Source organism: Coccomyxa subellipsoidea, assembly GCF_000258705.1.
Source record: "Coccomyxa subellipsoidea C-169, whole genome shotgun sequence".
NCBI lineage: Eukaryota > Viridiplantae > Chlorophyta > Trebouxiophyceae > Coccomyxaceae > Coccomyxa > Coccomyxa subellipsoidea.
In genome coordinates this window covers 2317111-2541543 of record NW_005178042.1, presented here as the reverse complement: position 1 = coordinate 2541543, position 224433 = coordinate 2317111, and the positions used below count along the sequence as shown (strand labels likewise).

Below are 224433 nucleotides of genomic sequence, written 5' to 3'. Positions count from 1 at the left end.
CTCAAAGAGACCAGAAAGCTGACTCTAGATTGAACGGGTACCCGGTGTCCATGCAGGACTGTGTTGAGGATCCGCAGACTAGCAATATATATGTCCACACCCTCAAGCAAAGGGGACCTTGTCAATAAGGGAATGCCTTGTTTTATGCCAGCCCAGCAATACATTTGCATGCAGAGCTTCTACACATGTTTTTATCTAAACTTGTGCACGCAGGCTAAGTGCGGTTCTGGAATAAAAGCGCCTTTAGCTGCAAGCTTGCTAACTTGCTGGAGTCAGCATGTGTTCGTCGTTCATGCTCTACAACAGCCATATCTCCTTGTCCTGATTTTAGACCATCTTTGTCTGAGGCCAAGAAAATGCAGGAGGCACCGATATATATTGAGTGACACTCAAGACTTTATCTTAAGCATGCAGCTGCAGGCTAGTGGCTATTTCATGGGATAGCTGGTTCAGTGTAGCTTTGCTTCAAATTCAGGACCACGCTCTTTTCTTACACTAATTTTTCCCGTGCTGCATCTGATCAGCCTCGTGGCTGGGGAGCATGTAACTTGACTGCCAGTATGCAAACAGGACAACACGCGTGCACATTCAGAGCTTGCAGAGAAACGATATACAACCCCAAGCGCACACCAACAACAGACACAGAAATGATGTCTTTTGACACATTCAAAGCATCTCACACTGCTCATTTGGACATTTCTGTACAGCCTGAATTGTTCAATACAACATTTTCATCAGGGTTGTGTTTTCAGTCAGGTGGAGCTTGAATAGCACTCTGTGCTTGCCAGTGGTTCAAGCAGTCAAATCTGCTCCAACAAGACAACTGTAGTGCACGCAATATCAACAAGGGCCGCATTCATCATTTCTCCATTCTGCCCACGCTACAATTTTTAGTCATTATGGCACTGGCCAGCCAACAGGCGCTCAACGATGCCAGCGCCAGACATGCAGTTGTCGGTGCGGTCATGCACAATGAGGCGCGCCCCCTCCTGCAGCCACTCCGGCCGTTGGCAGAACTCAAATGTCACGCGTGCCACACAGCCCGGTGCCTCACACACTGCCAGCTTTGCCTCTTCTGCACCTCCCTCCAGCACCTGCACAGCACCCAGGCAATCAACCAAACTATTCTGCACGGCCATTTTAGACAAGAGATGCCTGACAGGAACACCTGACTCACGGGCTCTTGAGCAGACACCAATCAGTAGTACAGGGCAGTGCCAGTGCGTTATAAGACAGTAGCATTGCAGCGACGACGTGAGAGCGCTGATGGTCACCAGGCCAGAACCGGGCAGACGGGCAGGCCACACGGAGGTGGTGGGCAGGCTGTGGGGGCTGCCCTCGTCAGAGCTGGCCGGCGAGTCGCAGCGCGGCATGCTGTGCGTCCGCGGCGGAGAACGCCCCATGACGTCCGCATCGGGCGTCCCAAACCGCATCACCTGCGCCGCTGCACCGCCTGCAGCAAAACACACCCAATCTGTGAACCCCAAGCTGTCACCTGCCAACCCAGTATCAGAGTGCTTCTTAAGCGCCCTCTGTGCATGCATGCATGCTCAACCCCAGCATCTCTAGTGATAATTTCATGTGAAGTAGAGGGAACCTCTTACCGGCAGAGGGGCTGCAGAGCAGGGCGGCGGCGGCTGCGACGGCGGGAGCGAGGCGGCAGCCCTGGAGCTCGCGCGCGTCGGGGCTGTTGCTGGGGCACAGCTCCATCATCTGCAGCACCCTGGCCGCCTGCCGCACGCTGCCGCAGTGCACCACCGGAGCATACGCAGTCCTGCGCGCAAACAGATATATATGGCTCAGCAGCAAGCAGGAAGCAAACAGAAGGAACCTTGCCCTTCTGACAGGCAGTCCCAGTCGCACAGGGCGATGCAGCCATAACAAAGACCACTGAGAAATCATGTTAGGGGGCAGGTTGTCAGGGTCACACACCTGAGTCGGCGGCGGCCCCAGGAGGCGCCCCTGCTGCCAGACGCATCAAAGGAACTCCCGCTGCACGTGTCGCTACCGCTGCCCCTGCAACCAGGCACTCCCAGTTACCCATCACTGCCTCGTTGCTATTCGTGACCTCTACAAAAATACCTCAAAGAAGACAACAGCCTTGCACTTGTGAGGCACGCTTCAATGTTTGCCGCATGGAAGGGGTGAGCGAGATCAAAGAGATCAGAAGGGGGTCAGCGCACCCGTCTGGGTCGGAGGTGCTGGCGGAGTGCGGGGGCCAGCAGCCGGAGAGGAGGCCGCGCGGAGGCCAGTGGCCTGACACCAGCACCATCACCGCCTTAAACCGCCACACCGCCCGCGGCCGCAGCCCCATCCCCACCAGCACCGTCCCCTGCACAACACCCACAGCCACTTTATCAGATGGTGCTCATTTGTCGTGGTTTTTCCGGTGATCCTCGCACGTCCAAGGCACACCTTATGAACCTCAGACATGTCACAGCACCCTTGAATAAGAACGAAGTCATAGCAAACTTGGCGAATGATGGTTATGCATGTCTCGTGAGAGCCCCAATCTGGCAAAACACGCACCTTTCTGGAGTTGGGGGCTGAGCTGGCGACGAGGCTGGGAGCAGACTGGGAGCGCAGGGCCCAGCGACTGCGCTCGGCGGCCCACTCAATCTGCAGCCCGCCAAACTCCTCCGGCTGCGCCGACTCCAGCGCCGAGCTGCCCACGCCAAACCCCTCCATCATGCCCGTCCCCATGCCCCCCATCGACCCCCCATCGCCATTCTGGCAGAGCTGCGCCGCCCTCGTTCCACTCCAGCTGCCCCTATGCTTTTCACTACCAGATCTAGATCCATCTGTCTTGCCCTTTGTAATGTCCTTGCCTGCCTTAATGTCCAGTGTACCAACTGTGGGCGCCGGGTGTTGCGCGCCGTTGTGTGTGTCAGACTGAGTCAGCCGCTGGTTGCCCTGCGGGCTGAGCCGGGGCGTTCCCTGCTCGCCGCAGGGCGAAGGTATCCGGAACACCTCACGCTTGTCTGTGGGCGGGCCCTGCTGCCCAATGGCCACACTCGCTGTTGGCAGCGCTGCCTGCAGTCCAAGTGATGTGGCGCTCGTGCTGGGCTCAGCCGCCGGCCTGCTCTGCGCCGAAGGCATGTTCTCGGCCGGGTGAGTCGCCACCGTTGCGTGCTGCCTCGCCCGCACCATCTTGACTGGCAGCTGCACGCACACAGCAGTCTGTCACTGATGCATCCACCATAATATTGGTGCTCCTTGCATGCTTTTGTAACATTGTATGCATGAGATTGCCGTTAGGCATTCTATGCGCGGTGGCAAGGCATATCAGCCTAGCGAGGCAGGATGACAAGAAATCCGTCACGGCATACGTGCGCAAGGCAGGTACGCACCTGCTCCCGCTGTATGCATGTGACGGTGACATCCTTGAAGGCACCTTGATCGTCAGGCCCCAGCCGCAGTTGCTGCCCCAGGGTGACGCGGCCGGCCACCACTGTGCCCGACAGCACGCAGCCCACGCCCCTCACCTCAAACGTTTGGTCCACCTGCAGAGTCATCATATCTGGGTGAGTGCTGAGCGAGAACCATGGATTGAGCATTCCACTCATCTGCCCGTGTTTAAAATTTTATAAGAACCGTCTTTTGGACTAGGACAAGCCATGCATCTACCTTTGATTCTGACACATGCACCACAAAACAAATACTCACGAGGCTGCATGTGCATTGCAGCGTGTGACAGTTTTTCACATCATGCCACAGAAAAAAAACAATCCGGCAAGCACCTGGAAGTGGGCGTGGCCTTCCTGGCTTTGCGCCTGCTTGGCAGTATCTTTAATGGCGTATGGCTGTTTTGCTGCAGGCTCCTCCGGCCCCTTGCAGCTATCCCCGTCCAGGGAGACATTGAAGACGCTGGAGGCATCGCTGCACTTGCTGATGTCTGGGTCGAAGAAGGAGGCGGAAGTGTGCGACTGGCTGCCCTCACTCTCACCAGAGCCTCGGTCCTGTGGGGCACATGAGCGCACGGTATTGCAATCTTGCAATGAATCCAATCTTCAACAGTCACATTACCACGCTTTTGGCTGCCTGAGCTACACAGTCAATACTAAGTGACCTTTTAACAGCACGATGAGGAGACAGCATAAGATATATGCATAATTTTACATCGCGGAAGTTTGCGCCACTCACCGATGGGGCTGCCGAGTCGCAGACGGTCGGCCGCAGGGAAGACAGGAAGGCATGCAGCAGCGGAATGCCGGATCCCGTAACGGAGGAGACCGCAAAAAGGGGCACAGTAAGGCGCCGCTGCAGGCCCGGGGGCGCGTCCGCGCTGCCAGCCGCCCCGCTGCGGCGTCCCGCCACCTCATGCGCCAGCATGGCCGCCTGTGAGCAACACAGAACTTAACTCTCTCAGCGAGATGGATTTGCCATGAAAATAAAGTGGCTTAATCTGCCCCGGCCAGTCAGCGCAGCTCAAAGCCGACATGCGCAAGATAGATCTGTTCATGGACCGCTGCGAGTCGAAGGAGCAAAGTAGGAGCTTGCCTGGGATTCTGAGGAGACCAGAGGCAGGAACACGGTGGCGTGCAGCTTGGCGGGCAGGCCGTCGGCTACGCCGGCACCGGCTGCGGCTGCTGTCAGCACCTCGCGCATCTGCCCTATCACTGCCTCTGCCGCGCTGGACACCGCCACATCCACCTGGGACAGAAAAAATTCTTGACCCATGTGAATCAAAGCACCATCACTGACAATCTGTCGCAGCCTCGCATGTGCTCCCAACACCGTCCATGCCCTCGCGACATCACTATTACACCAAGGGCCTCCATTTGACGGGGGTCACCTAAAAGGGCCACCTAAAGGGTTCGGTGGAATGCTCAGACAGAAGGCATGTATCCTGCATTACTCATGGCTTCAAAATACCGATTACAACGGCCACGAGTGACCCCAACATGACGCCGTCCAGGGATACACAAGAGGAGCAGAGAGCAGGAGGGGCACCTGTGTGAGGACTACAGCGAGAGGGATTTCGAGGGCGAGTGCGACTGCCAGGTGCTCGCGAGCGGCGCGAGGCAGGTGGCCGCCGGTGCAGCGGGCGCTGACGCAGAGCAGCATGTAGTCCGGCAGCAGGCTGGTCATCGCGTACAGCGCCGTCTTCAGATACTTCTCGTGGCCCCCCATGTCGATGAAGCGCAGCACCTGCATTCAGTTGCCTCACATAAGTGCCGTGCCGCGTTCATGACTCGCATCTTCAATCTTGCAGCATTAGATTGCCACACATAAACGGAGCCTTCAAAATTCGCATTCCCAGTCTTGCAGCATTAGGTTGCCACATATATGTGCGGGCCTTCACACCTCACAACCCTATTCTGTTGTCATGCACAGGATGCTGCCCACCTTGCGGGCAGAGGAGGCGATCTCGGCAGGGGTGAGCGCGGCGACACCAGAGTAGTTGAGAACGCCGCCCTCCTCGTCAAAGCCCAGGATGTGCTGGGAGATGCTGCTGGTGTGGCCGCTCTCAATCTCGTGCTTGTGCCGGAAGACGGCCATTCGCGCCGATCCGCGGCCATTGTCTAGTATCGGCCGCCCGCGCGCGCCGTCCGTCAGCACTGCTATCAGCGTGCTCTTGCCGCTCTCCACCGCCCCAGCCACTGCACCTCAGATTGTCACATCGCCTCTATATTTGTCATTATTCCCTTGTTCACCAGCTGTACTGCATTGCAACCATGTAATTCTACATCCAAGACCATCCCCTCGACTGCCCCAGCAAGTGCCCAAAGGGAGAAGATCTTGCATCGGTCCGGGCCAAAAACGCCCTCTCTTGGGTCCAGCAGACCCACAGACATGCGCCCAGGTTTGCATGCACAATGCTCTCCAACAGAAGCCCGCCAATTGAAAAAAAGGACATATGTGTAGTTTTTACAGGACGGCAGCGCACCTGCGATGCGGAGGTCGGTGTAGGAGACTTCGTCGCGGCAGATGCGGTGCACGCGGACGACGACGCAGGAGCGGTCGCTGCTGCCCGGCAGCGTGCGCACGAGCGTGCAGGCGGCGTGCACCTCCGCCGCCATCGCGCGCAGCGTCGTCAGCGACTGCTCCAGGTCCCCCGGGGTCAGCCCCCTCGGGTACCCGTCATCCTCCACCCCTGCCCCAACATTTGCAATTTCAGTACGTCTGTGGGGAGAATTATCCATGAGGGGTGAAGGCTCGTAGGGCTGTAAGATGTCGACTGCCACATGCCTAGAAGTGCAACATCCAGTTTATTAGAAGCTGGGCAATGCTGAGGAGAGGAGCACAGGGGCACGCACCGACATAGTAGAAGCACTCGCCGTTGCCCTCGGACAGCCGGAACTTCATCTGCGTCACCTGGACATGCATGTTCCATTGTCGTCAGCCAGGTAACCGATTTTGCCTGTGTGATGCAGAGCTATAGGTAGGGGGTGTTTGATGTATTCCTGGCTAGCTCATTTGTGATTGATGCGCACCAGCTGCTGGAAGCGCATAGTGGAGGGGTCCTTCAGGCGCAGTTTGTACTCCACATTGCCCTCATCGCTCTCAGCCTCCAGCCATTCCAACGTCTGCCCCGAGGTACCCCTCTTCACGGCTTCCTCTGCGCGTGCCTGGATCGTCCCTTCACTCCACGGCTTCTTCTTTGGCCCAGCAGGCATGCTGGCTGAGGGTTCTGCCAGCTTTGCCGCGGCTCTGCCACCTGCCTTGGATTCAAACTCCGCCGTGTCATAGCTAGAGGCAGTTGATTGGCCAGTGACGTCTGCAGTTGACTGGTCTGCCATCTGGGCTGTGCTGGCATCCTCTGCATCACCCCGGCCTGGGACCTGGCCCTTCTGGCCTTCTTGCTTTGAGGCTCGCCTTTGTCCATTGTTTCTGCGACACATTATGTCAATCAATGACTGTCAACGTCACAGCAGAATGCTCTCCATCGCGAGAATCCATTGGTGACAAAGCAACATGTGAAGCCTGGTCCTCTGTGTCACAACAAGTACAATTTCGAGATTAGGAAATTAATTATGCCTCCTCAAACTTTATGTCCTACAGAAACGCTCATGCATCCTCAACAACATCTCCGCCGAGCAGATTCTGAAGTGGCTCTATCTTACCTTTTGTTGGGATTTATTTTGTTTCGGTAGACCATTGGCGGGGCCACGGCAACCCAGTTGGTGGGCTTCCGTCGTGACCCCAGGTCCAAAGAGTCGAAGTTGAAGTCGTCCATCCCTGAGACTGATACAAAAACTGACACCTGGATGTCTTCATCTTTACTGCTACATAGTACGCAGAGCAGATCGATTACATCGCTGTTCAATCTTACATCGCCACCGCTAACAACTGAATCTTTAACATGCCCATCTCTCCATTTTGCAATCACAGCGCAATGATGATGAAAGAGAATCAGACATCCAGCTTCCAAACGAGCTTGTCCGAGGAACGCCGTTTGGCGGGCGGTTCCAGTTGTGGCCATCCACACAATATCATGGATGGGCTCCTCATGTGCTATTCAAAGCAATTTGGAAATCACACAAATTTGCAGAAGATACCATACTGTTAGGCAGCCTGTGAGATCGTCAACCAATTGGGCAAATAATCACATGCCGTGGACTGTATATTACTGCATGGGCTGTAATTGATACCATGAACTCCTGAAACGGCCCCCTTATCTTAAGATTACGTTTAACATGTCATTGGATTGTTAATCCTTGACGGGAGTCTCGTGAGAGGGCCGCATTTTTGCCTTAGGTATTTTCTCCCCCTATCGATGGAGTCTTGAGCTCACATATTGTTGCAAAATGTATAGTCTATCATCTCTGAGAGTCAGTCTGGTACTTACTTTTGCGAGATTGTCCCTGGCATTATCACTATACAGAATATAGACTTCATCACTGGTGATTCTGGGTGTACAGTTGCCCTTTTGTATCGATGCGATCCTGGACATAAAAAGGATTACATGCCATGTAATCTGAGCAACAACTCTAAGTGACGATGGTGCTGTTCACATCATCAGGTACCACAATGGCCCTATATGGCAGAGGAGCCAGGGCCGTCCCGGAGACTTGGTCGCTCCTGTCACAACATATGTCTGAGGCGGAAGCCTTTGCATCCCGGGGCTTTGCAACGCTTGCATATGAGACAGTCTGCTCAAAGCCACAGCAGGCCAGCACGCAGCCTGACAAGCCGACCGCACTGGTGGTCCATGGCCTGCTAGGATCGGGGTGAGCATTGCGCTCATCGATGCGCTACATGGTTCCACATGCTTCTTCCTTTTCCTTTTCAGCTAATCAGGTGCTTGCAGGAGAAACTGGAGGACATTTGCAAGGAACCTGGCCAATCAAGCTGCATCCACAAGCGGCAGGTGCCTTCTGCCCTCCCTCGCACCCTGGTGCACAATTCGTAAGCCACTGTGATGTACCGGCACATGAAAGTCCTTTTCACCCATGGATCTCTTCCAGGCCTTGGAAGATGGTGATGGTGGATCAGCGCAACCATGGGGCCTCGGCAGGGCTGCCACTGCACCCGCCCCACAGCATAGACGCTGCCGCGGGAGACCTGACCAGGCTAGTACAGACAGAGCTGGGTGGCAGGATGCCCAAGGCTGTGCTCGGCCACTCCCTGGGCGGCAAGATTGTGCTGGAGTTCCTGCAACAGAGCAGCCAGGAGGGCCGTGAGCTCCCTGAGCAGGTAAACTTCCTTCAGTCCATCTGCATGTGCTCTCATCTGAAACAGCAACAGCCTGATTTTTCGTGCCACTACACAATTACCAAGGCCCTGAGAAATGATTGTGTGGCAGGTGTGGGTGCTGGACTCCCCGGTGGGAAGATGGAGTTCAGAGGTGCCCACAGACACGGACAATGTGATCAATGAGATCCTGAACATCCCCCTTCCTGTGCCCTCGCGCCGGTGGCTCTACGAGTACATGAGAGAGCGCGGCTACTCCGAGGCCATCCAGCAGTGGCTGGGGAGCAATCTCACCCCCGCCAACGGCGGCTTCAAATGGGCCTTTGATATCTCAGGTGGGGGTGGACTGCATCATGTTTTCACATAATAATAGGTTGATGCTTTATTCCCCCCATTAAGTTATCTTCCCTTTTTACTCCCTTATCGGCACTCGCATTGCATTGTAGGTCTTGCAGTTCTACCTTGGTTTGATTCTCATGCATGGCACTGCTTAATGCCAGACACAAATGCGTGCAGGAGCGGCGGCAATGTTCAACTCATACAAGCACAAGGACTACTGGGACCTTTTGCAGCATCCTCCAGCAGGCGTGGAGGTGCACATCGTGCGGGCAGCAGATTCGGACAGATGGGGTAAGCAGGAGCTGAGTCAGCTAGCAGAGCTTGAAAAGAAGACCGCTGACACCCCTGGAGAGGGTGTTGTGAAGGTGCATGTCTTGCCAGATGCAGGGCACTGGTTGCATGTGGAAAATCCCAGCGGCCTTCTGAATATGATTACCCCGCATTTGACAGATGCTTCCAGCTGATTCAGCGACTGGCAGCGGTAATTCGCCGCCTGTGTATCATATTGATTGAGGACTCAGTCTATTGGTTGCATGTAATCTCAAAGACCACGTACATGAGCTAAAGCCCTTTTTGCCCGGCAAGGTTCCACCGGTGTGGTTTATTGCAAGCTCAAAGTGATTGATTCTTTAGAACAAAAGAATTGATTTCTAGGACAATGACATCTCGATATATGTGTTACAATCATTATTGTTGGGATCACCATGATCATCATCGGTATCATGCATGCTCATTTATTATTTTGTGTAAGATCATGTGCGTGCCTAGCGCCAGGCACACATATGCTAGCGCGGCCTGCTTAGAACGCCTGGCCACAACGATGAGATCGCTCAGTGCATTCAAGATCTGCCGCAGTTGTCTCTTCTCAACTCATTTTTGCACCAACCACATGCAATATAGGCAGTATTCACTGTCAGTGGATCGCAGCGTCCAGCCTCAGGCTCAGGAGGCTCAGAAGAAACCACAGAGCTTCCACCAAACAGCACCAGCAAGAGCCCAGATGATAGTATTGACCACGACCATGATGCCACCAACTGAGAAGACCTCCTGCAGGGTGACGTAGCCAGCACCATAGTACACGGCTGCTTGGCCGCTGCCATAGTGCGTCATGCTGCCAAACAGATTGCTCACATACGCAAGGCTGAGAGCAGCCAACACCCCTGGGACACCTGTTGCAACATCAAAGACGTCAGCACTGACATAATTGTTACTTGAAGTTCCATACAGAATCTAGCTAATCTAGAGACATTGCTAATCTGTGAAATCATCCTCTTTTCTTAATTTCCAGACTGGGTGGGTCTGGGAATTGGCCTTCCCAGAATGTGCTGAGCAGACGTATTTGCTCTAGAGTGAGTGGACCTTGCTTAATGGACGCGTGTGGCAGCAATGAAGATCAGAATGACAAAGCCCTCACGTATATGGCTCAAGCAGGATCTGGGATGCTCACCTGCGGAGAGCATCATGGCGAGGAATGCAGCGTAGAGGGCGCCGACGTGGGCGGTTTGGCTGGCAAACATGTAGTGGAGGCCAAAGTAGGCCATGTTGAGCATGCCAAAGACGACTGGCCAGCCCAGGTTGGCAGCTATCAGCTTGCCGCCGACCACATCAGCAAAGTACTTGATGACACCCAGGCCATTGAGCTGGCCTGACATGCCCACCAACACCGCAAACCAGAACAGTGTGTCCCACGCCTGCACATGCACAAGCCACACTCTTACACTTACCACAGCTGGCAGCTGCTTTGATCAGAGTGGATGCCACAATAGCATGCATGGCACCAGCTGCCACATCAAGATCACAGGCTTTGCTAATGTCACACTCCCTGCACAGCATCAGCACTGGCAGACACATCAATTGTTTCTCATTTTGGACAGTGAGAGACTGCCAACGAGACCGATGAGCTTCAAGTGGGTCGCAAGAGGTCATTGCACATCATACTTGTACGTGCAACCATCAGTTCAATCAGCATGTGTGTCAGGGACAGAGATATCAACGGGCATGCCTGGGAGTAGGTGAGGCAGTCCTTCCACTGCAGGACGCCGGTCATGAGCAGGGCGGTGAGGCCGAGCATGGCGGAGGTGACTGCTGGGATCTGCAGCTGGTCGCCCAGCACCCACAGAATCACAGCGCCCAGCATAGTGAAGCTCATGATGAGCTCGTCGCGCGTCATGGGGCCCATCTGGCGCAGCTTCTCCTTCGCCTGCTTCGGCGCCTCGGGCGTGTCCTTCACCTCCGGGGGGACCAGCTGCTCGCATGCATGCACACATGTCACTCTCAACAGAATTTTCTAAAAAATATGAACCCAACGCCTTATTGATGGGTAAAAGGACCATCACCAAGAGCCCATGAGTCTCTTGCCCAGGTCCACGGCACACGGAAGGAAATCAGGCAGTTTATTTAGTTCATGAAAATGATGTGTTCTAAGATATTCTCTGGTCCTTATGTTCTGGTCTGCAATGCAGTGCACACTGGAAAGGTGGCGTCAGAAAGAAACGATAGAGAGTGGGATACACATGTACTGAAAAAGAGGAGGGAATAGGAAGACATGTGCACCTTGTACATGATGAGGGGGGTGATGAGGAGGCCCAATAGGGCAGGTACAGCCGCGCCCTTAAACCAGGTGACCCATGGGGATGGGATGTTCACTCCCAGCTCAGCTGCGAGCTTCATGCAGAGCAGGTTCTGAGCTGCGGCGGTCAGGAAGAGGGCTGAGGAGTGCACCGACCCCTGGAACTGCGACTGCACCAGGAACTTGCCCAGCCTCCCTGCACTCGGCTTGCCTGTACATTCGCAATTCCTTCTTCAATATGTAAACAACATATTTTGCACAACAAAAACCCTTGTAAGAGCCCGCACCTTTGCACCAGATTTGTCCTGAAGCATGACAGCTAAAATTTGAGAGTACGGGCCAGCTTTTGAGCACACAGCTACGGGTGAAATTGTAAGAGCAATCCAGGCTCTTTTCAAATGCCTGCTTATGTCGGCCCAGGGCGCCAGCCAGGCATGGCTGAGATTGTATTAAAGGAACATGAAGGCATCAGAGAAGAGAACGCACCAGGCTCGCTGCCGGAAGCCAGTGCGAGTGAGTTGATGATGGGCATGAAGATGCCGCCGGCGCGCGCAGTGGTGGAGGGCATGGCAGGCGCCAGGCAAGCCTCTGCCACGCTCAGCCCATATGCCAGACCCAGCGTGCTCTTGCCGCAGGCCGCCACAAACAGGTTGGCCACCCGCTCTCCCAGCCCCGTCTTTTGGAATCCCTGCATGCCAGCCGGCCATGATTCAGGCACATGCGATGCAAATCACAGTATGGTGCCTGATCTGGGCGTGAGGAAGAGGCCTCTTCAAATCTGGATTCAGAAGACTGATCAAAGTGCCCTGCGACCTGCTGATGACCCAGGAGATGACCCAGTGAAGGATCAGAGTACGTGCGCTCAGTCATGGAACGGATTGTATGGATTGATGAGAGGCATGAGAGAGTTTACCGCGGCGAAGAAGAATGAGACGACGATGAGCCAAATGACATCATTGGAAAATGCTGTGAAGGCCTGGGAGAAGGTCAGTGTCTTTGTGAAGATTGAGACTGTGACAGCCAGAAACGCCCATGCTCCAGTTGGCAGAGGCTCCAATACCAGGCCTGTCATGGCAGATAAATGTAAATGTAAATTTCAACAACATGGACTAGGAACGTGACGAAACAGATGTTGCAGAACGAAATGTCATCAAAGCAAAGCGCAGGATGGGGGCATGCAAAGTCAGATAAAAAGGTGCTGCGGACCAGCAATGGTAGAGACAAAGATGGACAGCAAGGTCCATCCCTGCGTGGTGAGCCCACTGGGGATGGGCACCAAGAAACGCAGCGCCAATCCAAGGCCAATGCTCAGGAGCAGTGGCAGCGGCTTGACGCCTGGCCATGTCTTTGCAGGCGCCTGCTCTGATGAGGTCCCAGCACACACTACAGCCGATGCAGTCACCTGGGCACAGCCACCAGATCATGTGGTGTTCAACATGCAGCTGGTGGGCATGCATCGTTGTGCTTTTGAAGCCAAAAAGAATTCTAGGCATTGCATATTACCTGTGGCTGTCTAAGTGGTCTTCGCTGCCGCAAGGAGCTTGAGCTGGTCCTAAGGTGTTGCTGCAAGCTGAGCGAAGGGGATCCATTACTTGGTCCTTGGAGCTGTAACCTACAACAATAGCAATGCCCAGAATGGCTTCACTCATACCCGAATCATTATTCTTAACAGTATGTATACACCAAGCCATTTTTGCACGGTGTGCAGGCTCCGTCAGCAGCGCAGATCACTTTCATAAAAGCACGATCCTGCATAGAAACACAACGTCCCAGACTAGGCACATCATTACCTGCATCGAGAGGTGTTTGAGCGTGAATTTCTGAGCAGTACAGTGCTGTGACGCGTGGAATTATGAACGAGAAAGCTGTTGCAAAAGTTCAAGTGTGTTGACATCTTGGTTTATCAGCGAGCGAACTCTAGCATGCGCGATAGCGCAATGAAGGAACCCCCTTCCACTTCAAAACTACTCAGTGCAGAAGTTCATGAATGATGAAGAGCTGGCGAGCCAGAGCATTGGCAACCAATCAGCCGCACATGACACCGGATGAGTCAGCATGAAGTCTCAAGAAGAGATTGACCAGATTGCACACATATTGAGGACACTGAGAGACGCAAAAACGAGACTGCGGATGTCTTACTAACACATGCCCATCACCAAAGTTTAGCCACAATCCAGTGCTTGGGTACATGGGCAACAACACCAGTTAGCTAGTATATTATACTCATCAAAACGCAACAAAAGACATTTAAAAAGTTATAGACGACTGTCAAGAACGCTGAAGTGCATATATGATAAAGGATCCTAGGCACTCCTCCATGCGGTGCGCACTTGACCTCGTATGACAGCAGGTCAGCATCCAGGCCCTGAAAAGAGCGAGCTTCGCCAGATCTCGAAGGAAACAGGGCTGTGGATCGCAGTGACTGCTCTCTGTGGTGGTAACCCCCCTCTGCCAGGACACGCTCGAACTCACTCAACACAACAGTCGCTGCACAGTCTGCTTTTAGCAAACAGATCATGCATGGCAATCTCTGCATCTTAAGCATCTCTGGGCAGATTTCCTGTACTGTATGTCGTGCAGGAGCTTTGGTGTCAGGGGGAGCGCATTTCTTGAACACAGCAAAGAAGCTCAATGAAGAGGGAGTGGATGCGGTGGCCCGCATGAGGGCTGTGCCCATTGCGGTGAGCACATCCAGATTAATCACGGATGACTTATGTGTAATTGCTGGTGTGCCACGCTTGTGCTACTATTCTTTGTTGTTCTCTCTAGAGGGGTAGAATCTGTTTGCGCAGCCTATTACGCCGTCTCCACGGAGGTGAGTACATGAGCTGGTCAGCGGCAGCTTACACAACTGAAGAGCAGTACTGAATGCAGGCAAAAGCATTAGCTGTCAGCACTGCTGCCATGGCAGCTGTTGGAGCAGCAGCACTCATTGCTTTTCAGTTTTCAGGCTTGCAGTCAAAGGATGTGACTGATGTCTCATCTTGGCAAGGAGCTATCCTTCTTATGCAGCAGCAGAGGGTGCGCAATTACCACCCTCCAGGTCAAAAAATTTGGTAACTTCATCAGCTCCAGTATCTGAACATATTTCACATGGGTACATTGGAGTTTTCAGCTGACAGGCTGTATGTCCGCAGGATCATGTGAAAGAAGAGTTTCAGAAAAGGATACAACAAGGAAGTGAATGACAATCACTGTTGGCCTACCATGCACATGCCGGAGCACCATGACCACATCTATGCTTGTTAAGTATTGGGAATGAGACACCATAATCACAGACCCCGCGGCCCTGTAAAGGCTAAAAAATCTTGACAGCAACAAGCTTCAACATGGAAGCTTTGGCATGGGAGTCACTCTACGGTATCATGCATGGAGTTCAAATGATCATGACCAGCATGAGTCTAAGTAGATCTCAGGCCTCTCAACTTCCTCAATATTCTAGTACACCCTCCTCCAGAGGATTCAATCGCAGACATCCCTCTGTACACAGCTCCAGGCATGCATGTACAGTCTAACCCTGTACAGTCTAACATCAGCAGGATTTTGTCCTCTACAGCCGCTGCTCGCCCAAAGGTATCTCTGCTGATATGCTCACACAAAAATTGAGGCCTGTTCAAAATAGCCGAAGAGCTGCGTAAGCGCACAGCAGAGAGCAAGTGGTAGCGGACACCAGGTTCACTCCATTGTTTGTGAGGAGTGGGAAGCCGCTGATGTGGACTACATCACTGCCGACACTGCTGGTGATCTTTCCCGTCTTTCGGTTGAACCCTGTGAATTGCACCGTGGCTCCAAGAATGGAGTCGATCACAGAGCCAACAGTTCCCGCCACCAGACCTGGATTAAAACACTTAGCTTAAATAGACACTCCTTCATACCAGAACAGATCATACATCGAGCAATGACAAGATGGCAATAAATTGTTGATTAACCGTAATGCACTCACCCAAAAGAATGAGCACCCACTGCTGTGCTGCAGCTGCATACATTGCATCATTCCCTCGAATGCCTGGAGAAATGATGCTGCCACAGTAGAACACCAACCCCATGAAAAGACCTCCTGCGGCGCTTGCAGCAACTCCCAGAAGTGTGACTCCCCCATTTGTGCCCTGCAAGCGCGTATCACTCCTGTTTGATGAGGGGATTGATGATATGACAGCATTGAAGCCAAATTCACCCCTTGCCAGGCTGGTCCATACAAGTGTGGCGCCGGCAAGCAAAGCTCTTGAGGATGTGAAATGCCAACCTTCCGCACAGGTCGAAGAGATGTGATGAGACGGGGCTCTGCTTCACTCAGCTGGCCAACCTCGGAGGCCCAAGTGTCGCCACAACAGCATGAATAATATCCCAGGAACGCCCCTGCTGCCGCTGTGTACAAGCGCCTTCCTGACACTGAGAGGGGCAGGTCTGTTAAGCCGCTCAAGTATCCCATGAGCGCTGCCAGCAAAGCCGGAACGAAGGCGTTGCAGAAAACCTGCAAGTGGGAAGATCCTCAATACCAAAACAATTTTCATAACACACTTTTGCATCCTGATCAGTGTATGCAACTGTGATCGATGCACTGTAATCGAATTTATACTGCCTGGAGCGAGCGAAGAGCGCTTGATGACAAAAGAGAAGCTTGTAGACCAATACCTGCACCCAATTGCGTTGGCCTCCCTTCTTAAAGCCATCATCAACCTCCTTCAAGCCTTCTTTCAGTGTTGTAAGCTTTGATGATGACAGGTAGAAGGCCAGGAGAGTCATGCCCGCCCGCAAACTTGGCCCCAATGTGGTACTTCCAACAAATATGGCTGCCAAGGCACCTGGAGCCCATCAAGAATTAACCAATGTCATTATCAATGTGCATGTACGACAATGTGACAGGTCTGGCATGGACAATGGGAGAAAAACAAGATCATAATGTTCTGCCTCACAATGCTGTTACTTGGGAGAGCACCTGAGGCTGACAGCGAGCCCTTCCGGTATCCAATTGCCCCCAGGGCCGATCCCACAGCAAGTGCGGAGAGGACCTGTATGACATTGCCGCATGCATGCGCATATACTGCTGCACCAAGGATGGCTGTCAACCGTGCGCCAGCGAGCACCGACCGCAGCCACTCCGGCACCTGCATGTCCATCAGACACCAGCTGTGCTGTCATACATTTGTAAGGCCGTTAGCTTGACCTTCAATAGGGAGAAATTAGGAAGGCTGTTTGTCATGTAGTACTTGGATCACGGGATAGATTGACCATGCACATGTGCTGTCACAGACCTGTCTCCTGGGTCGTGCACTGGGAAGGTTTGGGATGTCCTCCAGCTTGTCTTGTGCAATCTTGAGTGCTTCCTCGACCTGACGCAAAGCTTCAGCTACCTCTTTATCCTTCTCAGCTTCAGTCTTTCCCTGTGACTGCACCCCTGTTGATTTTATCTCTTGTGATGGTATTCTCTGGCCCGATGGCACCTGCCAGCTGCTCAACGCAGCTTGTATCTCTGAATATGCTGCGTCTTTCGGATACTCGGTCTCTAACGATTCATCCCTATCAGAGATTTTGCGGCACTGACGCCTCTTCTGATCCTGAATTCTGGATCGACGGTCTTGTAACCCAGGCGAGTGCTTGAAAGCCCCCTTTGAGCACCAATGCACTCCTGATATATTACTGCATGTTCTCATTGGAGGTTTACAAGAATATATTCCTTGCGCGCACCTCGTTGAGCAAAACAGCCATGACTAGTAAAGCTGTCAAGAGCGTACTGCAACTTACTTCTTCACGGCAGATGCCCGAGGAATAAAAACCGGATACCAGATCAGTGTTACTCTTCTCTTCTATTGGGGGTAAATCCCGGTGCTGCCATGCATGATCAAACTTTAAAAGGCAATGAACTTTGGGCGAAAGCCAATCTTGGCACCCTCAGCGTTGTTTCGTGCTCAACAGCTGTGCTCGCCAATGCGGCTCATTCGTCAGCTCCATGATACACAAAACTTCGTGCATTGCATTGCAATTGGCTTGCAGCGGCAGCATGGCAAGCTGCACGCCTTGACAAGGGAGAGGATCGGCCTCCTTAGATGAGCATAGTGCCCTGTGCTGGGTGTCTTGGATGAGGAGCGGGGTCTGAAAATGGGACAAGCAATCACGAAGTGCATCCATCCTGCTGCCGCAGAAGATAACCCTCAAGGGATCGACCCATCTCACCTGAAGCCAAGAGGTCTATATCCAAATCAATCGGCTTACTTCAAGCAGGCGAAAGTGAAAAAGCTCATCCTGCAGGGCAACGTCGCTCCTTGCTTTCCCGCTTCTGATGAGGATCCAGAGATGGAGGTGCGCACCTATTTCAGGAGGAAGTGCCTGTCAAGATGTCCCGGTCCATGCCGAAGGGCGGGCTCCTCACTTCGCTACGTGGCATTGGCTTTCGCTGTAGATTTCTGCTCTTTCGTAGGCAGATCATACTCCCAGAAGGATGCAGGGTAATTGACACCGCTGCTGGACTTTGATATCCTCAGTCCCACACTGATGTGCCAGTCTGCTCGCAGCTCGAGGACTGCAAAGTCTGCCTCCTGTACTACCCTGCTCTCAACCATTGCAAATGCTCCGCGGGACTCTGCACGGAGTGTTACCTTGAGGTTCGTCAGTTTCTCGGAGTAGTCTGCTTGAACCTGTCCAAGGATATGTTGCGTTGCTTGCATGCAAACTTCTTCTTCCCATTCCATGTCGCCCTCTGACATACTGTGCCTCGTGTGCAGTTGACCAAGCATAAAGGCGATCCTCCTTGCCCAGGCTGCCAGTATGCTCTTGCAACAACTTACACCGGTCCCCGGTCTGATTTGGACAAGGAGATTGCCAAACAGGCGAGAATAGCATCAGAGGAAGCTGCCACTCGGGCACGGAAGGTAGAAGATGCATACTTTGACAATCTCCACTAAGTTTGTTGTCTCTGGGTGTGACACCTGCAAAGCCTTTCATTGTGATGCCAAATAGACATCTTTGCTGTCCGCAGGTTGAGAAAGAGCAGTTTGAGCAGGCACAGCGTCATTCTCGCGATGCCCAGCCCAGCACATCTGCACCTGCTCCTGTGCCAGATGAGGCAGTGGCCACCATCATGGAGCATCTGAGTCGAGAGGTGCTGCATCTACTGGCCATGTGCTTGATGCAAGGGCAGCCTTTGGCAATTTGTTGGCAAGGCCATGATGTAGCACGATACCATCTGAATGCAAGCAATGACTCATCATGCTGTAGGATCTGATCATGCTGTCATTCCAAATGCATTCCAGTATCATCATTTGCCGAATTGGTGTCAGTAGCATGTCATGGTGTGAGTACAGGGGGTGTTTGGGCCGCTGCCCCCGCCTCAGCCTCTGCCGCCTGCTCATGATGGAGACATCCCTAGCAGCAGCGGGCCAAGTGTGAATGTCCATGCATCAAGCGGAACTTCGCCCCCACGGCAGTCAGGACAGCCCAACTATGGCAGCTTTGAGACAAAGGGGGGAGATGCAGCAATGGGCCACGGCAGCCCACTCCCTCCCCCCGCCGCACCAATCATCAACATGGTAGTGTGCAGATACAACAGGCCCCTGCCGCCCCTCTTTGCCATGCTGGCCACATTCTCAGGCTCAGATGTCCCAGTCAGTGAGCAGTCAGACACAGCAGTGCATGCCAGCGGTTCAGTACAGATCCCACATGAGCATGCCAGCAGCACAGTGGAGTCTTCAGGAGCAGAGAGCATGTCAATGAGCCAAGACATTGGCGAGGCACCCAGCACACCAGGTGTGTCCAATGAAGGAGCTGGCATCTTGTCTACAGCCTTAAATACATGCAGATCCTAATCCTGACTAAATTGCATCTAACAATCTTCATGTGTCTTGCACAGATCCCAGCACTGAGGGAAGGTCACAGGATGCGGATATGGCAGTTGAGCAGAACCGCATGGATACCTCACAGCAGCAGAGCAGCAGTGAAGAGATGGAGCACAAAGCAGAGTCTGCAGATGACATTCCCAATGCGACGCCGCTCCACTTCGGCTTCAATGAGCCAGTCCTGATGCTGAATCCCGATGGCTCAAAGCTGTTCGTTCTGCTGAAGGATGAGCTGGCTGCAAAAGAACTGGAAATCCAGAAGCGCAAAGAAGAAACAGCTGCTGCCATTGCTGCTGCCAAAGCTGCGACCTACTGGGTACCCCTCTTGCCATCTTCCTCATTATTAAATTGAAGCACCTGCTCCTCTTTCTTATTGCGATCTAGGATTAATAGCCATGTCCAGTAAATACTGCCTTGCTGCAACTCTTATATGGGCTTCAAATAGCATGCATGTGCTGCTGCGAAGTGGACGGCATTGCTTCAAAGTTCATGCTGCATGCATTGTCATAGGAAGTTTGTGTGCATGTTGCATGCATGATACAACTGATGGATATAATCTGATGTTGCAGGCACCTTCTGATGACCATGATGCAGCAGTCATGGCTGCCATTGAGCAAGAGGATGCAGCTGTGCGCGAGAGGATTGCAAGGCAGGAGCCTGTCACAGATGCAACTGGCACCAGCACTTTCTCTCACCCTGCCGAGGCCTCCTCTTCCAGGTGCATGTGTGCTGCATGACTCCTGCCTCCTGCCTAGGATTGGATTTTTCCCCCAGGCATTTGCAGATGTCCAATGAAGAAGCAATTATGCAATGTTGGATTCATGACCGAGGGCATGTCCTTGGGCTTCTGTTGCAGGCAGCGGACGCCTGCTGCAGATGACAGCTTTCAGGCGCGGTGCCGTGCAGCAGACGAAGCCCTGACAGCCATCATCAACCGCAGAGATGCCGAAGCTGCTGCTCATGCAGCTGCTGGCCGGCCCTAAAAGTCCAGTGTGCAGCATGTCCAATGGCAGTAGAGCCTCAATACACGGAACAGAAGAGTCTCATGAACGTCTGAATTTGCTGATGAAGTGAATGCAAAATGCATGCCGGAAACCAGTGTACTGCACATGTGCCATCGAGCATGGAACTCACAGATCATGCGCACTTGAGACCAGACCAGAGAAGGGGCTCAAGATGTATGAGGCCCCATGGCCAAGAGCAATCATCCAGCCCAGATGGGATATTGTAGAGATCTTTAATTTTATCTTCTGAAGTACACCTTGAGCATTGCCTGTCACAGCTTGAGCAGAATGACTGTCATGTACAGCATTGTTCTAGTGTGAAGGTATTGCTGTGTTCTTTTTCTGATATTCAGAGAGGAGGAAAGGCTTATTTAAGGGTGCGCGCTCTGACAGACCTTCTGGAGGTGTTTTTGGAGTTTTTGTTTAGTGTGAGGATTTTTTTATTCCTGTGAGTGTGGTTCTGTGCTGCGCTCTGCAGCTGCCTAGTACAGGGTAAGGATGCCTGGTCTTTGGTATGGCTGTCAATCATTGGCAATGTAGGAGTGTTCATGTAAATTTGTATTTTTGTGTATTGGCTTTAGTTCCCTGCGTCAGGATGTCAGAGCACCTTCAGGATCTCCACAGGGTCATTTGTCTTGATGCATTCAATGTGATGGCAGCGTCAAAATTTTCACAGTTGGCGTGGGATGTGCAAGGAATTAAGGATGGCTTCAATGTGTCCTATCAGGATCAGTACATTATAAGATCTGCTCAGTCTGGTCAAGACACGCGAAGCGTCTCCTGCAGACACCCGGACAAAGACGTGCGAGAATGTTATCACTGGCAGAGTGTGGCACCAGTAGCCACAGCCAATTCTTTGGCAGCATCTTAGGAGGCCCTGCATGGTGCACCCATTTGCACTGCTGACGAAAGACTGGCGCACTCTCCTGCACCAGTTATCCAGGGGCTTGCAGCATATTGCGGTGAAATCAAAGCTAAATTTTGCCAGATCCATGGACACACACAGTGCTATAAAGCAGTGCAAACAAAATTGCACGTATGTTCTGTTACATGCCTGACAACCAACACAAAATGGCTTGAGTAACTTTAAAAGCGGTTAGTCAAAAGTCAGCCATGCCTTTAGTTCTCTTCCAAGGAAGCTAACATAACATTCGTCCCCAAGACTTTGCAGGTAAAATTGTACACCTGATCACAAGCAAATCTGATTTACTTGCCCAGCCGGGCTAGTGAGAGGACCCATCAAGCACTTTCTGCTGATTTGTGTGTTTGGTTTTTCAGCTGCAGTCTCTGCAGCGATGTGTAGCCTTGCACCCCCATCAGATTGAAAAGGATACTCTCATTGCACATTTGTAATCACAATTGAGCATTGGCTGAGTGCGTGGGCTCCCAACTCATACCATGGCCTGCTCCACGGCCGCAGCACCCATGACCTCAACCTCTGACCCCTCTGACAGCTTCACAATCACTCCTCTGGCTGCCTGCACCTTGAGAGGCCTGATGCTGAGCTCACGCAGCAGCTGCTCATACTTGGGCCTGCATGCAGAGAAATAACACGTTCAGGCTTGGCAGGACTCCCTCATGGCCAGTAATCCATGTGCTCATTCTCCATTATACCTCGTGACCTTAATTTTAGCTAATTCTATAGATGCATGCAGGCCAACACTGGGCTGCAGGTGAAGGCAAGCAGAAGAACATTTATGCGTTGCAGGACTGACAGCCAGCATTACGCTTTATTAATGCTAATAAGCAGTAAGATCTTGGCGCGCACCTGTTGTGCTTGTACAGGTATGTGAGCAACCTGCGGCGCTGTCCTAGAAGGATGACAAGGCCACGCGTGGATGCATAGTCCTTGCGGTGGGTCTGCAGGTGTTCTGTGAGCTGCAATACGCGCGCAGAGATGCGTGCTATTTGAATCTCTGTGGAACCCACGTCTGCTTCGTGCCGCTTAAATTGGTCAACCTTGCTCAGATCTGTGCCCTTCCCTCTGTATCGAGCCCTGCATTGTTCAATGCAGAAAGTTCAACTTAAAATGCGGTATTACCAGCACTGGCTGAGGAAGCGCCTCAACAAGGGCTGAGCAAAGGAATAGTGGATTCCACATAGGTATGCATAGCCTTGTGCACGTATAGTCGAATAACATAAGAAGACTTACTCAATTGCGAGAACCGCTGTCCTTAGAGGAGATCCAGACACTCTGCTGAGCGGTGCTGAGACTGCTGCTCCTTGAAGGAAACCTGCAGTAGAAACAGATTCTGTCATGCTGGCGGAAGACAGAGTATTGACCACATGTTTGGTACTTCACAGACTCTGCGAAAGTACAAACCCAGCAGACCGTGCAGGGCACATCGCAAATTTCCAAAAAGGCGATCTGGAGACCAGGGAACTGACCACGCCTCGACGCAGAAGTGGAGGGTGGACATCTGCAGGATGCCAGGCTCTGAGGCACATTGCACATTACTTGGGCCATGTTGATGCAAGACACGCAGGATCCACCCTTCCTGTGAACCTCTTGGAGTTCTCCTGCGGCTCTTGTTTCTTCGCAGATAAGTTCTAGATGTAAGACACCCTCTCAGAAAGGGTGTCAAAGGAGTACCCTATCTGATGATGTGGCACAGCATGTGAGCATGTGGGTACAAATGGTGTTCGGAACAACAAGTGAATTGTACCCGAATAGAAGCTTGTCGTTGTTTGTCGACATCGTTGAGGGATTCTTGCTACTGAGGCTCTCAGGCGTAGAAGACAGTGTCAAATGATTGGGAGGTCAAGTGTGGAAGGCCTCTAGCAATGCCAACAGTCTGTTGTAAAACGTCCATCTAGGGATGGGAGGCAAAAGAAAAGTACAGGAAGTTGATAATGCTGGGGAGGGTGATCTGGATCATGAGGAGGAAGACGAGTTTCAGAGAGATGCTGAGGGATTATCTTTCTACGAGCGACAAAGACTGGAGCTGTATGTAGCTGTCAAATGCTTTGGATCCTTCTTCCGATGATGCACTATCAAGCAGAACAAACAGTACATGATTGCTGGCTGACATGCAGGATCGAGAGAAACAGACAACGCATGATAGCCTTTGGGATCCCTGCTGCGGTTTTAGCTCTTGAGAATCTCGCTCCAGCAGCCAAGTACGACCCTGTTACTGTATGTGATACGAGAGGGAATTGTCTGCGTCGTGATAGTCTGTCCTTACGAGATGTCTATCCTGGTCGTGCTGGTGGGTGCCCATCAACCTTGACTGTGCTGCTTTTGCAGACCCAAGCCTCCCAGGAGGAAGAAAGCGCACAAGGAGCCTCGTGCGCCCACGAGGCAATCATCACGCTTGCGGGGTGAGGAAGCCCATGGCACTGCCAGCGAACTGGCTCTGTTCGTCGTCAATGATGAGTGCCCCCGCTGCAGCAAGGTGCGGCCGTGTCACACAATTCTGCGCTCTTTGTCAAGATGACCCTTGAAGTGCAACGTCAGATCACAGGGACAAAGAACCAAGCCAAAGTGCTGCTGTCATGAACATGCGCAGGTTCTGACCAAAGGGCACAAGCAGCATCTGGAGCACTGCACAGGGAAACCTCCACGCCCCGCCAAATATGATGAAAGTGACGATGAGGATGTTGCAGAAGATGAGGAGGAGCTGGCAGAGGTGGAAGTCAGCAAGGTGCTGTTTTACTGTACCCTGCCGTTACATGCAAATCCTCGAGGAGTCTTCTGTTCAGGCGCGTGTTTGGGATTCAAAGGGCTGCCTGTATTGCAGGAGGCTGAAAGGATACAGCGGTTGGACGACAAGTTGAAGTCCCTCCAGATGAACGGGCTCATTGAGCTCACTGACAAAGCTGCAAAGTATTCAGTCTCACTCTTCTGCCTATTCAACTACACGATTTCACTGCGTGCATGCATGTCTGCCACAGCCATGGACATCTCAGCTTTATTGTCGATCTAAGATATTGCCTCTCGTGTTGCAGATTTGTGGTTCTGGGGTCCACCAAAAAGCATTACACTGTCACTCTGTCAGACGACAGGCACGCATGCCAATGTGTCGATTCCCGCATCCGCAAGCACGAGTGCAAGCACATACGGTGCGCCCTGGAGCCCGATGTTCCATCCGTTGCTTTTTTTGTCAGTGTTGTGTGCTCTGAGAGGGTAACTCGTGTGTTGACATCATTATTGTTGGTATGCTACAGGCTCGTGCTCACACAGCTTGACATTGCCGACAACCCCAGCAAATGGCATGAGGTGACGGTCCCCTTTTGTCACATTACACTGTCCGCTCGGTCTTGTGTGCCTTTGCGAAGAGCTTATCATGCCTTCTGCTGTGGCATCCTGTTACTCATGCAGTACTGACATGCTGTTGCACTGGGTGAGCAGGCTGTAGAAGCGAAGGTGGGACAAGTGCTGCAAAATGATGGAGCCTCTGATGGGGCCCTTGCAGCAAGCCCCACACAGCCGAAATCCAAGAAGTCTGTGAAGCACAAAGAGCCTCCACAGCAGGAGCAGGAGGTGCCTTATAAGTCAAAACTACCCCGCCGGGGAATTGCGCCGAAGGTGCACATAAGAAGACTGCCTGAGAGCATGCAGCACACTTGAGCTTTATGCCATCGTGCGTGCATAGTATACTTTGGGATCCTGCAGCGCTGTGCCATATACCTTGTATAAGATTTTAGCCCTATTTTTTAAATAGTAGCAGTCCAGATTTACTGCGGTATGTAGCTCATTTTGAAACAGATAACTTAACAGCAACGTTGCTTTGACTTAATCTGTTGGGCAATTTGAAGTCTGCATCGTAAAATACTGGTGTACACGTACTTCTCGCACTCTAGAGATCTCGTTTGCTCTCACACATTGCTGGCACTTCCTTGTCAGTTTGGGCAAGCATTTGCCCAATGACCTCTCTGCCCACACTTGTAGCATGATCCCTCATTTGCATCCAGGGGCAGCCCTGCACAATTGTACAACATCGCTCACATTCAGACCTGTTCCTCAGCGATTATTCACTTGCTGCACAGACTGCTCAGAAAGCCCAGTCCTTGATTTATGGAATTAAGCAGGAGAGAACGGGCGCATGTGGGTCTGACCTGTGGCAGCATCTACGAGTCTGCCGCCCGCATTGCCCCTGCCGCCATGCTGCTGCCGGCCTGCGCCCCTTGGCCCATGCCCTCTGTTCCCTCCCCTGCCCCTTGGCTCTGTCCGACCTCCCTGCATTCGCAAACCCTGCTGGTGTCAGGTCACGCAGAGCTGCGATAAGCAGCACCTGACCAATGGAGCCAGGCTGCAGAGCGCTGGGCCTGCATTTGCGGCGATGCATAGATGCTGCGATTTTAGAGAACCACAGCGAGGGACGCGAGACGTGCCCGTGAAGCCCCCAGGGGCTGCCCATTCCACTCATCCTCCCACATGAAGTCGAGGCACTCCTGGGCCTCGCTGGGGTGCGCACACTTGAAGAAAGTGCGGCCGGGGTTGGCGGCTGAATTGGAGGTCTTGACCAGGCACGGCTGCCCGTGGCGGGGACATACCGGTGGCCCTCGCGCCATTCCCCCCTGCCGACCCCCTCGCCCCCTGAGCAATTCCACACACCGTGTCAACACTGAGGCTCTCGCTTCACATCTCCCTTCTGTTCGGTGGCTTGCAAAGGTCCAGCACCTCATGAAGACCGGCATGGCCAAGACAGCATTGCATCCTGTCCCAGCCAGAATTCTAGGCACAACATGCCACCACACTCGCAGATACTCAGCAAGCATCCTGCACTCTACGGCAACAAGCTCTTCCACAGAGAGAGAACCAGGCACATTTGTCTGTAGCTCTGTGCAGCGTCGCAACTCGCACCTAGGCGCCGTGCGGCCCCGGCCTCGAGCTCTGCCGTGCTCCTCCTCGTCGTCGCTGTCCCTCTGCCTGCGCTGCCCGCGCCCGGCCTGGCCGCCCCTGCCAGTCGCTCTCGCAGCGCCCCTCGGCGACCCTCTCGGTGGTGCACCCCTCCCCCGGCCCCTGGCGCCCCCCAATCCCCCTCTCCCTGCACCACAGGTCTCCAATCAGCCAGTAATGCATGCAGACCCGGCCTCAAGCCTATCCTTCTCTTCCTTTCCTTACACTAACAAATGCTTCTCTCTCCATGGATGGCCCATGACCACACCTCAACATCCTGTGCCATGACAATTTCTACCCGCCAGCTCATAAACAGAGATTGCAGGCACAAGGTGTGGATGTAGGTTTTATGAGCTGGTGGGTTCTGACCTGCAGGTCCCCTGCCCCTGCCCCTGGCCTGGCCGCCGCCGCCGCGGGCTTGGTTGTTCCTTTGGCCGGCCGGCCGAGCTGTGCCGCACGCCTCACACAGGTCCTTGAAGCGCTGGTCGCACAGCACACACGCCACCATGTCCGCCTCGAAGCCCGGCGGTATGGCCGCTCGTCGTAGCCTGCCGACCACCGTTGCTCAGCACCATCACACCCTGACAAGCTCCTTAATCTTCTGCCAGCAGGTACCGTAAGATGTTGCTGCCAGATAAGCTGGCCATCTTAAATAGAGGCCAAGGGTGGCACCTGAAAGAGATCTTGCGCAGGCCGCCTCTGTCGAGCTGGCAGGTGGCACACGGCTGGTCGCTGATGTCAGCGGCAAGCGTGGGCCGAGGGAAATACACCCTCTGCCGGCACAGCGGCGCTCCGGAGCAGGCGACAAAGGGCGTTCCCTCTGCCGGTTGGCACAGCATGAGGTTGAGGCCGCACGACGCGCATGCGCCAATCGGGTCCCCGGGCGGCAGCGCGCCGCCAGCCTCGCCGGGGCCGCCGCCTCCGGCGCGCGGGCCGAAGAAGCGGCCAACCTCCTCCAACATCATTGCTGCGCAGACAAAGGTTTGCTCAGGACTGTGCATGCGGCTTTCAGTGCAATTTTCTCCTTCAATGGTCTCAAATTTACAATCTCGTCTCCTTGGAGGTCGCCGTCCATGGGCTGATGTGAACAATTTTATGAAAAATGTGGGCAACAACCGACCAACATGCCAAGTGGGCTGCTGAGTTGCCTATGCTGCCCAACATCCATTGGCCGAGCAGCGTCAGCTATCTAAATATTCCAAGTCGAGCAATGTGCTCACTGGCCAGAGGCTGCTCAAGCACTCACCCTGCTTCCCGGCTGCAGCGATGTAGTCCCCTCGGAAGTGCTGCACTGCCTCGTCCAGCACCTCCTGCTTGGGCCGCAGCCCCCGAGCCACCTCCGTGATGTTGTGTTCAATCGCGCCGCTGCACACAAATCACACCTCAATTCCCTTCGACCCTCTCGCACCCATCACCGCCACATCCACTTTCCACAAGTGACAACGAACAAGATGACAAACGCGTCGTGTTCAATTCTTACAGTGGCATAGAAATGCTGTGCGCAGAGGAGTTGCTGTGCGCAGAGACATCGTGGCGAAAAAGCTTGTTTCAGTGATCAGCTCAAAGTCTCTAGAGAAAAATGGCGGTGGCAGTGTGGCGCACCGCAGGGTGGGCTGCCACAGGTTGGAGAGGCCCATCTTGTGGTAGGAGGCGACCAGGGCCTCGCCCAGGGCTGTGGGCGAGAACAGCTGTGCCGCGTCTTTGAGCGCATAGCCGCGGTCGAGCTGCTTCTGGATGTGGTCCGCCACCGTCGCGTCCGTGCCGATGCCGTGCCGCTCCATGGCCGATATCAGATCGCGCTCCGACATCTTCGGCGGCGGCTGCGTCATCCCCTGTTCACCCAAAGCTGCCACTGAACGCTCGCTCTTCCGCGTGTCATTCCCCTGATTCAAGGCTGCATGTGGCACTTTTCCAATAGGGCAGCTGAGCTTCAGGACACAAGACCCACTGCTCGAAGCATGACACTGGGAAAGGGATGAGGAGCAGAGTAGCGGCTGCGTCTGGCCTTGCACATTGGTACCAGCCGACACTCGATGCTCGCTCTCTCGTGTTGCATCTCCCTTGTTCAAGGCTGCGCATTGCGCTTTCCCAACGGTACAGCTGGTGATCAGTCAACCTACATGACCTCATGCAAAAGAGCATGATGCTGGGAGAGGGATGAGGAGCAGGAGGCCTTCAGAGCAGCATGACATGTTTTCATGTGTTCATGCATGTCTTGACTTCTTCGCATGCTTCCCAGCCAACTTAGGACATGTCAATTCAAAGTTGCATTTCCCTGATTCGCATGCATGCAATGCGAGGTGAGGGAGGATCCTACATCTTTTAGCAGGAGCTCTGTGGGCATGAAGGTCTGGTTGACGGCGAAGACGGGCAGGTTGTCATTGCCGCCCCAGCGCGCCCACGGGAACACCTCCATCCAGTTGCGCTCCTTCACCATCAGCCCTGCGCAGCATGCATTGCTGAGCGCAGGCCCGTGCACCAAAATGCCCTGCAGCTGACATGTGCAGCCCCGGTCATGGCTGATTTGATGGCCTGCCAGAGGCCTGAACACACTTGCAGGAAGCTACTTATTGTCCGGGCATGCTGCCCATCCTATTCAACATGTGGGACACAATCTGCACCTCTCTATGCCAGAGATCATCTGGTACTGGGAAACCTCAGCATAATTATGCATGAAACTGCCTGCTCCCCCAAACAGTCCCAATGGAAGTGCGGAGATCGATGGAGGCAGCATGGGCGGCTCACCGGTGGTGCGGAAGGTCTCCGCAGCAATGGTCACCTCGACCTGCGTCTCAAAGCCAACGGCGGGCTTGGAGCAGGAGGCAAGGAAGCTGCGCACGATGAACTCGTACAGGCGGCGCTTGTTGGGGTCCCAGCCCTGGTTGGCGTCGGGGGCGGACCATCGAGTTGGGTGGATCGGCGGGTGGGCGTGGTCATCGTGGCCTCCCCCCCGCGGCGCCGCCCACATCTCCCCGCTGTCTATGCGCTGCGCATGCTGCCCCCAGCGTGCGTCGTTCACATGCTCCCGCACCAGCGCCTGGTTTGGCATTCCAAACTCTGTATTAGCAAGGGGAGTATAAAGAGGAATGAAGAGAGGACTTCCTTGGTACTCTCCTTGGTATTAGTACCTTCTCATGGGCATGCATGAAGGTCTGTGTGCCAACATGCAGCCATGCATGCATGGGGTTCTGGTAGCCAATATGGTGCGGTCATGTCTTGACCTCCCACCCTCACTTGGTAGTCTCAATCTACTCTCCTGACTCGCATGCTGCTGCCATGCAAGCAGCCTTCGCACCTGATCGCAGACGCAGAGGCATGGCTGCACAAGCAGATGTGTGGGGATGCAGGGGCGTGTGGCTGAGGATGCTTAAGGGGGATGAGGCCCACCTTGAGGTCATAGGCGGGGTCAAAGACGTCGGTTTCAGTGCGCGGGTAGGAGATGAAGCCCTCCTGGTACAGCTCCTCGGCCAGCTTCATCATGCGCTCTCCGGGCAGCCGCAGGTGCGTAATCGCCTCCTTCTGCAGCGACAGCGTCGCCAGCGGCAGCGGCGGCCAGCGCAGCTTCTGCCGAGCGTCCACCTGGTTTGCAGGAGACCCACATTTCAGTATCAGGAGAAACTTTGTATACTGGACCATTTATGGGCTGTATGTGCACTGATAATCCTCAAGTTTGATGAGGGTAACATTTTGGTTACGTCTTGAATGCAAATTTGACACGCATGCAGATACATGAGACATGCATGCAGAAGCATGCATTGCAAGCTTGGTAATAGCTGCGGGGAGCAGCTGCACAGCGAGCATGAGTGCTGATGAGGACACCTTAGTAACGGTGGCAAGTGGCGCATCAACGCAGGTCTCGTACAGGATGGTGGCTATGACATGGTCGTACAGCCGATCCCGCTGCCAGTGCAGAGTGCATGACTGCCCCTCAGGCGCCCTGTACATTGCGTAGATGTACCAGAATGGCTCTGCCACATGCGCCTGGATCTCCCTGCAATCCAAGCTATGCATGTGAGTGTTGGGAAGCTGGCAAGGAATACTTTCCGCTACTCCTGTACTTGAGCTGGACAAGCAAGAATGCTGAAAACTGGATGTATGTAATTGGAGTGATTGGAAGAGGAGGAGGGTACCATTGGCGCTGCACGATGAGGCCCAGGGTGGGGAATTGGCAGGGCCCATAGCTGAAGATGGGCCGCTCATCATGGATGCCGTGCTCCTCCCAGTTGAATTTCTCCTGCAGCAAGCTTCTTTGACATTACTGCTGCATCACTGCTGCCGCATTGTTGTAATTGGACATGCAACGTCCATATGCATGTCTGCGCCTTTGTCCCACGTGCAAATTTGGTTGATGATTTGAAGCACTGAGTAGTGCAGACAGTAGTCACCACAGGATGCTGACCTGCAGCAGGAGGGTCTGGAATCGGGTGAAAGAAGCCCCGATGCGCAAGTCTATTTCCTGCCTCGCATCTACAGCCTTGGATAGGTTCTCATCCGGCACCCCAAGATTCTGCACTGACCGCTCAAGCTCTCTCCTCACAAGCGCAGAGAATTTGGCCCGTTTGATGAGTAGCCGTGGATTGGCCTTTATGCACACATCAATGACCTGTGTCCAGCATTGCTCGTCAAAGAATTGCTCAGGCTTCTCTGCTGTAAAGGGTTGAAAACAGAGACCGTCCATGCATATCACCTCAAATGCAATATTCTCCCCCTCTCGATCACAGTCCAGCCACAATACTAGCCACTGGCACTTCCGGGCCTGTTCCTTCAGATTCCTCTCAACAAGCTTCTTGTCCTGCAGCATCACAAGCTTAATTAAACGGCGCAGTCTTCTCTGCAATGCTACATGGGGTCTTTGCGGGCTGAAGGGCCTTTACATGTGAAGGGCAGCAGAAGCCAGACATCAAGATGTACCAAAGGCACAGCGTCTCATACCTGTGGAACACACTTTAAGACTGGAGCACCGTACAGTTCTAACGGGCTACATGAATGCCACTTTTTGAATGCCTCTGGGAAGTCCAGCTCCATGAGGTGTCCAGCCACCGATGTGAACAGCATCTCGCATGGCATCCCATTGAGGGCGTACGGAAACGAGAACAACGGATTATAGTTCGAGCTGCGGCATGAAAGTTATATCTCAAATTTTTAATGATCACATCCTCAAGGAGAGAGACATCGGAGGTGGAGTAAACGGATTCTGAAGCACTGCAGTGCTCCTGATAGAACAACTCTCATGGCAGAAACATTGCATGTGGCAAACTCTTCTAATATGCATCTCCAAAGCTGCTGCCCTCAAGCATGGAATTTGGATGCTCTAGGTCACTGAAGGGTCTCTCACCAGGTGCTTCCTCGAGTTGCCGAGTTGTTACTGAGGGCAGCTGACACTTGTTTGGCGATGCTGTTCTTCTCAGCAACATTCAGGACTGTTAGCGTCCTTTGCATCCGCTTACAGGGGTAAGGGGAGCCTTGCAGAGCCTTGGAACCACGGCCTTGTAGGGACTGGTGATCTAATGCCCAAGGAAGAATCCAAAGACCTGAGCTTGAAGCTGCCGGGCACGACTCTCCTTCTTTGACGGCAAGTTGATCAATCTTAATTTTAATAGTAATGCATGACGGATTCGATCAAGAAGATGCCCCATTCTGTGTGGGCATGGATGACTCAGCGATTTTACGTGCACGTCATGCATGCATGCAGAATCTGCCTCGAGTTGCACGCAAGCATAGCTATTAAAGGCAAGCAACAAATTGCACAACTCGGCATCTGTCTCAGACGGCCGTGCTCCACAGCTGCAACAGGTGCAATATCAGGACAGCTGCCACCCGCCTACAGTGTAGCAAGACTGCAGTCAACGCTTAATATCGCGCTTGAAGGCACTGATGGCAGCTGCAGGCTCGAGCCACAATATGCACAAAGCAAAGCAACACTGCACTCAGCCCTCGGAATCCCGCTCAAAGGCGCATGTGGCGACCTCCTGCAGGCGCGCGTCAAATAAGTCTCCGCTGCGATCCCGTTCCTCTCCGGCGCCGCCAAAGTCTTCCAGGAAGGCCTCGCGCAGGTCCTGCAGGATGGTCCCTATACCCAGGCCCCCTATGCCGCTGCCCACAATGTCCCCCCTCGATGCGCCCAGCACATGGCTGCCGTCAAAGATGTCCTCCACATCCTGCACATATCACTCCTACAATCATCGCGAGGCAACAGTGGCGTTGCAGTGCCCCGGTGACGCCTAACACATGGCCTGATTGGCACAGGCCAATGCCTGTACTGCTGGATGCATGCCGATGCAGTTGTGCAGGAGCTCATGCGATTGAACTCTGATTACCTAAAGATTCCCATGGAAGCTGTTGCAGCAGGTGTTACTCTGTATGACTCTATAGTTACCCCCCTGGTAGCAGCTGGGAACTGGCATACAAATTTCCTCGTTGCCGTGCCATGCATGAGGGTAGGAATGCTGGGAGTGTTAGAGCACTCCACGGGAATGGGAGAATATCACCCTAGGCGCGACAGCGGCGACAAATGCCTCAAAGACCTCCCGCTCCTCGCGGGGGGCGCGCTCCTCGACCAGGGCATGGAAGCGCGCGGCCAGCGCATGCAGGCAGCGGTCGCGCAGCAGCGTCACGCCGTAGCGGTCCGCCACCAGCAGCATGCGGCACATTTCCTCCAGCTCCGGCGCGCACACAGGCCACTCCGCAACGATTGCCTCCGCCACTTTCCTCTGCTCACCGGCAACAGCGGCATTGTTGCAAATGTCTTATGACTAATTTTTGCAACGCACTTCTTGCAGGTGTTCCACACCTCCGATGGCACTGAACAGTACACATATACAGTGTACAAGTTGGACCAGGTTGGCCGCAATGTGCCAATGAGAACCTCTCAAATCTTGCCCCCGGGTGATGCAAGGGGACCAAGATTGAGGCTCAGTCTGGCTGACAGGAGGACATGAAGCACCTTCATTGGGAAGATGAGGTAGCGGTCAGCTGCATCGAAGAGCTGCTCGGCGCCCTGCTCCTTGTGGAAGTCTTCCGCTAGAGCTCCAAGTGCATCTGTGTAGACATACTCCAGCACTGTGGCCAAGACGGCTGCTGATACATCCGCCACTGGAACTACTGGCAGTGACTGCCCCAATTGGTCGCCTCCATCAGGGTCTCCTGCTTGTGGACCAATGTCATCTTAGCCACCATACCATGTGCAGAGCAGCCAAGGGCGACATGCAAGCTGAAGTTAATTGTGACGAACGATTCCGCAATATTAAAGTGCTCAGCATGCTCACCTGGAATCTGCGAGCTCTGTGACCGCGTCAGCAATGCACTGAAGTAGTCTGAGCGCGCCGACAGTATGCAACGATGGCACCTGTGCAAAAGCATTGCATCTCTTGATACTCCACCTCACTTTCAAGCCATGTTTGCCATGTGAGCATGCTGACATGAGGTGCCTTGCACGATGAGACAATCTGCAGTACAGAAAGCCAGCCCCACCATGCAAATATGCTTGTCGGTCTTATTCAAATACGTCCAGCAGATAGCCTTAGGCACCTGAATAGCTGGTCTTCTGACCGGAGCAGCACGTCTGCAAAGTCTCGGGCCGTCTGCAGGTACTGTGCTGCCTCGAGGTTCATAGATAGGCTTCGCAGCTGGCCCAGCTGAGCAGCCAGACGAGACTCCTCCGACACCGCCCCAGGCTGCAGCACAAACCTGCTCGCACAGGTTCTTTAATTGAGATACCATTGCACTGTCATCGCCTCATGTCCACTGCACCTGGTGCATGCATGGCCTCCAATGCCCACGAATAGGCCCGCAGAGGCCCGTATACATCCTGAGGCAGGAGTGGCCTGAAATGCCGTCAGCATGTCAGCATCGGTATGGCGAGGGTGTGCAGGTGAAGGCCGGCACACACCTGCGAGGGGCTTCATCACGGCGGGTAGACTTGAAGTAGTATTTGAGCGTGCCCTGCTCCTCGGTGATGGCGTGCACCACCGCGCGCAGCTTACACTTCTTGGCCACGCGCAGCACAGCCTCCACGTCCTCCATTGCTACGTCCAGGCGCTCGGTGTACATGAAGGCCAGCACCGCCTTAAGCCCCACAGGCGACAGCTCTGCGTTCCTCAGCTGCACTACCCGATAGCCGCCGCCGTCCGAATCCTGCACTCGCAGAATGCACCGGCAGATTAGGGCATGCATGCACCCCGCTTTGCGCTCCAAGGCTCACGGGATAGACTGAGCATCCACAGGCTCTGTAGGTGTCATCCTCACTGATGAGCGATCACAAACATGCCAGTTCTGGTCGCCAATGAAGACGTTCACATTTTGCTTGCAAAGAACGGAAGAAAAGAGGCATTGCATGTGGCACTAACAGCAGAGACGCCCACCGTTGGCCTCCAATCTGACAACAGCATGCGGCAGAAGAAGGGCGATCGGGCAGCCAGGACGGCCTGGTGCAGAGTGATGCGTTCGCCGGCCACCACAAAAGCAAAGTCGCACCAGGGCGCCTCCTCCCGCCTGTTCAGACATCCCATGGTCTCAGAACCAGATATTGTGTCATTACTTCAATTCAAATGGACTAGTGCTGATGTTGTGCAGCACCGTGCTGAAAAAATCTCTGTTACTCGAATGCCTTGCATGCCTCTACAAGACCACTAGACATGCCCCAACTCGTAGTTCAGGGGGCACCAGGCAGATGGGACATGCGCTGACCTGTTTGTGGAGGCAGGAGCCTCCAGGTCATCACAGAGGGGTGTGAGTGTGCGCAGATCTGCGGCCAGAGGAGCGAGGGGAGGCGGCCGCTGCTCATACTGCCGAAGCAACGACCTGATGAAGGTTGTGAGAGCAGCGTAGTGGCAGCGATCACCATCAAATGTGTACTCATTGCACACCGCGCCAGCTTCCAATAGGTACTCCACGACATCACTGTGCCCTGCGCAGCGGCAAGACATCCGTGCTGCTCACTTCTCCAAGGAGGACGGGAATATTTTTGGGCGTTGCATGTAAGAGGTGCCATGCAAGAGGGCATCACAGGTCGTGGTGAGGGCTACCTGCCAAGCAGGAATAGTACAGGGGCACACTGTCCCATCTGTCACGCTGATTGACGTCCACGCCCTCCTCCTCAAGTAGATGCTTGATTCTGTCCAAGTCACCAACTCTTGCCGCCTGATAGACATCACTTCGAGCCCCTGTCAACCAGACCATGCGTCTTTTAGTACGATATTGAATGAGCAATGCAAATTCTCCTGATTTACAAAATATTTACCGCACACCTGTCTTCTGTGGTCGCACAAAATAAAAAGGATCGAGGTCTTCGTCCTCAGGCGCCGCTAAAGCCTCTTCAAGATGTCCGTCGTGTTCATCAAACATCCAAGAAATGTCATCGACCTCGATCGCATCAGCAGGAGGCTGCTCAGCCCCTTGATCACCGTCCATGCCAAAGATAGAATTGAGCTATCACGCCACACAGCAGCAGTATATGGAAGCGGATCTGACGAAAAGTTTAGCCACGATATTTATGACGTACAGGATCGAGGCTCTGGCTCTCTGCTTTCTGTATTATGAGGTTCTAGATGACGAAGTGGGAATGTTCTCAACAGATCAATGGGCATCGGCCTCTTCCTCGACGCCACCAATACTTCATCTAGACGAGCTGTATTAGAATTATTGTCAGGATCCAATCAGGAGATGAGTGCTGCTGAGAACGACTGTCTGCAATTCATGCTCAATGCTCTACCACTTTCCCAACCCTTGCATGCAAACCGATCGAAGGGATTTGATCAGGGTTAGTGCTCCAACTGGGAATTTCTTTCACCACGACCGCGACACTCAAGCGATTAGAATTGTTTAATACTTGCTTGAGTGCTGTGCTTGCTTTTTTAAGGTTCTCGGCGTAGGCTTACAAATTGTTGCGAGCCTGGCCGTCGTTGAGATCAAAGATCACAACTACAGCGACTGTTACACAAGGGACATCGTCGCCTCCCTCAAGCCAAATCAAGATCTTATAGTTGGACCGAAATTATCAGCCTAGCTGAGGGTCATATCTAGAGGCTCTAATCGCCAAGTCTGTGAGAAGACATCAGGGGTACTTTCCCAGTAACACAATATTTGTTTAAATCCACCGATGGCAACGCATGATTTTCAAGAAGCTGAGACATCTCACGCCCCAGCAGAGGTGAGACAGTGATTTAACTATGTTGGAAAATAACTGGAAGGGGTCGACAAATAGAGGAGGGATACTGAGAGGCACCTGTGGTGCTTGCAGGTACTACCGTTAAATCGCATCAAAAAGCTGATGAAGGAAGAAGCTGATGTGAAGGCCGTGGCAGCAGATGCCAGCTATGCTGCAGCCAGAGCCACGGTATGCTGCCCTCTGTGCGAGGGGTATCATTGGAGTGCTGGACATCAAAACATTCCTTCAACTTCCTGATGAGCTTTCTGTGATCAATGACAATCTGCAACACCGCATGCAGGAGTTCCTTATTGAAGCGATGGCAGCGAGGGCATTCCAAGTTACGCTAGCAGAAAACAGAGACACAATCAGCTATGGTGATGTTGGTGAGTCACTGTAGAAGTCAAGACATGCGTTCACAGTACCTCTTTGTACTCGGTTCATGCCCTGCTTGCAATCTGTGCTTAACCTCGTCTGTGTGGATGTAGCAACTTCGGTGTCTCAATGGGCTGCAACAGAGTTTCTGAGAGGTAAGCGCTACATTCCTCCTGGTTTCTGAAGTGACTTTGCTGCCGTTTTTGTGCCAGACTTGCTGCATGCGCTGGTTGATCCTGTGCTGTCATCGCCTTTCTTCTCAGTAATTTTGTTTTCTCCTGAACAGACATTGTTCCTCAGAGAGTACCCTTGTCAGAGATCATCAAACGGCTGAGAACTTCGAATGAGCAGAGCCAAGCAGCCGGAAATGGTGCGCCATACAACGTCACCCAATAAATGCATCACACGCAATCACACCCACTCCATCAAAACCTATAATGCCAAGCATTTCCTCAGATCTGTGGTGTGGTTATGCTGCTGGTGTCACAAAGATGTGTCTTGTGTTATGGACAGGTGAGGTCATAGATGGAAAAGATGAAGTCATGCACACACCGAATGGCGGAATTGTGCAGTCCTGATTAGCAGAATTTCCATAATGGAAAAAGAGGAAATCTGGTCAGGGGTTTTACGAATGATGGAATGTGTGCTGAAAGATTGCGGTGGTCTGTTTCATCTGAATGCACCCCTTCGTACTATTTTATAAGCCAGCGATAGCCTGAGCCGGCCTTTAGGGGGAGAAGATTGCTCATTGGTTCGAGACATCGTATCACAGGGCATTGTCATAGAGCTGTGTATCTGCGTACATCTGTGCAGGGTGCCTCTCAGAAGGGTAGCGGTATACTTAGCCAATGTTTCTTGGAGCCGCCTGTCTGGCTGTTGAGCTCCTCTCAGAGGCTGCTGTACAGTCACATCGTGGACAAGTTGATCTGCTTCAAGGATTGTAGTTGTTTTTATCTCAGTTTTGTATATCCTCAGGGTGCATGGTCCCCTATAGATTCTTCATGCCTCCTGTGAACACTGCAGTGTTGGCATAGGATGCCAACTTGGCATTGCAATTGTCAATAGAATTTGAGGCCTAGGAAGATCCTGTGACTGGGCCTGATGTCTGTGTGGTTGCATCTTCAAGGTTTAAGTTTATATGCATCACATTGCTGCCATCAACGATTGAATCAATTGTGAAGCACTGTTGATGTCAAGACTTTACACGCACAGTCTAACGTTAGCACTTTTCCTTAGCTCCAGTGTAGATGGCAGCGATCTCAAACTCCATACTGCAGCCCAGACAGCACAACAAGAACACCCACAAGTGATTCCAAAAGTACACTGCACAACCGCGTGTCTGCAAAGCTCAGCTTGCAACACTCACTTAGGCTCTCCAACGTCAATTATTGAAGACAAGCAACGCGCCGCACCCTGCTGCTGCGCATCGGCATTTTGACAACCTCAAGTGCATGGTGTGGAAAGGCAATTGCAGCCTGGCAGCCAACCGCAGCTGGGATCCTGCAAAGATCATGACGCAGCAAGGCACTGCTCAGACAGCGGCGTAGGTCGGCTGGGGGCCGCCCGGAGGGCCTCGGCCGCGGCCACGGTTGCCGCCGCGTCCGCCGCGGCCGCCCCGGGAGGGCTCGCCAGATCCGCGCGGCCCCAGGTCGCCGCTCCCGCGGCCGGAGGGGGGTCCACCGCGGCCGCCGCGGGGGGGACCCCGGCCACCGCGCGCTTCCCGGGGGGGCCCGCCGCGGTACGAGCCGCCGCGGCCGCCGCGGTTCTGGCCCGGGCCCGGGCGGTCGCTGCGGGGCTCCGGGACGCCATTGGGCGCCTGCTGCACTGGGTAGCCGTTGGCCGCCTCCAGCTGGGGCATGGATGCCTGCGGCGCGGCGACAGGCTCGACGGGTGCGGGCAGGGTGTCTGTGTGGCCGGAGGGCGCGCTGTCCAGCACCTTGCTCTCGGTCATGAAGTTCAGCTGATGGGCCTGGTTGGCGGCGTCGGTGGGGTAGTGGGCGCCCTGGTCGACGGGGGGTGCAGGTGAAGCGTCCATCAGCGGGGCAAAGACAGCGTCCTGGTTCATGGGGAAGTAGTTGGCCTGGGACTCCTGAACACAATGAGAGACACTTAGCAGAGCGTCATGATGTGGACCCATAAACCTTGCTAGGTCTTTGAAAATCTCTCAAGAGAAGGCGAACTCAGTGCAGCGCACCTTGTACTCAGCAGGGGCAGACGAGAATCCGGTGACGAGGGGTGCAGAGTTGAGGGGCTGCACGTCAGGAGCAGAATAGATCTGCAGCACACCAGGAGAAGCGGTCATTGACCTTACTCTTACCATTGGTATCTTTGTTGCTCTGCCCAACAACAAATGCTCTGGCCAACAACAAACGCAACAGGGCCACAGTCAGATGGCAGATGAATTGCTTACCGGCTCGTCGTGGGCAGCATACATGCCGTTGCCAATGATGCCTGAACTGGCATCTGGCTGCTGCACCGGGTCTGTTGGCAGCTGCACCACCTGAGGCACGACTGTGATGTACCCCAGGCTCAGCACGCGCTCCAGACGCTCCGCAACATATGCAGCTGCAACAAATCATAACAAGTTGAAAACATGGGTCCCACTCGAATAAGGAATTTGTTTGCAAGGCATGAGAACCCACATTTGGTGCTGTTTGACCCTAGAAATACACATGTGGGGTCCAGATGTGCGAGCAGTCCTTCCAATTAGAAGGCATTAGGGTGTCTTCTTATCTCACCACTGGTATTCAGCAGAGGCAGCAGCTCTTCCGACCTTTCCAGGAATTTTGTCGCCAGCTCCTTGCAGTGTGCCAGTGAGTCCTGAACAGCCCAATACCCCGTCAATGGATCTTGCATGCGCACCATTAAAGATGCAAAGCAGTGGATGCGCATTCCATGCTGCAGATGTGGGACCTGCATGGTCAACGCACCTGATGACACAAAGTCTGGTTTGGAGAGCGCTGGATGATGAGCTGGCCCAGCTGAGAGATGAGGGTCAGGTCGTTGGAGGACAGGACAGCATCCTGGGCAACCACTTCAACACTCAGTCAATTTTGGTGGCCTCATTCAAGAAAACTTTGCGCGCACTGAACTGGGCCAAGATATAAATAGGAGAGGATGGTGAAGTCAGAAAGGTGGATGCTCTTTACCGGATTGCCCTCGTCATCGTAGTCATAGGATCGGCATGCACTGCGCTCCGACTGGTGCTGGTGAGAGCCATCGTCCAGAAAAAGCTGCATGGACAGACCTTCATGTCAAGAACCTGCAAATTGGATAGATCTGCCACAGACATTGCCACAGGGAAATCCACCCAAGGCAATGGAGGGAACGCTGTAGAGCACATGAGGTAATCACCATTGCAAAGTAGATGAGCTGGAGGAGGCGAGTGACAGCGCTGTCCACTCCTTCCCCACTCGGTGCAGCTTGGAGTTCTGCCAGTTGCTGCTTTGCCTCCGCTGCCTCTGCCTGCGCCGCTGCTGCAGAACGCTCTGTCGCAGCCTTGGCCTGCATGACATCTCCAATTAAGCAACCAGGCACGCATGTACACTCCAAATGCAGGCCCGACCGACATGCTTATCTGCAAGGCTCCGACTAAGCCGTGATTGTGCAGACGGCTAGGCAGACAAAGTGGGCCTGCATCCAGAACAGCTTACCTCTTCAAGAGCATCAATCTTACTGGCAGCTTCTTGCTCGGCAACCGCACGAGCAAACTTCTCTGCGGCGCTCTGGGCAGCTGCTTCGAGGGATGACCGCTCCTCCTGAAGAGCCTCCTTCAGCAGGGGAGTCAACCTCTCCAGCTCCTCAATGGTCCCAAGCACCTTGGCCTTCCCCCGCAGCACCTCTTCCTGCAACACAACCAAATGGCAATGCTATCTGCCCCCACTCGACAAACGTATGCACAATGACACACCATGGTGCACAGGTGGACTCATTCATCGGAAGTCACGATGAAAATCCAGTATTTGCAATTGATTGCCACCCTCAACAAGTGTACGTGTGGCAGCAAGCAAGCAAGATCTTGGGCCTGCATATCACTTGTGGGGCTTCCTGGTCCGTGGCCAGAGGAACGGCAGCGAGACACAGATGGCCTATTCGGGAGTGAATTGTAGACTGAATAAGTGTAATGAGCACTTAGCAGCCATAGGATGATGCGGGTATGCATAGTAATAGACCTGATCAGCATTGAGCGTCTTCCCGGCCGCCCTTGCGCTTTCGATCTCCTCAACGCGCTTGAGCTTCTTGTTGGCAGCCCGCAACCTCTTCGTGATGACTGTGAGCACAGGTCCTTCGCCATCCTTAGGGGCCTCCGAGATAGAACCAGGAGCCACAGGGGCATCATCACCATTCTGAGTTTTGTTCGCCTTGTTCTCCTTGGCTTTAGCCATGACCTAGCAACTGGCTGACACGATTTGCTACGAAAGAGAGGCTTGATCAAGAAAGTGAGACGATTCAAAAGCACACTTTGCAGATTGCACTTTCAAGGAAATTTCCTGTGGAAGAGGAACCCTGCTGGCTATATAATTCTGTCCCTCGATTTCTCTAAAGTTCAGGGGTTTGAAAGCAGGGCACGCTTCACCAGATGGCTGAAACTGTGACGATATAGATGTAAATAGCTCTGGAGAGGACAAAATCATCAATCAATATTGTGTGTTCCAGATTCCTGGTCATTCTCGTACCCTGCGTTCTCTAATTTAGTTGACCTGTTCAGCAGCAATCGTTACTTTCGGAGCCATAGGAGATCTGTAATTGCAATCGAAGGAGACTTTGTTTCTCATCACTCAACTCTTTCTCCTGGAAAGAGTCTAGAGCTGCAGCAGTTTTAGATGTTGCCATTGCTTCTTCTCAAAACAGCACAGAAACACCCTGTGGTAAGCCATTGTCTATTTCTCGGTCCTGGTTTGTTTTGGCTTGGAAAGATGTTTGGTAATTGTGTTTACTCTTATATTCCGATCGCTCGTGTGCTTCACTCTCTGGTGTTCAAACATGTTCATGTTCAGTTCATACATGTTTTGACGTCAAAACTTCTGATGCAGCTGGTAGAGCTTAAAAATGGAGAGACTTACAATGGTCACATGGTCCAGTGCGACAGTTGGATGAATGTACATCTCAGAGAAGTTATCTGCACATCAAAGGTGAAATCATTTATGATATGGAAGCTTCATACGCCGTGTTGCTGATCCTTGAGCTTTGCCAGGATATTGTTGAGAGTCTGATGCATCTGTTGCTGCACAAACAGGATGGAGACAGGTTCTGGAGAATACCTGAAACCTACATCAGAGGCAACACAATCAAGTATCTGCGAGTACCAGATGAGGTATGGGCTGGCTTGATGCTGGCAACCTCCTGGACTCTGCTGGACTCTCCTGGACTAGCCAGATCAATCCACTGACATTGTCTTCTGATTTAGGTCATTGACAAGGTGAAGGAGGAGAATTACAAGCGCGACGGTGCGTCTCCTTTGCATCATGATTGTTCCACATTGCAAGTGTCTTGAAAGCGTTCCTGCATGTCGCCGCCGTGGTGTGATTGCAATCTCCTGGATTAGGAAATGTTTGCATTTTTTACGCACTCTATTGAGACTGCGAGGCAGCTTTTCACCTTACTCTGGCGCTGCGCTGACGTTCATGCATGCATGTTGCGTGCTGTTGACCCTGCTGAATCGCAGCTGCTGTGTGTGCAACAGAGAAGCGCCCGGCCATGGCTCGTGGCAGAGGGAGGGGCAGGGGTCCTGGAGGACGAGGCGATGGGCAGCCTGGAGGCGGCCGCGGTGGTGCACCCGGCAGGGGTAAGTTGTTTCCTACTCTTTCTGTTACCCAGGGTCCAAAATTCTTATCTGGCAAGGGATCGTGAGGCCAGCGGCCATAGCCATGCTGCTGGAATCCCCGATTCCAGTTGTTGACTGGGAACCAGTGAGTCTTGTTTACTACTCTTCTCGTATCTTATTTGGCATGCTGCACCAATGCAGTAGTCCTTGCCGATTGCTTATAGTATCGATTTCCCTGTTGTGCAACGGCAACTCTCTTTTTACCCTATGTGGGTCTCACCCCATGCTTGACAGATGATGACAGGTGATACACCTGATTTAATCTTTGTTAGTGCTTGTCTTGCGCAGGGGGCCGAGGGAGAGGACGAGAGTAGGATTGTCGAAGAGTTGTTGCAGACATTTTCTCCTCTGTAGGGCAGCCATTGCATTGTGTAGGCTCGCCAGACTTCTTTAGCAGCCATTTTTGCAGAGCTGCAAAGATACATGGGCTGGGCAGAGATGTACAGTACCATGATGGCACATGTTAATGGTCCAAGGTGTTCATATCTTGTGCGCTGGACATGTGGTTATAGTGACACTGACTTTCCAAGCTGGGTTGGTTCTATTGGTTCTAGCATTCATACTCTTGGAGTACTACTTAATACTACATAGTATGCCAGGAGGTGCCGTAGCGGGCCCGGGTATGATGGCCTGTAACATCCTTTTTATTGGAAGCTCCCTGTGCCAAATTCATGTTGGACCTTGGGCTGATGTCAACAACATCATGATGCATCATACCCTGTGACATCTGTCAGATCGCCGAAATTATGAAGCGGGACTTCCTATTGCTGAAAGGCAAGTAGCTATAGGCCTGTTGGCCGCCCACCGCGGCGCTGTCATGTCACTGTGGCATCAGGATCGACCTGGATATTCGTCAATCAAGTGTGCTCAATGCCCATGCCATGTGGCCCACGGAGGACTCGCATGTCACATGGCACGGTGCCGCACTGCGTGACGGTGCTGCCGGCGCTGTTATCTAGCCATTTCGCGGTGTAATTAAATCCAAATTAGTCTTGGGATTGTGATTGTCATAATTAGCAAACTGAGAGAGATTGCTTCAATTTGGCAAAAAAAAATCCCTTCATCACACATGCATGTGGCCGCCAAACGGCCCAAACATAGGCTCAAATCTCATGCTCTCGGAAGTTGCTCCCGGAAAGAATTCGGTCGCCGCTTTGAGATATATTTGTTTTCGATTTTCCTTGTCCATTGATTGAAGATCCCGCAGATCTTTACAGACAGAAGTTGAAAGGCCAAGGTCTTCGCAACAGCAGTAGAGCTGGGACACTGGTGAAAGTTTACTCTTCAACATCCACCACAGTTACCGATCAAGGAAAGAAAACCAGATCAAAGCATCGTCCTTGTTTGGCCAAATGGCACGGCCAGTGCCCAAGAAAGCAAGCAGAGGGGGTATCACGAAAGCCGGTAAAGGCAAAAAGAGGCGTGCAGACACCCTTGAAGACAAAAGAAATGACTTCTTCCTGGATGAGGACAAAGCAGACCACGATGAAATTGATGCTGATGAAAGTGACGAGGCGGAAGAAACAGCAGATCAGAAGCGTCTTCGCGTCGGTAAGACAGCATGCCTCAGATCACAGTATCATTGATCTGGAACTTCCTTTGCCCTTCAGAAGATGGCGTTGAAGTATTCCGCAAATGAGCACACATCACGGACGTTGCAGGCAAGGAATTGCTGGAGAGAATGCGCAGAGCGGCCGCAGAAACAGGTATGTGCTGGGACCTGGTTTCATGTGATTATAGCAAGTTCTTTGGAGGCATCCATTCAGACTCTATATGTCACTGCAGATGAAGATGAGGCAGAAGATGAGCACAACGCTATCTCTGAACAGCTGCACCAGCAGAACATGCAGGTAATTCTGTCATCAGAAGGCATGTGCATGGCACTTCATATTTGATGCCAAGGCAATGAAGGCATGTTGCTGTTGTTCTGTAGAGCATGGGTCGTCTCCAGCGAAAGATTGCAGCCAAGATCCGTCTGCCAGACTTGCGGCATTTAAGCTCTGCTGAGGCTAGCACAAGCGGACGGCTGACAAGATGTCACAGGTCTGTCCAAAGAGCTCAAACTCTCATCACATGCGTTTCACTCCTGTTTACATTGCGGCACTCGATGGGTTGGAAGGTCCCTCTGATGCACTGTGCTCCACAGGCTTCCAGTGACAGCTCTCGCAGTCACTGCGGATGACTGTACAGCGTTCTCAGTGTCGAAGGATGGATCCATCTTCCAGACTGACATTGAGTCTGGGAAAAGGTATGCATGTGCTTGTGCCACCCTTGATTTCATTCATTCGTATGCAACTGCTGCCTGCAAACATGATGACAGTAAGACCCCCACAGGGGCCACCATGCCGTGGAAACTGTCCCATGATGGGAAATAATAAAGTGTGGGGCCGTCATGCGTTTTGGCAGGGTGAGGTTTGACGTGGAGCGAGCAGACGACGCCGTCAAGGACACAGCCGATACTGGCCCGCCAGAGTGGGTGAAAAAGGGCCCCCGCAAGGCCGGCCGCAACTCGCTCCTGGCTGCTGCTGTGAGCGACGATGGGCGCTACCTGGCAGTGGGTGGCGGCGACAAGCGCGTGCATGTCTGGGATGTGCGCAGCCGCGAGCACATCCAGGTGCGCCAGAGCACCACCTGCCAAGCCTGCTGCTCTTGCGGCACTTTCCATATTGACACGCAGCCTTCCCTATTTCATCCACTGCCGTTGCAAACAGTGCTAGGGTGGGCAGAAAGGGCTGCGCAAGGAGCGAGAAATTTTCAAGTACTTTTGCCAAGATCTTGGCAGTGTGATGCATTTTCCTGGTGGATGCGCAGGGCTTCCCGGGCCACAGAGATATTGTGTCGGGGCTGGCCTTCCGCCAGGGCACCCACGAGCTCTTCAGCGCCTCCTTTGACCGCTCGGTCAAGACATGGAGCTTGGACGATCGCGCGTATGTGGACACTCTGCTGGGGCACCAGAGCGAAGTGCTGTCAATAGACTTACTCCGGCAGGTCATTCCCCGACTCTCTTTGTCGCACACCAGCGCCAGGTGCAGAAGCAATCTGCCAGAGACGAGAATTGTGTATTATAGATCTGTTGAATGCCTGGAATCTCCCACAGACTCCCTCCAAAACCTTGTGAGCTCCTCCACCCAGTGTCTGTGCAGAGGCCAAATGCCAGGTATTTACACCTGCAATGCTTACTACATGGAATTCAGTAAATCACGGAGGTGAAGAAGATATACAGTATAGGGGGCTAGTGCTCGACAACCTCTTCTCAGACACCTTGGGCAAGCACATGTGCCAGGCTCTGTGCTGCTTCTGATGCATGTCGGCTGCTGCGCGCAGGAGAGGGCGGTGACGGCAGGCCACGATCACACCTGCAGGGTGTGGAAGGTGCCGGAGGAGTCGCAGCTGATCTTCAGGTCGCACGCACCGGCCGTGGACTGCGTGCGCTACATCACAGGCACACAGTGGCTCAGCGGCGCCTCGGACGGCTCCCTGGCAGTTTGGAGCCAGATGAAGAAGCGCCCAGTCAGCGTGATCCGCGGCGCCCACAGACCTCCGACGAACGGCGCAGACGCAGATGACGCGGCGGCGGGTGCCGGCACCATCGGCGGCGACGCTGCGTCCTGGGTGCAGTCTGTTGCAGTGTGCCACGGCAGCGATCTGGTGGTGAGCATCCTGAATCCAACACCACCTTCTCTCTCTCTCTGTACATGTCTTGATGCTGACCTTCGGTCTATTCCCCACGGCCGCAAGAGAGCACGCCTGGATTTCATCTCTGCCGCATGTGCTGAGCAGAGTAGAAGGATCAAAGATTGAGGGGAACACCTTGCACTGCAGGCGAGTGGGGCAGCTGACGGGGTCATCCGGCTGTGGGCGGTCCAAGAGGGGCACACAGGCGTGCACAACCTTTCGCCGATAGGCGGCCTCCCCGCCAGGGGCTTTGTGAATTCCCTCCACATTGCGCGCAGCGGCCGCTTCGTGCTGGCTGGCATGGGCCAAGAGCCCCGCCTGGGGCGCTGGTCACGTGATGGCCTTGCCAAGAACGGCCTCCTGCTGCACCAGCTGAGCTTGGAGGACTGAATGATATCGGTGCTTGTGAAAACATGCTTCAAAGTTACTGTTCTTTGAAACGCAAATTGGTAGATAATAGACTAAACTAGTTGCAACACTCATGAGCTGATGCTGATCAATGTAATAATGATTGCTTTGCGTTGCAACTTGCTCATGTAAGTATCATGATGGCACTAGTGCTGCACGATTGTGACGATGAAAGCAGGACCACTCAGTGCAGTGACAGGCTCCAGTGGCACTGTGTTGTCATTGATGTCACGATTTTGACCAATGGCAGCATGATGCTCGCCAGGCAGGTCCCTTCGCCACTGGAGCCGGCATGTACTTTGCCGCTGGGGCTGCCGTGCGGCATGCGCATGCATGCAGTACTATGACACTTGCCGTGAGGGTCTGAACTATCCACCAAGATGTGTGATGCAAGAATGGGCGCTGCATCGGCTCCCTGTGGCCCGCCTTTATGACTTTAGTCAGCATAACGCGGCTGGCTGTGTGCATTGGAAAGGCATGTGACCCGGCCAGCTCGGTGCAGGGGGGACCTCTGGCATTTTGCTGCATCTGCGAAATGTCTGAGGCGCAATCACATGCCTCCCTGAAGTCAGGAGTCAGGAGGCAAATTGAATGTCAGACAGGAAGTCTCTGGTCTAAAGCGCCATCCCTGCCGCGCTGATGCCGTCTCACGATCGCCGATCAGCAACCTCCTGATGGCAGCGGAGGAAGGCCCATCCAAGCGCTGCAAGGCGCTTGTGGAACTGCTCCGCACAGTAGATGGTCTCCTGACGGACTTCTCATCCGACATCAACCAGGTCCTGGCGCCGATCGTGGAACACGCCCTGCAGGAGAGTGAGGGCGATGTGGCTCTGCCGGCCGTCCTGCATTCATTCGGCTGGGAGAACGGCCGCTTCACGCACCCTGTGGACATTCGAGCGCTCAGCAGCCGGCTGAAGGCGCTCATGTTCCACGGGCTGCAGGAGAAAGGCAAGGGCTCCTATGCCGTCGTGTATAAGGTGGGATTGGCGGCCAGCCGCTCTCCTAAATTGATGCGCTGCGCTTGCTGCCTCGTTGACTGATCCTTCCAGCGCACACTAAATTTTTTTTCTATGTAAAGAAAGGGCATTGACAAGGGGCTGTCCGAGCCACGGTCGTGAGATATTGTTGTGATGGGTGGGGTCGGCTCATGGTAGGGTATGTGCGCCTTTTTCAGGCGCGGGACAGGGTCACAGGTGAAGTCATCACGCTGAAGAAGTTGAAGATGGAGAGGGAGGGGGAAGGCGTTCCTGGGAATGCCATCCGAGAGATCGCCCTGCTGAAGGAGCTGCAGCACCCGAATATCGTGAGGTGAGCAAGCGCTGGGCAAGCGAATTACCGATCTCGAGCTCGATGCTGCCTCTAATAGGCACTGTACGTCGATGAGGAGCTTGCGAAGTGTACGACAAGGTTTATTCTACTGGGTGCACACTTGACCTGTCATCCCCCATGGAGAGTGCTCTGCAGCGATCCTGCACGGTCTCGACCTTGGAAACGCCTTTGTTTCTCCTTAAGGTCTTGAGTCCGTATTCTCAGCTGCCAAAGGGGGTCAGGTGGTCTCTACCAGTCCATGCGTGCAGGGCTAAAATCATGCAGACCAGCCTACTGACATTGCATTGCTGCATCCGCACAGATTGAGGGATGTCCTGTGGGACAATTGCCGGCTGTACCTCATCATGGACTATGTGGAGCTGGACCTGCGCGAGCACATGGACAAAAATCCTGAAAGCTCTGACCTCGACAACGTCAAGGTGGGTGGCAGACCACTTGCCAGGCTGAGCTCCTGTTGGTGCCTCATTCATGATTGGCAGATGCATTGTCGATGGAGCAAAGCACTGACTGCTGCGCTGTGCCTGCATGCAGTCGTACGTGTACCAGATCCTGAAGGCAATGCAGTTCTGTCACGCGCACCGAGTCCTGCACCGCGATCTGAAGCCACAGAATATTCTCATCGACCGAGCCTCCAGCACCATCAAGGTGGCAGACTTCGGCTTGGCACGCTGCTTCACACCGCCCATTCGCCCTTACACACATGAGGTGAGGTGCCCTTCCTCAATTGTGCAAGAGGTTGAACATGCAGAACCATATACATGCTCCCCTCCTTCCAGACGTTTTCATGTCTTGTGATTCCAGGGTGGGACGGAGGTCTTTCTGCTGTGCACAGGTGGTGACACTGCTCTACAGGGCGCCTGAGATCCTGCTGGGCTCCCAGCTGTATTCCACACCCGTGGACATGTGGAGCATCGGTTGCATCTTTGCAGAGCTGGTGAATGGAACCCCCATCTTCCTGGGAGACTCCGAGGTCTGCCACCTCTCAAGACTCACTGAGCCTCACGTGGCACACCCTGCATGCTCCCAGACTTCATGAGGCAGACAGCAACATACCAGCAGACTGTAAATTGAGTTCAAGGCCGTGAGTGGCATTGCTGCACGCAGATCGGGCAGCTGTTCAAGATCTTTGAGGTGCTGGGAACGCCGACGGACAACGTGTGGGGCGGCGTGACCAACATGCCGGACTGGCAGGCGCAATTTCCCCAGTGGCCGCAGCAGGACCTCGCGCAGGTGATTCACTGCATGCCTCCATGTCCAACTGCCGGCACCATAAGGCAGGAGACAATCCCCAAAGTACATGAGCATACAGCATCACCAATATGGCATACACATTTGCCCTGTCATGCAGGGTCCATGCCATGCGGTGTTCATGGTGTCGTAGATGCCGTGTTGAACAAATGAGAATGCAAAGGGGGAAGACTTGAAGGGGACATCATCATGTGCCTTCCTGAATGTGCAGGTGGTGCCTCGGCTGGACCCAGAGGGCGTGGACCTGCTGCGCCAGATGCTGGAGTATGACCCCCAGAAGCGCATCACAGCCAAACGCGCGCTCCAGCACCCCTACTTTGCAGATTTGCGCGAGGCCGAAGCACGGGAGGGCGCCTGCTTGGATCAGCCGAGTGCGCTGGCGGATCAAAACCTGTCTACAGAGAGCAAGGGAAAGAGAGTGCCTCCAGGTGCTCCATCCCTTCCCAATGGAGCTGTGGCATGCAGGAGTACATTTTTTCAGCGGTCGATGCTTTGGAAACAGGTTTCTGGGAGTGCAAACGTCTTGCAATATGTCCAATGCCCTTGGCACAGGGCACGGGACAGCTGCTAAGTGTCATTTTGCTGTTCAAATATTGAGCAAGACCTGTGCTTGATGGCATGCATGTGTCTGCGCAGTGACAGAGGCCAGGCACAAGAATGCCGAGCTGGAGCTGGAGGCAATGGCAGAGGTGCTCGCAGATCAGCCAATGCCGCAGAGTGAGCCGATGCATGGCGAGGAAGGTCTCACAGCGCATGACAGTCCACTTCCTGGTCTGGATAGGCCCATGCATGACCGTGGGAGCTCCATGTCTGATGCAGAGAACAGCCCAGTCGGAGGAGTGCCAGGCAACGCGGCAAAGAGGCTGCAGGTGAGCTTGCCTCCCTTACTGCTGCCCAATTTTGTCTGGGCCCATTACCATATGGGCTAATAAAGTACTCTGCCATGCATCACCTGAGTCCGATGCGCTCAAGATGTCCCTGGGTCATCACCACCTGGGAAGACAGAAAAGTCTTCCATGTGTTGCTTGCAATGCGTCACGAGTATAACACTTGTTGGATGGAGAATGAAAAGCATATTTTGTTGCCTTGCTGCAGGGTGAAGAAGCAGAGCCGCTGAGGGAACCGCTTGCGCAGCTGAGCGTTGCTTCTCCCACCACACGCAAACGCACTTCATCAGGTCCGCCCACCAAGGCAGCAGACTGCAAGTGAGAAGCAGCTCTAGCACAGCGCCATGTTCTATCATGGAAATTATTTTGCCATTATTGCACAAGCCTGCATTCACATGGCATGCAGATGTCTCTCCTGAATAGCATGTGTTTCATGGGTTGCAGACTGAGGGCTCCCCCTACTCTGCCCTACATCGCTTCACAAGGCAGCACCATGCAACAGGAGCACCAGCAGGACTTCCAATGTACAAGGCAGAGTCAACCTTTGAAATCTGGTCTGGATTCTTGAATTTGCCACTGTTCGGGTCCTGGTGTCATGTACCATGTTCCAGCATGTCGGACTGGGCAGTAGACGTCCACAAAATGTGTGCTATGCTCTGTTTATACGTATTTTTGTTATCTCACCAGTGCAGCTTCACCACCCGTCATGCGGATTCAGATCGCAGAAAGCCCTTCCTGGGTGTTTCGTGTTCCTCAATTTGATTGCAGTGCCCAATAAGGCGCGCTTGCAACGAACTACTGGCAAGTGCGGGAGGATGCAGAAACAGCAGCTTGATCTCCGTCAGATTAGTGGTAGTTATTTGTTTTCTAGAAGATGCTGATCTACCTCACTCCTGCAAGTTGGCAAGACGCAAAGATTACATCATGATTTAGAGTGCGCAGATGGGGTCACGATGAAATTGTCTGGAGTGGTGGAGCCCTGAAATGCTCACCAAGTAGAATTAGATGCTGAAAGCTAGGATCTGGTGATTGTGTGGATGCTAGACAGATATGTCTTCAGAGCAGGTGCAGTTAGTGACATTCCCCTATGGCCGTGTAGCCTTTTCGCCGGCTTCAAGATGCGCCATTTCTTGAAGCGGGATGCGCTCCTGCTGTGCATAGGAGTATACAAGATTTTGACCTTTTGCTTTTGGTCTGATCGCAATGCTCTTGCATGAAAACTTTGTCCAGCCTGTGCTGGTTGAAACACGAGTGACTTTTTTGCATGGCTTGAGGGAAGCATCGTGATGTGTGGTGGATGATGGAGGGTCAGGATAGCAAGTCACTGTCAGGTCACATTAGTCAGCTGAGAGAATGATGTCACTCAGAGAGCAAGGAAGACTGGCAGGTAGACAGGCAGGCACTGGGAAAAGTTCAGGTGAGTTTCGGTATGCAGATGATGCTCAATATTAATATGGTGAACATTCAATCAAATTTGGTGAGGTGGCACGGGTCCAGATGATGTCCAGTTTCGTCTGCAAATGTTTTCATTACGATGCTGCGTTGCATTTGCAGAGAGGTGTGCCCCTGTGGAAAATGCGAGTGAAGGGTTCTGGAAATTTTGCAATAGATGTGATCACAGCTGAAGAGGTGTATCTGTACATGTCTGCATTACTTGCAGCAAGTTTGGGCTGCATGTAGCTGATGGATTGCGGGACGCCTGCAAGTCCAAGTGTTGCTGTGATCGTCATGGCTCCAACCAAGTCTGTAAATGCCACTTGAAGCGTTCCCAGTAGTACTACTTTGCTGAGCACGCGCAAAACTAGGTAAATTTATTGAACCGTCCCCAGGAAGCAATCATTGATGATGTAGCTGGACCCTGATTCAAACATGTGCCCAACGGCATGTTGAAGCTTCTGGGTAGCGGGAGCTAAACTCGGAAGGAAGGAAGGAAGGAAGATTACATCACTCCAGCCGCCTAGGGCTGATTGGATGAACTGGCAGCATCCAAATAATCAAAACAATCCATCACAAAATGTGCAACACCAACAATGTCCAACTGCCACATGAATTGCTGCATCGTCACAATGGCTGCACCAAACAGCCCAGGATATCTGTCCCGAACAGATTGCAAGGCAGGGCACTCAAACACAAGGTGGCGCTCATCCCCAATAACCTGCTGGGCACAACGCATGCACAAACGCTGGGGCCGGGGAATCCTTGCCCAGCGGCCCGAGACATTGGGCAGACTATGACAACCCATCCTGAACTTCAACAGTATACGCAAGCAACGGGCACTCAAAGGCTGCTGTAAGAGCTGGCAAGGGTGGCGCACACAAGCTGGCCTAGCAAACCATCTGTGATATGTACACAAGGTGGCATTGCTGGACGGGCAGGTCCTAGGGCAAATGTCAATGTCATCCCAAACCTGCAGTGCTTGCGCATCTAGCAGCTGCATCACAGCATCAACTTCCACAGGAACAAGGGTGTCAAACCGAATAACAAACTCATACCCAATTCGGCGCAAGCCCCGCATGAAGGCCCAAGCCCAATTCTTAACATTACGGGTTATGGCATCCCAACAATCATCAAGGGCCACTTGCCTGTGAAAATTATTTGCAGGCAAGGCAGCCAAATTGTTCCAGAACTTGATAATGCGCCGCCACCACACACAATCAAGGGTCTGCTGATTCAACTCCTTAAGCAAGATGGCACCATGCACAGAGGTGGGGACGCCAGCAATGTCTCTCAGAATTTTCAGGTGAGAGGAGGCCAAGGCAGCCCGGCCCCGCCGGCTGTCGCCACCAGGAAGGCTGCGCAGGCCCCACACCTCACAACCGTAGGAGGCAGTCGGCGGCACACATGCATCATATAGGCGCAACAACAGGCCAGCTGACATGCTGCAATGCAACTTCCCATATTGCTGCTTGAGCTGTGCCCACACACCCCACATGTTCCTGTGAAGCTTGCCAAAGGTGAGATTAATGCCTTGGGCACCGTCAAAAAGGGCACCCAGGTACTCAAACTGCTGAACCCAATGTAAAGGCGCACCACCACAAAGCCATTGAAAAGGTCCTGGCAAACTTGAAGAGAACACCACAATCTTTGTTTTGTCAACACTGATGACCATTCCCGTTTGTTCACAAAACTCAGCAGCTGCATCAATCAAGCGTTGCAAATGAGCAGGTGTGGTGGCGAGCAAAGCAAAGTCATCGGCATAGCCTAGATCTGGTACACAACTGCCAGGACGCAACTGCGGGCCAACCCCAGGGCACCTCTGCAGCAAGTGCCTGTGCAGGCCATCTGCAAACAAGCCAAACAGCGTTGGGCTAAGGGGGCAACCCTGCTTCAATCCTGTCTCAGAGGGCAAACTAGGACCCTTCCTGCTCCCAATCTTAATGGCAACCGTAGAATTGGCATACAAAGACTGAATGGCAGAGAGCAGGTGGCCATCAATGCCCAGGCGACGCAGACTCTCCCAGAGCAACACCCGATTCACTCTGTCATAAGCACCCTTCAGATCAAGAAAGCAACAATACAAGGGCTGCTTAGCATGGTTTTGCCGGTCGATAAAATGCTGCAAGGTGAATAGCTGGTGGGCCGTAGACAGTTTTGGCCTAAAGCCAGCCTGTGTGGCTGCACGCAATCCAGCCCCCTCTGTGTACTTCAGAATACGAGAATTCAATATGCCAGCATACAAGCGCATGATGGGCTCAGTAACGGCAATGGGTCTATAATTGAGCATGTCAAGCTTGCTGCCTTTCTTGTGCACAGGGGTGATCAGGCTACCATTCACAGAGGGTGGCACTTGCCCAGCCACAAATGCAGAGTTCAGCACAGCCACCAAAGCATGCGCCAGGACATTTTCCGGAGGAGGCATGCCTGGCGCCCGCTCATCTTTTGCATACCGAAACAGCTCAGCTGGTAAACCTTGCACTCCGGTGGCACGACCATTGTGTAAACTTTTGAGCCCAGCAAGCACCTCCCCAAGAGAGATGGGTGCATTGAGAGCATCAACATGGGCAACAGGAGCACTGGGCTGGACAGGGAAAGACAAGTGGGGCAGCTCAGCAATGAGTGGCAACTGCAAGTTTGCAACCCGCTTGAGATAGCCAGCCCACAATTGCACTGGCTTGAGCTGCTCAGGTATATCAGACTGCTGAGACTTGAGCCGCTTCCAGAAGGCTCGGGGGTCACTGTGCAAATCATCAAGCAGGCGGCGCAGTTGCGCGAGCCGGTGAGCGCGCCGTTTGTGGCGGACGGTGTTGTGGTAGGCACGCTCCAGCGCGCGCACTTCGGCTGGATCGCCCCCGCACCGCGCGCGGGCGCGGACGTCCCGTTTAAGCTGGCGGCACTCCGAATCGAAGAAGGGCGCGTCGGCACGCGCCTTGCGCTGATGGCGCCCGGTGCGGGCCGGCATGCTGTTCGCGGCTGCGGCCTCCCGGATCCCCGCCTCCAGGGTCTGAAAGGCTGCATCAAGTTCCCCAGCCACAGCATGGCCTGTGCAGGCGTCAAGACTTGCACTGGCAACATTGCGCAAAACAGCAGCATACGCATTCCTAGCACTGGGCTGCCATTTCACTCGTGACAATGGCGCCCCAATACATGGTAAGGGAACACTGGCAGCCACATTCACTTGCAACGTCATCTCAATAGGATGATGATCAGAGTCTTTTCTACCAGTGTTCACAACAAGATGAGAAATCAAGGGGAGCGCATCAGCGGAAACGAGAACATGATCAGGTCTAGTTGCCTGAGTATGGGTTCTGGCCTTAAAGGTAGGCACTGCTTCAAGGTCTCCTAGCACTCTGCCAGAGCATATGAGCATGTCAGTTTCCTTGCAAAAATCTAACAGGCGCAGCCCATGAGCATTGACACCTTCATCAGTGCAGCCTCGAGTATTGCTGTCATCAGCGTCAGGCAAATTTGACACACGAGCATTGAAGTCTCCTGCCAGGATCACATTGCCCTGAGCACGAGCGGCAACAACTTCTGCACATAAGCCCGTAAATCGACTGGTCAGGTCCACAGTCTGCAATTGCCGGGAACCCGCTGGAGGCACATAGCTGGAGCCAATCAGCAGCGGTGTAGAGTCCCCCTCAAACTGCACTTTCACCCATAAGGCACTGTCAGTGTCTGACACCCAGTCTTGTGCGTGGTAATCACGGTGCTTCCGAACCGCAACAACAATGCCTTCACCCGCCTTGCCCTCTTCACTAGCAGCCGTGAAAGTCACAGAGTGGTGAGGCAAGATCGAGTCATCCCAGGTCAAGCAACGGGCCTCAGTCAGAAGTACAATATCGAACTGGTCAAGATAGGCTGCCGTGTCCCACAAGGATATTTTGCTAGCATGTAAGCCATTGACATTCCAGGACAATATACGCAGCGATAGGCGGCTGGAGACTTCCTAGCGGCGCACTGCTTCGGCGTAGGAGTCGGCGCGGCCGGGGGAGGAAGGCGCGGCCTGAGAGGGCCCGGCAGTGGCAGCACCCGGGGCGGCAGCGGCGCCCGGCGCGGCAGCCGGGGGAGGCCCAGGCACAGGCATGTGCTCACGCACGCGGTCGCCCTCCCGGACGAAGAGGCGCTCCTCGCGCCAGAAGGGCTGCTTGCCGGCTGTCTTCAGGGCGACATAGTGTGGGCGCATGCTGACGCGGATGCGCTGCTGCTGCGGGGTGAGGTCGGGATCCAGGAAAATCTGGCGCTGGCGCAGGGCTTTGCTGTGCTTGAGGGCAGCGTGCTTGGCTGCCACGCCGCTGAAGCTGATGAGCACGGGGCGCGGCTTGGTGCGCGTGGCGCTGGGGGCACCGAGGCGGCGAGCTTCGCTGACAACAGCAGGGGGGCCGCTGTTGCTGTCAAACAGCGCTGCCACGCGGGCTGAGACATTCTCTGTGTTGTCCTCTGCCAGACCATGGCAGATCAGGTTGGCACTCCTGGCTTGGCGGGCCTGAGACTCCACCACAGACTCCAGATGGTGCACTTTGTTCACCACTGCTTCATCGTTGGAGGCGGCTCTGGTCTGCGTGTCCTTGGCCAGCTCAGCGCGCAGGAGAGGCAGCAGCTCTGCCTTCAGCTCAGCCACCACCTCATCCTTCAGCTCGGTTTTCAGCTCTGCCTTGAGCTCTGCCTTCAGCTGAGGGAAGAGGGCCCCAAATTTCTCGTCCAGCTTACTGTCAAGCTTGCTTTCCAGGCCGTGGATCATAGACTCGACCTTTGCAAGAAGGAGATCGTGGAGGGGCGGCTCCATCTCCTCATCTGACTGCCCTGGGCTGCCCTGCGCTGGGCGCTTCGACTGACTTCTGGTTCCCTGACTCATCGCCCAAGCTCGCCCAAGATCGCCCAAGATCGCCCAAGGTGATCACCCCCAGCATCGTGTGCAGCTGCTGGCACCACGGCAGTCCATAAGCAGACATGGGGGAAGTTGAGGGAAGCTGGCTCCTGGCTCTTTCTCGCCGAAACTTTGCTAGACTCGATTGACATGTATTGCACCCCGCACCAATAAAATATCTGCAAACACTATGCAGTCGCATGATGACGAGGTTTTGCCGCAGAGAAAGCCCCGGCAGAGGAGGTGTAACATTTCTCCAGACGAAAGCATTCCGCCAAACGATAATCCCACTGATGCTGAGATTGATACAGCCAGCGCTGACAGAAAGAGAGATCTGCTAACGCTTCATGATGACCTAAGGAACGAGCCTGAGGATCCTTGCAGCGCCAAATCTGCAGATCTAGAGGAAGAAAGGATGGGGGAGCAGCCAAGCTACAGATCTGCTGCTGAGGGGAATTTTCTATTCGAATGTGAGAAATGAAGAGAAATTTGCAAGAGCACACTTTCATGTTATGGTTGAGTGCTCTTCTTCAATGCGTCCATGGTTCCTCCACTTACAGTTGTGGTTGGTTGCAGACTTGGATCACACAGCTGACATTCAAATCCACGCTTGTGAGGCTTCAACCTTCCCAAATTACCTTTACATAATCTCATTGAACATTGGCAATCCTCACAGGACATGCAGATGCAAGCCTGATGCTTCTTGCAGGGGGATCCAACCTGGAGGAAGCATTTGCCAATGCAGGCCTTGGCATGTACAATTACATGACGCCCTTGACTGAGATTGTACCATCCTGCACCTGGTGTGTGCCACTCTCGCTCCTGTCCTCAAGGAAGATGCCAATACCTGTCCCAGCAGACAGCACAAGTTCTTGGACAGGCTTCTTGCATCTGTGATGCCATTAGAGAAACATTGAACTTGTGTCTGCAGGGATTTTGAGGTCGAAGGGCATGATGAGCAGTCGCTGCTGTACAACTTCCTAGATGAGCTGCTCTTTGTCTTTTCCACAGACTTGCTGGTCTGCTGCGAGCTTGAAGTGCTCCACCTCGACCGGGAAACATGGAAGATACGTGCCTGCGGGTAGGACACTTCTGTCATGATGGACTCATCGCCCTTTAAGGATTACTCAATAGTACAGATTTTTTGGTGCCTGTGAACAACGGCTTGGTCCTGGATAAATTGGAGCCTCAGCAAGGGGGGTGGTATGTCCACAGGAAGGGCGAGAATTTTGTGAGGGGCCAACATGCATCTGGGACAGAGATCAAGGCCATTACGTACAGCGCAATGCAGATCACCGAAAAGGACAACGATGCGGAGGTCTTTGTCATCGTGGACATCTGACCCGCACTGTGCAACTGTACAGAAATACTCTAAGAAAGACAGGCATGATCAGTGGTTAGCTAGTATCATCCTAGGCCTACATGCAAGTTGCACAGCTCGGAGTGTCTTTGTTCAAGCCCATAAAACTCTCATCACTCTTAGTAAGGATGTTCAAAGGAATTTGACAAAGCACACTGGCCGCCACTCTGGCCGCTGCGGCAGCCTGCACTGAATGGAAGTCAAATGACTCTTCCAAAAGTCTGCTGCCGTGATCATCATGCATACACACACGATCTTCATTCACTGACTTTCAGGCCTGTTCCTAGGGGGACTGTTTATTTTTTTCCCAGCATGCTCTCTGTGACTGCCATGTGGGCATTCACGAATATTCCATGCATCAATCAGCGGTCACGGATGCATGCGGTTCGCTGTCACAGAGAGCACGGTGCATGCAGCTGGCAGCCGGTGCCGGCAACATGTACATAGTATGCACCAGCATCATAATCGTGATGAAGATGCATGCACTGCCAGTCACTATGGCAGTTTCAGACAGGCTGTCAGGATGACTCAGACGGTGCCACAGACGGTGACACAGACCACTGGCATGCAGTCACTTGGTGCACACGCATGCATGGTAAAACAGCATTAGGTGCGCGCTGCGGTGAGGAGCTACCAGGCCTTCACGTGCATGATCATGATCCTCCGCATCGCAGATACTGCCTGCGAAATTTTCCATTTCAGTCCTCTTCAGGGAGTTGGCCAGCTCAGCCAAGGGGCATTGGCTGACGTGGCCACCAGGAACGCCATCGTCTGGATGCTGTAACTGGCTGATGTTTGGTGAGATCACAGAAGGATTGCTGCATTCCAGATATCGGTCTCTGTACAGCATCAGTACCCCGTAATAAAATGGGGCAATATCGGACAGAGCAGGAGCGGATTGATGCTATGACTGTCCAAATCTCTGTAAGTTCATCGTTTCTTCTGATCCTGGCAGTTGCTTCTTGGCCCTGTCAGTAACGTTGAAATCAATTCTCAAATTCTTTGTTGCTCTCGCAGAACCCAAATATTGTTGGATCGGGCTTCATTCAGCACCCTCCACAGCGACCCTTTGAGAAGCCCCTTCAGATGCAGCCCCCCACAGTGGCGGTAAACTCCAGCTTACTTATATATTCAACATAGACACTATAGCTTAAGATAATCTTTCAATAAGCATTACCTTCGAGGAGACTTGCTGAGCGTGCTCCATGCTTGCACTGCAGCACTTTGAGTTCCCTGCGGAGTATTCCCGCTACAACGGTGGAGGCTACAATGGGAACAGCTCCAGCACCACTAAGACCCAACCTCGCAGAGCAGAGGCCGCTTACCCCCAGCAGAGATCCCCGGTGAGCATCCCATCATCTCCCATGCCCGACGCACCACTTGGGGGTGGAGCACTACCCTCATGCCGGTGTCACATTCATGCAATATTGTAGATGATGCATCCTGGTGCACCAGCAAGTTGACATGAGAGTTCCCAACGCGCCAGTGCACAAAGTTGTACATGGTGCATCCAGGGGCATCAGGAAGCCTGTCCTGATGTGGTGTCACATTCGTTCAGTGGGTAGATGTTGCATCCCGGGGCACCAGCAAGGTGATGTATGAATTCTCCACCCGCAAGTCTGCAATGGTGCGGATGTTGCATTCAGGGTCACCAGCAAGCTAACGGGAGGGTGCCCCACGCGCAAACCAACGGCCGCGCGGCACAGCCGCATCACAGCAGCCAGCGCAGCAACGGAGGTGGAGCGGCCCAGCAGAGGACCACCTCCTCCAACCCACAGCCTCGAGCTGCTGCCCCCAGAGCAGTGGCGCAGCCGAGGCAGCCGCTGCCTCAACAGGCTGCAGCTGCAGGCGTTAACGGCGCTGCACATGCACCGCCCGTCGCTAGCACTCTCCCCGCCTCTCCCAGGTGCCCCTTCTGTGCTGCTCCTTGCAATTGAGCGGGTCACATGCTTGCCTCAAAACATCATGCAGATATGCGAGCTTGTGGGACCTGTGTCACTGGCCAGTTTGGTACGTGCTCAATCTACCATGGTGTTTGCGTTGAGTTTTGAGGTGGCCAGAAGTGTCATGACCATGGCTGACTGGGCTGGTGGCTTCATTGCGCGCAGGCAAGCAGCTGCGGTTCCAGTTCAGGCGCAGCTGACCCTGGAAAGTAGTGCGAGACCGGCCGCTGCCAAGGCAGAGCCTGAGCAGGAGGGCCTTAAGCTGTCAAAGTCTCAGCTGATGCGATTGCGGAAGAAGAAAAGGGAGGGCAAAGTCTGAGACGGACCTTGGCTCACAGTCAGCCACTGCAGCGTTGCACTCAGCATGTGTAACTTGCGAGGCACCGCCTTTGTGCAGAACAACACTTGTACCACTCACTGACCAATATCACCAGAACTTCTATGAGTCCTAGCGGTATTATTTTGACGACACTGCCTCCACTCCAATATGTGGAGCATCACCTGACATGAGGCCTGCTTAGGCAAAGTGTTCAGGGACGAAAATATTGACATGTTCTGGACGATGGGCATTGTTCAGCTTGCTTGGTTCATTGATGTGCACAAGAAGGGGTTGCTGCCAAGAGATGCCTGGAGCTTTTTGCACTCGTTGATCCACAAGATGGCCAATCCATAAGTCGGTTTGAACAGCACATCCAGGATGAATTTCCAGCGATTTGTGGGTCCATAAATGGGTGTCCTCGCATTTCATTACAGGATACGCTGTGACATGTGTCCAGCGTGATCATGATATAATGCTGTTGATCTCCCTTAGACATCTCATACATACATGTTAAACAATTTCAATCCAATAACTAAGGTTGACTCTGCTACTCAATACTTCTCTGTCACTGGCCAGTCACAGCCCAGTCACAGTTCATGCATCAGCCGCGCATCTGAAGCTGATCTAGGCAGTGCACTGGATCCGAATAAATGCAGGCTCAATCAGGTGATGTTGGCAAGAGTACAAGGACAGTCACTCATGGCTTTTGACATGGACGTCGATTGATGCAACAGCAATGCTACTTTGAAACCACACTGTCTACTCAAGTCACTGAATCGGTTGCAATGTTGGCGGACAGACAGACTCGGAGTCAAAGGGGGCAAGAGCATTTCCACAGCTTGCAGAGGAAGCAGGGTTATGCTCCAGAGTCAAATTTGGGAAAACTGTCTCAGTTGTTCAGTCGAGCGCTGCCTCAGTATCTTATGTGAGAACATAAAACCTGCTTGTCCATTGAGGCACTGGACAGAATCGCTAGGCTGTGCAATAGCACACTTCAGAATACAGCAGATTTTAAGCTATTAACGTTATGGCTGCTACCCAACTCCTTCACCTGAGCGAGAAAGTAACAGTGAAATCTGTACATATGCTTTTGAGCCTGTCAGCTCCTACTGCTGCCCCCTCTCAAAGTATCCACCTGTTGTGCGCCTTTCACTTCTACAAGCCCGACAATGGCAGCACGTCACAGGTGCATCGCCAGGAGCAGACACCCCTCAAACCCACACAGCCCCTGTGACTCCCACATTCAAGACAGACACTCGTCGGGCTTCCAGCGCGCTACCATGTCGCTGCGCTCTCTTCGCTAAATACCAGTTCGGGGGCGGCTAAATACACTCCAGGCGCCTAATCCCAGCAAGGATGGGCGTTGGGCATGTGGCGGGGGGGCGTCGAGGGGGATTCGAGCTGCGACAGCGCTTCCGCGTCGGCCACGGGGGCGGCCGGCGCGACGGTGCGCCGCTGCCGGGACCAGCCGCGCAGCCGCTTGGCCGCCGAGATCGTGGCGCAGTGCACCGCCGCCTGGTACGCGCCCGCGCCGTTCAGCTTCAAAAGCTGGCCTGCGCAGAAGCACGGAGCAGACCGCTCAACGCACATCCCATGATGGTTCTCTGCGTTTGTGTGCCCGCACATATGCTCTGCACGAGCGCAGGAATGACTCATTGCTGTGTGGGAGGGAAAGCGGCAATAGGCAACAGCCACTCATGTCCTGCCTCCTGAGGATTAGATGCTGTAACACGCCAAACAGGAGGTGGGGTGACAGGCTTCTGGCGTGTGCAGCATAAGGGAGCAGGGCTCCAAACCTTCCTTGACAATAGTCTGTTCGGGGTCTTGCCGCGCCTGCTCACCTGAAATGGGGTCGGCGCAGTCGAAGGCCAGCTGCATGTCATGCTCTGTGGTGATGCCGAAGATGCTCTGGATGTCTCTGATGAAGTCCGAGTAGCCGTTCGGCCCCCCTTTCACCGTGACGTGGTGCACCTGCAAGCAACGATGACCGCATGTCAGAGCAGTGTTGAGCAGCTGTTGCTGCACCTGCCCACTTGCCAGGCAATTGCATACTCGCAGGAGTCAGCAGTGAAAATGAGTCAGCAGGACGACCAAGCATGTCACCTGCCCATTGAAGGTCACGCTCATGGTGGGTGAAGCCTTAGCGACCTCCTCAGCTGAGGGTGTCAGAATTGGCTTCCAGTCCGGCAGCTGCGCCTCACAGAATCTGCATGTCGTCTCCTCCCTGCAATGCATGACCCAATCAGTCAGATAAATTCTTTTGCCTCCCTTCTGAGTACGTGCCACACCGCTGCACCTGAAAATTTGGATCCCTCTGGAAAGAGCTCATGCAATTCACACAGCTGCATCACACTAATTCAGAGCATCAATGCCAAGCTCTTGAGAGGGCTTCTTAATGAGATTGAAGGAGCAGGCATCATTGAGAATGTCCCTCACTGGCCGGGTTGCATTGCAAACAAATGCGAAGCCTGTTGGGGCTGGCCTAGGAGCAGGCCCCCACAGTGCTGTGCTACAAGTGGCGCATCCGTACCTGGTGCCTGCAGAGTGGAGCTGCCAGCGCGCTAGGCAGTGCGCATGCACCGGCCGCGGGCATTTGCAGGGGCAGCACAGCGGCTCGCTCGAAGTCGACTCCCCCAGGCACACCCAACACATGTCCGGCTGCAAAGCACAAAGATTTGTAAGGCCCTCTGTGAAACCGTCAAGGCCAGAGGGGTGTGGTCCCAATGGTGTGCGAGTTCAGAACGAGCACTTTAGGCCCTATTGCAGTGCATGGTGGTGGATTTAGTCAACGAATCCGGATCTGACAGGCTGTTTACGCTCCCAACTCGCCTTTGATGCCCATTAAACTCTCAATCAGTGCAAAAGCTGCTAACGCCTCCCACGCTGACTGGGCCAAGGTGCCCAACCCCAATACTAGAGCAGCAAAGGCAATGGATTGTAAACACCTCAAAGCAATGTAAACATTAGAAATGTGCTAATAAGTATATTAAGAGACCCACGGCTTCCATACAGGGTAGTTGACAGCCAATCTGGGATTGAGATCTGCTGGCGATCTTAGGATGATCTGCTCTTCACCCCCAACCCACAGAACAAATATGTCCTACTATAATAGAAGACAATGCTTATGAGAAATCGCAGGATATCTTGCAGAAATAGTGATTTGTATGTACAGCTGGCCAGGACATAAGGAGGGCAATCTACCTGGGCAGTGCGGATCTGAGCGAGCGAAGCTTCGTTCTGAGAGACTACCTCCACGGCGGCCATGATTTGTGTCGAAAACTACCTTCGTATTGGCTGAGACTGCTTCACTTCCTCACAAGGTCTGTGAAGGACCCCCAACCTCGCTCCTACATGTGCAATGTACTAACGCTGCAGACCCAGCTGACAATTGGACCGTGTTAATGCAGCCTTGTGTACGCTTCTTTGTAGCTACCTACTGGTCTTTTTACTGTCTCAGACTTTGCTTAATGTCAACGGTAAGGCAACTCTACAGCAGGACACTGTCGGGAGACAGATCTGCCGATATTGCAGCTTCTCGCTTTCAGAGCGCAGCAAGCCGGTGAATATGATGTACCAATAGTAGCCTGCAGTATGGTCACTCGACTGCCCTCAGGCTGAATGTTGTCGGCGTCTATCGATAAAGTGCTCGCAAATGGCCTCATTTGCCATCCAAGCTCTCTAGCTTGGACACATGTGCCAGACTAGGCCCACAACCCCTCTATGTGGCATGCACCCAGAAGGGCACTTATTTTTTTTTTGGAAACAGGGTGCCTTCTTATCTGTTTTTTACAAAAAAACCATCGTCTTTGGGTGGGGCCTGGGTCCTTCGGGATCCGGCTCCTCGACAATCATGGCAACATATATAATGGCTGGGCAAGGTGCTTCGATAGAGGCGGCCCTTTACAGTTAACGGCATCACCATAAACCACTGATCAACTGGGTCGGGCTTCAGCAGCCAGGCAACATCACAGAGGTTTCAATGAAAAGGATGTAATTAGACGAAATAATCGCCGGGCATAAAGCGACGCTTCAACAGAGGCGGCCCTGACAGCAACATTGTGGGTATACAAAAGTGGAGCAGACAGAGGCCAGGCGATAGCGGCTGGGAAGCATAACAATAAATTGATCTTAATGACGCAGTAGTAAGAATATCTAGGACGGCCAATCTTTGGTTGGGGCGGAAGAGGCAACAGCCGCCAGCCGCCATTACCAGTAAAAGAAGGATGCGACGGCTGTTTGCATCATTGTCTGACGCGAAGAATCGACCGCAATAATAGAAATGGCCATGAGACCTTTTACAGAACAAGCAGGTTTTGCGGTGTTGCGTTCTTGTGTGTGCCCTGCCAAACCCAGGCAGGATGTTCAGGGTCCTGGTCCAAACCTAGGACAAAGCGCGTACAAGCTGTATTGGGGCTTTTGAGGAGATCTCAGTCTAACCTCCTGCAGTTTTCACCTGATTGCAGCTCCTTGAACACCTGCCAGTCCAGGTGTGCCTTTGCAAACCACTCAGCTGTGCTCCTTGTGGGGGTACTTGATCCACAGTGCAAGTGCAGGTCTTAGGATCTGTTTGGTGATCTTGCATTGCTGGTTCGGTACGGGTCTACATGCTGCTGTGTAGTAGCTTAGCAATACAGGTGGCGGCAAGCATTGTGGGGCATTGGGTACCCCCCTTGCTTGTTTCACCGAGAAGCGCTGTTATTGCAAGGATCTGGGCAGTCTTTACAATGACAGCAAATGGCTGGACCTACCCGCAGCACGCACAATCTGTTTGGCCTGTGATTTGCGTCCATGTCCTGCCCTTAACTTGTCGCTGATTTGGACCGACATACATCCACAAGCAGCCTGCAGTCCTTTTTGGCAGTTGATACTTGTCTGCGTTCTGGGATGCATATTTTCGAGTATTCATGACGTGTGTGCTACTGATGGTTTGAGGTATGTGGGACGCTTAATCAGCCCTGTGTGGCTGGAAAAAGTGTAATCTCTCTCTCTCTCTCTCGGATAGCAGGATATCGAGCATGCTGGCGTCATTTTGTGCAGTCAGGGGAGGTGACACTGCCCTGCACCATCACCCAGCCTTGGCACTAGTGCCTTGAGTCAATTGCTGCCTGGTAACTCTATGGCAGCCTGGGGCCCGGCCTCAACTTGAACGCCTACAAGGCCACCAAGTTGGTGGCCCAGCTCCGCAGCTGAGTGATGTTTATCAGGTTGTATGGCTTGCCGTGTGCCACGGTTTACTCTCAAGGTACCCATTCCATGCACTTTGCTTCGATGCATGCACGGCATGGCATGCAGCACCATTGTACTGGGTGTCACAGGCTGCCAGCCTGGTTGCCAACAGTGTACTAAGTAGAAAGAGGCCTACATGCATCATGTCCTGCAGCTCTCGCTGGCAGGCACACCAATTTTAAACAACGACCATCATGCCAACATTACATGAGTCAAATGCGTCTCAGCTACTTGCAATATTAATAAGTCCAGCTGAAATTATAGAAAGATATGAAACCCAATGTATCCGGACGTCAGGCAATTACACATTGAAAATCCCTACATGACAGTCAGGACGTTTCCTTGCTGTGCAGACGCATCCGAAGCATGCGTCCTTCAGGCCAACCGACTGGCAGGGGACTCTCAATCCCTCATTAGAATCCCCTGCGACTGGCTAAACAAGGGAATTGAGGTGTGCATTTGCATCCTGCCACAGTGGCGGAATGCCACCTAAGTTCATGATCTATAAATAGGAATGCATGTCAGCATCATGGCCATTCACTAAATCTTGAGCCCTAAAGTTCATCGTAGGCACCGCGGTGTCATCTATGATACAGGGGCACAACACCAACAATCAGATATTCTAGATCTCCACACCCCGGAGTGTTTCACAACAGTCTTTCAACAGATGGTCACGTTGCGCAGTCAGTTCTAAAAAGCTACACAGTGGGACACATGCAAATCAATGCTCCTCGTCAGGGTTAACAGTCCACACTTGAAAACACCTTTTCAGTGGTCCATCATCTTCTTATACACCAGCATGCCTTCTTGGCCGCGCATGCAAACCCAGATAGAACAGTGCAAAGTCAACAAGAAAGATGTGCACTGTGCAATGTATACAACTGCATGGCACATCAAAGATCATCTCCCTCCATTGTAGGACAATCAGATACCCGTCAGTTCTTCATCCCTCAATCAATTGAGCAGTATTGTCGCAATAACGCAGCGCAAAATGAGAATGCCTCTACTGTTGTCTCCTCTCATTCCTTATGCTCACACGCACCTCACAAGCTGGCACCAAATTCACTTCGGCTGGAGGGCCCAACAAACAGAGCCCTCTGCAGCGAGTGAACTACCTTCTTCCCGCCATTGTGAGGAGGCCACAAAGGACCTGAGCATCCTAAAGTCAAAGCTCCTTACCAATCTTCTCAGGCCAAAATGCTGCCAGAGCGGAACGCAGCTCATGGCTTCACCAGCGTGGTTGATGGGATTTGGCCATCAGCCGCAATTTGCAGCGAGTAGGGGCCAGGGAAAGTCGTCGTTCAGGACGCTCTCTACATGGATTGCATTTGTGCTGCGCACCAGCCGCTGGTGGGATGGGCTGTGCATTGTCTTGTCTTCGCCCAGGGCCAGATATGCGAGCGCAGGCAGGCGGCAAGTCATGGCTCGTCCAGCAAGCTCCTGCATGCACAGTGAGCGCCTGCATGCCACAGACCCCATCAGCCCCTCTTTCGATTCCTGCTTCAGCACTTACCCCATTGTTACCCCATTCGCTCCTGTTGTTGTGTAGCTTCAAAGAAGTGAACAACACTGATGAGCCATTGCCAAACAGTGTGTCAGTATGACCGGGGATTAGCACTTCCTAGTGCTAGTTCCCCTGTCATGCAGACTCTGCTAAAAGCTGCTAAAAGTTGCTCCAGATGTGTTCTCAGAGGAGCATGATTGCTCCAGAAATTTCTGTTTCACAAAAGCATGATTGGGGCAAGAGAGATCAGGCAGGGAGGGAACTTACTCGCCGCGGGCGACATTCCAGGGGTTGTCAACTGTGGCCCAGCCCTGGGAAATAATGTACTGGACGCACTCTTTGAAGTCAAACCAGCAGCCTTCCTGCGCATCGAACCTGGGCGACGGGCTGTCAAAACCCTGCAGCACCACATGGAACAACTCCCCTGCACAACATGAGTCAGCCATAAGTCATGATCAGGGTACAAGACTACCAGCCTTGCTGACTCCAGACACACATTGGCCTGAGAAATGATGGCCTACTTGCAGAACACCGCCCCTTGGCTGATTTGTGCTTCTATTGCACAGAAGTTGAATACTTTTTGCTTGCCTGAGACATCCTCAAAAATCTCCAGAGCCTCCCGCATGCTAATGACCTGGCTGCAGACATTCACTGTGGCATTCTTGCTTGCCGGGTCCATCAGTATGTTGGGCAGCCAGCGTGCAATGTCCTTGCAGGACGTCATCGACATTTTCACATCAGGATCTCCCCTTATCAGCACCTGCACAGCTAGGACGGCTGATTCATGCATGCTCTCTAAGGAGACAGGGTTTTGAGTGGTGTGGTAGTCACACCGCAAAGCAGAAAGATGACGGACAAATGGGGGCTTGCCTGTTTGTTCTGGGGGTCAAAGTTGAAAAACGGCGTGAAGAAGGTCTCGAAGAAGACTCCTGCGTTGATGATTGTGTAATCAAGGCCGCTGGCAAACAGGGCACTGATCAAGTCCCTTTTAGCATCCCACACATGGTGCACCCCCGGCCTGCAGCACCATACAGTGTGATCATCGTGTTGTTCATTTCTTCTCTTCAAGAAAGCATCCAATGGCTGTTGAAGTGCCTCTGTCTCTTGCGCATAAAACTAGTCCTTCTGTGACATCACAGTCAGAGAAGGGAGACATACGGCAGCTTGTCTGCGTCGAAGCCGAAAGCTGAGGGGATGAACCGCTGAACCCCAGCACGTCGTGCAGCCTCCAGAAGCATGTACTGGCACCCTACTGATGGGGTGCCCAAAACGCTTACGACGCAATCAAATCCTGAGCGCATGGCAGTACATATTCAGGGAAGCCGTTTGTGCGCACAGTTCTGCAATCCTGCTCTAATGGAAATCACAAAGAGATGAGAATGTGCATCGTTACCTTGCAGACTCTCTGTCAGGCCTTCCACAGTGTAGGAAACGTCCGGCACGAAGACCACTTTTGCACCCCTAGTTTCTAAGACTGAAACAATAGCCTTTTTCGAGGGTTCCTGCGAAGAGCCACAGTCGGTCACAGATAACGTCCGTTATGCAGCAACCCTTCTAGCAGAGCAACAAAATCTTCAGCATTTCAGGAGGGCACATCCTACAGATTGCGCGGTCCACCTGAAAGCTGGTCTCCCGTAACAGGATTGAGACGTCGAAGTCGTGGCGAGACTCCAATAGTCCATTCACTAGGTAAGTTCCCAGGTGACCGGTCGCTCCACAGATGAGGATGCTGCGAATGTGCATCCTCGGGAGTTGTCGGCCCACGCACATGGAGGGTACTGCGCGTCAGGGAATGAACACTTCGCGCATTCACAAGCCGTAGCGCAATTATGTTTTAGAGCCGCTAGAAGAGCCTTGCTCCTTGGGCTTGACGACTGCAGAAGAGAAAGTCACATGCGTTCACATGGGTGCCCTATTCCGCCCAGTCACCCGCGCCAAAGTTTCTGATGTCATATATGATGACGCATCCTGTATAGTTGATGACGCATCCTGTACCTCCAGGTTGGTAATGCTGAAGTATCTTGGCCAGAAATGTAGCTCTTCAGCACAGCACCTTGTAGAATGGTTATTGTTATTGACTTTTGCAACCTTCTAATTTGAAATGTGCTCGAAAAATGACTACTTGTGTTCGTTTTGTGATCGGGAGAATTGATATTTGACGAAGGTCGAGCTATAGCGAGAGCAAGTGTTGCGCCAAAGTATTAGCACTTATTCCTTACAAAAAAACTAGCGAGGATCGGCCTTCGCACAATAGTTAATAACAACCAGCACGGAGCATGCGATTCTGGGATGATATACCTGATCCAGCATGACATTTCAGCGATCGGCCAGTCTCCAAAGTTTCAGCAACCGTGGTTGCTCAAGGCCATTCTTCAAGGCCGCTGGCAGCTGGCGGTTGGGGAAGCTTCCAAGAAGGGTAACACTATTTTGTGACACCGGTGGGGGCTCACAAGGCCCAGGAGGTGGCGGTGGTGGAAGGCATGCTAGTACAGACTCTGAAGAGCACAACAACCCTCGAAGACGCCTATGGATGAGGGCATTGCTTGTGGTGAGCCAAGAGTGTGGCCACGCATGCACACCCAAGAAGTGCTGCACCTGCCTTGTCCACCTGACAGCTGTGGTCTACCGCATGCGCTGAATGGAAGCGGCTTGTGTTGCAGAGCGGGGGCCTGATCGCAGCGCGCCAGGCAAAGCACACCCTTGAGCAACCAGGGTGGCTCAGCGACACGGAGCATGCGCGAGTTTCAATTATCATCCCGGTAAGATGCGTGCTTCCTTTGCCCATGCAGCATGTGTCAAATTGATTGTTATAAATCATTCATCATGCTCGTCACCTGCCGAGTCCACCTGGTTGTACATGCAGGCTTTGAACGAGGAGAAGCAGATCGAGAAGACCATACAAAATCTGCTCTACTTGGAACCCCCAGCTCATGAAGTGATAGTCATAGACGGCGGCAGCACAGACAGGTGCTGCTTGTGCCATCATGTTGCACCCTCAGGAGACAGCAAGTCTTACCTGCCGTTTCTGATGCCTTCATTGAATCGTGAGGGCTTGTAGCGATGCAAGTATGCATAGAGATACCAAATCATTCACTCTCACGCGGTACACTGCAGGACTGTGCAGCTTGCTCACGCTGCTGGGGCAACCGTGCTGCAGTCTGGCAAGGGGCGAGCAGTGCAGATGAACCATGGAGCGTTACATGCAGCTGGTGATATTCTGTGCTTCCTCCACGCAGATAGCACACCTCCTAGGTAGGGTGTGAGATGGCCGCATTGCGATCACTTTTCTGCGTGTGTCACTGCAAAGTGAATCAAGAGACTGCAGGCTGCATGAGCTGTATTGTTGCTGATAGCTTCTTGTTGCCGCAGAGGTTTAGTCGCTGCAGTGCGCCGGGCGCTGGCGGATCGGAGGGTAGTCCTGGGGGGCTTCAGAACTGTGATTGAAGGGCAAGACCGCCCGCTCCTTTTCATGACTGTCCACCAGTATCTGAAGACCTATTACCTACCGCTGCTGCTGCGTCCGCTCTCTTTCTTCAGGTGGGCATCTTGCTTCGAGCCTATTTGCCACTCCTTGCTGCTGATGATATCACTTATTGCTGGCCGCAAGTTGCTGCTTGAAGGAGATGGCGCATGTTGTGGCGCCTAATCACGTTTATAGAGTCACAGAAATCGTCAGTGCGGTTGGCAGGGGTGCGCGCTGTCTATTCGGGGATCAGACATTATTCTGCCGAGCGTCTGACTTCCAGCGAGTTGGCGGATTTGATGGAAGCCTGCCCATCATGGAGGATGCTGACCTGGGCATCCGCATGCATGAGGCTGGGCCCCAGCCGCCTTTGCCAGCTGTGCAGGTAATATCAAAAGGATACAATGAAGCTTTGTACTACCCCCTTGAGTGGCCATGCATTGCATATGAATATTTTAAATAAGCAGCTGCTCTCAGTTACACGAGGACGAGCCCTTCCTGGCTTGCTATGTAGCAAGAAGACACAAGAAGATCGAGGCGCCAGTCACTTCTCAGCGGTGTCAAGCACTGGACTAGGCGGCGTGGGCAAGTCGTTATGGTGAGTGATGAAAGATTCCTGGATTTTCATAATGCTGAATGTTTGAAAAGGATGCTTGCACATTGCTGGTGCAAGCTTGTAATCTGCATTAGACATGGAAGTCTCTTGACACTCAACCTTTGACTTTTGGAGAGTGTATTTTGGCGTGTGATTACTTACACTATATCACTTTGAACGTGCGCTTGGATGCCTTGACTGCAGGTCAATAGTCCACATGCGCGCACCAGTGGAAGGCGGCTGCAGGCGTGGGGCAATGCACATGCAACCGCGGTCCACTTCATCCTGGGTATGAGCTGGTATCTGGGCGCAACCCCAGATCAGATGCGCCGCTTGTATGCTCGTCTGTACACTGACAGCTTTAGGTGAGGAATAGAATACACTGAACTTATGGACATGAGAGAGAGAGAAAGAAAATCATAACTATTTGCCAGCCAACAAGGCTGATTAGATGTACAAAGATGTGACGATTGCGCATGTGAAATTTTGTGGGCCGGCAAAATGCACTTGTCATAGTGTCAGTCAAGAAGCCCTCTTTTCAAAGAAGCCCTGGTGGATAATCTGGTTGTGGTGAAAGAATAAGTCAGGGCATTTTCAGGATGCTCGTCATGATGACCTTAGTGACAATGGTCAGCCAAGGAAGCTCTATCCTCACTAGCAAAACACAAAATAATCTCTATTGACGGACGTGTATACAGAGACGTAGTCTACATGAGATTCCTAGAAATCCCTTCTAGCCGATAACAACCTTGAGGCACAGGTAGTCTACATTCATTAAATAATAGAGACGCATGCTGTTTCGGCACATATCCCATTAACTGCCCCTAAAAACCAGAGTCATCAAATCAACCTGAAGTTGGCTGTGTGCAATCTAAAGTGGCTGACTGACTCAGCGCTGCAGACGCTACCCCACTTCTCCCAGGGCCTGCACTCCCTCCAGCCTATCTCTCCATCCCTTCCAGCTCCAGTACTCGCCCACAGCATAGTTTCCCTCTGTGCAGGGAACCTCCCCGGCCTGCCAGCCGCCGCCCCTCTCCAGCTCATACAGGGGCTGAAACATTTTGGGCGCTTCCACATCCAGATGCCGCACCGCTGTCTCTGGCATGCACCTCATCCACGCTGGCACAAACGCATCGCGCGCCTGCCGTGACAGTGATGTAGATCAAGCACTGAACAGCACTTTCATCAAGGATAACCTCAAGCTAGCATCCGCTGCCTATCTGACGGCTGTCAGCTCCTCAGGGGTATGTCAACTTGCCAGCTTCTGAGCACTTTCAGTCAGAAAGGGTACACATGGGATCTGGCATTTAAGCATTTTATCCGCCTGTTGGCTGGCAAACCTATGATGTTTCTCTCACTCTGGACAGTGACAGTAAGCAAAATTGCTCGCAGCAGGTGACAAGGGAGCAGCACACCTGAGGCTCCTCCCCCACTACCTCCCCTGCTATGACGCCCACCAGGACATCCTCCCAGTGCAGGCCCTGGTACCAGCCAGGGGCCTCAGCAGGGCTCCTCTCCCAGCGCAGCGTGCAGCGGACGATGTGCAGCGCCACATCGCTGGAAAGCATGTACCCCCAGCCAGCCAGATACTTCCTCGCCCAAGGCACCTGACATGGCACTCCGCTCCCTCAACAAAAGGCAGACCTCGGCCCCTTGACTGCTTATAATCATGAGAATGAGACACAAGCCACCAGGAACACAACCATCTGTCAACATCTGGGAGAGCTACACCCCTTGCATGCAAATGGGTGAGAAGTAAAACAGCGAATGCAGTAGGTGACAAGAAGTGAGCGCACCACTTCATCAGGCATTTCTTCGTAGGAGATGTGCCACTTGGAGTCCTGGTTGCGCAGCGGGTAGAAGCCATGCATGTTCTCCAAACAACCTGCACATGACCCCATACTAAACTTACACTCGACCTTCACCAGCATAACAGAATGGAACAGGTGCCATTGTAGCTCATGCTGCATGCTTGCATGCAGGCAAGAACCTGACAGAGAATATCAGCCGGCCTTGCCCTTTACACTAGTGACTTCAGATGGGAAGCACCTGTGTAGACTCCAGAGAACCTGAAGCCACCCTCGCTTCCTGTTCCGGCCGGGAGACGCAGTGTTGATACGAGGGCAGGGCCCCTCACATAGCAGTCATCGTCTGTCTTCAGTACGTGCGTCCACTGCTTGGCGCTCGAGAGAGCGTATCGCAGCAGGCGCAGCGTTTTGTTGGGCAAATTCCTGTACTCCTCCGTACCCCTCACCACCACAATGTCGCTGTTTGCCTCTGCCTCCGGCCTCAAATTGCGCAAAGCACCTGTCCTGTAATTCCAGCATTACAGGTTCGTTGAGCATGGATGTGTTTACAATCCAACCTATTTTTTGCTGGTATTTCTTGTGCATGCACTGATTGTGCTGCATAGCACAATGGTTCTCTGGATAGTGGTGCCAGTCTGAGCATGTCCCAGGCTTGCCTGTCACTGGGGCTGGGTTGGGCGAGCACAAATCTGACGTCGATGTTGCTGTGATCGTCCAAGATCTGACGCACCCAAGTGGCGCGTGCTGCACTCCTCCTGGCAGCAGACACAGCGCAGACACTGCAGCTCGTGACTGCCACCAAGATCCTGAGATCTCCCGCACCCTGATGATCACACCCCAGACTACTCACTTGGAGGAGATGGGCTTGCCCACTGGCAATGGCATTTGAACGATGCTTTGCATGTACTAATGTCTCTTGGCTCGTCGCGTGAGTCCTGCATGTTTGGGAAGAAAGAGAGAGCGCTCACATTTGTGGCTGAAGGGAGATCAGGTGGCGACCAGCCCCTATAGAAGCTCCAGAAGCCCCTTCCATAGGGGGATCGTTGTTTCGGATGTCTTCGGCTGGTTTTGGCTGCCGTACGGCGTCTGATATCCTCTCTTAATTTGGCGCGTCTTGCTGATTTTCCGCTGGGGTATTCTAGTGTAACTGTTGCATTCGTGCCTGCCTGGAATGGGCTGAGCAACCTCTCTTCCAAGTCTCGCTCAGAAGATTGGACGGGAAAATTGCTGTCCAGTGCTCTTTCCAGGGAAATCCACAGGCCTGCAAATGTGGAAGGAGACAATAGCGCTCGTTGGTCATCTTAGAAGCTGCAAATTGGTGGCTTGTTTGGGCATGTGCAGCACCTTCCTACCTGGGAGGCTGAGCTCTACACATGCTGAAGAAGCAGAGCAGCTTGTCGCTCTGGGGTCCAGAGGATGTTTTGAAGCAGTCTGTGCCCCAGGACTTGGCCCTTTTCCACCAGTAGACAACCCTTTTTGTCCAAAATATGCCACTTGCAGCAATTTAATTGAGCCAATTGATAGCACAAAAAGTACTGCCACAACCTTCAGAGCTCGGTTGATCTTCATAAGAAACCAGGGCTGGGGGTAAATAGCAGGACCGTCTCGTGACGGTTACAGGTGATCTGTTCTGACCATCCAGTGACAACACAGACCTCCCCTTCGCTGCAATTTGTTCGCCGATTGCTTTGATCAATACTCTTATGATGTCTTGCGTTCAACAACTTTTCAGCTTTGCCTGATCTGCAATTCGCTGTACCTTGGATCACTTCCTATGCCCCCCAGCTGCAGTAGAGGTCCCCCCGTTACCAATCGGAGGGGGTTCCGACGAGCCTCTTGGAGCACTCTTTCCCAAAAATTGATGATCAAGAAGAGTTGTGGGGGTGCATGCTTTCTACTTCGATTATACCATGATACTATGCTCTGATATCATCAGCGCAGCAAACGAGTGTATGTGGTTGTCGTTACCTGCACGGCACGGCATCTGAGTGTCCTCAAGGAATTCAGTAATCAGCCAACGTCCTTCTTTGTCCTTGATCAATAATACTTTACCAGTACTAGAGATTAAAGGGTAAGTATGCGCAGCTTCTTCTCAAAGTTGGGAGGAAATACTTCCAAGACAGCAGAAGCAAGTCGATCTTCAGAAAGCGACCTGCCCACATTGCTCGCAAAAGCTGCAGACTTGCTGAAGCAGCTCAGATCTGCAACGGAAGAAGATTTTCCGTTGTTGAATGAGGCTACGCGGCATGGTACGGGGAGACGCTCTCAACGTGTACTGCAAGCTTTCGGCACCAGCTCTGCATTTTTGCTGACCTTTCCATCGCACCAGGAGGACTGCAAATGTCAATGATCAAAGTTTTGATAGGGGTGTGTGCATCTGGGTGCAGTGCAACTGTTGGAAGGCAGTGTAGCTGCTCTACCCGAAGGGGACCCCAAGACAATATGGCGCACGTACGACTCTGGTCAATCCATGTTACTTATCAGTTGCCCATTCAAAGGATCAGTATAGAGCCTAATCTACCCAATGTACATTGCTTGCTTGGGTGCCTACCACACTGACTGCTGACTTTGGGTCTGAGCAGGCAAATTGCAGAGCTCCAAAAGGAGTTGAAGTCCTCAACAGAAAGGATGCTATCAAGCAACAGGCCAGCGCCTGTTCAAGATGCTGGTGAGCACTTGGCTGGTCCACTCCTGCTATCAGGAACCTCCTCTGCAAGTTGGATGTTCATCTGAGAAAATCTGCGTCTTGCTGTCATGCAGGCGCGTCATTGTTCGAGGGCATGAATCTTGCTGCCAGTGCCTTTGATAAACCACCGCAAGCATCCTCACATCCAGAACAAACTACACAGTCGATGGGGCAGAATGATGATGTGACCTTGACTGGGCTGAGCGTTGGATCATCACCAGATAGAGTCGTGACTCCTTCCAAAGCAGTCACAGCGATGTCAGACACTGCTGTGAGCACTCCCATCCAGGGCGTCAGCAGGTGGGTTCAGGAGGACGCAATGTTGTCCATCTCTTGAAGGCAGTGGAGTGCCCCAGCTGTGATCTTTTCCTAAGTTTAATGCACATGTCACACTGCCAATGCCTGATGTTCTGTGGGGGGCATGTGCAGCGGACCTTTGCCAGAGGACCTGTTCTCAGGTCTTGAGGACTTGTCGATGGGTATTGCCAGCTCTGATCCTACCACCAAAGCAGCAGCCCTAGACCTTCCTTCAGCGATGCCAGTCTCCCACACCAGCCAAGGCCCGACCTCCCCACCAGCCCTCCTGAGACAGGTATGTCCTGCTAATGCCTCTGTGAGGGCCATGCTTTGAGAGTGGACTTGATATCAGTTACGTTTCCTGGCCTGCTCCAGCTGGTGAGAATCATCATTGTCTTGTGCTGCATGGTGTGACAACGAAGATATCATATTGTAGTGGGGGTGTGCAGGGCAGCGATCTGAGCAGCACCAGCAGTGTGGTCTCGGCCGCGCTGCCTGCCATTTCCCCGTCTCCCGGGGGCATGCGCCGAAAGCGCATCACCCGCCGAGTGGGGTATGCGCGCGACGCTGCCGACGATGACAACGATGCAGCGCCGCCGCGGAGCACACCTCCTGCAACACCAGGTGGGTAGCTCTATAATTCGCATTGGGGCGGACCAACCCCAAATTTGGTGGAGGAGTGCTCCAGTCGCTGCGATGACCTATTTTTGCCGGTGACAGCAACACATTATATTGAGGTATCAAAATGCTCGGGGGGTTGCTGACAGCTTGATTGCTGACAGAATTGGTTAGCGCTGTCGTGGAGTGCCTGAACTTGATATTACTGGGTTGCAGGGCGGGATAGCATTCCTGTCGGCATGGCGATGACGGCTGCAGAACTGGGAAGACCTGCAGCGGAGCTATCTGGAGCCGACAGTCAGCCAGCTGCTGCTGGGGCTCAGATCTGGAACAACCCCCTGACAATGCTCGGACCTGAGATTGAGGTGACAGACTGCACGCCTCGTTCACTGATAAAAGACGCAAGTCATGACCAAGTACGTGATGGGCTCTTCCTTGGGGGCATCTGAGTCCTATGAGCATGCTTCGCGCAGATGGCACCACAGCAGGCTTCAGCCAGCGAAAGAGACCCCCATTTCCCTGGCAGCGCACCAGCCGGCATTCTGGACACGGCTGCTGTCGGCCCCATGCCCCAGACACCCTACAGTCCGGCAGGCATCTCGTATGACGCGCAGGTCAGGCAACTCACATGCCGGAAAAATTTGTCACCTGTCAATTGTCATCAAATTTCCTCACATGTCAACAGCACTATTAGGATTCATTTTATTTTTCTTCCAACATGGTATATATGACTGTACGATTACATATGACGTGCTGGCAAATAGGTTGGGGAGGGGCAAGCCGCAGAGGGCAGCAGTCAGGCGGCTCTGAGCGGCAGGGGAGAAGCAGACACTGCTGCCTTGGAGGAGCGCTTGAGGGATGCAGCCGCCAGAAGCCTGGCCGCCAAGCAGCGCAGGCGTTCCCTGCTAGCTGACATTGCAGCCTGCACAAGTGCGAGCTGCTCCCCTGGACTGTGCCAGCTTGAAATAGTAGTAGTGAATTACTAATCAGTTGAAGCTTGCATGCAACTTCAAGCTTTGATAGGAGCTGATCTTTCCAAGTCGTCCAGGGATTCAGTAGAAGCCACTTGTAAGTTGAGTGCCCACTTGAAATGTTGCTCAAGCGGCCATGGTATTAGCGGGAAGGTTTTCAAGGAGCCGGCTCTGTTGAGGGCAGCGTGGTTCAGTCACCGTGCAGTGGCAGTGAGGAGGTGGGGGGTGAGCTGTTGTCACATCATGCACGCAAACGGGACGAGTCTTGGGATCTGCGCAGAGGAACTGGACGAGACGACCATCGCTGAGGCTGCAGCTGTGGAAGCAGAGGACTTTGAGCGCGCTGCCAACCTCAGCGCGAAGGCGGACTCTGCCAAAGCGCGCCTGGCAACCCTCGACCAAGACCTAGGCGCCACCGATGCCGCCTGTTCACAAGCGGTACTGTTACTCCTCATTTCAGCCTCCAAAATGCACTGTACTGTGCTATGCAATGCAGATCTAGTATGGAGGGAGTGCAACGGCGGTCTGCTGATGAAAAGGCTTCATGTTGGTGGGGCTTTGACTGTGTTTGTTGTGGCAGGTGACTGCCCGGCTGGACCTGGCAGCGCAGCAGGCTAAGCAGCACAGCGATTCGGCCGCTGCGCTGCGTGGCAGGCAGGAGGAGCTCGAGCAGAAGTCTGCTGAGGTTGCATCAGCAATGGCGCAGGTAGCCATGCAAACTAGACACCTCATTCTCCTTTGTCTGTGGTGACCTGGATTGCTAGCATGCAGCTTATATGCTGCGGATCCGTCCCCATGCTCGATTTCTTCCTATGCCTGAGACATGAGATTTTGACTTCTATTCTTTTTCCTGAGTCAGCATAACGTGATCATAGCTCTGTAAGTAAAGTTCATGGCGAAAGGTCCCAATGTGGCTTATTATGCCCTCACAGCCTCCTGTACCACTCAGCTGACCCGGCTTGCACTGTGCCCACTGAGGTTCTGCCACATTCTAAAAGCATCCTCCTATGTGTTTCACAGGCTCAGGCAGCGGCGGAGGAGGCAGCGGCCAGCAGCGCAGAGCACTTGGAGGAGCTGCACCTGCGAGTGGAGGCGCGGCAGCGATGGCTGGAGGGGGAGGAAGTCGCGCTGGCCGCCAAAGTCACCGAGGCCACCGCCCCGGCCGCCGCCGAGCGCGACCGCCACCTGTCGGCCGCCTCTGCGCTGCGCCAGGAGGTCGAGCATCTCCGGTAAGCATCGCTGTTTGCACGCGGTGATCCACTTGCGTGCTCAGACTGCACGGTGCACCCCACTGCATGCTGTGTCCCGCACGCCGATTGAAGTTCCCAGGCAGTGGCGACTGCTGTTTGTTCAGCATGAGCAGCGGAGGCGGATCCCAGTCCGGATGCCTGGCATTGAATGCACAGTATGGAGGGTACACCTGCTACTCAGGCAGCTAGATGCAGCTGGATGGAGGTTGCCAAGATGCCCGCCGCTCCTCCAATACGACAGGAACCATGTTCCGGGGCATATTTCCATGGGACGCCACAGGTTACTAAAGCCTTTCCCGCTGTACATGATGGCTGTCGGCGCATGCTGCAGGGCGATGCTTGCGGAGAAGGAAGCTGAGCTGGCGGGGGCGGAGGCGGACCACGCGGCGAGCGAGGCGCAGGTGCAAGCGCTCTCGGCCAAGTACGACCGAGCGCAGTCGCTGCTGCAGCGCGACCGGGACGCCCTCGCCGCGCAGCAGGCCGAGCTCGATGACGCCCGCGCCGATGCGCGCACCGAGGCCGAGCGCGCCGCCGCAACCGCCGCCCAATTGGCACGCCGCCAAGAGGAACTCCAAGCGCAGGCATACCTATGCTCCCATTTGCTCAAAGCATGTTCACATGACTACCACACTTAAGGGACAAGGGATACACGAGTCTCACATCCGTTCGGCGGTCCACCAGACTGGCAGGGCCCTGTCACAATAGAAATTAATGTTCATCTGTGCAAATCCAACGTTCCTGTGGTGCCAAGGCCATGGAGTAGCTGTAGAGCTCTGACGCTTGTATTGATTGATGGGGGCGTGCAGTCTGAGCTGTAGCGTCTGTGCAGGCGGAGTCGGCTCGCGCGGCGGCTGAGGAGATGCTGCGTGCTTCGGAGGCTACCGCGCAGCAGGTGGAGTCGGAGCAGCGCATCTTGCGCCTGCACGCATCCCTGGCAGCCGCCGAGGAGTCCGCCAAAGCCGCCCTGCGGGTGCGTCTGCCATAGCTGAAGACACTGACACTCGCTGCTGATCCAACCCCCTGAGCACTTCTCATCACTATCATCTGCCCTCTTATCAGTGCTCGGCAGCTCTGCATGCCTACCTCGGAGGATCTTTGGGCCAGGATTAGCCTCGTGTGGAGAAAGACACTCGCGAGGGGAATAACTCTATCTAAACGGCATCACAATGGGCATTGTCTGTCAACATGCATGCTGTCTCAGGTGGCCTCATGCCATTCTCTTGAAGATGTGAGTGGCGCAACACAGGGGGTGGAGCAGGAGATGGAGAATGCAAGGGCGGCGGCCAGGGCGCTGATGGGACAGCGAGCCGGGCTCCTGGCGGAGGCGAGGGCGGCCGAGGAGGCAGCACTGGCCGCGCGCCAACGAGTCCCCGAGCTCGAGGCGGAGAAACGCGCCGCAGCCGCCGCGCGGGTGCCACCCTTCCCCTTGTGCATGCATCTGTAGCCCATCATATGTTCCAATATTGGTCTACAAAAGGTTGCAAGTAAGGTTGAAAGAAGTTGCTGTAACCCACCTGACGTTGTGGGCTGGACCAAGCGTGTGATATTAAGAGAATTGCTTGCCGCCAAGGAGCTGTAAAGCGGCTCTGCAGCAGCCTGTGCACCCCAGATTCTATTTAGACAATAACCATCTTCTCGCAGGGTTGTTCGTGTTGGAACGGCTTCCTGTTGGGTCGCTCAGAGTGTGTGGCTGATGTGGCCTGTTTGACATGTGGCAGGACTTCAAGGAGGCTGCGCGGCTGTCAGCGGAGAGCAAGGCGCAGAGCGCTGAGGCGGAGGCATCCACCGCCAGAGCAAAGGAGTTCCGCAGTCGCGCAGCAGGCCTTGAATCGAACGATGCGGCGCTGACCAACGACGTCGCGCGGCTCTATGGAGAGGTGCAGGCTGGCGAACGTGTCTTAGCTCTGGCCAAGTGGCGATCTGTCAAGGTACAGTCACAAATATGCTTTGTCTCTCCTGCAATCACCCATCAGGACGCTCACATTGTTATTTGTGCCACTCTAGAAACAAAAAAGAGAAAAAGAGAAAATATCCTCATTGGAATGTACCTACGGTGGAGGCCACATGCACATGGGGGTCATTGGGAAAATTGAATGGGAAAGTGGAAATTTGGGAAAATGGGAATGGGAATGGGAAATTTTGTGACAATGTTTGCACTTTTTTGCAGGCGGCCGAGCTGGACACGAAGCTGCAGATCGAAGCGGCGGTATCCGCGGAGAAGTTTGAGGAGGCCAGCACGCTGCAGGCGGAGCACGATGCCGCCGCCGCCGACGCAGCCGCCATTGCCAGCGCGCACGGCTTTACCGCCAGCGACCTGGGCGATGCACTGCGCTCCCTGACGGCCACACCTGATGCCGCAGCCCCCGGCAACCCCCCGCTCGTGCAGCCTGCACTGGAAGAATCTCACGGCAACGCGCCAGTGAAGTCGACCAGCGCTGCACCCGGCTCGATGCAGCTGAAAGGTGACGAGAAAAAGCCGGCCGGCGATGCAGAGGACAGTGATTTCAGCCAGCCGGGAGCGGCGGCGGCGCCTCTGCGCGCGCCGGTCGCGTACACCGGCCCCAGATCCAGTATGGGCGCGCGCTCAACCAGCCATGTCGCCACCGACGGCAGCGAGTCTGTCTGCTCTCTGTCCCTCGCGTCAGACGGGAACCTATCATCCGACGCCGACGGCCACGCGCCGCTTCCCGGCCCGGCGGCCGACGTCGCGGCGCCGCCGCGGCCGGCCGCGGCAGTGCGGGCTCTGCTGCAGACGGCCGGCAGCCGGGAGGCGCTGCGCGAGGCTCAGCTCGACCGGCAGCTGTCGGAGGGCGACTGCGCCTCCGGATACCTGGCAGATTCAGACAGCGTCAGGGAACGCCTCGCGCTGCACGGCTCCTACTCCAGCATCGACAGCATCATTACCGGCGCCGGCGGCCTCATCCGCCATCCCAGCGGCAAGCTGCCGGTCGCTGGGCGCGCCGGCCGAGGCTCCGAGCCCACAGTGCACACCCTGGAGGAGGCCGAGGGCGAAGTGGAGGGTCAATCCGGCCACCCGGTGCCTGCGCTTGACCTGGAGCAAATCCGCGAGGGCAAGGAGAACGGCTCAAACAACACTGGCCGGGGCAGCGACGCGGGCGACCTACTCTCTGGCCGTGAGGAGCTGCAGCAGGGCTACGAGCAAGGCATGTTTGGGGGCCTCAGCATGGCGGAGGCGGCACATATGCACCACATCGACAATGCAGGCAGCACTGCCGGCACGATGGGGGGCGATTCAACGCAATGGGGCGGCAGCGACGCCGGCGCAGGAGACATCCTCGGCAGCGCGCGCAGCATAGGGGCCGCCCCCGGCGCGCATGCAGACGCGGCCTTTGACGAGGACGCCGCTGAGTCACACTACGATGCCAGCGCGCACAACATGCACAGCGGCCCGGCCACGCCCGAGGTGCATCTGAACGGGGCGCACAAAGGGGACAACGGGCAGAAGGTGTCGGAGGAGGGAGCCCTGGCACGCACTCACAGCGGCGGGAGCGTGCACAGCTTCCCCAGTATGTCCAGCCCGCCTGCATCTGCCTCAAAGATTATGGGTGTGGCAGAGCCTGGAGTACCCCTTCCTGGGGAGCACCCCGAGGCTGAAGAGACCAGTTTAGACGGCGCAAGTGGCGACATGTTTGCAGGCCTCATGTTGGGTAGCTAGGTGTAACACTTGTGGACCTTCCCATTCAGTGTGATAGTGCCATGTCTACAAGGTTTGGCGTTTTGACATCATCTTATATCAGGTGTTGCATGCAGTCAGTTGGGACAATATTGTTCAGGCAGGAAGTTCAGTTTATTTCCTGGCCTATCACCGGATATCTTGTTTCAACATTGTCCCATATTTGGCAGAAAAAGCGAAGGACAAGTTCAACAGTTGTATATGTTTTCTTCTATCACAACGGAGAATTTTTAGGGCAGTCCACTTTCAGCACCTAGAGGTGTGTGATGAGACTGAAGAGTTCCCTTCCTGAGATGCTTTCAACGTTTGGGTTTCTCACTGGAAAAGCATCACGCTAGACTGTTTACACCGATTTGTCACTTTATGAATAGAGCCCTTTGTATATACTTCACTAGTACACAATAAGTGTCACAAAATTAGAAGTGTACATCAACTCATCACGAGTCATGGTTCTCAAAACAGAAGCGCCCTCCGCTGCTGGGAATGGCAAGCGCCTTGAGGCGCAGCAAGGCCGGCAAGCATACAGCAGCCTCATAAGACACCTTGCACGCCGATAGATCAAGCACCCGCAAAGACTTTGGCAGATGCTGCAGCTCAAGCAACAGGTACCCCTTCAATGTCAGCTCCTGCAAACTCTCCAGTGGCTGCACCTGCAGGCAGACACAAACCATGCTGTAAAGCACTGTTCTACTTTTTGCTCATTTGTCAGCATAAAGCACAACATGAATGCATGCATTTCTGTTGCAGCAGGAGGAATGTTTCTCACCCATTGGGACTGGAAAGGTATCAGAAGAGGCTGAGCGGCCTTGCCATAATCACCACTGGTCAGCTCAAGGATTCGCAGAGATGTGAATTGATGCGCGCATGCAAAGAACTGCTTATATGACCTAGAGAGGTTCAGGCTCCGCAGCATTGTCAGATTTGCTGCATGCCTTTCCCTGCAAGGCAGCCATGTTCGTCCCTCAGCATCACTGCCAATGGCTCACGTTCCACTGCTCAATCAACCAGGTGTGCTTTCAACAGGCCATTGATCGACTGCAGCATTGCACTTTTTGCTGCATACAAATGGGAAACGGCTTTTTGAGAGGCCATTTATCGACTGCACAATTGCACCTTTTGCTGCATACAAAGGGGGATCAGCTTTTCTAGAGGTGGCTACCTGAATGCTGAGGAGAGTAGTACAGCGGCCACTCGCTCGTCCTGAGGTTGCAGCTCGAGGTGTACAATGAGGAGCTTGGTGCGCTGCATTATTTCTTGTTCATCATCTGTGATCTCTCTGCCAAGCTTCAGTGCGACTGGCTGTCCAGCAAGGGCGCTCTGGAAGGCCTTGTTGACCGTGCTGAGGCTGTACCACTTGTGGAAGTCCCAGACATCTGGTGCAGCCTGTAGGGCATTCGTGATTTGCCACACCAGATTTGAGTCTGTCAGCACCTGCTCTCCGAATCTGCGATGTGTAACACAATGTGTTATAGGTGCACCGCTTTATGATGTTCAAGGTCATCATTTTAGGCAGGGCTACAGTACTGCAGGTGGGACAGGACTTTACTTCCTCTTGCAATTACTAACTAGGTAATCAAGACACTACGACTGATCTGGAATATAAATTGTGTGGTAGGCGAACCTAGTCTCGCGTCCTGATACACTGCAAGAAAAGCAATCGTCCAAAGTACTCTCGGACATCTCTCGGCTGCCCTTGACCATCAGGACGCCTGGCACAAAGGGCTCGCGCTGGACAGTGTATTTCGGACCCGATGTTAGGATTTCGGCGCCTGATGATTAATCTGCGCAAGATCGTAGGAGTGTTGGGCTCTGTAGACTTGGCCCACGCGGATGGTCGATGGCAATATTGGACCGGAACGCCGTATGAGCGTGCCACCGTCCTGACTTTCTAGTGTGCAGCATGTGCAACCATAACTTCTGAATCGACTAAGTGATCTCTGTATTGTATTGGAACTTCTAACGTTGACTTCAGATCACCTGAAAGACTCTAAATGCCGATTGATGCCCAAATTGGAGGCGATGCTTAGTTGAATGCGTACGTGATCAGGGCACTGCTGGTGTTGTTAATGCGATGGATGAAAGTGGTAAGAGTACACAGTAGATGACATTGACTGTGGTATGAAAGCGCTCCAACAGACTGGCAGGAGAGCATCAGAGTGGCACGCACTCATCAGGAGACCTTTCACTACCCTCATCGAGGATGCGTTTGGTGTGCCTCCGAGACAACAAATTCGAAGAGTGGTAGTCACTGGTCTTGGGCTGGTGACTCCCCTAGGCATTGGCTTTCAGAATGTCTGGAACAGACTGCTACAAGGGGAGTGTGGCGTAAAGAAACTTACTGCTGCTGATCTGCCAAAGGCAAGGACACCAGCTTTATGAATCTGGAATGAGGCACTGTACACAATGTCCAGTAATGTGACGAAAACCTGTCCTGCAGCACCCTCCACGTAATATCTACAAATCTTGGCTGTCCCTTTGTACTTTTGAAATTCCAAGCCGCTGAGGGGAGGGGCGGTGTGGTCCTACAGGGACATGACAAGGCCCTCGAGAAGCTGTCCAGCAGGGTGGCTGCGATGGTGCCAGAGGAGCAGTTCCGTGAGGCGTTGGAGGCAGCTGGTCTGAGAGCCAGCAACTCACGCTTTGTCAACTTTGCTGAACTGGCTGCCATCGAAGCGCTGCAGGTGCTGGCTTGCTATCTTCCACTAAACACATGCCTGTCAGTAATTTAAAGAGAGATGCACATCTTGGTCAGCAAGCTTGCTGTACAGACCAGGCATGGGAGTAGACTAGCTTGTGCTGCAGGATGCAGAATGGGAGCCGGTGAGCGAAGCAGAGCATCAAGCCACCGGCGTGGCGATCGGATCAGGGCTGAGCTGCACAACGGATCTGGCAGAGGCTGGCGTGCATGTCACACAGGGCTCCGTCCGAAAGTGAGCATCTCATGTCTGTCCCTGTCATGTCATCATCACAACCTTGTGCAAACCAATGTGGGTCATGCTCCCACAGGAACCATTTCTGCTGCAGGAGCTTGTCTCCAGCAGCGCAGTGACATGGCCATTCGATGTGCTCCTTCTAACAGATGCAATAAAGATATTCACTGATTCTGAGCGCAGATGAACCGGCACTACCTGGCTCCCTAAAGCGCTTGCTGCACTGAACTCCTGCAAGCACGTGTATTGATGTGCATTGGGGTGAATTCACAGGATCAGCCCGTTCCTGGTAACGCGGATCCTGGCCAACTCGCCGGCAGGCGCGGTGAGCATCCGGCACGACTTCCAAGGCCCCAACCGGGCGGCGGCGACAGCGTGCGCGGCCGGGGCTGACGCGATAGGGGACGCCTTCAACCTGATCCGCCACGGCGACGCTGATGTCATGGTGGCCGGGGGGACCGAGGCATGCGTGGACTCCGTGGCCCTGGCCGCCTTTGGCAGGTGCCCTGCAGCTTATGTGCAAGCATTCACTATTTTACTAGGTCATGTATGCCTTGGTTCAGGTGCTTTGACAATGTGTCCACTGTCAAGCTAGGCGATGCCTGCCTAATCATGTGCATGTGATGCCAATTGAGCTGCTGTTTGGTTGCTCTGACAGTGAGGCCCGGCAACTTATGTGACGCACGCCCGTTGATGTGCCTGCAGTGCCAAAAGTGATCACTCTTGTATGCGCAATCAATCACTTGCCAAGATCCTTTCTGCCCACGTCCATTCCAGCATCGCACACTTCTAAGCACGGAAGGTGAGGCTGCGCAAGGGGCCAACGGGAGGTCTGTGCCGCGCAGGATGAATGCGCTGAGCGCCAAGTACAACGACGAGCCGTGCAAGGCCTCGCGCCCGTTTGACCGCGACCGCTGCGGCTTTGTGCTTGGGGAGGGCGCCGGCGCGCTCGTCCTGGAAGAGCTGAGCCACGCCATCGCGCGCGGAGCACCCCACATCTACGCAGAGGTGCCGCGCACAGCCCATTCCCTTGAAGAGCCGTATTAGAGCGTCACAAGAGGACACAAAGCCTTATCATCCGTAAGGGCTGGCTGAGAGCCACACAAGGGGTGGCAAGGGCGCAGTCATTCCCGAACCTTGAGGCAAGGTCTTTGTTGAGTCAGGGGCAGGAAGTCCTGCACCATTGTAGAAGCACTGCTGTTGAGCTTTGGCGCTCTGAAGAGTAGCAGCTGAGTATGTCATCATAGATCCTGCTATAGTGAGATTACCTTCTGATCATACAGATGCCAGTGAACTATCGTTTTGAAGAAGCAGCTGAGGGGGTGCTGTGTTTGCTGGTGACAGCTGCGCGGCTATGGAAGTTCGGCGGACGCCAACCACATAACCCAGCCGCCGGCGGACGGCCGGGGCGCGGCGCTCGCGATGCGGCGCGCTCTGCGCGATGCGGGCACCAGCACCGCTGACGTGGCATACATAAATGCGCACGGCACTGGAACGCCCCTCGGCGACGTGGCAGAGCTGCGCGCGATCCAGACTGTGTTCGGCGGCGCAGGCCCTGACGCCGGCAGCGCTGTCCGGAAGCACAAGGTGATTGATCAACACTTGCTCAAGTTCACGCATGTAAATTGGCATATTAAGAAATGGTCAGGGTGCACATGATGATGTAGCAGCGTAGGAGGGAAGAATTGCAGTCTTGTCAGCAACACACACCAGTTGTGCAAGTCACAATTACAGGTTGGTATGGTGCAAGCTGGTGCTGACTGATGTTTGTCACTTTAGGGAGGCATCCTGGAAGCTGTGGAGCACGTCCTGCAGATTGATCCGCCAGCGACGCGGCAGGGCTTGCCAACAGGCAGCCTGCCACTGATTTCCAGCACCAAGGGCGCCACAGGGCACCTGCTCGGAGCTGCAGGCACGTTCCTGACTTGGCAGCATGTGTGGGGAACATAATATGATGTGCACCTTTGGGATTCTTTGGGTCGATGATGTGACCCAAGACAAGCTGCACCTTGGGAGGGGTACACGAGGCTGTTTTTGGGGTGACGGTATCAGCCGCGCTGCAATGCAGGCGCTGTGGAGGCCGTCTTTGCAGTGATGTCCCTTGTGGACAACACTGCGCCACCGACTCTGAACTTGGAGCACCCTGAGCCAGGCCCATGGGAGGACTCCCTTGTTGGGCAGGAGCCGCAAAAGCTGCCGGTGCAGCCCAAACAGGTTGTCACCAACTCGTTCGGCTTTGGAGGGGTCAATGCCTCGCTGGTTTTCTCTTCGCCCCCCATCGTTCTGGATGCTGTTGTGGATGGCACACCCTGAATGCTGCCCACAGGAGAATCATCAACAGGAGAAGTCTCTGTTGCAGCTACTTTCAGTGTTGTCACCTGGAGGGCTCTCCTTTGAGAGTCACCAATCTGCTGTCTACACTCTCAGTGTATGTGTCTGAATGCATGGTAGTTTCTGCTTTGGTGGGCTGGCTAGCCCTTTCATGCATGCGTCCACATGGATACGTGCGCTTGTATGCACCTGAGATTTTGAGATTTATGATTAGCTCTGAATGCAGAATTTTTACATTGCTTTTATTCTTGCGTAGATGCGCAGTGTCAATAGGACGGGAACAATGCTGCAAGGAATTACAAGTCCCTGGCTATTGTCATTGTTGTTGGTCCATTGCTACTCGCATGGCACAAGTCGACCCTCCACAAATCTTTTGCCGGGCTTGGCAGGATTGATGACAAAGCCTGTCACCTGCAGAATGCAGTGGGGAAATAGTATCTGTGAGCCTTGCACTTCTGATTGTGCTGTAAAATAGTTTGCCCCAGATGCAAGCAGACCTGCTTGATGAACTCATGGCATATCCCATAGTCTCGGAGCGCTTTGCCGTCCAAGCAGCGTTCTTCCATGAAGACAAGTTCCTGCAAGAAAAGCAAGATCTTGCACAGCTGGCAGAGAATTTCTCTGTAACAATAAGTCGAAACCACCAAAGTATTTTTTCCCGTTATGCTGCAATCCACTTTCAGGGACCTGTGAGTCGCTTGGCAGAGAGTATCTGCCAGATGTGCTGCCGATTTCTTCCACCTGGGAGTACCAGAGACATATTCAAATTTAAGCAACTGTATTTAAGGTACACTTTGGCAGCTGAGACCATGATTGCGTCCAAGGTGGTTTGAACTGAATTGGCTACCTTCTGTTTGAGTTCTTTGATGGAGGTGTCGATGCTGCAGTCGATCAGCTCGTAGCACTCTTCTCCCGGACGATCAGCTGGACGTATATGAACGAGGACTTGAACCTGCGATGTTGAGACAAGTATTCATGAGCGATGTCTAGGCACAGATGGCCACTTGTTTTTATGGCAAAGTGGGTCCGGTATCCAAGGACGTACCATGTTCTTCCAGCGACGCTTCGAGATGCTCACAAGTATGAACGTGTGGGCAGTAATTTGGTCGAGTAGCAAGCAAAACAAGATAGATGAAGTCGAAATCACCCGTAACCGTCGCTAGGGTTCCCAAGAGGTTTCGCTGGGTGATTTTTTTTTAAATCTGTCTACTAATATATAGTGGACAAGAAATAAAATTGAGATTTTTGCCTTTTTTGGTTTATCTTTGACACTGTTGAGTCGGGTTGCAATTTGAATGGGAAATCGCAGACAGATAGAAATTACATCTGTACACAGCTGCAGAGCCGTTCAGCTGTCACAGCCCCGCAGTGCACAGGCCACCGGCATGCCGACATACTGCGTGATCATGTACAACCGCGCCATCATGGTGCATGTGCAGGCATGATGCTCAACAAGGCATGCCGACACAGTGACTCAACAAATTTGCAGCCTATTACACTGCAGTGCTGGCAGCACAAGTGAAAGCTGAGTCCATTTGCCAGAACTCCAATGCACTGTCCTTCACACTCCGAGTGTGAAGCTTGCTCGACTCGAGAAAACTTCTCCTTCACGTGACAGCTACTCTCCTGTCAATAGCCTCATCCATCTAAAGCCTCCAGAAGCTTGAGCACACCGTTCTCTCCTCTGCACGTATGTCAAGTATCCGCACACCGATTTGCACGTAGGAGTGTTCCCAAAGCAACTTAACTTGCATTCAGTTGCATAGCCAGCTGAGCATGCAACGACAGGTGCCGCTTGAGAGGCCCGGCGGTCAGGCAATCAATACCCACCCCCTTTTGCCAATTTGGAGAGGCGCCCAGACCTCAGCTCCCCTGAGAGTCAAATACCTCTGAAGCAGGAGAGGCGATGCCCGGAAAGGCGAAGGGGTCAGATCCCAGTCTCCTTGAGACCCAAACACCTCAGAAGCAAGGGATGCGATGCCAGGTTGGCAAGGAATTCAACTCCCCAGTCCCCTGGACAGTCAGAAGCCTCAGAAACAGGGGAGGCGGCTCAGGACAGGCCGACGATGCGGCCGGAGACTGGGTCAATGTCAATGTCGTAGAAGCAGGGCCGAGTGGGGAGGCCGGGCATCATCATCATGTCGCCCACCAGGGGGATGAGGAAACCGGCCCCCACGCTCGCGCGCACGTCCCGGATTGGCAGCACAAAGCCCGACGGCGCGCCCTGCGCAGCAATGACGCACATATGTTATTTGCTGTGCCACTTGTCGAGTTGCCTGTCTGTTGCTTGCCAGCTTGTACAGAACACTGATGGTGGGTTCTACTGCTGATTCCCTTTCTGCTGCACAGGTTCTAGGCAGGGTATCACCTGTTATGCACACCCTCGGCTCCCATTTGAATTCCCAGGACCTTCAGATCCAGATGAACTTGACAAGCTATCACGAGACACGAAAGGCAGGGATGTAAAGACAAGCCAGTGTCATCCAACAGATATTGACACTACCGGCAGACAAATTTCCTGGCCTGGTCAGGAGACAGACACGCCGTAGACCAGGTTCACGGCGATTCGCAAGCGACTGCAGCTGGGGACAACATCTGCTGTAATCTTGGCGGTCCTGGACCAGCCACCAGGCAGTGCGAGCCGCAGGCATGTGACTGAACAGAGCACACTGGGGAGAATTTCAAGTGGGATAGAGGAAACCTTGGCGGAAGCGTCGGCTGAGAAGGAGTACTGTGTCTTGGCCATGCAGATGGGCAGACCGGCAAAGCCCATGCGCGTGTACAGCTCTATCTGCTTCTCAGCCTGAGGTAGGTACTCCACGCTCGCCGCCCCATATGTCTCCTTTGCTATCGTCTCTATCTTCTCCTGCTCGTGCACACCCCCCCAAACGCATCAAGAAAGCATTCTGCACCACACTCCCCAAGCACCAGTCTAATACAGATAACTCATGCTGTATTACATCACAGCTGGGTTCCAATTTCCCCCAGCTCCTTGCTTAAGGAGGGCCCGCACGTTACTGCACTGCTCAATCACCTCAGTGAGTGACAAAACAGACGTTTAGTCAATAGCTCGTGCTGGTCTGCATTCATGTAGGTTGCATGTAGGTTGCAGGAGGTAGAGCTCAGCGGGAGCATGCACCTTGATGGAGATGTCCAGTGGGTACAGGAACTCGAATTGCGTTGGCTGCTGGCAGGCCTTGATGACAGCCTCTCCCAGGTCCTTGGCTCCCTCGCCGCCCCGCGCATGGTGCCAGCACACCACCGCGTCAAATGCGCCTGTGCCCCATCAAAAGCCAGATTCACTGCCATGCAGCGGAGAGACTCAGCCTTCATCGGCGCAAGGTTGCTAGGCAATAACCCCTTTCAAAGGAAGTCATTAACAGATTTCTCCCTCTCTCCAATGGAGCGGGCCTGCTCTTGCGATAAGCATGTCACGCCACTGGGGATTTTGTGCCAGACGGAACAGGAGCAGATACCAGACATTGTGCCTTCCAGGTGCACCCAAGCAGTACTGGTAGCAGCTTGGAAGCCCTCCAGTCCAGCACATGGACTGACCCTTCACAACAGGAGGGGGTGGCCTGAGTCCGGGGCTTCAGAGCCATCAGGTCAAGCGTTTCATTTGCAAACGAGAAAAGGAGGGGTCTATGTCCGGGGGTGTGCCTGCGTCCAGCGCTGCGGTGCGCACGGCGTCAAGTTCGGCGGGAGTGTCGGTGGCGAATTTGTTGATAGCCACAACCACTGGGACGCCATATGCGCGCGCGTTGGCGATGTGGCGCGCCAGGTTGCAGCAGCCGGCCTTCACCAGCTCCGCGTTCTCGCTGCGGTACGTCTGGTCCAGTGGCTTGCCTGCTGTGACCGGAGGGCCACCTCCATGCATCTTCAACGCCCGCACTGCGCCAGAACTCAGCCTCAGCAAAGCTATCTTATCATCATTATCGTACCCTTTGGATTCAGCAGCAGCAGCAGCGGCGGCGGCGGCGGCAGAGCAAGGGCAATCACCGTATAGAGGTGACTGATAGAGCGCAGATGCAGAGGGTGTTTATATGGGTAGTTCTGGGGAGCGCACCGGTGGCAACGATGACGGCGCAGTTGGGCGTGAGGCCGCTGTAGCGGCACTTGATGTTCATGAACTTCTCCATGCCGATGTCCGCGCCAAAACCGGCCTGCAAGGGTGGCGCATCCCATCAGTCATTGCACGGGCTACACGCATGCTCTTATAATCGTGCAACGCCTGAGCCTGGAGAAAATCTGCCCAAAGAGGCCCCTTGTGCCTGGGTGTCGAAATTATCTGCGCATAGGTGTCTTCACATGTACGGCACATCGCAAGAAAGTTTTTCCTCCCTGCTTGACGCTCAAATTGCCTCCATGTGAATCCCTGCTTAGCGCCCGCATTGTTTAAATGTCCGTACACCGTTCTATTACCGAGACTGGGAGGAGGGCGGCACCTCGGTGACGACGAAGCCGTCGGGCCCGACAAGTTTGAGGCCAATCTGGTCGGCGACAATGGAGGAGTTGCCGTGGGCGATGTTGGCGAAGGGCCCCGCGTGCACCAGCACGGGCGTCTCCTCCAGCGTCTGCATCAGCGTCGGGTTGAGCGCGTCGCGCATCAGCACCACCAATGCTCCCCCCATCCCCAGGTCATCCGCCGTCACCGGCTCGCCTGCGTGCCGCCAGCCGCGAAATCTCAGCAAACGTTGCTTTACAACATTTTTGTGCATTTCCCCTGCTTTGCGTGTCGTTCGATAGGGTGCCCCATTCACAGATCATCAGGCGCCTTGTGGACCATAGGGAGACACACTCCCAGAGACGTACACAGGACATATGCTGCAGCCATGCTGGCATGGTCAGGGCAAACCTACATGCGATTCTATTGCGAGATGTCCCCGTTGCACCAATGCGGGGGTCTTTGCTCTTTGATCTCCATGCAACATTAATCACAAAGTGCATCGCTGACTCTCCTAGCCCCAAATCTTGCGCCCCATTGGGATACACAGAATTAGCTGGCAGACTGAGCCAGGGCCCACGCCTGACTACTCCATGCATGATAAGCGTCGCGCTGCGTGACTGAAAGTAAGGGATGGCTTGTGACCGTGTTGATCACGTTGGGGCCCCACCGGCTTTGCTGTTGCCGATGACCATGTTGCCCAGCCGCTCGCGCATGTCCGGCAGGGACGTGGTCAGCGCCAGCACCGCCATTATCTCAGACGAAACCGTGATGTCGAAGCCCGTTGTCCTGTCATACCAACATACCTTAGCCGAACAATTTACCCAAGTCATCTACCACAATGCTGCCACTCCTGCAAAAAGGGCTGTTGCTATCAGGATTTGGCTGACTGAGGGTCCAAGTATTCGCCCATGTGCCTATACACTGCCCCGCGAGTTGGAGAGGAAGTATACTGAGTGACATGGTGATTTGAAGGGGGGCGCACCGGGTCATGCCCTTCTCGGTGGCGGCCTGGCCGACGGTGATGGTGCGCAGGAAGCGGTCATTGGTGTCCAGCACCCTCCTCCACGTTATGGTCTCCGGGTCTATGTCCAGCCGCGCAAACCTGCGCACCCACGCCATCGTCCCTTCACCGTTCATTCCAATATGTTGAATAACCCGAAGCTATTAAAATCCGACGGACCGCCCTTGGATCGGGCCCGTTTGGGAAAACGCCCTTGCCTCTCATTCACCACTTACTCTTTACCAATCGAAACATAACCTATCCCATTTGCCTCTTATAATGCTATACTCCTGCCGCGGTGCACCACATCAGAGCCCAATGTGCTTGGACAGGCGTGTGATGAGATTGTTGCTTGAGCATTGGGCGGTATGCAGCAGCCAGCAGGAATGAAAGGGCAGACTAGGATGGAGGTGTTAGGCGGTCAGGAGGGCCACCCACTTGGAGCGCTCCTCGGTGGAGAGCTTGTCGGGGTCTGTCTCTGTGATGCCCAGCTTCTTGAGGCGCTTGTGCATAACCGGCGCAAAGCTCCTCGCCCCGCCCTTGCCCGCAGGACAGAGCCTGTTGAACAGCGCAGCGTCGCTCTGCATGCAGCCACAGCCACTATCAGCCATGCGAGTGTGGGCTTTGTGCAGCCCACACTCAAAGAAAGCTTGCTCTTTGCAGCCCGCACCTGATCACGCAGTAGACAGATGGTGCAAAGACATAGTCTGCTGGGAGGATCACCTGGGTGTTCTCGTGGAACATCCGCGCGTCAATGGCGGCGGCCAAGAGGTTGTTGGCGGCAGTGATGGCGTGGATGTCTCCTGTCAGGTGCAGATTCATCTCCTCCATAGGGATGACCTGCAACAGGCAAGAAATGTGACTTTCCCTGAACAGGCAGGAGTTGGGCATCAGAAGGGTTGTCAATGCTGTTCACCTAGAATTGTGGGGTCCTGCATGCATGGTAAGGATGTCATTGTCCTGTGTGACTGACACAAGGATGCGGACCTGACTGTAGCCGCCTCCTGCTGCGCCACCCTTGATGCCGAAGGTGGGCCCTTGGCTGGGCTGCCGTATGCAAGTGACGACCTTCTTGTCAAGATACGCGCCCAGAGCCTGGCAGACTCCAACCGTTGTAGTAGACTTTCCCTCTCCAAGAGGTGTGGGGGTGATGCCGGCAACCACCACTACATAAGAGGCAGACTTAGTTCATTTGTGATCCATTTTGTCTATTTAAAGTGCACGCTGAACTTGAGAGAATCGCAAATCAAAACGCTAGGATCCCATGGCCAAGGGTTTGCCCACCGTAGTTTCCATTTGGATCATCCTTTAGACTGTCCAGCACTGATAGCTTCACCTGCGCAACAACAATGCATTGAGAAGTGGCAGCGAGGGGGACCCAAAGCCCTTTGAACGCCTGTGATCTGACGCAGATGGCACGGCATTCGAAAAAAAACCCAGCTGTTGATTGCGTCCTATACCTTTTCTGACTGGGCAAATTGTAAAACAGAAGCTTCAAGGCACACCTTTGCTTTGGTGGTCCCGTGAGACTCGAAATCTGCAGGGCTGATGTTCAGCTGTTTGGCAATCTCCGTGATAGGTGTGGGAGTCACAGACTGAGCAATTTCAATGTCAGCAGGCACAGGATCTTGGAAATTCAGCTTTCCCATGCTGGCTGTAGCTGTACAGAACGCCTGCTGTGTCTGATGCCTACCAAACTGCGAAAGTGCAACCTTTGATCCAACCCAGTCGAGGCTTTTCAAGCCCAGCAATAAGTATTGTCTCGCTATGTTTGAATATCTCGCATGACGCGTGAAACTTGATTGTAATAGCCGCTGTGATCAACGACCTTTATCTCGGAATTGCGATTACCTATCTTGCCCCAGATGAGGGGGGCACCAATTCCATGATTGGTCAGCATTTGGCCTACAGCTTGCATGCATTCTGCTGGAATCGAAAAGCAGAGATGGATCACCAGGCCTGGCTTCTGTAGCACAGATGAGGCCTGGGAAGGTCGGTTTGATCAGTCATAATGCTGCAAGATCACTGAGACCTGGGAGATCACCTGGGTACGCCTGCTCATGCGGCACCTGTGATGGGCCACATGCATGCATGGGTCTGAGACTCCGGTACATGAATAGCAGTGACGGTCCTCGAGCATAGTGAGGGCAACTGCTGCGTGAAACGCTGTATGTCAATTGCAAGAGCTACTTGTCTTTACTGTTGCACCACTGGCATGCCAATCATGGTGCTATGCAGCCTGAGCGGCCAATGGCGCCAGGTCCTCTTCTTGCTGCTGCGTCACACTGTATACCTGTGGTGCTACGAGGAGGTCTTCCTGTCTGTGTTTCAGATGTCAAACCAATAATCAGGGCGTGCAGGTCCCTACAGGCATGCATTGTGCATTAAAATGGAGAACTTGTCCATTGAGCATATTATACGTTATATCATGATGATCACAATGGCAGGGTATTGTGAGTCTCTCGTCTGCTGGTGCACTGCACCTGCTCTCACTGAGCAGCGACCTTCTCTGAGAACAAAGGCTGATGTGCTGAAGGGTCCTGAATGACAATGAGGGTGAATTCCCTGCCCTTGTCAAACTCAGGAATGATAACAACCTCGTGCTTCTTTGACCTGACTCGTATGACCTGTAACTCATCCTCTGCCTCGCCCGCTGTACCAACAGCCAAGTTCTTCACCGCCCTCCTCGCTCTGCCAGTCAGCTGACTTGCAAGTGCGGCATACTGATTTGCTAGCTCACGGTCCAGATTGGTCCTGCAATGGAATTGGCTGTGAGATTTTCAACCCCAAACAAAGGTAGATATGCAGAGCTGATCGTGATTGTGATCGGCTCAGCTGATGGAAGCAAAGTCCAGCAGAGTACACTGAATAGACAAAAAGGATATGGGCTAAGGGCAAGTGCAATTCAACTTCACATTCTGATCAAATCTTGGGGATCATAATGGGGTATGTTGTGTTCTAGATAGTCCCTGAAAGCCCTGTTTTGAGAGAAACAATGCTGCACCTGATGGGGATGCCATCCGCGTTCACAACCACCGTTCCCCGCACACCCTTGTGAGAGTGCAAACGTTTCATTGCTTCCTCAACATGAGATATGTCGTCCATGATGACTGTTCAGAAGGAAAGACGCAGACCGATATGCATTGCTGGTGTAACCGTCTCGGAGATTCTGCAACGGTCATAGTCTGCCAGCACGTGGTTGCTGAATGGGTGATTTGCAAGTTTCCTTGATGAACAGCGAGCAAAATGCCTGATCGCTGAAAGAAATCGACTGGGTTGATGTTGGGAGGTCATCAGTCGGCCTAGTGTTCAATAGTTTGCGACTTGGTGATCCCCCAAAAGTGAAGATCGCTTAAGCTGCCAGCGGTTCAATCGTTGCATCCAAGCTGAATAGAGATGTGATGCGTTGATGAAGGGGTTACCATTCATTCACATTTAGGGACAGTTTATAAATCTTCTCAGGCAAGACTTCACCCAATGGATGCTGAAGGGAAAGGCAAGAAGAAAAAGAAAAGGAAGCAAGATCCTCTGGATGAGGATGGCCATCAGTCACCTGGAGAGGTGGCAGAATCTGAGAAACAGCCCAAAATGAAGAAGCAGAGGAAGGCCCCCTCAGAAGAGCGGCTGCAGGCCAGTGCTAGCCTCATTGAAAGCCAAGCTTTGTTAGCGGAGAACGCAGCGGAGAAGGGCATTGGGGGCACAGGCAAGCTGCTTGCAGACGGCAAGAACCAGCCTGTCCTTCCATGGATGCGCCTGCCCATCAAAATTGAGGCTGGGCAGGGAGTGCCATTAGAGGACGTGCGGGGCCTAGACTCACGGCTGCAGGACGCCTTGAAAGCCTGTGAGCATCAGATGCTTGGATCCCTCAGTATTACCTCCACATGCATGCAGTATCAGACATCATGCCAGATGCCCATCTGTAGCTTCAAGATTTCAAGAACGGGTCAAGACCCATGAGAGAACTCAGCAAGTTGTGGATTTGTGGATCTGCAGGTGGGTTTGTGGAGCTTTTCCCTGTGCAGGCAGCTGCCTGGCAGGTGACAGCAGGCGGGCACAGCGCTGCGCATGACCTCTGCATCTCTGCGCCCACAGGATCTGGCAAGACGCTTGCTTATGCACTGCCAATCCTGCAGGGCTTGCTGGGGTGTGCTTCTCTCACACCCTTGCATTTGATCGCTCCCATGAATATTCATGCTTTTCGATGCGTTGAGGGGTTTTTAGTGCACCGATTGGTGGGTCGACTAGGACAACAGTGCAAACTCTCTGGATGCCGGCACATGTGTCATGATGAAGCTTGCTGCTGCTCAGGCGCTGCGTGCCACGGCTACGCTGCCTGGTAGTGCTACCCACCCGCGACCTTGCGGCACAGGTGTTCAAGGTGAGCGCGTTAGCAGTCCCTTCTTTTCCCCAAACGCCCAAAGCCTCATGTGCCCTTCCAAGATCAGTCGATCTTGCAAGCACAGGTGTGGCAAGAACGCGTTTGCATAGAGCTTCGCATCCCAAAAGGGTGGAGTACTCTTAGCCACTCTTGACCAGGGATAGTCATATCCACGCCACTGGGAATGCAAAGTTGCATGTGATTGTGTCTGTGGTGTATTTTATCCGTTCCACCCCAGTCTTTGCCCTCTTTGCAGGGTGCTACTAATGGATAGGAAAGATATCTGGACTGCAAGCATTAGGAGGTGCCTGGAGAGATGGATGCAAGCACCTCCATGGCTGTGCAGGTGTTTGCGGATCTGTGCCCACCACTGGGTCTGCGCGTGGGCATGGCTGCCGCACAGACATCGGTGGGCACCGAGGCGGCCACGCTCTTCCCTGACGCGATCCGGGACCAGCAAAGCATCAGAGGTGAGCCTCCCCTTGTAATCTGTAATCTACAGGGCCCTACAATGCCATTTCACCTGCTATACGTGGAAGACAGGAACGGGAACCGCAGAGACAGAAAGAGAGGCTTGGCTCGTGGACATGGGCTCTCATATTATGTAGCTTTCAGAGACAGGGCGTAAGATTTCATTAGAGTAGCATTACCTGCATCTGACAATGTGCTGCTGCGTCAGAGCAGCGCAGACCACCATCTGCATTCGTCCGAGCTTGTGTTTGTGTCATGTTTGTGATATTCTGCACTGCTGGCGCAGGGATGGCGGCGGTGTCTAACAGCAGCGCAGTGGACATCCTGGTTGCCACTCCAGGGCGGCTGATGGCCCACCTGAAGGGCACCCCTGGAGCAACACTCAACGATCTCCGCTACCTGGTGAGGAGCTCAGCATCAGCTGCTCATCTGCTTGCACCAGCGCCCCCTAAAAGACTTAGTTTGTAAATCCGAGTTTGATCAGCATTTTGGGGAAGGAGCACAGTATTAGGCATGTCATCTCTGCGGGAACGACCCAGCTGCTGTACTGATTTATCGCGTCAGGCAGTATCAGTATGCACTTGCAACTGACAGCTCCAAACCTGAGTAAAGATACATGACCCAGAGATGATATGCAAGTGCATGCTGCTTTTGTGATGTCCTTCACACGATGATGGAGTACAGCTGCGGAGTCGGTCCCAGAGTGGCGACACGCCCTGTATGGTGAATAGGGACCCTGATCTATCACTGTCCAACATCTGTGCATGGATGAAAGGCAGTGCGCATGCTTCCTGCCGCAGGTGATAGATGAGACCGACCGGCTGCTGCGGCAGGCGTACCAGGACTGGCTGCCCTTTGTCACGGCGGCCACCGTGGGGGGACCCGGGGATCCCCCTGTGAGGGGACCGGGGGGACAGCCAGTAAGAGGCCCCCAACGCCACGTGCTGAAAATTGTAGCGTCGGCGACGCTCACGCGAGACCCGTCCAAGATCGAGCGCTTGGGCCTGAACTGCCCGCGCTACATTGCCCTTGGAGCCTCCGACCACAGGCATGCCACAATCCTGCACTTGCTCAGCCATGCTCGGGAGTACTGCCCTCTAACCTTCTGCTGCTGGGATGCAGCTGTAACCATGCCTTGCTTTGAGCCTGGGCACAGCTTCGGCTGTATGATTCCTGGTTACTTTGTTTCATTCATGTCTGGAGCCTGTAGAGGGCTTGTGAGGAGGGCCATGGAGGCGGTATAGCAATCGGGAAGACTGTGCTCGTGTGGAGGCATGCATGACCGGGAATATGATGGGGCCAGGTATGCGATGCCCAAGTCGTTGAAGGAGTTCAAGGTGGTCTGCGCGGGCGCCGACAAGCCTGTACTCGCCGTTGCTTTGCTGCGCCAGCTCGCCAACGAGCCCACCCTCATCTTCACCGCCTCAGTGGAGGCCACCCGGAGGTGCACAATGATCCCTCATGCATGCTCCACCCAAAAGAACTTCACCTAGGGCTGCTTCCTGGGGGCTACATCCTTGCCTGTCATACGCATGCGCAAATCCAAAGCACTGGGCTTGCCTTGCTCAAATTTCAAGGAAGCCATTTGCATGAAGTTGCATGCGCTTGGCTAGCATCGGCTCTATTGAGAGGCCGAACCGGCAGATGGTCGCCTATCGTGTGGATCTGCTCTCAGACTGTACAATGCATGCGGCTGCTGCCAGGCTTCACCTCTGCTGCTGCATGCATGCGCTTGGCTTGCAGCGTCAGCTATACCGAGAGGCCAAACCAGCAGACCATGGCCTGATGTGTGGAGGTGCTCTCAACAGTGCGTGTGGCTCTGCTGCCAGGCTGTTTGTGCTGCTGCACGCGGTGCCCAGCCTGAGGGAGAGCGTGCTGGAGTTCTCATCGCTCAACTCGGGACCCGAGCGCGCCGCGACGCTGGCCGCCTTCCGGGGAGGGGACGCGCGCATACTGGTGGCCTCCGACGGCATGACGCGCGGCATGGACGTTCCCTCCGTCGCCAATGTGGTCAACTACGACGCCCCTATCTACGCCAAGACTTATGTGCACCGCGCCGGCCGCACCGCGCGCGGCGGCCGCGAAGGTGGGTTTACGTGCCTTTTATGCCAATCTTTTGCGCACGTCATGATCCACAGCATCAGCATACACCAGCCGAACGAATGACTTTCTACGCACATGTCTGCAAGCATGGCATCACTTCTGCTTAGCAGGTGTTGTTTAAGAGGCACCGGACCAGACTTTCCAGAGAGTGAAAGAGCATGCTGTTTTTGGCCCTTGCTGAGCCAAAGGAACCGGCTGGACTGACTGAAGAAGGCCCCAGGAGTCTGGTCATCCACATTGTATCCAGCCCTGCTAGAAGTGGCCTCTATAATTGTCGCCTTAGTGGCAAAGTGACAGGCTGAAGTGCCGGGCAGAGTGTAAGAATTGCTGGTGTCCTCAGTAGGGGCTGTGAGTCCCATGTGGGGTTGCAGGACCAGCATGAAAAATCTGCCATCGGGAAGCTGTCAGGCAGACATGCAAGCGATGATGCAGATGACGAGCAGATGACCTGCTTAGGACATTAAGGGTGTATTAAAACAGGGAGTGTTGGTGTTTGGCGACAGGGCGGGTGTTCACGCTGCTGCGGACGGAGGAGGTGCGCCACTTCAAGGGCCTGCTGCGCAAGGTGGACAATGCCTTTGTCAAAGATTATGCGCTGCCCAAGGCTGACGTGGACGCAGCGCGGCCGGAGGCGCAGCATGCGCTCAGCGTGCTGCAGGCCTACCTGGCCGCTGAGTCATGATGACTCGTGACACCGCCTGGTGACCAGGCAAAGAGCTTGGGGCTGGTGGCTGTGTGGTGTGGTGCCTTGCAGCACAAGCATTGGTGCCGCACCATGCGGCATAGGAATGTACTTGCTCAGTTGATAGGCAGAGAATGGTCAGGAATTGGAGTTGCGGTAAGTCAAACTTGATCCAACATGTCATGCAATTTTGTGCACAAGTTGCGGGTGGTGCATGACCATGAGTAATATGGATTGGCATGTGGACTTAAAATGAGGTTGACTCATGCCGGTCAGTAGCCGCAAGAGATGAGTGTTGTTTTAGAGGGATATTGCCAACCGATAGCCACAGGGATTCGAACTGTGCGCAAAATTATTACTTAGTTGACTGGGATCAACACAATTAATACAAGATGGAATTGCCATGCCGCGCCATGGCCAATTCCCACCTCCAATTCAATCCCCACAGACTCGCTTTCAGGACAGAAAATGCTTCTAGACATCAACATCCAACCTTGACAATGCAACCATTGCAGGTTGCTCGTGCTATATAAACCTCAGGGCGTACACGGTGGATGGATCATTGCACGCTTCCAATCACCAACCACCACAACACTATCTACAGTGACAATGCAATTATCTCCTGTCTCCCTCACGGTCGCTGCAACTACCGCGCATGCATTTCTGCCCACATCAGGGAATGGACAGGCAGCGACAGCGGCCTATAGTCTCTCGACTTCCAAGCTCATGTACTGTCCTCTTTCTTCAAGCGAACTGTTTCCAAATATGCTTCTCTGTTTGCTATGGTACACCGTTATCTTCGCATATTGTCCCAACACTGGAGATCTTTATCGCCTCAACGTATGTAAGCTGGACAGGTGTGATGTGTGCGATACTTGTGAGCTCTCTATATAGCTAGGAGGCGCGAAACTAAACACTCGACTTGTCTGCCCAAAATTGCCGGCCTATTCAAAGCACACGCATGCACCCAGCGCTTACTAGCTGCAAGGTTGCTTTGCATCAAATCCCAGCCTCCATGCGCAGGTAAGAAGACAACAGGCTGAATATCAGACCCAGGTGTTGACCCTGGCGCGCCGCAGCGCATGTCCCCACAACCCCAACTCCAGGACAATCACAATCCTGGTCCAGTCGACTCTGACTCTGATCTGTCATTCGTTGTGTTGCAAGCTGCTCTACTGGAGCGCTCTGGAGCACACCAACCTCACCGCTGCAAGTAGGTACCAGCGGCATCTGAGGCGCGGCCGGGCAGGCCAGGAGCATGCGCCGGCATGCTCGCGCATGCATGCGCGTCACTGCGGCTTGATGGTGAGGAAGTCGCACAGCGCGGAGCGGATCTTGCGCCCGAAGCCGGCCAGGCGGCGGTTCTTCTGACTCATCATGACCGGGTCTGCTGATGTGGACGACGAGGAGGCCGCCCCCGGGGACGACACCGGGCTCATCGGCGTGCGCGGCTGGGCCTGCGATCAATCAGTATGTCAGCAAAGTATCCATTGAAACACACTAAGAAAACTTCAGGCAAAGGGGGTCCCCATCTGTTGCTTGGGGGTCAGGGCTCGCTGATATCTTGAAGAAGTCACTGGCATGTGTACAGCCTAATTAAGGGGTGGGGGAGAGAGTGTAATTGGGACATCCTGATCAAAAGGGCAAAGCTTCCGCTCAGTAGCTGCCGCTCATCAGCCCAACCTGAGCTGAGGAGTTGCCCTGCCCTCCTGATCAGGCTGCCCTACCCACTTGGGGATGCACGGGCAGCCCTGTAGATATGCAGAATACCCTGTGCTGTCAACAGCAAGGGGGTGAGTAAAGAGGGCTCACCCCGCGCGGGGTGTATGGCAGGAGCTGGTCGAAGGGGCGCAAGGGCGCGCCGGCCGCGTGTGTGGGAGTGTCACCCCGCTGGCTCAAGATGCGGCGTGCAGCCGACACCGACGCGCAGTGCACGGCCGCGTCGTAGGCTCCCGCCCCCTGCAGCGTCAGCAGCGACCCCTGGTGCACCAGCGGCGCCACCACTGCACAGCACACACCAGCCCGACTCAGCACGCGCAGACATAAAAGCCAACATTAATAAGCAGCTGATTCAGCAGCTTGGAGAGGTCTCTCTAATTATCGCTGTGACGCATAGAACGTGCTCAAATCAGCCAGAATAAATCTTTGAGAGGCATACGTTGCTGTCATGTCCAGCTGCGTGCTGGCAAGATTGCCTACCATAAGGCGATCAGCTGCTGCACGTGTTCCCTGAAAAGCTGAGAGACGATGTATGCATGCACAGGTTATTCGACGCTTGATTGTTTCTAATTGAGAAGCTTTAATTGCGATTGGGATAGTTTCGCCATAAGAGTTTGGACAAAGGGCAGGATCACACCAGGTGAAGGAGGTTCTTCCCAGCCCGTCGTGCTGGGCTCGTCGCAGGTGAACGTGATGTTGAGCTCGCTGTCATCCGGAAGGGTGAATGCCCGTCGGATGGCCTCCGTGAATTGCCGGTACCCGTCTGGGCCAGGCTTCACTTCAAAGCTGTATGTCCTCCCGTCGAAGTTCACGTTCATTACAGCAGGCGCGTTCGCTCCGCATTGCGGCGTCAGCACGTTCTTCCAGTCCGGCAGCTCGCAATCGCAGAACTCGCAGTGCGTCTCCTTCCTGTACGTAACACGCAGAGAAGGCCATTGAGCTCCAACACCGACAGGGGTTTCACTCAGGGTTGTAGTAAGCTGCCTAGCTCTCCCAGGCCTCCCGATCACCCTAGTTTCCTGGTCTATGGAAGCATCAAGGATTGATGTGCCCATCAGGAGGCAGATCGCCCCCTCCTGCGAGGGGGATGTCGCCATCGGCCAGCAACACTCCACCTTTTCTTCAGCTGGGGAACCCTGGAGCCAGCTACGCAACTACCATTTCAATCCTCTAGTCCCGCATACAGTACCATGGACTTAATGAACATACAGCCGGTTCTGGCCTCTGTGCTTGGACGCAGCTTACCTGGAACCCGCAGACTGCAGCTGCCACCGAGCCAAGCAAGGAGCATGAGCGTGGCGAGGGCAGTTGCAGGGCTGTATCAGATGAGCCTCCACCCGAGCAATGTCTAAGCAGATCCAGCAAATAGGAACATCCTGCAAGGGACATCGATCGCGCACATCAGCATTGCCCATGATTAGCTGGCAAGGAAAAGGGCCTGTCTCTGGGTGCAGGCCTCCTACTCACCTCGCTCATACCACAGTTGGTTCCCTCAGTGAAGGAGCTGTTTCCAGAGAAAGCTCTAATGTCATTCTGGTGCCGTGGACGCTTAGTTTTGACGTCCTGAAAGTCCATAGTCTCTGGGAGATTGTGCACTAGTCCCTGCATATCCTACAACCTCTTTCTCGCCTCCCGGATCGACGATCGGTGCCGGCCTCCGCTCACTACGACAGACACAACGTCTAAATGGACATCGATGGAGCCATTGGAGGTCTGGGCAGAGGTCGGTCCCAAAGCTACGCAATGCTGTCAGCTGAGCCGAGAGCAAAGGCACAGATTTGGGGTGAGTGAGTGTACGTCATGACCCCACGGGCCTCACGCAATGCACCATGATCTGCCCCATAAATCTCTGGCCTTTCGAAGCTGATCAGTGATGTTGATTATATTTCGAAATCAATTCTTATAGCCGCATTATTTAGCGCACTTCAAAGGTCTTGATCGGGCATTGGACACCATCGACACATGTGCTTCAGAGTTATTACGATTCTACCTGGTCGAATACTGGAGAGAAGTCAGAAACTTGGAGAATTTAAGCAGACCTGGATAGCGTCTAAGCGCCTCCTATCAGGAGTGCATTCTAGGGTGTCCACACATCGTTCCACACCGAACAGGGCCTCAAGGTCACGACTTTTCGGCAGCATAGCGAAAGCAGGCCTGACAATGGAGGAGATGGATCAGAGCATAGTCGATCTTGTCCGCCAGATCCATGACAATCCAGCCAAGGCGGTATTTTATGTTGCAGGAGGGGGTGCTCAGGTGGGACATCCCTCCTTGGACCTCTTCAATAGAAAGCTGTCAGCCGCATAATTTCTTGATCTCTTGCAATTTCACCGAGATCCATGCTGGCCAAGCCATGCATCCAGGAGAGCAACCATGCGGCATTGACAATCTTCAAACACTGGCAATTCCCCAGGTGATGACATGGCTCCTGAGCGTGCCGGGCGCATCAAAGACTGTGCTGGAGGCGCGGATCCCCTATGGCGGCGGCAAGAGCATGGCAGAGATCCTGGCAAAGGAGCCGCAGACGTACGCATGCACGCTCACTGCAGTGGACATGGCTCGCGCAGCCTACCGCCAGGCCGCGCACCTGTCAGAGTTTGGCGTACCCATTCTGGGCGTCAGCTGCACGTGCGCGCTCGCCACAGACCGCGTGAAGAAGGGGGATCACAAGGCGCGCCCCTCTGCCTGCTTCCCACCTTCCAGAGACTTTCCATGTTTCCCACCTCGGTTCCATGCACAGCCTTGCACACAATCCCAGTCTACTGAGCACCAGCTACCTGCATGGATCGCGCATCAGACAGCACAGAGCACAGGAAGACCTGAGGAGCTAGAATTTCACTGCCAATTACTGGGCAGCTGAGGCAGGAAAGGGACAAGGCCCTACGTATGGTTCTTAAATACCTCCTTCACAGGCCTGGTGGTGGGGCGGTACAGGTGTATGTGGCGGTGCATGACGGAGTGAGTTCGCGCGCGTGTCGGGTGCACCTGTCGAAGGGCGCGCGGTCGCGGCTGGAGGAGGATGCGGTTGCGTCGCGGCTGGTGCTGCGCGCTCTCGCGTCCGGCTGCGGCTTGGACGCCGCCGCGCAATCGCTTGACCTGGGCCTGCTCAGGACGGAGCAGCAGAACGGCGCTGCTGACGGGGCCGCAGCAGGGCCCACCTTCGAGCAGCTACAGGCATGCGCCCTTGATCACTTGCTCGATTCTGATGAGCATATGTCATGAATGATGAGCTGTCGTCGTGAAATGAGGTTGTGTTGCAGGCATGCCATTGCTTGATGCTTGGGGAGTTTGATCGGTTCCGAGAAGTGGGCAGCTCTCCCCATTCTGACACTTAGCAATCCCCTGAAGTATCATGTGGTGGCATCAAAAAGTTGGCAGTCATGCGCCAGAACACGTGCCAAGCTCTGTGGCTTGACTGGGGGGGCACAATTTGGTTGTGTAGGAAACTGTGCAGAGCATGGAGGAGCCGCTGCAGGAGCTGCTGGAGGGCAGGGTGCGCTCAGTGGAGTATTCTGGCGGCCAGGTCATCGTTGATGCGCCTCGAAGGGGGAGAGTCTACCTTCCAGGCTCCTTCAACCCTCTCCATGAGGGGCACAAGTGCGCTAGCTGCGTGGATCCCACTGCCCTGCCCATGAGCTTGGGGCGCTTGATGCCGCTCGTGTTGCTCTGCCGCAAATCTGCTTTGAGCTTGTTGATCATTTCTACTCCACCTTGGGGGCCACTGACTAGGCTGTATATGTATTTGAGAGGCTGATAAGGATGCAAATGGGGAATCTTCGCAGGGGTCTGCTGGCGGCTGCGCTGAAGGCGAAGGGGTTATCGGGCGGGGAGGGATGCTTTGAGCTTTCGGTTGGCAACCCTGACAAGGGGCTCATGTCACTACAGGAGGCCAAGAGCCGAGTCGCGCAATTTGTCACTGCAGGCCTCCCACTCGTGGTCACTCAGGTGCGCTGTAGCCGCGTGCGCTGTAGCCGCGAGAATATTACGCAACCATGCAGCCTTATGCTTTATAGCCAAAGATTCTGCATCTTCTTCATCAAGTGCAGAATTTATGCAATATTCAATGATGCAGCAGGGAGAGCAGCACGGCATGCTGACTTAATTGTGCTGGGCGCCGCTGTCCACAAGTCCACAATAATGTTCAAGTGCTTTCCCAACAGCACATTGTGAATGATCTGATGCAGCACGATGATCCATGGGTGTTCCCGTCACAGGCGCCGCTGTTCACGATAAAGTCCAAGCTCTTCCCCAAGAGCACCTTTGTGATCGGCTACGACACGGCCATCCGCCTGATAATGGGCAAGTACTATGGGGGCGAGGTTCCAATGCTGCTGGAGATGACTGCCATGCGCAACCGCGGCTGCTCCTTCCTCGTGGCCGGCCGCCTCGACGCCCAGAGTGCCTTTAAAACCATGGAGGATGTGGAGCTGCCAGAGCACCTCAGAGACATTGTGCGCCCCATTTCTGCTCTGTGTTCTGAAGTACATTATTCAGCACACCCGGATTGCTTTGTTGTTAGGTCTGACAGCCTGGGTTGGTCGAGAGTGTAGATTAGTGACTGGTTGATGGTCAAGAGCTGAATTGACACTGCTGCTTTGAAAGGATTGCAGGTGTGATTGCCAGCCTTTTGATGCATGCAGGGCCTGTTTGAGACCATCCCAGAAAAGCTGTTCAGGAGCGACATTTCATCCACGGCATTGCGAGAAAAAGGCATTGTATTGCCGGCAACTTAATGCCTTGAAGGCTCAGCCACTACAATGCAAACTGTCTTATTGTAAAATTGTACCAAAAGGCAGCCCACTGCTGCTCTGTACTTCTATTTATCTGAGGTCTGAAGACGAGAAAGATAAATCTTTGATGAGCCTCAGAGATCCTCTGAAGATGTTACATCAGAAAGGAAGAGGAATGATGTTCAATAAAAAGCTTCCTCTTCCTTTCTGATGTAACTTTGTAATTGTGGAATAGAATGCCAATCGCACAGCCATGGCCCTCAGTCACAACTGTGCAGCACAATCATTGCGCATCATCAAGGCTTCAAATGCCAGCTGCAGCTTGAATTTATTTTGTTGTATCATACTAGCACGGCGCTTGTGGTCATGGATGTTTTCACAAGTCCAATTTTAAAGTAATGCTAGTATTTATGCTAGTAATAATGCTATCGTGATCACGAGAAACTCAAAGGCTCAATGCTGCTAAACCTCTCAAGTTTCTCTTAAAGAAAAACAGTGATTTTCACCAAAATTACCTCGACATCTACCGAGGCTGACCGCAGCAGACAAAAATATGCTGCCATTCGTGAGGATACTATCTTTTAGTAAAAGAAATAAGAATATGTGCAGCTGCGCAGCCAGCACAGTGTGCACATACAACAGGAGTAACTTACTCCGAGTGAGTTTCCTCCACATGCCCACATCACGACCCTCATTCATTTGTATCTCTACCCGGCCTACCACAACCACGCTAATCAGTGCGAGGAGCAACAGCTCATTAGACTTTCTAATAGCAAGCACTGGTCATGTCATGGCATGCATGGAGCACTGGTCCGGGTGGGACACAAAAAAGCGGTAGTCATCTGCTGCACCCCAATGCAGGTGCAGCATTGCCAAGGCCACCATCACATGCATGATCTGATGTGAGTTCAGCCAGCAGTCAAAGGGGCCCGCCTTCCTGACACACTTGTCTGCAGCATCCTGGTCGTGAAACCACTTCTCTGGGATGCGCAGCACATTGATCATGGCTCCAGCAAACGACAGCACCTGCACGGCCCCAGAATCTTTGTGAGTGGCCCCTTCAACATCTGCCTTCTCTCTTCTATGCTCCAAGACTGCACAAGGCTACACCAGATTGTCTAAACCAGTAGCACAGCATCATGCTCTATTGATTGCGATATGCAAGAGGGCGGAAGGCTTGCTTCACGGTGCAATCGTCAGCACAAGGCAGTTAAACAAATTCCTTTCTTTGCAGCTCAGCGGCAAGGGAATTGAGGAGGTTTGGAGGGACCGCACCTCTGTGAGCGCGTAATGCCTGACTGCGTCGATCGAGCCCGAGTTGAGGGCAGCGCGCACAACGAGGGAGGCCACGCGGACGCCAAACAGCGCCAGCATGGGAGCGGCGCGCTGCATCTGCGAATGTGCGCGCAGCCCGGCCACCACACAGCCAACCGCCGACAGGTAGTAGGCCGCTATGAAGCTGCTGCGCAGCCAGGGGTAGCAGTACAGCCCCCAGTACAACCATTGATGCACCCCCGACATCAGCAGCGCAAACACCCCGCACACCTGCGCAACCCCCAAGCCTGTGATGAGATGTATGTTCCAACCTAAACCCACTCACAGCAACATCCACTCCCACGGACGCTTCATGGCAGCTCTGATATGTCTCCTCACAGGCATGAATGGCAGGATTCCTTGATTGATTCTGCAGAGGGGTGCATGTGGCACTGGCATCAAGGACCAGCGCGGATGCTGGAGCGCACATCTATGAGGAGCCAGCGGTGGTAGTCCTGGTGGTGGGCCATGAGGGTGTGGTAGGCGATGGAGCCGCCAAAGCACAGCAGCATGGCGGCGATGTTCTCGTAGAATGCAGCCCTGGCCAGGGGCCATGGCTGCAGCATGCCGGAGCAGAGCAATAAAATGATCGCCACTGCCGGCAGCAAATGGGTGTGAATGTTCACTGCACAGCAGCAGTGTCTGGTTCATGTTGGCCACAGCAAGCACCAGGAAGTCAATGGGGCATCCCTCTCCTTTAAAGCAAAGCAGAATCATTTCCAATGGACTACTGCACACCTGTCTCGTTGTGGTACTGGAAAATGCTGCAAGCACACTCCTCATAGGTGTAACCTGCATCCAGGCATACGATCATCACCATCGCAGGCAGGTTCTTAGGAGATCAGCATGCATTACCATACAGACTCAGCATGCATGTATGGCAACCACACACCTGCCCGATATCTGCTCCTTACATATTTGTTGTACTGCAGCACCGCTGGTAGCTCATCAAACCATTTGAGCCGGGTGCGGTGTGCAGTGTCCTCTTCACATTTCACAGGCGACTGAGAGATCCTATCAACACCTGAGGGAATTCCTCACAGGGTTGGATACTCTACAACGAATATTCAGGGCAGAGCAACATCAAACTGTATTTTTGTGGAACAGGCTGCCCTGACATCACTGCCGATCGGTTTGTATTTTTGTTAACAGCATGCAAATGATGAATTGCTGATCAAAAAGTTGGGCATGGCCCCAACTCTACGCACCATTGCACTGCCGAAAACACGACGTCGATGCCTCTCCATCCACAGACACGCACATACTATTATTGGCACTACCGTTCACCCCAAAGAGCATCTTCGATCTCTGTGGCGAGAAATCAACCCTTCCTCTCGTCTCGAGATTTGGATCGTGAAGGATGTGTGAACTTCATACAATTCAGATCAATCAAAGAGGCAACATGCAGATATGGTGGTGAAATAACCACAACTCAAGTCAAGAATACTGATCCAGACAAACTTTGGAGGACGATGGCATTCAGATTGTCGCTTCATAAACTCGCGGTGGAAGGCAACGCCTCAATAGTGATCTTGAGCACCTACTTAGAAGGCACCAGTTGGACAACATTTTCTTTGAGTTCAACAGGGTCAATGTAACGGCTGGCTCTGAAAAGATGTCAAAGATTTGCAAATGGCCGATCTGAATTTATGACATTCTGGCAGCTACCTGAATGCAGCTGCGGGCCCCGGGCCCCGGCCGGCCCGGTCGGCGCCAATGTTGCCAACATGCCAGCTTGAAGCCGCCCTAGCAACCTGAGGTAATCTGGAATGAATTATATCAAGTTTTGGCTCTTGACAAGGCCCTGTTCCCCTAGGCAGCAACCACATAGCCTTGGGCCCACTGTATGCTGCACATTGTGCTGTTGACATCAGCAGTCTATGCCTGGCAGGCAGGAAATATGACAGTAGTCCTAGGTCCTAGGTCTTGATGAGTTCAGCTGCTTGCAGCTGCAGCCAACCGCAGCAGTGGCAGTTTGGATTTGATATTCACGCCTTCTGAGGCAACCAAGAATAGAAGTTTAAAGAGTTATCCGCAAACCTCCAAGGTTTGCGGATAACTATATCGCGGCAGGCTAGATAATCGCGGCAGGGGATCCCCGGACAGACTCCCGCAAAAAACCAAGAACATCGATATAATCATTATATAGGTATGCTTGCAATCATGATGACAACACAAAAGAATTTGCACAGGACCGCAGCATATGTAAAACACGCATGCCTGCAAACAGCCAGATGTTCAAAAAGCACCGCCACGTGTCGTGCGCTCTTCTATTCAATGCTTGAGCTCTGCATTGCAGAAGTCTGTGAGCAGCTGCACCATCCGTGCTGACACATTCGGCATCCTGCGCACACATCAAGCATCATGATGGCTTCGAGTAAGGGACATTTGAGTGGGCATGTTTCTTTATGCAGCAAGTGGGATTGTCTGCTGACTCACTTGTAAGTGATCACAGCAAATGCTGAGGATCCGCCAGGCCCATCCTCAACCTTGCAAATGGCAGCGCCTTCGCTGCTTTCAGGCTCGTCTGTCATTGTTCGCCCATACACAAGAGGCGGATGATGCCTGTGCACCTGATATGTACACAAAACGGCCTTTAATATTTGTTACGAGCTGGAAGTTTAGGCAAAGCTGAGCCCATCACTGAGATCCAGCATCGGCTCATCTACTGAGCGCTCCACATGTTACAGAAAAGCAGACATGCCTCATAGCGGGTACCATCAATGATGAGGCCGTTCCTGATGGCGTCATCTCTGTCAAGGAACACTTCAGTCAGTGGTAGTAGCTCCGACTGAGATGCCTGCAAAGAAGGATACCAAGCGTTCAGATCGGTCTTAAGCTTTTGATGATACATCCATTGCTCATGGAGGACCCACGTTGATGTTGTGAGAAGGCAAAGCATGCCCAAAGATGTTAGCAGCTGATAAGTAAAACAATTGCAATAATGAAAGAACTTAAACATGCGGCTTTTTCTTCTACCTGGTATGTCGCATACAATGTAGAAAGATTACTATCAAAGATCAGGACTCTCGAACAGTCCTTCAGTTGTTCTTGAGAACGCTCCGCCAAAGTCTCGTTGACTTTCTGCATTGTCCTTCAGCGATGTCGGCGTCAGATAGATTGCTTCAGGTCTACAGAATCTTGTTGATCTAAGCTTGCGCGTGGCATCGCAATAACCCTAAGTTTGCACACGATGATGATGCTAGCGAACGAGCTTTTCTGGTATGGAATTCAGGACCAACGCACACTCTTGCATTCATATCTGGTCACGATGTCAGCAATAGCTTTCCGATCTGCTGCAGGGAGGTTGTGAAATATAGGTGTCGGACTGCATGCACCTAGCCTTGGGCAATTGCCTCTACCCATTGCCCAGTTTTGCCCGCAGCTGCCCGAAGCCAGCCCGGAAGGACGTGCCTCTTCGTCCAAGGATCCCAGCGCAAATGTACTTGCTCGCCTTATGTGACTTTTCTTCCGGGCAGATGGATTCGAGGTACATGAAATTATGACCAGTATGCTGAGGGAAGGCGGTATCTTCCGAACACTGACTAGCGTGAGCAGATTGGAAAGCCTCAGACTTGCTCCTTGCTCGACACCGACCAGATCAGGCTCCAGAAGGACCCTTTGGGTGGCCAGCTCTCAGAAAGAACCAAGGAATTTGAAAAGGACAACTGGAGCCGAGAGCAGGGACCTTAGAACAAGGTAACCCGGACTCTGATGGTCTCTCTTTCTCTGTTCTTTCTTATCAATATCAAATGCCATTCTTCTCGTGGATGTTTCCTGTGGATTCTCAAACAATGTGTATATACTGTAGTGCATGGACGAAACTCGCAATTATTCTGAATGCGCTGACATCGTACACCCTTTATGTAAACAGGAAACAAGGCTTTGACCCTCTCCATTTGACAGACAACCCCGAGAATTCGCAGTTTCTACGGTACGGCATGTTTGGTTTTTCCTGCAAACTGTCTCAATGCTCTCTGTGAGGCCTATTGTGCATGCTCTTGCCATACTTGCTGAAAGCGCTAACAAACCGTTTTGTGGGACGATAGAGAGGCAGAGGTGTTGCATGCACGATGGGCGATGCTGGGAGTCTTGGGACTCGTGGTACCAGACCTGCTAGGGGGTCCCCTGTACCTCTTGCCTGACCTGGGCACCGAGCGCCTCATCCCTTTCACCATCCAGCTGGTGGTGGCTGTTGGCGTGCTGGAAGCGTACCGGGGTGCCATGCGCGCACAGAAGAAGGGCCTGGAAGAGCGTGCCTACCCCGGCCGAAGGTGGGCTCTACTCATAGTACTTTGCCAGCTTGGCGGAGCTGGTCTTTCTGACGCTCTGCATGCCTCCTAGATGTCAGGGGATCACGGATTATGCGAATGGATATGTGCATGGAGCAGGTTTGATGTCTTGGGGCTGACACGGCAGAGGCCGGAGGCCAAGCAGGAAAAGCCGGCACCGCCGGGGCTGGGCGTCTATGCAGCTTGGTTGGGTGGCTTGCCAGGCTTCCTTTCAGGTGCGTGCCTCCCTGGCTCTGGCCTCTCTGCTAGCACATCAGTCTTGCATGCATGCTCATAATCTTACCCATCACCCATCTGTTTGGAGTGCGACATTTTTCCTCTGCATGGTTGTATTGAAGCACGTCTGGATTGGTGACTTTGGCAGGTGCCTGGTGGTATTCTAGGAGGGAGATGACAGTGAAAGACTACAAAGACATGAAGGAGAAGGAGCTGAACAATGGGAGGCTTGCGAGTAAGCTATGTTGCAGCCAGATATCTCTCGAACAATTGTGCTGTGAATCCCACGTCGCTTACTGTCCTTGAAAGCTTTCATTGCGGAATGCGATACCCTGCAGGACACCAACCCTTCCTCATACAAGCTAGCACAAGTATTGAAGGGGGCTTTCTGCTGCGCAGTGATATCATTCGCAGGTGTCTATGCAGCTTCGATGGTGACGGGGAAAGGACCCATAACCCTTTTGCTGGAGCATGTTGCAGATCCTGTCCACAACTCTGTTTTGCAGACGCTGTCACAATAGGAAAGACGTCAACGTGAGATGAAATTTTCAGAGGTATCATGTACTGAGTAGCTGTAGATTACTGTACTTTTAGGAAATATTTAATGAGCATGGTGAGTAAAGCTCAGCCAGGCTGAATTGCCAGTCTGTACTATTGGTTGCGCACAGACGAGAAGTCAGTGTGACTGATGCGCTTCAATTTATCTCAAAACTTGCGGGTGATGTACTTTTCCCACTGGGAGTTCTGGGGACCTCTTACAGATTATTGTCAAGTTTAGTGGTCTTGCTGTGGGAAAACGTAGGCTTGATCACAAGTGATACCTTTGGCAGATTGCAAAGCAGGAAAACCTTGAGCCGAGTGCCAATCTCCAGTTGCAACAGATGTGTCAGGATCTCAAGAGTGGCCACCAAGTGAATTTGTTGGGAGGTTTGGTTGGCAGCCCGAAGATTCTAGGGCATGCACTGACATGGGAAACACAAACTTTAAAAAAGCAATCCCTCGAGTCCATTATGCATTCTTCTGGACCATTATGTTTAGATTAGAGTCCCCTGCCGGCTTAGTAACCGGGGGCGCGCATCAGGCGGCAAGGGCGGTGGTGCGTTTGCGAGTGACGATGATGTCATCCCCGACAGCGACAGTGCCGGGTGAGGTGGCGGTCAGGTTCCAGCCGAAGAACACCTCGTGCTTCCAGGACGCCAGCGCAGACCAGCCCAGCAGCTTGCCGCTCCTGAACTTGCCCAGCGTCATCAGTGGCTCCTTGCCCACCGCCGCAGTCTCCTGATCCGTGGTGGTCACCTGCAGCCATGCCCTATATATTAAAGGAAATGAAGACATGAGAGTCAGTATGAGCGCCAGAGCAAGCAGAAAGGGTCGCCTCTCTGTAGTAGATGCAATGCTTACAACTTAGAAGACACCTTTCGCCTAGGAGTTATTTCAGCCACATTGAATGCATGCAGACCCGGTGTCACCACTATGCAAGGACATCAGACAGCCCTGTATACAAACCCCTGCCAGGTATAGAACCCCCGGCGAACACCTGCAAAGGCCAGTCTGGCATGCCGCTGGGCGCAGTCGCAGGTCTGAGACGCGCTCAATACAGGGACAAGCCCTAGGCAGAAAGCACAGCAGCACGACTAAGCAGTGCAGGCGAGAAGCGGCGCGCCTTGCAGCGTGAGCAGGGCTTGAGCGACACAAACTCCACTTTGCGGTCTGGCGGGCCCACAACGGTCAGCTCCTGCCAGTCGTCCTCCGCCCAGGGCTCCACGCTGTCATCGATGACCAAATTGGGGCGGAAGCGGTTCATGGGCAGCGGCTCCGGCATCCGCGTGTTCAGGTCCGCCAGCGAGGACTGCCAGCACAGCAACCACAGACCACTATTATGACCAGAACCACCACAACAAGCAGCAATCTTAGGGCAACATTCATTAGTTTCAAAATAATCAGACAAAAAGTATGATAGAGACTTCAACAAGACAGCCATTGTTGACAGTGAGTGGTCGCAGTACAAAAATTTGTCCCAGTATACCGTGGCAGAGCAACGAGACCTTGCATGCATGCGGATGGCAGATTCTCACGCTGACAAAACAGCACTTCCAGGTGCAAGGTGGGAAGGCCTCCGCCTCTTTCATGAGGGAGAAGCAAGATACCTCGGTGGTGATGAGGAAAGGGTAGCCATCAGCGAACGCCGTCTCAACGCCTTTTCCAAATGGCAGCTCACACTCGCGGCGCTTCGGGTCTGCCAGTGCATCGCCGGCCCCGGGAGTACCTGTCAGCACAGATCTGTCCTCAGCAACCCTGCGGTGTAGCCGTTTCAGGACGCACTGGATCTCAACGCTGTGCTGTGCCAGTATCTTTCTTGCAAAAAAAAGGTGTAACTCCACGCTGTTCCTGCCAGAGGCAGGTAAAGGCTGTCAGAAATCCTACCCCTTGACAAACTCGCCAGATCGAAGCAAGACCCAATCAACGGCAGGCATGGTGCTCTGTATTTATACCGCCCCCCACCAGCCAGGTCTGACGCAACTTACGGAAACATACTTTGACAAATGAGGTGGAGCAGACCTATGTAGCGCACAAGCCGGGCAGGTTTGCCCAGGAAGTCAGTCAGCCATTCGGCAGCTTCCTCTCCCTCATCCTGTGCGAGCCCCTTCCAGTCCCAGCACGTGCACTCCTTCAGCTCTGCATCCTCCACCGGCCGCGGCACCAGGGGCACCTGCAGCCAGCAAGTGGGGCAGAATATCAGCGGTAGCTTCAATCAAGAAGCTGGTTGCTCACCGCCCTTTTCTGCCGATCAAGCTGGGTGCCGGGCTGACTGGCTTGAGAAAGACATGCCTGGTGGCATCCTTGTGGGCATGGATGGGAAGAGTTGTACACCAGATTGCCATCCTCAGGATGATACGAATTTACCTGCAAGGGCTCCTTTCCTGGAGCGCTGAGGGTCAGGCTGGCGTCGGGCCCAAGCTTAGTCCACTCCTGGGTGAGGGCTTCTGGAGGGAGTGCGGTGGAGATCAGTGTCATCCTGCAGCATCGAAAGCGCTGAAGGGTACGCCATGAAGGGAATGCAGGGATGTTCTGGGCAGGGATGCTGGGATGCTGGCATACCCTGGGATCTGTCTCTGAGTCAGGAAACGTCCGTCGGGCCTCGTCACCAGCCAATGACGATCCCAAGTAAATCCTGCAATAACATGGCGTTTGATCCGGTAGAAAATGATACATTTCCAGTGAAATCCCACTCATGGGCATGAGGAACAGAGTTGGGCCAGAGCCTTACCAGTTCCTGAGATGTCTGCCGTGACCAGGCTGATTCCCTTCAATCCTTTTACAGGGTAGACATACAAAGCTGTGACCTTCGGCATTATAGAGGGTACGCTCCACTAACGGACGTTCCTCGTGCGGGATACAGTCTACTCTAAACGATCAAGCAAGGAATATGAAGATGGTTAACTCACTTCCACCAGAACAACACTGAATATACGAAGAAACAAGTAGATAGAAGTTGTCCGATTCAAGAGATAGCTTAAAACCTCGGAAGGACATGACGTAAGCTATGCAGCTAACTTTACGCCCCTTCACCCGAAGAAACTTTGCCAAAGATATGTCGTATACATGTTACAGAGATTGCAGATGATACCCAAGGATATCCCATATTAGCGCTTGGATTGCAGCTCCTGTATAGCCCAAGATCGTTGCAATGCCGACAGTGTCGTCGCTGCGGGTGTATCCTGTGAAAGGCTGCAAAGGAATCTTGATTGACCAGGGGGTAGTGACTGAGACAGGTGAGTGCAGAAGAGCGCGTGGTAGCTCGAAAAATTGGAAGTCATCCAGCTCACTGCCCTGCCCTATGTTAGAAGGCTGTGGACAACCTCTGTAAGGCTGATAATGTGCTGCAGTACATTCAATTTATGAAGGTAATTCCCAATCGTATCGTTGTCACACGCAGGCTTTGCTTATGACCGGCACTGGCTCTGTGTCACCGCCGACTCTGGCCGCTTCTACTCACAGAGGAATGAAGCTCGGTGAGCGCACCCTGCACTGGCACACTGCATCAGATCACACGCATTGTGTGGCTGCAGTAGTGCCAGTACTGACACGCATGCCAGCATTCATGCATGCATTTCAAGGCATCCAAGCATGCGTCCACGGTGCAGGTTGGCATTGGTGGAGCAAGTAATCCAACCGCCCGAGCTGCTGACAACAGCTGGCGTGGCAGTGCCACCCAATGCTCATCTCTTACTGAAGGCCCCTGGCATGCAAACCCTCAAGGCAAGTGCCAACGGCGCGCTTGACCTTGCGCCTGGCGATCTTTGGCATGCTCATTTTTGTTCTTTCGGCTGATGTGCTACTATTTAGGCCTGGGGTCAATGACATTGCATGGCAATGTGTGCAGGTGCCGTTGGTACCTCACAGCAACGGATCAGAGCCGGAGGAGAGGCAGGTGGTCTGCTGGGAATGGAAAGGGATTGCTCGGGACGAGGGAGCAGAAGCAAATGCCTGGTTCACAGAGTACCTCGGCAAGCCCTCACAACTTGTGCGCTTCCTTGGTGCGCCAGCCTCCTGAGCTCCTTGTCTCATGGCGTGTAACAGCGGGGGCCTCATGCGGTAATTTGGAACGATAGAAGATTCAAAGGATGCTCAAAAGGGGGGCATTTCTGTGCCTGAGATATCACTACCAGCGATCTAGTATACTACGGAGGTTGTGGGACTGGATCCAACGAGGCGCAATGCACGCAAATGAGCATTCTCAGACTGAGAATCTGAGTGCAAACAGCGCAATCAAAGATGGTACTTCAGCATGCACTTTGTGCGGTGCAGGCAGGCCCGGAACAAACGATGCGGCGGCTGACCGGTCCAAGAAACGGAGGCCGGCGGTGCCTCCCGGATGGGGTGCAGTCCCCGGCCATGAGATTGCCTTCAGTGACCGCCTGCCCTTCTTGCTCACCACTGAGGTGCTCCCCTGCATTCTTGACCCCTTCTCCTCAGCAGGACTGGATTCAACATCTTGTATTCAGCAGTGTTTCCTATTCAGCTGTGAGCTCTGTCCATTACATCAGATCAGCCTTGTTGGCTGGCAAAGATATTATGATCCTCTCGTTCTCGTTCTCGTTCTCTTCCTCTCCTTCCATCTCTCTTTCTCTCTGCCAGCTACAGCCAAAGCTCTGTAATATATGCTGGGTTCACTGGTCCTTAAATTATCGGTGCAGATTTTATTCAGTGGTGTGCATGGCAAAGGAGGAGCAATAGTATGTGCCTGATGCAGGCATCTCTACGAGGGCTGAACGAGGCTCTGGGCAAGGGCGAAGCCGTGCCCATGGAGCGTTTCAGGCCAAACATAGTGGTCAGTGACACTGGAGAGCCCTTCTCAGAGGATGCCTGGGAGGCCTTCACTGTGCAAGGACCGGGCCATGCGCCTTGCAAGTTCAGAACTGTCGTGCCATGCGATCGCTGCAAGGTGGCTTCCTGCCAACAGATCTCCCCTCATCGGGATGTAGCTGATGCGCGCAAAGATTGATTGTCCAGGGTGCAGCACGAAAATGACATCTTCACTCACCTAAACGCGTTTTGTAGCTGACTGTTTTGTACGTCTCACCACTTTCTATGCTCATGGCATAGCTTCCTGGCGTTACAGGTGACCACAACAAATCAGGAGACCCTCAAAGTGGGCAAGGAGCCTCTGCAGACACTGGCCAAGATCAGGTCTCTCGAGCAGCTGTCATTCATACCCAAGGAGCGTTTCCCCAGCCATGCTGTCTTCTTCGGTTGGCTGTGTGTTGCCATGGGGCAAGGTACAGTGAAGGTCGGCGATGAGGTTCTGGCTTCCCTCAGGGATGGACCAATTGAGTGATTAATTGGGCTGAGATCTGAGTATTCTTTTGTACAAGAGCTGGTGCAGGATTGATGATTTGATTCTTGTTGTGCAGCTTTTTTACGGTGTGCTGTACACAGTTTTGCCCAGTCAGCGCACTTAAGGTTGAAGTATGTTGCAGACAGTTGTGAGCATGGGGTAGCTTTACAAGATCACTTTTGGTACTGGACAGAACCCAAATAGGTACAGAAGTTCAGCATTCAAGTTGAAGCAGAAGTTCTGATTGAGGTATATGATTGACGTGCTGCTCAGTCCACCTGATTCAGTCTGGGATGTAAAGACACCATGAATGGGCAGTCACTGGGCAATTGCCCGGCAGTGTTGCTAGCCTTGCATGCCTAAGCACGCACGTCTGTCTGGCATCATGTTTCACTCCTTGCCATCAACAAGCAAACCCACCAAAACCCCCACTAGCACATCTGTCCCTATTATTACTGTACAAAGGAAGGCGCGGCAGCATAAGAGCTGTATTCAGTTCCAGCGCTGCGCACGCAGTCACAGAATGAAACCTGTGAACCTGATGATAAAATAAAGACCCTACAGCTTTCTGAGGAGTCCCTAACTTTGGGCTCACTTTAGGAAGTCAAATGTCTCTGACCGCACGACAATGTCTGTGTGCTTGTTCAAATTCACTTGATGTAAATATCTTATTCATCCAGATGGAGTAACAGAAAATGCTCTCTACTTTCCCACCCGCTGCAAAAAATACGCTAGATTCTTTGCTAACACATCTACGTGCCTTCTTAGCTGGATCCAGCTTCTCTGTTCTTATTTATGCCATGCGGCACTTGTTTGCATACATCATATTGTCTATGGTGGTATGCTCTGATGCTCCTGCCAGAAAGTTTCACTCTGGCCACTCCCTCTCCACTGCAGTAGCAAGGAACACCACCATCAGACAAAAGGATGGCAGTGCATCATTCATGTCTGCAAAAGAAGTCAATGTCTCACCCGTGCACACAACTAAACAAAGCAGAAGGCATGACATACAAGGCAGTGCGAGCGCCAAGAGGGGACAACGGGCTTAATACGAAGTAGTTGCAGCAACACTCGCATGCATGTGCACATCTTGCTGTCACAGCGCACCTGCAGAAGGGTGAGATGCCTTGGGCGCCTGCTGCGCGCAGGACAGGCTCAGACGGCCACGTCTGCCTGAAGGCCCCGCAGCTGTTGCTCCGCCCCTGCCCTCTGGGTAGTCATCATCCTGGGACACCTGTGACAAGCCATCCCTGCTTTGTACTCCAGCCCAGAGCAGGACCCACAGTCGGTGCCACACAAATCCCTTCATTTGTGACAAAGACTCTGTATTGAGAATGGCGTGCAAGTTCCCAATTGGTGCCCATTGCGCTGCCAATGAGCTACAGGCATTCCTTGTGCAAGTACCTCGCCTCGGAAAGAGTTCTGACGATCTTGCAGCCGAGCTTTGAGACATCAGTCACTCGACTGTGCTACAGAATTGCAAAGAAGGATAGAAATGCTGCGGTATACAAAACAATTACACAATCAAATAAGATCAAAGAGGGATAGTTTGGGGTGTGCGGGGTGGCTCACCAGGAGCTTTGTGAAGCTGCCCACCAGGGTCTCCTCCTCAGATTCCCCCCGCGGCACCAGCACAGCGTCGCTCTTCGCCCACCTGCAATCACCCATGGAATAGGACCCTAAGTATGGGGTGCACATTCCACTCGCGTGGGCGTTTGTGTGGGTGCGTCCCAAACATGCAACATCAGACCTTCTGTGATGTTCTCACCCTTGTTAATATCACTGACGATTACCCAAGGTCAAGGGACTTGCAGTTACAGGACCAAATTGGTCACGAATGAACGGTCTTCAACAAGGGCATGCACAACAGCTGCGTGACAGAAGACATCCAACACATTGGACACCTAGCAGGTAGGTGGGTTGTCCAGGGCTAGATGGTCACCTTCTGTGCTTGCCCCTGAAGGGAGGCTTTTTTGTTGCGCCATGATCCAGCGAGCTGTCATGCACGCTGTCGGGGGGAGGTGCATTGGATGACCGATTTAGATGGCTGTCAGCACGAGCGCTCAGTGGGCTCTCGTCTGCCTCGCCTGGGGCCTCTATGCTGCCCCTGCTGGGAGCGCTGTCTGCACTGTTGAGGGGATGAGCGTTGTGCTCCAAGCCTTCCCTGTGGAGGTCGCCGCTGCTGTGCGATGGAAACTTGCTGGAGCTTGCCACCTCTTCCGACTGCACCAGGCCTGAGCTGTCTTCAGGCATGCTGCTTTCACCTTGCAGAGCACCGGTGGCTGAGTGCAGTCCTGCAGCATGCTGGGCTGCAGCTGCATCACCAGGTACAGGCGCTAAGCCCTGTGGTGGCTGCTCCCCATCTGCAGCCTCTGAACCCGGCTGCGCGCCAGCCCTTGCAAGGTCTGCCTCACCTTCTGCCTCTCCCACCTCCGCAGGCAGATCAGAGATGGCACCTGACAGGCTGCCTCCACCCCTGGGCCTTGGCAGCTGCGCGGCAGCTTTGAAGTTAGGACTCTGTTCGGCGACACCCTCAAACACAGCCGACGCTTCTTGGCGCGGAGACTCCCGGCTCTCAGACGCCTGTGCTGCAGGAGTGCTCTCGCCCCTGTCGGCTGCCGGTGTGTCCAGCGCCGACGCTGCCGCGGGGCCGGCTGCGCCTCTGTGACTGTCATCTGTCTGCATCTGCTGGTCCTCGCTGGCTGCTGCGGCGGGCGGCGGCAGGCTGGAGGCTGTGAAGGCGCCCTTGAAGAGGCCGCCGACTGGAGCGAACAGGTCTCTTAGGCCGGCCATTGGCGTCCCGGCCGGCTTGGCAGGTGCGCCGCCGCCGCCGATGGCCGCCGCACCGCCCTCTGCTCCCGGCAGCTCAACCCCATCCGGCTGCAGATCATCCTCCGCAACCTCTGCAGCGGCGCTGTCTTCCCCAGGATGAATGGGTGGATCTGCAAGGCTGATGGTGTCCATGGGTTCGTCCGAGTGGTGGCTGCGGGCGCTCATGGGGGGCGAGGTGGGCGGCGATGCAAAGCAGGCCGGCAGATCGTGGCCGCCCATGCTAGGCGCGCTGTGCTGGTGTGAGGCAAGCGTGCTGTAGCAGCCCACGGGGGACCGCACCCTCTCCCCACCCGGGGCCCCCTTTTCGCTCTGCCGCCCGCGGCTCCACTCTGATGCACACAGGGAAAGTGTTCAGACAAGCAGGAGCACCTTTCTGGAAGCTGGGATGGAACTGCTGAGTACACACTTGCAAGAAATAACTAGAAATAAGTTTTGAAACTATATATAAGCTACTCCAAGCCATCGTTAACGCTTGCGCTTGCAGGCATATAGCAGTATAAATCCAGCAGAATCTGGTGGAGTTTGAATGTATGAAGTAGTACCTGCTGCGGTGGCGTGCGGTTCGGCCTCGGCGTCCTGCGCGTGCCGGGGAGAATCGGCGGCGGCGGCTGACGGCGCGGCGATCTTCGTCACGGGGGGCTGCATCGCAGGGAAGAGCACGCGCGGGGTGACCCGGGCTGCGTTGGGGCTGGGCGCGTCCGCAGGAGGGGAGTCCGCCAACAGGTCCGGCGTGCCGGCGCCCTCGCCGTGCTCCGGGGACGCCGTCAGCACCATGCCATCCTCGTCCATATCGTCTGCGAGCGCCATTCCGTACATGTCAAATCTCAAAATTACAATCAGGCTCAAATGCTGCCGCTTGAAGCCAAAGGTAATCTTAATTGAATATTTCACAAATCCTGTGTGTGCGCCTGCTGAGTTGTATGAGTCAACTTAATACTCTCTTCCATGCTGAGTGTTTTGCTCAAAGAGATTCGCAGCCGCCAGATGATCTGCAGTGATATGGGCAGGCCAAGAGGTTCCAACACTGCCGCGAAACTTCAGGACAAGCGCAAGCGCATCTTGAAAGACTCAGGACAACTTCAGCGTGCGAGAAACCATGTGCAAACAGCTGCAGAGGAGCTCACCGGAGTCCATCCAGGCGGTGCTGGTCTCAAAGGCGCCGTCTGCGCGGTCCTCCCAGGTGGAGGGGGGGCTCGACTGGCGCGCCAGGTTCTCCCCGTCTCCGTCGCCCGAGTGACCCTCGCCGCCGACCGCGGCCAGCAGCGATGGCCGGCGCATCCACGACGCATCCCGGTCATCCTGCAGCACATCGCAGCATCCAGCATCAGAACACCCGCCCACACCCCTGACGCACTCATTGCTGGCGTCCTTATTTCAAGGTCAGCGTGAGTGATCATTCACTGTGCCCATGGTTAGGTAGCACTCCGTCTGGCAGCATGCAGCAGAGGAGGTTTCAGTAAAATGCAGGCAGCTCCCAGGTACTGCCAGACACAACAATGCCGGTGCTGGCGCCATCATTGATCAATGCCAAGGAGATGAAGGAATTGTGCTTAGGGGAGGCTGACGCGCCTCCATGTCAAAGCTGCCGAGCAGGCTCCTGGAGGCGAAGGGGCTGGGGGAGCCATGGCGCTGAATGGCGTCCCCGCTCTCAGCCGCAGCCAGGTCCCACAGATCACTGTCTCCGCTCGCATCCTGGAGCCCAGCACACTGACCCATCAGGAGTACACAGCAGAATCCATAACGTGCTCGTTTACTCTCCGGCCATTTCCGCAAGGCACCACTGTGCGGAGCAACGAAGCACCCCCGGATGGCATGCAAATACATCCTATATTATTGCAGATTTCCAAACAGATCAGGTTATCTGTGGACACACTTATTCTGTATCTGCCCTGTCGATGTGCATGTTTCCACCACTAAGCAGCCCCTTTCTCCCTCCTTGGCGCTCGCACTGCCTTGTGCATCATGCATTCAATCTTGCTTCATTGATATTTCCCCGATGACAGGCCCAATACCACAGAAGACGAGGGGCGCACCAGGTAGAGGGAGTGGAGCTCGTCCTCGTCTTCTTCGTCGGAGAAGGCGGCGTAGCGGCCAGCGTGGCGGTCCAGGCTGGCCAGCGCGTCCAGCTGCAGGTCCGGCATGTCCGTGTCGCCGTCCTTCGCCATCGCCGGCACCGCGCCGCGCATCTGCGGGTGGCCGCACCGCCACGACAGCACATCCTCCAGCTGCAACACACCACACATGCATGTCCACCTGTTGCAAACACTGTCACAGCCAACACCACAGCACTCCTGCTCGAGTGTCAGGACCACCGCCAAGCTCCTCTTTGCCATCTGAGTTTGCATGAGAGCCCACCAGGAGCCCACCAGCCAGGAAGACCCCAAAATGGGTAAAATCAACGCTAAATGAGGCAAGGGAGAGAGGAAAGCATGAATGGCACGGTGAGAGGGTGGGCACCTGGTTGCGTTCGGCGAGGGGCCCGAAGGCAAAGTCGGTCCACGCAGTGTTCGAGCAGAGCAGCGATGCGACTGGCGGACGCCGGGCCGCCACCGTCTGCAGGCTATTGGCGATCTCTGTCAGGTGGCCCATGTAGCCTGCTCGGAGGGGGGTCCGCTCTCTGATTGCAACACCAGCCACATGATAAATTGTTTGATGCATACATACAAAGCTATGTGAAGAGCCACAAATGGAGAACTGCTACTCCTACAACACCTGCTGTCAGCAGGGCACTACTGCTGAAACACTTCGAGCATGCCATAATGTGGGAAGTTATCAAAGGTGTAGGGTGAATTGCAAGAACGGAACGCACCGGGTGTCTCCAGTTCGCTGTTCTGGTTCGCAGTGTGCGGGCGCATTGAGCAGCCAGCCCAGCAGATCGCAGTCCCCAAACAGGTGCCCCACAATTGCGTTGCTGCCAGCTTGCAGCATGCATGCAACAATGCTGGTCACCTGCATCACCACATACTTAGTCACAAATGAAGCCATGAAAAGGAGCAGATGCTTGCCGCCTGTGGCTTCTTCAAAAAACCAACGCATGGCTGATATTGCTCTCTCACGATACTGATGATCAAGCTAGCTAATGCATGATGGGGAACATCATTGCAGCAGACCTGGTGGTGTAGGATGGAGTTGAATGGGAAGCGCAGGAAGACGGCCAGGATCTCGCGCACGATGCCAGAGGCAATGATTGCGGTCTCGGCCTCCTCAGACCCCGTGCGCAGCAGCACAGCCACCAGCTCTATCACCGTCAGCCGCACAGATCCGAGCGGAGGCCGCAGCACCCCATACGACGTCTCCTGCATATCATAGTCCACCATCAGCCTCTTCACAGTATGGAGCAATAATGTCCTTTGCTAGATACCGCTGTACAGTCAGAGGAAGGGCCATCGGCAGCCGTGCACACCCTACGAGGGACTTACAAGTGCTGCAGCACGCAAAATAAGTATCTCCGGCATACTTCCACACTGAAGATGCAAAGGAAGAATGGAGCGCAGGTTCAGTGCTCTTTGGAGGGCTGCGAGCGCACCAGCAATACCGTGGAGTGGGCAGTGGACAGCACTTGCGCCAGCATGGGGGTGTGTGGCACCATTGCCGCGATGACCTTTGACAGGTTGACATCGGCCTCTGTGTTTGCGGCCGAGACCTCTGCACTGGTGCGCATCACTGTGGCCAGCAGCCGCCGCCGCTCCAGCAGCGCTATGTAAATATTGAGCGCCTGCATCCAGCACGCACGAAACGTTAAATCCATCCCTTGCCTAGCACGCAGTGCTGAATAAGGCTGGACATCGTTCGAGAATCAAACATGTTTTATAGAAGTCAGTGATCTACATCAGGACATTTCCTCGGTAAGTCGGCAGCATCTGGGGAAACGCATGCACCTGGACAGATGGTATCTGCGGGGGAGCCACGACGGCTCTGCTTATGAGGCTGTCGAGATTGTGTGCCTCACACAGCTGCCTCGTCAGTGGAGAGCTGCGGCTGCGCGCTATTGCTGCTAGCACCTCCGCCACGTTCCCATGCGCGCCACTTTTAGCGTCCTCATCCAACCTGCACTTATATCGATATATCGATCATACAAACGCAAGACAGCTCATGTGAGTGCAGAAGTGCTCCAGTTGATTCATGCACACGGATGTGTGGTGAGCGGCACAATGAGCGGCAAAAGTCCCCTGACATCCCAATCAATAGGTCAGAGTTGTCCTGGTGGAAGAAGCCGACCTTGCTAATAGCCTGGCTATGATGTCCATTTCTGAGAGCCAGGCCAGGGACTCTGGTGGCAGGTTGGGCACGGCCTGCTCATCAGCCCCCACGACGCGCACAAATGTCTCCGCCATGCCTGCCGTGTCCAGGTGCTCCAGCAAGGAATCCACAATCCCTCTGGTGGCCTGCCATTATTTACACACTTGCGTAAAGATCTGATGGGTGCCAGTACGCCAAGCAATGCGACCTTTCACGTCTTGGCAGGCAATCACCAGGCAATAGCGTAGACTGGCAAGATTTTTATGGCACGCATACTGCTGGGACTGTAGAAAGCAAGTATGCAGAGCAAGGCTCAGGATGAATAGAGCGGACCTCCAGGAAGGCAAGCATCTGCTCAGCACAGCGCGTGAGCAGGATGCCCACCAGCCGCGCAAAGTAGCCAGCTAGAGCACAGTCCAGCGATGTGGGCGAGCCTGGACAAGAAGTACATGTTGTCAGAGCCGCAGTCTGCCTGCTGAACATAAGACTTCAGCACCTCGACAATCATGGACACAATCCCGGTGCAGATGCAGAGCAAGCCACCTGTAGCGCTGAAAAGCAGGTGTAGGAGCTCATTGTTGCCCGCCAGCGCTCCTGGCACCTCTTCTGCCAGGCTGCACAGCACCTCACAGGCCGCCAGAGAGTGCTTGGTGCGCGCATCTGCCTGCTCTCGGCTGCCCTGCTGCCCTGTCCTGGCTGCAGGCGGTCGCCCAACCAAATACTCCAGCAGCTGCCTCAGAGTGTCCTGCTTCTTCAGGTAGGCCATGAGCCGCCCATTCACCACTCTGGCTTCCTGCACATGCAGCCAAGCTTCAGCCTGCAGCTTGGGGCAGCAGGGCTATGCCACAGAGGATGTGGTGCTAGAGACAGTGATGCGGGCAATTGATGAACATGAACTGAATGCTTCACTGGCGTGAAGCTGTTGTTGGTGTTGTAGGTGCTCTGAAAACTCATAAGGAGATTCTTTTGCACCTTGGCCAGGTCGTCGATCTCCAGCAAATCCTCCAGGACCACATGACCTTTATCAAGGATGGCGTCCACAGGAGATTGATTGGCATAATTGGTAGCAGCAACGCGCCACGAGAACATGACCTGAAACACAATTTTTCATGTCTTCAAAATACATCAGAATCGAACGCCGCGTCTGTAGAAACTTTAGCACCTGGACCTTGGAACTAGCCATGCCAGCCAGCTGTTCGTCTAGCATATCCTCGCAAACAACGGTTGTTGCTTGGTTGTTCCTTTCCAAGTGCATCTAGATACTGGAACAGGCGCCTTTGATCAATGTAAGAAGTTTAAGAACTTCACAAAATTCATGGATGAGTCTCATTTTCAAGTCTGAATTTCTATCATCCCTGAAAGTCAAGGAGGTAAGGTATCATGCAGGGACATGAGAATTCAGACAGGTCCCTTTTGCCCGTGATTGCAGAGGTCACCCGCCACTTGATCCATAGCAAATGAATGCTGACTCACGTACCTATGGATGCGAAAATGCGTGTAGGCAACTGTGTCACCGTCCCCAGCAAGCCTCCCCTAAGTAGTGTTCTTGCCTATGTCGCCGCATTCGAGTCTAAACTGGTTCACTGAGTGCACACTTAATACAGAACACATCAATCACCATATGAGATGAAAATTTTAATCGAAAGTAGGAGAAATAACTCCTTGGCTCTCCTCCAAGAAACGTCTCATTTCCAAGGAACGCCTCTGAAGAACGAGCACGTGACTTTACGTGATATGCAGCTTGGATTCTGCTTGTGCAGAGGAGTTGTGCAGAATATGTCGAAATCAAACATCTTCTCGGATGGTGTGATCTGGACAGTAATATCCGAATAAGCTTCACTGCCACATTGCTCCAACTCGATCTGCTGCACAGAGCGGAGTGTCTGACCTTCAGTCTCTGCTTTCTTCGAGAGACGCTCATACTTTGATCACAGAAGATGTCCAATGTGTCAGGAGAAGCCAGGATATCGCCCGACATAGACTCGCTCAACACAGGGGTGAGCACGTGTACCTGCCACCGCAACATTGGAAGTTTTGACTCCCTTGGACTAGGAATTCGGCATGTGGGGGCTCTCAAGGACATTCAAAAGATCTTACTATTGACATGCACTATCACCTACCACGAGTCCCGGGGCAGAATTGCAAGATCACCTTGGGGCAGCTTGGCCTGCAGGAGGACTCAGGGGAGTTGGATGAAAGCACCACAGACGGCTATGTCTTCAATTCGCGCGCAGATCTGGAGGAGATTGCCATGCAAAGGCAGGCCATCTGGGATCTGCTGAAGAATCTTGGGTCACACCTGCTTCGAGAGGGAGTCAACTTGACCAAAGTCTCACTGCCGGTGAAAGTTTTCGAGCCTCGGAGCTTCCTGCAGCGCATCACAGACAACTGGGCCTACATTGACCTGCTCGAGAAAGCTGTGGATGCCACCGACCCGATCAAAAGAATGCAGTATGTGGTGAGTACTATAGACGGTGCTTCAATCCAATGCACATGCCGCTGGATCATTCTTAGAACTGCCTTGCGCTCTCCAAGGTGAGCAGGTCAGCAAGAACAATGGCTGACAAAGCTCTGACTGGTTGCATGGGTTGCAGGTGGGTTTCGTCATTGGGGGCCTAAGGAGACAGACATCTACCTTGAAGCCCTTCAATCCCATCCTGGGGGAAACGTATCAGGGTGTATACAGCTCTGGGGTGCGCGTGCATGCAGAGCAGATATCACACCATCCGCCAGTCAGCAGCTGGCAGGTGGCTGACCCTGATGGAAAGGTGCGTTATCCGTATCTTCACAAGCCCATCCATAGGTGCTGCACAGCCCAAAGGATTACGGGTCTCACCTTCTTCTTCTCTAGACTCCTAACGACATTTATTAATTGGTGAAGGATGCATAATGTGTATGCAGTTCATCTTTTCTGGGAGCGGAAATTGGAAGGCATCTGCCAGGGGGAACTCCATCAAGGGGCAGCAGGCAGGCGTCAACAGAGTGCACTTCTCTCGGGATGGAGCAGTCATCACTTGGGAGCTGCCATCCCTCCTGCTGCGAGGTGCAAACGCAACTTTACCATGCGTAAAAGCGGACCCTGCAACCGAGGTCCAGGCGTGCATTGCATCCTGGATATTCAGTAAGCGCCAGTGATGTTGCCCGCAGGCATCTTGTGGGGCGAGCGGAGCCTGAAATACTCTGGCACAATCACCTTCAGAGATGATCTGAACGATGTGGAGTGAGATCCCTGCCTGCTACCTTTGCAGACAGCACAATGCTTTGAAGTGTGCCGCCGCTGGTCAAAAAGTGTGTCCATGTCGGCTCTTCCTAGATGTCCTCTGAGGTGTTTGCTGACTTGCCACTGTTGCGTGGGAATCCAGGTGTGATATTACCATTGATGGCGGGTCCAAGCAGGGCTTCCTGTCATCCTTGTGGCGCGGGAAGAAGGTGCAGAAGAACCTGGATCAGCTCCACGGCAGTCTCAGGAAGGGAGGCGCTGACGTGGACACTGTGCATGGCAGGTACTCACTCCTCTGCCACACTTATTTGCCATTCCATACAGAATACTGAGCTCCTCAAGCCCTCAAATCTGCCTTCCTTGTCGACACCGCCCAATTACACATCGCATGCTTGTTGCAAAGCACGCCCGCCATTCTTTTGAACCAAAATTCCTTGTTACTGCAGCTGGCTGACATCGGTAGAGTGGCAGAGAGGCGGGCCGGGCGGCAAGAGTTTGCGAGTGTGGGATGTGGCCAGAAATCCAGTGCAGGCGCCCAAGCCTATAATAGAGCCGCTGCCTTCAGACTGCCGCTTCAGAGAAGACCTGCAGTCCCTCCAGGTAAGCAGCAGCCCCCACAGACTGTCCTGCCAGTGCCATGTGCAGCCACAGAGCACTGAGGCACTTTGTGGAATTTGAAGGAGAGGAAAACCTGTCATGTGACATTTGTATATGGTGACAGAGCAAATCCTGTGCATTGCAGAAGGGCGACAGGGACAAGGCACAGGAATGGAAGAGCCGCTTGGAGCATGTGCAGAGAACGGATCAAGCCCTGAGAGTGGCAGGCCGGCTGTGATGCTCTCATCTGAATTGAGTCGTATTACTTGAGCATCCAGCATTGCATGGTCATGTTTTTCTGCACGGCATTTCAGGGTCACTGCCTCATGGTTCATAAACTATTTTGAGTGTGTTCAGTGAGCTTATCGCTTGCTCATGCTGATTCATTGTTCGGCTTGCAAAGTCTTTGCGGCAATGATGCAGTTTGTACAGAATCGCCTTCACTGCGAGCTTGTTAGCGGGGAGCTTTCTCTAGAGATTTGTAGACAGCTATTGAGAGGTGAATTTAAGGCTGAAGTGTGCGAGTGCTGAATAAAGAGGGATCCGTTTGCAATGTGCATGCCTTTCTGATGACACAAGGATGTGCACCCTTCTGTACAGATGTGCTGAAGGAGACTCATCTACCTACTGTTTCAGAAGTAACGAAAGATTGTAAGTACGTACAGGTGTATACAACAGTACGCCCAAATTCTGGCTTCGTGTAAACAGAATTCAAGGCTCTGAACAAAATGCTGGTATGAGTTGGACTTGTCTCTTCGGGCAAAGTACTTCAGAAGGCATTGAGTCCTAGGGCTGGGACTCCTCGCTCACCTTTACAATACATTCCCGATGTCCGACTTTATGATCTGCATGCTTGAGCATGAGCTCACTTAGCAATATGTACACAAGGCTTCGCACCTGGTGGATTGTACACTCTCCTGGCTCATGACCATAATTATGCTTCTAAAATATATGTTCTCACTCCCCTTACTGTTGCAAGTCTATCTCAATATGGAGAACAATGCAGGTTTACGCTGCACATAGATAGACTCACATGCCTTTCTAATCTCCTCACATCCTGCTGAAGGTATACTCCCGACTCCTAAACTGCTTTACAGCGCTGCTATTTCACATTGTACAATGTTGTATAACATGCATGCATTCTCTCCTGGTTTATAGTAAGAGCAGAGTTTCGATTGATATTGTACAAGTCCAACGTGCATTGCAGGGGCATCTGCTGACATGAGAATCACATCTCTTCGGGGTGGAACATGTTGAGCAGGCCAGCATGCTGCTGGAAATCCAGCAACGGCCGCAGCGGCAGGGACGCAGGGATGTCTGCAGGGTTCATGGGCGCAGCCGGGTACACTGGGCCACGCAGCTCGTGGAACAGCTTCAAATTGTCTATTAGCAGCACAGTACAGTGTCAGCATCCTTGCTGCCATGTCAGCACTTGACTGCATGTGTGCAATGTGATGGATCGCCCAGGAACTCCTGGGCGGGAGGTGTCTTGTATGTTGCATGCATTGCATTAAAATGGCAAGGCAGCCCTTCCTTCTTACTCCCTGGCGCTTGCAAAGCCTTCATGTCTGCGACCCTCTTTCTTTAATTTGCCATATGCTAAAAATGTGCAGGGAAGGAATATTATGCCCTTCCTCAAAATTGGCCGCGTTCCGCAGCAGTGTGCATGTGGAATTGGTGACAGTGAGAGGCTCACCTATCAGCTTGTGCTTGACTCTGCAGCCAGAGCACTCGGCAAAGACTGTGCCGTTCTCCCAAGCGTGCGGATTCACCCTCTTTGTCGTTGTCTCTCCACACAAATTGCAAGTGAATTGCACCTGTGAGTAAGGGACGCCATTCAGAAGTACGATACCAAAGTCATGGAAGGGTCTTGCGATGCAATTGATCAGGACCGCACCTTCCGAGTGCGGCGCGGATTCTTGTTGGGTGGCTGGGCGTCCTCCTGCAGATGTAGTGAGAACCTTGTCAGTTTCTACCCCACACTATGGGAGCTTACCAAATAAACAGGATAGCTCGCTCTGCTCGCAAAGATCCAATTTTAAGTTACCATGCCTGTGAACTATTCAAGTCGAGCTGTCAACAGCACGTACAACATGATTGGATGACTGGATCACCTGATCTGCACCTCCAAAGAGGCTGTGCAAGACAATGCCGGTGCACTCGGGCCCCAGCGCTGCAGCAGTGTTTCCAGCACAGTCAGCAGCGTGGCTGTCCTCTTCAACTTCCTCCATGAACCTGTAGTCTGTGATGTCCAAGAAGCCCTGTTCAAAGGGAGCTGGCAGGCTCACCCCACCGAGCTGCGGCCTCTGCAGCGCTGCACAGGCGGGGTAGAGTAACAGTCAGTTTCACAAGCAATGCTGGACATCATTCCTTTGCATCGTATAAGCGGCAGCTTGACTCTCGTGCAGTCCTTCTGATGAACGAAGTAGGCTTGGAAAAAGCTGGTCTGCACTGCTGTGACTGTACCCTGAGACTTTGCTGCCCCCTGCTTCTGAAGCCCAGCAATCTTCGGGTAGAGCACCAGGCCAGGACCGCCTCGCCTCGGACGCTGAAGAACGAAGTTCTGCGTCAACATACCACACTATCAGACCTCTCCTGCTGGATTTGCTGCGGGCATCACAACACCAGGGTTCAACAGAATTTCATATCTGCCAACATGGCAATGTTCCTCACTGCTGAATAGCGCAATTATGACCTTTTAACAAGACAATAAGACCTTCAACACAGCCATTCGGCAGAGGAAGGACAAGAACGCTTGCCTGTCCATAGACGATGTCATGCTTGTGCGCTTCCTTGTCCAACCAGAACACTCCATTCGGCATTTGGACATTTTCAGACTTCCCATTAGATCCAAAATTTCCAGAGCCTGCAACGCTTCGTACTGTTTGCGAACGTGATCTTAAATTTTGACGGCATGTGTTAACATTGGCTGACACGTTTCCTCGACATAGCATCGCAGAGGTCTCCATGACGAAAGTCCAACGCTTTAATAAGGTTAATCCAATGTCGTATGGCAGAGAAGTGACAAAACCAGAAGGATTTCTCTTCCTGATACGAGTATCTCTCAGGACACGTCATGCATGCATCCCAGCAATCTTGAGATTCCACCATTCCTACTATGACAGACACAGACCACTTCTAGCCAAAGCATTTCTTTTTCAGACAGAATTCTTCTTTGAATATTCTCCGATGCAGCTCCAAAGAAGTGCACTCTAGTTTCAATGCTTCTTACGACGTCTGCAGGGAGAATGAGTGTTCTATGAAAGTTTGATTGTTTTTAAGTAAGGCTAACAACGATACTGACGTCATACCGGAGTTAGGAAGGTTGCCCACCTGAATTGGTATAAAAGTCCAGCCATGGGAAGGTCGATCAAGGCAGTATTCTTTGGTAATGGTTCTTCCTTTCCTGTGATCATGGAGTCAGCAAGATGATCTGGCCAATATTTCACTGCTTCACTGATCCAATGTCTGCAAAGGACGTGCACTCCAGCAAACTCCCAGATACTTGATGGGTGTTGCAGATATGGATGACACTCTTGTATTGACTGGAGAGGCGGATGCGCGTGCATATGGCGATGTGATGGACCTAGCACAGCGGTTGCATGAGCAGGTGAAAATCCTAAGAAATGTTGCAACGCCGCCATGGCTAAAGCAGTGCAGACTCTGAGTTTCAGCAGGACCTTAATGCCCTGTGCTAGTGCTATGCAGGTTGATGCGGCTGCACTGCTGAAAGCATGGAAAGAGCGTTTCTTGAAGGCTCCTTGGGACGTCAATCACAAGGTGCTGCTCTCCTACCGATGCATGCACCATCTGATTCAGATCGTTCTGCTTTGCGTTTGACCATGTATGGTTTCCTGGAAAGCAGCACCGTTAATGAGCAAACTGCCGTGGTTCTGCTACCATCGCAAGCCACATCACGTGCGCAGCTTGCTAGCGTGCTTTCCAACATCAAAGCAGACAGCCCCCACAGGTTTCCCTGCACCGAAGGCATGGGCAGGAAGAAGTATTTGGAGCTGCACATCACTATCCAGTCATTTCATGGTCGAGCCAGCAGAGGCAGCAAGACACTGCTGTAGATAGTGGTCAAAATTTTCTTTGTTTACGTTGGAAGGTGCCTGTGGAGGAATGGAGGACTGGCCTTTGGCACAATGCGCTCATCAAGCAAGGGATCGATGACCCTCAGATGGCCGAGCAGTTACAAAGCATGTTCAGGACAGCCCGACTCGAGCATTTCGTCTTGGAGCAGGGGGTCAAAGCGAGTAATTCTCACCTCCAATTGCACTAGCGCATCAGGAACCAGTGGCCGCCATGCTCATCTGGAGGCATCACTTCTTGACTGTTCTTTGTAATGATGCCTGGCTCAAGTGGGCTCCTAATAAGAGTTGTATGTGTTCAAACAGGAAATGGTGGAGGAACTGAAGGGCCAGGGGTTGAAAGTGGTAATCATCACAAACGGGCACCCACAAATACAGCGTGGAAAGCTGGAGCGATTGCAGGCATCCAGTATGTTTGACGCTATTCTGGTGGGTGGTGAGGAGATTGCTGCTGGTGGGAGGGAAAAGCCGGCTGCCTCCATCTTCCTCAAGGCATGCCAACTCGCAGGATGCCTACCAAGTGAGGTGCGCACCATACCTCTCAACCCCTTCAGTTTTGTTTGTCAACTAGCCACAATCCAGAAGCTTTGTTGGATCTTTAGTAGGTTGGTGGCTGTGGAGGTTGCTTGCCGGCTGATTTACTGCATGTTCAAACTGAGGGTGACTGTCTATTATGTGGCAAGACTTATTCAGGGAAGAAGGACTGCGTGCATGCAGGCAGTGCACATTGGAGACAGCCTGGCAGCAGACATTCGGGGTGGTATAAATGCAACACTTGCAGCCACGGTCTGGGTCAACAAACATGGCCACCCACTGCCACGAGGAGCCCCTGTCCCCTCTTACACTGTTTCACACGTAACAGAGCTGCCAGGTGTCCTCAATACCATAGATGGATCAGACATCTCAACATAGCATTGATCTAGGTCTGTTATAAGATACCTACGCCCCTGGATGGCAGACTTTGGGCAATTGCTGTTGTCTCTGAGCCATTTATTTGAGCGGGGCAGGTCCTCACATGCAATGAGGTGCAGAATCTGCAGATCCAGCACGGTATGCACACATTTGGTTGTAAAGAAGGCTGTCTTGATCATGACTACGTAGATCTGGGAGCTGGTCGGCTGCCACAAGCATTTTCTTACCAAAAAAGAAAATTACATTTCAGATAGGGATGTACACGGCAAACATAGCTATTGATATCAGCAAAAAAATTAGAAAGCCGTAAATGTGAACCCCATGCAATCACATCAATGATTGAGCTTGCTCTTGAGCAACGATGTAAAGCCTGAAGTCAAATTTGAAGCACATTGAGCTCACAGACCATGCAACAACCTTTCTCCAGTACAGATGCTGCTCAACGAGTAGAAAACCTTCACCTATATAACTACAGAGCATGACATATCTTTGGCATGACGCGCGATGCTTATGCCAGAGTCTTTATGGTACAATCTGGGGGCATGTGATCGACACACGTATTCCACCCTGCCACAACGGCCACAAGAGGATTAGTTGAAGTCCCGGCTCTGCCGGCTAGCTGACCAACAACAAACCTGCACACTGGAACAAAGACATCACTTTGTGCCTTGTACACTCACTGCACCACTATTTGTGGAGCGCCAGCCTGCTCAGGCCGCTGCTGTACATGCACATCACGAGCCTCAGCCTCGGGCAGGGCATTGGCCTCGACATCGTCTGCATCGCTGTCTGACGCTGCAGATGTAGCACCGTCGTCAGGGGCTTCTTCCGGCTGTGCTGCCACCTCATTCAGCGCTCTTGGCGACCTGCGCACATGCAATCTTCTGTCACACCAGGGGTCCTTTTGCATGCCCGTGCACCATACATCGTCCCAGCTTAGAGATGACCAACATAGGCAGAAGCAGCTGCAGGCAATTTCCAGGGCGTGTACGCGCAGAGTGATTACAGCAGCCTGACCAAGACTGTGCACATGCAAGATTAAAGAGAGGAGGTGTGAGCGCCCGGGGGTCGGGCAGCGCGCATACAAATTGATACACTTGCGAGGCAGCCCATTGCTCCCTCCTCTCGCAGTAGCACCAATTGCAGGTCTGCAGTCTGTCTTGGTCGAAGCCAGAAACAATGCAAGGATTGCACAGCAGTGCGAGAGCCAAGAAGGGAGGAAAGGGCTGCCACGCGGTACAGACCAGAGAACATCAACATAGCAAACGTCTCTCGAATGGAAAGATAATCAGACGGGCGCGGCACCTGGGGGAGCCGGCGGAGGGGGAGCGCTGTGCTGGGAGGTGCTGCTGGTGCTCGCGCAGCATCTCGCGCTGGAGCAGGGCCAGCTGCTGGCGGTACATGGCGCGCGCAAACATGGTGTAGGCGATGCCCACCACTAGGCCCGTCCACAGCGCCGTCGCCAGGTTCATCTCGAAGAACAGGATGCAGATTATCATCGCCACCCACGTCACCTGCAGCCCCAGCCGCAGCACATTTCAGATGACACACTCTCCACACACAACACATATTTTCAAACATCACAATCACTCTCATCAAGCCGCCAGTCAAATACTCCTGTACATTGTGCACCATAGCGAGGCCGCAATTTTCGTGAGGATTGTGCCTGGATGAAGGACAACAGTGACACCCAGCCACCAGATCTAGCAGCAAGTTTGACAACGCTTAGAAATGCACTAGATTGGGCATTTCACCACCCATGCACTGGCCGGGGCATATGGGATATTGCGAGGAAGTAGAGAGGTGTATGCAGAAATTGAGGCTGGGCAGGTGCATACCCGGATGCAGTCAAAGACAATGTCGGCTGAGCCTGGCATCTGGTCCGCCACAAAGGCGCCGTGGAGGGGGTGCGCATGGTTGCGGTCTTCCATGTCATCGAAGAGAGAGTTGCCGTTGTCAGAGCCGGCGTCCGTGCCGGGCGCGAGGGGCACGACCTCCGGCAGATTGTTAATGGTGGACTTGCACACGTCGCACACGCGATCGCCCTGCACATGCGAGAGAGTTCATCAGAACTGGTGGCTGCAGTGCTTGACAACAGCTGAGCGGGTCAACACAGATTGCATGCACATGGATCTTGAGGAGACTCATTATTGCGGGATATGTTCTTGCAGGGTGCATGGGAAGGGATTGCCATCTAAATCAATAAAACCAGACAACAGGGCTCACCTTGACACGAGACCACTTCTCGGCACAGCTGCGGTGCCGCAGGGCCAGCTCGCCGCGGCATTGGCAGTCCAGGGACATGGCCTCCCCACACTGCGCAGCAATCAAACAATGTCACACAGCTGCATCAACTTTTCCTGACCAGTAACGAGCACACGCGGACGGGGGCAGATGGGGGCGAAGCTATGAATGACGAACAGGTGCACTGGTCAGGCTGTGACCTTGGCAGATGCTAATTCCTGTGCCGTAGCAATTTTACTTCCCTCACCTCAAAATCCTCTGCCGTGAGGTTTTCCAAGCAAATGAGGCACATGGGCTGCGTGCCGCTCGCGCTGCGCTTCATGGGGCTGCCGCCACGTGGGATGCTGGAACTGCGCCGCCCAAACAGGCTCAGCAGGTGAGTGGCCGCGCTCGCTGAGTCAGGGCTGCCTCCGCTCGCTCTCCCCGACCCTGTGGCGTCTTCCTGCAAGCCCCAATTATAGGAGATCAGTCATTGGTCCGTCCAACCTAGAGGAGCACATGAGGAAATGGGCCAAATCATATTATGGCCTGCCCAAATTTCAATTGAGCTGCAAGAACAGGGGCTTGGGAGCTCGAAACGACAATATGATCACACATAAATGAAGATAAGAAACTGCAAACTGTTCAAGCAGGTGCCTACGTGAGGACGACTCTGATCCTCAGTCCCTGCTTATGGTAAATGCGGAGCAACTGCTGTCAACTTGGCAATTGCTTGCCATATTGACAGCAAGACAGAGCAGGTGGGAAAGGCTTACATCGAGAACATTGTCAAGGCCTGCAGAGGGGTGGTGCGCCTCGGCAGCAACCTCCCCATCTCCGCCAGAGACATCATTCAACCTTGTCCCATGACCCGTCTCAATGTCCTGGGGAGCAGCTGTTGCTGCAGGATGATCCATGCCTCTGCCGCGGCGCCATCCCAGAGACCTCCTGAACAGTCAATGCAGGGTTGAAGCATAGCTGGCAAGTCCACCATTATTGCACCACATGTGGACTGACAGGTCTGCAAACAGCTTGATGATGTCAGGATGGCAGGGCAGCTGTCACTCACCAGAAACCAGATGAGACAGCATTCTGTGAGATGCTCTGCGATGCACGCTGCAGGAAGCCAGGCTGGGACCCTGTAAGAGTACAGATTGTGAGTACTCAGATCTACCGACCATATAATATTTGAAAAGAAACCTAGATCATCAAACATTCAGCGATATGCGATGGGAGGGCTGTGGAACTAGAGAATTGCGAAAGATCGCTTCGGACGACGTGGCTGCACAATAGGCGACGTAAGGAGGGTTCTACAGGAAACTGCCTGACAGCATCAAGGGCAAGCGCAAGCAGATCAATGGAGTGCCTTGCATCGATCAACAAACTAACTGAACTGAATAGTACAGCCCCCAACGTGATCTCAGCGGAAGAAGAGCCAAGAAGCATCCATGCTGGCTGACTTCAGGGCAAAGGCAATCCCTGAGGGCCACTCACTCAGGAGCGGATCGCTGTCAGGAGAGGCAGTGTCCACATTGGTAGCCTGAGACATCGCAACTCCTTGCTTATAATCTGCAACTGCACCCTCCTGCTGTTGTCCAAAAACTGCAGCGTCCCCTAGGCAGGAATGGCCTCAACTCCTCTGGCGAACGACATCAGCCTTCACACACCCTCGGGTTACTTCTATGGGACCCAAATTTATCCCAGAGCACGGGTTGTTGACCTCAAACCCGTCAATTTGCCTCAGGCACAAAAGATTTGTCCACCATAGCGCAACGTGGTTGTGCAAGTTCCGATACCGGAAACACCTGGAGGTTTTAGTCATCGACGGGTCTTCAAGGACAACCCTAGACGCTGACACCATCCCCAGAAAATTATAAATATCGTTTATTAGCGATGCTAGTGCTTCTCTCACAGTCACGTATGCCTTGATTTGCTGATTGTCATTCAAGTTATGGTGTCCGATTGATGTTTGGCGAACGAGGGGCACTACTAGCCATAGCGGGTTCTTCACGTGAAAGCTTATTTGGAAAGTCAATACGCTCTGACAGTCTTGTTTACTACTTTAGATGTATTTTCGATCCTGTACTGTGATATAGAGCAAAAACTTGGTATGCGGTCAAATGAGCCAGCAAAGTCACCCTGCAGATGCCGAACAAACTTCATCACCGCTGGAAATTGTCAGGCAGAGGTTGTCATTCATGAGGCCATCGCATAACTCAAATGGTTCTCTATCTTCTCATGGTGAGGTGCAAAGAAGTGCCTCCAGAGGAAGGGAGAGCAACACGTTGGACAGCCCAGCTTCCCAGTACCCAACCTCTCCAGCATCATACGACCTGAAAGAAATCTGTGGCAGGGGCAGCTCATCGAAGGTACATTTTCTTCACCAGACGCTGCCAGGCTGAACTTATCATGATGCTATTTCAGCCCTCCGTGAGGTATTGCTCTGTGCAGGTATACAGAGCTGTTGTGAAGGCTTCAGGTGAGGAGGTCGCTGTCAAGCTCATTGACATGGAAGTACTGGACGAGACGATGGTAAGTAATAGTTTCAATTTCTTCAGATCTGTGATCTGATGGTAGTCCAAGCCACTGGGAACACGACACACGGGACCTCTGTTGCATTTAGTGATGTCTTAGGGAAATGAATTGACAAGCCAGTTTTTGGTGCTTCAGGAGCTGATTGTCCAAGAGGCGGTTGTGATGAAACGTCAACGGCATGTCAACCTGCTCGAGCTGTACGCCGCATTCGTCTGCGATCACTACTTGTGGATGGTGATGCCTTTTGTTTCTGGAGGCTCGCTGGAAGCGCTGTTGACCACTGGGTACCCAAAGGTGTGGCTTTCGACCTGTACCACTCATGCTCGGCTGCTTGATCTGCACAGCATTCGCTTCCAATTGCACAGCGTGGCCCACCATGTAAGCCCTGAGTGTGCATTGAACGGAGGATTCCTGGAACTAGAGTGGTACGCACATGGACCTTGTGTTGAATTCGATACGTTTCTAAATCTCTATTTTTCATCGATCCGTGAGGTTTCACTCACCTTGAATCCCCAAGCCAGAGTTTCTACATTTCTGATGTGGATTTGGGCAGGCTATAACCCACTGAACCCCTGCAGCGCCGGGCTCTGTAGTATTGGGCGTACTAATTATGTGGTCTGGTGGATCACTCAGGGGCTGCGAGAAGTGGAGATAGCAACCATCATGAAGCAGGTCTTGGAGGCCCTGGCATACATGCATGGGCGCGGTGTGCTGCATCGGGACATCAAGGTGGGAATCTTTGGCTCGAGAGGCCTATACACCACATTTAACCGAACCGATGGTGCTTGCAATGACTGCATCATCGCTTCTGATGCCGCTGGTTTGTCCTGACTGCAAGTGAACTTGATGCAGGCAAGCAACATTCTGGTAGGCAGGGATGGGAGGGTGCGGCTGTCTGATCTGGGCGTTGCGGCAAAATTAGAGCGCAACTTCTCGGGGAGCCAACATTCGTTTGCGTCCCTGGAGCGGCGGAACACGTTTGTGGGGAGCCCTGCTTACATAGCACCAGAGCTGCTGACCGGCAGCGACGAGGGGTGCGTTGCTGTACTCATTGTGCAAGCATCTCTGTCAGGATTGATTTCAGATTCATGCATGCCCATTTAGCTTTCATGCTAGGCACACTCATGTGCATCAGTGTGCTGGCACTACCTTCTCAGGGCATCACAATCTGTAACGCTGTTTGACGTGCACGAGTTGGCATTGCAGGTATGGGCTTCCAGCAGATTTGTATTCTTTTGGAGTGACCTTGGTGGAGGTGGCTGTGGGTGCCACGCCCTATGTGGACCTGTCTTTTGAGGAGATGGCCATCAAGAAGGTCAACTGCAATGCAGTGCCGATGCTGGCTGTTGATGCGCATGGCAAGCGCTTCTCACAGGTAGCATTTGCACCACTCATCTCAACCCACCTTCCCTTGCATATAGCTTCTTTCTAGGCTTCGTCACAGGGAGTGAAAAGTCACCGCCATTCACACAGTCTGAGGACAATCTGGAGCAGAAGATTGCGATCGACTCAATTTGGGGATGTTTGTGGTGCAGGAAATGGGGGATGTGGTAGCGCAGTGCCTGCAAACCCAGCCGGACGAGAGGCCGTCTGCAGCGCATCTGCTCAAGCACAAGTTCTTCCGCCTGGCAGCCAGGGACCCCCAGAGTCTTGTGCGCCGTCTGTGGAACGGCGTGCCTACAAGCCACCAAGATTCATCCCCGCACTCCGCCGGTGCGCGCACATTTGCTGCCTCAGTCTGGTGGCCCATTAAAGGTGCATGCATACACTGTATTTTCTGAAGATGCTATCGTTGCTTTTCTAAGGAGATGACTGTTTGGCTTGTACAGATGGTGCAGCTGCAAAGGAAAATGAGGAAGGCTTGCAGCATGGGAAGGGCTCAGGGTGGCTTAGCCAGGACCCATCTTCTCATGTGAGCTTCCCTTATACTCACCCTCATCTATTTTGCAATCTAGCACTGGCACTTTGGTGCTCTGCTCAGAGCAGCGCAGGAAGCTCTGACTGAATGGTTATTTGATTGCATTGCAGGCAGGAAGTGAGTTGCCGGAGACATTTGATGCTGCATATGGCAGCATGCTGATCAAGCGGCTACTGCAGCACCACATGACCCAGCCAGAGTCGCTCCAATTGGAGAAGGCTCCTATGCAGGATGTGCTGAAAACATGTGGGCAGGAGACTGTTCTCCCCTGGCTGCTTTCAGCTGCAATCAGTGGGTGCAAGGTAAGTCTGCCTGGGCTTCTAGCTCTCTCTTGGGTAAAGCATACTTTAAAAAAACTTAAAAAAAGAATTAACTGTATAGCTGTGCAGTTATTAAAGCAATGTACATTGCATAATCGACTCACAAAACATGCACACATGCAGGGGCTGTTCTTGGGGATTGGTGAGATGCGGGGGCTTGGGCTGCAGCATCTCCATGGCATGGGGTTCCTGATGGGCCGAATGACAGGGGAGGATGGCCTGCCAGTCTGGTCTGGTCCCAGCTACCTGGAAATTGCCTCTAGCAGGTCAGGCGTGGGGGCGGGTGAGATCTCAGACAAGTTGCTTGCATTTCCAATCTGATGCTCTGATTCGCTTCTCCTTTTTGGCTGCACCACGTTGCAGACATGATGCAGCGTTACTTGGAGAATGCTAGGAAAGGGTTTGAGATGTTAAAAACCTGTGTATGGATGCTTGCAGGCAGGATCAGGACAGAGCTTGTGCACATTCTAGCCAACGACTTCACGCTTCAGAAGTTCAAGGCGCAAAATGTGTCAGGCACCGAGCTTGCCCTGACTGATCTTGGCGATGATATGACTGTCGAGGACGTTCAGGAATTCATAAAGACTGCACAAGCTGACAACGAGCATTCCTACGTGCTCTCTCTGCGCGCTAGAGAAGGCACCACCCTCAGTCTGCTCCGCCTTTATGGTATGCTGCCTGCTGATCTTAAAATGGCAAGACCTTTCCTGTGTTTTATGTGGGACCTGCGCCCTTGTCTTGCTTTATGAATGAGCACAATTTTCTCCTCGCTTTGAAGTGTTTCTGTGCTTGCAGCAACCCACCTCTGTCTTGAATTTTGTGGTGCTGATTGCAGGATATGCTCAGCCTGATCATGCTGCAAACAAGCGGATATATGGGAAGGTTGTGACTCCTACAGACATACTGGAAGGCAGAGTGCCGCCACCTTCAGCATTCTCATTCAAAGGATTTGGCCAGCTTGTGGATGACCTGCATATTGTGGAAGAATATGCAGCCGGCAGTGTTCCGCCCAAATTTCAGCGCAAGAGTTCACAGCCTAGGAAGGCCTGGCGTGCCTATGAGACTGTGCGCGGATTCCACAGGTTTGGATCCAACAACAGCCGCAGCTGAAGGCTTCGTAGAGGATGTGAGTGAGTAACGAGTGTCGGTGAAAGCTTCCATGAGAGGGTACTGGTAGTAGAGTACCAGCCAACGGCCAATTGCCAAAGTTTTGTCACGTTCTCGCAGCAAGCTTTTGATCGAGAAACAACGCTGGTTATTAATAAATTATTAGCTCTGTCTGTGGCAACATTGTGCCCACTGAATTTTGGTGAAGCTGACAGCTGAAATAGTGAAATTGATCATGTGACGATGGAACAGCATTCTGAGCTTGAAGCGCTTTGCTCGCTCCAGCGTAGGAATAATCGAGTCCATGTCTCCGTTTTTAAAGAGCTTTGAAACACAGACATCACATGCACTTTAGCCTTATTAGTAGGGGTAATTGGAACCCAGTCTCAATCTCAGTGAAGGATTCTTGGCTGAGCTTAACTCAGTCAGCCAAGGCTACTGCAAGCCATAAAAGTACCTGACAATGTCAGGCTGACAGTGTCTGTATTGGTATTATTATTATTATTATTATTATTATTATTATTATTATTATTATTACACGCCTATCCAAGCCACAGTTGGCTTAGGTGCGGTAGTATATATTCAAGCCATGCTGCATCATGCCGAGGCAAAGCCAATGAGCTTGCATCCTTAGTCACAGCCAATGTGTACTGTGTCTTGACATTGTCAAGAATACAGAAAGTAAGAGAGGAATTCATTTGCATGGATGCATGTGCACAGAAATAGGGAACACCGTCTCTTTGGTACCGTCCTGTCAGCTGAGCAACATGAGCAACCTTGGATGACAAAAGCGCAAGCGATTACTATCAGAAGCGTGCAAATGCATGAAATTTGAGATACTGGGCAACAGCAGCTAGTTCGAGAACCGCATCAGAGGTAAGTGCTGCCGAATCGCACCCACGTATCGGTGATCCTGCTTTTAGGATGTCTCGGTGAGTGGATTAGAGCCTGAATTGCCTTGCACTTTCGACATCCAGTTGATAAATGGAAGGACTGGTGCGTATTTGATAGTTCTACAAGGCTTACAACACGCGACATATCCCATAATAATTGACCGTGATCAACCGGCAAATCTATTGTATGGCGGGTAGCTCACACACTCTTGTTATGAATACGACTGTCCTTCACACAAAAAAAGGATTCAGAGTTGAACAAAGATGTATCTGTGATACCTGCCGACCTGCAGGGACAAAGGGCATTTCGTAGAAGACCAGACATGGCCCCCAAGAAGAAGACAGAAGAAGTTGGAGAGAAAAGGCAGCGTGAGGACCAGGAACCGACGAGTAAGCTGCTGCCTTCCTTGAGAAATTTCCGCGCTGAGAATAGCGTTGCTCCTCGACAGCATCCCTGATTAACATCTCATCCTGCAAGTTTTATGCCCTAGGTGAGGACAAGAAGGAGGAGATCAATGGCAAGGACGATGAGCATGAGCCAGCAAGCAAGCGACAGGACGTTGACGAGCAGCCCAAGGAGATCCTGGAGGAAGGCCGAATCTACTTCCTGTACAGGTCTGTCACCCACTTTTTTCCTGCTGGTTCTCGTGCACAAGTATTATACTGAAGGAATATATCTTTGAATTGGCCCGATCGTGGTTCTTTATGTGTGGAGAGCTTGGGCTCAGATGCTTTTTCAGCAATCATCATCTCTCGATTACCAAATGTATGATGCATCTGATGGGGCACATCTTTGGTATCGTGCAGGCCTCGAGTGGGGCTGGAGGAGGCGCACAGCCTTTCAGATGTGCAGCGCTTCTTCATCATCATGAGCCCCACCTCGCGCAAGGATGCCCCCAACCGCTTGATCCCCATCGGCAAGAAGCGGCTGCCGGACCCTGCAAAGCGCGAACGCTTCTTTGGATTCGTACAGGCCACAGACAACAAGGTAATTGGCGCGCCGGCCACTTGCACAATCTTTTGCTCTGGTGCAGTGGCATGCAGAGGTTGACATTCGTTAATGGTATGGCACAGGAGCTAATGAGAGATGCACCCAACATGACAAATGTGTGGTGGAAGCATGAAAATTGAAGTTCTGCTAATTTGGCTCCCTCAAATACAGTACAACAGGACATTTCAGATTGGGGAAGTGTACTTTCTGATGAGGTGTTGTGGGTTTGCAGATGGACACCCTCATGGCAGGTCTGGAAGCAAAGGAGTATGAGACAAAGACGCGGGGCACGCGGCGCATTGAAGCAGCTCGTGCACTGGGCGAAGGTGCTCCCCCTCTTTCCGATCTATATGCCATGCGCAATCTTTCCAATTTTCTTATATACCTCTTCTCTATCTTTCGTAATTATGCCGCATGTTACAGGAGCATGAATCTTTTGCCAATGCAGTGAGCTGGACCGCCAATGCAGCCAAAGTGCAAGTAACCAATTCTATATTTGTGTCTGTGCAGGTGTGTACAAGATATATGATCATGGCAGGGACTCGAGGCTGGCGTATGAGCTGGAGGTGCCCCAGGAGCCAGGCGATGTGCAGGAGGACTTCAGAATCAAGAAGACCGGCAGCTACATCATCAGTGTCAAGGTGAGCAATGCTGTGAGCTCCTAAATTGTTGTTTTGATCTTGAGGCACACATCGGCATGGCTTTACTGCAGCACAGCACAAGCAGTGACGCGTGATACCCTCCCTTGTTGTCTTGATGTTGATGCACAGGCAGGCATGGCTGTACTGCAACAGAAGACAAGCACTGATGCGTGAGAGCCTGCCTAGAGCTCGTGCAGCAGACACATTTCAGCGGAAACTTTCTGTGAGTGCCAGGAACACAGTGAAGTGCACAAGCTGACGTTTGCTGACAGCTGTGATGTGTGGCTGTGGTTTCCAGAACCCCGAGGCGGCCAACCCGCCAAACGCAGGCCTGGGCAAGAACCAGAAGGCAGACTACCCAAAAGACAAGAAGAAGGAGTTTGACGGGGCGCCGGGCGGCTACTCATGGATTTCTGCCAAGGACCCCTCCCTGCTCGACTTCAACGGCTGCGAACTTGTCCTCATTGCCACGCATGCAGACATTAGTGGTGCGCCTACATTGACCAACCCTGCAAAGATGCAGCTGCATGCCTTGCCTTGAATTGTTCCTGAAAAATTTCCGGATCATTTGGTGCATGGTAGCTATGCTGACATGTTGGACCAGTGTCAGATGTCTGTGCAGACAAGTACACAACTAGAGATTGTCCCCCGATGGATCCTGACTGGCGTCAAGACTTACCTTAGCCTCTAAAGTTCACCGACTTGTGAAGCTTAGCCTCTAAAGTTCACTGACTTGTGAAACATGCTGTTCAGTCAGCATCTGCAGACCCCAGCTGGTTTTTGCTTTCCGACCTCGATATGGGCTGGATATATCACCTGGACGCTCGTCGTCGACATCACATTGTACTTTGTCGACATCACATTGTCCTGGGCGGACTAAAAACGTGCTCCTGGCAGAATGAGGTCCTCAGGGTGTCTGCTGGTGCTGCAGGAGAGCTGGATGGAAAAGTGGAGAAGGCGCTGGATGAGGCTGTGGAGCATGAAGTGGAGGAGGCAGAGCACTTCGAGGGCAATGATGAGGATGCCAAGCTGCTTGAGAAGCTGCGGTCAGAGCTGCATGCTGAGAAGCATGATGTGCCCGTAGAGCCTGCCGCAGATGGTGACTGGAAGTGATGTGTCTGGGAGCTATCTCATTCTGACTGTTTGCATGCTGACGTTAAAGTCCTGAACCTTCCCTTTTTTTTAATTCTCTTCTGCTAATTTTGTTCATGATGAATTAATGATCCGAGCGCGTGGAAGCACTTCATGGCATGCGGGCTTCAAGGGAATTGACCATATTGCATGCATGTCGTAGCTCCGCCGAAAGGAATCGTGTAAATTGTAATACCTCACCTTCTGCAACTGTACTACCATACATAATTACCTAAGGCAATATCTGCCAGTAAAGGTGCACTTTAACTGCTCTTGCAGGACATATTGCATACTGATCAATCCATGGAAAGTGCAGCCAAATCAGGACCCAGGACTTGCATTGCATGCACAGCTGAGATCACGCTCAGAGGAGGTCTTCTATCGAGCTCGAGTGTTGACGAGAATATCGATGGCCAGTACAGCCGTTCATAACGTTGCTTTCCTGTTTGTACGACCTCCAGCAGGGGGGAAGACAATATCGTCTTGTAGACAATGACAACCTCGTCGTCTCCCAGTCTTATCGAGGAAGGGCGCATCTATTTCCTCTACAGGTATCCACAAACGTTTGTTCACACGTCTGAGAGCCTTTCCTGACAAAAAAGTTGCTGACATCAACAGCACTTGAAGAGCTATAGTGCAATAATTATTGCACTGTGGATTGTCTCATAAGACAACCCACAGAAAATCAAGCTTTGGGTCTGGAACACCCTCCTTCCACCCAGCACCTGCACAGTTGCACAGACCACAAGGTTGCTGAGACCAACAGCATTGAACAACCTCTAATGCAGCAAGACAGCTGACAAGAGATGATGCTGAGAATGTTGACCCTGTCTCTCATCCTATGCCTGCTAGCTGCACAGGCCCCGCGTGGCAGTGGAGGAGGCACACAGCCTGCAGGATGTGCAGCGCTTCTTCATCATCATGAGCCCAACCTCGCGCAAAGGCGCTCCCCACCGCCTGCTTGTCATCGGCAAGAAGCGGCTGCCAGACCCGCGACGCCATGAGAGATTCTTTGGCTTTGTGCTGGCCACAGCTCCCAAGGTAACTTGTTTTCTCTTGAATGCCTGACTGACCGCCTTCATTGTCTTCTCTGCGCGACACCTCGATGACACTGCAGACGTCTGTCGACATGATGTCTTCTACAATGGGGACAGGCAAAATTGCATGCCACCTAGTCCTACTAGGGGAAGGACACACCAAGCAGGCACCACATATCCTAAGCATGTGCAATTGTAAGATCATACCAATGGTGGCGGCAGGTGGAGGATCTGACCAGGGACCTGGGCCCCAAGGACTACACAACCTCTACCAGAGGCTCGCGCTCTGTCGAAGCCGCCAGGGCCCTGGGAGAAGGTCAGTTCAAAATTGCCATACGGGCACCCTGCCCTTCTGCCCTCTCCTGCATATATGAAGCATTTACAGTCAGCAGATTTTTATAGTCTATGCGGGCAAGTGAAAAAAAGCTGGCGGGGGACGGTATGAAGGCTGAGCACCGTGCCCTTAGGTGGTTAGGATCTGGCGAGTCCAAGAACGCGTAGGATATGTTGCAGCCTCTACCTGCAGCTTGTCTGCAGACGCAATTTGCCTTCCTTGCAGGAACAAGGCGTAATAAGAATGACATTGTTGCGCTAAAGTACTGAACTCTCGGATCCGCCAGTCGGAGTCATTTGGGTGTGCTTGTGATAAAGAAGACTGCGTGTGGCTGTGCTGCAGGTGTGTACAGCATTGTGGACCATGGCAGGCACACCCACCTGGCCTATGAGCTGGAAGTGCCTGAGGAGCCGGGCGAGGTGCAGAAGCAGTTCTGCATCCTCAAGGAGGGCAACTATATCATCCAGATCAAGGTTCATCCCTCACCCATGCCATTCTATTCTGGGCTACAAGCCCATGGCCAACTCCCTCCAGCTGCATACAACATATTTGCTGAGTGCATCCTTGCCTTTCTCTTTGAGACGTTCCTTGGGCTTTCTTTCAAAGGAGCATGACCGCTGTCCTTGCCAGCACATTCTGAAGGCTGAGCACAGTCAGCAGGCGCATTATGGAAGCCTTCCTTCCCAAGCTCAAATATGTACAGTCCCTGGGAGTCCCTGAGGTGTGATGCTGCGCAGAACCCGGAGGCACCCAGCCCGCCACCGGTGCGTGGCGCCCCAAAGCCGCAGTACTCAGAGGAGAAGAAGGAAACGTTCAGGGGATATGCGTGGATCCCTGCCAGGGACCCCTCCTTACTGGACCAGAGGGGCTGCCAGATCCTGCTCATCGGCGCGCGGCCCGAAATTGCAAGTGCGCCCGGTCGCCTTCACCGCCCTGCACAAACCATGGCTGCCGTGCACAAGCGATTGCTGCCTTGCCAGAGCCATTCGGTGTCTTGAATGAGCCATTGCTGCCTTGCACAAGCCATCATTGCTGCAGCACATAAATCGTGTTCAACTTGTGCGTGTGCGTGTGACCCACCAGAAGGTGACCTTTCCATGCCAGCAATCATTGAAAAGGTGCTATTTGTCTTCAAGCTGACAAGCAGTCTTTGCCATCGTGCATGCCACGCCTACTGTCATGTGGACACACATGCATGGGTTGCAGTGGCATTTGAGTAAGTTGCTGGAAGGCGGCATGCAAAGTGTCTTGAGACAAAAGAAGCAACAGCACCGCGGCTGGAAATGCAGCACACAATTGTTCATGCAAGTTTTCCGGCGCCCATTCTCCAATGCAGGCTCTGGTGTGCAGCAGTTGGATAGACTAAACAGCACTGACATCATGTTGTTCATGGGTCACAGGTGATCTGGGCCAGAAGTTGCGCCAGCACTTGGAGGAGATTGTTGAGGAGGACCTGAGGGCAGCAGAGCACATGCCTGGCAGCGACGAGGATGAGAAGCTGGCAGCAAAGCTGCTGGAAGACCTGCATGCCGAGGGGCACACCCTCACGATTGACCCTGCGGTCAGCGGGCACTGGAAGTGACGTGAAGCAAAAATGAATACAAAGCATGCAAGGCAGAGCGAGCGCCGTAAATAGGGGAAAAGGGCTGCCGCAGTTGTATGCAATGCGAGCAACATATAAGACACCTCCGGCCCAGGGACAGATTGATCACATTGCATGTTGCGCAGTGACTCATCTCAGAGCTTGTCGTTGAACGGATGCGGCCTGAGCTGCTATGATGACCTTGAAATGACTAATGCCATCATGTGTACGTAAGAAGTTCAAATCCTGGTGCAACAGCTCGTTGCTTGCTATGAGGTGGGCTGCTAATGTAATATTAATGTAGAGATCTGACAAATTCCAAATTTGCCTTACACAAGAGCGTTGCAAAGGAACATGTCATGGAGTGCTCAGAAATTGAACATGGCAAAGGCATGATAAATGGGAGAAAGCATTGCATGCATGCAAGCCTACAGCAACTGGTCATCAGAGGAAGTCAAGTTGATGACTCCCTTGCCAAGTAATACCACTGGTCTTCCTGTCACATCACTGCATCAACAAGACGTGTGTGGACACATTGCTCTATCGTGCAAGCAAGGGGGCACACGTCTTATGAAGCACCAGAAACAACTAAAAGGCAAATCATATTCAAAAACAGTTCCACCAAACATCTGTCCAACAATAAGGCAAACTACTGCAAGAAGAAGGCACCAATCGAAGTCCCTAGCGGCCAGCAGGAGTGGCAGGCTCGCCAGGGCATGGGTTCGGCGCGGTGTCGAGAGTGATTGACATGTTGCATGCAGTCACAGCATACACCTTCTCTGCGCCACATGCTGACCTGTCAGCACAGGTGGTTTGCGCAGCAATTGACCATGCCCTTGATCAGAACCAACAGATACTGCGCTGGTGAATTTGAAGTATAGCAACAGATGTGACGGCCGCGTCCTGGCACTCGCCCTTGCCATTTTCCTCAAGTTATTTAGGGGCTCTGCCGGGCTCAGCAAGAAAGCCTTGCACCGAGCACTTCATAGACTACTTAATTGCACCAAATCAGTGGCAAGGGAGGCACCTGCTTTGAGGCCCCCTGGTGGAATGCCGAGCATCCTCGACACCCTCTGCACACGACCATCACAGCGGCAACCCTGCTTTGCACAACATAGGATCTGGTTTCTTCTCTTGTTTTAAATTGTAGCTGCCCAGACATGCCCGACATTACAACCATTACGAATCCCAAGCTCAAACTTCAATGTTGGATTGAAGGAATTGGTAGTCACGCACGTTCAGCAGGAAATCTCTCTCAGTGGCACAGCACCTGCAACATCCCAGCAAATCCGATCAAGACAATATTAATACAGGGACTCAAGATGCTGAAGTTTTCGAGATGAAATCAGGTTGATTAGCATCTTCTGGGCGTCATGAGGAGTCTTTTAGCAGGGGACAGCTCCTCTGCCACATGGGAAGCGCAAGAGAGGGTGACAGCAGTATGACCGGGAAGAGGGTTGTGGATGGGTGGCAATTTCATCCTGTTCGATCTGGCCTGGACTGACAGTGGTGATGTTTCCAGCTTTCGCCCAGTTCAGTGCGCGCTGAATAAAGATCTGGCAGACATCCAGGTACCTGTCATGCAGCTCCTGACAGATTGCTGCACAAAGAAACACGGTCCTCTCTGATTGCAAGGCGGGAGGAAGGCATTGCAATTACTAAGAGAATCGAATGTGCTTGCAGTCCCTTCTTTGTGCACTTGTATTCTCTGATCGAGGAGGGTTTTGACATCAGAAGTTTGAGTAACGGATATCATCGGTCCGATGTAAGTGCTTTAGCTTGGGAGAGGGCGCACGAGTGGCAGTGGAGTTCTCTGGCGCTGTTTGCAGTAGCTGCCGACCGGCTGCCAAGCTCGCCTGTAACGACACGACGCATAGAACTACGACAAACAAGCCGCTCCGTGGTGCTGCTCCCTTCATTCGGTCTGTTCAAGACCAGCTTTGGCTGCTACTAGTTTTCCTTCAACAATGATAGCATCGATGAAAAATCATCTTGGATGAGGGCATATGCATGCATGCAAATCTTTGGCAGCAGATTCCTAGTGACGTCACTGTTCCCATTCCTCGACAAGGTTGGAAAGCGACGAGGGTTCACCAATTGATGTCTCCAAATCAGTGTTGACCAGTCTATTGATGCGAGAGGCCCACGTTCACAGCAACAATATTCATGCACAAGAGCTGCAATTAGAGCAAAGTCATTCTGCTGCATGCACAAGAGATTATCATTGTGTCGAAAGAAGGTTGTGGGGGCCAAATGCATGTAAGAGAGAGCAGCTGGATGATAAAATCCAAGAGTATGCCCGCCCTGTAGAGCTCACATGATCTTCGCAAGCTGCACCGTGCAGCTGACCTTCATTCATGATCAGATTCACAGTGAGCCGTTTGAGACCCTTAATCTTGACACACTATAAGCAGGATCATCAATGATTTTACCTTTTGCATGGGAGTTGCATAGGTTTGATGAGCCATCATTGAGGTCGACGCCTGGCTTGTAGGCAGTTTGTCAGGAATCGCATCTGTCTGTCAAACCAGGATTCATAATTTGAAGCTCGAGCGGCGTTCCTGATTGAATGTTGGAAGAAAGACAAATCCAAAAGATTGCCGAGGAGATTGATACACCTTCTTGCGCCCCGATGTCCCATGGACACTGAATAAAGGAGTGAGAGTGGTTCCCGATCTGAACCACTTGTGGAGAGCAAAAGCGTGGGAGTTACATCTGACGTCACAATGAGGGATGTTTTGGTATATTTTCACCTTCTCATGCGATGCGTTGTTCTACCATAAATTTGAATAGTGGATCGCAGATCTGTCAGAGCATGTGACAGGACCCTGTCTAAAATGGACGGAAAACGGCCAACTGCTTATAACTGACAGTCAGCAGGGAACAAAAGTGAGATTATGAGACGCACTCCCTTGTAAAGGATGCGTCACGAACTGGATTCGCGGTGGGTGTGACAAGTTTTGTGTGTTGCGCAGCACATTTGCAAGAAGGACGGCTGCATGCGGACAGCTTCAAAGCATCGAAACCGGTCCCTGGCTCAGATAGGTGCGCTGCTACATTTACCTGTATCCAGGAAGCAGAGCAAGAAGTGTGCATAAGCATGTATCAGTGCGCTTGAGCTGCTGTCACGTCCGACAAATTTCCACACATGGTTCTCTCTACAGTCGGGGCATTAGCAGCTGGAACCTGACATCTGCTACTTTCAACAGTGGGAAGCTGGTGCACAGCGGGGCATCAACCCAACTTTTCTTTCTCTGCCATACAGGTGGATGGCAATAAGTAATCACAGTACGCCGGAGAGCTCTGCCGGACTGGCTTTGCGCAGAGCTGACAGTAGAGGCTGCCAGGATGTATGGGGCCACCTCCGGCACATCAGGCATGTCCTGGCAGGCAGACCTGCCTGCGCAGGACAGCCTGCTTGCGATCAGGCCTCTCATCGTCGGCACCGATGGCGCCCCTGAACCTCTGGTGCACAGATCTTCCGCCAACCCACCACCCATGCCTGTGCTGCTCGGCTGGCACGGTGCTGAGCCGACAGCTGCAGCCACCTCGCAGCTGCCGGGGCTGGCTGTGCAGCTGTGCACAGCCCCCAGCCCACTCTTGGGAGACCAGCACCGAACGCACCAGCAGCTGCTCTCGGAGGCCTTCGAGAAGTATGTGGCGCAGAGCAGCGCCGCCAGATATGTCTACGGCGGCCGGCAGGCTCCGGCCGGGCCGGCCCCGGCGCCGCCGCCAGCCTGCCCGCCCCCCACGCCGGTGGCATTCTGGGGAGCGCAGCAGACGCCGGCCCAGATCCGAGCCAAGCTGGCCCCTGCCGTCTTGGGCGCTGCAGGACAGCAGAGCACGCTTGTGAGGCCGCAACCGATCCGCCCGGCCGCCCCGCAGCTGACCGGCCGCGGCCTGGCGCCGTTCGAGTATCCTGCAGACGCGCTCTTCAACCGTGGATCAGACACAGGACGTGCGCCCGGCACACGTTCCCACAGCAGAGCAGCTGCCGCGGATGAGACTGCTACCCCTGCCAGCCGTGCAGGCGCACACGAGCGTCAGGCTGCAGGGAGCAATGCCCATGCGGCAAGGATGCTGTGCAGCCAGCCTGCTCTGGACAGCTGCAGCGGGAGCGAAGTGCTGCAACAAGGGGCTGGGCCTCAGAAGGGCGAAACCACAAAAGAGACATCCCCGGCAACAGAAGCATGCGATCACCAGAGCAGCGGCGGGAAAGTTCCGGGAGCAGGTGTTGCCCATAATGACCCACGCTCGTGCAGCCGCGAGTCATCCCTGGTGGACGCTTTGGCTGATGATCCCAGATCAGCGCAGGCCTGTGATGCCGGCGGCCATGCCGCACAGCCTACTACCGTGAGCCCTGGCAATTCTAGAGAAGAAGCCTTGCAAGAGGACGACTCAGCAGGTTGCACAGTGGCGCAAGCACAGCCGCCTCAGTCTCCAAACAGCTACAGGGATGCAGCGGAGGCTGCGCAAATGGAGCATGCTGCAGCAGAAGCCGACCTTGACAGAGCAGGCGTCCAAGACTCAGAAGGGGCCCTTGCAGAGCTGCCGGCCTCCGGCAGGGAGTGCTCTGAGCCACACGGAAATGTGGCGGTGGCCTCTGAGGCATCCATGGAAAGCGATGGCGGCGTGTTGGTGCCTGTGGAGCTTCGGGAGGACGACATCACTGTGGACCGTGGCAAGATCCTAAGGGACATTGCGCTTGCGACCACTATCGGCACGCCGCTTGCCAGATCGACCCCGGCGTGCACCGAGGTCCCCCCGCTGGCGGCTGGCCGCTCCAAGCGCGTCCCCGGCGGCGATCCTCTCGCGGTGCGCCTCCTTCTCCTATTCCGTCTGAGAACAAACCTTTCAAATAGCACGTAGGTTAAATTTTGTCCCTTGCACTGCCGATTGCAAGAAGAACGTCTGACTGAGTCCTGTATGCATGCTGGTCCTCTGTCTGTAGAAAGTATCACCGCCCATATTGCCATGCATGCATGTCTGCAGACTGCAAGCAATGCAAAGCTCTCTTTCAATGAAACTCTTATGCTGACGGAGTCAGGACTGCTTCAATTACAATATACAGCAGGTCAAGCTGGTACCTCAAGGTCCAACAGCTTTACATCATAGATCTTGAGGCGCTGAGGGGTTTGCTAAGGCTTGGTATCCTGGGTGGTGCACAGAATACGCATGTGCGGCGACTGTGCGATATGCTGCGGGGCAACTCGCGGGATTTCCAGGCGGAGGGGCGCGTGCTGCGGCTGAAGCAGTATGTGAGCGCGGACATCAAGCCGCCCCACATCGACGCCATCCTGGACGCCCTGGCTGTCAACACGCGCGTCGAGGTCCTCTACATCCAGAATTTCGAGTGGGTGAGTGCCCCGTTCCCTCGTCATTTTGGCAAATTCCTCTCAGATGTGCTTCCTGGATCCATTCTAGTAGAAAAGGCATTGCTGCGATTGATTTGGGCATGATGTGTCTGAGGCTGTGGCGGCCTTGACTGAGCTCTGCACACGCAAATGAAACAAACCGAGCAGGGCACATATCAGTCTTGTGTGCCTGGGCTTGGGTGTGGGACGCAATCAATGAGCAGGGCAGGTTGAGGGTGGAAATAGCTCTGGTTAGCAGCACAATACAGCGCTGTGCTGGAATGGCCAGCGAGCCTTAAGACTGCACAAGCGTACCGGGCAACCCCTGGAACAGGACGTAACGATCACGGCTGCCTTGAGCTCGGCTTCACATTATACGTTCACCCTAAGAGGCAGAGTAGGCTGAGGGTGGATCGTTGGGTTGTCTGTGGCAGGGCATGCTGGACCCGCAGCTGGAGCACCTGGCGCGCGTGCTGCGAAACAAGCGCGTGTGGGCGCTCAATGTGGGCGAGAACTTCCAGATCACCCTGCCAGCCTGGCAGCAATTCACGGACGCTCTGCCCACCACCGCCGTCGCGTACCTGTATGTCAGCGAGCACCACCTCGGGGGGACCAACATCAAGATCGCCATGCGCGACGCCATCCGCGTCAACCGCAAGTGCGCCGCCGCTCTATTCCCCTCTCGCCCTTTCCTCCCCCTTCTGCGCCCTTCTCTTGATTAGAAGGATGCCTGTTCTTTCAAGTGAATAATGTCCTTACACAATCTATTTCATTGCAACATAGCAGCATCAAAAGGAATGTCAGGTGGGGAGCTTTGTAGACTAGTAAGAGCCATTGTGAAGGAAACCCTGCATTGCCGGTCTGTGTATGCATGGATGCACAGCTGTGACAGTGAATTGAAGTGCCATTTGTTGTGTGTTCATGACACAACTGCGTTCCTGCCTGCAGGGCGGGCCCTCAGAGGGATCCGGAGGTGATCAGCAAGGTGGGCAACATGTGGTTCAACCCAAAGATGCCAGGGCAGGCCCCCCGGCGGCCCCTCAAGCCTGTCAACGGGTCCTCCAAAGCAGCAGCGGGTAAACCTCCTCAAGACAGGCGTTTGTATATAATCGCAGGCTGTTAGATCTGCAAATTTTGTCCCTATGATCATTAACTGTATATTGAGAGGCTGACAGGGAGAGGTGTTTTGCTGATGAATTTAAAGCACAAGCATGAGCTGCTGTGACCTCTTGCAATGGCCTGGGCTCTATGTGGAGGCATGAAGTTTTCAGTAAGAAGGGTACCTGATTGTTTTTTAACACGCTTTCCTGCCGAAAGGCAAGGTACGGCCTGCAGACAAGCTGCAGTTGAACGCTGCCACAATCCTACCCCTTGTTGGACTTGCCAGATCCAAGCAAGACCCCATCAACCGTGGGCACGGTGCTCAGTGTTTATACCGCCCCCCGCCAGCCGGGACCTGATTGTTTGGGCCATCTAAATGTGCTGCAGACAGTTACACAATAACCCAATCCTGTCTGTGAGACATAGAACTGTATGTGAAGCCATCTGCAATCATCAGCAATCACCCACCTGTTGATTCTCCTTGCCTGAATACCAAACTTTATGCAAACTTTGGCGCAGCGGCGCCGGGGGCCAAGAGGGCACGCGACAGCGGCGAACAGGATGCTGCCGCCCCCAAGCGACCGCGCATGAGCGCAGCGGAGCTTGCACAGCACCGGCGGCTGCAGAAGCAGGCGCAGGCTCTGGAGCGGGCCGCGCTGCCGGACTGGCTGCCGGAGCAGGTTGTCAAGGCGCTGCGGTGCGCCACGAGCAACGAGACGCAGGAGAAGCCGCCGGCGCCGGCGCGGTCGCCGAGCGGCCAGGCGGCAATGAAGCAGCGCTTGCGCATTCCCCTCGCGCAGGCGCTACAAACTAGCTCCAACCGCCACCAGGCCGACCCTCTCACAGGCACGCTGCCCAACTACCAAGCTACCTTGCTGTCAGATTGATAGGAGAAGTTGCAAGAAATGTGAGGACAACTAGATAGGAGCACTATTGATAGGAGAATTTACGGAATCTTTGCATTTCCCCATCCTGCCAGTGCTGCGAATTAGAGTTCTTGAACAGCAATGGATTTCTCCCAGCGTGCTCTTCCAGCGCCTAGAGTGCGTTCAATACTGACCTGAGCTCCTGTCATGGTGGTCTATCTCTACGTGGTGCGACATAAGAGTTTGGATTGTGTATCGCAGGGGAGGAGGGCAAGCAGGCTTCCTTCACCTGGCTGGTGCAGAGGTGGCGCGGCATGGCAGCGCCAGACAACATCTGGGGGCCCAGCATCATGGCAGCCGCCGCCGCCCAGCACCAGGCAGCCGCAGCGGCCGCTGCCGAAGCCGCGGCCGCCGCTGCTGCAAGCCGGGCAAAGGCTGTCAGCAGCAAGAGCCACCCTGCTTCGTCCGGCACGACAATCCGAGAAGAACTGGCTGCCGCTGGAAATGTATGCCAACCTGAAATTGTTTCTGTTGCAGAATGCATTGACAAGAACGTGCACACCTCTTGGTATCGTTTGACACAGACTAGGACTTTCTATTTTAATGAGAGCTAATAACTGTCGATAAATGCATGCTGTTGAAGGCCAAGAGATTGTTGCCAACTTTTACACTGGGGTGTGATGGGTGCGCAGATGTGCATAGACTGCGGGACGCAGCAATCGCCAGCCTGGCGCCGATTTGAGGGGGCGATCCTGTGCAACAAGTGCTGGTGCCGGGCCAAGGCCGCCAAGATGAAGGGCGGCCGGCACGCATGCGCTGCCGCCTCCCTCATGCGGCGCAGTGAGCGGACCGGCAAAGCTCACGCGGACAGCCCTGCAGCCGCTCCAGCTACTGCAACAGACGTGCGCTATGTCACACGAGCAAGCGTTGTCAGACCAGATGGCCAAGAGGCAGTCCAGGGCACTTGTTCAGGCGCGGAGAACGGCGCGAGGGCGAGTGCTGATAAGCGTGCGGCTGTCCCTGCTGAGAATGCAGCTGAGGAGCCCAGCACAGAGGCGCGCGCTCTCAGAGAGGACCCAGGCGCTACCCCAGCTGCTGAGCCAGCCTTGGAGCAGAGTGCGCGAGCGAGCGCTGCTGAGACGGAGGCTGCCTCTGCCGAGGCTGCAGCTGTGGGGGTCAGCCCGGAAGCGAGCGCTCATATTGAGGACCGAGCGGCGACCCCGCCCGCTGAGCCAGCAGCAGAGGAGCAGAGCGTCCCAGCGAGCGCTGCTGAGACAGGTGGTGCCGCTGCCGAAATTGCAAATAGCATAGAAGCGAGCCTCCCAGAAGAGAGCACAGCCGCCACCCCAGGTGCTGAGCCAGCAATGGAGGAGCAGAGCGTGTTAGCACGCGCTGCTGAGACTGCAGCTGTGCAGACTAGCACACAAGCGAGTGTCCCAGAAGAGTCTGCAGCTGCGATCCCAGCCCCTGAGTCAGCGCTGCAGGAGACCATGCACTCGGACGCAGACGAGGGAGCAGCGACCGTGCCGACCGAGCCGCCAGTTGTGCAGCGCATCACTCGAGCAAGCAAAAGCAGAGCAGAAAGCCAAGCCGCCGCTCTGGAGTCAGCATTCCAGCGCACCACGCGCTCGGGCATCAAGAGGGTCGACGTGCCCTCCCAGCCGCACAGGTGGCCGCCCACCGCTGCAAAGAAAGCAACTGCAGCTGCCACGCCGGCCGCTGAGCCAGCTCTGCAGAGGAGCACGCGATCTGGCACTGCCAAAGCAGCCGCTGTTCCGGCGCCTGTGTCAGCCATGCGGCCCAGGACACGAGCAGGGAATGCCCAAGTGGAAAGCGCAGCCCCCACCCCGCCTTCCGAATCATCGTTGCAGCGTAGATTGCGCTCCGGCATTAGGAAGGTATACTTCCTGGCTGAGGAATCTGGCCAGCCGAGCAGCGCTGCAGGAGAGGCAAGCGCGGCTGCCGCACCGGCTGTGGAGTCAGCATTGCAGAACAGCAAGCACGCTGACGATGCTACTCACCCGCCCGTAGCGCGTGACACACGAGCACGCCGCCCTCCGCAAACGGAACGCGTTGTGGTGGAGTCGGCTGCTGAGTCAGCGCCCCAGCACAGCATGCGAACAAGCTCTGCACCGAAAGCAGGCGCTGCTATTGCTCCGGGCGCTGCCTCAAGCCAGCAGCCCTGCAGGCCTGCACGCACAGCAAGCATCAACGACATGGCACCGATTGCCGCGCTCGGGACTGCGGCAGTGCCATCAGGGCCCGCAAAGATGCTTGTCGAGCGGGCCAGGCGCATCCACAGGCACGCCAATATTGCAAGCCTTGCCGCGGCCAGCAGCAGTGCCGTTGCGCCAAGCCCTGCGCCCAGTCTTGCAGCAGAGCCCCCTCTGCCGATGAGGGCTGTCAAGCTGGCGGCTGCCCGAGTCTGGCAGGAGGACAGCGCACCTGTGCCTGCACAGGAACCCGCTCCGCCAAGAGTTGAGCGGGCCAGGCGGATCCACAGGCACCCAAGCGCAGCAGGCATCGCTGGGGCTAGATCCACTGTTGCTGCGTCCAGCCTTGCTGCAGGGCCCCCTCTGCCAGAAAGAGCGGCCAAGCTGGCAGCCGCGCGGACCTGGCAGGGCATGACCCCCGCTGGTGTGATGCCACACAAGCGAAAGGCGACGATGCGGCTTGCCCCGCCGCCGCCGAGAGCCACCGCTCTGGCCGTCGAACAAGCGCGCCGCATCCACAGGCGGGCGCCGAGCTCTGCCGGTCCTCCTGCCTCCGCATCCCGGGCCGAGCGCCGCCCCGCCGCCAAGCGCCGGTTGCCGCCGCAAGCGCCGGCAGCTGCCGCGCAAGTGGCGGAAGCTGCTCAAGCCCCGGAAGCTACCATGCAAGAGGCGGAAGCTGCCGCGCCGCGGGAGAAGCGGCAGCGGCGCATCACTCTGCGCATGCAGGAGGCCATGGAGGACCCGGGTCCCCACATGGGGCTGAGAGCTGTGGCGGACACCGGTGCGCACCTCTCAGTCTTGTTCTCATTGCACTTCTATTCTTCCTTCTCTCCCTGTGCTGGCCTCTTAGTTCACAGCATCTGCCCACTTTCTTCTCCGCTGGTGTTGCCCTGGGCGCACCCAATCCAGCGTCTTGTGTTGACGCCTGAAACCCAGCTGGGCAGGTTGGGAAGGCATTTTGAGTTTTTTGCTTGTCTATGGATGCTCAGGTGCGTGTGATGCGGCGCCTGCGGATGGAGAGCAGCCGCCGGAAGGTCAGCACGAGGAGGTGCAAGGCCCCGGCAGCGATGTCACGGGAGCACTCAAGCAGAGGGAGGAGGAAAGCACTGCTGCTGCAGCAGAGTCTGCTGCCGAAGCGGATGCTGCCCCGGCCGGGCAGCTTGATGGGCAACTAGGCACCGCCAGCAAAGCTGCTGCTGCAGCCATCGTTGGCCGACGCCGACCGTGCATTGCTGAGAGGCCTCCGCAGACTGGCACCAGGCTGAAGAACTGGATGCATGCCACAGGAGGGGTGAGTCTGCTTCACAATATCTGCTTCCATCTTCCCGCTGCAGATGGTTCTTCTTGCTCCTCTGCTTTTCATGTTGATGGTGCGCTTGATGGTGATTGTGAGAAGGGCATGCAGGAGGATGAAGTCTGCAATGAAGGGAGTAATTGATTGCGTGAAAAGCCAAATGAGGACCACATTGAAATATGCCTGTGTGTTTGGTGCGCAGAAGTGCCGGCAGTGTGGGACTGGAGCGACGCCCATGTGGCGCAGAGTTGATGACCTAGTCCTCTGCAACGCATGTGGCCTTCGACGCAAGAGATAATCCAGGGGTGCTCACCAAGGGACTCGTGCATATCTCAGCTGGGTGGATCATGACCTTTGTCGCATGCTTAGCATACGGAAGGGGGGGGCTTGGCGGCAGCAATTTTGACATTTCATCATGCCTCTCCAAGAGATCATGCTGCAGCACCAGGGGCACGGCGACCAATATCCAATCTCTCTCCGTTCGATATTTTACTGTCTGATATTTCAAGATATGGGGACCCACTCCTGTGCATTTATTGCCCTGTTGATGGCAGCAGCAGTCCAGACATGCACGATGTCCCAATGCATGCTTCCGCAATAAGTCCACATTAAACAAGGCAGGAGAAAGATCAAAATTTGATCACAAATGACATCAATGCGATATGAGACTATTTCCATATGCCCCAATGGAGATTTGTCAGTAGGTAGCTCCGTTATTGCACTGATCTGTTCAATAATAACATAAGATAAGTTTTTATCCATCTCTTGTGAAATATAGTGGTGCTGACGTGATGGTTAGGCTTTTAAATGACCAGGGCCTCGAGTTAGAACGCTTCGTCATGAACAAGTCCAGAAGCATTAATATTAATATTTTGTAGTGGAGACTCCACTGGAGAGCAACTCATCTGAGTAACAGCATGTGTATACTAGGCATGGAAAAACACTGTGCGGTAGCACGTATGAGCAGTAGTATATATACTAAGTGAATGCAAATATTGATCCAACCTTGAATGAAGACATAAGGTCGAACATGGCGTATGATGGTTACATGACTAGATTTATAATACTATAAATCTTATCATTGCAGTGCCATTTGCTGTCATTCCTAGTCTATTCATTTCTGAGGTAAACATGCGCACGCTCATGAGCAAACCAAAATAATCATGCACACCAAAATGTTTGGCATACTAAGCGCCACAGAGTACTCCTGTGCCGGGAACCGCCAGTGCAAGATCCTAAGAACAATCCCTGCTTATGGCTGAGGGCAGCTGCATGTAAACACAAGGCTTCTGGAGGTGACTACGGTACTCTACTCTGATGCTGCTCTGACCCCAATGAAACCATATGGCCGTGCGTGACACTGTCATCATCGTCTTCTCTGTTGCTCCTGCCGCTCTCTAAGCCTCACCTCTCCCACATGCCTCTGGATCTTGTCCATGACCCCCTGTCACAGACACACCCACACTCCTGATATCTTGATTGGATTGACAGCACATCGCATGCACAGCTCTAGACATGCAAGTTGCACTGCACCTGCTCAAGATCAAGAGGAAAGAGAGAGTGCAGGACATGAAGGCATCGCAAACGCCAGAATAGGAAATGGGGCTGCCTTGCAGTGCACACAGACTGCATCAAATTATGCAACATCTCCCGGCCCAGAAAACTTGAGACTGGCAAGCTGGAGTATTGGAAGGGCTCACCCCTCCCCCGAAGAACTGCTTCTGAGATTTGTCCCAGCCTCCCAGCCTGTTTTCCACAGTCCACGCCCTCTTCACCCGTGGCAGCTTGGACTTCTTCTGCAGCTTCTTGTCGATGGGCCTGCCAGCACGGCCCACAATCTCAGCGGAGCTGGAAATGATTTTCCATGCAATGTTCTGGCGTATTGCACCGCATATACTGTCAGGCAGCATCTTTCCAGAGAGTGAAACTGCGGTGATTTTGCCATGTGGGATAAAGTACCTGTACCTCATCATCCCACACGGCACAAGTACATCCACAACATGACTGCCACGTCTGTGGACCAGGGAATCAGGGCAAGGGGGATCTGTACAGACCTGAAGCCGCAGGCAACAAATTCGGCCTGCGCCTCCGGCGTGAACAGGTACTCTAGGAAGGCCTCTGCGGCTGCGCGCGTCGGGCCCCTCATCTTGGTCGACCGCCTGTCCACATTCTTGTCCACCAGTGCCACCGGCGTCTGCACCTGCAGAACAAGATCCCCACAGTATCCTCAGCACTTTGTCCAGCTCCCTGATGGGTTTGCCACCCCAGGAACACAGCTCAACACTGTCAACAGCAACCTTTGAAGCTTGCAAAGGTGATGCTAATCTGATAGGACATGACAGCCGAGTTTTGAGCGGTAAGGAGTCTGGTGAAAAGGCAGCCGCCTGCAAGTCAAGGAGGCCATGAGGTGACCTGCACGCACCCGGACGTTGTTGTTTGGGACAACATAAGGCATGGCATCGGCCTCGCCGTACTGGAGATTTGTGAAGATGACCTCGTTCTCGTAGTTGAGCAGCACGTCGCCCGTGTTCTGCTTGTAGAACACATCGCTCGCCTCTCGCGCGTCCCTCGGCTGCACCAGCACCCGTTCAAACACCTGCGCGCCAGCACCGCGCACATTTCAGCCAGCTTTGCACCTCCGCCCAGCCCTGCCACGGCCCATGCATGGTCCTGTAAAATCCAGGTCCGCTGCACTGTGACAAAAGCAGTCCCAGCTCACATCAGTCAACTTCAAAGCTCCACTGCAGCCCAGCAAAATTCTTGCAGGAGCCCCGTGCAGGGCAGGCTTGCTGCAGGGGAGCAGCCCTCATGCCTTGCACAGGGCTGCAACGCCTTTCCATGCATGCATCAGACGCGCGCAGGAGTCAGAGGCCACAGGGAGAAATAGTCGCCCTTCATGCATAGTACTGTGTGTAGATGCAAAAATGTGCACAAGAAAAGTTGAAGGGCGGTTGGTGGGGGCAGAGGGCCTTGGCCTTGCCTTGGTGGTGTAGTCCAGCGCGGCGTCCTCGCCCTTGTCCAGGCGATGGCCCCACAGCGCAAAGAAATTCCACCGCGCCACGCCAGCCGTCTTTGGATTCGCCGTTATCACATCCACATCCGGCCTGTACCATTCTTAGGACATCAGCCCTCCCATATATAAATCTCCATCCGTACAACCTTTACCCTTGCTCCATGCATTCCCTCAAAGGCAGCTCCCAGCAATCCCACAGCGCAAGAGAATTCTGGTTCAGGCGCAGTGCTTCTGCAAATGTCTGACAACCACACACTCAGCCTCTTTGAGCACTGCAAATTTTCTTCCTAAGTAAAGGACGGGCACTATAGCAGAATATCAGTCTATCAGTGGCGACTTGTCGATTCATAAGGCCTGCAGCATGGAGATGGAGAAGAATGAGCACCTGGTGAGGTCGTCCCAGCCGGTGATGTTTTTGGGGTTGCCGGGGCGGGTGACAATGGCGACAACAGACTCGGCCACGATGGCGTTGTTGGGCAGGCGCTGCTGCCAGCCGGGGTTGATGAGGCCGGCCTCGCGGATCTTGTCCACGTCCAACGGCAGCGCCAGCGCCACTATGTCCCCTGGCAGCCCATCGCACACCGCCCGGGCCTGCACACCACAAAACACCGCATACCAAGTCAATTGACATATTCGGAGCCACCCCTGACGAGTGGGATTCCACCCCTTGCACTCACTTCTGCGGGAGGGAGCAGCAAAGCCCTCCCACATGTGAGGCTCTTTTCGGCTCTTTTCTAAATGCTTGACGAGCCCATCCACTGTGCAGCATGCTGTGTCCCTTCTTCATGGGCTTGCCAGATCCTTCGGCGCAAGTCCTGGGGTTCAATTGAACGTGGGTGCACACGTGGGTTCTGCAGAGCATGCATGTGGCCGGCCAGCTTGTGTCCTCCAGAAAGGGGGAGCGTTTGAGGCGCCCACCTGAGTGCCGCTGCCGCCAAAGGAGAGGCGGAAGCGAACGGGCTGCCCGGTCGCGGCCTCGTACTCCTTGGCAAAGCGCTGCGTGATGCGCTCGTATGCTCTGCGAGTGACCGCGAAGGACACCAGGGTCAGATTCACCATACCCAGCTTCTTCGGCCGCTGCTCCTTCCTCCGACGCTCCTGCGCCTCCGCTGCCTGCTCCAGGACAATCATGCATTTTCTGTGACTCCCGCCTTTGCTTCTGTCCACATGACCGCTGTGCACTCATGCAGAGTTCCCAAGCCTTGCTAGCTCTGGCACAGAGTCAGGCTCACTCACGCATAACAGCCATTGCTATCTCTTACAATGAGCCTCAGAGAGGATTCGCAATGAGTTATCTGCGCATTAAGTCAGATCTCCCTACCCAACCGCAAGTGATGAGACGTCAGCTGACAATCTGAGCTGCAAGGTCAGGGCTGCCGAAATGTATCACACCTTGGCTGCTTCACTGGGGGCACTCCCATCGCCACTGTCTCCCCCACCGCCCCCACCGCCGCCCCCTGAACCCCCACCAGAGCCGCCTCCGCTGCCAGACCCGGCGCTGCGCCCTCTTCGAGTGAGCCACAGTGTGGCGACAGCGACAGATGCGGCCAAGCCTCCCAGCTGCGGCCCCACCGCTACAAGCTGCCCCTTCACCCTGCAATAGGTGCCACATGCTGGTGCCTGCCAAGAGGAAGGATCGTCTGGACATTCTGGTCATGCAGAGAAGGAGGAGAATGTAAAAGGATGCATGCATCGCTTGCTTCTGGTCTAAGGAAGTGACAAGGCTGATAAAGACGTGATGCAGGACTCACCTGGACGCTGCAGACCAGTCCACCTGCGACTCTGGATCCTGCGGTCTGCTGCTTGGACCTGTGGACAGCTTTAAATGCTCAGGTATGGCACAATATGCTTGCAGGCCTCAATGGTAATAGAGGAGAACCTTGAGCTCACCTGGCTCATTGAGCGAGGCCTTTGGCAATCTGTACGTTCTGAACCGTCTGTGATGATGCTCCCTGCGTACATCACCCACCGATCATGGAATCTTTCTATCTTGCGTCTGCCCATGTCACCAGTTTATGCACGTCAGGCAGGGCGGCTCTGTAAGAAAGATCAAGACTCCAGACCAATTTATTATACTCATGTTTCCTAGAATTTGGAACACTTGCTGGCGTAAGGCATTTATTAGTCTACGTTCGAAAGAGAAACAAACGTACCGTCCATGGCAATTCGCGGGTATGAGTCCCCCGACACCCAAGCCCTGGATCATGCTAGGCTAAGGCTGAGATTTGCATCACCCAGTGGGGACAACAACTTCCCAGTGAGTTCCCACGCCCAAGCAGTCGAAGGAAAGTTTCTGATCGCCAGTGCACGTGCTTCCGAGTCGCCGAGCAGGTGCCGAGGCAGGCCACAACCATTGCAGATGAATCCATCGGAGGGCCAGTCCTCGTGTACAAACGCTTCTATTCAGGAAACACGACTAAGATTAGTATCTCTGTCGGACCTTCTTGTAGTTGTAATACAGAGCCAGGCGTGAGCTTTGCACAAACATCCAAGAAAGGCTAGTAAGGGTTGTTGTCCTTGGTTGATCACTGACTCCGGTCGTTTCCAACCATTTCAAGCCTTTTGATGTATCCACGGATCAACACAGGCGCTTCAGGCGTGCTGCAAGTGCCATCATCAGGTGACGCTCATGAAAGCCTCTTACACACCATGTTGTGACTAGGGCGGCCAATGCTCGTCTGTCTAACGAGATTGATAAAGATTTTTCATCTCGCAGGTCATGCAAATGCATACTACCCGACCGTGGGCGTGCAGAGCTCGCCAGAATTTTCACAGCACGAGCAAGGGTCAGCTTTCAGCAATGGGCCAGCTGCCAGTGGTGGATCACCCACATCACAGAATTTCCCGCTGCTGCGAGTGCAGATCGCTGAACAATATCGTACCTTGCCTCCGGTGAGAGCGCAGCACTCGTGCAACTGCCATCCAACCTGATGTTGGGAGGTAGCACAACAGCTGCCTTGCAGATTCATGTTTGTGGCAAGAAAACATTGTTGACTTTGATAGGCAGGTAGAAATGAGAATGTTATTTGTGGACAGGTGATGGTGAGCCCAGGCTTGGACAATATTCAGCAGTCCTCCTTTACCTACAACTTTGACTACGAGAGAAGGATTGAGGCTGAGGACAGTGCAGCAGCAAGCCAGGAGAGCGCATCTGGGGACGATCGGAGCGGATCATCCAACCAAGCAGCTGCATCAGTGCAGGTGCGCAAGCTCTGCCGGCTGGATGGCCTCTGGAGATGGACGCTTAGAATGTATACCGAGCAGTTTAAGTTGGTTGTGTCTCTTGTTGTACACATCTGTTGCAGTCTTCTTTAGTGTTTGGGTGGTGAATGCAGGTAGAGGATCCCTGGACATCTCAGGTCCTGAAATACACTGAAATGGGATTCTCCCGGGAGGAAGTGTGCATGGCGCTGGCAGCACTTGGCACTGATGCAGATAAAGACAACGAGGTGTGTTCCCTTATGAAATGCATGTTCTTTTGTTGCCTTGTGTCAAAGCTGCGGCCCTTAAGCTGACCTCCTTCGGGGCACTTGCGCTTTATACAGCTGCAAAATGGGTTAGTCTGAAGGCTTTCTAGGGAGCAGAACTCATGAACGATTATGTTTTTGTGGAGATAAAAAGACGTGCTTGTGCCCCCCTTGCAGTTTATGGACTTCTGCAAGAACTACAGAGAGCTGCGCAGCATGGGGTTCCCGAAGGCCACTGTGGCTGGAGCACTGGTAGCTCACACTAATGATTTTGCCGCTGCCACGGAGGCATGCCTAGCAGCACAGTAGTTCAGGAAATGAATGTCCTTTTTTGCTGAAGATACGTGTGAGTGGATATGGACAGAGCTGAAGACAGCTTTGATAGCTTTCCTCACAGCAGGAGCTGCACAATGTAACCTGGATTCTCCTCGTGTACCTTTCACCTCGATGGTCGTCCATCACAATGGTGACCACAGCGACTAAGCACGTATCACATATTTAACACATGATCAGCTTAGAGCTGGCAAGAATATATATATATATAGATTTTTCCAACTACCTGTTGCTTCTCAGACGCCTGTCGACAGGTATTGTCGGAAAGCAACGTCAGTACTACTAGTAGTCCTGTGCAATATAGGACTCCAAGACACCTGTCTTCCAGAGGCACCGCAAGCATGCACCCCCGCATGGACAAACATACTTCTTATTATCTTAGCTCAAGAGTCTATGAACACATTCAATGTGCTGCCAACCCACTTCTTCACTTGTCCTGTTTTGTACTGCAGATGTCTTGAAGGCAGCCATCACCTCACCTGAAACAGCATTGTGAGCCGAAGCTTCCTCTGCACTAAAGTTTGTATATGGCAACAATCTGCAGAAGACCATTTCCTTTGTCAAAGTAGAGATGTCCTTCACAAAGAACTCATCAACACGCTGTGCTTCTATACTCAGACTCCTCAACCAGAGCGAGGTTTCAATTCTCAGCGACAGATTCTCACAGTGGATTATCAGGGTGCGTAGCATTGGCATTGCGCCGCTGAATACAATGGTTTCATCCGATGGAATGCCCATGCGTTCATCACCATATTTATGTATGTTCAGGTATATCAGCCACGGACATGGTGAGCTAAGGGTGGCGGTTGGCAGATACAGGGCGCTCATACGAATGCCAGTGCACACCTGACTGTAGCTATCCCAACAATACACAAATTCTTCCATACTGCCATCCATGATGATCCAGCAGTGCTCTGGCGAGCCTGTTAGGGCATCCGGTGCTGCATTACCAAAGTTTGCAACCTTTGAGACTGCTGCAGCCAGTAAGATCCAGGGCTGGTATACCAACGTCCCTTGATGCCGCAGATGCTGATGGTTTCCAAGCTCTTGAGCCCCTCTATACTTGAGCAAGCCTGCTGAGACAATTCCTTCCCTACTTCTAGTGCAAGGTGCCGCAGCTGGTATATGACAGGGAGCGTGAATACTCTGGGGGGACAGAGGGCCAGTCTCTGAAGAAGTGCAGGCCTTTGTGATGATAAAGTCAAGCCACGCCCACTCTTCAAGACTCATATCTGGAAGCGCTTCGTGCAGAACTCAGTGAGTTTAGAAGCACACAGCTCCATGACTTAACAAAGATTGGAGCCGCTGAGCGTTACTACACTCAAACTGATTGCTATCATGTCGGCATGCTGCCAGACTTTCGTGCACCAGCGCAGAGCTGCCAGGCTGTGAGGGGCTATATCAATCCTGGATAGCTGGACTCGAGAAAAGCAACGACAAGCACCCCTTGCTCTGGCCCAGTCCTTATGGGGCATGTTCTCGGCCACACGTTGCAACAGCTCTTCTGGCAGATCCTGGAACATGTTGCAATCACCTACCCAAGGAGAGCATCCTCAGGTGCAGATTGCTTGTTGTTTTCATTGATCGATAAATCAAGCCAATAGAAAATGCACTGAAGAATGTGTTCAAATGCTAGGTTAAAATACCTGCGTCACAACAACAAGACAGGCAGCAAAATTTGACACCTTTGATCAATCCAGAGGAAGGTCTAACTCCCCAGCACAAGAAGAATATCACAAGAGCAGCTGCCCTTCTGGTGTTCCTAGGGTAGTACTGATGATCTCATCAAACGCCATGGAAGGATTGAAGAGATGAACAGGCAGCAAGACCCCCATCAGCTGCCACGTCGATGGAAGCTGGAAGCTGCCCGCCTTCCTCACGGCCTCACGAGATGAGACGTGGGGCTTCTCGAGATCAATTCGATCTAATTGTTCTTCTCTCTACTAAAGCATCATGACAATAGCAGGTTTGTCTCATTGTATGCACAAGTCCGCCTTGCTATCGCCAACTCGATCCGTGAGGCCGTTTCTGGCTAGAAACACAACAAATCGAAGTTCTGGAAAGTTCTCTAGCGGCACTCTGCCTGTACGTGCTTTGCAATTTTCATTACCCGCTTGGTGGCCTAGTACAAACACATCTGGCGTCGTAGTCGAGGTGAGCTTTGCTCTTTGTGTGGAATTGTAACTGTCCAGCCAAGTCCCCTTCTTGATACGTAAGCTCTGGCCGTGCAGGCTACCTTTGCCCGGTGAAACCTGAAAATCGGGTCATTGATGCTCATTTGCAAGATAAAAGCACGACAGAGAAGAATGGGTCTTGCTGCCCCAGCAGTCGTGCTCCTGCTGTTGGCCTTGTCTATACTGTACTTGGCTTGGCATCATCAGCCAAACGTGAATTCTCGTGCAGCTCCAGATGGTTGGCTCGGGCAGAAGTTTTAGGTACTTTCCACTGAAATCTCAAGTAACTGCATGCGCTGTGGCTAAAGCAAGGCGTGTGTTATGCAGGCAAGAATGGGAATAACGGCAAGTGCTAGCAAATCCGGCTGGCAGCCTGCGCCTGGTGCGCCCTACATCCTGCTCCCACCAATTGATGCCCCTGGCGTACTTTGCTAAATATCATTTCTTGAGATGCACAGCAGGTTTGTCCATGAGTTCGTCTGCGCAGATGACAGCGTACCAAGGAAAGTGTCAAAATTGGGGTATGACATCACGCCGCTGACGCAAGGAAAGCTCAAGGAGGAGGCAGCCAAGGTCGATGCAAACACCAGGTTACAACTGGCTTCCACTGTTACATGCTCTGTTGCTTCCTAGAGCCACAAAAGTAGAGGTGCATGATGGTTCTGAGGTGATTGTGTGCGCAGATATATTGCATTGGAAGCTGGAACAGAGCGAGCTTTTACTGGCAAGACCATCAATGGTGATCCTTCTGCTCTCCTTTGATTAACGACCCACAAGTTCCTACAGCAGTGACATCTGAATGTTCGAACCTGATCTGGTGCGCATGTCAAGTTCATGTTGCACATGCAGGCTATTCCCATGACAACAAGAAGGAGGGAGTTTGGGTCTCAGCGATTGGCGGACTGCCCCTCTTCTCATCAGACACCAAGTTTGACTCTGGCACAGGATGGCCTAGCTTCTATGCTCCCATTGATCCTGAGCATGTCATTGAGGTGCGAGATTGAAGGAAAAAATCGTTTCCATTTTCTGGGCGCGCCTTGCCCCGTTGTGCCAGCGTTGGATCGAGGGGTTTAGGTAATCTATTGAACCCCCATGTATTCTGCTTGTGCAGGTGAAAGACTCCTCAATTCCCTTCATGCCTCGGACGGAAGTGATCGATGCGAGGTCAGGCGCACATCTTGGGCATGTCTTCAATGACGGGCCAAGGCCGACTGGAAAGAGATACTGCATGAATGCTGGAGCTCTCAAGTTCATTCCCAAGGGAGAGGACATGCCAGCAGAGTCCAAGCCAGTATCTTGAACAAATATGGGCGTGAAATCGGACAATTCCTGCTGTGTAGACATGTGCTGAACCGTTCACATCTTTGCATGACGTTACATTGACCTGTGGTGCTCAGTACAGTCAACATCATTGACTGGCAAGCCACATATGTTTCACCTCAACGGTGATTCCATGGCCTCCAATTTTTGGACAAGTTCCTGGTGCTCATGATCGATTGTTGTTTAGGGCGCAAAGATATATCATCAACCTTATGTAAGACAGCTGCCAAGTTCTGCCAAATGGTACACACTGTGAAAGACACATACAATAATCACACTGCTTTGTCGTAACACCCCAAGCACGTAGCACACTACCAGAATTTACAACACTTTCGTGCTTGCCATGGTCCATGCCCATTTTGATCTTAACTTAAACTGCATTTAAGATGATCTTGAAGACCTTGTGCGAGTTGCAGCAGAGCACCAGCTGCTGCCTGGCATTGCGATGATCTCTTTAAATTATTTGGGGAGCAACCACATCCTAGGCATTCCCTTGGTCAAACAGGCGATCCACAGTGTCACCCAGCTCCTCAATGACATCCCCTGCCACCATGGACCGGCGCTTCTTTGCATACGCCCCTGCTGCTGCATGCCTCGCTGTCAGGCAGCCACCGTAGGCAGCCAGCACAGTCGGGGCCAAGCCCCCAGGATAGTCTGCAGCCTCCATCAGCCCATGTGTCTCGCCGTAGTTGACCGCCCATGACATGAATGCTGCTATGGACCCTGATAACACGTCCCCCTGCAAAATAGATCCATCACGCCGTTAGTCTCCCCTTCCCAAGCACAACGCTTCTCTTGTGGCTTCTGCTCCTTGTAACACAGTCCTGCTGCAGTGGACAGCGGGTCTGAGAGAACGTTGAGGGTCCCACCTGGCCGCCAGCGCGTCGCTTGGAGCCAGCAGCATCGCAGTGCAACGTGCTGGTGCCATTGCAGATCTCATCCACAGCGCCCTTTCGCACCACTGTTGGCCCCTCCAGTGCCCTGGCAATCTTCTCTAGGTGCCCCTCCTGACAAACAGACGAGCCCCCATTCACCCCGTGCCATGCCCATACACGCAACCCTCCCTTCCATCTGCAGAAATTCCTCTACAGTCCTTGCCAGAAGGGGAGCTTGCTTCGCAGTTGTACAGGTTTGAAAGTGCCTTTGTTCTAAAAGCTTGCAGGCACAGCATGTGCTGACCTGTTCTGTGTCTACGCCGAGGGCGTCTGCCAGGCGCTGGTACTCGTTCTTGTTGGGGGTGAGGATGGCGTGGGGGTAGCCCTTCACCAGGCCCAGGTTCTTGGTGACTATGTACAGGCCGTCCGCGTCAATCACCATCGGCAGCTGCTTGTCTCGCATCAGCTGAAACACCTGCGCCGTGGGACAGTGCTTCATGTCAGGTGGAATCCCTTGAGTATGAAGCCATGAACGTGCACGTAGAAGGGTGTGTTAGACAGCGGCGTGCCCTCACACCCTGTATACAAGGTTAGGCACATGGTTATGGCATGAGCGCTTAGGCGCACAGGCACATCCTGATCCCATCAAGAGTGTGAAGCCGTACCGTGCGCCTGTCACAGCATGGAACAATGTCATGGGTTGAGAGTTGAAGAGCACCTTGACAACTGTGTCATGGACAAGCTCATCTCGGCCGAGGCCAGGCCCCACAACGACCACATCAAACCGCTCCAGCCAGTGCTCTATGGCGCCCACCGCCTCATCCACCGCTTCTTCCCTCTTCCGTCCGCTGCTGCTTGCCTGCGCAGCATACCCCATATTTTCAAGACACAGTCTGCAGCGCTTGTGTTTGCCTATGCTTGCACAAAGATGAGGATCTTGTTGCTAGTGGAGCTACACGGGGAGGAGGAGCTGGTGCTTGGTAAGGAAGTCACCTCCTGCGGAAGATCGTGGGAGTCTGCGAGGTACGGGTGAACGATCAGCTCTGGGCTGTAAGACTTGATGACCGTCGCTGCCCCTTCCGTGCAAAACACATGTGATAGGTCTGAGCCCACCTGGCAAACACAATATTACCAGGATGTATGCTTTGTCATGAATGCAATCTGTCAGCCTGTGGGTTGACATGATGGCAGTGTTGTTTCAGTAGCAGTGGTCTACCTTCAGGGCAGAATACGATGCAAAGAAGGGGGCTCCAGTGTACTCACGGCAGCCGCCTATCGTGGCGATCTTGCCAGCCTGACCCTTGGACTTGTCAGCTGCACACACGACAGCATAAACTTCAACCACAGCTATTCTTGCTGAACGGATCTGGGAGTGATTGGAATGCATGGAGGCAACAACCTACCTGACAGAGATGGCACGATGTCTGCAACTGCTGCTTTCAACTGCTCTGGTGTCATGCTCCCTTTTGACATATCCACTTTCCCTGCAGTGCCCAACACTTGCCTTCGTGTTGCCCCAGCAAAAGAGCACTGCCGGACCCATCAAATGACATATCGAACATGGCATGGATGATCAGGAACCACACGCGCATGTCTTTACTATCTCACCTGTTTGTCCAGATCTGGTGTTCAGGCCGGCAGAGCAGCTGAGTATTATTTCGCGCCTACTCAGTTGCAAACAGATTGTTTGCACCTGCACACTGTCCAAGACTCAGCGTGCATGCATCCAAATTCAGGGTCTAAGTTTGGCGGGCAGTGCAGGAAGGGGTTGTGCATTTTGCCAGGAGGCGAGCATCAATGTATCAGCCAAATCCTGGCACATCCATGCGTCCAAAAAGCACTCGTGTATGCAAGCCACATGGCCAGTAAATCAAAAGCAACATAATAGTGTCATAAACGATGTGATACCTGTGCTTTCGATGGGGTCGTCAGCAGCAATCTCGTCCTGAAAGCAACGCTAGGAAAGCACTGCTTGAGCATGTAGGAGCGCCGTATATGCCGACTAATATGGTAGAAATGCGCCCAGTAGCATGCACTTGCCAATCACAATACTCTGATCTCTTTCAATGCCTTCAATACACGGTAGGTACGATGAACATTAAGGAAATTGTGAATGACATTCTTGGAATCTGTCTCTCCCGGCGAATGTTCGGCGAAACCCCCTCCGAATTTGAAAATGAAAATGAGCGATATCTATCTGGCGATACTTATAAAGTTCATCCAGAACCTCGAACTGTGTTCGCCGGTTGTGTTCGGATATAATACCCTTCCTACCTAGACTCTAAGACTTTCAAGACATCAAATTTGTTTTCGATTGCCAATCTGTGTGATTTCAGGCGTACAGGACTTTCCAATCCACAAAACGGTGGAAGACCACTGTGAAGTTTTCCACCTTTGATGCTTTGATGCATGGGAACCAGAGATACGCAAGCTTCCTTAAGTCGAAAGATTTGATTATGCAGCATCATTGCCACTCTTTGGCCTGATCCGGATAGGAACACCGAGTATCCCGGCGACCATCACGGTACCCTTCATAAACACTGGTCGCGGAGTATTACTAGCTCTGGTAGATGTTTTGGACGGTCATATAAGGGCCTATACACCTGAAAAATGAACGCACATGGTTGACAAGGTCGGCATAGATTGACTCTCTTCTGGCTCCATAAGTAGGCATCGAGCTGACCTTGCCAGGGTCTGCGCCCTTGATATGGCCAGTCCACCCGGCTCTGGCGCATCAACTCATGCTCTGGCTCCATTAGGGAGCTTGCCTGCAACTAATGAGGCGAACGGCATGGGTGCGCGCTCTGCTTGCACTCCCAAGGCCCAGTTTTTTTGTTTCCAAGACCCGGGTTTATTGTCTTATTGGCAGGAATCTACGATATCGACTCTGCCAGACACCATTTATTTCTCGCTACAGGCACAATCAGCCTCGTTACCAATGGAGGTTCTGCAGAGCAGCATGCTCTTGATGACAGATCCTTTTTGGCAAGCGACCAATTTAGGAAGATACAGAGCACAGCGCAGCAGGCCCTCGCACAGTGCATGGAGCTGGGGCTGCATGTGCTGCCCATACACAGGTATGCCTAGACGCACGCCCTCTAAAGAACCCAATTGCACAGCACATGATGTCTACAAGTGCGTTGCACACGAGCTTCTTTACTACTGCCGTGCTTATGCGCAGCGCGCAGCAGAGAGATATGTTGGCAGCAAAGCTTGTGGAGGCAGCCTACCTGGGCGTGAGCAGTGCTGCCAGCTGCAGGGACCTTGGTGCACCCTTGCCAGCCCTGTCAGCCCTAACACGTCAGCACCCACAGCAGCTGGAGCCATATGCACACAGTGGTATCACTAGCCATGGGCCCGTGTATGAAAGCTTGGAGAGGGACAGGAGCACTAGCCATGGGCCTGGCTCAGAGGGCGTGCCTGGACCGCAGCATGCCTCACCCCAGGGAGGCAGCGAGGCAGTGGATGGGACCAGGAAGAGGCGGGCCGAGGCGCCCCCTGAATTGCCCGGGAGCCAGCCCAAACGGCAGCAGACTGAGCAGGGCCCGGCCGAGCAGCTGGCAGTGAGCAGCGCAGCACCTGCTGGCAATGTGGCATCCCTGATGACCAACCTGGAGCAGGAAGTGAGGCCCGTATCTCATTCTAAGAGCAATTGCCTTCGACTCGGGGACGTCACACAGACCAACCAAGCTGCTTGCTTTATGTTTTTTGTTCGTGCAATTGATTGATCAGTGTACGCTAGAGTTATTCCTTCTACATAGGCTTGGCAGAGGCTTCATTAGCTGGTGTGCATGCAAGAATGTAATCAAGGGGGCTGTACCTGAACAGATGACATGTGAGTGCAGGTCAGCCAGGACCTGGCGCAGTGGAGCGAGACGCGCAACGCAGGGATCCTGGACAGCATCTCGGCCAAGATAGAGGGCGCCAACGCGGAGCTGCAGAGCCGGGTGGCGGCGGCGGAGCCCGCGCAGTCGCCCGCGCAGGCCGCCACCGAGCAGCAGGCGCAGGCCGCCGCGCTCGCCAAGATCGATGCCATCAACTCGCGCCTTGCGCAGGTGCTCTCACACTTGCACCAGCCCACATGCACCCATCACAGCGCACATCGCTCACTTGGTGTCCACTACATGGGCTACGATCTGCATGCATGCTGAAGCAGACATTCCTCAGGCGGAGGATTAAAGTGTTCGCAAGACGTGCAAACACATCCGTGCCCAAGCGCGACCCGGTGGGTCGGAAACTCAAGCAAAGAGATCTGCGTGAGTATTGAGTTGCTGTCCCATGTGATGGTGCAGGCCGGGGTGGCGCCGCACGTGGTCCCGGCAGCGGCGCCGAGCTTGTCGGACGCGCTGACTGTCAAGTTTGCCGCGGCCAACGCGAGCTTCATGCAGGCGATGCCGGCCGCCAGCTCCTGTGCCGCCAGCAGCTCGGGGCTGCCCAGCCTGCCTGCCCCGGGCAGCAGTGTGGCCGCGGCGTCAGCGGCGCCCGGGGCAGTCCCCGACGCTGCCAGGCTGGCGGCGCTGGACGCCAAGCTGGCGCAGTTCCAGCAGGCAACGCCGCCGACATCAGGTAACGTATTTATCTTTAGCATTGTGGGCACTGCTTGGGGCTGAGACTCTCTTATTAAGCAAAGCCTCGACACAGCTACCCTGGCCACTTTCCTCGCAGCGCTTCTCAGATCACCAGCAGAGATTGATGTCCTGAAACAACGGAATGGGTGACAGCCAGCAAGAGCATGCCAAGGATGTCATCTTGATACTTCTATGTGTTCACTGTAGGCGGGGCTACGTCGGCCCCCGCCAGGTCAGACAGCCTTGCCCTGCTGGACGCCAAGCTGGCGCGCTACGGATCTGTTCCTGCGGGGCCCAGCAAGCTTCCCGTCAACGGCCTCTACCAGTCGACACTGCACGGCCCGAGCATGGGCTATGCGCCCGGCGTTGCTCCTGGGGTCTTTCCAGCCACTAGCACAGGTAATTGCTGAGTGTTAATTAATCTACGCCTGCACAGTGGAGTTCATTGGCTCTTGATTCATCCTTGCTTGCATACAGAATGGAGGGTCTCTGTGTGCGCAGGGATGCTCCCAGGTGCTGGGCTGCTGGGTGCAGGCAGGCCAACCATGACATCAGGTGAGTTACGCAGGACACGTTTCCATTTCTGTGAAAAGACCGCAACGTTGCGCAGAACGTGATATACTGGAAGCATGCGCTGGGCGAGATCAAAAGTTGGAGGCTATAAATCTGAGCGCATGGTGCTTGCAGTGCCAGGCAGCTGGGGTGGACAGGCTTCAGGTGCACAGCTGGCATGGCAGCAGCCAGGAGGGGGGGCCATGCATGCGCACCCGAGCGCCATGCCGGGGGTGAATGCATCGCCAATGCCATCAATGCCCCGGGGCGCTCTGCACAATGGGGTGGGGCTGCACCCCATGGGAAGCCCACTAACCCCTGGCTTTAGGGGCCCAACAGGTAACACCCCGGCCCTGCAGCATAATATACGCAATGATGGAATCCCATTGTGCAGGTCTTGAAACAGTGGATGGCCCTCATGTGACACGCATGTAAGCGCAAATAGCACACATGCTCTGCACAAACTGACTTGTCCTTTCAAGGGCTGAAGGGAATGTGTTTGTCCCCATTGCAGGCGCTGTGGCAGGCTCCAGGCCCATGAATGGACCAGACATGAAGGCCAGGCTGCAGCAGGAGGCCCTGGCGCGCCTCCAGCAAGTCAATAAAGGCTGGAGATCATGAGGGAATGCCACACAGTGTACAGTTCAGCAGGAGCTGTATGAAGTAGCCTGCTCCCAAGACAACCACGCATCTGGCTCCTTGTACAGAGTCAAGCAGTCATGCACCGTAACAGCACATCTAGATCTAATAAATCTCAGATCTGAGTGCTACCAGAGATGCTGGTATTGAGCTGTTGATATCTGAGCGAGGAGATAGACATGTACTCCTTAAGAATGCGCAAGAACCCAGGCTTGCTGTTGTCGAGGCACGATAATATTGATCCCATGGCAGCTTTTCATATATAGTGATGGTGTCCTGTTGAATTGCAGGAAGCAAGGTTTCCAGCAACTTATCGTTGGTATGCAGCGCTAGCTTGATTGCAAGATGTACAAAAGATGGCATTCAGTGTCCACGTTGTCATTGTTGTACAGAGTCAGCTGCAGGGTACAGATATGATTAGTGCACAGATGGGTTGGAACGTCGTGGGCAGGATTACATCAATGGGCATGAGGTGCTGAGGACTGATACTATAACATATGCGTGTTGACAAGGCAAGAATGAAACAACAATGTTGATACTATACAAAATAAGGAGAGGATGAGTACATGACAGATAGTGCAAGCGCCATAATGGGGAGTAAGGGCTGCCTCCCTGTGCGAATTAAACAGGAGTGCATTGACAAAACAAAACATCTCCGGGATCCCGGCCCAGGAGCACTAATGATCACACAGATTGCCGCACTTGTTTCAGATTACACTGATCTTGCAATTGCATGCATGTGAATATGGACTTCATCCCTAGGCATGCAATCCAAGTGTCTGGGCATGCTTTGGCACAGCATAGGTATACGGTAGTACATGTAAACGCATCGACCAATCAATGAGCTGCAGTCCAGACCCACTGAGCAGCAACTATTCTTATGGCAACCATTGCTGAATACATGATCTACAGACGTCAGCAGTAAGGTAACAACATGTCTAACATCTCTGTCTGTCTGCATTGCCAAAGCAGATCACACACGCGATATAACGGCATGCAAGAATAATTTTACGCAACAGGAGCCATTTGTGAGCACAAGAGCCCAATATCAGTCAAGGAGCATCAGCCAGTATCGGCAAGTACTGTCTGTTATACATTGCCAGCAAAACATCTATCAATACGTTCGCTGATATACAACACCATCCGTACCAAAAATTCTCTTGCTCTCTTATCTCTCAAGAAGCCTGCACATTGTGTCTACGGCCAGTTCTGCATCTCTCTCTAGGACCCCTCCAACCGACAAAAATCTCCCACCGAAAAGAAACGACCGGTGCGGCATGCCTTGCTACTCCGCTAGTCCTCCATGCATTTCAATGGCATACCAGGGCCAACATCCTCATAAAATACACCTCTTAGGAACCGAATCAGGTCGTTTTTCTGTACTGTTGCATCCTTGCTTGCCTTTTAGCTCCACGTGGTGCTGACAATAATAATTTTGCTGCCGATTTCCTTTTGCTGCACGTGCTCTAGGCCGGCTATCACTCGCTTCTACACTACATTCCGTTGTCAGCAGTGCGCATCAAGCTGGGTACTGCCGGATGGCTGCGCGCCGCTTCAGGCCTGCCAGCTGCGAAGCCAGCTGCTGCCCAAGCTGGGCAGGCCCCTGCTGCCCACAGCTCTCCTTCTCCCCCGCAAACCCGGCACCGCTCGCGCCGAGGACTCTGCGAGCCTCCTCCCCGGAGGCGGCACCGGCCTCCAATGCGCTCCGGCCGAATGCATGCGCGCGTTCCCCGGTAGCAAGGGGCGTTCCTTCGGCTCCTGAAGTGTTGATGGGACCGGCGCTGGCGACGGCGGCGGTGCGGTGCGCCAGCTCAGCGATGGTGGGCGCCAAACGGGCGCGCAGGCCGGTGAATGTGGCGGCCACGATGTTGCTGGACGTCGTGCGCAGCTGCACCTCTGCCATGAAGTCGCGCGCGCACCTCAGCTGCTCGCGCCACGCTGGCTCCCCGTCAGCAGCCGCCGCATCCTCCATTGCCAACGCAGGTGCAGTTGCCTTCATCTCATACATTGTGCCAGCTGCAGCCATGCTCTCCAGGTCCTGATCTTCGGCGTGCGCGCTGGTTTGCGGCTTCTGCATCTCTGCGGCTGCGTTCATTGTGTTGTGGAGCGTCTCGGATGCTGTGCTGTGGCTTGGGGGAGGAGCCGCCTGTTGCTGATATTGGCGGTTTCTGGCACGCCTTTTGAGACCTGCGAGCTGCGACTCAGCGAAAGTATCGTGGCCAACATGGACCCCATCAGCCTCCTTGGTGCTGCTCTTGAAGCCTGCTGAAGCCGGCTCGGCAGCAGCTTGGTGTTTTTCGGCTGCAAAGCCCTCGCAAGAAGTCGCCTGCTGCTTCCCTGTAGCGGCAGCCGACCCTGCACATCCCGCACAAATTGATGTCATCCTGGCCGTGCTGGACTCTCCAACACACGCATTGTAACCGGTGTACGCGGTTGCATCCACCACTGCATTTGCAAAGGGCTTGCATCAGGATACACCTTCCTACATCAACTCAAGTGCAGAGTGCCAACGCACTGGAAGCGTCGCTGGCACCCCATGCACGCACGAACAGAGGCCTTGCTGTGACCGCTGCCAGCACCTGGCTGGTGTGTGTTGTGTGCTGTGTATTTTGCAGCTGCCCTGAACTGTGACAGGAGTGCATGATTCTGATCCGTGTAGGCAGTCCCCACTTTCTATTTACCTTGCTGGTGGGTGGGGGTTGGGGGGCTGCTGCGTGAGCGGAAGGCGGCCTTGCGGCGGAGGCCGGCCAACTGTGCGCGGAGGGCTTCTTCGGGCGCGCCCAACGGCCGCGGCCGCGCCGCCTCGGCCGTTGGCGAGTGTGGTGCCTTCTTGCGTTGCTGATCCCACCTCTTGCCCGCCGTGAACTTCCAGTACCTGCACGCGCAACAAGCCCCTAGCTGTCAGCCCCTGCAAAATTCAATAGCCAGCCACTCTTTTGCATGCAGGAGGAACTCACAAGGAAGCTGATGCGAGTACGTGTCAGGGCTCTAGCATGGCATGGTCGCCCCAAGTGTCAGCCCTTGCACACTCAGAAATAGGCCACTGCTCTTTCAAGCTGGTGCCTTTGCATGCAGTCAGAAGCCCTGGGTGGTAAGTTATGCTCAGAATCTGCAGCGCCATGAGCATGCAAGAAAGAAATAAGCCTGCCGCGAGTTTTGTGTCCAGGCTGAAGCATGGCCAAGGCAGTTACCAGTCGTGGAAGTCCCAGGTGCCAGCAGCGGTGGAGGAGCGCGGGGCAGTTTCGGAAGTGGTGCCCCTGCGCTTCCCTGTCACCACCTCATACGCCTCTTGGATCTTCACAAACCGCGCTGCTGCCTCGGAGCCTCGCAGGTCGGGGTGGTTGCTGCATATGCAAATGCAAACAGTCAGGCTGGTTGCAGTCGCTAGGCCTAAGAAGGGGCAATTACCCAAGAAACAGCAAGATTGCATCATCAGTCAAGGCTTGAAAGGAGCTGCACAGGAGTGCAGCGACGTACTCGAGGGCCAGCTTCCTGTAAGCCTTCTTGATCTGCTTCTCGTCCGCATCGTACGACACGCCCAAAGTTTTCCAGGGGTCCAGGCTGCTGCTGCAAACTATGCTGGGTGCCTGCAAGGTAATACGCCGATTAAGTTTCACGCCTTGAGGCTATTCTGTGCAGTGGAGCGTGCAGCTCGAAAGTCCCAAACCCGCTAAAAGGGACCCTCGACATTGGATGAAAGTATCATTCTCGAGATCTAAGCAGCAGTTCTGTAATTCGATGGCAGTGTGATTAGCATGGAAGCAAACATTGCACTGACAACGTCAGTATGATAGGTGTCCAATCCAACTTTTCCTTGAAGCCCTTGGCCACGTACCTTTCTCGCATCAGCTCTGAATGCTGGTCGAAAGGCGTTGGCTGGACACCTCAGAAGGCCAAGATTGCTCGGCCTAGCATTGAGATGACTAGTCTTAATATTCATGGGCAAAGCTCCTCCCAGGGTTAAGGTACACCAACGAACAGACAGATCGCCCCTCTACTGGCTCCTATGCCAGAGAGTAATATTTCTATGATTGATGGCCAATATGGATTGAAAGGGGAGCACTGCCCTTCTCCACCGTGTTTTTGCTGATCAGGGCCTTCCGGTGGCCTGTTCACTTCCACCGCAGCTCGACAAAAAGAGCGACCAATTCACAGATGACTTGCGCAACTAAAACGCTCTTGTCGTCTGTGACAGAATGTCGCCTGCAACGAGCAGATGAATACGACAATAGCGGGATCGAATCAAAAGCAAATTTTCGACGTGCTGACGCGGATCAACGCGGGTGCTCAGCAGGTCGGGCCCAATGGGCCGTTCGGGTCATTCCAATTGGGCAGTCCTCTCCAAAGGGATTGAGAGGCTCAAGTAGGACCCCTTGCAAGTTGCAGCACCATGCTCATGCGTGATATATGCAAGATAACAACTTGCTAGAAGGCCAAAGGTATTTACGGTCCATCCTTTCAGTGGAACAACTGGTACCACATAACTTATGATAAGGGCGGTATACCAATATCAGCCGCGGTCTGATGATCATTCAATGATGAACTTCAAGAAGCACACCAGTACACCAGTGTGGCTGAGCTCTTTCCCACAGCAAATTACCTGGCTGCTCACCAGCTACCATGCTTATATATAGCACAGCCAAACCTCTCAAGAGTAAAATAGTCTGTGGAATTCTCATGTATCATCGATGTCAAACCCCATTCCAAGAGCACAGGAATTACTTGTATCCACCAAGATGCAAAGAGAAAATCTCGCAGGTGTGCATACCAGCATCAGCATCAAATACAATCTGCATCAGAAAGCATCAAGAAAAGTTGATATGTTCCATAACGAACTGCAATGTCCACACACCCCCTGCAGCTGGCTTCACTCATCTGCATTGCTTTGTGTATCAGGTAGGTAGGCATGCAGACCATTGCACCTTGAAGTCACGAGTCAAGAAGAACAGGCTGCACCACGCACCAGGCTGCAATGCTGTAGCTTGAGCAAAATAGATAGAAAAAAGGTATACAATCTGCACTTCCGGGAAAGTACTTAGGTCCTGAGTCAGCCATAGAGTCTAATCACATGCCCCTGAACAGTTCGTTTTCAAAATTTTAGAATACGCACTCGCCAGTTGAAGATTTGATCGAGTCATACCACGATAAAAGTGCTTAACCAGACAAAAGCCAGACCAATCTGGGTCACATTCAAGACAATTGCTGGGCAGTGTACGAAGTGATGCCCTCTGGCCATGCCAGAAAGATTTGATGGCTTTGCAGAGGAGGTGGTCAGTAGTCAAAGATGTTGGCGCCAAATTGGGGCACGGCTGTCTGGTGCAGGCCCTTGCCGATGTCCATCATGCTTGTGTTGGCGGCTGACCCTGGCAGAGCCTGCCCAGGAGGGGGCAGCGCTGCCGCCGGCCCGCTGCTTGGCAGGCGCATGCTGCCCTCAAATCCGCTGAACGCCTGCATTCCACAAGCCACCCACATCATCACTGCTGCCCGCCAACCAACCCTGAAGGTATGCAGAGGTGGCCTTGCTCTTCATGAATTCATCAACACTGATCAATAGTGAAGGACTGAAGGCATACGCTGTCATCACCAGAGCAGGTGAACACTCTGCACTGCAGGAAAGTGCAGGTGTCTGCACCTGCTGCAGTGCTCCCGCAGACACCGGATTGCCGCCAGGCAGGCCCTGCGCGCCCGCCTGCGCATCGCCCCAGGAGACCTGCCCGGCCTTGGGCACGCGTGGGCTGCCCACGCCGGGCAGCCCCGGCTGCCCGGGCTGCCCGCTGCTGTAGGGGGGCCCCGCCGCGCTCATCCCCTGGGAGGGCGGTGGCTGCGATGTGCTGGGAGTTGACGGCTGAGCCTCCTGCTGCGGCCGGTACATGTAGGGCGGGAAGGGCTGCGTGCCGGGTTGCGGCAGGGTGACAGAGGGCAGCGGGGGGTGCGGCTGCTGGCCGGCCTGCTGCTTGTGCTGCTGCTGCCGCGCCATCTGCTGCTGCTGCTGCTGCTGGAACTGCGCCAGCCGCTGCTGCAGCCCGATCGCTGCTGACGCCATCGCCGATGAGCCTGCGGGCCATACTCTCTTCTAATGTCGCACATCAAATGTAAAGATGTCCATGATGCTGCATATGCATACTAAGGGTATTGAGCACACACGCTGCAGCTTGCGAGAGTCATTTGTATTTTCCTGGTCCACCACAGAGAAAATGAAAGTGGGCTTAGGCACGATTGTCTGGTGAAGTCTGACCTGCTGGGTTGGTGGGTCTGTTGCGGTCGAGGGACTGGTCGGCGCCCGGCATTTGGCCGAACCAGAAGTTGCCTGCTGATGCAATGTCCGGAGGCAGAACCTGCACATATACAATACGGCATCAAAACAAAACTTCTTTTGGAGCTCTACAGCAAAGAAAGCATCCAGACTCCATGAAATCACGCCAGGCATGACCTAACACTGGAAAACAGGCAGTATCAGATGTGCCATCTCTACGCTGATACTTGGGGCAACATCTAGGAACCAAAGTGGTGCACCAGGGGATGGCCATGCAAGAGAGCAAGGCGGGGTGAAGACTATGATGCGGGGGGTGGGGTAGGGGACCTGGGGCCGCGAGTGCTGCACAAGGGGGTTGGGGGAGGAGTAGCCGGGGGGTGCGAGGCGCGCGTCGGGCGGCCACGGCTCGGTGCGCGGCTTGGCCGCCTCGTTGGCCGCCACCGCGTCCTCGTACGCAACCGCGCTCCGCAGCGCCGCCTCCGCAGCCGCCACCTGCGCCACCGCCTTCTGCGGCCCCGCAAAAAAGCACAGCCAAATTCAGCGCACCACTCTCCACAGGCAAACTCATGCCAATGCTAGCATGGGGCCGCCTTGGCATTGCGAATCCTGCTGTGGGACGATCCCTCCCAGTGGACAATTTACCATTGAGCTGAAGCTGTTTGATTCGAATAGAAGGGACCGCGCCCTGACGCTCCAAACCTCGAATGGCGCAAGTCCATCAGGCACTGTTGGGGAGAGCAAGGCAGGGCACCGGTAAAACAGACGTCAAACACCACTGGCATGTCCGATTCTGGGTCCAGCTCTTTCTTTGATTGGAAGTATGCAGAGCAGCTGGTGCAGTGCGCACGTTTGCAAGCTCGATGGCTTGGGCAGCTTCTTGGCGTGCACGCAGCAGCTGCGCCCACTCCAGCAGAACCCGCCTCTCCTGCTCGTCCTGGATGTACTCCTGCAGCACACCGCCAGCTCAGTACCACCCGTCCCAACCATTAAAAATATGACATCAGACTCACTCGGCATACCCGTGATACACAGTGAAATGCACATCCTGCCCCATGCTGTCCAGCTCAGAAGCTGGAACAATGTGCGCTCAAGAGGCGCTCTAAAGGGACTCACAATGTGCAGCAGCTTGGGCATGCCTTGGTCCGGACACAGAGTCCAACAAGCGGGTATCTGTGTTAAGGAGTGCCTGGTGCAAGGAGGAGCCTACCAGTCTGCTTGAGCCGCGAGGCTTCTGCTGTTGTTGTTGTTGCTGCTGCTGCTGCTGTTGCTCCATGACCGCCGCCAGGCGCTGGGCTGCCACTGACGCCCGCGCCACTGCTTCCGGCGCCGGCTGCTTCTGCTTCTGCTGCAACAGAGGGAACACGCGTCAATTGATGCCACAATACCATAATGTCTCAGCACTTACTCAGTGACACCTTCCTCCCCCGTTCAGTGGTCTGCTTGAGTTGTGCCTCTGCGTGGCATGGGCAAGCTAATACCATGCATGTCTAGGGCTCTGCCAACAGCTTGTCACATCAAAATGCAGAAGTTGTTGTGGGCATTACGCCATTTGGCAAGAAACACAGCTGCACTAAGGTCTCAAGATGCACCTGCACGTCATCCACCTCCCAGCTGTTCTTCCTCTTGAGAGAGGGTTTGGCGCCGCCTGCCTGGCCGCCCTTGTGACCCCCGCCGCCCTTTGTGCTGTTCTCCGGTCTGCGCTCACACCTGCGCATACACAAGCGCCATCTTCAGCAAATGTTCAAGCCAAAGTGATGACTATATTGGTAACCGGAGGTGATCCACGTTTCAAGCGGGCGTGCAAAGGGATGTGTGCTGACCTGGCGGGTGCTGTCTCTGTTCCGCATCGCCCCTTCTTGGCCCTCTTGCATACATCGCATCTGCCTGGGGTGGACTGCAAAGCACAGGAAATCTGTCAGCTCTGCGCCCCCAAGAAAGCATTGCAGCAGGAATGATTGTATTCTCAAAATTATGAATGCTATAATCTTGCAGGACAGACTCTTACCTGAGGTCTCCACTTCTGCACTTCACTGTCTGAGCTCTCGCTGATCTCGGGCGTGCCTTCGCTCGCGGAATCCGCTACACCCCACATGCCACCCAGCTCAGTCCCGCAGTCACAGATTTGGAAAGTCATGCCTCTCCACTCAACGATATGACTCGCCCTCGTGCACGCACCGCTGTGAATTCAAAAATTCAGCGCATGCATGCACATGCAGGAGTGCTGGGGTACATTCAGAGGAAAGTCATATTCAGAATGGGCTCCCGTGAGGAAAATTGTGACCGTTTCTAATCGGCAGCGCAAGGGGCCATACGTTTAAATCTTTGTAACTTTTTTAACAACCGTTTTCATTCATTGGATCGAGCCCTCACCGTGGAGTTGCACGGCCGACTTGAAGCGCTTGGCTGCCTGGCGCTCGGGTTTGCCGTCACTCCTCTGGCGGATCACCGGCGGCGGCGACGGCGCGGCCGCTCTCCGGGCGGCGGCCGCAGCGCGCGGGCTGTCTTCCTCCGAGCTGTACTGCTGCACCCTCCGCTGCTGCATCTGTATCTGCATCTGTGCGCAGGCAACAGAACAAGCAGGTTTCAGATGGCACTGAAGGCACCTTTGTTAATCCATTGAGAAACAATGCACAAACCACCCCATTCCAGACCAAGTGCTCCAGGACACCATGCAAATCCTCTCAATTACCCAAATCCAAGCTTGTGTTTCCCGTGCCGCTGGTATTGGCGCGTGATGTGCTAAAAATGAGGCTTTTGACCCCATGATTTGTGCAAAATCTCAATGCTTCTTCTCTCCATTACGTACTAAGATATCCATTGCACTGATCTAAGCGCAGGGAGGGGCTGACCCTGCGCTGCTGAGTGCGCTGGTCGGGGGGTCCCTGAGATGGGGGCACGTCCAGGCTGAGGCCCGCCTGCGTCCATGCGTAGCTGAATGCGCGCTCCACAATGTCGCATGCAGGCCTGCATGCATGCACCGCAGCCCCCTTCAAAGCTGGACATCTGCAATCGCATGCTCCCTTCCGCCTGTCAACCCTGTGGAGTTGCTGCTGAAAGCACCGCAAATGCTTGGCTCACAGGTCTCCCCACATTCATATAAACTGTAAGCCCTGCTAAGAGAGTTAAGACGATTTGTGTGCTGGACACACACAGACGGGAGTTCAGCAGCTGATAGCATATGTCATTGTTCTGCTCTGAGCAGCTTGATGCCATCCTCTTGTTGTGGGCATGCATTGAAGCACACAGCCCTGTTGGATCAAAGGGACGTGATGAGATTGTCAAGATGCAGATCTTGCTACAGTCAAGGCAGGCGATTGCGTCTCAATATTGCAGGGGCGTGCGCTGAAAAAGCATGTGGGAGAAGGGGCGTACACAACAGGATCGGTGGGTTCATAGGAGGATCTGTAGCCGTTCCAAACCCGCCGCACATCCTGCAGCACGTCCGTTGTCGACTTGTAGTGGATCGTGCCCCACCCCTGCCATGAGACACAGCTACACTCAGTGCTGACTAATGTAAATATGACATGTGCCTGCCGCCTGTCATGATGCATAAACCCAGACCAGTCACATGAAGCTCTTAACGAGCTTCATGTCCCCCATACAAGGACCATATCCCAAGTGAGTTCCATGGCAGGATGGCCCCTAAAATCTACTTCCAAATATTGACCACAGTATTTTGGATGCGGGGTATACAGTAATCAGTGCGGTAATCATTCCCAAAGCAGGGCATTCAAAAAATTGGTGCAAGGTAAGGGCTTGCTGGAGGCTGCAGTACCTGTGTGGTACCCGGTATCAGACGTTCCCTGATGGTGGTCAGATCCACAGGCTGCTCTCCTGTCAGATGGTAGTACGGAAGGAACCCGGCGTCCTGCAAGACACCAGCCGCCAAGTCAGGCCCATATTCTCTGTGAACCTTGTGCACAGCAGTTGTCTGCAGCACCAGATCCAGAACCCCAACCTGCCTGAGTCAGAAACAGTTGTCTATGACGTTGTCGAAGTAAGCTTCCTGAAGAGGCTGTGGTCAGAGCTCAGCCATCAATCTTCAACAGGGCAAGGAGCCTCAGCGCGCAGGCAGCTCTGCAGTAAGTACAAGGAGATTTCTGCAGAGCGCAAACGCAGGGGTGTTGGGGCGCCGTGCCTGGCTGCAGAATGGCGCGGCCGAAGGGTGCTGCATGACATAATTGATCACATTGAGGCAGCGCTGCAGAGGGTGGCCCTGACGCAGGGCGGAGACGTCCAGCTGCGGCAGGCCATAAGAGGGGGGCCCGCCCATCCCTGACCGCGCCCCTTGCAGCCCCGACGGCCCTGGTAAATTCATGTCCCCTGCGCCGGCAGGTGAAAGTTTACTTTCTTGACCCATAGATCCCTGCCCATGAGATGACAAGCAACACCGCACTGCAATCTCCAGATTACTACAGCGCTCCCCTTGAACATCTTTCGGGCACCCCTCTCCATTTTTCTTGGAAGGCGCAAGTCCCCTTGTCCTTACGCTAAGACTTTATTCCAGACATGACCATAAAAGGCAGGCTGCCTACTTCAATCCAAACTCTGAAACTACCATGCAGACAATTATTTTGCCAGCAACATCTTTAGTGGTGTGCGGATTTTTTAAGTTGGGACAGGCTGTGCCCTCACCAGCTATATTGAGGGCCACCATTTTCCTGCCCTTGCCCGTTAGCCCATTCGCCCCGCCCCCAGGTCTCCTTCCCGAGGCCTCCGCCTGACATGGCACTTCATTATTCAGCCCCTGATGCCACCAGTCAACAAGCAAGGCCTGCCACTGGTTGGCAGCAAAACATCTAATTGACAGAGAAGGTGGGTTTTGAGGTACCTGTGCATCCAAGGGCATCCAGGCCGCTGGGTGGCTCAGCGCAGCAGCGCCCTCGCTGTCTCCAGGAGAGTTGGGACCCTGCACATGCGGCATGTCCATGAGAAACATGTTTATATTAACAGGGACCATGCAGTATTACACAGGAAGTCCCGCAAGACCCAGCAACAACGCCTGGGCTCTACGTCATTCTGTGCTTCCATGCAAGTGAAATGCAACCCTCTCCTCCAACAGGAGAAGGGAACATTTCCTCGGAAGTGAATGTGGCTCGCACCGCAGCCTTTTCGAGCTTGGCCTGCTTCCACAGCTGGTCAAAGAACCCGGCGAGCTCGTCGCAGCTCTTGGACACATCGCTGCCGGGCTCGTTGAAGGTGCGGCAGTTGCGCCACACCAGCCGCACATCCTCTGCCACCGCTGCCGCGCTCACATACAAGCCATTTTCCAGCCGCCGCGCTATCATCCCCAGATCCATCGGCGTCTGCACACGCACAAAGTTTCTCACCTTGCAACGTGCTCTCCCAATCTAACATGTCACGTGGTGAGAGCATGGCTTTTCCCACTAAGAGGCTGGCCTGGGCTCTGCAAAGGCTCCCCGGAGCCAAAATATGGAAGGGGTTGAGCGTGGATCAGTGAAACAGGCTTGTGCACAGGCAGATCTGAGCCGCACTCTGATGATTTCTCGATACTCTGGGATACCCAGGCCTTCAGCGTCCACTGGCTCATTGAAGAAGGACTCAGCGATCTCATGCTGCATTACCTTCTTGAGCACCTGCATAGCCAGCAAATGGTGTGGCTTTCGTTATCGCTGTAGCAGGAACAGCGTCAGTTTGGGAAATGCACCTGTGCTGTGCCACTCCTCCTCCACCTTTGTTGCTGCCAAGGGGCTTCCAAAAGACACGTGGGAAAGAGGGATCCTTTATAGAACCATAGTAAAAGGAAACCATTTGGTGTGCTTGCTGCGAGGACCATTCTCCAGGGAGTCAAGGGAAATCGCAAGCTAAAGTAAGAAATGTGCACCAGATCAGATGTTGCCCAACTTGCACAGGACACTGGGGTGTATACAGCTAGAATGGGAGCTTAAAGCACCACATATATCAAATGTCAGGTTTATAGCTTGTAGAGAAGCAGTACTGCAGCAGACTCAACCTCTCAAGGTTACACCGTCAATAATCTGCCTCCAGCCGCTTTCGTTCTACCAATATCTGCAGAGTACTCGGTTGGCCAAAACCCCTACCTTTTGAACCTTCTTTTTGACGGACGAATCCATCCTAGGACAATGTGTGCGGCGAGCTCCGCAGCAGTAACTCTTCGGTAAGGGTTCAAAGCGCCAGTCACGTTGACGGCAAGCGTGCCGTCCTCTGCACGACTCCTAGGGGCTTCATCCTGAACATCTGCCTTATGCTCGACAGGAAGAACAGGATTTGGGAGCGATCGGAGGACCCCATCTGCAGATCTAGCAACGGCTTGTAGCGAGGACTTGCCTCAACGGGACTTCGGTGACATCATCATGGGATTATGCTCACGTGGAGATTACTGAGTGTCTGGCTTTGCAGGATTGAGTCAATCATTTAAGGCGACACTGTACGACTTTGAGCGTCGTGAGTGTTTGGCAGGAGATGGTCATGATGATCACCAACATGGCCGGCATGCATGCGCCCCTTCCGCGCGCTGTGTCTTTGCTTGCACATTATTTGTTACAATTGGCCAACTTTGAGTTTGTTGGACACTGACAAGGTGCAATTGAATTGGGCATGCATGATCAGCCTCGAAGTTCAATTGCTCAAGAAGGCTCTGAGGAGTCCTGCGGCTCTCAGTGGGCTGGCAACCTCAAATGGTCTCTTCCACGCACCAAGTGCCTGCAAGCCAGTCTGGCCCACTGGGCCAGGGCTTGGCAGGGCCTGGGCCTTGTGTAACATGACACCGTGTGACTGATCGTAATGTGTCAGGTTGAACCTTCCATCATCACCGTCACGGTGACATGCGTGCTTCTGATTGCCGGGGCCACCAGCTTGGGCCGAGGTCTCTGCCCTGCTGATCACACACATCTCTCCTGGGTATCTGCATCTACAAATTCTGGCATCTGTTGCCTGGCCAACAGGATCACTGCTCACTCTCAGCGTTCATTTCTTGGTCCGAGGCCTCTGCATCGTCCTCAGCATCTTCCTCCTGCATCTGCTCCACCTCCACAAGGGGCTGCTTGAAGAAGGAGTTTATCACATCCACCACGCTGTCTTGGAAGGGCCGCCCAAGCGCCTCATCCACCGGCGTCCGAGAATGTCTGCACCACAGGTTGCTGGATTGGAGATCTTAATACTTACTTTATTACCACATTGTGAGCACTGTACTACCAGTATATGCTGATCCTGCCGGAGGGTGAGGTTGCTGCACACTTATTCACGGGGTCCTGAGCTCAAGCTTTGCTGGGCACTGGCTTGATTGCCCGTGCACTTGGTGAACAGGCTCACCGATTTAGCTCAGATGCACTGGCGCCATGGAGCATAAGGAGCCTCACGATGTCGACGTGGCCATTGAGGCATGCATAGTGGAGTGGTGTGTTTCCCTCCTCATTCTTGGCACCAACATCCTACGCAAAAGACAATTGCAAATGAAAACCCCACTGGTTTATAGTGGAGAGGCGTACTTGAGCATCAGACCTTATCAGCTGAGTTGACAGGTGAACATGTCACTCACCGCACCAGCATTTATCAGTGTGGTGGCAATTGAGGCATGCCCATTACCGCTTGCCATGTGCAATGCTGCAGGCAATAACTAGGAAGTCAGGGAGCACTGGCACAAACCAAGTCGCTTGCTTTGACAGGTCATTTCCTAGAGCCGCAACATTCCATCAATAAAGAAACTCAAGAAAAATGCTGATTGCTGTGCATGGCCACCTGTCCTGCCGCTATAATCTGTACCATTCACGTCAGCTCGTGCATCAAGCGCTGTCTGCACATCGTCTGCGTCGTCATAGCGTGCTCCATCAATGAGCAGCTCGACCAGGTCTTCTGTACTAACGTTCTCTGGAAGAGCTTGATCGGCCATGTGATATACTCTGTAGCACTTTACTGTGTACTTGACCAACGATTTTATTTAAGATGAACTGAAGAAGAAGAATTGGGTGCTGACAAGCAACCAAAAACCGAACGGAGTGCGTCTCTAAATTGAATGCTAACGAATCTCTGACAAATTGTCTTTAAAAACTTACATGAAGCATGTGATTGCCCTGTTCTGTATGTAAATATTGATGATCTCAGACGCGCAACAATTCACGAGACCGGCTTAGGGTTCTTACTCACCCTTCCGAAACAGGGTCGGTGATGAGTAGGTTTGAACAGGCCAACACACATAACGATCTGTTCCTCCTTACCACTTCTACGGGAGCACAGGGTTGATATTGCTTTGCCTTGTGGAAATATCATTGTACAATGTTTGCTTTGGGAAGCAGATCGCTCATTGGTGTTCAGCACGACGCTCCATCAACATCCTTTGAGCAGCCCTGTGCTCATTTGAATGTCCATTTCATGCGTCCACGAAATGGAAAGACCAATGTATTTGGTTTCACTGCACAAAAAGGATCCCAGCAGCTTAGATGTTCCCGGCTAAGGAGCGCACCGTCTCGATCAGTGCTGGTTCACTCGGCTGAAAGAAATCATCTGCAACTTGCAACTGCTAAATTACCAAAGTAAAACCCTACAGCTTCTATGGCTATTGTTGTCATTGCAAAATGGTGCCAGCATGCTTATGGAATTTTCGCACTTCTCTCATGCGGGATGCCCAGGTCCAAGAAATAAATGTTCGCAGGGATGTTGATGTCGGGACTTTTGGCACCAAATTGTATCAGTGGGCGTCAACGCTGACATTTCAGGGACGGAACATGCCGTTTGCCCTTCCTTTCAGGACGAATCCGCTGGAGACAGGCTTTGAGGTGGGGGTTGCAGCCAATTGTCTGGCTTGTGCATTGTCTAGCACCTGTCGGTCAGAGAAGTGCCCCCTCCAGATCCTGATGGCGCTGTCTATGACTTGCAGCTGTCCCTGCTGAGAATAAACCAGGCGGGAAGACCAGTCAGCATTGGAGACATTGTGGCAACGGTGGAACCTGAACCAAACGTGGTGAGGCCGTCTGCATCTACGAGCTACTACGTATTCATGCTTGATACCCACAGAACGCACGGAACGCAGTCACAACTCGTTGTGCATGCTCAGCCTCGGCTGCTGGTGCTAATGCCCTAGACATTTGACAGTCTCGCACAGATCTGGATGGCAACATTGCAGTTTTGATGATCTGGAGCAGCTGCAGCTCCCAGAGGTTTCCTTCCGAGCCTGAAGAGGAAACTGATGGGCATTGGATGTGCTTTTCAGGGGCCAGTGCTGTTCGTTCGCTTTTATGATACACCCGATTCAGGCATGGACCGGCGGACGCCCCTGCCCAGCGATGAGTGGGAGCGCCTGCGCGCTGCAGCGGACGCATGCGTGGACATTCCAGTCCTCATGAGCTCCTTGCCTGCCGCCATCAAGAGCGCCGTGGCACAATCCAGGCAGTAGCATGCCTGAAGGGGCCGTCAACGGAACCCCCATAGTACTAAGATTATTGCTTTCTCGCCAAACCAAGCAGAGGTAGCAAGCAGGGTTGGGGAGCCAGAGCAGCTGGCGCCCCCTATACCAACCCTTCTTATTCCTCCAAGTTTGAGGAGAGTCAAGCAAGAGATGGTAGATGCCCCTAATTGCCTTGCCAGCGTGGGTGAGTGCCGCCCTTGCAGTGCTGCCGCATGCTAGCGGCTGGCGGCCTGACTCGGAGGTGCCCTCAAAGAATTGTGCAGGCATGTAGAGTACATTCTAAGGGCCAGAAGTGCAACAGACACAGTGTGGCTATGAGAGCAAATTGCCCAATACAGGTAGTCGTAGAATATGTGTGCCAGATTCTGCCAGAGTGAAGTGAAAGTATAATGGATACATCAATTATCAAATTGAATTGTAATATACTTGGCCGAGCCCCGGGCTCGGTGGGCCACCTTGGACTCGCCAAAGGGCGCTAATTGCAAATTCGGGTCACTGCCATATTCTAGAGCTGTGAGGAAGTACATGCTGAATGGATAAATTTTGTGGTGATTTTATCAGGATTGAAAGGCATATACTTTTGCCAGCAGTTTTAAGAGACCCTAGATTTGTAACCTATCCAGTGCCCTGATCTTGGGATTCAAGTTTATAACCGTCCAAATCGCATCTGCCACGACATCAATTTCCGAGACAGACAGACCACGGAGATGAATTCGAAAATGTGATCCACCATTGCATGTAGGAATCCTGCAGAGTAAATTAGATCATTCAGATGGATGTGGAGAAGTCTTCTTCCGCAGAGACACGCAAGAGCTTCAAGAATTACTTACGATCGAAATGGTTGTGGGGATCATTCGGCGTCATCTTGATCTTCCTCATAGTGATGGCAGCATTGCGAGTTGAACTGCAGTGAGTTACAAATCTATTCCTGCTGTTTATTTGAGGATATTTTCAATTGTAAAAGCGCCGACACCCTCTGACGGACCACATTGTGTGTCCATGGTCTCACCAAAAGGTTACTTTTTGCTATGCATCAACTTTGTGCTTGATCTTGAATGCACGTATTTTATCTGCAGGTGGTTCTGGCTACTGTTGTACGCCGCAATCACAATACCTTTTGCCCCGTTCGTGGTTCAGCCGATCAAGTTCTTCAGGTGATGCCCGACATGGATCGGTTTATTGAAGATTTCACCCCAGAGGATGTAGCAGTTTGCCAGCTTGTGTGTATAATCTGGATCTGCTGATTGTCTACATTGATTCCCTGACATGCAGAGGCGGTTTGGACGATGACGCAAAGTCTACTGGGTCACTCCTCCTGCTGGCAGCCAGTGTGAGCATCAGCTGGGTCTTTGCGAAGAGTATACAGAACGCATCGACATTGGGCGCCCAGTATGGTCTAGTGGGCTGTGTAGCATATGGTGCGCAAGACATGCCCACTGTATAGCACATGACTGTCCAGATCGGGTCAGAAGTTCTGTGAAAAGCTGTCATGCACAGAATGGGCTTACATGCATGCTTCGTGCTTGCAGCGGCCTACTACACATCCTTTGCATCTGTTGGGATTGTCATATACTTCATGCGCACAAGGAAGGGCTACAGGAGCCTGCCAGAAGCCATCAACCAGCGATATGGACCTCTAGCCACCCTCTCTTTTGGTGACCACCTTTCTTTGCTCGATGTGATTGTGAAATTCCTGTTTGAACCATTATGACCAGACCAACAGTGTCACAGCTATGTACAGACGGGGTGGATATCTGTCTATGCAGGGATTGCGGTTCTTTTCAGGCTGTACCAGGAGGTCTGGAGCAATGCAGTGGTTGTTGCTCCCTGGTTTGGGCCCCTGGTGAGCATCTTAGTTCGTCTGCATTGTTGCTGGCAGGCTGGACTCTTGTTTCCCACTTTGGAAGCACCCGGGTTGTGATCAGAACGGTGTGCTCGGTGCAGCATAGCAAGGAGTGGTGGCTGGGGGCTGTGCTGTCCTCCAGCATACCAGTGATCTACTCGTTCTCAGGAGGCATGCGCGCATCAATCATGACCGACACCACGCAGCTGGTCATCTGTGTGGCATTCTTTATTGCTCTCCTGGCTGTGCTGGGGTCCAAGATGCCCACTGCATGGGACTGGAACCCCAACGGTGAGTGGCACAGACATGAGCCCATCCCATGGTAGTGTGAAAATCTGTTCTGAATTTCCTGACAAGGTGATGACAGTCAAGGAGAAGGTTCCTGCTCAGTGGGAGGGACTCTGGTCGCAGGCGCATGTGCTCTGCCGGCGTCCCCGCAGCCAGTCACTTATGAGATGTGTGCTGTGGATGGGGGAGCTCGCCTGGTCAACGACACACTCGTGGAGCTGGGCAAGGCCCAATTCACTTACAAGAATGCCAGCTGCAACTACCCATGTGCGGCCCCACTGTGCATGCTGAATCGACAAAGCCTTGCCGCACAGACACACATCTGCACACACGAGACAGAGCTCAGACTGGATGACGTTGTCATGCATGGCCTCTGGAATGCTGAAAGATGGCTGTGTCTGCTGTGGCATGTGCAGCTATTGCAGAGGCGCAGCTGTGTACATCTGTCGGCGGCAAGTGGGCAGCCCCGGAGTGCACTGTGAAGTCCCAGCTGGCGTGTGGGGAGCATGGCGGGCAGTGGGAACCTGCCAAGATGTGGTCATTGAAGGGCGGTGTTGATCTCCTCATAGTGGCCCTCTTGCAGGTGCATACTTCAGCCAGCCCCCCCTACAAACTTCAAGGAGCCCGTAGTAAAAGGCTTGTTATACCAAATGGCCATGGTGAAGGGGGGTTGAGACACACCTCTCTGGTGCACCTAGCCACTCGGCTGGAAAAGCGTCTTTCACTTATATTTTCATACCTGGTTTCTTTCTCTGTGCCGTGTGGAGGTGGCTTGTAGATCCTAAGATGAGGTCCCTTGCTGGCTCATCAAGTACTGTATTGGGTGGACAGGAGACTAACATGCATGAAGGTTAAAAGATGACATGCATGAGGGTTATGACATGGACGTGATGCTGCAGGGCTGCCTGAGCTACCCCTTCTTTGACCCGGTGCTCACCGACCGCGCATTTCTGGCCAAGCCGTCCACCATGCTGGGGGCGTTCCTGCTGGGGGGCGTGGTTGCAGCCCTTTTCATCTTCTTCTTTGGCTTTGTGGGCATCTACGGCAATGCTGTCGCCACTCTCCGACCCTCCTGGTGCGCAGCTCCTCTATGTAAACTGAATGCATGCAAAAGAAAGCCCAATTGCCTATCCAGCCAAAGAGACGTCAGGGGGTTTGGGCTGATCATGTCTGCCTCTGTGATGTTTGGGCTTTGGTACTTTTTCAAGGTGTGATTGGTATTGGCTGTGCAGGGTACCGACGAGCCTATACAAAGGCACACTTGCGGGCCTGCCACCAGCTGTAACTGGGTCCATTGGCAAAGGTAACATTTCAGCAACCATACCCATTTGCCACTTCAAATGCCTGCCTGTCCATGTACCTTACACGCTTGATGTTGTCTCTGGCCGTCATGCAGAGGATACATATGTTCAACTTTCATGACAGCTGCATGCTTGCTGGCTGACAGGCCTGTTCCAGATCACGAATATCATCTTTATTTTTGAGTCGCTGAGCACGCTGGACTCCACCTTCACCAGCGCTGCCAAGCTCCTGGGGCCAGAGTTTGCTGGGCTCCTGGAAGATGGCACCCCCAAGCCCCCACAGACCGCCAAGATATGGTACGCAGAAGCTAAACCCCCCTACACACTCGCCATGAAGCGTGCAAGTATGATGCAAATGCAGCCATGGTCCTAGGAAGAGCGCAACAAAAAGAACTTGCAGACATGCTCTTCTTCGGAGTGCATGCAAAAGGGCATGTATGTTTTGACAGAGCTCTAGCGCCAAGCCCACCTGGCTTGTATGAATGTTACTTGCAGCTGCAGTGGCCTGTGACAAAATTGCTTCTTCCTATCAGAACAGGCTCCATTTCTTTTGTTAGAGTTGCCAGGATCGCCCAGCCATTCCATTGTGCGAACGGCGCATGCATTGATCCAAGCTCATGCATGCTCAGGGCATGATGTATGCATGTGCAGGCACCTGACGATGGGCCGCATAATCATCATTGTGCTGGCGGTGGCTGGCCTGCTGCCGCTGCTGGGTGATGCCAAGGCGCTGGATGCCACCACCGTATCAGGCACAATCGTACTGGGACTTGGGCCCCCCATCTTTGCCCTCATGTTCATTGACGGCTACCGGCCCCTCACATTCCATGTGCCCTTCTGGTGGTGCGTTGCTGCCTTCGAAGAATTCTGCAAATTCCTCTCACATGTGGAAGTCAACGTTGCTGCAGTGTTTATAGCAGAAACTGCACCCTCCTGGAAAGGGGCCAGATTCCTTTTACCAACATGCTGTCTTCTCATGTGAGGATCACATGTCTCTGTCTGCTTATCTAAGCAAGACCAGATTGCAGATGCAGTCTGCCAGCTCAGTGTGCAGAATAAATAATTGTTTTTCCATGACTGTATCTGGTTGCAGTCATTTTCAGCTGCAGAGCACGGTATTGCACGCTGTGATGTTCTGCACTGAGAAATGACATGGGTGGTCCACGACAGGGGGGTGGGTCTTGGAATTACGAGCCAGCTGTCGTCCACGGTGAAGACGATAAACATGAGCGGCTTCAATTTTGGCACCGGGTCAAATGCGCTTCTGCTGGGCACCAATGTGATCGGAACCATTATTGCGTGGGGACTCATGTTCATCACCCTGCTCGAGAACCCCATGGGGTCAACACTGACTATGGTGGGTACTTCCTCTGACCACAAGTAGAGCTAGCTTAAAACTTCTTTGCGATTGCTGAAATGCATGCTGAAATGGAGCATAACCAAATGATGAAGATGAGTCAAATGACTGCCAAGTGTCACCGGATGAGCACCATCAAAGTGAAGGGTAATAGACAAGGGAGACCTGATGTAGTGTGGGTTTTATGAGCTGAGTGCAACCGTGCAGGAAGCGGTACAAGGGAATAACTTCTACAGGGCTGCCGGCCGCCTAGTGCGCAGATGCGGGCGCAGCCGAGGTGACAAGGGGCAGGCTGTGAGCAGTGTCAACGGAGGCAGTCGCCTTGAGGAAGGCCACAAACCTGAGCCTGAACCTCAAGTGGCGGGAATTGGTGCATCCCTGGCACCTGCTGCAGAAAGGCCCCGAGTCTGAGTCAGTTCTGACCACCTACTTCTGCCCTTCTGAGGAATCAGCCTTCTCTGGGGAGGTCTAAGGGATGCTACGTTGGAGGCATCCCGTCACAACAGCACTGATGCACAAGGCACCTTCGTCCTTGCAAATGACGTGTAGTATCATGACTGTTTGAGCAATGCTCGGTGGTCCAGCCATATTGAGCGGAAGCAGTGCAGTACAGCAGATGATCAATGTGGTGCTTTCAGGTAGCGCAGACTTAATTTGGACTTGTGCGCGTTGAAGGCCAGATCTGGGGCTTCATGCTCCTTCTGCAATTTTGATGGGCTTAGGTGCCAGAGACTTGCAAAAGCCACAACCCTTGAGGATAATAGATGTTGAGTGCTCAGGGGAATTGCAAGTGGTCTTCTGGCAATTGAAATTTGGAAGAGTTCCTTTACTGCGAGCAAGATCGGTCAGATCAAGATTTAGCCCTTAATTTTGACGCGCTTGGCTTGCAACATGTGCAGATATGAAAATTTGCCCGATGTCAGCTTGAAGTCACTCTGCATTTTGCTTGCAGCTGCCAATGCGCTGAAATTAAGATAGAAGATCAGGAGTAAGAGGCAGGTACTATTATGTATCTGCCCAGTTCCCGAATGGGTGCTGCGCTGGAATTGAGGTGGTTGCACAGTGGGCATGCAGAAGCTCTTGCCAGAGAAATGCAGAGGCGCAGACAGATAGTGCTAATGAGATACTCACATTAATTGTGGCATTGAGCGAGCTGTTGAATTCATTCAGTGGTCATGAAAATGATCAATTCTGAGACAGGAGGAACTGTTGGAAGAGAGTGGCAAAGATCCACATTTGCGCAAAAGATCAATCATCAAGCATTGCAGTGTCTATACTATAGACACACCATAGTATGTGTATACTTTGGTGCTTAATTTAAGGAAAATAGGATTTGATTTGCCACCAGTGTACTGGTTGTCAAAATGGAATCTCAGAATGATCATCATACTATGCTTGGTAATCCTATGATCATAAGCATGATGCTGGATCCATGGATGGCGTCCATCTAATCATTTTGATACGCTGCATCTGCATGGACGTGCCTTGCACGTGCGATTTAGGTTCTTGATCAACCAGTTCATTTGCAACTTGCAAGTTGCCAGTGCTGTACAAAAGCCCGGTACCTGGCAGGGTGGCTTGAGGTTGCCTAAGCCTGAGACTTACAGCGGCTCGAGCCGCGGCAGCAGCGGCGGCAGGAAGGCGTTCACATCTTGCGCAGAAGCTTTCCCTGCCGCAGCCGCAGCCGCTGCGCCTAATTAGAGAAAGATGTATGCAGACATCAAAGGCAGAGCGAGCGCCAGGAGATAGGAGAAAGGGCTGCCTCGCAAGTGCACAACATGTAACAACAATACAATGATCCCCCGGCCCAGGAGCACTAAATGACCACATTGCATACATGCACACCGTGTGACAATCCTAATTGCATGCAGCGCATATATGCATGAGCTTGAGGCAGGACCAGAGCTGCATGTCAAAGGCCGGTAGCTGCAGGTGCATAGCAGCAATGCATGGTCGGGAAAGTGCAGGATTCACAGTGATTAGCTTTGGGTCCATCTTTTGGCTGGAGGAATCTCACTCTCCATGTCTGCGGCGGCGTCCCTCCCTAGATTTCCGATTATAGCCTGCAGAGAACCAATCCCCTCGCACCTCTGCCAAAGCTCATCATTCTTCAAAGTGAGAATTTCGGGAATCTACGCATTTACAGCTGCATCTCATCCTCTCCAGAAGTAGCAGAGATGGTCACCCTCGAGGATGTCAAGAAGATGAAAGTGCAGGTGCGGCGCTTGGCACCTGAGGTTCTGCTGTGGTTCTGATCTTACGTTGTTGCCCTGGATTTTGTCATGGAGAATGTTGGAATGCTGCAGGAATTGCGTGATGAGCTGGAGGCTAGAAGCTTGCCAACAGCGGGCCTGAAAGCAGAGCTTGTTGAGCGCTTAGAAGAGGCTCTGGGAGGCGGGGATGGTGATGGCGCTGCTGCAGGTTCGTGCATTTTGAACCCTCTGCAGACTCCCTGCTTGCGCAGCAATTGTATATGCTTCTTTCTTATAGATTCCGTACTAATACTGTTTAATGCTTGTACAGAGGACGCGCCTGCTGAGGCTGAAGCCCCAGATGCACCTGCTGCTGAAGAGCCTGCCCAGGAGGCTCCTGCCGTCGAGGAGCCAACCCCTGCCGAGCCAGTGGCGGTGGAGACAACTGCCGTTGGCATGGAGACTGCGGAGGTTGAGGAGCCTGCAGCCCCAGAGGTGCCTCAGCCTACAGAGGGAGCAGTGGCCACCCCTGATGTGCCAGCCGTGACGGAGGCACCTGCACCTGTGGAGGCGCCTGCTGCAGAGCAGGTGAGATTCATCTGCAATCTTGTATAGAGGAGACGTCAAGCAGCGTGTGCATGCCCTTTTGGGAATTTTGCAGAGTTTTGGGCAGACCATAAACTGTGGGAGTGCTGGGCCCCTGAAAAAGGCAACAGCCCTGCTGGCTGAAGCAGAAAGAGTCCAGATGTCGTATAGTTGTTTGCCCTTTAACACCTGTATGGTCATAGCGTCGTAATTTCGATGTTTATTGGCTGACTTTTGTACACGGTATGGCGTCCGAGGAACAGTTCGACGCCGTTGCGGCGGCCCAAGCACAAGCTCAGGCGATCGCCGCGAAGTTTGCGCAGCAGCAAGCAGCCGGAGAAGGTGCTGCGGGAGGCGAGGACTTTGGGAACAATAAGAGGAAGTTCGAAGACGAGCCGGTGGCGGACAGCGCGGAGGAGGATCATATGCGAAAGCGCGCCAGCTTCAGTGGGCCTGAAGCCTTCAACGGGGTGTGTGCCAGCTCTCTGGTGCTGTTGAAGCCTGTTGATGTATGTTTGATAAGATTCTGTGAGCCGACGGAACGATCGTGTCTCAATGAACCTGCATTTTGCTGAGTGCATGGGATCCTCGTATGTTCCTATAAGTGCAACGTGGACTTGTCAAGGAGGTTTCTTCATCGGAGGGACCGTATCTACGGTTTTCCTCTCCGCTGTGTGAGAGTTGCTAGAGGGCAACAGATTCGAAAGGGATGGCCTTTGTTTTACTCTCATTTCCATCTCGATGCTTCTGATGTGCTGGCCTGTCACAAGGCCATTGTTGGCTGAGATCTTCCCTTCATCGCACTGCAGGCTGATGCAGTTCCCCATGTGTGCAGGGGAGCAAGTTCTCGGACGCTCCAGGCGGCTTCTCTGACGCAGCGCCAGCTGTTAACCCCGGCCTGGCTGACGCATCCAACGGCGGCGGCGTGCCCAGCGGCATGGCTGCACAGGGCCAGTTCTACGAAACCATTGACATCCCTGCGCCCATGGTGGGCAAGCTGATCGGCAAGGGCGGCGAGACCATCAAGCAGCTGCAGTACAACACGAACACGCGCGTGCAGATCGACCACCAGACCCCCGGCGAGGCCAAGAAGGTGTCCATCCAGGGCGACAGCCATGAGGCCGTGCAGGCCGCTAAGCAGCAGGTGGAGCAGATTGTGTCCATGGACGACTCTGGCGCCGGCGGCGCATCCCAGTCTGTGGAGTGCCCCCAGGGGATTGTGGGCCGCATCATCGGCCGCGGTGGAGAGACCATCCGCGCTCTGCAGCAGGCCAGCCAGGCCCACATAGTGGTGGACCAGAACTATCCCGAGGGTGAGCCGCGCCGTGTCAACATCTCCGGCCGCCCCGACGCCGTCGAGCGCGCCGTCAAGATGGTCAGCGAGCTCATCAGCGGCGAGCCCGGCTCCGCGCAGTCAATCATTCAGAAGGTGCATGTGCGCTCCTTCTCTCCTTGGCTGACAACAAGCCATGTACTGCATGACATGTCCTACATGAAATTCAACAAATGACATGTTCCTTTGCATGTGTCCTCAGGTATCTGTTGCCCCAGCTGTTACTTCATGGGAATTTTCGTGTGCTCTGAGATTCAAGCAGTGGGACTGATCTCTGTCTGTCTGGTGGGGCTGCAGTATGGTGCTGGCGTGACGCGCGAGGTGCAGTGCCCCAAGGGCATGGTGGGCCGCGTGATTGGCAAGGGCGGCGAGACCATCAAGGCCCTGCAGAAGAACTTTGGCGCCAACATCCAGATCGACCAGACCACCGACCCAATGAAGATCACCATTGCGGGGCAGCCTCCTGCCGTGGAGAGCGCCGCTGCAGCTGTGACTGAGATCATCAACGGAGGCAACCCCTACCTGGGCCCCACCGCTGGCGCTGGCTACGGTGAGGATTGTTTCTCCCTCCTCAGTTCAGTTCCAACGCCTTGTTCATGTTGATCTGGAAGGGAGACGTGTTGCAGGACATTTGCTAGCTAGCTCTCGATGCTGCTTGTAAACTTGCAGATCATCGCATATGCCAAGCAACGTCAGCATTCTGCATTCTCCCAGGCTCTGTTGTGTGCGCCAGATATTGCATCCTCACGACGTGGCTGGTGTTGTACATCGGTACAGGTGATGCTGCAGGGGGAGCGCGTCCTGGCTTCGGCGCTCCAGGCGGCTATGGCGCGCCAAGCTACGGAGCAGCTGGCTTCGGCGGCTACGGCGGATACCCGGGGCAGGCCGCGCCACAGGCGTATGGTGGATACAGCCCCTACGGCTACGCGCAGCCCTACGGCGCGCCCCAGGCAGGCTATGGGAGCTACGGCGGCTACGGCGCGGACCCCTACGCGGCGGCGGCTGGTGCCGGCGGCGGCTACGGTGGCTACGGAGGCGCGGCTGGCGGCCAGGGAGCAGCTGGCGGCGGCTCCGGCGGCTCTGGAACCTGGCAGGCACGCCTCTGCCTGTACCCTCAAGGCTCCTGGTGTCCTTGTGCATTTGCTATGTTCACCTGGTGTCCTTTGTCCTGTCATTGGATAGGCAGAGTAGTTGTTAATATTCTTGTTGGCTGAGAATTATTGCATGGTGCATGCAGGAGCTGCAGGATGACCAGGGCCGTGCATACTACTACAACACCACGACTGGTGCAAGCCAGTGGGAGAAGCCGGCAGAGCTTGCCTGAGCAGCTGCCCTGGTGCCCCATCGCTAAAGTGTTGCGTTGCAATGAGTGGACTGTCCTTGCGCATGCCTGCCATCTTCCACCTCCTGCCTGCACCTGCCCATCTGCTACTGTGCTTGTGGACCTGTGGACGCTGCCTGTGGAGTGCTGTCTGCCTGCCCCTGGAGTGGTATCCTGATGCTAGCAGCCCATGATGTCTGCCTAGGATCCTGATGCCCCTTTCTGCCAGAAAGCCTGTCACTTCAGTGCGGGGTTAGGGTATTTTTTGAGTTTCTACAGCAGCATCCTCATGCAGGAAAGCTGGGCACAGGAAAGAAAAGCAGAGGCTCGCAGTATCTCACCCATTCAGCGAAGGAGGGTATGGGTAAGAGGGCGTCCCATGCATGCCCCCTTTGCTTCCCTTGTGTCGTTGGCAACCTTGGTGGTCTGTGCCTATTTGATGATTGGGTCTTCGTTAGAGATGGTGTGCTGTTTTCGAGTGACAGTTGATTACTGCTGCCTGAGCAAATATCATACCCTTGCTGGAACACTTGTCCCATGTCTCTACCATCCTGATTTGTGATGAGAGCTTCCCCAAAAGAGGCGATTGGAGTGGGCCGCAGTCAAGGTGACCCCGGCGAAGGAGTAGGTGGGGTGTTTTGGCCACATGTCTCAAGACCTGCGGTTTGGGTGAAATGATCAAGTCACTGGTTACCTACATGGCTTGGCTGGGCATGTGTGCAGCTAGGGAAGATGCAGTGACTGTTCTGCGGTTAGCACTTGGTGTCAGTGCGTGCTGCTTAGATGGTTTTGAGGCTGGAATCCGCACGAGGAACGCTGACTGGAAAGGCAAGCTTGTTTGTGCTGATGTTGGTTGCAAAAGAGCTCTGTGGCTTGGCTAAGGGGACCTCATATGACAGGGCATTCAGAGCCTCGCGGGCCCTTTGCAGCAGCCATCCACCTACTGCCACGGTGTTGCTCCAAGTCCACAGGTGACTGACCCATCAACTCTGGTGGAGTGCTGTACATCTCTGGGTCACTCTACTATGGTGCATATGTACTCACTCTTGGACACTGAAACAGTCCTGCCAGTGTGTGTTGGCATGGGCCTCGGGTTAAAATCGAATGATGCGTGTAAATGATTGTGAAAACCTGCTGTGTAATAGCGTGTGCACTACAATGGCTCCTGTCGTTGGGACGGACGTTGTCCATAAGGCATGCAGAGGGGCCCAATCAGGTGCAGGGAGGCTGGGCTGCAGCTGCTGGAGGGCAACACTACTTGTGCAGACGCGTACCTCTCCTCCACTTGTGCCATAGCATGCGCATGTCTTGCACCTCATTTCATATATCAAGTTGCTTGAGCGCACATCATTGTAGCAAGGTTTGCTGTCACATGTGCATGCTTCTAGCGCACTGCTCTTTGCCTTGACCTGGTGAATGGATGCCATGGGCATCACACGTATGGCAGTCACCATATCGGTGATGCTGGCATTCCCGGTTGTAAAGGTGTGACATTGTCACAGTGACATCATGTCTGATACCGTGCGATGCAGCAGCTTTTTTTATGCCTTGCAGCCTCCCAGATTAACATCGCTTGTGCCCCTGTTGCATCCAATGTTTGCCTGGCCAGGGAAGCTGCTGGCACCACTGCTTGAGCTTATCATTCGAATTCAATTCAATTGAGTGCCGCATTTCAGGAACCCGACAAATTTAAATCGTGACTTCTCGCTCCGAGCAAGTCTTACTGGCTTCCATGTCTTCCTTGCTTCAGCTTTTGATGGCACAACACAAACTCACAAATGCACAAGGTGCATGAATCGGGCCTGCTCAGGCTTCAGATCAGACTTGAATGGTGAGATGCCATCATGGCATCATATACATCGATGCACGCGCCACGGCGTGACCGGCGCTGTGCGCCGCATGCGCGGCCGCCAATCTGGTTTTATTCGTCATCACTCAGACTAACTTCCAGAAGCAAGACTCATCCTTCTGTCCAGCACTCAAAACTGGTATTTCTAAGGGTTCAAGGACGCGATGGAACTCCTGTATGCCAATCCCTGCGATGATCTGCATGCAGATGTCCTAATCAGGCTTCGGCTTTAGGCGCGGTTCAGGCAGCTGGTTCCTGCGCTTCACAAGCCAAAGCTCTTGTGAGTTTAACTGCGTGGGTTTGAAGACAGCACTTTAAAAAAGAATGAAATAGTCGTGAAGGGGGCTGCGGAGTGCCAGGCGACCCCTCAGCAGGAAAGCAACTTGTTTGTTGGGCTCCAACCTCACAACAGCACACCCTTCTCTTGCTGAGCTAAATTCTGGAGGAAGTCTTAATGGACTCCTCCGCACCGCCATCTGCTGTCACTTCGCAAAGTCCCTTACATGCCGCAGCCAACAGATTTAAAGATCTGATCGGGGGCATATTCAAGGAGGTGTTCACTCTTTCTCTTTGCCTTGATTTTCTCTGCCCAAACTTCGACGTGCCAAAATGTCGCACATGTAGCATCCACACTCTCTTTTCTCCAGAAATGTGGTTATAGGCATAAGCGTCTTTCCCGTTTGGTCTATTGTTGTATGACTGTATGCTTCTTGCTCATGCAGAGGAAACCTTGGGGAGAACTCGCCGATCGGACTTCCTTTTCCAGACCTGCTAGCTTAGCAGAGGTACACTGCTGCTCCATCTATCGTTTTGTTCCATAAGTTCAACCAAGCCCATCACTCTTGTTTAGCTGGAAGCTGCACAATCTTCCAGCGGCCGGCACCAAGACTGCAGGGCTCCCATGTCATTGAACTCTTCAAGTTACCTGGATCAGATTGTTGCAGAGAAACGCGCGCTGTGTTGTACTTGATATTTTTTCCTTTTGGCAGGCAACTGGGCGTCTTCGCAAGAATGCACACTACTTCAAGGTCAACTACCTCATTGTCATGCTGTCTGTCACCTTCATAACGCTGGTGCTCAATCCCACGTCCCTCATAGCCCTGGCCTTCCTGGCCATGGCCTGGGTGTACCTCTTTGTGGTCCGGCAAGCACCCATCGTCATTGGGGGCCGCACTTTCAGGTCAGCTCAGCACCCCTCTGGCACATCTAAATGGACTCTTCGAGTTTTTCGCCTTGGCCTGTCATGTGGCAACTACAGATGTATTATATTAACATCTGCTGTTTCATCCTGCTGTGTGAAAAGCTTGCGCTGAGTTGGCGTTGTGCCTGTGCGCAGCGAACGGGAAAAGTTCATCGGCATTTCCATCATCACCCTCATTGTCATCTTCTTCCTGACAAGGTGCGCCTAACTTTTCCAGCGCCAAATGGCAGCTTTGTGAGCTCACTTGTGTTTTAGTACATTTGGCAGAGTGGTCAGAGATAAATACTGTGCACAAGGCGCTGAGAGGCTTGTGGGGATTGCAGTGTGGGCACGGTGTTGTTCACAGCGCTGGGGATCAGCGTGGCAGCGATAGCGCTGCATGGCTCCTTCCGCGTGCCAGACGACCTGTTCACAGACGAGATCGAGGTGGGGCTCTTGCCTGCTTGACCTGCCCTGAGCAGTCCTCCTCAGAGAGCGCAGCGCATCCCACTTCTTGGCTCCTTGAGGGAGGCCTGGTAAACCAGGAGAGAAGGCATACATGATAGTCAGTGCAAACACTAGAAGTAGGGAGGAAGGGCAGGGAGGAAGGGCTGCTTTGCTGGGTAAGCAGGATTGCATGAACAAGGCAGACATTCTCCGGCCCAGGAGCACTAGATGATTTTTGAGGGACACACATGCGGGCACAAGTCTCAGGGAGGCTTGTGTGTAGGGCACTTCTCCCGATCTGTTGTCCTTCCTGACCGCGCCAGCCGCCGCGCTGTCCATGGCGGCTGCGAGTGTCGCGGGCGAAGCCAAGCTGGCCCCCAGCGCCGCGCCGACCCCTGTCGCTGCAGCAGTCTGAGTGATGCGCGTGAGTCCCACCGGAGGGCTCGAATTCATGCTGATGAGGAATAGGATTGCCAAAAATGAAATCGTTCGTTCGGCAGGAACCTTTCATGCCCGGCTCAACCCAACGGGCTCCAAATAAGAGACTGTTGCAGCAAACGAGAGACTGTTGCAGCAAAATCAGAGGGAGTGAGTGCGTATGAATGCTGTGGGGGCATGCGCAATTTCGCATGGCCTGGATATGGTGATGGTAAGGGGCGTGAATGGCCCTCTGCAAGGTTTTCCTGGAGAAGCTTTTCAGCTAGCAAGGAGTTTCAGAGGAGAGGGGCACGGTGGTGTGAGTTTGCAGGCCAGCTTCTCAGAGTGGTGTGCTTTGCTTGTGCAGGGGCAGACGGGGTTCCTGGGCATCTTTGGGGGCTCGCAAGCTGTCAACCCCTTGAACGTGGTCTGAACACCCCCTGCAGATGGCGAGAGAGCAAGATTGGCGTTTGGCGCTTCAGATTGCAGGGACATCTGATCTAACCCAGAAGTCTAACTTGTATTGCAAGAGACCTGCGTACGGTGATGGGAAGTATGCAGCTTTGGTGCAACAACAGGTGCTGTGCACCCTGCTGTAATGGTCTTTCATACTCTCAGAAGTCGGTTGGGGTTGCCAGCCAGAAAGTGCAAGACCCAGTCGATGGTATAATTAATTGTACAAAAACTGCAAAAGAGGTAGATATTTAGACTATTGTGATCTTTTTCGGTGCGCTAGTGTGACTGAGATGTGTCTGTCTTTGTGGACTGCGAGCAGAAAGCTTGACCAACTCATGTTATGTGACAACGTAAGCCTGAGTCTGAGACAGTGTAAGACACCTCGACCCCACCACTTGGATGTGACCACCATCTATGCGCCTGACTGATTGGGTACCATCGGCGCTACAGTCGCCTGTCTCGTTAAAGCTGCACTGCATGACAGAGCATGGACCAGCAGGGCTTCTGGCGGCTTTGAGAAGGCTCTAGAGCATTCTGAGGGGGTAGCGCATTTTGCATGCAAATGATTTGAATGCTGACCCCCACGCCACCACAGATATTTCATTCCAAGGAGTGGTGATCAGTGCGCCACACCGCCCACGTCCTAAAAAGTATCTCTTTCTTGCGCGTTCGAACAAGGAAGCGCAGCATCCTCCGTAATAGTCGACGACACGACTGTCCATTAGGCTAATTTGCCAAACCCGCCGCAATTGGAACTCTCTCTAGCAGTATGGAATAACACCCACAACGTCGGAACTGAGAGGTGAGATTGGGTACTACTTTTTTAAGCAGATGGAGGAGTCGACACAGATGCAACCATTTGTGCTTAATTTCCGTTCCAAAGGTGCGTGGCTGATGCGTAGTCCTCCTCCCTCAGTGAAGACAAAGTCTTTGCCTGCGACATCGCTGGACGCGAAAGCAAAGGTTGCAGGTTCTGGATTGCGACGCTTCATTGTGAAGCTCAATGCGGAATTTAACTTTGTCGTTCTAAGGCTAAATTAGTGTCAAAGGAGTTGCATACGGTATTAGGTGACGGTTTGCAGAGAGTCCAGACCGATTGGGCAATCGACTCTCTCCGTGATCTGACTGTGCACAGAGCAAATGCTGAGTCTTGTGGCCGTGTATGCTGCGCATGTCAAGACACACTGATCAGACACCCATCTGCTAACTGTTGAGGGCACCTTGCCCTGCTGACGATGACGAATACCACATGTTTGCAGGGCTGGAGGCACAGTATGTCAGAGAAGCTTCAAGGGACAGATGGCCCGTGCTAGTAGCGATCTTCTATTTCGATCTGCTGACGTACGCCATCCGGCTAGGAGCGCGGATGGTGACAGCGGGCCCTGGGGCGCTGCCTGCTGCACTGGCTGCCATGATGCCGCAGCTGCTTGGTATGATGGTGCTCTACTCTGCGATCAGCTGGATCAATTGGCGCAGCCGCAGGACCAGTGGCAGGCCCTGGGCTGCTTTCCAGGTATTTGCATCTCCTCACCGTGCATTTTCACCGTGTCACCTGCGTTCATAAGGCCCAGTGCAATTCTTGCGGTGGGCACGATTGAATAATCTAGATCTGTCGTGTCAAGGTGTGGGACATGTGGCAGCTCTTAACTGCAGCCTGTCTGCACATGCATCTTGCGCCTCTGGCAGGAAATGCATGTACTAATAAGGATGATGATTGTTGTGCTGGGGAGCCTGCCAGACGTTGTCATCGGCGGTGCACCAGCGTGTGCAGATTGCATGTCCTGTGATTCGCAGGAGGAGGTCATGCTCTCCCTGGCAGTGGCCCTGGCCATCAGCTCGATGCTGGTCAATCTGGGGCAGGAGTCAGCCAAGGACTACACCTTCGCATGCTTCTTTCTCATCTGCACCACGCTCCTGCTGCGGCTGCGCTGGCTCCTCGGCACTGCCGTCCTGTCCCTGCCGCTGCTGCTGCTGTATGGGGCGCGGCTGGGCGACGCCGCGTGGCCGAATGTGCTGCCGGCTGACGCGGACGTGCACCTCATTGTGGCCTGGGCCACTGGCGCGCTCCTGTCGTACACCAATGAAGTGCAGAAGAGGTGACTACTTTCCCCACCTCAAGTGGCTTTGAGCAGTGCTCTTCTCTCCTGTCATACACCCATGCAGTGCAGAAGTGGTGAATTCTCTCCCCACTTCAACTGGCTTTTAGTATACCGAGAGGTAATGCTGTTCTCTCAGCGAGGCGTCCGCTTTAGAGACTATAGCATGCGTTGAGCTATTGGGGGTGCCCCAAAGACCACAGGGCGTCAACTATGAGAGGCTGGTGGTGGTGCAGGCAAATGTTCATCGCTGCCAAGGGGACACAGTCAGGCGCAAAAGAAGCGTCCCAACAGCAGGGGTCAGGCATTGCGCCTGCATGCCAGCGGCGAGGACTTATTACTTTGACGACTTGATCTGGAGCGTTAAAGTAGCAACCCAATATTTGTCAATTGCGGCACCTGACAGCCAAGGTGTGCATCAGAGCTTGATGATTGGTTGCTGTTAGCACATTGAGACACTCAAAGTGATATTCCGTCTTGTACAAAATTGCGGTGGGCCAGAGATATTTTCATGGAGGATGGAGTTCACGTTTGCACTTTATTTCAGTTGACCTGGAGATTTGATGGTTCGTGCTTCAGATTTCAGGCAGAGTTGGCAAGGTTAGGAGAGTCAAAGGCACAGGAAAGATGATTGAGCGTCAAAATATTATGCGGGAATTGTCTGACTGCTGATTGTTGTCACACACGCCTGGATCGCCCTGTTCCGGAAGCCTAGAAATGGAAATTGATCTAGAGAATAGAATAGAGGGAAAAAAAAGCTGTCTCTTGTGGAAAGTAAGTTTGCTGTCACTGGGTCATAATATATTGCGGGCAATCCAGGAATTGCAAGAGAATTGTAAATGTCCGTTCCGGTATCTTGGAACTCGATGCCCCTGCAGGGGCATCAGCCTCCACACAGCTGTGTGGAGGCTCCACCACGATCGACAGATATAGCCATTGTGACAACAGATATGCTGCCGTGTTGTTGTCGCATGTCTACGGTATAGAAATCATGCATTCACACCAACATCAGAAGGAATGTCCCTTCAAATTTCGAAAACAAAGGCATTCGCCAACGTAGGGCCAGAAAAGTCCCACGTGGGTGGGTGGGTTGCACCTCAGCTTCGCCTGGCGTATCCGAACGCTGGGGTCAGTCGTCAGCCCCTACCACCTCTTCAGGTTGGAACTTTTCGAGGGATCGTCGTCCTGACACCACCTAAAGCGGATGCACGGCGCAGACGTGCATCACGCGAGCTGCTGGTACAGCAATGCGATCGGCAAGGTTTGAGTTCTAGCTCGGGCAGACAGCAGGCCACCGAGCCAATAAGCTAATACATGGCTAGGAGCAGCATGGACGCTGCCGAGCCACAGAAAAGGTTGGGATCGACGGAAATGGAGGAATCTGCGCGCTTGTCCGCGGATGCCGCAGCGTTTCTGCTGGAGAACCAGAAGGGCCTGAGGATGCACAGGATAATGCTCACCTTCAAGAGCAGTGGTGGGGCGCTACAAGAGCACTCATGTGTATAATTCAATATGAATAAATCAAAATTTTTCAAAAAAAAAATGCGTAAATATCTTCACACTTCGGGTCTGACAGAGTAGTACACAACCTTGAGCCTGCAAGTGGGAGACATACTGACGGTTAGAAAATGCATTCATATTGTTTCTGGAGGAGCCAAGGTTCACGATGCCCTCTTTTACCTGCTATGTAGTGTGTACATTACAAAGCCTGTTGCACACAGCCTCTTGTGGCTTTCGAGCAGAAGTGCGCCACCTCTGGTACCCCTCTTAGTGATATTGCATGGCGCCTCTACACGGCACCAGGAATAAATAACATTCGTCTTAATGCCCGGCTGAAGCAGTTCCTTGGCATGTGCAGGCCTTGAGGTGCAGTTCATGCAGGCAGCTGCCAAGGAGAGGTGGCCGGTGCTGATGGCCATCTTCTGCTTTGATCTGGTCACCTACACAATCCGCGTGGGCGCCAAGGCGGTGGCCGAGGGGCCTGAAGCGGTGCTGCCGGCGCTCTTCGCGCTGTCGCCGCAGCTGTTGAACATGGCAGTGCTGTACATGGCAATCCACTGGATCAACTGGCGCAGCCGGCTGGCCAAGGGCAAGATCTGGGCCGCCTGCCAGGTACAGCTGCTGCTCCGCTGCACTCTGCAATCCCTGGTGCTCAGAGCGAGCATGCATGCATACTCACCCCTGTCTTCGTGGACATCCCTCTCCGCATGCATGTAGTCCCATGTCCCCTGCATGCAGCCTGCGCTTTCAGGGACCAGGTCCCGGAGTGTTGTTGTCTGGGCCTGAGACCTCAATCATGACGGCATTCTGCTGGCTGGGCACTAGGGTCTCAGAGAGTTCGGTTCTTACCTGGGCTTCTTGGTCTGTCATGATGGCATCTTGCTACCCAGGGACTAAGGTCCCAGAGAGCGTTTGTCCGGGCTCGGCAGTCTGTCATAATGCCATGTTCTTGCTAAATCTATGTATCCAAGTTAGACCTGACCGAGAAATAACTCATGCAGGAGGAGCTGCTGCTGTCGCTGGTGGTGGCGATGGCGATATCCTGGCTGCTGCTGAGCCTGCGCACGGAGAGCGCGCAGGACTACATCTTTGCCTGCTTCTTCCTCATATGCACCTCCTCGCTGCTGAAGATCCGGTGGCTGCTGGGCACGCTGGCACTGACACCGCCGCTGCTGCTGGTGGCCAGCGCGCAGCTGTGGAACCCGGCCATGACCGCGGTGCTGCCGCGCGACGCCGAGGTCCATATCACCGTCGCATGGGCCACCGGCGGCCTCATGTCCTTCGTCGCAGACTCCTACCGCAGGTGCCGCCCTCTCACCTCTGGGAAAGATGTCTGCTACATCAATGATGCACATGTTTTGTTGATGCATGCTGCAGGCTGGACTGACCTGCCAAACCCGTGACTGTGAAGGCCAGTGTCAGAGCCCTTTGCATGCCCTTCTTGTTGATTCTGCCATTGGTCATTGTCCTGTCGGGCAGCTCTTCTTGCAAGCGGCCAGTGTCACAGCAACAGCTTTGACCAGGTCGCTCAGACCAAGTAGCTGTTGATACCAGCCGAATCCGCATAAATGGGTTTGTGAAGGGGCCACGTCCACGCAGAAGGCAGCAACTTGATGGTGTCTGACAGAGCGCTGCGGTTGAATCTGCAGGCAGATGTTTGCGAATGCCGAGCTGGCGAGGGCAGCGGCGGAGAAGGAGATAGAGGAGGCTCGCGCGCGGACGGCCGCACAGCGCGCTTTGGCAGACGCGCAGGCGCAGGCGGCGCACCGCACGCTCGTGGTGGCACGGGAGAAGGCTGGCAACGAGGCCAAGTCGCTCTTCATGAGCCTCATGATGCACGAGGTGCGCTTTTTTTATCAGCTACAATCGCTATTTCACCTGGGATCTTGGGCAAGCGTTGCTGGCTCATGGAAGGAATTTATGTGTGTCTCGGGAATGTTGTCCGGCTGTGTTTACTGCTTGAAGAATGTACCTACCACAATTGCAACAGGCCGCAGGCAGACATGCATGGAAAGGTATGCACCATGATATGTGCATACGTTGAGGTGCTGCAGGCCAAACCCCGGGGTCCATGGGGTCTCTGTGAGCCTTGCCTGAGATATGGAGGTGGCTGTGCTGCAGGTGCGCACGCCGCTGAACGGGTGCCTGGCGAGTGCGGAGATGCTGCTGGAGACGGACCTGGGCCCCGAGCAGCGCGAGCTGGCCAAGACCATCCGCGTCTCCGGCTCCATCCTGCTCTCCACCGTCTCCAACTTCCTCGACTTCTTCAAGATTGAGGCCGGCAAGCAGCTCGACGTTGTGCGCACCGAGATGGATGTGCAGGTGCCCCTTTTGGCCCTCTCAAGCCCCCCGCAAATTGCTAGCAGTGCCTTTCTGTTGCCTGGTGACGCTGTCCGTAGTACATGCACCATTGGCGCGCCACTGGCACCTGCTGGGCGACTGATTTCTATTTGTGCTTGGCTCAACCGCCCCGCAGGTGTTTGTGCAGTGTCAATGGTGCAGAAGCTTCGGATGGTGTCACAAGGTCGCGTTTATTGTGCGATTTACCGAGAGTCAGGAGCAAGGGTGGGGCTGACAATTGAGCATGGTATAATCTTCGCAGGAGGTGGTGGACGACGTGCATTGCATCATAGAGGCGATGATTGGGCGCAGCTCGGACGTGCGGCTGCGGCGGCCGCTGCTGCATGGAGTCCCCCACGTTGTGCTGGGGGACCCAGGCCGCGTGCGCGGCGTGCTGCTGAACCTGTACACCAATGCAGCCAAGTTCACCAAGAAGGGCGCCATCTCCCTTAAGGTGCACCTTCCCAAGTTCTAATGGCGCCTCCCTGTTGATGAGTGCTGCAGATAAGTAAATAATCATATTGTCTCGTTGGTGATACTCACAGCGTCGTGTGGAGTCAGCTCTGTCCTCCCCATCTGCAATTCCCTTTCACGGAGTGGCCAAATGTTCATCAAGCATGCATGAAGGCGACATGTGCAACTCCCAACACCCTCCATGGGGTGTCTTTGCTGCAGCCAAGAGCTGCTCATGAGTCCCTGGGCATCTCAAATATGATTCTGTCGCTGCGCATGGCAGCACATGGCAAGCTGCTGGGCAGCTGTCATGCAGTCTCTTACACTCCACAATCACCTCCATGCCGGACTCGTCCTCTGCTGGAGCTGGAGTGATATTTTGAATGACAGCATGCAGATTTCACAGTGTTGCGGGATGAAGGAATGAGAGGTGGTGTGCTGGTGCAGGTGTTTGTGGCTGGTGCGGAGTACAAGGGGCCCAACAGCAGAGAAAGCCGGCGAAGGAAGCAGGCCTCACATAAGCCCGCTGTGTCACCCTCCCCGTTCTCAACACCCTTCAGCGCCGACGCTCAGCGCAGCTTTGACTACGGCTGCTCGTCCCCAGAAGACAGCACCAGCCCAAATGTGGGTTGTCTGTGCACCCTGCAGCGCCATGCACTTGTTCAGCTCATCAATAAGCAAAGTGTGCATTGCCCCTTTGCCCGACCTAGGCCTGTCTTCTGCACACCCCTGCCCTGTTTAGTAGAACAGGGTGCCCTTCAAACAGGTCATCTGGACATTTGGAAGGCCAGAGGAGCCCATGTTAGAACAGCGCCCCTGCCTTTAGCTTTACACTTTGCATGCTGCGGTGCCACAACAGGTGTCTGAGATTACTATGCCGCACAGGGGCAGCAACATCCTGTAGAGATGAATGTGAATGGGAGTACTCCGGCTGCTGGCGGCCCTGCCATGCTGGATGCGATGCAGTCCGCCCTGTACTGGCCCTCACACAGCACCTCCCAGCCTGACCCTGAATCCAGGTGAGGAACTGCATGGGATGGCTTCCACCTCGGTCTTAAGTCAATATGTGATTTAGTGAACTCTTGAAGTGCCAGCTTGACCAGCTAGACTCATGGAGGCACCTGATTGGGAAGGCAGGGATGCAATGGCAGGCCTGGCTTGGGCATGGGGCACGTTGTACTTGAGTACCCTGTGGCATGTACTTCTCTTGGACGGTCATGTCTTGTCTGAAGCTCATGGTTGTGTGACTGTGACAGGCTGGAGGGGCCCTTCACCTGTAATCTACCCTCAGTGAATGAGGTGGACGCCATGTCTGCATCCCCTTCTGCCAATCTGAGCGAAGGTACGCACAACCCACCAATGGAGCAGACATCTGTGCATCCCTTGCCTGACAGAGGCTCGCAGCACCTCCTCTGTATTTTGTGCCGGCCTCTCGTTCTCCTCTACTTGGATGCGTCAGCTGCTGACAGATACATGCACGCCTTCCTGGAACACGCCGGCACCTGAGCCCGGAGTAGGCACCTGAGCCCGGAGTAGAGCCGTAGAGTTGCATTGCATTGAATGTGTTTGGTGCACGGGTGCAGTTGGTTCCCAGCATGCGCTCAATGGCACCAGGCGAACGAGCCCAGACAGGCCTGGGAGCAGCAGGCTCCCCACCGAGCAGGAGAGGAAGAGTGGAGATGGATCGGGTCAGCACAGCATGGGCAGGTGAGTCTCTTTGTCCAGCTCTATGTTCTTGGCAGCTTCTGCAACTTCTGCAAGGACTGGTCATGGGCATCTTTTAACCTTGTGGTGTTGTTATGCATGACATGCTTGATGAGCGGTGTGCCAACGTGCAGGTTCAGTGGGGATTCGGCAGAGGACAAGCGCGGTCACAATCAGAGGGGGGCTGCAATTGCATCGCAGCAGGATGCAGCAGCGCAAGTCAGCGCGGAGCCAAGGGTCCCAGATGAGGTGAAGTTGAAACCAGACCAGCAGCCGTCCGTGAGTGGGGCTCAGGTGCGTTGCCGATTCATTACAGCGTCTCACCCCATCTCTGATTTAAGGGGTGTTCACATGACCCAAAGTATCAATGCATGGCGATGTTTGCACTGAATATGTCTGGTCTGGTGCAGGCTGATAGCAGTGTGAGTGAAGCGTCGCCAATCCGGGACCCTGGTGCCGGCTTGGAGACAGTGCAGTCAGATGAAAATGGCTGGCATAGTGTGCTGTCCAGCAGGTGCGCTGCACCCCAGCAAATAATCTTGAATGAGTTGCTGATTTCTATAGGAATGTTCCCAGCAAAATTGTCATATATGCCGTCATGTACTTCAGTGAAGAGGAGAAGTTTGATCCGCACGCAGTAATGTAATTTTGGCTGAATCCTTTGCATTGCTGCCACTCATACTGGCTAGCAGATGCTGCTCAGCTACAAAAGTTTGAGCTCCTCTTCTGTGGTGCGCTGAGATTCAGACAGAGGGTTACGATATTCCTTGCTGGTGCAGGCGGGACGCACCGGCCAGTACGTCAGGGAGAGATGGCGATTCTGGCTCGGCAGAGAGGTGCCTGGTGTTTGAGGTTTCAGACACCGGCTGCGGCGTCGCCAAGGAGGGACTGTGCAGCTTATTCAAGGAGTATGTACAGGCAAGTTTGCGGGCAAGAACACTATTGTTGCACCTCGTATCATCGGGGTACTTTTTTGTCATGTGCCGGGATGGCCCTTCAGTCCAATCATGTAGTATGCTGGTTTTGTGCATGTGGCATGTAATTTGCCAACCTGCAATACATACCCACAGCAAGAAGTGTGCGCTTTTGCTTGAGGATTGCCAGGCTGTTTCCAAGTGAGTTGGGACATTACTGGAGTCAGGCTAGGAGTATCTCAGCAAAAGTGCCCTCTTCTTCTGCTTTTAGCCGGGCGGAATAGCAAAGTGACACGCATCTGGGTGTGCTGCAGGGGACGGAGGATGAGATGCGGCGGCCGCGGCATGCGGGGGGCACGGGCCTGGGCCTGAGCATCTGCAGCAAGCAGGTGGCGGTTCTGGGCGGCCGCATCGGCGCGGCATCCAAGCCGGCCGTCGGGTCGACCTTCTGGTTCACCATCCCACTCATCACCCCCGACATGTCCCCCTCCAAGTGCGCCGCTGCCCCATGCAAATCCCGCTATTATCAGATGCCATGTAGTTATTTTGAGAGTGAAATTGCATGGTTCTGACTCACTGCTACCACAGTGGCTCAGGAACCCTGGGGGTTGTCATTGCTGTTGCAGCAGATAGAGGCTACTTCTTCCAGGATGGGCTCTTCGCTGTCTGTCATGTCTAGCTGTACCTTTCTGGCCTTTGTGCTTTTAGTTGTGTGGGGCTGTGATGACGGGAAAGCCATCTCCCACAATGGGAGACTCAACTTCATCATTGTTAGAGCAACATTGTCAGAGATGTAAGGGATTGGAGAAAAGCTGAGAGGGGGTGTGTTTGTGACGTGTGTCGCAGTGCGCTGCTGCACGTGCGGCGGACGGCGTCGTGGAGCAGCCGGGACGCATTCACGGACGGGCACCTGGCGGAGGAGCGCGAGTCGCTGCGGCCGGGCGCGCGCACACGGGCCGCCACCAGCCGCGCCCACGCCTACCGCAAATTCCACGCCTCCGCCCAGCGCTCCTCCTCCGACTCTCAGAAGACCGTTGAGGTGCTGCATCCCCCCTCCGCCTCTGGCAAACATCTGCTCCACCCATCGTCTACCTTTTCGCTTGACCGTTGGAGGGCCAAGGCCAAGCCGTCAGCACCCTTGCCACAGGGGCAGGCTGGATCCTGGATCTTTGAGGTCGGAGCAAAGAGGCAGGTTCTGAGGGAGGCCCAGAGCCCGCATATGCGTTCCCTGCAAGACATCTGATCTCTATTCACTCCTTTTCGTCGTATCGGGTCATGGCTGAGGGGAGCGAGTGCGCAGGCTGTTGGGCAGCTCGGGGAGGTGCTGGTAGGCAGCCCTGGCGAGGGCGGCATGTCGGCGGCGCGCTGGATGATGGCGGCCGAGGAGGCGCAGCGGCGTAGGTCGGAGAGCAGTGCAGCCGTCAACGACGCCGTCACCCTCGCGCGCAACAGCCGCCACCTCTCCCTCCGCCTGCCCTTCACCTCGCCCCTCTCCCAGGACTGCCTGCACATTGCTGGTGCTTCCATACACCAGCTCTCATGCTCTTCTTCCACTAGTAGTGGACATATGAACATGCAGCTTTTCTGCATACTGCTTTTGAAAATCGTCAGTTTTGCGAGTTCCTTTTTGCTCTGCGAGAGTCATGGGCAAGGCCGCTTCTGCTGCCAGTTTTGTAGCAGCAGGCCTGTTTGCTTTGCTAGCATTACCTGCAGCTGTAAGTCCTGTGCAAGCCTGCTTGCTGGGTGGGTACTTTGAAGGATTGTGCTGATAAAACTCCTGGTAAGAGCCTGTCAATGAAAAGGGTCTAATCTTTCCATGCTGACGTTTGAGCAGCCGCAGGGTCGCCGGCGGCGCAGATGGCGGAGGCGCGTGCTCTGCTGCACTTCAGCAGCCTGCACGGCCAGTCCGACAATGCGACCGCGGCCTTTTCCGCGGACGTGCGAGCCACCCTGCGCAGCAGTCTCGACCGCTCCAAGAGCGCAGCTTCCAACGCCGGCGATGCCATTGCCTCGCTGCGGCCCTCTGCTTCCCTCGAGCGCTCTCCCGGCTCGCTCCCACCGGTGCGGCTCCCCTTCCAGCCCGAATTGCCAACTATGGAATTATGTATAATCGGCCCCCTTTGAGCCCAATCACCAATAATGGAACCATGTATATGCGCCCCCTTTCAGCCCAATCACCAAGTATGGAACCATGTATATGCGGCCCCCTTTCAGCCCGAATCACCAATTATGGAATCATGTACAACAATTGGGAAACCAACTGCAAGCGGTAAAAGATATGTTGCCTGTGGTCTGGTTGTGCTAATGTGCAAATGTGACACCTTCTCTATAACATTACTGAGTGATCTGCTTGTAGTGCAAGTTATCAGTGTGCTATGTTGAGCTTAATATACGTCTGCAACTCTGACAAGTGGGTCTGTGGCTTGCAGGTACATACAGAGGTGAAACAGCCACCCCAGGCTGGGCCGCAGCCGGGACTGCAGGATTTGCAGGGCCTCTTGCCCAGCCCCTCGTCATCCCACGCCAGCAGCAGCAGAGAAGATTCTTTGGTGGGTTCCCATCTTCTGCGGTGTCCTATACACAATTGAGCTTGTAGGCTGGGGGCCCTGGGCAGTGATGAGAAAACATTGTTCTATCTCTTAGGTTTCCCTCTGAAGAACTACCAATTCGACGCTTTCTGAGCCCTGCCCCTCTGCCTTGTAGACTTCCTTGCTCTGATAGCTGCGCCAGCGTTCAACAGTGCATTCGTGCTTCCTTGAAAAACTGCATTAACCCCAAAAATTCGCAGGAAGTATTCATATTCCCCCTTGCTGATTACTGAGGTTTATGCGTGCGCTGCAGGCTGCGTCTCAGCCAGTATCAATCAGCCTGACACAGCAGCAGCAGAACCAGCAGCAGCCGCAGCCGGATGCATATAGCATGCAGCGCGCCGCGGCAACATCGATGCCCTCCCAGGACATCATGGATCACAACCACAACAGGGGCCACAGCGCCTTCAGCAGTGCGGCCAAGCGCAACTCGTATGGCGGCGGCGGCGGCGCGGGCGCGTCGGACGGCTTTGCCGGCCGCCGCAAGGCGCCCATGCGGCCCAGCATGGAGCTGCGCTGCAAGCAGCTCGATTTCTCCCTCCTGCAGGTGCATGCTTTAACACCTAGCTGGCCACTGCCTCTCCCCTTCCAGGTGCATGGTGGGCCGAGCGCTTGGCGCTTCTGCCCGTCCGGGGGCTGCCCAGGCCGACTCTTGGGCTAGGGATTTGCGAAGCCGACGTGGGTGCCTGCACGGCAAAGCCAAGAGCGAGTTCTCATAGCTGCGGAGACTTCCTTGAAATGTTAGGCACCTGAATTTGCTCGCTTGTTGCTTTGCTAATAATGCATTGCAGCTCAACGTACCTGCTTCAGTCTCTGGCCTGTGGCTTTATCTGGGGTGTTGGGAGTCAGTGTTGCAAAAAGTCCCCTCTTCTTGTACCCTGCTTGACGCTGTGATTTCTTTGCACGTCCAAGGCCTTCCAATGGAAATTTGTTGGTGATGAAAAGGGAGTATCTCAAAAGTAAAATGTATGGATATATTATCAGTGCCCTGAGAAGTGCTTGGTATGGTGTGCGCAGGGGCGGCGGGTGCTTCTGGCAGAGGACAATTTGATAAACCAGACGGTGGCGAAGAAGATGCTGACGGTGCTGGGCCTGGTCTGCGAGGTGGCCTGCAACGGGCAGGAGGGCGTCGACGCCGTCAAGCGCGGCGCGGCCGACGGCCGGCCCTTCGACTGCGTGCTCATGGACATGGCCATGCCCATCATGGGGGGCGTCGAGGCCGCCCGGGTGAGCAGTTTCCCTTGTCGCAGTGATATTGTCACTCTGCGTTTCCTGCGCTCGCCTTGGAAGTGCCTGACAAGGTGATTCTTGGGCACATTTTCGCTGGGTTCAAGGGCGAACAGATGTCCGTGTGCTCCAGTGGAATTGTCTCCTCAGTTCACATTGGAAGGCGCCATTGCCTTGAGCGTACAAGGCTGCCTATGTTCAGCACCTGTGCATCAGCACCTGTGCATCGGCTCTTTCGAAGAATATGATCAGCGCATGCGATCAGAGTATAAGACAGGTGCTTGAGCGACGGGCCATAATCAATCAGATGTATTTTCCTGCGGCTCAGGTGCTGCGGCGGCTGGGGTACACGCTGCCGATTGTGGCGATGACGGCCAACGCGAGCGACCGCGACCGCGACGAGTGCCTGAATGCCGGCATGGACGGCTTCCTGTCCAAGCCCGTGCTCAAGAATCGGCTCGCCGAGGCCATCGTGCAGGTCATCTCCGGCCGCGCGCGCTACAAAGACGCCAGCGTCGCGCTCGCCCCCCTCAAGGCCCTCTGAGAGGCCTGAGGCCATTCTCAAGGGCCTCATCCTGTGCTGGTGCCCCAGCCTGAGGTTTTGGTGGCGCAATGCGGGGAAGTGGTGGTGCTGCCTTTGTTGGCGTATGCGTGTTTGTGCGAATATTGAAAAGCGTAGCGCATGTGAGGAAGTCGTCGTGCCAACAATGCGGAAGGGCGTGGGGGAGTAATGGGTGATCTTGCGCACGCTCTCTAGATGTTCCTGCACGGCCCTGGAATCTGAGGACTCGGTGTTGGGAGGGGTCAATAAGGGAGTGTTGGGGATTGAATGAGCGAGACAGTGAGTGAAGTGAGAGATGTGCCGGGGTAGGCCTCGTGTAAAATGAGTAGTGGTACAAGGGACCAGCATCAGTGTCTTCTGCTATTTTCAGATCAGGCCACGCACATGCTTTGGATTTTCTCAGCGAGTTGAATGTTATCTCAGGTTCTTGCCGCCATTGCAGCTGAACGGCAAAATCTCGTTTTGTGGAGAGCCTGTTCATGATCCCCCAGTACGAAAAATCTTGTTGGGGCAGCAATCAAGGTAGCCTACTCGCGAAGAATTGAAACCAGGCTGGTGCTGTTCAGCATGTTTGAAGTGCATGAGAAATTCCTGATTCTTTTCCGCCCGTGCATATGCATGGTATACAGACATGTTTTACATTTGCTCGTTTCTGCTGGCTGTGGAGTGTCTATCATATTAGTCATACGCTCGGAACAGATCAACGCGCTGCATGTTGTAGGTCTAGATCTTGGAGGATCAGTTCATGCGTGCATTTGATGTCAGTGTGCAGTGGCAGCAGAAAAACGCAGCGCTTGAGGTACCGTGCAGAGCACCTCCAGTAAGTTCTGAGTAATTTCTGGCGCAAAACCTTTTTATGCCGCAACAACATTGTAATAGTTTTGCCACTGAGGTCATATAGGATCAGATGGCGCATCACAAGGCAATATTATTGCACTTACTATGTAGCTCCGTGAGCAGATTGCAAAATCAAAAAAACCTTCAGCACATCATGATCCATAATATGTGATCACTGACACAACTTGCAACATGAAGCTGCCAAACTGGCAAGCAACACAATCGACAACGCAAAAAGAATGAGGGCCCCCGCAGAGTCACCCTGAGCAATGCTGAGCATCAAAGCCTGACGGCATGACAAACAGCCAACGGGATCAGGCACCAGACATTGGGCACCCCTGTGCCAGGCATTTGAATAACGTGAACCGGACTAATTGCTGTACCAACAAGTAGCGCCCGCAGCGGCCGCAAGGCCAATCGACCCTGATGGGTCTGTTGCTGATCACCCTTGATTTCATTCGTCGCCCCATCTCTCAGGGGGCATTATTATATATATTCCGTCAAGCCAAGTGATCACAAAGGCAAATGGGCTTAAGTCAATTGGCCAAAATCATCATTTCTCTATCATTGACTGGCAGCGATGCACTGTCCCTTTCAGGCTGCCAGGTCGGGCGTCTTTTGGTGCGCGACGTCCACGAGCTTGCCGATGACTTTGGCGGGGTTGCCGGCCACCAGCATGTCTTCCTCCACCGGCTTGAGCACCATCGACCCGGCTGCCACGCGCGCCCGTCTCCCCACCTGGATGTTCCCTACATGCCAGAAGCCGTGCCCCAGTCAGCCACGTTCCCTCTCCCCCGGCATGGTGCAGCCGCTGCTAGGGGCATTGAAGGTACACATTTCAATATATGATGTCTGTTGGTCACCGCCAGTGCTCCGCAGCACATGCAAGCGAGATTGTACTGCACAGATACTGACCAGGACCCCAGGCAATAAGCGTCCTATGGGCTCCCCCACAAGGCTGTCTTGAGAACAAAGAAACAGTCTTGAGATCTGTGTGGGGTTTATGTCATGGTGACAGCTGTTGCCAGGTGCAGGGCGCACCGAGGATGGTGGCCTTGACGCCGATCTGGACGTAGTCGCCAATCTTGGGGTGTCGGTCCCCCCGGTTGTTGCCGGTGCCCCCCAGCGTCACATGCTGCATGATTGTCACATGGTCCCCCACCACCGCCTCCTCTCCCACTACAACACCTGCACCCCAACAGCAACCACATCCCTCACAATGACCAAGTACACCTTGCGCCAGCATCCAGGAGCAGCAAGAGCTTTTCATGACCAAAGAGGTTCAAATCAATGCGCCATTATTACAGGGCAGCAAGAGCTGATCAATGGCTCAAGAGATTCAATTCACATCAGGCATGAGAGTGCAAGGGATTGCAAGCTCACCGATGGGGTGCGCCAGGAACACTCCTCTGCCGAAGCGCGCCGCCGGGTGCAGGTCAGCTCCCAGCGCTCTGCTCGTCAGCGACTGGACCCAGCAAGCACACAGCCAGTCAGGCACACCGCTGCAGCACCCCTACTTTGCTGGAACCCTCTCCATGCAGAACCATCATTCCAAACAACACAAACGCTAGGTATGGTGCATCTGCAAATGGGCAGGAAGACAGGAGAGTGTGGCTGCAGCGGCGACTGACCGAGATGCGCAGGGCGGAGGTTTTCTGGCCGGCCTGCCAGGCGGCGTGCGCGACGCGCTGCAGCTGCAGGCTGTGGAAGCCGCCGTGGTACAGCAGCGCACCCGCCAGCGATGTGCACGCCTCATCCTGCACCCAGAAAATCCTTTTTCAAGCATGCCCTGTTCTCTACGTTATTGGAGGGAACAGAGCTGCAGCCATGCCCTTGCTTGCCCCCAGTGGTAAACCCAGGCTCTGCAGGAAACAACCCCTGGCCTGATCCCACTGACAACCAGTGGGAAGAAGCTGCACAACACGTGGAGGAGAGCCACAAAGATCGCCCAGCTTGGTCAAGAAGGAATTTCTGGCGCCCAATTCCCCGATACGTGCACTCGCCCCCTCACAACTCGCCCGCCAGCAACAGTCACCCAGGGCATGCAAATGCACGAGTACGGCCATGAGCACTCCAGAGGCGGTCAGGAAGGGGCAGTATCACAGAAGGAGCCTCAACGGTGACGTGGAAATGATTGCTTAAAAGCCCCTAATCAGAAGGTGTTGAAAGGAGGGGAAATGGCCAGCGCACCCGGGTGCGCACGGCGAGGAGGTCGGCGAGGGTGGATGCGCGCGTGCCGGAGAGGGCGTCGCGGAACATGGCGTACATGGTCGTCATCTCGTCCTCCTCGTTCGCGTCCGCCAGCCGGTGTGCCAGCACAAACGCCACCGCGTCGCTGAAGCTCCGCTGGCTGCACACCGCCGCGTTTATAAAGGACGACAGCATCGGCTCCGCGCGCGCACTCTCCGCCGCCTCCCGTCTGCGCACGTGGAAGGATGTGTCAGGCAGCGGCGTGCCCTCAAGCCTGTTTTTCAAAGTTAGTCACTGCAGTGGCAAATGCACGGGGAGTACACTGTGGGAATGCCGTCCCGCTTGCGCCATGGGGCGGGCAAAGTCTCAGAGCGCGTGTACAAATTGCATGCATGCATGCCGCCTGGCAGTGAGTACCTGCCTCCTGTTCTGGGCCGCCTTCTTGTGTTTGGAGACAGCACAAGTAGCCTGCCTCGCAGCGCCGGCCTCGGATGGTGCGTTCTGTAAGTGCTGTATAGAAGCTGCCCTTTTCCAAAGGCTCAAAGAGCATGGTCTTGCACTAGAGACATTGGAGAGAGCATTGTGGGGGTGCCCTGAGGGTAATCAGGACGGGGTAGCTTGCCTGAGGCGCTCCCAGACTTCGGATTCGTCCACCTCGCTGGGGATCTGGAGGGAGCAAGAGGGTGCCGCAGTGAGGATGTGGGAAGTGAGCAGCGGCTTGTGCTTGCGGTGTCCCGGCACTGGCGTCACTGGCGGCATCGGGCTCTTTGCCAGCTGCTTCGGGAATATGGCGTCCGCTGCACACAACAGCACCACGCCAAGTTTAATTAACACGTTTTATCT

General features: G+C 53.8%; 61 protein-coding genes across 61 annotated transcripts; 34 read left to right on the top strand and 27 right to left on the bottom strand.

Annotated features, from left to right (window-relative positions):
- Positions 1 to 890: 890 nt before the first annotated feature.
- COCSUDRAFT_64276 (hypothetical protein) lies at positions 891 to 7180 on the bottom strand (the record flags this gene model as incomplete). The annotated part of the gene is made up of 16 exons (XM_005652017.1): positions 891 to 1094; positions 1275 to 1453; positions 1605 to 1774; positions 1933 to 2016; positions 2184 to 2332; positions 2530 to 3162; positions 3351 to 3503; positions 3741 to 3959; positions 4144 to 4338; positions 4501 to 4653; positions 4954 to 5151; positions 5350 to 5603; positions 5891 to 6097; positions 6261 to 6318; positions 6438 to 6834; positions 7068 to 7180. 16 exons carry the CDS (start codon positions 7178 to 7180, stop codon positions 891 to 893), a joined length of 3366 nt encoding a protein of 1121 aa, XP_005652074.1.
- An 857-nt stretch (positions 7181 to 8037) lies between these two features.
- Positions 8038 to 9676, top strand: COCSUDRAFT_26778 (alpha/beta-hydrolase; the record flags this gene model as incomplete). The annotated part of the gene is made up of 5 exons (XM_005652016.1): positions 8038 to 8174; positions 8255 to 8314; positions 8412 to 8623; positions 8733 to 8972; positions 9154 to 9676. 5 exons carry the CDS (start codon positions 8038 to 8040, stop codon positions 9438 to 9440), a joined length of 936 nt encoding a protein of 311 aa, XP_005652073.1. The 3' UTR covers positions 9441 to 9676.
- COCSUDRAFT_26776 (Sodium/sulfate symporter) lies at positions 9639 to 13499 on the bottom strand. Its single transcript, XM_005652015.1, has 9 exons — positions 13336 to 13499; positions 13049 to 13157; positions 12752 to 12947; positions 12459 to 12610; positions 12032 to 12233; positions 11530 to 11756; positions 10979 to 11221; positions 10424 to 10667; positions 9639 to 10145 (listed from the first exon to the last, which is right to left on the bottom strand). Exons 1-9 carry the CDS (start codon positions 13437 to 13439, stop codon positions 9928 to 9930), a joined length of 1695 nt encoding a protein of 564 aa, XP_005652072.1. The 5' UTR covers positions 13440 to 13499; the 3' UTR covers positions 9639 to 9927.
- Positions 13500 to 13682: 183 nt separating this feature from the next.
- COCSUDRAFT_32032 (hypothetical protein) lies at positions 13683 to 14850 on the bottom strand. The gene is made up of 4 exons (XM_005652014.1): positions 14683 to 14850; positions 14420 to 14566; positions 14126 to 14226; positions 13683 to 13982 (listed from the first exon to the last, which is right to left on the bottom strand). The coding sequence occupies exons 2-4, from the start codon at positions 14476 to 14478 to the stop codon at positions 13897 to 13899; spliced, it is 246 nt and encodes an 81-aa protein (XP_005652071.1). The 5' UTR covers positions 14479 to 14566; positions 14683 to 14850; the 3' UTR covers positions 13683 to 13896.
- A 308-nt stretch (positions 14851 to 15158) lies between these two features.
- COCSUDRAFT_11312 (hypothetical protein) lies at positions 15159 to 16656 on the bottom strand (the record flags this gene model as incomplete). Its single annotated transcript, XM_005652013.1, has 5 exons — positions 15159 to 15379; positions 15489 to 15651; positions 15789 to 16016; positions 16178 to 16347; positions 16482 to 16656. 5 exons carry the CDS (start codon positions 16654 to 16656, stop codon positions 15159 to 15161), a joined length of 957 nt encoding a protein of 318 aa, XP_005652070.1.
- Positions 16657 to 17836: 1180 nt separating this feature from the next.
- On the top strand, positions 17837 to 20948 carry COCSUDRAFT_64273 (hypothetical protein; the record flags this gene model as incomplete). Its single annotated transcript, XM_005652012.1, has 7 exons — positions 17837 to 17842; positions 18265 to 18411; positions 18519 to 18641; positions 18844 to 19285; positions 19389 to 19690; positions 19944 to 20092; positions 20231 to 20948. 7 exons carry the CDS (start codon positions 17837 to 17839, stop codon positions 20355 to 20357), a joined length of 1296 nt encoding a protein of 431 aa, XP_005652069.1. The 3' UTR covers positions 20358 to 20948.
- Positions 20949 to 21385: 437 nt separating this feature from the next.
- Positions 21386 to 22879, bottom strand: COCSUDRAFT_21435 (hypothetical protein). The gene is made up of 4 exons (XM_005652011.1): positions 22767 to 22879; positions 22531 to 22612; positions 22147 to 22374; positions 21386 to 21911 (listed from the first exon to the last, which is right to left on the bottom strand). The coding sequence occupies exons 1-4, from the start codon at positions 22843 to 22845 to the stop codon at positions 21770 to 21772; spliced, it is 531 nt and encodes a 176-aa protein (XP_005652068.1). The 5' UTR covers positions 22846 to 22879; the 3' UTR covers positions 21386 to 21769.
- Positions 22880 to 23055: 176 nt separating this feature from the next.
- Positions 23056 to 25095, top strand: COCSUDRAFT_64271 (hypothetical protein; the record flags this gene model as incomplete). Its single annotated transcript, XM_005652010.1, has 9 exons — positions 23056 to 23325; positions 23415 to 23498; positions 23626 to 23773; positions 23888 to 24022; positions 24119 to 24204; positions 24327 to 24440; positions 24546 to 24597; positions 24730 to 24861; positions 25087 to 25095. The coding sequence occupies exons 1-9, from the start codon at positions 23198 to 23200 to the stop codon at positions 25093 to 25095; spliced, it is 888 nt and encodes a 295-aa protein (XP_005652067.1). The 5' UTR covers positions 23056 to 23197.
- Positions 25096 to 25220: 125 nt separating this feature from the next.
- COCSUDRAFT_11483 (prokaryotic type I DNA topoisomerase) lies at positions 25221 to 31659 on the bottom strand (the record flags this gene model as incomplete). The annotated part of the gene is made up of 16 exons (XM_005652009.1): positions 25221 to 25300; positions 25437 to 25553; positions 25709 to 25969; positions 26590 to 26768; positions 26893 to 27187; positions 27467 to 27585; positions 27823 to 28052; positions 28538 to 28662; positions 28966 to 29257; positions 29608 to 29799; positions 30040 to 30211; positions 30351 to 30454; positions 30620 to 30823; positions 30908 to 31012; positions 31153 to 31333; positions 31556 to 31659. The coding sequence occupies 16 exons, from the start codon at positions 31657 to 31659 to the stop codon at positions 25221 to 25223; spliced, it is 2760 nt and encodes a 919-aa protein (XP_005652066.1).
- Positions 31660 to 32147: 488 nt separating this feature from the next.
- COCSUDRAFT_83458 (hypothetical protein) lies at positions 32148 to 35628 on the bottom strand (the record flags this gene model as incomplete). The annotated part of the gene is made up of 10 exons (XM_005652325.1): positions 32148 to 32378; positions 32709 to 32930; positions 33164 to 33363; positions 33486 to 33565; positions 33748 to 33906; positions 34109 to 34353; positions 34581 to 34710; positions 34906 to 35125; positions 35244 to 35381; positions 35466 to 35628. The coding sequence occupies 10 exons, from the start codon at positions 35626 to 35628 to the stop codon at positions 32148 to 32150; spliced, it is 1788 nt and encodes a 595-aa protein (XP_005652382.1).
- A 561-nt stretch (positions 35629 to 36189) lies between these two features.
- COCSUDRAFT_52190 (hypothetical protein) lies at positions 36190 to 37886 on the top strand. Its single transcript, XM_005652008.1, has 6 exons — positions 36190 to 36367; positions 36458 to 36553; positions 36666 to 36750; positions 36853 to 36894; positions 37026 to 37109; positions 37253 to 37886. Exons 1-6 carry the CDS (start codon positions 36317 to 36319, stop codon positions 37315 to 37317), a joined length of 423 nt encoding a protein of 140 aa, XP_005652065.1. The 5' UTR covers positions 36190 to 36316; the 3' UTR covers positions 37318 to 37886.
- A 384-nt stretch (positions 37887 to 38270) lies between these two features.
- COCSUDRAFT_64270 (hypothetical protein) lies at positions 38271 to 41198 on the bottom strand (the record flags this gene model as incomplete). Its single annotated transcript, XM_005652007.1, has 9 exons — positions 40912 to 41198; positions 40393 to 40584; positions 40094 to 40243; positions 39889 to 39972; positions 39670 to 39762; positions 39478 to 39559; positions 39150 to 39304; positions 38934 to 39014; positions 38271 to 38828 (listed from the first exon to the last, which is right to left on the bottom strand). The coding sequence occupies exons 1-9, from the start codon at positions 41122 to 41124 to the stop codon at positions 38271 to 38273; spliced, it is 1608 nt and encodes a 535-aa protein (XP_005652064.1). The 5' UTR covers positions 41125 to 41198.
- A 166-nt stretch (positions 41199 to 41364) lies between these two features.
- On the top strand, positions 41365 to 43214 carry COCSUDRAFT_52189 (Sm-like ribonucleo protein). The gene is made up of 6 exons (XM_005652006.1): positions 41365 to 41607; positions 41773 to 41871; positions 41976 to 42053; positions 42147 to 42186; positions 42423 to 42482; positions 42886 to 43214. Exons 1-6 carry the CDS (start codon positions 41563 to 41565, stop codon positions 42915 to 42917), a joined length of 354 nt encoding a protein of 117 aa, XP_005652063.1. The 5' UTR covers positions 41365 to 41562; the 3' UTR covers positions 42918 to 43214.
- A 1484-nt stretch (positions 43215 to 44698) lies between these two features.
- On the top strand, positions 44699 to 46628 carry COCSUDRAFT_11458 (WD40 repeat-like protein; the record flags this gene model as incomplete). Its single annotated transcript, XM_005652005.1, has 5 exons — positions 44699 to 44825; positions 44993 to 45177; positions 45375 to 45551; positions 45888 to 46214; positions 46386 to 46628. Coding segments are annotated over 5 exons (1059 nt in total), but the record flags the coding sequence as incomplete, so codon positions are not given.
- A 1165-nt stretch (positions 46629 to 47793) lies between these two features.
- On the top strand, positions 47794 to 50928 carry COCSUDRAFT_52188 (cell division control protein 2-like protein B; the record flags this gene model as incomplete). Its single annotated transcript, XM_005652004.1, has 9 exons — positions 47794 to 47954; positions 48277 to 48394; positions 48507 to 48680; positions 48808 to 48945; positions 49080 to 49205; positions 49435 to 49550; positions 49860 to 50092; positions 50319 to 50400; positions 50555 to 50928. 7 exons carry the CDS (start codon positions 47794 to 47796, stop codon positions 49942 to 49944), a joined length of 918 nt encoding a protein of 305 aa, XP_005652061.1. The 3' UTR covers positions 49945 to 50092; positions 50319 to 50400; positions 50555 to 50928.
- A 3519-nt stretch (positions 50929 to 54447) lies between these two features.
- On the top strand, positions 54448 to 55199 carry COCSUDRAFT_32027 (hypothetical protein). Its single transcript, XM_005652003.1, has one exon. It carries the CDS (start codon positions 54486 to 54488, stop codon positions 54675 to 54677), a length of 192 nt encoding a protein of 63 aa, XP_005652060.1. The 5' UTR covers positions 54448 to 54485; the 3' UTR covers positions 54678 to 55199.
- A 297-nt stretch (positions 55200 to 55496) lies between these two features.
- On the bottom strand, positions 55497 to 56402 carry COCSUDRAFT_39165 (hypothetical protein; the record flags this gene model as incomplete). Its single annotated transcript, XM_005652002.1, has 1 exon — positions 55497 to 56402. The coding sequence occupies one exon, from the start codon at positions 56400 to 56402 to the stop codon at positions 55497 to 55499; it is 906 nt and encodes a 301-aa protein (XP_005652059.1).
- A 708-nt stretch (positions 56403 to 57110) lies between these two features.
- Positions 57111 to 57756, top strand: COCSUDRAFT_55517 (DUF101-domain-containing protein; the record flags this gene model as incomplete). The annotated part of the gene is made up of 3 exons (XM_005652001.1): positions 57111 to 57217; positions 57346 to 57495; positions 57630 to 57756. 3 exons carry the CDS (start codon positions 57111 to 57113, stop codon positions 57754 to 57756), a joined length of 384 nt encoding a protein of 127 aa, XP_005652058.1.
- Positions 57757 to 58860: 1104 nt separating this feature from the next.
- On the top strand, positions 58861 to 60036 carry COCSUDRAFT_55516 (hypothetical protein; the record flags this gene model as incomplete). Its single annotated transcript, XM_005652000.1, has 4 exons — positions 58861 to 58881; positions 58995 to 59117; positions 59421 to 59680; positions 59883 to 60036. The coding sequence occupies 4 exons, from the start codon at positions 58861 to 58863 to the stop codon at positions 60034 to 60036; spliced, it is 558 nt and encodes a 185-aa protein (XP_005652057.1).
- A 413-nt stretch (positions 60037 to 60449) lies between these two features.
- COCSUDRAFT_32026 (hypothetical protein) lies at positions 60450 to 61228 on the top strand. Its single transcript, XM_005651999.1, has one exon. It carries the CDS (start codon positions 60544 to 60546, stop codon positions 60760 to 60762), a length of 219 nt encoding a protein of 72 aa, XP_005652056.1. The 5' UTR covers positions 60450 to 60543; the 3' UTR covers positions 60763 to 61228.
- A 149-nt stretch (positions 61229 to 61377) lies between these two features.
- COCSUDRAFT_11255 (hypothetical protein) lies at positions 61378 to 62691 on the bottom strand (the record flags this gene model as incomplete). The annotated part of the gene is made up of 4 exons (XM_005651998.1): positions 61378 to 61589; positions 61878 to 62007; positions 62140 to 62260; positions 62537 to 62691. Coding segments are annotated over 4 exons (618 nt in total), but the record flags the coding sequence as incomplete, so codon positions are not given.
- A 1148-nt stretch (positions 62692 to 63839) lies between these two features.
- On the bottom strand, positions 63840 to 65032 carry COCSUDRAFT_32025 (hypothetical protein). Its single transcript, XM_005651997.1, has one exon. It carries the CDS (start codon positions 64241 to 64243, stop codon positions 64031 to 64033), a length of 213 nt encoding a protein of 70 aa, XP_005652054.1. The 5' UTR covers positions 64244 to 65032; the 3' UTR covers positions 63840 to 64030.
- A 1487-nt stretch (positions 65033 to 66519) lies between these two features.
- COCSUDRAFT_55514 (hypothetical protein) lies at positions 66520 to 68004 on the bottom strand (the record flags this gene model as incomplete). The annotated part of the gene is made up of 4 exons (XM_005651996.1): positions 66520 to 66721; positions 67034 to 67190; positions 67600 to 67784; positions 67925 to 68004. The coding sequence occupies 4 exons, from the start codon at positions 68002 to 68004 to the stop codon at positions 66520 to 66522; spliced, it is 624 nt and encodes a 207-aa protein (XP_005652053.1).
- Positions 68005 to 69617: 1613 nt separating this feature from the next.
- Positions 69618 to 71364, top strand: COCSUDRAFT_21431 (nucleotide-diphospho-sugar transferase). The gene is made up of 6 exons (XM_005651995.1): positions 69618 to 69733; positions 69881 to 70018; positions 70136 to 70303; positions 70455 to 70614; positions 70744 to 70827; positions 71029 to 71364. Exons 1-6 carry the CDS (start codon positions 69624 to 69626, stop codon positions 71191 to 71193), a joined length of 825 nt encoding a protein of 274 aa, XP_005652052.1. The 5' UTR covers positions 69618 to 69623; the 3' UTR covers positions 71194 to 71364.
- COCSUDRAFT_64264 (hypothetical protein) lies at positions 71347 to 73517 on the bottom strand (the record flags this gene model as incomplete). Its single annotated transcript, XM_005651994.1, has 5 exons — positions 71347 to 71965; positions 72240 to 72431; positions 72621 to 72709; positions 72874 to 73112; positions 73483 to 73517. 5 exons carry the CDS (start codon positions 73515 to 73517, stop codon positions 71729 to 71731), a joined length of 792 nt encoding a protein of 263 aa, XP_005652051.1. The 3' UTR covers positions 71347 to 71728.
- An 8133-nt stretch (positions 73518 to 81650) lies between these two features.
- On the top strand, positions 81651 to 82437 carry COCSUDRAFT_32021 (hypothetical protein; the record flags this gene model as incomplete). The annotated part of the gene is made up of 1 exon (XM_005651993.1): positions 81651 to 82437. A coding segment is annotated over exon 1 (470 nt), but the record flags the coding sequence as incomplete, so codon positions are not given.
- Positions 82431 to 83506, bottom strand: COCSUDRAFT_52185 (hypothetical protein). Its single transcript, XM_005651992.1, has 3 exons — positions 83308 to 83506; positions 82915 to 83086; positions 82431 to 82798 (listed from the first exon to the last, which is right to left on the bottom strand). The coding sequence occupies exons 1-3, from the start codon at positions 83394 to 83396 to the stop codon at positions 82586 to 82588; spliced, it is 474 nt and encodes a 157-aa protein (XP_005652049.1). The 5' UTR covers positions 83397 to 83506; the 3' UTR covers positions 82431 to 82585.
- Positions 83507 to 84266: 760 nt separating this feature from the next.
- Positions 84267 to 87391, top strand: COCSUDRAFT_11277 (thiolase-like protein; the record flags this gene model as incomplete). The annotated part of the gene is made up of 8 exons (XM_005651991.1): positions 84267 to 84473; positions 84653 to 84829; positions 84951 to 85078; positions 85352 to 85579; positions 85924 to 86086; positions 86423 to 86665; positions 86960 to 87013; positions 87158 to 87391. 8 exons carry the CDS (start codon positions 84267 to 84269, stop codon positions 87389 to 87391), a joined length of 1434 nt encoding a protein of 477 aa, XP_005652048.1.
- A 1326-nt stretch (positions 87392 to 88717) lies between these two features.
- On the bottom strand, positions 88718 to 94505 carry COCSUDRAFT_52184 (formate-tetrahydrofolate ligase; the record flags this gene model as incomplete). Its single annotated transcript, XM_005651990.1, has 13 exons — positions 88718 to 89633; positions 90111 to 90275; positions 90549 to 90685; positions 91070 to 91300; positions 91476 to 91572; positions 91855 to 92069; positions 92524 to 92642; positions 92839 to 92958; positions 93295 to 93437; positions 93580 to 93696; positions 93844 to 94022; positions 94141 to 94192; positions 94362 to 94505. 13 exons carry the CDS (start codon positions 94503 to 94505, stop codon positions 89460 to 89462), a joined length of 1893 nt encoding a protein of 630 aa, XP_005652047.1. The 3' UTR covers positions 88718 to 89459.
- Positions 94506 to 95345: 840 nt separating this feature from the next.
- Positions 95346 to 95961, bottom strand: COCSUDRAFT_83457 (hypothetical protein; the record flags this gene model as incomplete). The annotated part of the gene is made up of 2 exons (XM_005652324.1): positions 95346 to 95610; positions 95861 to 95961. The coding sequence occupies 2 exons, from the start codon at positions 95959 to 95961 to the stop codon at positions 95346 to 95348; spliced, it is 366 nt and encodes a 121-aa protein (XP_005652381.1).
- A 190-nt stretch (positions 95962 to 96151) lies between these two features.
- COCSUDRAFT_26760 (P-loop containing nucleoside triphosphate hydrolase protein) lies at positions 96152 to 100490 on the top strand (the record flags this gene model as incomplete). The annotated part of the gene is made up of 9 exons (XM_005651989.1): positions 96152 to 96697; positions 96850 to 97000; positions 97165 to 97234; positions 97581 to 97704; positions 97992 to 98107; positions 98506 to 98792; positions 99009 to 99149; positions 99535 to 99791; positions 100312 to 100490. The coding sequence occupies exons 1-9, from the start codon at positions 96334 to 96336 to the stop codon at positions 100488 to 100490; spliced, it is 1689 nt and encodes a 562-aa protein (XP_005652046.1). The 5' UTR covers positions 96152 to 96333.
- Positions 100491 to 100832: 342 nt separating this feature from the next.
- Positions 100833 to 103939, bottom strand: COCSUDRAFT_45889 (hypothetical protein). Its single transcript, XM_005651988.1, has 5 exons — positions 103677 to 103939; positions 103455 to 103585; positions 102847 to 103118; positions 102303 to 102493; positions 100833 to 101947 (listed from the first exon to the last, which is right to left on the bottom strand). Exons 1-5 carry the CDS (start codon positions 103815 to 103817, stop codon positions 101780 to 101782), a joined length of 903 nt encoding a protein of 300 aa, XP_005652045.1. The 5' UTR covers positions 103818 to 103939; the 3' UTR covers positions 100833 to 101779.
- A 138-nt stretch (positions 103940 to 104077) lies between these two features.
- On the top strand, positions 104078 to 107174 carry COCSUDRAFT_32019 (hypothetical protein). The gene is made up of 8 exons (XM_005651987.1): positions 104078 to 104465; positions 104623 to 104880; positions 105144 to 105383; positions 105652 to 105806; positions 105992 to 106154; positions 106424 to 106660; positions 106850 to 107084; positions 107145 to 107174. Exons 1-7 carry the CDS (start codon positions 104370 to 104372, stop codon positions 106940 to 106942), a joined length of 1242 nt encoding a protein of 413 aa, XP_005652044.1. The 5' UTR covers positions 104078 to 104369; the 3' UTR covers positions 106943 to 107084; positions 107145 to 107174.
- A 548-nt stretch (positions 107175 to 107722) lies between these two features.
- COCSUDRAFT_39154 (hypothetical protein) lies at positions 107723 to 109073 on the bottom strand (the record flags this gene model as incomplete). The annotated part of the gene is made up of 4 exons (XM_005651986.1): positions 107723 to 107965; positions 108215 to 108484; positions 108682 to 108878; positions 108992 to 109073. 4 exons carry the CDS (start codon positions 109071 to 109073, stop codon positions 107723 to 107725), a joined length of 792 nt encoding a protein of 263 aa, XP_005652043.1.
- Positions 109074 to 109856: 783 nt separating this feature from the next.
- COCSUDRAFT_32018 (hypothetical protein) lies at positions 109857 to 111053 on the bottom strand. The gene is made up of 3 exons (XM_005651985.1): positions 110958 to 111053; positions 110693 to 110826; positions 109857 to 110597 (listed from the first exon to the last, which is right to left on the bottom strand). The coding sequence occupies exons 2-3, from the start codon at positions 110785 to 110787 to the stop codon at positions 110528 to 110530; spliced, it is 165 nt and encodes a 54-aa protein (XP_005652042.1). The 5' UTR covers positions 110788 to 110826; positions 110958 to 111053; the 3' UTR covers positions 109857 to 110527.
- Positions 111054 to 112333: 1280 nt separating this feature from the next.
- Positions 112334 to 113282, top strand: COCSUDRAFT_39153 (hypothetical protein; the record flags this gene model as incomplete). Its single annotated transcript, XM_005651984.1, has 4 exons — positions 112334 to 112527; positions 112645 to 112760; positions 112910 to 112996; positions 113176 to 113282. 4 exons carry the CDS (start codon positions 112334 to 112336, stop codon positions 113280 to 113282), a joined length of 504 nt encoding a protein of 167 aa, XP_005652041.1.
- A 227-nt stretch (positions 113283 to 113509) lies between these two features.
- On the bottom strand, positions 113510 to 115776 carry COCSUDRAFT_45886 (MOSC-domain-containing protein; the record flags this gene model as incomplete). The annotated part of the gene is made up of 5 exons (XM_005651983.1): positions 113510 to 114057; positions 114386 to 114610; positions 114909 to 115027; positions 115321 to 115471; positions 115666 to 115776. 5 exons carry the CDS (start codon positions 115774 to 115776, stop codon positions 113839 to 113841), a joined length of 825 nt encoding a protein of 274 aa, XP_005652040.1. The 3' UTR covers positions 113510 to 113838.
- Positions 115777 to 116449: 673 nt separating this feature from the next.
- Positions 116450 to 118600, top strand: COCSUDRAFT_39151 (hypothetical protein; the record flags this gene model as incomplete). The annotated part of the gene is made up of 7 exons (XM_005651982.1): positions 116450 to 116534; positions 116699 to 116774; positions 116907 to 116925; positions 117146 to 117299; positions 117571 to 117704; positions 118016 to 118207; positions 118385 to 118600. The coding sequence occupies 7 exons, from the start codon at positions 116450 to 116452 to the stop codon at positions 118598 to 118600; spliced, it is 876 nt and encodes a 291-aa protein (XP_005652039.1).
- An 868-nt stretch (positions 118601 to 119468) lies between these two features.
- Positions 119469 to 126878, bottom strand: COCSUDRAFT_39150 (SAPS-domain-containing protein; the record flags this gene model as incomplete). Its single annotated transcript, XM_005651981.1, has 18 exons — positions 119469 to 119491; positions 119708 to 119834; positions 120173 to 120254; positions 120543 to 120823; positions 121031 to 121761; positions 121975 to 122226; positions 122557 to 122731; positions 123466 to 123657; positions 123890 to 124049; positions 124242 to 124381; positions 124543 to 124728; positions 124959 to 125147; positions 125311 to 125479; positions 125651 to 125817; positions 126005 to 126105; positions 126215 to 126464; positions 126644 to 126763; positions 126834 to 126878. 18 exons carry the CDS (start codon positions 126876 to 126878, stop codon positions 119469 to 119471), a joined length of 3390 nt encoding a protein of 1129 aa, XP_005652038.1.
- Positions 126879 to 127880: 1002 nt separating this feature from the next.
- COCSUDRAFT_21423 (hypothetical protein) lies at positions 127881 to 130161 on the top strand. Its single transcript, XM_005651980.1, has 7 exons — positions 127881 to 128129; positions 128266 to 128439; positions 128573 to 128714; positions 128819 to 128891; positions 129034 to 129174; positions 129338 to 129491; positions 129634 to 130161. Exons 1-7 carry the CDS (start codon positions 127923 to 127925, stop codon positions 129724 to 129726), a joined length of 984 nt encoding a protein of 327 aa, XP_005652037.1. The 5' UTR covers positions 127881 to 127922; the 3' UTR covers positions 129727 to 130161.
- Positions 130162 to 130716: 555 nt separating this feature from the next.
- COCSUDRAFT_39148 (zf-DNL-domain-containing protein) lies at positions 130717 to 132310 on the bottom strand (the record flags this gene model as incomplete). The annotated part of the gene is made up of 5 exons (XM_005651979.1): positions 130717 to 130871; positions 131185 to 131305; positions 131386 to 131430; positions 131603 to 131802; positions 132205 to 132310. 5 exons carry the CDS (start codon positions 132308 to 132310, stop codon positions 130717 to 130719), a joined length of 627 nt encoding a protein of 208 aa, XP_005652036.1.
- Positions 132311 to 133130: 820 nt separating this feature from the next.
- COCSUDRAFT_45884 (HAD-like protein) lies at positions 133131 to 134658 on the top strand (the record flags this gene model as incomplete). Its single annotated transcript, XM_005651978.1, has 3 exons — positions 133131 to 133268; positions 133889 to 134107; positions 134300 to 134658. 3 exons carry the CDS (start codon positions 133131 to 133133, stop codon positions 134492 to 134494), a joined length of 552 nt encoding a protein of 183 aa, XP_005652035.1. The 3' UTR covers positions 134495 to 134658.
- Positions 134659 to 135084: 426 nt separating this feature from the next.
- Positions 135085 to 137634, bottom strand: COCSUDRAFT_45883 (hypothetical protein; the record flags this gene model as incomplete). Its single annotated transcript, XM_005651977.1, has 7 exons — positions 135085 to 135129; positions 135222 to 135360; positions 135800 to 136008; positions 136333 to 136539; positions 136721 to 136810; positions 136986 to 137180; positions 137494 to 137634. 7 exons carry the CDS (start codon positions 137632 to 137634, stop codon positions 135085 to 135087), a joined length of 1026 nt encoding a protein of 341 aa, XP_005652034.1.
- Positions 137635 to 138937: 1303 nt separating this feature from the next.
- On the top strand, positions 138938 to 142600 carry COCSUDRAFT_39145 (kinase-like protein; the record flags this gene model as incomplete). Its single annotated transcript, XM_005651976.1, has 12 exons — positions 138938 to 138958; positions 139169 to 139249; positions 139388 to 139546; positions 139886 to 139981; positions 140105 to 140286; positions 140459 to 140627; positions 140788 to 140965; positions 141082 to 141164; positions 141281 to 141472; positions 141614 to 141773; positions 141929 to 142159; positions 142326 to 142600. The coding sequence occupies 12 exons, from the start codon at positions 138938 to 138940 to the stop codon at positions 142598 to 142600; spliced, it is 1827 nt and encodes a 608-aa protein (XP_005652033.1).
- A 1213-nt stretch (positions 142601 to 143813) lies between these two features.
- COCSUDRAFT_55496 (hypothetical protein) lies at positions 143814 to 146235 on the top strand (the record flags this gene model as incomplete). The annotated part of the gene is made up of 7 exons (XM_005651975.1): positions 143814 to 143880; positions 143982 to 144105; positions 144298 to 144478; positions 144714 to 144807; positions 144992 to 145122; positions 145421 to 145610; positions 146054 to 146235. The coding sequence occupies 7 exons, from the start codon at positions 143814 to 143816 to the stop codon at positions 146233 to 146235; spliced, it is 969 nt and encodes a 322-aa protein (XP_005652032.1).
- Positions 146236 to 146745: 510 nt separating this feature from the next.
- Positions 146746 to 149206, top strand: COCSUDRAFT_55495 (hypothetical protein; the record flags this gene model as incomplete). The annotated part of the gene is made up of 6 exons (XM_005651974.1): positions 146746 to 146804; positions 147114 to 147294; positions 147513 to 147606; positions 147967 to 148097; positions 148362 to 148533; positions 149025 to 149206. 6 exons carry the CDS (start codon positions 146746 to 146748, stop codon positions 149204 to 149206), a joined length of 819 nt encoding a protein of 272 aa, XP_005652031.1.
- A 3348-nt stretch (positions 149207 to 152554) lies between these two features.
- COCSUDRAFT_55494 (hypothetical protein) lies at positions 152555 to 156548 on the top strand (the record flags this gene model as incomplete). The annotated part of the gene is made up of 5 exons (XM_005651973.1): positions 152555 to 154021; positions 154375 to 154563; positions 154995 to 155218; positions 155509 to 155636; positions 156181 to 156548. 5 exons carry the CDS (start codon positions 152555 to 152557, stop codon positions 156546 to 156548), a joined length of 2376 nt encoding a protein of 791 aa, XP_005652030.1.
- A 120-nt stretch (positions 156549 to 156668) lies between these two features.
- On the top strand, positions 156669 to 160915 carry COCSUDRAFT_64253 (hypothetical protein; the record flags this gene model as incomplete). The annotated part of the gene is made up of 5 exons (XM_005651972.1): positions 156669 to 156684; positions 156789 to 157033; positions 157220 to 159521; positions 159730 to 160035; positions 160237 to 160915. 5 exons carry the CDS (start codon positions 156669 to 156671, stop codon positions 160284 to 160286), a joined length of 2919 nt encoding a protein of 972 aa, XP_005652029.1. The 3' UTR covers positions 160287 to 160915.
- Positions 160916 to 161412: 497 nt separating this feature from the next.
- COCSUDRAFT_3520 (periplasmic binding protein-like II) lies at positions 161413 to 164103 on the bottom strand (the record flags this gene model as incomplete). Its single annotated transcript, XM_005651971.1, has 7 exons — positions 161413 to 161478; positions 161735 to 161872; positions 162085 to 162234; positions 162457 to 162630; positions 162967 to 163138; positions 163433 to 163638; positions 163966 to 164103. Coding segments are annotated over 7 exons (1044 nt in total), but the record flags the coding sequence as incomplete, so codon positions are not given.
- A 1350-nt stretch (positions 164104 to 165453) lies between these two features.
- COCSUDRAFT_64252 (hypothetical protein) lies at positions 165454 to 166823 on the top strand (the record flags this gene model as incomplete). The annotated part of the gene is made up of 5 exons (XM_005651970.1): positions 165454 to 165667; positions 165764 to 165939; positions 166084 to 166248; positions 166383 to 166496; positions 166692 to 166823. The coding sequence occupies exons 1-5, from the start codon at positions 165613 to 165615 to the stop codon at positions 166821 to 166823; spliced, it is 642 nt and encodes a 213-aa protein (XP_005652027.1). The 5' UTR covers positions 165454 to 165612.
- A 1953-nt stretch (positions 166824 to 168776) lies between these two features.
- Positions 168777 to 170573, top strand: COCSUDRAFT_21422 (methionine-R-sulfoxide reductase). Its single transcript, XM_005651969.1, has 7 exons — positions 168777 to 169001; positions 169079 to 169234; positions 169349 to 169403; positions 169509 to 169611; positions 169705 to 169760; positions 169871 to 170013; positions 170133 to 170573. The coding sequence occupies exons 2-7, from the start codon at positions 169118 to 169120 to the stop codon at positions 170319 to 170321; spliced, it is 663 nt and encodes a 220-aa protein (XP_005652026.1). The 5' UTR covers positions 168777 to 169001; positions 169079 to 169117; the 3' UTR covers positions 170322 to 170573.
- A 249-nt stretch (positions 170574 to 170822) lies between these two features.
- On the bottom strand, positions 170823 to 172674 carry COCSUDRAFT_55490 (Ribokinase-like protein; the record flags this gene model as incomplete). The annotated part of the gene is made up of 7 exons (XM_005651968.1): positions 170823 to 171080; positions 171211 to 171348; positions 171521 to 171691; positions 171935 to 172075; positions 172210 to 172329; positions 172433 to 172530; positions 172620 to 172674. 7 exons carry the CDS (start codon positions 172672 to 172674, stop codon positions 170823 to 170825), a joined length of 981 nt encoding a protein of 326 aa, XP_005652025.1.
- An 816-nt stretch (positions 172675 to 173490) lies between these two features.
- COCSUDRAFT_64251 (hypothetical protein) lies at positions 173491 to 177509 on the top strand. Its single transcript, XM_005651967.1, has 9 exons — positions 173491 to 174011; positions 174134 to 174293; positions 174398 to 174839; positions 175062 to 175271; positions 175509 to 175782; positions 175992 to 176183; positions 176286 to 176339; positions 176472 to 176675; positions 176851 to 177509. The coding sequence occupies exons 1-9, from the start codon at positions 173924 to 173926 to the stop codon at positions 176955 to 176957; spliced, it is 1731 nt and encodes a 576-aa protein (XP_005652024.1). The 5' UTR covers positions 173491 to 173923; the 3' UTR covers positions 176958 to 177509.
- Positions 177510 to 178494: 985 nt separating this feature from the next.
- On the bottom strand, positions 178495 to 191098 carry COCSUDRAFT_39137 (hypothetical protein; the record flags this gene model as incomplete). The annotated part of the gene is made up of 26 exons (XM_005651966.1): positions 178495 to 179330; positions 179657 to 179850; positions 180167 to 180319; positions 180453 to 180562; positions 182283 to 182423; positions 182608 to 183029; positions 183211 to 183310; positions 183556 to 183735; positions 184076 to 184174; positions 184436 to 184573; positions 184818 to 184935; positions 185049 to 185122; positions 185234 to 185307; positions 185599 to 185782; positions 186078 to 186192; positions 186601 to 186704; positions 187004 to 187096; positions 187418 to 187551; positions 187864 to 187948; positions 188060 to 188137; positions 188331 to 188534; positions 188724 to 188825; positions 190023 to 190084; positions 190168 to 190334; positions 190522 to 190640; positions 190979 to 191098. 26 exons carry the CDS (start codon positions 191096 to 191098, stop codon positions 178495 to 178497), a joined length of 4206 nt encoding a protein of 1401 aa, XP_005652023.1.
- Positions 191099 to 191930: 832 nt separating this feature from the next.
- On the top strand, positions 191931 to 192598 carry COCSUDRAFT_55486 (hypothetical protein; the record flags this gene model as incomplete). The annotated part of the gene is made up of 2 exons (XM_005651965.1): positions 191931 to 191981; positions 192416 to 192598. The coding sequence occupies 2 exons, from the start codon at positions 191931 to 191933 to the stop codon at positions 192596 to 192598; spliced, it is 234 nt and encodes a 77-aa protein (XP_005652022.1).
- A 1510-nt stretch (positions 192599 to 194108) lies between these two features.
- On the top strand, positions 194109 to 198396 carry COCSUDRAFT_64250 (hypothetical protein; the record flags this gene model as incomplete). The annotated part of the gene is made up of 12 exons (XM_005651964.1): positions 194109 to 194265; positions 194377 to 194453; positions 194555 to 194744; positions 194865 to 195008; positions 195158 to 195324; positions 195641 to 195816; positions 195974 to 196044; positions 196189 to 196339; positions 196694 to 196885; positions 197213 to 197399; positions 197607 to 197693; positions 197794 to 198396. 12 exons carry the CDS (start codon positions 194109 to 194111, stop codon positions 197869 to 197871), a joined length of 1677 nt encoding a protein of 558 aa, XP_005652021.1. The 3' UTR covers positions 197872 to 198396.
- A 1140-nt stretch (positions 198397 to 199536) lies between these two features.
- COCSUDRAFT_64249 (hypothetical protein) lies at positions 199537 to 202833 on the top strand (the record flags this gene model as incomplete). Its single annotated transcript, XM_005651963.1, has 8 exons — positions 199537 to 199615; positions 199706 to 199820; positions 199923 to 200179; positions 200440 to 200646; positions 201012 to 201611; positions 201807 to 202059; positions 202299 to 202617; positions 202725 to 202833. Exons 1-8 carry the CDS (start codon positions 199577 to 199579, stop codon positions 202831 to 202833), a joined length of 1899 nt encoding a protein of 632 aa, XP_005652020.1. The 5' UTR covers positions 199537 to 199576.
- A 2120-nt stretch (positions 202834 to 204953) lies between these two features.
- On the top strand, positions 204954 to 207572 carry COCSUDRAFT_32015 (prenylated rab acceptor family protein). Its single transcript, XM_005651962.1, has 6 exons — positions 204954 to 205232; positions 205402 to 205464; positions 205669 to 205859; positions 206016 to 206078; positions 206204 to 206306; positions 207091 to 207572. The coding sequence occupies exons 1-6, from the start codon at positions 205134 to 205136 to the stop codon at positions 207154 to 207156; spliced, it is 585 nt and encodes a 194-aa protein (XP_005652019.1). The 5' UTR covers positions 204954 to 205133; the 3' UTR covers positions 207157 to 207572.
- Positions 207573 to 208973: 1401 nt separating this feature from the next.
- On the top strand, positions 208974 to 210127 carry COCSUDRAFT_64247 (hypothetical protein). The gene is made up of 2 exons (XM_005651961.1): positions 208974 to 209275; positions 209512 to 210127. Exons 1-2 carry the CDS (start codon positions 208983 to 208985, stop codon positions 209627 to 209629), a joined length of 411 nt encoding a protein of 136 aa, XP_005652018.1. The 5' UTR covers positions 208974 to 208982; the 3' UTR covers positions 209630 to 210127.
- A 9670-nt stretch (positions 210128 to 219797) lies between these two features.
- Positions 219798 to 220545, top strand: COCSUDRAFT_11065 (hypothetical protein; the record flags this gene model as incomplete). The annotated part of the gene is made up of 2 exons (XM_005651960.1): positions 219798 to 220001; positions 220330 to 220545. Coding segments are annotated over 2 exons (420 nt in total), but the record flags the coding sequence as incomplete, so codon positions are not given.
- Positions 220546 to 221809: 1264 nt separating this feature from the next.
- On the bottom strand, positions 221810 to 223785 carry COCSUDRAFT_52176 (trimeric LpxA-like protein; the record flags this gene model as incomplete). Its single annotated transcript, XM_005651959.1, has 5 exons — positions 221810 to 222149; positions 222442 to 222588; positions 222784 to 222865; positions 223032 to 223157; positions 223591 to 223785. The coding sequence occupies 5 exons, from the start codon at positions 223783 to 223785 to the stop codon at positions 221995 to 221997; spliced, it is 705 nt and encodes a 234-aa protein (XP_005652016.1). The 3' UTR covers positions 221810 to 221994.
- Between the last annotated feature and the right edge of the window lie 648 nt (positions 223786 to 224433).

What these genes read in the sequence shown, in the direction of transcription:
- COCSUDRAFT_26776 (XM_005652015.1), bottom strand. Translation starts at nt 13,439, where the DNA reads ATGTCAACACACTTGAACTTTTGCAACAGCTTTCTCGTTCATAATTCC. An exon ending in GACCACTTAGACAGCCACAG is followed by an intron (nt 12,948 to 13,048) that starts GTAATATGCAAT and finishes GGCTGTGCCCAG; the next exon opens with GTGACTGCATCGGCTGTAGT. An exon ending in TCTCATTCTTCTTCGCCGCG is followed by an intron (nt 12,234 to 12,458) that starts GTAAACTCTCTC and finishes GCTGGCATGCAG; the next exon opens with GGATTCCAAAAGACGGGGCT.
- COCSUDRAFT_32032 (XM_005652014.1), bottom strand. Translation starts at nt 14,478, where the DNA reads ATGAGTGCTGCTGCTCCAACAGCTGCCATGGCAGCAGTGCTGACAGCT. An exon ending in CTGACAGCTAATGCTTTTGC is followed by an intron (nt 14,227 to 14,419) that starts CTGCATTCAGTA and finishes GGATGTGCTCAC; the next exon opens with CGCAATGGGCACAGCCCTCA. An exon ending in TCCCCCTGACACCAAAGCTC is followed by an intron (nt 13,983 to 14,125) that starts CTGCACGACATA and finishes GAGGGGGGTTAC; the next exon opens with CACCACAGAGAGCAGTCACT.
- COCSUDRAFT_21435 (XM_005652011.1), bottom strand. Translation starts at nt 22,845, where the DNA reads ATGGCCCAAGTAATGTGCAATGTGCCTCAGAGCCTGGCATCCTGCAGA. An exon ending in CACTTCTGCGTCGAGGCGTG is followed by an intron (nt 22,613 to 22,766) that starts GTCAGTTCCCTG and finishes TTTCTACTGCAG; the next exon opens with GTTTCCTTCAAGGAGCAGCA. An exon ending in ACAGCGGTTCTCGCAATTGA is followed by an intron (nt 22,375 to 22,530) that starts GTAAGTCTTCTT and finishes TGAACAATGCAG; the next exon opens with GGCTCGATACAGAGGGAAGG.
- COCSUDRAFT_52190 (XM_005652008.1), top strand. Translation starts at nt 36,317, where the DNA reads ATGGCAACGCATGATTTTCAAGAAGCTGAGACATCTCACGCCCCAGCA. An exon ending in CATCTCACGCCCCAGCAGAG is followed by an intron (nt 36,368 to 36,457) that starts GTGAGACAGTGA and finishes TGGTGCTTGCAG; the next exon opens with GTACTACCGTTAAATCGCAT. An exon ending in GAGCCAAGCAGCCGGAAATG is followed by an intron (nt 37,110 to 37,252) that starts GTGCGCCATACA and finishes TGTTATGGACAG; the next exon opens with GTGAGGTCATAGATGGAAAA.
- COCSUDRAFT_52189 (XM_005652006.1), top strand. Translation starts at nt 41,563, where the DNA reads ATGTTGCCATTGCTTCTTCTCAAAACAGCACAGAAACACCCTGTG. An exon ending in CAGCACAGAAACACCCTGTG is followed by an intron (nt 41,608 to 41,772) that starts GTAAGCCATTGT and finishes CTTCTGATGCAG; the next exon opens with CTGGTAGAGCTTAAAAATGG. An exon ending in GGAGAATTACAAGCGCGACG is followed by an intron (nt 42,187 to 42,422) that starts GTGCGTCTCCTT and finishes TGTGTGCAACAG; the next exon opens with AGAAGCGCCCGGCCATGGCT.
- COCSUDRAFT_32027 (XM_005652003.1), top strand. Translation starts at nt 54,486, where the DNA reads ATGGCGCCCGGTGCGGGCCGGCATGCTGTTCGCGGCTGCGGCCTCCCG.
- COCSUDRAFT_32026 (XM_005651999.1), top strand. Translation starts at nt 60,544, where the DNA reads ATGTTAAACAATTTCAATCCAATAACTAAGGTTGACTCTGCTACTCAA.
- COCSUDRAFT_32025 (XM_005651997.1), bottom strand. Translation starts at nt 64,243, where the DNA reads ATGGCGGCTGGCGGCTGTTGCCTCTTCCGCCCCAACCAAAGATTGGCC.
- COCSUDRAFT_21431 (XM_005651995.1), top strand. Translation starts at nt 69,624, where the DNA reads ATGCAGGCTTTGAACGAGGAGAAGCAGATCGAGAAGACCATACAAAAT. An exon ending in GCAGATAGCACACCTCCTAG is followed by an intron (nt 70,019 to 70,135) that starts GTAGGGTGTGAG and finishes TTGTTGCCGCAG; the next exon opens with AGGTTTAGTCGCTGCAGTGC. An exon ending in CGCCTTTGCCAGCTGTGCAG is followed by an intron (nt 70,615 to 70,743) that starts GTAATATCAAAA and finishes CTTGCTATGTAG; the next exon opens with CAAGAAGACACAAGAAGATC.
- COCSUDRAFT_52185 (XM_005651992.1), bottom strand. Translation starts at nt 83,396, where the DNA reads ATGCAGCGCACCAAGCTCCTCATTGTACACCTCGAGCTGCAACCTCAG. An exon ending in CTACTCTCCTCAGCATTCAG is followed by an intron (nt 83,087 to 83,307) that starts GTAGCCACCTCT and finishes GCTGCCTTGCAG; the next exon opens with GGAAAGGCATGCAGCAAATC. An exon ending in TACCTTTCCAGTCCCAATGG is followed by an intron (nt 82,799 to 82,914) that starts GTGAGAAACATT and finishes GTCTGCCTGCAG; the next exon opens with GTGCAGCCACTGGAGAGTTT.
- COCSUDRAFT_45889 (XM_005651988.1), bottom strand. Translation starts at nt 103,817, where the DNA reads ATGCAGGGACTAGTGCACAATCTCCCAGAGACTATGGACTTTCAGGAC. An exon ending in CCAACTGTGGTATGAGCGAG is followed by an intron (nt 103,586 to 103,676) that starts GTGAGTAGGAGG and finishes TGTCCCTTGCAG; the next exon opens with GATGTTCCTATTTGCTGGAT. An exon ending in TGCCATACACCCCGCGCGGG is followed by an intron (nt 101,948 to 102,302) that starts GTGAGCCCTCTT and finishes GATTGATCGCAG; the next exon opens with GCCCAGCCGCGCACGCCGAT.
- COCSUDRAFT_32019 (XM_005651987.1), top strand. Translation starts at nt 104,370, where the DNA reads ATGGAGGAGATGGATCAGAGCATAGTCGATCTTGTCCGCCAGATCCAT. An exon ending in TTGCAGGAGGGGGTGCTCAG is followed by an intron (nt 104,466 to 104,622) that starts GTGGGACATCCC and finishes GCAATTCCCCAG; the next exon opens with GTGATGACATGGCTCCTGAG. An exon ending in CCACCTTCGAGCAGCTACAG is followed by an intron (nt 105,384 to 105,651) that starts GCATGCGCCCTT and finishes TTGGTTGTGTAG; the next exon opens with GAAACTGTGCAGAGCATGGA.
- COCSUDRAFT_32018 (XM_005651985.1), bottom strand. Translation starts at nt 110,787, where the DNA reads ATGACAGACGAGCCTGAAAGCAGCGAAGGCGCTGCCATTTGCAAGGTT. An exon ending in TTTGCTGTGATCACTTACAA is followed by an intron (nt 110,598 to 110,692) that starts GTGAGTCAGCAG and finishes ATGTGTGCGCAG; the next exon opens with GATGCCGAATGTGTCAGCAC.
- COCSUDRAFT_21423 (XM_005651980.1), top strand. Translation starts at nt 127,923, where the DNA reads ATGCAAAGGCAGGCCATCTGGGATCTGCTGAAGAATCTTGGGTCACAC. An exon ending in TCAAAAGAATGCAGTATGTG is followed by an intron (nt 128,130 to 128,265) that starts GTGAGTACTATA and finishes CATGGGTTGCAG; the next exon opens with GTGGGTTTCGTCATTGGGGG. An exon ending in GATGATCTGAACGATGTGGA is followed by an intron (nt 128,892 to 129,033) that starts GTGAGATCCCTG and finishes GTGGGAATCCAG; the next exon opens with GTGTGATATTACCATTGATG.
- COCSUDRAFT_21422 (XM_005651969.1), top strand. Translation starts at nt 169,118, where the DNA reads ATGCTCATTTGCAAGATAAAAGCACGACAGAGAAGAATGGGTCTTGCT. An exon ending in CTTGGCATCATCAGCCAAAC is followed by an intron (nt 169,235 to 169,348) that starts GTGAATTCTCGT and finishes TGTGTTATGCAG; the next exon opens with GCAAGAATGGGAATAACGGC. An exon ending in ATCCTGAGCATGTCATTGAG is followed by an intron (nt 170,014 to 170,132) that starts GTGCGAGATTGA and finishes CTGCTTGTGCAG; the next exon opens with GTGAAAGACTCCTCAATTCC.
- COCSUDRAFT_64251 (XM_005651967.1), top strand. Translation starts at nt 173,924, where the DNA reads ATGGCCAGTCCACCCGGCTCTGGCGCATCAACTCATGCTCTGGCTCCA. An exon ending in GGCAACGCCGCCGACATCAG is followed by an intron (nt 175,783 to 175,991) that starts GTAACGTATTTA and finishes TGTTCACTGTAG; the next exon opens with GCGGGGCTACGTCGGCCCCC. An exon ending in CAGGCCAACCATGACATCAG is followed by an intron (nt 176,340 to 176,471) that starts GTGAGTTACGCA and finishes TGGTGCTTGCAG; the next exon opens with TGCCAGGCAGCTGGGGTGGA.
- COCSUDRAFT_32015 (XM_005651962.1), top strand. Translation starts at nt 205,134, where the DNA reads ATGGACTCCTCCGCACCGCCATCTGCTGTCACTTCGCAAAGTCCCTTA. An exon ending in TCGGGGGCATATTCAAGGAG is followed by an intron (nt 205,233 to 205,401) that starts GTGTTCACTCTT and finishes TTGCTCATGCAG; the next exon opens with AGGAAACCTTGGGGAGAACT. An exon ending in ATTGGGGGCCGCACTTTCAG is followed by an intron (nt 205,860 to 206,015) that starts GTCAGCTCAGCA and finishes GCCTGTGCGCAG; the next exon opens with CGAACGGGAAAAGTTCATCG.
- COCSUDRAFT_64247 (XM_005651961.1), top strand. Translation starts at nt 208,983, where the DNA reads ATGCTCTCCCTGGCAGTGGCCCTGGCCATCAGCTCGATGCTGGTCAAT. An exon ending in ACCAATGAAGTGCAGAAGAG is followed by an intron (nt 209,276 to 209,511) that starts GTGACTACTTTC and finishes GTGGTGGTGCAG; the next exon opens with GCAAATGTTCATCGCTGCCA.